Genomic DNA, 214,002 nt, shown 5'->3' on the forward strand with positions numbered 1-214,002 from the left:
AATCGACAGAGCTAGTAGATGATGAAACCGGTACTAACTGGAAGATTTTGTATTTTTACTAGAAAACAACAGATGGAAACAACCACACACAAAAAACCATCACAGCAAATGACCACAAAGATGCAAGACAACACACACCACACCCACGAATCACAACAACACGCTAAAATGATCAACACTTGAGAGATGCGATAAAAATCACAGAATGGCAATTATAACGCCAGCAAAAAGACACAAAACAACAACATAAGTACGGCAAAGTGACACAAAGCAATTGATACACCATTTGTAGTGTTTGGGTGTCCTGTATAGAAGAGATGGGTGGCCTTATTCTTGTCTGTACCAGAGGTCAATTTTCTCCTAACCGGGCCACAGCAGCTCTACTGCTCATACACGTGTTTTAAAACGAGAACAAACTAAAAACAGCTGTAGAGAGAGAGAGAGTAAGATAGAGAGGGAGAGAGGGAGAGAGAGAGTAAGAGAGGGAGAGAGAGACAGAGAGAGAGTAAAGGAGAGTAAGAGGGAGAGAGAGATGGAGAGAGAGAGTAAAGGAGAGTAAGAGAGAGAGAGAGATGGAGAGAGAGAGTAAAGGAGAGTAAGAGAGAGACAGTAAGAGAGAGATGGAGAGAGAGTAAAGGAGAGTAAGAGATGGAGAGAGAGATGGAGAGGGAGAGATGGAGAGAGAGTAAGAGAGAGAGATGGAGAGAGAGAGTAAGAGAGAGATGGAGAGAGAGTAAAGGAGAGTAAGAGAGAGAGAGAGATGGAGAGAGAGAGTAAGAGAGAGAGAGATGGAGAGAGTTGGAGAGGGAGAGAGAGATGGAGCGCGCGAACCTCTGCGCCCGGACGTTGGTTCAGACTCTCCAAGGAGGCTGCGATGAAACTGACGGACTGTCTTTCGGTGGACGGCGTCTCTGGGGTATCGTTACCGGCTGTACCGGCTGTACCAGCAGCACAAACTGTGTCATGAGCTAAACTGAGGAGTGTGTTACCGTTTTTTTTTTTTCCCGATGCCTGAGGATTATGGACCATTACAATAACGACCGACGGCGTAACGGCGCGGATAACTGCCAGTGTGCTCCTCTCTCATTTTCTTCTTCTCTTTATTTACTATAGCTAAGACATATTTAACGCAATGGCGTTGGACATTTTCTCACCAAATGTTAAATTTAGCGTTCTTTCGACGTGAAGGCTATTCGTGGTAAGTCGTTTATTGTTGTTCCTGGACCTGAAACGTGTGAGGTGCATCTAACCGGTGGACGGTTTCTAAGACAGCATGATACGATATTTCGGCATAACCGTTATTTTTTGTGTTACGCTCTATTGCGCATGCCTGGCGGTAGATGTACAACGCTGCCCGACGCCACTTGGCTCCGTCCTGGCCGTGATGTAGGAGAAAAAAGTACAAGGGAGCGTAGGACTAAATAAAAATGCGTTGACAAAGTGGCAGCGCGGCGACCAAAGGATTATGACGAGATCCTTCGCGAAATAGATTGTGCCATAAACTGAAGAATGTCAGGAACACCAAATGCAGAGGCTGAAGGAGTAGTCTCCAAAGTACAAGTGAAAAAGGAGATCAAGACAATCGTGGAGAATTTGGAAACCATCCTGGGAGACCTCAAGGATGTAGCCAAAGAGCTCAAAGAGGTAAATGAACAGGAAACAAGCATGCATCTAAGCACATATGTGTTATGTTGTATTTCCACACGGTTGTGTTATGTTGCTGTATCCCTAGAGGCTTAGGCTGGGGATGCTCTTTCTATAGCATCCTTGTCTAAGAGGAGATAGGAGACTGACGTCCACCTCACTGGGGCCTGGAAACGGCTCTGACAACACACAAACACACACACACACAGACTGTTTCTCCCCCTGCCCACTAATGTATGTGATCATTATCTCTAACATGAAAGACATTTGGCACACAGGAGGATGTGCGGTGTGAAATGACAGACCAGCTTCTTCTCCCTGACTCACAGGCTTTGATGAAAGTGAGAAAAATTTAATCACTATTAATATTTAATGGACACGTTGGTTCAACCAGGAAGGGGCTTTTGCATTGCATTTCATCATCTTAATGCTGACTGTTGTTTGCTGTGAATTATCTCCTGCCAAATAAGAGAGCAGTTGTTTTTTCCCATCACTTTTCATCCCTCAGTCTCTTTGTTTTTTGTTATCTTTCACTAGATGTCTGTATTTATCCCAGACACTCATCTTCATCCTTTCTTCATCTCTTGTCGTCTGCTTTCTTTCTCCTTTATCTCTCAACAGACTAGTTGTTAAGATCAAAACTCTCAAATCTGTCTGATTGGATATGCACATCTCAGTGATGCAAAGCCAGGAGTGCTCGATAGGGGTCGTTGGGGGGGTCTCTGAAGGTTTCAGGGGTTACATGAGGAGAGTTTATTTTTTTATTTAAAGCATGTTTTTGTAGGGCCAAGCATGTCTAGCACCATCTCTGTGCAAAAACTTATTTTTTCCATTTCATTCGTGTTACAGTGGTTGTTTCAAATGAGTGTTTCCTCACTGAATCCCTTCCTGCCACTTCGATTGTAATAACCTGCAGTCTTACTTGCTTCTCTGTTTACATTATTCTAGTGGCCACACACCAGGCATCTGACCTGCTGTACAAAACCTCTCACCCTAAAATGACAGGCTGTCATTCTAATCAAACATTATTGCACACATCCTCTGGTTCGTACATTATGGATGGGTAGCCAACACAGCATCTATCTTCTTGTACGTCTATACTCCCCTTGCTCGGTTTTTGCAATGAGCTGAATTTGACTTCTTTTGTGTTTTTCAGCAGCTTACAGTTTCTCGCAGCAGGTGGAGAGATAAATTAGAGCAGGAAGGCAATGTAATCTATTTTGATTTTTTTTTTTTTGTGATGGCACCTCATTCTTTTTCTTTCTTTCATTTTTTGCTTGACAGGAATTTTGTATGGGATCAGGTATTCTGACATAGTGCACACTAAACACATACCTTGAGGGGGGTGTTACTATCAAAGCCAGTGTTTGGGATATAATCCATTTGAAATGCAGTTATCTGTTATAACTCACAGACAGGGTTGGAGCTGAGCCTGGCTCTGAGGAGGGACCCTGCCCAGATGCTTGGCACAGCCACTGAAGCTGCCTGGCATACAGCAGAGCCTGCACACTGGGATAGTGGTGTTACCTCTTGTGTGTGTCCCAACAAATTATCCATTTAAAGACAGCTTGGAGAGTTTACCTTCACTGCCTTTTCTGCCCTAGCTTATCTGTCCTTTTATCTCTGTGTTTCTCTCCTCAAAACTCTTCATTTCTCAGGCTCTTCTCAAGCTACTCTCTGGCAATGCATTTCAAACCCTGAGATGATAGCAATAGTGTTTTACTGTACCAGCATCACTTATTCACAAAATGTCATGAGACATGAGACTCTCATGATTATTTTATGAATGCTGTAAAGGAAAACACATGAATTTTCGCTTTGGTTGAGTTTACCTCAGAGGTTATTTCAACAGTGTTTTAGCTATGATCTTATGACCATACTCAGCTCATTTTGTATTCAACTTTCTGTAGACTCACAGGCAGCCAGTAATAAAATGTGCAACACCACACTTCTGTTCTGGGCATCCAAGCATTGATAATGCAAGAAAACCAGTAAGGAAGTCATCTCCAAATGTTTTTGGATAGGCTTTGAAAATGGCAGAAGAACATTGATGTTCTCTGCAGAGTTTAGCACCATGTCTATTCTGTTTATTCAAATGCTTTTTTAATTCAGTCCCTCTTGATAATAGTTATTTCGGCAATTTATTGTCTGTACTTATATGCAATTTCAACCCTTCCAGCCTTCAGGTTATGTTTAAGAACTGCAGACATAAATATATAGGAAAGTAATGATACACATTATATGTCCATAGTGCAAGGACTTGCTTTAAGTAGGTGAAATGTGGTCAGTTGAGGGACAGGCGCTCACAACCAGTGGTAGTGAGCTGTCTAACGAGAGTGCTATATGTGACTCTTTAGTTGTGTGCCCACTCCTTGTTCTCCTTTTCCAATGGCACATATGGATTGGTGGATTTTGAATAACCTTCAGTTAAGGATCATGCCATGAAAGAATGTACTGTTCAGCATGTTTGGTGTATGCAGTTAGATGATATGCATATCTGTACAATATGTATTGTGTGTATGCTTTATAGGCTATCTCAGTATAATATGTGCTTCAACTCCTTCCAGTAGTGCTTTTTGCTTTTAGAGTGCCATCAAACCACATTTCTGCTGCAACAGTTTTTTTTTTTAAATATTTCTCTGTGCAGACTGTGAAAACAAATTTCCTCTTGGAGGACAAAGGAAGTATCTTTGGATATGAAAATCTTCTGTATCCATCAGGTTCAGAAACAAAATCATTTTTACTGGACGGAGAACAGCATTTATGTCATTTTCTCTTCATGACAATGGCATTACTGTTTATTGAACCTGCCTCATAATCATCATCTGTAGCATATTGTATTTATAAATGATATTACAGTTCACAAGACCAAATTTATTCTAATATTTGAATAGCTTTTTGTTTTTTTCCTATCCCTTGCTGCAGAACATTCACCAGGCCATGTCACACTGCACTTTTTTTTCTAGCCTGGCACACTGTGCACTATTGCACCACTACCATGGACAGACTGTTCTCTTATATTGTGTTTCTAGCAGAGTGGATTTCTAATATGATTTTGCATGTCTTCTGCTTTTTGTAAAAAAAAAAAAAAAAAAAGAAAATCTTTTTGTTTGTTTTTTCTTTCTTCCACACCATATTGCTTGCTTGGAATTCATTCATATCACAGTGAATTGTTTCCTATGATGTTCTGAAATATGATACATAGTAGAATGGATCTTCCCTCACATTGCATTAGTTTTAGTACCATATTTATTTACTCTGTCCTTGGTTGAGGTGGGACTTGTCTTCTTTTGCAGTGTTTTTAAGATTGTATCAATTTCTGACTTGCTTCAGAATTGCAATTTTTGGTGGGGTTTTTTTTTATGAAAGAAGACTGACAGTATTGGTATTTTTCAGATCTCTGGCCTTTTCTATTTGGTATATCCCTGTGTTTGTCTTTGTCCTCTATCTTGCGATATGTGCTATATATCTTTTTCATTAATCCCTGAAACTGCTTTTATATTACAAATGGCAGTTTTTGTGCCTGGGGTTTGTTACTTCTCTGAGTTCTGATGGTACATGAGGATTGTTTTAGTATATCACTCAAAGTTAAAGGCTGACAGGCTCATGGCTGTTCTCATAAATTATAGTGATATTTCTTTTCTCTCTTGTGTACTTTTCTGACGGATATCTTCATACAGATTTTATCATAAATCAAAGTTTGCTTCTTCTAATTTTATACAATGGGGTTTTAATTCATTAAGACGTTGTGGAGATAAAGATATTGAAGATCTTAGAAGAACACATCTTTCATCTTTACCTTTATCCTTTTCTCATGTTGCATTGTTTGTGATTTCTGATCTGTCTTGTTACCAGGTTGTTCATGAGATTGACACCCTGACTTGTGACCTGCAACTGGAGGAGGACGGACTGACAGACAGCTCAAAGACGGACACACTCAATTCTAGTTCAAGTTCCACCACTACGATAACAACCGCTTCCAGCCTAGAGAAGATGAAGCTTTTCCCTGATGACTGCATCTTTAAAACCCCTGCACCCATTAACCCGGTTCCAATGAACCCAACTTCTGTACTGACTGTACTCAAGAAACCCCACCCTCCCCTACCTCCACCAAGGCTTACCCCGCTGAGAGCTGAGGATCACAACATTAAGAATCTGCCTCATCCAACATTAGTATTATCAGGGAGTATATCCAAGGCTAACGGGTCTGTGTTGCGGAATGGTGGAGTTTTCCCGTTAAGAGCAAACAGGGATTTATTCTCCTCCACACCATGCTTCATGTCTAGTGACAGTGGGATTCCTGAGTCAGGGCTTGTTCCTACATTGCCCAGGCCCATGCCTCTACTCCGCCATGAAAAGAACAAATGCCCCAAGGCCCCCGGCAGGGAGCCCCGTGAGAGGGAGCGTGTCCGTTTCAGTGAGAAGGTCCAGTATCATGGATACTGCCCAGACTGCGACCTCCAATACGATGTAGACGACACAGAACTACACTTGCAGGCTGAGTTGAATGGCTTGAGGCTCAGCCCTGTGCACTGCTGCTCTTCCTCCTCCCCTCCTCCATCTCATGCTCTTGTTAATGATCTAATGTTGGAAAACGGCAGCCTCTCAGTCAGCCACAGTTTCCCACCTACAGCAAACACTCCCCCACCTTGTGTGCCTCCTCACCTGCCTTCCCTCAAACCCCAGAAAACAATCCTACGCAAATCAACCACCACCACAGTTTGACGTCCAACCCCTTGTTCTAATGTGAACATTCTCAAATCATTCATGGTGTTTTCTACTTTATGAGCACTTTGTACTCCAGTTGAACTTTGGATTATCCAAAATTGCAAATAGCAAAACTAAAGGATGAATAAAATGAGTGGAACAGAGAGAAAGGCATCGCCATGGGTACTAAGACGTACACACAGTGATCACAAAGAAGCGGTGAGTGTTGAGTGTGCTTGTCAGGAAGAGAACGAGAGAAAGAGTAATTGCATGTGTGCACTGATGCATACCTGTGAGTCTGTCTGCATAAAAGTATATTTGTTTATGTATATTTATGTGTGCACTAGATTTTTGTGTGCCCATATGTGTGCAGAGTGCGATGTTGGTTGGCTGTGAGTTTTGACTAATAAATGTACAGGGACCTTAAAAATTTAACAATAGCCTGCTAAAAACTGAAGAGTTGTTTTGTTCTGATTAATTTATGTCCTTGATAAAACCAGAAATTCTGCTTCCTTTGAATTTCATTCAAATCCCCAAAGATATTCCCATACACTGACACCTGAATAACTCTTCACCACACACACATATACATGACTAACGGCTGTTACATTATACACAAATACATAAGTCATTGCAGACAGGTCGTGGTATCCACGGTCGTCACAGAAGGCTGCCTAGATGAAAAATTAAAGTTAAGAGATAGGTAGGTGAGTTCCTAGTTTTTCTCCCTCTTCATCACCTCTTGGCCCTACAAGTCCAATTTTTCTGATGCGTTGGACCATAGGAATGAAAAAAGGGAGAGAAAATGAAAAGCGAATGACATGGTGGGCTGGGAGAGAGAGAGAGAAGTGTTAAGATGACAAAACTGCCATATAGAGTTGTGTCTCCTGATGGTTTTACAGCAAATCCTAATTGGAAAACCATGTACTTTAATTCCTAACAAATGTGTTTGATTTATTTAGACACCCACTGTCACTCCCTGTGTCATCCATAACACTGAATGACCAGTAAGCTAATCAATTCTCAGCATTAACTACATTAAAGGACTACAAGACAACAGTTATAAAACACCATGTCAATCTAAGATACATGAGCAGTGAGTAGTGTCCACTTTATTAGCTTTTATTCTGAAGCATATTTAATAAATAAATCATGTGTTCCTTGTGTTTATGTGAACTGTGTGTGTGTGTGTGTGCGAGTGTGCGTGTGTGTGTGTGTGTGTGTGCACAGTGTGTGTGTGTGCACAGTGAAAATTCAATTATGTCTGAAATAATTTTCAAATTTAGTGTCAAGAAATCTTTAACTACAGTATGCAAAATGCATCGCTTTACATTGAGGTTTGTGCATAGGTGTGTGTAAAAGCATGCCGGTTTGGCAGAGTTGGGGAGACAGCATACCCAGGAGCTGGCTGAGAATAGTAGCACCTTCCCTCCAGCAATGCCCTTAATTAGCTGAATTAGACTATAGGAGATAACAGCGGTGTTTCAGACAGCCTTTGTACCAACATTAGCCTTGACAAACTGCTGCTGCACATATTTTTTATGATAAACAGAGAAGGAGGTGCAAGCTGAGAAAGTGAGAAAATAAGTAAGGAAAAAAGGTGAGTGTGCTCAGGGGCAGGCTGTTAGATAAACAGTACATTGAATGTATACTGTATATCATACTTGTGTTTAGAGCTGTGGGGGTGGGAAAGCTTTGGGGCTGAGGCTGAGGGAATCAGGGTATGGAAGAGAACACAGTGATGTCTAAATCCTGTGCAACACCTTGCTGGCCTTACAATCTAAAACCAGGGATCAGTGAATATTCAACCATGAGAAAAATGAGGAAGTACAAGGGTATGGGGGGAAGACACATAGAGAGAGAGAGAGAAAAGAAAGAGGTGGTAAAAGAAAAACAGTAATGCAGTGGATGCCGTTTCTGTATTGTTTGCTGCTGTATAAGAGCATATGCTGCATGTCCTCAAGATGATTGCTCTTAGTGTAGAACATTAACAGTATTTACCTTGCATTAATGGATCCTAATGAGTCTGACAGCAGCTAACACACACATGCATTTGAGCTGAACAGAGTTGTGTGTTGCAGAATGGAGAGCAGCCAGTTTTCATCAATAGATGCAGCTCTTATGGGATTTTATTACTGAAGCCCTGCGTTACTATAGTAGAAGGAATTGGCTGAATAAACTTGGCATTGTATGATTAAGGGAACATTTTTCTGTGTGATCTGGGTTTTTTTTTTTACTTAGACCTTGTACATTATAGAAATAAATAGAGCTAAACAGGGCCTCTTTATATTTGCAGTTTAAGCACATCATGTTCTCCTCCAAATAGGTCTTTCTGAGGTTTTATTTGAGTTTCTAATCGAAAATATTTGCTCTCAGTTGCATCTGCTGTCCATTTGATTAAACTTTGTTAACCAATAACAACAACAAGACTGAAGCAAAAAGATTTTGCAGAGGCTACAACTCATAGATGAGATGCAAAGTTTGAAAAGCTGTGGGAGCAAAAGTATATATTTTGAACTTACTGGGCTATTAGAGATGCTTTGCAGTTGGCTATTTTCCAACTCACAATAGTATTTTTGCTACCTTTTATAACTTAAACTGATGAAAGTGAAAGTGACTTATGTGGCCAAGTATGGTGACCCATACTCGAAATTTGTGCTCTGCATTTAACCCATTCCAAAGTGCACACGCACAGCAGTGAACACACACACAATGAACGCACAACCAGAGCAGTGGGCAGCCAGTGCTGCGGCGCCCGGTGAGCAGTTGGGGGTCCTGTGCCTTGCTCAAGGGTCTCGCCTCAGTCGTGGTATTGAAGGTGGACAGGGCGCTGGCTATTCACTCTGTGCCACCAACAATTCCTGACGGACCTGAGACTCGAACCTGCAATTTTCAGGTTACAAGTCCGACAGACACAGACATGTTTCAATGCCCAGTACTTCAAAAAAGAATTCAATGGTTCTCATCCCTGTTAACCATTAGAATAGTTGACAAGTTACCAGTACAGTACATGATGTTAAGTAATTTCTCTATTATATGATTAGAATATCCATCCACCCATCCACCATCCACCCATCTTCTTCCACTTATCTGGGGCCGGGTCACGGGGGCAGTAGCCTAAGCAGGGATACCTTCTTTTCCCTGGATACTTCCTCCAGCTCTTCCGGGGGGACACCGAGGTGTTCCCAGGCCTGCCGAGAGACATAGTCCCTCCAGCGTGTCCTGGGTCTTCCCTGGGGCTTCCTCTCAGTGGGACATGCCCAGAACACCTCCCCAGGGAGGCGCCCAGGAGGCATCCGGAACAGATGCCCGAGCCAGCTCAGCTGGCTCCTCTCGATGCGGAGGAGCAGCGGCTCTACTTCGAGCCCCTCCCGGGTGACCGAACTCCTCACCCTATCTCTAAGGGAGCACCCGGCCACTCTGCAAAGGAAGCTCATTTCACCCGCTTGTATCCGAGACCTTGTCCTTTCCGTCATGACCCAAAGCTCATGACCATAGGTGAGAGTCGAAACCTTGACGGACCGGTACACCGACCGCATTACTCCTGCCGATGCCCCGATCTGACCCCGATCTGACCCCGTTCCGTCCTTCCCTCACTCGTGAACAAGATTCCAGGATACTTAAACTCCTCCACCTGAGCCTGCCTCAGGTGGAGATGGAAAGCCACCTTTTTCTGGTTGAGAACCATGGCCTCGGACTTGGAGGTGCTGATTCTCATCCCAGCCGCTTCACACTCGGTTGCAAACCGCCCCAACACACGCTGGAGGTCCTGGCTCGATGGAGCCAACGGGACAACATCATCTGCAAAAAGCAGAGATGAGATCCCGTGGTCCCCGAACTGGACTCCCTGGCTGTGCCTAGAAATTCTGTCCATAAAAATAATGAACAGAACTGGTGACAAAGTGCAGCCCTGCCAGAGTCTAACATGCACTGGGAACAGGTCTGACTTACTGCTGGCAATGCGAACCAAGCTCCTGCTCCGTTTGTACAAAGATCAGAGAGCCATTAGCAAAGGGCCCTGGACCCCATACTCCTGGAGCACCTCCCACAGGATGTCGCGAGGGACCCGGTTGAATGTCTTCACATGTGAACTGGTTGGGCAAACTCCCACGAACCCTCGAGCACCCTTGACAGGGTATAGAGCTGGTCCAGTGTTCTACGACCGGGATGAAAACCGCATTGTTCCTCCTGAATCTGAGGTTCGACCACCAGCCGGATCCTCCTCTCCAGTACCCTGGCATAGACCTTCCCAGGGAGGCTGAGGATGGAAGGATCAGCCTCCGAATCCCCAGCCCCTGCTTCCTTTATGGAAGACGTGTCGGCGGGGTTAAGGAGATCCTCAAAGTATTCCTTCCACCGTCTGACAATATCCCCAGTCGAGGTCAGCAGCTCCCAACCTCCACTGTAAACAGTGTTAGCAGAGCACTGCTTCCCCTCCTGAGGCGCTGGACGGTTTGCCAGAATCTCTTCGGGGCCGACCGGTAGTCCTTCTGCATGGCCTCACCGAACTCCTCCCATACCCTAGTTTTTGCCTCCGTCAGCTGCCTCAGGAGTCCCACAAGCCAAGCAGGCTCGGTAGGATTACTTCGTCAGCTTATGGCATCCTTACCTCTGGTGTCCACCACCGGGTTCGGGGATTGCCGCCACGACAGGCACCCGAGACCTTAAGGCCACAGCTCCTAGCCGCTGCATCGACAATGGAGGTGGAAAACATAGTCCATTTGGACTCAATGTCCCCAGCCCCCTCGGAATCTGGTTGAAGCTCTCTCGGAGGTGGGAATTACAGACCCTCACAGTACGTTTGGGCCTGCCAAGTCTGTCCCACCTCCTCCTCCGCCAGTGGGTCCAACTCACCACCAGGTGGTGATCGGTTGACAGCTCTGCCCCTCTCTTCACCCAAGTTTTCAAGACATACGGCCGAAGGTCAGATGACACGACTACAAAGTCGATCATCGACCTCTGGCCTAGAGTGTCCTGGTGCCATGTGCACTGATGGACACCCTTATGCTTAAACATGGTAACATGGTGTTCGTTATGAACAAACTGTGACTAGCACAGAAGTCCAACAACAGAACACCACTTAGGTTCAGATCTGGGAGGGCGTTCCTCCCAATCACGCCCCTCCAGGTTTCACTGTTGCTGCCCACATGAGCATTGAAGTCCCCCAACAGAATGATGGAGTCCCCAGTAGGAGCACCTTTCAGCACCCCCTCAAGAGACTCCAAAAAGGAGTCTCTTGAAAAGGGTACTCCGCACTGCTGTTTGGCCCATAGGCCGAAACAACAGTGAGAGACCTGTCCCCGACCCGAAGGCGCAAGGAAACGACCCTTTCATTCAGGGGAAAAACTCCAACACGTGGCAGCTGAGCTGGGGAACTATGAGCAAGCCCACGAGCCTGACTATCTCTAGTCGGTACAACTCAACCTCCCGCACAAGCTCAGGCTCCTTGCCCCCCAGTGAGGTGACATTCCATGTCCCTAGTGCCAGTTTCAGCGTCCAGGGATCGGGTCATTGAAGTCCCTGCCTTCGACCACTGCCCGATCCACATAGCACCGGCCCCTTGTGGATCTTGCGGGTGGTGGGCCCACAGAAGGGCGGCCCCACATCACTCTTTCGGGCCTTGCCCGGCTGGGCCCCATGGGGGGAGACCCAGACACCAGATGCTCGCCAATGGGCCCCAACCCCAGGCCTGGCTCCAGGGTGGGGCCTCGGCTTCACCGTACCAGGCAACATCACAGTCCTTGCTGTTCTCTTCATAAGGGGTGTTTGAACCACTCTTGGTCTGGTCCGTCAGGACCTGTTTGCCTTTGGAGACCCTGCCAGGGGCATATAGCCCCGGACAACATAGCTCCTAAGATCATTCAGGCACTCAAACACCTCCAGCATGATAAGGTGGCGGTTCAGATGATTAGAATATGCTATCAAAATGTTGAATTACATTAAAGTAATTATTTTACATTCATTACTATAGAGATTTATCAGCCACCTCAGATTTGTAATATGAAGACACTAATGGCCATGAATTAACGGAGCCATATCTTGAATTCAGAGAAACTGTTTTTTGACATTTGCACTGGCTGAACAGCCCTTGGTGCAAAAACGGAGCCCATGATGTGTGTATTCACCACTCATTATGCGATACATCCATGACTTGTCAGATTGTTACTGTAATAGAAACCACCACTCCTCTGGCCATGGGTGTAGGAGGTTTTCACTGTTTTTGTAACGGCTATCTGAGCGCCATTGCTCCAGGCTAGAGGACGAAGTTGTAATGGCCAGGGAGGAGGTGGATCTTCACCGCCTCCATCATGAGTCAGGGCTGACTCAACTGCACTGACCTACTCCCTACAGCTCACAGCGCTAGATCATAGCCCACCTTTCTCTCTCTCTCTCTCTCTCTCTCTCTCTCTCTCTCACTCTCACTCTCACTCTTACTCTTTCTTCATTTCTTCTTCCTCTCCCCTTTGCATGATGCTTTGCTCCCACTCAGCAGCATCTGTATGCCTAACAATCTCTCTGTGCACATGTATATCTATATATGTGTGGGTGGGCTAATTATTATGAAAACATATCTGACACTCTGTGCAGCAGATATCTTTGGCAGTATTTCCATTTGTATGCTATGGTATCAAAAAGTTCACTGACCTTTTGTGTCCAGAGTCACAGCAGCCTCTGTTTATGTCATTCCTTACAGGACCTTGGTATTGCAAATTACTTTACAGGGATGAAAAAAAAAAATCTGCTCTTGGTTGTTATGCATCCACTAACAAATGATTGTGTAGAAGTACATCCTCTATTTAGAGGTTATGCGCTTTCAATTTCAGTCCTACACCCTGCTGACGTCAGTGGCGGAACACCTCATTTCATCACGTAAATGAGTGAACCTGCTGCTTCCATAATTAATTCAAAATCTCAGAGTTGAATGGTTAGATTGTTACATTTATAAATGCAAACATGTTACTTTGATTTGTTGTCTTATAACACAATAGTCGTGTGTGTGCTTGTATGTGTTGCTGTATTGCCGTCATTCCATGTTCCAACCTGGCAAGTGCGCTTTGTGCAATAAAAGCCAATAAACATGTCAGAGTGAGACAGGTTTTGCCAGTGAATATTAATTAGCTGTTGTTTCTCTGCCTGATTGTTTGTGATGATGCCAAGAACTGCGGTTGTCTGTTTGCTCATCCCCATTCTGCATACATCATTTACTTAGATTTTTGTTTCCCTCAATCGACTACAGTTCATTATGATCATTGAAAATGAAAATGGTTTAAGGAAAGCATGGAATCAAATAAAAGCCAAATAATCGTGGTGTTACATGCCAGAAGCATTGTATCTGTAATAGAGACACTGTATGTATTAATACAAAATATACATGACCTTCATTGCCAAACATAAGAGCATTTGAAAGTAAATATGGTGCATATTAGGCACTGTCTTAGTGCTTCTTTATCTGTGACTCAGACCAAGTCATGATGTGGGAAGGTGAGGGGGCATGTGTTTGTGTTTTCCCTTGACACAATGTGCACACACATTCATATGCATACATTTTAATGTTAAAGGAATGCATGTGTGTGTGTTTACTGGTGTATGAGAGTGCATTCATGAGGCATTCATGAGTACATGCAGCCATATGTGTGAGACACAGTCAAAGGGCTCAAGATGGCTCAGTGCAACGTACAAAGCTTTGGTGGTGAAGCAAACGTAATCTGGGATTTCACGCTGGTTTGGGGATTGTTCAAAGTTAGAGATATCAGCTGCACCTTATTCAGGAAAGTTAAACAATATTTCAACAACAAGATCATCAAGAACATCAGATGTTTAAGAGCTGCAGTACTCCAGATGGGGTTCTCTGCTCAATGAAGCAGTCCAGACTTGGCTAAGAAACACTGAAATGTAAGGGAGGAGGAGACACATTAGGCTAGGCAATTGTCTTCAAAAAAAGAAAGGCTTTTTAATCCATAGAGAAAATATGCCAGACAGTTCAGTCCTATTAACTTTGACGACTTGGGTATGTGTCTGGCTGCTTGTGAGTGGGCAATGATACCTTGGTATATTTTCATTTTGCTCTGTGAAAAGCACAACTGTTGGTGCTGTGATTGCTCTGTCAAGTGGCTCTTCTCTATGCAGTCAGATATTCACACTAATGTGTTTCCACTTCTTCTTCTGCAGGGCCCATTGAGACACTCAAGATACAAGTGGAAGAGATGCTCATTTCATACACTGATCAACTCTGGGTGATCAGGGAGGGAGGATCCAGAGCTGAGACCACGCATCAGCCTCTCGCCCAACAGGAGAAAAGATCTTCTAGCCAAATTCATACTTTTGACTTTTGAGCACTAAAACCTCCAGGCGTGTAACTGTGAAACTGAGGAAACAGCAAGGGCAGTCACTGCGCATACAGATAGGTGAATTTACAGTTGTGACGGTTATATTTTTGATACACAGAAGTACTTAATTTAAAGATTAGAATGCTGCTGAAAGCTTATCAAAGGTAAAGAGGCAAGCTTAGATGAAGAGGTACAATCTGGAGATTATGTCAGCCAGTATTTGTTAAAAGGTCTCACACAGACTTTTGCTCTGTGCATACTCAAGTGGAAATCAATAGCTCCAGTCAACCGATGGAATTTGCCTTTTAAGAATTGTAATTGTGTCTGGAGAGCCCAACAGGTCTGCCTGTGAGCAAATCACTGCTCTGCTGAACTGCAGATACGAAAATAATATTAGGGCAGTATGTGCCATATGCACAATCATGGTGTATATTTGAACAAACCAGTGGTTTGAAATGATCGACATGGTTACTGATCTGTGTCCAGACATATTCATTATATAATCAAACTATGTGCTCCACTGGCAAACTGTTTTTTTTTTCCACAATAACATGCAGAGATACAGTACAATATGGCATAATTGCAGCTTTAAAGGATCCTTGAAGAAATAATGATTTGCATCAAATTTTCTTTGTATACAAATATACATGTACATGTTTGATATCTATATATTTCAGGCATTTTCTACAGAGACTTTAAAATTTAAAAAGATGATATTTTTGATATTTTGTTGGATGTTTGAGAGGTATTTTGACGAAAGCTTTCATTCCCTTGAGATATGTGGTTTTCAACAGGGCATAGCAGGATGATTATTTATTTATAACAAGATGATAGTAGTTGATAGGTTTTATCACCTTAACCAACTTAAGAGAGCCAGCTGTGTTGTGAGAAAGAAAATGTAAGGTGGAGAAGATAAATGGCGTAAACCAAATACCTTGTTGTGCTTTAGCGGACAGGATGGAGCTGAATGAATGCATGTGTGACTCTACACTTTGTCCTGCCATCACTGTGTTTTTCTATGCATTTTTATGGAGAAGGCTGTCTGTTGGTGGGTCCAACATGCAGGGTGCTGTGCTCTCCATGTTACAGGCTTAAAAAGTATCCCCTCTCCTTTCCTCATATGATATCCATCAGGTTAATTCTACAGACAGTTTCCTTCAGAAAAAGTGTCACTGGTAATTAAATCAATGAGTCATTAATAATTAAATTAGAATGTTTAAATAAAATGTATTTATATAGCACTAACCAAATCCAGGTAATGTGCTTTACAAGAACAAAATAGAAAAAAACAACAAAAATAAAGCATATAGAAAAATATATGTGAACACGTTTCCATTGCCCATGCCAATAAAAGGGTGAGAAATGTACACCGGAGAGCATAAAGGGGGGGAAAAAAAAAAATCTTTGATGCACACAGTCTCTCTCTACATTCAGACTTGAGATACCACAGTTGTAAACTCCATCTCTTACTGGACACAGAGACTGAATTTATATCCAAACTCTGGATCAGTTTTAAAGATAACTGCAATGTCTCAAAAAACTGTCAGTGGTATTTTGTTTTGTGTGTCCACAATCAGTTGGAAAATAACTTGTGAGAAGTAAACACTTTGCACTTAATGTTGGTGTGCCTGGATTGATCAATAATATCTAGTACAGAACGTGTTTATTTTATGTATGTATTTTTTAATACAAATTGTGTTCTTGCAAATGAATCTTTTATAAGATCAAGACTTTGTGAACTGGGATTCAAATAGGGGAAATTAAACCAACTGCAAAAGCATCACACTAAATCAAAGATACCAAAGGCAGTGCAAGCAAATCTTTCAGAAAGAAAAATACATCCAATGGCATCAGCAGCTGCGTCAATTAATTGAAGATTAGTGTGATGAGATAGTGTGCTGGCAGTGCTAAAAGGCCATCGGCTGTCTCTGGAAGATATTCTACCAAATTTATAGTGGCTTGTCATGGCCATTCACATCATAATACACAGCCAGCAGCTCAATGCCTTAGAAATTAGGGACAGGGTTACAGGAATGGGGTACTTGTTACCTAGAGGACAGAGAGGCAGTTTTTAGACTAGAACAACACAAGTTTTTTTCTTTAAATTTGCATGTGCAACTCACTGCGCCCTTGAGCATATGGCACTCATGTCCAAGGAGGACTGTGCACTCTTTGTATGTAAATAGGAAGCACCATTGCTAAAGGGAGAAGACTGCTTTTAATTCATGGGAATTTCTGTTAATGGACAGCAAAGCTGATTAAATGGACACAAAGAGCCAGAGTAATAAAATGAATATATTAGAAATTCAATACATGGACTAATAATAATTGAACAGACCATTATTAGTGCCCCCCCCGTAGTTTTCCAGACTGGGTCTACAATTAAAATCAGTCTGAAACCGTTTTAAATCCAGTTTGTGAAGCACCCATGGTCCGTCCATACAGCTGTGGCAGCATCTGATGACAGCTGTCCAAATGCCATTTCTCCAAGGACAAAACGCAGTGCGATTGTTTTTTTTTTTTTTTTGTTACCTCTCAACCCGGTGACGCGTGTCAGATGAACAGATGACCCCGCCCAAGTCCAGCCTGACGTATGACACACAACATACGTCCTCCCAGTCGGTCACATGACAGGGAAGAAAGGAAGGAAAAAATTAAAACAACGGGAGCTTATTTGCCTGGCGGAGGAAGGCTACTTTAACTCCAGGTAATGAATAGTAAGAGTTGGGTATTTATCGTGATGTTATCATAATTTGTGGGTTTATGTTAGCTGACGTTCTGGTGACGCTGGATGTACATTTGTGTTCCGCCCAGGCTAAACGTGAATGCTAGTTACTCAGAGATACGTGCTCTCAGGCGGTGCATCGTCCATCCGTGGTTGTGCCTGTGCTACTGAAACTGAGCTCGATCCCCGCAAAGAGTTGATGTCTCAAAATCGTGTGACCAGCAGACGCTTGAGAATGAATCATGAGGGAAACAAAGAGCTAAATCAGTAACGTGTTAGCGTCTCATGTCCGAAAACTAACTCATCATCATTTCCGCTTAAGTTTCTGCTGGTCGACACCTGGGTGCAGTGGAGCTGGCAGCGTTAGAGCGAAAAGGAGAAATTTAAATATGTGTTTTCCAGCCTTCGCTTGGAGAGAGGGAAAAGGACTAAGACGATGGATGGATTTGATCAGCTGTGAGATCCTGACGTGGTGGGAGGACAGGAGCTGGATATGAGATAAACAGGTGAGTAAAGTCACACTTCAGGTGTGTAGTTTAGTGCCTCTCCCCGCCCCACCCCCACCTCCCTTTTATCCAGTCAGATTTAATGCAGCTGTAACACAAAGTTTTTTCACTAAGACATATGAAGTTACGTCAGTGTCCACACCTGCACAACGGAATTGCTTCTGTCTTAACAGATCACAATTGGATTAACTGTTTACAAAGGGAGAAGGTCTGAGCCCTAGTTTACAGATGAACTAACTAGTGATTACACAGTTTATAACCCAATTGATTGAGATGTATATTGTTTCAAGATGGCCTACAAGTCTATCCTGCATTTCTTTTCCCAACACTGTCCAAGGTTATGTTAGCAAATTCCTACCATAACAGGTGAAATGAAAGTAAAAGTGTCTGCAGTGCGGTGAGGGCAGGCAGTCGGTTTGGGGGAGGTTGAAATTAGCCATCTGCTCCTCTAACATGCCCAGTAACTCAATTAGTCTTTTGTTTTGCAGCTCACTCTGTGCTCTGACATCCTTCTAACAGGTTACTGTTGTTATGAATGCAAAAAGTCTTGCATCCTTATTGCTAAGTTAGGAATTAAACATATAGAGTCATGTTTTACTGAGAGTGAACAGTCTGCAGTTTTTTTTTTCTTTGTTCAACAAACAACCAGCCGATTAGTACGAGTTAAAGCAAATAGCAACCAATGAGTGAAATCTGGTTGTGCACCTACTTGCTGGAAGAAAAGCTGCAGGCTCTTGTTGCATCCTTTTAGTATGGGCCAATCTATTTAAACTTGCAGGTTAAATCTGGTTTTATAATATTCTATAGGTAGGTAAAGAATCTGCTGGGGGAAAGGTGGAGGTGAGAAGATGAAGCTGAATGAACGCAGTGTGGTGCACTATGCCACGTGTGACTCGCCGCCAGACAAGACAGGCTTCTTGTTCAAAAAGGGTGAGCGTAACACTGCTTATCACCGGCGCTGGTTTGTCCTGAAGGGTAACATGCTCTTCTACTTCGAGGAGCGTGACAGCCGAGAGCCCATCGGTGTCATCGTCCTTGAAGGATGCACTGTGGAGCTCTGTGAATCAATTGAAGAGTTTGCTTTCGCCATCAAGTTTGACTGCGCCAAAGCGCGGGTGTACAAGATGGCTGCTGAGAGCCAAGCAGCCATGGAGTCGTGGGTGAAAGCGTTGTCCAGAGCCAGCTTCGACTACATGAGGCTGGTGGTGAAGGAGCTGGAGAGGCAGCTGGAGGAGGTGCAGGAGGCTGCAGCTGGTGGTGCCATTGGAACTGTAGTTGGTGGCATACAGGGCAGGCCTAAGCCCATCAAGCAAAACCAGGTGGCACAGTCAAGGTCTGGGGCATCCTCTTCTTCATCATCTTCGTCTTCCTTGTCATCATCATCATCAAGTGCCCCTCACATGTCAGTCCTTTTCTCGGCCCAAAAGAGCATCCAGGATGAGCTGCAGCTTATTTCTGGGTGCTCCAGAGAGAATGGTGTCGCATGGACTAAGCCCCCAGCTGCCTTGGCTAATGACTTTGTTGAGGGCGGATCTTCCTGTGTGGCCTGGGAAGGCTGCGGAGACTCTAGAAATGGCATTGTGATGGGTCACGGGGCTGATGACGCGAGGGCACCACCAGTGCCACCCAGGAGAAGAGGAGCATCTCTGGAAAGCCCCGTCTGTCCTGGCACTGGCTGCTTCTCCAAACTCCACGAGTGGTACGGCAGAGAGGTAGAGGAGCTGAGAGTGCAGTGGCTTCAGAGCCAGTAAACTGACGGAAAGGGATTATTTCTTTTTCCAGCTATATCATTCCGGAAATATGACATCCTCCCCAATCCAACAGAAATGCAAGAAAACTGAGCTATAACTACAAATTGCTGCCTTATCAGTAATAAAAGACAAATAAAATTTTGATATTGATTCCAGAATCTATCTAGTACAGAGGAGTCACTCTGTCAAGAATAACACTATCCATTTTTCAATGCAAGAAATTTCTAAAACACAAAATATGCTTTTTCCACAGTTTTTATGAGCGTTTTTAAGTTAGTAATACAGTATTTAAAATAATCAGTTTTTCTAACAAGATGCAAAGACTTTGGCCTTGACTGTCCTTGTAGAAAAATGCTGTTGTATAATTATGCTGCCGATCTTTATTTCTGCTCTTCTAGTTTTCAAATATACATGTGCAATTGTGTTGGGGTCAGTTATCTGTATAATTGTAGGAGGTACAATCTAAAATCATGAGTTTGTCATAGGTATACAAACTGCTGTGATAAGTGAAATATACAGAAAAAAATGACAAATAACATCTTCCATTGTTTGTGTTAATGGAGGGGAGAAGCCAAAGATGTTAAGGATGTTTCTGTTAGAAATCAAGACAGAACCATAAATATTGATTTTTTTTTTTAAAAAAACTACACAAAACTTATCCATATAGTTTAGGTTGCTATAGTGGCATGTAATCAATGTGGAAACAGAAAAGCCTTCTTGTAGGATTTAAATCCCTATTTGGTGATGAAACTTAACAGCTCTGGAACTTAAATTACAATGACAGAAGTACAGTAAATAAACAGTTGTTGATATTTTTATGATTTAATAGACAATGAGTATCTTTTCCATTCGAAATTCAGTATTTTGAGATTCCTGTGACTTTAAATCACCTTAACACTAAGATTGTGTTAATATACAGATTTGTAAAGAAAACTATTGGGATAAGAAGTGTTCTTAAGGAAAACTAGTCCAGATTCTCCTTCCTAATCCCACCGGGGCACATTACATCCCAGAGGCGTTGTGGTTGCTAATGTCAGAGCATCCTTTCGACAGTCGCTGGGGACTGTGGTGGGAGCTGGATGTTTCGCTCAGAGCAACACATCCTGATATTTTTAGCCCTTATTAGCCAGCAGCCAGATGATCCTGTGTCATAAGAATGCTTGTCACTTAGTTCTTGTCTGACTCTCATGTTTTTTTTTTTTTTTGTTTTTTTGTTTTATCCTTGAATATACAGGACTTATGTATATGATTCTCTAATGATTTCAAATTATACAATGAAATCATCTAAATTTGATCAAACTGTTTTTGTTACAACTGATTAACCTGAATGTTACTGAATGAGTGTTACTGTTCGAAGCCTATACTAATGTGAGCATCTAATGTCTTGGTTTGCTTATTATGACTATTCCATGTTGGATATTAACACTAGCAGTCTGCAAAATGGGCCTTTTAAACTGATCGTTTATACCACATTTCTTTATCCAATCACATAACTGTTTACATTCTGGTTTGTATGTGCCTTATGTTATCTTTAAGTCTGTTGTTGCACTTGTGGTCATTATCATAGGCCTAAAGTAATGGGAGCATTTGGTGTTCGCTCTTTTTTTGGTACTACAGTTATTCTTTCTCTCTTGCCAAAGCCTCATCTTGGTACAGTCACTTGGACAATGGCTCAGTTCCCCCAGTCTGCATCAGTGAACAGTACTATCATTACTTATACACTTGAGTTGTGAAGAAACAGCCATGTGGGGTCGGGGGTGGGGGGTGGGAGGGGGAGTAGTACGGTGTGGACAGTGTTTTTAAGACAGCTATATCAAGATGGTAATTTTTGACGTTACTGTAATTACAGATGACATTAGTCCTGTTTTTTTTTTTTTACAATAATGTTATAATGTTAATGAATTTGTGAATGTGCCAAATTAACCATAGCAATCATAACAGTATCTATCTTTATATAAGAGTACCAAATGAGGAATTCAGCCTAAATGTGTAATAACTAATGTCATTTTCCTTCATTGCCTTCTATGATTCAATATTACATTGCACACTTTGAGTATAATATTGAATAAGTAGATATATATAACACATTATCCCAGTATGGCATGCTGTTTGTTCAGTAAACATTTGTTGTTCATCACTTAATAAACATTGTTAATGTTATATTGTGAGGTTATTTTTTCTATGAACACCTTAACTGCTGCACTGAGTCCTTAAAGGTGGTTTTCTTTACTTACAATACTGTTGCATGGTAGTTGTGGAATGGCTGGTTTAGATATATCTCTCCATGCATTATTTTTTTTTTATCAGCAAGTCCAGCATGATGGGTCCCCTCAGTTCATGAAGGGCCCACAGTGGGTCTGTGAAACCACATGCATTCCTGGTGCTATTCAGCGTGTGTGTCAGCAGGTGTCGCTGTGACCCTAGGCAGCAACCCTAAACCCTCATAATGTCACCTGTCACCTGAAGGACAGAAAAAGTAATCATCTAAATTTGTAATGTGTGAACCATATGGTGACAGAAACCAGCAGGATTGTGTTCTTTAAATTTCCATGTTCTTCTAATATATTCTGTATTCATAATCATTAACTATTGTGCTGTATATTCTTACAGTACATGGTATCACATTACTCTTACACATAATATACTTTGCCTGCTCTACTGCCAAGAATCGTATTTCACTTCAGAGAGTACTGCCCTATTAGTTTGTTAGACACTTGTCATAGGTAGGCCATTTTATGCTTTATATATTTATTTATTTTTATTGTTTTATTTACCTGTAGTTCTGTCCATGTGCAGCTTCTCTGGGCATGAATAAATGCTTATCAGATGTAATATTTTTTTTGTCACCAGCTCAAGGGTTAAACATGCAGAAGATAAATAAGATAAACAAAAGATAAAAGGTACTTTTACTTCCTATAACTATAGGTCATTCTGGTGCATTGACTTGGACTGGCAGCAAACCTGGCTTTGAGGAGTCTGATATTTTCTGAACATACCGTACTTGTCCACGGGGGTACAGTCTGCAGACATCACGAAACTTCCTGTCTTGTAATTTCAATATAAAAGTTTTAAACATGCAGCTTTATGAAAAGTTTGTTTTTTAAATGATATTTCTTTGAGGTGATTTAACTTTATGTTATAACAGCTTATCTTGTTTCTATTTGTTTTTCAGAGTACTTCAGAATTAGCATTTGTCAGCAAAATGTTTAAATGACAAAACTTTTGGACAGGGACCTAGTGTCAGCATTTTTAAATGCATATCCCTAAATAAATACTTTCTTAAGCAAACAAGCGGTGCCAATAGAAAGTGGAAATGAATTAAGTGCATATATTCAAGCATTGTACTGACATAAGAAGTCAGAAATTTGATTCTATGTTCTCAAATACGAGATGCTCTACATTTGATGTTCTATGATATTATTATAAGAGGTGTTTTCATTTTACAAATAAAGAAAACTAATTATAGTTTATAATTGTTAGTTGCCGACCTTAATTTAATACTTCATAGAAACATTAAGGTTAGTTTAATATATTAAACAGTTATAAAGTAATATGTATTGAAGTATAATAATGTAACGCTGGCTCTACACACTTTCTAGGACCTGGTGGTCGTTTGCGGAGAGGGGCCCTTTGTGGACTGGTGCCTCTAAACTCAAGCTTTCGAGCGTCTTTTATTTCGAAAAGACAGAGCCGGAAATGATATTTTGGACTTCCTCTAACTTGACACGAGCTGGACTGCTGCAGATTTTTTGACAGCGGAAATGAGGAGTCGCCACTTTTCCGCGTCAAGTTCGTGGCTGAAACTTTTCTTTCCGCGAAGGAGTCGTCGCATGCGCTCACCATGAGAGAGAAAGCGACGGACTTTGTAGCCCGCAGCTCCTCCACTGATGCTGCTCCTCGCCGACGTGGTTTGGAGCTACTTTAGATGCTTCTCAACACATTTCCGTTATGCGATGTCCAACTTGTTGGTTTGTCGTCGTGCTGCGGTGGGTGCCCGTCCGAGATAACGGAGAACGTGAGTATGTTGCGAGGACTGAGCTCCTGTCAACTTTTTCTTACCTCCAAGGCTCAAAGTGCCTTTTAACAACACCAAACTCTGAATTTAATAATCCCGGAGTGACGAAGCGCACAGGCAACGTGGACAAAGTTTAGCTCCAGTGTTAGTGTTTTTTTCTTCTTCACAATAAAACGTCGTAAAATGTCCTTTTGTGAAATTTAAAGGGCTCAGCCTCTCTGTGGCTCATGGCCGGTGGTGCTGGCGCAGAGTTGCGCAGGCCAAGACAAGAGTAAAAGTTTTCTTCTAAAAATAAAGAGTCCTGTCCGGCCAACAAGTCTGGATTACCAACTGGGCAAATGGGGGGAGTGCGCTCAGCGGGGCCCCTACAGCACAGGGTTTGTTCTGCTCTCTTTACATAATTAGATTAATCGCAGATTAGTTATAAATTTGCAGCTCTGGAGCAGAATGTCCATTGTCTCCAAGAGGGACCCTGTCTAAAAATCTTATTTCAAGACCTTTATTTTTTTTTAAAAATATGTTGAGATCGTTTGTTTATTTTTATTATTTTTTTTATTTATTTATATTATTTTTTGCGTTTCAAGTGAATAACACACCAAATATACCTGAGGAGAGATAGTCCTATGCAATCAATGGATACCCAGGGCCAGCAGTTACTTTCATTTTCAGTGTATCTGCCATTAGCTTTTGCATTCAATGGATTGTTCAGTGTATAAAATGTCAGACCATCAGTCAAAAACTCCAGCATGTAATGCTAGAAAACCAGCAAACTAGCAAAGATTGATACCAGTGAATTGTCTTTCTTTTTTTTTTTTTTTTTTAAAGAGAGGCCTAAGATTAATCAGTTATTAAAAGACCAAACAGGATTTTCTGTATTTGGGCTTCTTTATCACATCAGCAAGGACAGCTGGCACAAAAGCTGCACACAACACTTGCCATTTATAACTCACTAGAGGTTTTAGTGTGTATAAATAGTTTTCTTAATTTGGAGCAAATCTATCTCTTGTGGTCCCCATGGTCACTTTGAAATATAAAACCTAATGTGACTTGTTTGTAATATGTAGCTAGACATTAAAAAGCTCATTTAATGGTCCATTGTTTTTTCCCATGAAGAACTAGCACACTAATATCTGAGATGTGAACTTTGTTATTGTTTGTGGCAGACATTGTGTGTTGCATGAGTGTGCATGTGTGCAGGTCAGCGGTCACGGCTCATGACTGCAGGATGGTGAACAAGAACAAGTGGGGAGCAGTCTCTTGGTTTCACAATCCAGTGCTGTAAAGCAGGAAATGAAAGCAGTAATTTTGGTGTGCGTGTGAGTGCGTGCATAAAAATGTAGGTTAGTGGAGGTGCCCTCTCTCTGCTTGTTTGTCTAGAGCAACAGCTGTGTAGTTGTGGTAGTCCCCATAATCCTTCAAAAACAAAAAAAACATTTGTAGCGGTGGTGATGGTGATGAATATGACTTCATATCATAATATCCATACACAGTCTTCCCCAAAGGTCAAAACTCCTTTATATACATGGGAGGGCTTTCTCCATCTGCCAGCCTGTTTCCATTACAATAACACAACAGGCCTCAAGTAAACTCAGAGAGCCTGAGCATTGTCAGTTTATGAGCTAAGGGGATAAAAATATAATAAATGTAATGTTAGCCAACCACTAACATGGCTAACCTCTGGGCGTCTTCTGATTTAGTAGCACAGGCCCAGGCAGAGCCGCCTATTCTCTACCACAGCTATTGGCTGTTTGGGCTGATGTTCTGTGGGATAGCCTTTGGTAAGTTGAAGCGAATTTAATTTATGACACAGTCATTGTTAAAATGCTGGAAAATAGTGATGAATTTTTTAAAAAACAGAACTGAAAAAAATAAATATTTTAGTTTCTGCTGATTAATGTTACCGTTCATCAAAACACAAAGATAATACATTTCCTATAATGTTCAAGGTCTCACATTTGACATTCTGTAGTCATCAAGTCTTTTGCATTTTTACTTTAAAAAATATAATGATAACCTGATTGCAGATGTTTTTTAATCACCTGATTAATCTCCTGGTTTATAAAATGAAAGACAGTAGTGAAAATGTACCTTCTGCAGTAATATGCTGAGGTTGGCATTTCTATTTGATGTAGTCATTCCAGACCTTGGTTCATTGCAGCAGTGAAGACAGAAAAACATGCCTCTAGGCTGAGGAAGTAACTCTTGTCAGCCTCAGGCAGTGTGTTGGCCATAATCGAAAGCATGAGTGCAGACCTGCATGTTTATATTGATGAATTTCAGAAATGTGTTTATTCCATACAGACTTCCCTGGTTAGTTGGATATTTCAGTTGTGTCTAGCCTTCTCTTTTGCTGTGTGGGAGGGACGATCACAGTTCTGTTCTGCCTATGTAAAAGTGCAGGTGGCTCCGTTTGCTTTATAAATACAGCAAAAACTAAAAAATAAAAATATAATGAATACTACTCACAGGAATAATTGATTAAATTTTAATCTCATGACCATCTTCGATTAAATTGCATTTCCAGAACCAAAAAATCTTGGACTCTCCCTAGAGAGCAGCGGGTGACACTTGTTTAGCATGATTATAATGTGATTTTCTCCAACAAGACCTGATTACTTGGTTGGGGATTTTATCCATCACAATGCCATATTGTCTTGGTAGCTCTCTGAGACATCTTTCCTTGAAAGAAGATGCTGTATCTTCTTGGAATTAGGTTAGTAGTAATGGTAGTATTTCTTCCTAAGTTTTTGAAGTGTTGTGCATCTTTGCTGTATATGCGTGCATGTATGTGCAAGTGGTGATCTAGATGAAGTGAAAAAAAAAAACAGTGGATGCTGCAGCCTTGGCTATCAGCCGTGGATCAGGCAATGTCATGGTTCTATGTTTTTATCTGTGCTGTTATCGGACGCCAGCACTTCCGCTTCTCTCAGGGGTTCTAAGAAATCCACTGATGAGACCACGAGAGAGGTCTGACCCACAGTCGGCCTCTTGGGGGAGGGAAAAAGAGTCAAAAGGAAAAAGAGGAAGGGAAAGAGGAGCTATGGGAGATAACTTGGCAGGCAGACAGATGTAGGAATCTGCAAAAGAAAAAAGATGGAAGAGACAAATTAGGGCAGAAAATGGGAAAAAACAGAAAGCCGTTGTCTGGTGACAGAGGAGATGTTGGAGAGGGAGGGTTGTGTGCCTATGTGTTTTTTCTAAAGCAGCAGTAATTAGAGACTGCATGCGTGTGTTTACCCTGAATGCGCCCCTGTTCTAATTGTTGGTAGAATGTTGATTATAGGCCTGATTGAAGCTGCAGCACTATGAGCATATCACTTAAAACGTGTGCGCCTGTAGCTTCTGCAGTTTCAATACATTACAGCATTTTTATATGTGTGCACACAGCGAGAATGTAGGATACCGCCAAGACTTTGTTTTTTTTTTTTTTTACCTCCCAGGTTGTCCAATCAAACTTTAGCAAAGAAACACACCCTTAATGTTTGCTTTCTAGTCATGAGATGTGTCTCCCGTTTTCACGAGTGCATAGAGCTGCAGCAATCGGCCGATAAAGAGATTATTACTTTACTATTTTAGTAATGGATGGATCATTTTAGCTATTTTTTTAAGCATAAATGCCACATATTCTCAGGTAAGAAATTGTTGCTTTTCTTTGTAAAATGTGAGAGTAAATGGAAAAACCTAAGCTTTTGTTCTATTGTTCAGAAAACACAAGCAGGCTAAAGATTGTGAAGTGGCCTCTGCAAAACTGTGAATGCCATTTGTCCCATTTTTAAAATTATTCTGTAGCCCAAACAATCAGTTAAGAACAAAATGAATAGACGTAGGATAAGAACATAATTGATAGCTACAACCACACAGTTTGATGCACACATATCAAACTGTGTTTAGCAGAAAGAGGAGTCATGTCTAAGTTGAACTGAAAGTAAGATCACATTCTCGCGCAAAAGACACAATTTGTATCATGTAACTCACATTTATTCCCAACACAAGCATAGTTTGCTATCACAGCAGAAAGGAAGATCCAAAATAGGAATCTTGGTTGTTGTACATGTGTCGGAAAGTGGCATTTTGTAAGTGTTAACACTGGAACTCAGTTGGCTCCTCATGAGGCCCAATGTGGAAAAGTTTATAACTCCTAAATTACCCTTCCTGGAAGTCAGATGCCTGCAGATGATTCACAGTTGATCAGTGAGCGAAGCAGTCAATTATCTCAGAGCAAACCCTCCTGAACACCTCAGACCCAGATATATAATACATACACATAATAAATACTATCTCACATCTTTAATACGATCATGCATAGTCATAATTCACACTGAATCAGAAACACGTAACAAGTAGGGATGACTCATTCATAAAGTGCTTGCGGATTTCAGACAGAGATGTCAGTCACACACACAGGCTGGAACATTTGAGTCTCAAATGTTTGAATCGGCTGAACTGCACTGATTCGACTGCCTAGATGTGAATGATGAATTGTTTTTAGCTTTTCAGAAACCACTAAGCCTGTGTTTAAGGGTTCCAGTAAGAAAATGAGTTCAGCCTTTGGTGGCTTTGTAGCTGAGAATAATTTGATTTATTCACTGTATGTATAATTAATGAACTGTTATATGCAAAGTTAGTCTGTGTTTATTTTGCGAGGCTCGAATTGTGCTGGGAAAAACCTGACTTGTTTTTTCTTTATTTTAACAACATGCCCAGTGCATTGAACAATAAGCTTTTGCTGCATTTTGCTTTTATGTCAGTGAACCAAGAAGTAATCCACAGACGAATAATTACTATCTCTAACTGAGTACTAGGAGGAGTAGTTCATTCCTGTTCAATTATGAGTTTGTGACATTTGAATAAACAGCAGAAATTAACTCAGCCTGACTTTTTCCAACCCTGATTGAAATGATATGTTTGTTTGCTGAACCTCTCGTATAGATCTCATTTTACATTGTAGTTTGAGGCTACAGCATGGGGCCTGCTGTGTGTGTGATGCCTGATGTCAGTAATGACCACATGCTCTTTGGTCTCCCCTCCTCACACATCACATCCATGCAGCTAAAGCCAGAACTTGACTTCTTTTTTTTTTTATCTTCTGTCTGTCATTATGTCCCTGGGAGCCCTATATTTTAGTATTTCCTTGACATACTAGGGCTTGCAGGATAATGATAGACTACAGACAGTGAGAAGTCATTTAGTATTAGTCATTGGTAGGATGCCGGGCAGCTGGAAGGGTGCATATTAGTGAGAATTTTACTACGTTATTAGGACTTACCACATACGTACTCATTATAGTTTTGGGAGTGTTATGTAATATATTGTTTCTTACATTAAATACATATATTATCGTGCAGTTTCCTTCATATCTTCATGAATCCAGCCTTTTAGTTTTGCTACATTCCCAACCAGCCTCCCTTTTTCTGTTCCCAGACCACAGGAAATAGCCAGAAAGTGTCTGGGCTTTATTTCAGTGCGTCGTAAGAATAGCAGCATTGTGTTGTGCTGGAGCCTGCGTTGTTGTGGGAATGTAGAACCGTGCAAGAGAATATTCAAACCAAAACAAAAACCCTATGTATCCAATACTATATTGCCTACACATACAACAACAACCTGCCAATGCAGAAATGAGAGGTCTTCTGTGCTGTTGGTACCCATGATAAAAAGCTAATGATGTTTTTTTTTTTTTTTTTTTTTGTGATTTAGTAAAAGAGACTTTTTCTGTCATAGTGTGGTTGTTGTAGTCACTCTGAATAAGAGCTTCAGGAACAGTATAAGCCAAACAAGGACGATTATAGACTGTTCTTTCCCCATAGACATGTTTGTGTAGTGTGGATATGTCATTTTTTCTTTTTACATTTTCTTGTACATAATAAAATGTTTCTTGAAGCAGTAATGTCAAAGGTTTTAGCTTTCAGAGCATGATTACACAGATATACGTTTCCATGACTTTGTGACACCGATGCACCCAGATCAACCATCTTATTCTGTGCTGAAGGTATATGTTTGAAATGGACACCAGCCATGCTCAGTTGCCATGTAGCTGCAGGCTCTTCCTCTCTTGTTTTACCCTGAATCAGCTGGTGCTTTCCTCAGGCTGTGGGAAGTTAGAGCCAAGGTTATCTCATGTTTCAGCGCTACTTCCCCCTTTACAATATGTTCTTTAATTATGTAAGCTGTGTGCGTCTCGCCTTCTGCACAGTTCATTATCAAAGCTCTTTCACATCTCACTTTACTCAAAACAAGAATACTGAGAATCAGCCAGTTTCATCCCTGCAAGTGCAGATCTTTTTTTTTTTTCACGTAGACGCTGATCAATCAATCAATAAAGGAAAAAAAACACTTTAAAAACTCAGCCTCATGTAGTTGTTGTCAGCTTATACCAGGTTTTTATGATACACAGCAGCTTGTTGCAGTCAAGTATAAAACAAGAAGTGAAAGGGATGAAGAAAGGTCACACCGTGTCAGTTCACGTTAACTGGTGTGTTGGCTAACAGTAGAGCTGACTGGTTTGCCTGTCATAACAATATTGAATAGTGACTGCATTGGTGGGAATTTTTCTTCTGAAAACAGAATTACATAATAGTTAATGGTTATTTCCACATAGGTCCCACTTGTGTTCTGCTTAAATTTAGTTTGAGTTTATATAACGCAACGATGGTGAGAGAGAGAGATGCTAATATTTAATTGTCACAACAATCCTGATGTTGGCTTCTGGTTCTGAGCTTGGAGGCAGCATTCACCACTTTTAAAGAGGTTTTTAATGCTCTGCCTTTATTACTGTAACTGTTGTGTAGACCTAGTCAATCAGTATCGATCACTAGGGAATCAGTGCACAAGGACACTAATAAGTTAGTCAGTTGCTGATTCCGTCTTGTTAATGGTAGGATTCGATAGTGTCTTTATGAAAGAGGATTGTACACTTTGAGTTTTGGACTTTACCTTTGTTAGACATCTATATCTGCAATTCTTTACCCATCTGTTCTGTAAAACATCCAGAGCTGGTCCAGTTCTTTTTAAAGATTGTCTTCTATTGTCTGCTGTTCCATTACGTGAATATCCCAGAATAAAACCTTATGTCATTCTTTAGTATGTTCAATATTGAGGAAGTAGTTTTCAAAAGAGGTCTTCAACAAAAATGCAACATCACAGATATTTTAAGTAACAACTCCTCTACATGAGTTTGATGTTCTCATTCCACCACTGACACAAAGTTTGCTCTGTGTGCGTGTGTGTACGTACACAGTATCTTTGCATGTGTGCACTGGTCGCTGCTTGCCAGGGCAGGGCTTCCTGTTGCTGTGATTGCTGCTCAGGCAGAGCAGAGCGGCGGTCCTTTGGTCTCTGTTCCTCTCTGATTTTGCCACCTGGACCTTCACCCACACACAGACCTGCCGTCCTCTCCTCTTGCCTTCCTCTGTTTTCTCGCTTCGTGCCTGCCCACTTATTATCCCCCACATCTTTCTTGGTCTCTGTCCTTGGGACTCTTGTTTCTCCATCTCCTCCTTTTCCTTTTCTTGTTTGATTCTCTCATTCCTTGTTGTTTCTCCCTGCCCTCTCTTGCTTTTATAACAACTCCAAAATCACTCCACTCACACAAACACTTTGTAAATGTATTCCTTGCTCTCTGTGATTCAGTCAGTGATTCAGAGAATGAAAATTCAAAGGTGGTAACAAAATCTGTTTTTCATTCCAGACCTTCTGATGCACATGTTGCCACGTTTGCTAATTTATTTATTTTTTCCACTCTCATTGTTCCCATAAAAACTAGTGTTTGATGTTTCACAGAGCCTTGATGCCATGCAGACTACTTGAGCAGTGAGCAATAGATTGGATCCGGCTGATACTGGTAATAAAGCCAGGGCTATATAAAGGTCAGGAGGATGTGGCTTGCTATAAGTTGCATTTTATACATTGAGAATAAGGAGAACATCCTATTTCTGTAGTAATGAACATCCTAACAGCAGATGGAGGTGTCCATGTGCACACATTCTCAGACGAGTTGCTCACACACATCTGTCTCTTTGTTTGTGTTAAGAAAAAAAGAGGTCAATCTGTCACCCAACAGTAAGATTTGTTTGCATGTTTAAGCATGACTGTAAAAACAGAGACTGTGAAGTCATGCATGGTTTTCTGCAAGGGACATTTTTGGCACCTGAGGTTGAGTTTAGTCAGATCCAACTTTGAGCCTGCATTCACTGATAACATTCACTTTCCATTTAGCTCATAAAAGTGATTCTTTAAATAATTCAGATTACAATGCAATTTGCTTTGTGAATTGAGGGAGTTGCAGAAGGGACCATTTCTGTGGGAGCACAACGGGACTATATGTAACTAATCGTTTGATTTTTGAAAAGAAGTTAATTTGCTATAATGTAAGGCAAAGAAAAGAAGCTAAATCTAACCTTTCACATGTTGCTAGCATCAAGTGTCTGACATATTTGCTGCAAAAAATGATTGATAATAAGTATCAATAAGTAATAAGTATTTGCTGATTAGTTTTAGTAGTTCAGCTCTAGATGCAAGTGTCGAGAGTTATTTTAAGCTTCAATTATAGCTTAATTGATCAATATTATTAATCAACATAAGACATTAATTCAATTATCAAAACCCAATTGGCTGTTTTTTAAAAAAAAAAAATCAGCTTTTAATTACTTAAGGCCAAGCACTGCATCTTAAGCCACTGTCCTTATACTGCACTGATGGTTGCTGTGGCCTGCGTATGAGTGTCTGAAAGCTCAGAGACATCTGCGCTGTGTCCATTGCATCAAATAAGAGCTGTATTCAACTGGGGACAACAGGGAGCACACAGCAGTCTGTGAGAACTGATGCCAAGCTCTTGAGATATAAATAGGACCTCCATGCAACAATGCTTCCACCACCAGCACTGACAGTTCCCTTTGTGTTGTGTAAGCCTCAGTCTTTTGCACAAAAATTAATGCAGTTGGTATATTTGTGTTGGCATTATGGTCCGAGGCATAAACTTGGCGACGTGTGTGTTGGAGGCTACATTTTGGCTCTACTCCCAATAGGTCGTAGTCAGGATGCTCCTTCCTAGCTTCCATGCTGGTTGCTCTTCCATTTTGTGGCCTGAGATTTTAACAGGAATGTCAAAGGTCAGCATCACACATTCAGTCCATTTGAGGTTAACAAATGGAATGAATGAACAACTCTATAAGCTAATAGGAATCATGGGGTTAATCATGCTGACAAGATCAATTTGCATGTGTCTTTCACACATCCTATTTTCTCACTGCTCAGTTAAAATCAGCAAAAAAGGAGTATATTTCCACATCTGGTGTTGGAAGCTAAAAAGTTATTAGGGAAGGTAACAGCTGTGCTACCCAATGCTGCCTTTTACTCTCACTTGGTATAAGAGTCGTATCCACTTTTTAACACATGCAGGTCTTTCAGTAAATTTGGTTCTTAAAAAAATTCAGCTCAGAGTTTAAAGTTAAATTTTAACATGGCTGAGTTTTAGAGGAGATGGTCACCTACCATTCACAGAAAGTGTATCAAGGCAGTTACTTTCGTTTCTGATTAATGAGATGATTAGTTTCTCAAATAAGGATCTGAAATTAGAGAGACAACTGTATTTCTGACAAGCTGCTTTCCTGGCAGTGTATTTTTTATCTAGCACCTGTTGGGCATGTGCATCTGAAGGCAAATAGCATGTGGCTGTTGTAGGTGTCATTGTCTGTTACTGACTGCTATTTTAAACAACCGCAGCTGAGCAGCAGCATCAGTAGTTTTGCACTCGTGGGCACACACAGCAGCATTTGTTTGGTTAAACTTTTTTTTTTTTTCCCCTCTTCCCGGCAAACCTGAAACTGATGTCGACATCGGCCACTTGGCCACAGTTGCTCAGGACAGCAGTTTCTCAGGCTGCGTGTGGTGTCAACACTGCAGGAAAAGCTGTGCAAGATTTCTGTATAGCACATGCGAGAGGCGAAAAAGCAATCAGTGTGCGTGCGTGTGTGTGTGTGTGTGTGTGTGTGTGTGTGTGTGTGTGTGTGTGACTCACATTGAATAAAGTAGGCCTTGTTAAGGAAGATGAGGAAGAGGGAGTGATGAGTAAGGTGAGGAAGAAAGGAAATGCAGGAAATCTCACTCCATTGTGAGGAATGTTTTCCATTTGCAAAGTCATGTGTTTGAGTTGGCCTTTTTTCTGTCCTTCCCTGCTGAATGCTGTCTAGCAAAACAATAATATGATAACAAAGCACCAAGTTGAGGTCAGAGGTCCTGGATAAGTCGACACCGAACTGTGTTAGTGTTTTTGTTTTTTCTCACAACTTGAACGTGGCCCTGTTAGGCCCTCAGTCAACGTGAAGGTAACGGAAGCATGATTCCAAGCACATCTGGAGATCCTCACACCAGAGGACACAGAAGATGAAAAGAAAGGGAAAACCATGGGAACAGAGACGGCCAAGCCCCCAGAGGGATACAGCGAGAGGAAGTGTGTATCTGTGTGTGTCTCTGTGTGTGGGGTGAAGTGCGTGTGCATGTTCTGTAGTCAGTCAGTGCTGAGTCATCGCTGGGCTGGCCAGGCAGATAGAAACAGGCTTCTGAGGGGCCAGCTGCAGGGGCACAGGGGGGCACGCACTGAGCATGCTCTGAAAAGTACAGGAAGGGAATTAGCTGTTGTGACAGGACACATCCAGGAACTTTAGTGACGCAATATTTCACGATGCCAAGTTTTCACTCCCTCATTGACGTACGTGTCCCCTGGTATGTTTGGTGATACTAATAAAAAAAATTGCAGTCGCACTCTGCGTGACATGGTCCTAAGAATTCACGGCTTTTCTTCTCTGAATGCTGCCGTTTAGGACATGGAGAGGGAGAGAGATGTTAGTCGAGAGATAATGAGACAAGTTGCTCCATGTTTGGCCTGACCACAACAGCCCCCTCCCTCTTCTATTTCTTGTGGTTTTCTGTGATCTGTTGGACCACAGTCTGACTCCCCCCACACCAACCCACACGCACTCTTATGCATACACACACTCATACTTCCTCTATTTAGAATAGACCCTTCTCTGCTGCACTGGAGGAAGATGGTATGTACTGTAGGCACATGTTGTAGTTTGAGAATGATTAAACCCTCGCTGATACTGCTGTAGCTGTGAGTGTATTCAGCTGTTGTCCTGCAGCTTGTTTATGGTGAGCATGTGTACAGCAGTATCATAATGAGCTGCAGTTATTATATAATGCTTGTTGGTATCTTTTAAAGCATATCCAGACTCTTTAGACATCAGTGTTAGTTCAGTGTTTGATGGTGGGGTATTCTACCTGCTCTTCGTGCAACTCTCACCCAGTCTCAGCCAGTGCAACAAATGTGACTCCAAAATTGTGTCATGCTATAATTTATAATCAATGTCTTTATCCATAAATCTCTGCATGAAACCTAGTGCATGAAAAGAACATATAAAGGTCATTGTTTAGCTACGTCACAATACTGTGAAAATCTAGCAACTCTGCAGATGATTACACAACACTGTCTCATCCATGGGCTGTCTGCATAAACCCAGAAGCTCCATTCTTGCGTCAGCTAAGGCCTGTCATGGTTCTTTAAAAATGTGACCTTCCTCCTACTAATCTTCTATAACTACCGGCTGAGAATACACAGGCTCAGCTGCATATACACACATCAGGGAAGAGCACAGTGTTTGCAAATATGAAGGACAGCGGTAAGGCTCTTAATTGAATATTTAGGAATGTATCCTGTTTACTTTTTCTGGAGAAATATGTGGTTAACTCTTAAGCCACTGCATCATTTCTTTCTAATTACAAAAGTAGCAATTAGTTAACCAAGCTGGGTAGGTAAGATCACATGCACTGTCAATCTTTTGAATCTTTGGGTTGCTGACTTCTTTCTGCACAGCATGATGGTGTATAGTGGTGCTTCGACACTACTGATTATGGTGGAGAATTGTGACACATTGCATTGATTAATATATACAGTGTATATCACAAAGATAGAAAAACTTGCTGAGCTTAAACTAATCAGCATGTAGTGGTGTACTCTAACAGAAAAAGTCAGTCAAACAAGGCACAGAACAGAGAATAACAAGTAGCATAGACTGTAGAAAGCCAAGCTGATCATACCTAACACCATCAGACCAGTGTCTGCTAGAAAAACCTCTCCTCAAAAAATAGTCAGGGTTTTAACTATTCAACAGCGGATTGGAAGTATTGTACATAATCCTCTACTATCATTTATGAACTGTTATTTTCTTCATTGGTCTGAAATTTTGAGTGAGTGGGGTGAGGGGCAGAATAACATTGAAAGAAGTCACATGTAAATAAGCAGATGGCCAAGCAGGCAGTGTGGTTGATTGAGAAACTTTCTAACCGTACTTCCTCTGTTAGGACCTCATTCAGTGTCTGTCCGCATGAGTTGTTATTGTTTTCATTCATTGCAAATACTTAAGTCATATCAGTTTAATTCAAGACTGTGATGACTTAGTCATCTTTATTGACTCAGCCTCACTTTCCTCCACTTTTGTCTGTTCGTTTTTTTCACCTTATCCACCACAGTAGGGTAAGCTTTCCTAAAGGTTTCCCTAAATGCAGTGCATGCACTGTTTTTGTTCCCGATTGAATCAACTCATTTCTCCCGAATTTAATGGTTACCCATTGTCCTTTAAGCGAACTGTGACCATCCTTATCTATTAAGCTACTCTGACTGGTTGATTGCCAGAGATTCTTTGCAGGCCCACGTAATCCAATTTGGGCTGTTTAGGAATGAGCGTTGATAAAATCAGACTTTTGGCTGTCCTTTCTCAATTTTTGAACTGTTTCAAACTTTCATGTAGTTTGAAGAAATGCTGTGACTGTTCTGCCAGTTCCAACTTTAGTGCTCTACTTTTTGGACAGCGCTCCACATTATCATGATTTGCTTCTAATTACATTTCCATGTCTTCTTTGTCCCTATATCTTCTTTTCCTCTTTCCTAAATCATCCATTGCTCCACTCTTGTCTCTAAATTGATCCCTTATCCCACCTCCTGTCCAACCATCCTTTTCTCTTTTCCTCTTCTTTTTTCAACCTTCTTTGTCTCACAGCAGTGATTCTCAGCCAGTGTGGTTATTGCAATGAATAGCAACACTATCCATCCAGCCAACACCACCACAGCAGCAGGAGGAGGCCCGGGCGTAGCAACACCCTCCAGAGTCTGGTGGGAGTTCTGTGAACTGCACGCCATCGCCACAGCCCGGCAGCTGGCCGGACACTACCAGAGCTTCGCCAGAGAGTGGCCACAGCATGACGTGCTCTCACCAGAGACCTTTTCCAAGCAGTTCACCGATCTCTTCCAGCAGCACTTCTGCTGCGAGGTCAACAAAGATGGCACTCCACTCAGCCAGAACACATGCTTTATTGCTACAAGTAGTGCTTGCTCCACATCTCCAGCGGCCCCTCCTCACCAATCACAAACTGTGATTGGTCAATTGAGGATCACATCTTTCTCTGGGGCACAGGACTATCGGGAGGCAGGTCGGCCAAGTGGGGGAGCTGCTCTATTTACTTTGGTGTCACCAAAAGTGGAGCCTGTGGTGGTGAGCCGGGAACAAGAGCAGCCTCTGCGTTGTGCTGCAGGAAACTCATCAGGAAACCCTGTGGTGCTCAGAGGGTCGACCCACAGCGTCGGTAGCGGATCACTGCTGATTCGTAGCCATAGCAATGAGGAGATCTCTGGCACTGATCATCGTCAGGTATCTGAACGGTACTCGTCTGACTCCTCAACCTCCAACTCAGGACACTCTGACATCACATACTCTTCTGGCAGTCATTTCAAGAAGACTGTAGGCTGGAACCTTTTTAAGAGGCGGACCCGCCCCAGCACCCCCTTATCCCAGGACCTGCCTCCTAGCAACCCCACCATCAACAACAACAGTCTCCCAAATAGTGGTGACAGAGTTGGTGGGATTTCCTCCACAAACGAGGAGGCTTTATCCTCCTCTTCAACCCAGTCTTCTTCTTGTCTGAACTCTGAAGCTACACCCCGAGCTGCATCACAGCTGTTTAGGGCCGGAATAGCCTCTCACTTCTTGGATCGTTTCCCTTTTAGTTGGTTTCGTGGCAGAAGCATGAGGCAGAGGAGGCCTGATGTGAGCGGCTGCTGTAAAGAGGGCCAACTGAGGTACTTGATGGTGGATGACACTATCTCAGACACTCAGCCCCGCTGGCAACGCTGCCGCCTGCTGGTCAGGAGGATCAGGGACACACAAAGTGGAGGAAGAGGAGGGGACATGTACCAGTTGGAGCTCTATGATCCACCAAAGGTAGAAACACAATCACATGTATACATTTTACATCAATTTTATATGATATACTACACTCTTACAATTCAACACATTTATTCTGCGAATTCTGTGCAATGCTGCAGCTGGCAGGTTCCTCAGATTGTGCTTCATATCTGGTGAAGTTCTTGTAGGTCTGTTTGCATTCATTAATAACATACTGAAGTCTTTAAAGCATAGGATAATGTCAGTTTGCCACGCTGTAGCACAGATGCATGTATATACCCTAAATTAAGACACAAAAAACATAAACAGACACACAAAGTCATTTCCTGTTTCTAGCTGTTTTTGTCGCAGGGGTTTTCCCCACCCTTTTTCAAATCATCAGTTTTCTCTTCTTGTTTGTTTTGTTTTCATAAATGATATTTTGCCGCATCTAAGAAACTTCTTTTGGTGTGTATTTTACCACATGACAAATCAAGATAAAAGCTGTGATGTGTTGTCAGAAAACTGCATTTCAGAGGTGTTTTTCATCACCTCCAGTGATTGATCTGTTCTTCAGTTGAAGTTAGAGAGTGTGTTGTGATGTTGAGGAGGCTTTGGTGTTTAGCAAGCTGAAAAAGTTCCAGACTGATATTACTAGTCACAGCTTAGACTATTAAAAACTAATCAGAGCATCACATCTGTTCTTGCCCTGCATGCAGAGTAGCACGAGTGTCAGTGTTAAAACTCCTTTTTTAGCCACTGATAACCTTTGAAGATAGTGTAAGAGATAGTTTGCCCTTTAACCTAGTTGAAGAAGCCTGAGAAAAAGGGGTTGCTCTTTGTGTGAGCAAAGTCATATTTAATTTGTCTGTGCCACACTGATTATTGTCAGGCATATCTTTATAATAGAGTAATTTTCATGCATTAGTCTAGTTATGCATGTGCCCGGTGGTGGCACACATTGTTCTAAATCAAAGAATACAGCCTGTACATCAAAGAATCTGCAACATTTGTGCCTGCTTTTACTTTTTAGTGAATAGATATGCCTCCTACACTATTTCCTGTTTGTTGGGCGTTTGCTTCAGCCAGTCATAACCTTTCTGCTTATTGCCTTATAATCAATGCAACAGTTACAGTATATTTGTTTATTTGAGTAACATTTGCATCGAGACCAAAGAAAACAAGCTTGCCTTGACCTGACTTTGCTTGACAAGTCATCACAGCACAACAGGAGTCTTTTTTTCTTTTTTTTTTCTAATGTGCATGCTTGGATCCTCACGAGACCTCATGGCAGAAAAGCCGGCAATATTTCCATCAGGGACCAGCTGCAAAGCTGCATATGCCTGCACACCCAGTCCCCCAAAATCCTCAAACCAGTAATCAGAGTGGCTGAGCTGTCAGAGCCACCGCCATCTATAAAGTCACAGAAAGCGGAGGTCAGTCTCTTCAGGGTGTGTGCAAGTGTGTCTTCTGGCACAAACACAGGTCGCTGGAAAAAGACATTACATGCATGTGTGTACATGAATGTATGTGTACTTGTAGCATTTTATATTTAGCAGCCCTCAATTCCTCAGCCAGCTGCAGCCCTAACCATGTGCGTGAGGTAATTCAGTTGATGATAGAGCCAGGACTGTGTGTTTGTAATCGTAGCAAGACAGAGTTAAGACCCTGAGGATGGCCTTAAAAGGAAGGAGAGCCCAGGACTAACATGTACACATTTTAACATATGCAAGAAAAAGCACACACGTTCAAGAGAAGTCAGTTAAACATACAGTACAGTACAGGGGTGGCATTGCTGTTAAGTGGACAGTTGGTACAATTCATTTTTGTGGATTTAAATTGGGGCTTTTTTTATATCTGCAGCCTCTTTCTTTTAATTCAGTATGTGTCTGTGTGTAAGGGAGCCTGCATGCTGCACACATGCTCTATCTTCACTACACAATAAATGATAATCCACAGGTTAGGGCTCATGTGTGCATTTATATTTATATCTTCCTGTTAGTGTATCTTTATGTGTGAGAAGCAGCAGTAATATCAGTGAGCTTGTTTTGCAGAACAGAGGAAGCTGTAGGGAAACTGATAATATATTCGTGTGAGAAAGTACTAGTCAAAGTGCAGCCACTTGTTCCCAAGTATTAGCCTGAAAGCTCACTAAAGCTACAAGATAATCTCCTGTCAGATTTCATACAGCACATTACATTATCACTGGTTATGTTTGTCAGGCTTATTTTAAATATAAAAAAATGCTGCAGTCAACAGAAAATATTTTTCTCTAGTGTGTAGTCCAGTTCTCAGAAAGTCCTGACAAATGTCTATTTTGTCCTCATTGTGATTACAACCAAACGCTGTTTCACTTCTCTATAAACTGAAGCTTGAGGCAATAGTTGGACCAAGAATAGCACAGCATTTAAAAAGGACAAGAATATGTTGCTATGTGTATGGGTGTAAAGATGAAATAAAGTGTATATTTTCCTTTGCCTTATTGATTGCCAGGTAAATAATAGAATTTACAATATTAAAAAAATAACTGAATTTTATATATATATAGTTGTATCCTGCCAGGTTTTGGGTGCAGTATTAATGCTGGTCCAGTTGCAGCTCTGACCTGCTTTTTATTCAGACAACAAAACAGCTTCCTACTTTGCAGGAGGAAAATACACTGGAAAATGTCCAGTGGATCCACTGCAGACTACCCCAGTTTAGTTTGTTTAGGTGTGAATGACTGCATTTGCACACTGTATGTATTTGTGTGTGTATGTATGGCAAAAGATTGTCTAACCAGCAGCATATAAGGCAGGTTGAGATCCATATGTTTTTATTCTGTTTTCTTGAAGGGATGACAAAATAACAAACCCACCGTGAGGTAACACTCGTTTTATTGCAGAAGTGAATCTTGTAACGTCAGCTGAACTGAGCAGAACTCTCTAATGTGCTCAGTGTTGTCTGAGGCTTTAACCTTACATTCTCTCTTTTCTGTCTCGGCCTTTAACTTTGGCCTTGAGTATCATGAGAAAAAACTGACACCACAAGCATTAACTAATTAACATTCCTGACACTGGCTTTGTTGTGTTGCTAATTTTATAGTATCTGAAAGTCCAGCTTTCCTTAAGTCTCTAACTTATCTCCAAGTTTTTGCTCAGTTTTGCCTTTCTTGAGCAGAAAGTCCTACTTTTCCTTTCCTCTAATGTACAGTAGTCAACATTGCAAACAGCATTATGCCAGGAAAATCATGGTATTAAGTCGTCCAGAGTCGGTTAACACAAACTGCTGCAGTAAGATTGTGGGTATGGTTCCTCAGACCTCCTGTAAACTTCATTTTAACCATACCCCTCAACCTAATCTCAGCATTTTGTGTATTTGTCCTTTTGCATGGATCTGTTCCAGTTCTCCTAGTCCTAATCTTTCCCACATGGTCTCATTTCATGCTATCGTGTATGTGTGCCTTCACTATGTATCACGTTTCTCTTGGAGTTTGTCCCCTGTCAGTAAGTTTTCTGTGTGCACTCACACATTGTATGTTGGCATATATGGTAAAAGCTTCATCTTCGCCTTTCTGTCCCATTGGGGTCATGTGATACCTTATCTTGAAACTTCCTTTAAAAAAAAAAGAATTTCCAGTAATATGCCTTATTAGAAATCTAAATGTGGAGTTATGTGCGATTAAAATTACGTAATCAGAGTTACACAGCTGAAGTCAAAATGTGTTTAAATAAATGTTATTATATCTTATTGCTACATCTATTTTCACGTTGTCCTCTCTGCATATATGCTGTTTTTCTTTCAGTTCAGTCTTTTTTCTTTCTCATGGACAGCAGTAGAGAAGTTTGCGACATCAGTGGAAAATAGTTTTCCAACAACCAGTCTCCTGTGTCCATCTGTTCTGTGTTACTTGTTGTACTTCAATCTCTCATATGGCAACATGCAGCGTTAATTTGGTTCTTGTCGCATACCACAACTAAAGCTCTGAGCACATGGGCCCCAGTCAGCTGAAACAGGAACGGAATCAAGCTAACCAAAAGAGACACAGGAAATGCAGCAGCAGGAGACATGAGAAAGACAGACTGACAAACAGAGAGAAGGACATTGTTTCATACAGTTTCTTCACTGATTTCAGAACAAAGCATGACAGTAATTTTTATTATTATTATTATTTTTTTGCAGGTTTCTTGGTTGCACAGATGCACTTATTTTGTAGCTCTTCAGGTTGTGGATAGAGTTGGACAGAAAGTTTAAGCTCAAGATAACCCGTATCACACGAATTTTCAGACATATGCCTCTGTGATTTCTACTGCGAACACGGCACAAACAGGCTGAGCTGAATTTCATGTATGCTGCTGAAAGAGTTGAGAAATGACGTTTAAAAAACGGTGTGTCACTGTGTAGAGGTTTCACAGGAACTGTTTCTCTGGTAGAAAGAGAAGCCAAGATAATAATCTTATACTTCCAATATGCTTTTTGGGTGACTGAATGATTGAGACCTTTATCAACTAAATGTTCATAAACCACTCCCTATTCTCTTAACACTATAGATCAAAAAATTAATTAGGAAAATATTTGGCTGATTTATTGAAAATGAAAAATCAGAAAATTTTGTATCCCTAATTAAATTGAAGCTGCCTGTTCTCTCGGCATTCTTTTTTGGTCTCAGTCATATAGTATATTATCTTGGTCTTTATCAGTGTTTGACAGGACTACCATGAATTTCTGCAGCTACCAATTGTAGAATTCGGCATAATTTACAGATGGCCATTCGGCCTCTGCTGTCACCACTATTTATAGCGGAGATTATTTCTTAGAGAGAGATGAGAATTTAGTTTCATTTTACATCATAGCAGTCTTTGTATCTCACCCACAACGTCAAATCTTTTCCTCTTTCCAGGGATTGCATTTGATGAAACCTAGAAATTATAGCATGAAGTGACTGACTGAGTCATGTAATGGATATTGACTTGTGTGTGGGTGCACATGCATGCTTTTGTATTCATAACACTGGCTGTGTGTTCACCACGTCTATATGGTTTGAATATTGTGTAACAAATCCATTTCTTTTTACCAGACAGAGTGTAAAATAATGATTAACGGTAAAGCGTCATCGTGGATGTTCTCATGTTTGTTTTCTTTGGGTGTTTAAACTGAACTGCTGTAACTTTTCTGGCGTTTCTGTCATAAAGGTTCTGCATTTTCCCCGCTGGCCTGTCTAAATGTACCATCAACTCACTCTCTCTTTCCTAATTTTGCATTACCAAATCTCTATTTTGTATAGTGCACAGAGATTTGAGGGATATTTTGTAGGAAAATTGGGGTAGTGAAACCTCTGTCAATCCTCAGGCAGCCATCTGAATTTGAAAAGCCCTCTGGAAACAATTTCTCATGTGGTCTTGCATAATGTTGCTGGTTTGAAATATGATGAACCACTCTATCCTTTCCTTGAATATGTCCTGGCTTCTGTACTTGATGAAACAAAGGTCTTCATGTTGGCAATCAAGTCCTGAAAAAGTTTTCTATATCCTTAGTCCTTAGTAAGGTGCAAAATAATACAAACAGAAGATGTTTCCTTTTGTAGCACTTTTAATTAGAGATCAACCGATGTGGGTTTTTCAATAGCTGATGCTGACAGGTGGTTATTTATTTATTTATTGTCTTTTGGCAAATACGTTGGGTCAGTTTTCTTTTATTGGGTTGTGGTACCTATCCCTGCCTTTAAGCTACAGTTAGTTGAAAACTCGCTATCAATAATGTTACAGTTGCAAAGTAACTTGATAACAGCAGTGCTAGTGTTTATACTCTGCAACCAAGATGTTGTTTTTTTAAGTAGCATATTACAAAAAGCAGGCAATATTCAGATTAACCGTTAACTAATAGCTACTTCCAGTGTTCCTCAGTGCTGAGATCTGAAAAGGTTTTTACCCAGATGCAGCTGTCTGCAAGCTCAGACATAGTCTGAAATTGAAACATGGATCAGTTATTACATGGCAAAGGTTGTCTTTATAAGTTAGAGTGCTGAATGTAGAAGTAAAGCTGCCAGGATGAGTTCACTAGCATTAAAAAGACAGTCGTGGGGAAGTACAATGTGGTGCCTGGAGAAAAGCAGGCACATACAGTATATAAATGTGCAAATGAATTATGTATGAATAAAATGAAAACACAAGCATGGAATGATCAGCATGAATTCAGTTTTCAGGATCAGTAAAACCTCAGTAACTAGTGTGAGTGATCAGAACCTTGGATTAGACCACTCTTTTTAGAAGTATGGCTGGGTTTCTACCATCTATCTGTAACCACAAGAAAATAGAGAATTCACCAAAATGTGTACTTTGCCCATTTTACTTTGAGGTAAACTGAGCGTAGAGAAAAATATGAGGGTTCTTCATCAAAGAAAGTTTTTTCTTGGGAGTAAATTTTACCACTGTCAATTAAGTTTCTAGCTACATTAAGCCTTTATTTGTATTTTTTTTCCTCATAGTCCTCATATACTGCATTTGCATGAAAGTGGCCTTGAGGGATTAAGACTGAGTAGAATACCAGTGTTTAGCCAACGTCAGCATTAATGAGTATTGTCAGGAATACAGTGAGTCATACACAGATTCTACTAAGGGTACAGTCTGCACATTTCCAAGGAAAACACTTGATGTAATACATAACTAAAGGCTTCAAAGAGCTGCAACCTCCCAGATGTTGTAGATGGCATACAGTAGATCACCAGATAATACCTCTTTCTTCACCTTTTTTCAACTATGATAGATATGGGTAGACAAAACAAAGTCATTTCTGGCCTTTTTTTCTATTTTACTGGTTTCTTGATCTTGAATGTTGGTGTTTTGTGATATGCAATACAATGGACATGAAGGATTCCTGTACAGATCTGTGATTGAAAGCTCATGTTTTTGGCAGAATCTGATAAGTCTGCATCAGTCTCTGTGAATATGTTTACATGAACCAGGGGCTTGTTTTCAATTGGTGTTATGTAGCTGGTTGTACTACTTTAGAGCTTCAGATTCAGGCAGATCAGTGCTGATTTTATTCTTGTTAGTGTCCTTCGTTTTTTTTTTTTTTTTTTTTTTCTTAGAGACAAAATCTCAAGGGGAAGTTGATGGAAGTCGGTGAACTCAGCATTGCCTCTTTGCTTTTTAAGATAATGTTATTTTTGCTGGCTTCATCAGATTGTGAAACTGTGGAGCACCAATAAGTCCAAGTCCTATGGATCTCTGCCAAAGTGTTGTTCGTTTAGGTTGGGGAGCGAGCTGCTAGGTGAGCATGTTTAAAGGTCTGAGTATTTTTCATGAGTAAGGGTCAGATGGAGCACCAATTTTGAAAGCAAATAAATGCAGCTGTGAGTTCATGTTGCAGAAATTATGCTTCATTGAGGCGTCTGGAAGGAACCCACAGTGCATTGTAAGGAGCCAGTTTAGGTGGTTCAAGGATCTGATTTGGATGCCTTCTGGATGACTCCTGCTGAGATAATCCATGTGTGAAACAATTTGGGGAAAAACCGTAGGGAAGATTCAGAAGAAGTTGGAAGGAAAATGCATGCCCACCTGCCCTGGAAGAGCTGGAGCATCTACTGTGAAGAGGGAATCCAGGCTGCCTTACATAGGCTTGCTGCTTCTACTACTAGACATGTGTGAATGGAGGAAAGATGGCTCTTCTTTATGGCTGGGCCGTTAAATTACCTGGAAATATTTGAGGATTTCTGTTAAATTGGGGAGAAATTTGAGGCAAAATTCTTGCTAATGTCAAAATTAAAATGAATTAAAATTAATTGAAAAGCTGGGGAGATTAAGCTAAGATGTGGTGAACGGCAAAGCTCACAGCAGCTGCAGTGTAATACATTAGGCAGTGTTTTGCATCATTTGGCACTTTTAGTTTAAAGGAGACTGCAAAACATTCTTCACATACTGAGTGGAAACTTCTCTCACAATACTGAAAATGCCTGAATGTGAGAGGATTGTTGTGTGTGTGCATTTATTTTTTTCAAATCAAGAGAAACGTCTAAGGAAGTAGAGTGGTTAGAGTCATGTGGTCAAGATGTTTGTCAGATCTCTCGCTCAGTCTCTTTGTAGTTCTGTGTCATTTTCTGCAGAAGGTAGTGTCATGCTGTCCTTGTGTGCATCTCTGACTGCAGTAATGATTATTCTTCTCTCTGTGTAAATCAGTACATGGTTTGTCTTTGGTCCCCCCCCCCCCGATTATAACCTCTTTATTGGACTCTATTGTGTGTATGTTTGTGTATGTGTAACCTACAACCACAGTGCCAGTGCACATGACTTTGCTGAGTTGCATGTGGAAAGCCCCCAAAACAAAGCTGTGCAACACCTTCACCCAGCAGTTTTCTCTTGGTTGCTGTTTTTCTTATTCATCAGTGGCCATACACACTTACTCACTCACACCTGCAAACATATTATGTTACCAAGCACTGTTAAGTCATTGTTAGAGGAAGCATAACTGCCATAAGCAAGAATCTGTGTACTAATGTTTTTCGTCATTTATGTTGAATCATCTCCCTAAAGCCATTCAAATAATGACTGAGTATCGTAACCTTCATAAAGATAGGATTGATTGCAGGACTGTTGTATTAGGTTGCATTGCTTTTAGCTAGGTGTATTTACACAACTTCCTTTTGTGTTTTATACCTACAGTATGCTTCATTCTGCCCCAGAGCCAGATTTTCTGTGGCCCCAAGTAGAATTTAAAGTATTGATCCTGTGGATAAAAATTGACATAATTTTGGTAATTGGGTTTTCTGGTTGTCCTGTAGTGGGTGTTGGGGTCTTCATTTGCATAGAGTCTTATTGTCCTGTAGTGGGTGTTGGGGTCTTCATTTGCATAGAGTCTTATTGTAATTGTGGATTTAGGTGTGGGTTTTTGGAGTGTGGAGGGATTCTTCATTTCTCAGTGACATAATCTCTGTTTCTCTGTTGGTGTTGCTGTATCACATATAGTAAACTTCACAAGAATACACTACAGCAGTAATACTAGAATATTGAAATATTGCATAGAGGCTTTACATTACTACCAAAATTACATACCAAAAGTCTGATGTTTGTGTCAATGGGTTAGGGGTAGCAAGAATGTCCAGTCTTTTTTTTTTTTTTGTGGAGTTTCAGTCAGCAGCATCAGAGTAGTAGGAAACAATGTCATTACTACTGTCCAGGAAGATCATGATGCATAATGGATACCGCATGAATTGATTAATAATATTCCTGAGAATAATTTTTACAGCTGAAAAATAATGAAAAAAATGTTACTGTGAATGTGTAAGTTTCAATAAATAACTTGAGAGCTGCAATAATTAGCTGATTAACACAGCTCTGCATATACTTTACCCTCTCCTGTTCATTCTTTTCCACTGTCGGCTTTATTCTGAGTCACTTTGCCAACTCCGCAGAGCCCCCTCCCCGCGATTCTCTCTGGGCAAGTCTTTAGCCTGGTTTCCATTACAGGCCCAAACACAGCGAGCATTTGTTCATTATCTGAGCCTCTCAGTTTCCCCTCAAAAAAATCAGTGACTCTGTTGTTTTTTTTTTAATCCTTTTGCCAGTGGAGATGATTAGTCAATTATGCAGAAGCTTCTTGCTAAGCAAATTATGTTTTTTGATCATGTGTCATAAACATTTACAGTTTGCTCTGGCAAGTCCTGTTTGCCTTTAAGTCTTCATTGGAAAATGTTATCATGGCTAGATCTCTTTCCTTATATAAACCTAGTTCTGGCTCAGAGGTACCAGCCACAGTAATCATACAGGACAATATGTCATTAACTATAATGTAAGATAAAGAAAAGCAATGAATTCCCACATTTTAGAATCTGAAGGACAGAAATGTTTAGTGTTTTTGCTTTTAAAAAAAACAATATAGGTTATCTAAATTGCTCTAAACCTTTAAATATACCTAAGTATATATATTTGTCAAAGTATTTGTATAGTGTTTGTATAGGAGTTGCAGACAGTTGCAAGAAAGTCACACCAGACTCACAAGTAAAGCAACAAGGCAGAGGAGCAAGGGAGTGAAGACCCAATTTTCGGGGAAATAAAAATGTTTTACATGCTGAGGAAGAGCTTTGCTGGTTGTTTTCACATGTGCACAGTTACTGGACACGCAACACACCCTTAACTGACCATCACACATACACACCCATAACTGACAAATGCCATGTGTCACACGTGAATGAGTTAAAGCTCTTAGCTACAATTGACAGACATACATGCAAGGTTTCCATACACTGCTGAATAAGTGTTGTGCAAACCTTTAATGCAGTTTTATAAACATAGCTTATACATGCTTCTGGCTACTTTTGTAACTGAGATTATTTTACAGCCTTTGTACTTGGAAACACATGCGAACAGTGTCCATGTGCATATATTCATGCTCTGCTCACCACTACACACAATCATATGATCTGTCTTCTGTTTCTCAGTAAGCTGTTTTACTTCCTCAGTAGATTTTCATGTTTCAGCTGAACCTCAGCGCTTTTTGAGTAATTGAACTAATTGTATCTTCACAAAAATGTGAGTTTTGAAAAATAATCACTTTTAAGTTTTTTTTTTTTTTTTTTTTTTTTTTTTTGGTCTTTGATAGTGGCACAGACTATCAGGACACTCTCATGAAAGGACACTAGCATATAGTTTTAATTTTATTCCACATGACTACCTTAGTTTGTATTACCATTATAAAACAATGTTGGTGAATACAGTGTTGCTTGTGGTACTCAAAGCATGAAAAAAATGGACATTTAATTGCTAGAGAAGCAAAACTTTCCAAAAACAATTTACCTGTTACTCAAGACAATTCCCAGAGCTTGCTGTCAGTAGTTTTCATTGGGGCTATTTCTTTGCTAGAAAGCATGTCCAATAAAAATAGTTCATATGTTCAATGGAAAACACTTCCAATGAAAACAGCTCACAGTGGGGTCTGTGGATTATTTTGAGTAAGTGATCAATATTTTCACAGAGATACAGATACATGCAATTGAGTTTTTCAAATTTTCACTGCTGTAAGTACTGCAAATAAAATAATACTCCTATATGTTTAACAATGGCTGAATGATCTTCCAGTGTACCAGCATATGCTGAAAGAAATGTACACTCAAGTTGTCAGTTTATTAGGTACACCTCTCTAAAGCTAAGTAGGCTTACACAACAGTCCCAAAATAAATCTTCACTTCATGAAGGTGATGATGTTTTTGTTCACGGTTTCTGAGGTGATGACTCGACTGTGTGGTCGTATTGGAGGGTGTAGTTTGTGGTATTGAACGTTGCTGCATTTTATATATATTTTATATATTTATATATTTATATATGTATATGTATATATATATATATATATATATATATATAGCAAATGTTAATATGATTAAAAGGCTTAAATGTCACAGAGCTAAACGTTGGAGCTTTAACAGTGGCATTGGAAAGTATTACAATATGTTTATAATTTATTTATATTTTCTTGTGTGTATTCTGATTAAATTACATCTTTGTAATTTAGAACATACAGTCACAACGTGGTTATTATTGGAGGAAAGAAGGTGCATGTTTTTTTTTAAAAATAATTTAAGAAAGATGTTGCCATTTCCTTTATTTTTGGCCTTCTGTCAGTCTTGTTAATTGTGGTTAATTGTGTTTTTGTGTGCAAAACCACAGCTAATTCATTTACAAGGAACTTCACTCAGTTCTGTGAATCTTGAGTGTGCTGCTTTGCTTCTGCATAATTGGCTCATATATCAGTATTTCTGAGAAGTATGCAAGGAGGGCAGCGCAACAAACTGACACATTTATTCATTACAGAAGGCTACGTATGTGACGGCTTCTGACAGGTTTCCTAGAACACACTCATCTCTATCAGTGTTCGAAACTCCACAACTTGTGCTTGGTCTGTGCGTATGTGTATGTGTGTCCCACATCCTCCATGATGCCACAGATAGTGCTGATTGTGAATGTGATCAGTTCTAGTGATCTTCTAGCTGCCTGTACTGCACCTTATGTACATGTACCAGAAACCAGTGTGTACAAAGGTGGCTGTCAACAGTTTTTGCTCAGTGGGGGCATGTTTTTTTTTTTAAATACTTATACTAAACTGAAAGAACTACCCTTGACATGTCACAGTAAGTGATTTTACAGTTATGTTACCTTAAATGTAAATGAACAATCATTTGGTAATTCATAGATGAAATTACCTTTTTCATGAATATGCATCATTTTACGTGTTCTCTGCAGCTGCTCTTCATGGATGTAATCCTGAGCCAACAATAGTTTGAAAATGAAGCCTAGTCACAATATGTAAAATATCTCTCAATGGGGCCTTTAACATTTTTAATTTCTGTTTGTTTTTGTTATCATGTTTTGGATCTGCTTTCTGAGTCAAATCTACTTTCAAGAGAGACCCCACACAAACCACTGACCTAACCTAGTCTTATTAGAGGCAAACTGCAGGAGTCGTGCAAAATTATACAGATTTTTGTGCATGATGATTAGTTAACAGCTGCATGTTGCAATTTGGATTTTGATATATATTTACTGCTGTTTGCCACTAATTAGACTTTAACTCAGTAATTATTGCATAGATTAAATAAAGTAAGGTTAGCCATTCTCTCATGCTGGAAGCCAGGATTTACATGGAATCAGTAAGTCTATAGTCTATTATTATCAACTGTGGAGGATAAACTCAGGAGTGTTTGTCTGTGTGGCACTAGAAACAGGTGGTGGAGTCTGTCAGGAAACTAGAACACCCCAGCTGCTACATATCACTATATAGCCTGGTCCTAACTGCAGCTGTACCAACTGCATAGTCACATTAAGGAGCAAATATATCTTTACAAACATACTGAGAGTTTGTCTACAACAATCCACAGTCTATAAGATAATCACCTCATCCAGATTATAAAACACATTGTATAGCACAGGTTGTAAATCTCATGTCAGTCCAAAAATCAGCAGCGTGTTGGTGTTAAGTCTGTCCCTTAATACTTCCCTAGCATCACTCAACACCGTGCTCACTTGTCCCCGCAGACAACTTGGATGCAGCAGCATCTAGTGGTGAGATTTCAGGTGCGAGGGAGGGTACATTGGCCGTTACTTTTACAACAAAACACAATGCCCTTTCTAGAGCCAGTGTTTGGTTTGTCACTTTTGGGCCACTGTAGAAATGTGGTGGAGCAACATGGCTGCCTATGCAGATTTAGAAGACTCGTTTTAAGGTTAAAAAACTGCAATGGTTCCTATTTTTTGGTAATTACACACTAAAGACAACATATTTATAAATACTATATTTTGTATTTTAATAGATCCTTCCAAATATTACACATTGAACCTGTGAAAAGATGAACTTGTTAGCAAACTGTTTAAATGTATTTACACATGCAGCAGTTACCAAGTCACATTATCTTTCTTTTTAAGTTATATCTAATGTATATAGTCCAATAGTTCCTCTCTTTTAGCTCTGTTTTTGGTCTCTACCAGTTCCTTAGGGGAACATCTGTCTCTCTAGCTGCTCACTGCTCTACCAGGTTCACCAGCTGGTCTGTAACAATGTGTCTGTCTGCTGTTTGGTGCAGAGCAGGTAGTTTCCTGTTGCAGACAAAAACGTTGCAAGAGTGAGCCAAAACAGTAAATTTACAGACCAGACAGCTGAACAAGAGATGCAGTGTCGAGCAGTAATTCCCTGTAGGTTAATCAAGGGGAACAACCAAGTCATTTCATTTGTTATTGTTAAAATGTTGATCATAGTTGTTTAAAATATGCAAAGAACATACATCAATGATCGCAACCTGAAACAGACATGTGTTTGAAGTCAAGCTCTGAGTCCATGAGTGGTAATGTAACTCTTTAGTGTATGTGTGTGTCTTTGTGTGTCTATATGTGCGATAACACACTGTCCGAAATCTCTACCGAGGCCAGTTTGGTAACCCAGTGGTGTCTAAGGTCAGTCCAACACACACACATGCACCCCGGATAGTGTTGGCTATGGTCACCATCGAAGGGATAGAGGAATGTTTAGTGTCAGCCAGTTGCCATAGCAATGACCTTGAGAAACGGACCCTGGGAAGATCACTTTGGACTCCAAACATCCTGTGTGTGTGTGCGTGTGTGCGTGCGTGCGTGCGTGCACGCGCGGGTCTGGGTGCACTGAAACTGTACAAGTGTTTGCGACTGTGGGTGAGAAGTTGCATCTGTTGTTGTGTCTGTTTGTTCGTGAGGTACTTTCATCAATGAAATGCTTGCTAGTGTGTGTGTGTCTGTGTGTAAACCTGTGGGAAGTATTTGTTACAGGCAGCATGGTTGGCAAAAATGTTAAAACGTAAAGTATAAAGTTGCACAAAGACACACACACTAAAGACTTACAGTGGGGAAATAGGCAATAGGTTGTAGTCTTGTTTGGCACTCTATATCTCATGCAAAGCTGCAACTGAAAAAATGATTTTTGTTGTTTTTAAAATTCATTAAAAAAAACAAAGCAGCTATATTGTCTCTGCATTATGATACGAGTCCTCTGGCTGTGAGTGAATTGAGACATGATAGTGAAAGTTGACTCAACATGAAAAGAACTAGTGAAAACTGAGATGTTGCTGGGTCATAAGTCTGTTATAGACGGTGGATACTTTAGATACTTCAGGCTGAATGTTGTTAGTCTGTCAAATTAGCAGATTTTTAGTTTTAATATTCATTTTAGAGTATCCATAAAGCCTGATGAAATGATGAATCCATTAAAACTACCCTCTGGATATCTTGTCCTGTAAAATTCAGGGTTTCATTGAGGAGCTTGAACATAATATATGTGATGCTGTTAGATATTGCTGCTATTTGAATAGATTGCCTTTTATGCCTGCATTGTACTTCATGCTGACTTAGATGTATTTTCAAGCAGCAGTCAGATTGCTTTTTAAATAATGGGGATGGTATTTGAATGAATGTCTTAAAACAGTGTCCTGAATGAAAGCTTAATACAGTGAAGCACATGGAATTTGCAGACAGGGTGTCACTTCTCCAATGCAAATGAGGTGCAATTGTAGATCCATTGAGGTATGCTTGCAAGCAAAGCAATAAGTTGTTGAGACAAAGAGTAGTAGTAGTAGTTTAAGGCATGAATAAACAAGCTTCACTGCAGAAATTTACCAACATATTAAGCCCCCTCTGTCTTTTTAAAAAATGTATTTCTCTCTCTCCTGTATAGTGCGTTTCTGTGTAGGGAAGGATGGCACTAAGTAATTGTTGATAAGCACAGCTTTTGTTTTTGGCAGTGTCTGTAGTAAAGAGACTGCCAGTATGTTTCAGACCTGCACAACAGGGGCAGAAATGGGGCACAGTTTTAAGTCCCTCCTACACAGGAGCAAGACTTTAAATACATCTTGCATCTTGTTGTGGGCCTTTGCAGTTGTTTTTAGCTCTTTCTAGTAATTTTGCATGTCTTAGTCACATTTATTTAGCATCTTTTTGTGGGCATTTTACATCTCTGCGGTTGTTTTTTGTCTCTGTACCTCGTTGACGTCCTCATGCTTCTCTTTATGATCTCTCTGCATCTCTTTGTGGTAAGTTGTACATAGTGGTTTTGTTGTCTTTCTCACAGTTACTTTGTCTCTGCATCTCTAGTTTGTCTTTTTGTCAGACTCACACAGTTTTAACACACTGTTTGGTGGAGTTAAGGATAAGAATAATCTTGGAGGAGTTCTATGTAGATTACAAAATAGAGAAAGAAAATGTTCTCTCTATCGCTCTGTGTGTGGCTGCGTGTGTGTGTGTGTGTGTGTCTTCTCTAGGGATTGTTACAGACTGCAGTAATAGGAAATGTGCTGTGAGCTTGAACTTGCTCCCTTGACGAAGTTGATTCACAGAAACCAGGTCTGTTATATTGTTGCTCAACCAGTCAGACATCTGTTGTGTGTTTTTTTTTTTTTTTTTTTTTTTTTTGTTCCCTCCTCAGACACATATGGTTCCTCAAAGATGCTGTTACTCAGAAACTCATTCACATTCTCACAATAAATTCCTCTGAATGAGTCACTCTGAGCTCATATGTTAACCGATGCGCACACACACAGAGGAGGCCATGTCATTAGGTTTTGCACATCCTGTGTAGCTCATGCTAAAGCTTTTACTCACATTCTCTTTCTTAGTCTATTTGTTCTTTTTTTGCCATGAAATATATACATAACTATTCCTTGGTAAACCTCGAACTGAGGAAAGCTGCTCCGTGCTTAAAATTCCCAAAAGTGTCAAGAATGAGATTTTGTCAAGTCTTTACATTATCTAAAGATTATTTTGATAATCAATTAATTGGGTAAATATTTTCTCTGTGGATCTTTGTGATCTCCTATAAAAAGTCAGAAAACTGCAAGCAGCAGACAAGCCCAGTTAACAACTAGCTGGTGGCCATAGTAGACCAGTTACCGGCTGAAGAGGCAGATATTTCTCTTATGAGTTGGTAAAACTGCCATAAACCAAATTAAAAATAAGTCAATATTGGGCTTATGATCGCCAAGTGCGCAGCAGTATGTCTAACAAATGTGCTGTGTTCTCCACTTGTGTGCGCTGCCCCCAGTTTTCCAAAAACACCGGCTCTGCACATTTAAAGGTGCAAACTTTTGATTATATTTTGCCCATGTTGACATAGACGTTCAGGTTAAAACGTCAGTTTGATTTTGTTAGCAGCCTCAATCTTTTTTTTACTATATTGATCTGTTGTTGTATGTTAACTTTCTTACTAAAAGAAAAGCGTAGTGAAGGAAAAGTTTTACCCTGATTCTAAAGAAGCAGAAAGCAAATTTCTCTGAACATCCTGGGCTAAAATCCAGCTGTGGCAGCAATTTGGAAAAAGCCCACTTTGAGTCAGTTCCTCACTCACTGACTCAGATGTTAATAAATGAGTCATATCCCTCCCATGTCTGCATCACAGTGCTTTGTATTGATAATATTAGACACTGTGGTTAAAACAGCAATACAAGGTTCATTCACAACACTGGCAAGCTGAGGAAATTGGACTGGTGTTGGTGGGGTGGTTTGGAGGTGTTAATCTAGTCTTTGTATGTGTGTGTGTGTGTGTGTGTGTGTGTGTGTGTGTGTGTGTGTGTGTGTGTGTGTTCCTGTCTGTTTTTATGTGCGTGTAGGATTAGCATCGACATTCCTCGGACTCACACGCTGTCACATAGACTCAGTCATCCAGTGCACAAAGCCCTGGAATCCATCCTTCTTGCTGTTTTTTCTTTTCTTCATCCCCTTCGTCTCTCCCACTTAACCAAGGCCTGAGGTCATGGGGATCGACCTCGGAGCTCTGCTTTCACAGTTCCCATCATGCTCTGCAGTTTCATTCACTAAGGGAGACTTCAGTTTCAGCTGCACACACACATAGTCATATGGAGACTATACACATCAACATTCAGTCATTCATAACATGAACTCAAACATAGCTGGATTAACTGTCATGCTGAGTAATGTGGCGCCTGTAGCTTAACTAGTCACCCTTAAAATGCAGTTGTATTCAAATGGCTCGTTTGCCGTAAACTTTTGTTGATGTGATAAATATTTCAGTAAAAGTGATAACAGAGGTGTGTAAAGATATTCATTCAGGTCTTTGTGGACATCAGGTTGCAGGTTTAAAAGGCTAATTTACTCCACAGTCTCACTTAGCCCCAGCAGTATCTATATCAGTATCTAGTTTTAAAAAAGGCTCCGCACTCTGAAGTTTTTGCTACCACCAAAAGCTGGTTGAAGGCCCACTTCCTCATTTCATTTACACAAACAAGTTTTGAAAAAGACATGCAGCTGTTGAGGCGAGTGTGACTGTAATCAGGTTAGCGCTCCTGTTCACAACAGAGAACAGTCATGACACGATTTTTAGTTTATTGTCACAACATTCCTCTTTTTTCATTTTCTACTTTCTTCTTTCTGTTTTTGTTTCTTTGCATATCCCTTATTGTCTGACATCAGATCTGCATGTCAGTCACCATGTCCTTGTTCTCTTTTTCAGGCCTGCAGTCCCAAGCTGACAACTCACTGCTCAGATATCCAAGAAGTCCGTCGTGCAAACCGACTGGAGATGCCCGACAACTTAAACACATTTGTTTTAAAGGTACTTCCAGCTCTTTATACTGTGCTGTGAGCACTATATGGGAATAAACTTACTTCACTGAGGAAAAGATGAGCTCTTTCTGTTCAAAAAGGGTTGTAGTTGTAGATTCTCTCCACTGAATTGTTTACAGCCACAACGTTTTGCTCTTCAGCCACGAATCCATCATGAAGAGGAAACAAGGCAATCATTTTGTTGAATGATTTCATAACAGAACTCACCAAATTGCCTTAATTCAGGCCTGGTTAGTCAAACCTAAAGTATACCCCACCCAGGCCATGTCTCAAGAGTATCAATGGAAACTTCTTAACCCACTGTTGCAGCATATTCCACTTTTCTGCTGTCCAGCCCCTAAGCTCAGCACATTACCAATAATCATTGTTTCATCAAATTATGATGAAATTCTTCAGAGTCAGGTTGCGTTCCTTTTTGAAGCTTTTTGAACCTGGCTGGACCGGTTTCCAGGCACTAAAACCAACTATTAATGATGCCATGAATAGTTTTTATTTATCTGTTAATCTGACTGCGGGGGCCTCACCGTCTATGGTAGGACTCCTTGTTCTTCTCGTCTCAGAAGATGACTCAATGACTGGATTATTTGTAACATGATCTTCTGCTCATGATCTTCATGGCGAAAGATAAAGTACCAGCTTCTGTGAGTTCTCACAGTTGTAAAATCCTGTCTTATAAACAGCTGTGTAGTTAGTGTCTGATAAGTCTTCACATTCACAGACCACCTCTCACTGGTACTTAGCAGCTCACTGCATTGTATTAATGCCAATGCTAAGTCTGCTCTGAATGCCCACACTAGATAGCAGAGAAGTGGATTATATTGTAAGAGCGGTGTGGACTTTTTCTGGGCATTATTGTGAATCAAACCAAACCAGCATGAACCAGCACATAAAGCTTTTACATTAGCAGGGGTGGGTGAACAATTGATGGCGGTTTTACAAATGGGGAAAAAGAGTTAGGCCAATGTCAGTTACTCCACTGGTCAGTTACTCCTTTTCCTTTGTTCAATATATTAATTCTCCACCCAAAAACCTGCTCTCACTGGGCAGTGGGGAGTCTGTGGGAAGCAGTACACACAGAAAAGAATGAATTCCCTGAGGAAATGTGACTCATACTCTTGGTAAACCTTTGTTACTGTGGGTTTATTTTTCTTCTCTGTAGTGTGAGCTCATCAAGGGACATTCTTCACTTCAGTTTATTTTATTTATTGAGCAATAATTTATTGAGTTGACTTTTAAGTACAGTCTTAGAGATCGGTTTTGCAAAGAGCAAAGTGTCCTTTTCTGTGTCGTTATTCTCAAGTTATCTCCTGCTTACAGAGGATTATTTTCAGGAAAAAAAAAAAATCATATTTAAATATTTATTCAAATATAAACTACAAGAAAAAAAAACAAGGCAAATGGTAACACAACAGATATTACGTCTTTTATTGTCATGTGCCAGTGAAATGAACTCACTTGAACAGTAACTTTGTTCATTAGAGCATGGTTCATGTGTGTGTCTTGACCGTTTCTTTCTTTGTGATTTAAAAACCTTTGTGCCAAGGCTTCAGTTTCAGCCTTTGAACAGTAGCAGTACGGTATCTGTAGGAGGCAGATGGTGCATGTGAATGCCTCTTTGTCTCGGCAGGTTAATCGAGGTAGTCTGATATTTGAGACAGACAACGATCAGCAGGTCAGCTCCTGGACCACAGAGCTGAAAGAATGTATCAACAACAGGTGAGAAACACAGACTGACACCTAGAGACCAACATGTCTCTAATGGAGTTTTTGTTTTTGAAGTGAAATCAAAATACAGTTTTTGGCTTTTGTTAGCACAAACTAAAGAAGGAAGTTGCAGCTTTGATATCACCATCATTATTATTATTATTATTAACATCGTAGATTTAAAAGGAAAATGTTGAAAATAACTACTACTTCACCACAAGGAAGGCAAAGTCCCCACGATGTGAGGGTGTAAACATAAACCTGTGTTGGCCTCATCCGTGTCTCCATATGCAGCAATTAAGATTCTAAATGGAAATATTTAAAACTTGGACTTTTTCTTGGTGTTTGAGAGACTGTTGGATGTTTACTTTTGTAGAGGTGTTTGTTTGCAGATGCAAGTGAGAATATTTTATGGTGTGTGTGTATATACAGACAAACGTTTGTGTGTATGCCCCTGTTTGTTTGCCAATTCCTGAGTTTGCTTTAAGGCTGAACTCACTGGAGCAGGTTTCAGTCTTGTTTTATTTGGAATATTACTGGAAATAATCATTCATCAAACTGAGTTAACTCAATATTTACACTCAGTCTTTGAGAGGTAACATATCTGGTGTTGGTAGTATTCTGTTAGGGCTTCAAACTACTTAATTGAATGTAGTTTTTTAGTCTAACCGAACTTTTAGTTGTATATAACTTAAAATTCTATTTATTAAAATTGTTCTTGGTGACCTGTTGGTTTAGGTGCATGCTGTGCATCTTGCAGAGAGGATAAAGGACTTTAAAATATTAGAAAACTGTGAAAACTTATCATTACTGAATTATAAATAATAAGCAAATGATGACAGCACGTGCAGCAACTCAGACTACCAAATATTACATAACACTAATCATATTCAAAATAAATTGATAAAATATCATTAATACAGGTATACGCTTGGCAGTCCACAAATATGGTGTCTGAGGTAAATTCCTAAAGGCCATGCGTTACTGAGAGAAAAAAAGAAAAGTATTAAATCACCAAAAACGGAAAACAAGCAAAGCAGAATTTATGAAACATGTTGAAAGTAGCAGTGCAACTAAAATAAAACAGTTCTTGGTAAATTCTTCAAAGATGGTTCAGCATGTGTTCTGCTAAGTTTAATATGTTACACAATATACTGCATACCCTGAATAATACTCAGTACTGTAATATAAATCAGACTGGAGCACTTTTCCTTCTTTTCTTTGTAGTGTGACAAAATTTCTGTGTGTGTGTGTGTGTGTGTGTGTGTGTGTGTGTGTGTGTGTGTGTGTGTGTGTGTGTGTGTGTGTGTGTGTGTGTGTGTGTGTGTGTGTGTGTGTGTTTTTAACAGCATTCCAAACATCTGCAGAAATGAAAGGTCCTGAGATTCTCCTGAGTCTCAGACCTCCCCCACATTTCCTTTCTCTCACACACAAACACACGCACATAGCAGTACAATCAACACTCAGCCAGTAAAGTGAGACCACAGTTCCCTCTTGAATTCATATATATCACAAACCCCTCTGTGTGTCCGCCACAACATCATTATAGCTCATTACAACATTTGCATTCATTCAACATTCACTACTATTTTTAATCTGACTATGTATGCGGACATGTCTTTCTGTGGTTGTATGGATGAATTTTACTTTGACAACACTATGAGGACAAGTTTGGCCAGTTCTCACACCTTCAGAGGGGTGAAGACTTGGTTTATGGACAATGGTTAGAATTAGGTAAGGGTTGGTGTTGGACATTTAGTTGAAATGGTTAAGGGGCTGGAGAATGCATCATGTCAAGGAGTGTCCTTTGTGTGTGTGTGACTGTATGTGCTTTAGGAAGAACAGCACTAAATGTTGAAGAAAATCTGCTTATAAAACCTATTTTGGCATCTCTGTTCTCCAATTTCTTGTTATTTACAGGCTAACATGTACTTCCAATAACAATAAAGCTGCAATAACCTTATATCAGCTTACATGTTGGTCCAGCTCTAGTGAACACACACACGAGTATCTTCTACAGAGAAATCTAACCTTCAAATCTCTTGCTCTTCTTTCTTGTTTTGTATTACTTTATACTGAATTTAGAGGAAGGACAGACACTACTACTTCTTAATAAGTGCCTGAGGGGGCTTTAAATGAAGTGCTGTTCAAACGGACAGCAGCTTTATATATGTGTATATATAAATAAATATATATATATATATATTTTTTTTTTTGTTTATTTGTTTGTTTGTTTTTGTTACAAGGTGTTTTTATTTATTTGAATGGAACAAGTCCAGCAATACAGCAGCTTAATCCAGGTGCAGAAAAAGTGTCTTGAACCAGGCTCCGCTTCTGCCTGTTGTCTTGAAGTCTGCACAATTATCACCATTTGTTTGATTCATGTTGAGACTACAAAAACCCACAAAACAGATCACAGAGGCAGCATTATATCCAGGAGGAGGCTGCTTTTTCTCCCTTTGGAAAGGGTATAAAGACTTTGTTTAGATGTGGTCAGATGAGGTAGGTGTAGTTTGTTTCAAGCGTTCTAATCTCTTAACTCTAATCCTTGGAGCTTTGCTGACAGGCTATATGTCCTTGTTTTATACAAGACTAAAATGTAACATGAATTTTACAGAGATAGAAGAAGAAATGCTCACAGAGAAACACACACACACACACAGTGAAGAGAATAGAGACTTGTCTTCCTGTTATTCAGAGCACCACAAACTCAAGTCAGCATTTTATCAGGAATTACTCCACCTTCCCTCTTTAACCATCTGTGTATTTATGGACATACTACGTCTGTGTCTGTCTGTGTCTGTCTGTGTCTGTCTGTGTCTGTCTGTGTCTGTCTGTGTCTGTCTGTGTCTGTCTGTGTCTGTCTGTGTCTGTCTGTGTCTGTCTGTGTCTGTCGGTGTCTGTCGGTGTCTGTCGGTGTCTGTCGGTGTCTGTCGGTGTCTGTCGGTGTCTGTCGGTGTCTGTCGGTGTCTGTCGGTGTGAAAGAGAGAGAGAAGCAGTGAACACACAACAGTGAGTGTTGGTTCAGATCAGAACTGGTAAACTGGACTCACTTCCTGTCTGTGCTCGGTGTCTTTGTGTTTAGCCCACTGTTTCCTTCATGTTCACTAGTCTCTCTCACACACACACTCTCACACTCTCTCACACACACACACACACACACACACATCTCTCTTCAGCACATTCACTCTTTCACATTAAATGGAGAAGTAATATTCCAATGTATATGTGTGTATATATAAAGCACAACAGTAATGGGGCCATTTTTCAGCAGTAGAAGTTGCATTGCCCTTATTATACCTGCATGCTTTTCTTAGCATTTTCAAGGCTGGACTTTTACATGTATTGTAGTATTTCCATTTCCAATATATCCCATTGCAAATCCTGAGCATATTTTAGACATATTTTAGACATTAGCTGCTTTTATAAAATGAGAGTCCTGCAACCCCTTCTATGCATTTTACAGCATCTTAAAAAGGGTTTCAGGAAGAAGATACTGATCTTCCAGCACAACAGATGACTTAGTGGGAGTCATCTGAATCTGTCCTTTTCCTTCAGGTCAGGCAGCTTGGATCCGGAGCCCGCCCCCTTCCCAGCTGACAGCTCCTTACCAGCCACCCAGAGAGGGGTTTCGGAGTCAGCAAATCCAAGTGAGTGGTGAGAGGTAGTTTGAGAACAAGAGCTATTGGACATATCCTCTAACAATCAGGGTGTAGTTGTGCCTGATGCCTGTCTGAGTTTTTAGGACATATTTGTTGAAAATGGTGAAACTGAAAACCACAGTAAGTTATGGGGCATAAAACCAAAACAATGATGTAAAAAGTCACTCTGTAGATCTGAGGAGAGCTGTAGAAAAAGGTGATATTTCATTGTGGGTTTGTCACTAAAAGCAACACCTTTCACATTACCCACAGCCTATATTTAAATAAACAATTTGATTAGTCAGTGTTGTGATCTAAAAGAACAGATCCGTTTTATTTTTCTGTTCATCCCTCCAGGCCCCATCACCTTCAACATGCCAGAGCAGGTTATCCAGAAGACAGATCACTTCCTGTTCTCCTACCCCTGGTTCCACGGGCCCATATCCCGCGTCAAGGCGGCCCACCTGGTTCAGAGCTCGGGCTCCGCTGGGCACGGAGTGTTTCTGGTCCGACAGAGTGAGACACGTAGGGGAGACTACGTGCTCACGTTTAACTACCAGGGAAAAGCCAAGGTACATCAAACAAGACTAACTGAGGACTCATTCACAGTCATCATCATGAAGTGGTTAACCAAAAGATTAACCAATATGAATGTTCACTTTTTCACAAACTATACTGTTCTGCTTTTCACCTGCGTACATCAAACTGGGGCCAACCGTTTCTTGACAGTGATGGTAAACACATAAAGGAGGAAGCAGTATGCAGACATACTGTTAATGAGAGAGACTGTAAACAAATGTGAATGCTGATGGTTTTCTGTCCTCCGTCTCTGTGTCTCTGCAGCACCTGCGCCTCTCGCTAACAGAATGGGGTCAGTGCCGTGTGCAGCACCTGCGTTTCCCTTCCGTTATGGACATGCTCAGTCACTTCCGCCTCTTCCCCATTCCTCTGGAGTGTGGAGCCGCCGGTGCCGTAACACTGTCCAGCTTTGTAGTGGCGGGCTCCAGCCCCCCATCACAGGGTGAGACTCCCTTAGTCAGCACATCATTATATTTCTTATTTTAATGCTCTCACATTAACGTGCCTTTTAAGCTCAGGGTAATATTCAAGTGCCAGCCGCTTGTTGTTATTTGTATGTTCTGTTTGTGCATAAACCTGAGTGTAAATGCAGACATTGTTTCACTAGTCATTGTTTTTTAATTTCATTATCAAATAGTGTATATTATCCTAGAATTGTTTCAGTCAAAGCGTTGTGTTGAGGGAAGGCCAGTCTTCCTTAGAACTGCTCATGTACCAGTGGCCAATTCTCCCAGAGGCAAAAACTTTAGATTGTACTTGTATTTGAGAGTAAACATTGACAAGTCAGTCGTAAGAAGATTTTTTTTTTTTTTTTTTTTTTTTAACACTGATGACAAAAACTACAGAAATAATTTAGAATTTTGAATTATCCTTTAATGCTTCACTGAATTGTAATTAGTCAGTGTGCAGCAGAATTAGTGTGGAGTTTTTACTTAATTTCCTCCCTGTTTTTTTTAGATTAGCAAAGCGTGTCAGTAGGATTTTTACACTCTCACACAATGTGTATTTTTTCTACACAGCAATTCTTTTGTAGAAAAATTAAAAAATGCAGTTCAAAGAAAAAAAAAAAGGGAAGCTTTGGTTACAGCCTTTTCCTAGAAACGTATCAAGCACTGCTTCCACTTCCAGTCTTTGCTGAAGCAGTTTCAGAAGAGCAGCTTTTATCAGCACTGTTTTTACAGAAATCAGCAGGAACTTGTCGCTGTTTGTGGTGTGTGAGATGAATTTTGAATTATGCTTTAATGCTACACTGAATTGTAATAAGTCAGTGTGCAGCAGAATTACTGAGGAGTGTGGAGTTTTTACTTAATGAAATCAGAAAAGCTTTCATTTCCTCCCTGTTTCTTACCTCAGGTCAGCTCTCAGGCGCTCTCCTGGTCCCTTTCTCTCTACATCGGTGGAGCTCTGAGCCCAGCTTAGCTCATTGCAGCTTGGCTCGCAGCTCCAGTCAGCCTCCTTCCTCCACCAGCAGCACTTCTGGTCCCAACTCTGTTTCCCAGGCGGGGAACCACCCATTCACTCGCACCAACCCAGGCCCAGATCCTCCTCCATCAGCCCCTGCCCCCCTGCGTCGGAGCGAATCGGTGGGGAGGAGGCCTCACCTTCGTCACCCCAACCAGCACACTCCCTTCATCCCTCAGCGGGACTCGGACTATGAGCTGGAACCTGAGCGGGGCCGCAAGCGAGCGATAGACAACCAGTACATGTTGCTCTGACTCGCTGAGTTAAACACCTCCATCACCTCTAAAAGACAACTGTCACCTGTGAAACCAACACACACACACACGCACGATCATATTCACATCCTACAGACACACTTTGCTACCACCACCCAGTTTGATGTGGGTGTGTGACGCTCTGACATGAGCAGACTCATGAACTTGAGTGAACAAGTCTTTGTCTGATGTATGCATAGCACTGTGTAAAAACATACACAGTGCATAAAAGCATACACACACACACACTCGCTAGGTCTGAGCTCGGTGTGTGTTGACCAGCGTCAGACCCTCACAGCCTCCACCCTGAGTGTCCACAGTGAATGTACGTTTGGGAGTTTTAGAACATATTCCCATAATCCCCAACGTATTCCCATTTTATTGATGCTAAGGTTCTGTGTGAGAGAGGGAGAGCCGCATGTGTATCTTCATTGCCTGCAAAAAACAAGGTGGTTAAGTCAAGTACTTCTTTAAAATATTTAAGACATTTCCTCCTCAAAGCTTCCAGTGCTAATTCCCACCTTTTCCTGCAAACACAAAGGCACTCTAGGGTGTTATTACACTCTAGTAGATATTCCTCTTCTTGTATATTTAAGTGCACGTTGCCTTCCGTGCACTTTAGAAACAATGTGTATTTTTTCTATACACAGATTCTTTTGTAGAAAAATTAAAAAATGCAGTTCAAAGAAAAAAAAAGGGAAGCCTTGGTTACAGCCTTTTCCTAGAAACGTATCAAGCACTGCTTCCACTTCCAGTCTTTGCTGAAGCAGTTTCAGAAGAGCAGCTTTTATCAGCACTGTTTTTACAGAAATCAGCAGGAACTTGTCGCTGTTTGTGGTGTGTGAGAGATGAGTTTGTCAGCGTCTTTGTGCTGATCCATCTGGTACCGTATCAGGGTCTGTATGTGAATTTGTGTCCCTATACTCACTGCTATGTTTTCCAAAATAAGCATCAAGTGCTTTTGTAGTGTTGCAGCTGTTAACATTTCATACACCAAAGGCATTATGTGAACAAAATCAACACTGTGCCACAAAGTCAGAGAAAATGAAATGGTGTAATCGCCTTTATGTGTATTTTGGCCATAATTCAATCCTGAAAAATTGGTTTGATGGATATTAATACTAACTAATTCTTACAGATGAATTTAGTAATTTTTCTTGGTCCTTGCTAAAAGTTTAAGTCAGTATTTTGTGACACTAACTTTTAAAAAGTACTTCTTCCCTGTTTTTTTATATATATATATATATATATATATATATATATATATATATATATATATATATATATATATAAACATATTTTATTCACAAATGTTTATCTTTTGTCCTTTATCGCAGTACGCTAAGGGCAAGATGTATTTTGTGGCATAATACCCTAAAAATTTAAATAATCTCAAATGTTACTTACTGCTGAGTAAGTAAAGTTACTAATTCCACTGTTTCATTGCTTTTTGTGGCATAAAGACTATTCTGTGTTACCAAAGTAAGACTTGGCAAGCCAAGTTGATTTCTTTTGACACATAAAGCCAAATTGGTGTCCAGATAAAAACAAACTCCAAAAAAAAAAAAAAAAGGGTAGAGGCAGAAACACTCCATGTGTAAACAGAAACAGAGGAGGAATTGAATCAAAATCAGCCTAAATCATTTGCTTTACCTTAAAAAAACAAAAAGTGAGGATCAAAAGTGCTGAAAACATCAATCAGGGTTTAAAATGTCTGAAACCTTTTTCAGATCAGTCTTGCCATGGTTTGATGATTAACACTGAACCATTAAAGGGCTTTTAAAAGTAGACGGTGATATGATGCAACTCCTGGAAAACACTGACAATGGAATCACACAGGTGCCTTCTTTTCTTTCTTCAGGCAAATCGTGATTCTGGGAGTAACGTCGCGTCTCCGGCTCTACTTTTTACAATCATAGCATTAATTATTTTTCTAAGTATTATTTGTAGAACTTCACCACAGCTGCCAATAGAAAAATAGGGACTGAGAAAATTATATATTTTTGCACTATACATATTTTTATTACAATTTCTGAGTTTGTAAGGAGAGGCTTTGTGAGAAAGGTGTCATTTCAGTTAGAAAAGCTTTAGAAAGTGTCCAAAACGTGCTGTCAGACACGTTGCAGTTTGCTCTCGTTTCTGAAGCAGTAGGCGTCCAGTCGTTTGTGAGGAGCAGGTCTTCATACTTTTATAGATTTAAACCACCAGTTTAAAGCTGCACCAGCTATACCAGATGTACGTCATTCAACTCAGGTGTGAATTTTATTGTTGGGAGCTGAGTTGCTATATTCTGTTGGACATTTCTAACGATAAATACCAAATAAATTTTTTTTTTTTTACTTAAGGACGTAATTCTCCTCTAGAGTCTAGGTCATCTCTTCCTCTACCAGTTTGGAATTTCCTCAAAAGCACTTCTAGACCCAAAAATCATCCAGACGTGATGGGTTTTTTTCAGTCTGTGGCCTCACCAGACTTGTTTCCATTTTTGTCTCTCCTTTTTTATTTTTGGAAAACAGATGCAGAATATCCCATAAACAGTGACTAAAGGTTCACAAAATAGTAGTAGTAGTAATAATCAAATTTTTTTCATGGATAAAATATCAAATTTTCTGTAATTTTGTTCCAGTAACCAAAGCCTCACTTCAGTTAGCAGCAGGATGCCTTTGGGAAATAGCGACTTGTCTGTTTGTTTTCTAACTTTGCTTTAACACTAACTTTAGCAGTTGATTGTAGAAAGTACCTTCAGTAAACCTATGCTTAATATATGGTTTAGACCGGATTCTCTCTCTCTGTTCTCTTTATCATTGTAATTTCCTGTTTTGTTTTTTTTTTGTTTGTTTTTTTATGAGAAATAGATAAATGCAACTTCATTTCCTCATGAACATGACCAGAGTCAGTCTGCTGTGATTACTCCTGTTACATAATAAGTCAGCTCTGTCTACCAAAGGGAACGTTTTTAGAATGGTTGTGTAGTTCTCTTTAATGTGCCGTCATTGCTCAAGACTGACATCTTTGAAGTGTTTATAAGGGGAACAAAACAAGGATGTTTTTGGCAAAAGTACGGTTGGTCTTCCTGCTTTTATACGTCTGAGTCCAAACAAATCCCTCATCACCTTCCTGTCTCAATTCTGCTAAAGGAAAGCAACGGTAACAGAAACTATTTTGATAATTAGTCCCCTCTCCTTACTGATCTTTTTAAGGGAGAATGACTGTGCCTTTGCCATAAAGCTGCTGTTGCTCTTCCCCTTTTTGAAAGCACAGGGTATGATGTGCAGAACTTATGTAGTGCAATATCTGAGAGATGCCCAGTGCTTCACACCTTTTTTTATTTATATAGTGAGCAAACGAAAGCTTCTAGATGGATTGCGCCTGCTTAGACTGAAGAGAAAGATATTTGACAAATGCCAAATTTCCCAAACACATGCTGTGTTTAAAACCAGGGCTACCTACCACATTTTTCTATTGCGTTATGGCTTATAGCTTTGTTGTATGGTTCAATCCAGTTTGTCTCCAGAATCGAGTTAATGCTAGAGCAGATCCCTGTGTACCTGCAACACCTTTAATCTCTCCACCCACGTACATTTGTTTTAGTGTCCAGTTGATGAATGTAATGTGTTCTCAATACTGTTCATTCTTTTTAATTTAGCACTGTAAACATTCCACTTCAATCCAACATCCCCTCACCAGCTGAAGACCACAGCAGCTTTTAATGTCTGTCAGTTTTTGCATCTTTTTTTTTTTTCAGTTATAGGCATCTAAATTATATTAAATATATATCGACTGTATATTTGATTTTTTTTGTAAAATAAATCTAACCACCCAAAAAAAACATGAAGATCAGTTTTTGTGCGTGCACTCTGGTACACATTCATCACATGCTCATTGTGTTACAGCATATACCAGAAGAGCAGTCGGTGCTCAGAAGATGGAAGTTACAGACAGAAGATGTTGCTCTTACGTGATGTTTCAGGACACCAGTAATAAAAATGCAAAAAGTCAGGATCCAAATGTGAACTGTAGCCACTACCATCGGAAATCATTTAAACACTTAGCATAAAGGACAGTACAGTAGCTCAGCGGTTTGCACTGCCGCTTCTCACCAAGAAGGTTCTGGATTCGACTCCCGGTCAACCTGAGGCCTGTTACAGCTTCCATGGTCTCCCTGTAGAATATAAGCATGTATGGGTTGATAAATCACAAAAAAAGGTTACAGTTGCTAAGAACAGGAGTCTCTTATCAAAATAACCTACACCGATGTTTCAGGAAGTAAAGTGCGTTTAACGAATGCTACACAACTTACATCACCTATTTAAGAAGTAAGAAATCTGAAAGTCAGAGACACAGTCACAGTAGGTCATTCAGTTTTTAAAACTTTTTTATTGTTTTTAAATTTTTTTGCTTGTTTTTTAAATTACTTATATTATCTACAAAGTAAAAGTTTTAACTTAAAAGTTACATAAGGGTCAGGTGAGAAGTGGGATCTGATCACCTCTGCCATTATAATTTCATAAATAACGTTTCTCCTGTCCTCTTGGCTGCCAAAATGTGTTTATTTCACAGGAAGCTTCTTGTCATGTTTTAGTTTGGTTAGAAACCTGTCAAACAAACGCAGCACATAGCAGCAGCAATAAACAGTAAGATTAATACTGTCTAAAAGTTGGAAGATTTTTTTTTTTTCATAACAAGGTGCAGACAAAATACAAGTTCCAGTTGAATTTTCTTCTTCACACTCAATGATTAGTTTTTCTCATTCTCTCATTTCTTACTTGGCAAGCCAACTCAAACTGCAATTTGAGACCCCTGAAAGTGTGTGTATGGGTGTTCTGATTCTCCTGTTTGCAGAAATCTGTGAACAGGGGTTAAATAGGACGAGTCTTGTCCGTTAAAACTCTCTAACTCGTTAAAACGTGTCACTGCATCAACCTGTTAACATTCTCTTATTGCCCAGTCTAGAAATAAGGGTTTGGGGGAAGGAAGAGAAAAGCTGATGTGAAGCATGTCTGGTGAGGATAAGGAATGAGAAGAAGGAGGGCTCTCATTCTCTTCATTGCCTGGTTATGAAGGTTGTGGTTGACAAGCGTGACACAGAGTGGGTCCCTTGTCTCGCCGGCACCCTCTATCTACAGCTGCTGCTGATGATGAGGTTGCACTGCAGAGGCAAGACAAAATGGGGAAAAGGAAAGGTTCACAGATTTAGACAGTCAACAGCTGCACACTAAATGGTTTGATCTGAGTAATGTGGCCAAAGAACAACACAATATAATCAACAAGCCCATAAAGGATACACTATTTGGATGCTGAAATGTTAATATGAGTATAAACAACAGCTATTAAGATACACTGACAAATTAATAGTGCAAAAGGAAAAACAAGCAACATCTAACTCTCCACCTGCAGGAGTGTGCTAGTTAATAAATTAAACATACCTTGTGCCAGGTAGGAGAAATGTGTAGTGGAGGAAACGGGGATGGGGTTGAGGGCAGTCTGGGGCATGGGTGGCTGCGGACCCCCTGGAGGACCCTGGGTAGCCATCAGCATCATTGGGGGATGGGTAGGTGCCGGGTGGTGAGACTGCACTATACCAGACTGCATATGAGCCTAAGTGTGAGAGAAAGTGTTCAAGTGTGTGAAAGTGAAAGCAACAGTGTGACAGAAAGTGAGAATGACAGTGAAAGGTAAACAGAAGGACAAGACACAGTTTCACTAAAAAGATGAAACTTGTGGCTATTACACCATCCACTGCACATAGAAAGCAGCCTGAGAAAGAGACTTTTTGGGGGGTCAGATCATACCAACATTAGTCTCAGCTTTGTAAATAAAGTATGGTGCTCTTGTCAGAAGCTTAGCACAGCACTGGAAGGACAGGTAAACTACTAGTCACACCCACTAAAATCTCAAAAGCTCGCTAACATCTCATTTGTGTATTCCATACACAAAGCAAAGTCCACAGTTTGTGCAGGAACTATTTGTTAGTGAAAATCAGTTGACTAGCATTTTTATGCAGTATCTCTAACTACAGTGTGGGAATGTAGGGTACAGGATCAATTTCTTTAAAAACACAAATGCCAACCCCTCCAGAAAGCATTTTTATCTTGGAATTAATGGTTGTACTGTGTTTTGAGCAACAAAATATCTTGTGTGCTGAGTTAAATAAAGTAAAGCATCCAAAACCAAACTTTGCCAGACCACCAAAATATATCCACAGCACTTACAGCAATGTCACCACCCAAATATGACCTATTCATCACCTTAAAACAATCCCAGAATTCCAGTCTGCTGGAGCTGCTGCAGCTGTGGAACTGGCTGACAGCAAGTTCAGACCTACCTGCTGCACATGTGCCATGTGGTTGGGGTTGTAGCCATGTTGCACCTGCTGTGGGTGGATATAGACTGTCTGTTGGGCAGAGGGGAAGGATGCCTGGGGAGACTGCGGGTTGGGACCTGGGGTCATAGAGGGGGGTGTCGGGGCCAAGGCCGAGTACATCTGCTGCTGTGGGGGCTGGTTGGCCAGGTGGAGGGCCTGAGCTGCTGCTACTGCTGCTATACAAACACACAAACAGAAACCACAGTATATTACTATAGTGCACCATCTGAAAGTATACAGCTCCAAAAGTGATGTGTGCTGGGAATAATGCACATAATCCCAGTGTTAGCCAAAGGACTAATTTTCAGTGGTTTAAACTGTTAATGTATTCACCTGCTGCTGCCTGTGGGTGCTGAACTGGGCTGGCAGCTGGGTGGCTAGGTGGACCTCCATGTTGTGGGGGACCACCCTGCTGGGCCTGGCCTGTGGGTGTGGCAGAAGGCTGGGGGTGCTGTGGATGAGGGTGCAAGGTGGCGCTGGGGTGGGGGTACTGCTGTGGCATTGGCCCTGGAGACACTGCAGGAGAGAAATCAGAACTAGTGAGGATGGAAAGTATGTAAACTGTACAGCTAACACTACCTGCAGTGTAGCCTGCTGCATAATGGGGGCTGGAAATTAACTTTGTGCTATATGCCTGCATGTTGGCTGGCTGGGTGTAACAGTGCTCAGTGTACTGTCCCTCATGAAAATAAACAAACAAATCAATGCCATATAAACGGGTGGTGGGCTGACGTACCATACATAGTGTGCGTCTGCTCTGGGTACTGTGTAGTCGAGGAAGAGACGAGGCTGGGTTGGCCATGTGTGGGAGCCATCATCCTGGCACTGCCCTGCATTACTGGACCAAACACATGCTGTGCCTGGAGGACAGACAGAAGACATACAACATAAGCATTAGATTGAACATGTATAAAGCTTTGTTTCGTTCTAGGACAGGCTATCTAATTATGGTGCTAACTACAATGTAGCATCACACATTAAATACTAAAAACTAGAGAAGTTAGTTTGTTGAGGATTCTAGAAGAAGATTGTATGGGCAGCTACTTCGATAAAAACTGAACTTAAAATTGAATGGAATTCTTATCCATTGTCAGTATGTGGACTCTGCTACCCATAGACCACCTTCACTGTCCCTGCCAATGTTCAAACACAGCCTACTCACAAACGGGTAACACTTTAGATGTGAGAACTAGGAATGTGCATTCAAACTCCACGAATCAACAGCTATCAAACAGTGGCATCCTGCTGGCAGCCTGTCAAGGTGCAGGACTGCAGGCATCTGTCAGACAAATGGCTGACTACTGAACAGCTGGGAGCAATAAAGACTGCCAGCACCAAATGATGGCACCAGAGTAACTATAATAATTCTTAGAAGAAGAGACTCCAAGGGGTGAGCACTGCTGAATAGGCTGCTAAAGGTGGTATTCTTCTCATCATGGCAGCGTTGGGGCCAGTCTTACCTGTGATTGGTAGTGTGGCATTTGCTGAACCAGTGGCTGACTGGTGAACTGTTGCGGGCTGCATGTGAAGTACTGGGCAGAGTAGGCAGGGCTGGGTGCTACAATAGGTGGACCTGCTGCCGTTGCTGGGTGCATCATGGTGGGCGTACCTGGTGGATGGTGCTGGTCTGACCTCTGCTGGGGCATGTTGGGTACTGAAGATTCATGTCAAGAGATTACATGGAGGATTGACAAGAATTATTGGTAGTTTCCAAAGAAACTAATTATTTACCAAATGTGCCCAAACAGAAGATGACTCGCTTAAGAAGGGCAGGTTAAGACTACAAAGTAATGTGTACCGTTTATCGCTGCATTGTTCCTTCTGTCTATGTGATATAACACCATATACACTGTCACTGAGTGGTGCATGTCATGTGTGGAGTAGGTCCTATCATTTTACCATCCATCCATCCATCCATCCATCCATCTTCTATACCCGCTTTTTCCTGAAAGCCAGGGTCACGGGGTCATTTTACCATGTTCATCTTTATTGTGCATGTTCAGTTGTGCACCCAGATAAATCTTTTTTTTTTTTTTAAAACAACAAAATGTATCAATAAACCAGACAGTCACACTTTCAGTCAGGCTGAAGAAAAACTTTTCTGTTACTTAGCAGTTTTCAGTCTTTTTCCCCTCCTCATCATGATAGTCACTGGTTTATAATTTACTTATTTATAATTTATCATTTTCTGACTGCCCATCACTTCCTGGTCCTAGCCTTGTAACACTACAGCTTATAAAAGACCCACAATGCAACACGAGTAACTGCACCATTCAAAAAGTCAGCAGTCAGTTGTGATTATGAGAAAAATATCAGTTATGTAAAAAAAACCCTTTATAACACAAGAAAACATAAATTAGGGCAAATACAACTATATTTTGTGGGAAAAAAGACAAAAGACAGAGACAGAAAGACAGGTGGGAGTGAAAGCAGCAGTTATTCTCACCTTTACCTGGTCTGTAGGGTTTAGTCTGGCTGACCGTCATATGTGGCAACTGCACCTGGTACATAGCTGGAGACTAGACGGATGAGGGGAAAGAGTTGTAGATGGAAAAAAAAATGTTTATACTCGGTTTTCTCAGGGAAGCTCAGTGTCATTTCTACAAGAATGAAAACCAGCCCTTGAATAAAAATGGGTAGAGTTTTGCTTTTTTGTGTGGGACTACTATTAGTATCAATCTGTGACACTAGATACCAACTTATTCAACTATAAACTTGCTTTATTACCTAAATCACACTCACACTCACACTCACACTCACACTCACACTCACACTCACACTCACACTCACACTCACACTCACACTCACACTCACACTCACACTCACACTCACACTCACACTCACACTCACACTCACACTCGTGGGAATTATCTCTTACCTGGGGCCACATGCATTTTCTATGCCTGTCTATCACTAGGCAAAAAAGGATTACACAAGGACTATAACTCAAATACTACTTATCTTCCATTCTTTGACTCATTCACATTATTTACCATGCATTTCTATTACAAACAGTACAGCAGCAAAAACAAAGAGGCTTAAACTCCCTTTAGCTCACAGCCATTTGGTTGGTGAACAGATGCAGCAAATAGAAATAGAAGTTAAAAAGTCCATCTGTGATGGCAGTTTTAAATGAATTGCAATAAGAAGTTGGCAAACCAACATCTGATGGCATTAATTCATCAAGCAAGCAAAACATCTCAGTACTGATTGGGCTTAAAAAAAAAAAAAAAAAAAAAAAACAAAAGGATTAAAAAAAAAATAGAAATTTTATTAAAATTCACAAACCTTCCATATTATGCTTTTCTAATGGAGCAAGAGAGAGAGGAGGAGGGGGAGAAAAGGAAAAAAAACCACTCTTTAGTTGTTCACCAAGGTATTTTATAGTTTACACGTGTCTGATGTTGGATCACCAAGGTTTTCTTAAAGCAACACAGGAAAATATAGATCTAAATCTAACAGCAAAATATCTTAAATTTCAATATGTGCTCTTAAGAATTGGTTAATTTTTTTACATCATGCTGTATACAAATGTCATCTATTTCCACCTTTATGTAAACATTTCTGAACTTATTATTCTAAATGTTTACCGAACCATTTTTCATAGAATTTCAATAATTCATCCAAGGAAATTCAGACAGAGGAAAGAAAAGTGAAGATGAAGGATGCATGTACATACAAAGAAAAAAAAAAAAAATTAGGGCTGTCAATGTTAACGCGTTAATTTTTAGATTAATCGCATGTGTTAACGCGTTCAGATTTTTTTTTAAAGCAAATTAATCGTTTGATAAGGTTTGTCCCCAGCTTCTTGCCGTCATCACAGCACGGATGGATATCTGTCATTGTGTGATTTGGGTAAGTTACAGCAAACACTATACTACTTAATATGATGGCACAAGACAACGCCTGGTCTGCTGAACGGCAAGTTTCATTATAAAACGTTTCCAGATGGAAGTTTGGAAAAAAAACTAAGTTGTGTGCACTTATTGTAGTGAAGATCTGTCCTGTAAATCCTAGTATTTTAAATTTGTGATTAATTACAATTGACGATTACGATTAACAGCACTACATACACACACGTGGATATATATATATATATATATATATATATATACACACACATACATACACACACACACACACACACACACATATATATATCCTAAATGGTAAACCAGTGAAATAACTATGGAGAAAATAATTCCATGTATTACAGGTGAATGAAAGAAGAGGAACATGGCATAACAAGTAACAACAAATATAAGCACATATGTTGGGAGACCTCATGGGGATTGCCGTGACTTTGTATGTCATACATTCTGTGCAATGCTTAGGGTGTTTGGCACAGAACACAAGGAAGAAAAAAAAACATTTGTCTACCTTGTGCAAATTTGAGCAAGCCTGTGTCTCACCTGCACTCCAGGGCTGACTGGTGTGAGGGGATACATCTGAGGGAAGCAGCTGTAGACAGCCGGAGGCTGCTGGACCACAATCGAGGGACTAGGCTGGCCCTGAGGCCGAGGGGGTGTTGGGGTGTTGGCTGGTTTGGGCTGATGACAGCGTTGAGAGAGAGGAAACCGTTAAGACAGACTGTAAATTGGTTTTGCCAACAGTCTCGGTGCTTTGTGGTCTGACAGCATGGTATACTGACCTGTGTATTGAACCTGGGTTTGAACTCATTGGCATTTGGGTTCAAGGTTGATTTTCTCACTTGACTGTAGGAGTAAAACAAGTTGAAGGATCAGTCTCGAGTAATTTATGGTTATAATTTTCTTATCAATTGTTGATTAGAAAAATATCAAATATCACCAGATTTTAATTTTTTTTTTTTTTTTTTTAAATATGCAGCCTCCCCTCTCAGTATTGTCCCTTTCACTCACTCTTGTACTGCCTCCTTTTTCTCCTCCTTCTCTTCTTGCTTGGTTCCACTGAACGTGGACGTGGCTGTTGTCTGAACTCCCTGTGACGTCACATCCAGCCCTGCCCTCTTCTGGTCCGGGGCTGAAGGAGATGGGGACAGTGCAGCTGGACTGCCAGGCTTACTGCTGTTTGTGGCGGTGGGGGATGGAGCAGGGGCACCACCAGGGGTGCCAGCAGCAATCACTACAACAGCCTCTTCAGTGCCCTCCCGCCCCACTGTGGAAGCTTTGTCCAGGGGAAGGTCTTTAGGCTTGTCTGCTGTCTCTCTGGGAGGCTTGGTCATTAACTGGTCAAATGCAGGGTCTGGGTTTGAACTAGACTGCAACTGGAAGAGGGAAAAGGAAGAGTTAGAAGAGGCACACACAAGCTCTGCCTCAGCCTCATAAACACTTGGTTAGTTATTGCAGAATTTCAGCATTCCTGTATTACATGAATCAAAAAGATACTTACCCTAAAATCTACACTAAATTTCTTTAAATTATCTATTTGTTTTCTGTGGTCTGGTGCCATATTAGGGGGTCCTATAAGGTGAGTAGAGAGAGATAAACATGGGTCATGTTTCAGACACTGACACATGAACTCAGATTACAGTAACAGCACAAACACTTAAACCATACTACCATGACAGCTACAGGTAAGAAGTGGGTGTATCAACAAATGCCCTCCTCTTCTAAATCTTAGTGACACTGCTCCACAACACTGAGGCCTTAAGTTGTGTTTCTGAAAGGAATACTGTTGTGTATACTGTACCTTTACAGATTGGTCTGGTGATACTGGGTGAGCTGTCCAATGGCTTAATGTTCTCCTTGTTTGCTGTGGGGGATGTTTGTCTTGTCTCCTGAACACGACACTCTTTTGCTATACAAAACAGAAAAATTATTAGTTTACTCGCAGCATAAGTATTTATGGTAGTGACAGAACCTTCACTAAAACATCACATCCAAGTACACAGAAATCAGGTATGCTATATCACACCTGGCAGTTCTTATTCCCTCAGTCATTTTGAGGGTTATCATCAAGCTTACCATCTCCGGAAGGGGAGGTGACCATGCTTGGGGAGGGGCTAGCAGCAGTAGGAGAAGAAGCTGTTGGAGTAGCAATAATTTCCACAGGCGCTGCTCCCGACTGTGGTGACGGGAGGGAGGACGAGCCAGGAGAAGTTCCACCCATACTATTCTGTCGGGGGGAGCGGGGTCTGTGAGCTGAAGTGGGGAACAAGTAATAAAATTTTGGTGATCAAAAATGTAACCATATTCTAATTTACCCCTAACGAATTCACCTGTCTCGATTTACTGGCCAACATTAGGGGATTATTATTCAAAATTACAGGGCTTCAGACATGTGCAACAATCATACAATAAGGTGTTTGTTTAATAATATTATCAGGTGGAAAATGTTTATGAAATGCTCACAACCATGCAAGGCCTTTCAAAATATGCTTCAACAAGAGGGGGTGAACTACAATATTTATCTCTTGCGCAGGTGTTTCATTAAGTTATCACACAATGCAGAATTAGTGCAGTTAGAAATTCATAAAAGGAAAGTTCTTCATAAGGACAAAATTATTTTACCTCCACTAACTACCGAGGACCATGTCCCTCCAGAGGAGCTGCTCCTGGTTGGTGCAGTCACTGGAATCTCTCCAGGGGCATTGTGGGAAATTAAGTCCACTCCTGGAGGGACACCAGTAGTCCGGCAAGGTGGGACTCTGTGAGCACGAGGTGTCCTCTGGGATTTTGGAGACATCCTGGGTGGACCTGTAGATGAAGAAAAAAAGATGACAACAGAGAACTCTTTAAACAGATGAAGGATGTATGATAAATACAATGAGAAGCCTGTTTCCTACTACCCTGTTGGGAAGGTGTCTATCTGAAGCTCATCTGTTTATCTTAAAATCCCAAACAACTTCACTGATTACATCTTAATTAAACGATTAAATACTTCATAACATTATTTGATGACAAGCATTAGTTGAGAACCTACAGATGATTGTGTAAACTGAGCAAACACCAAACTTTTTAAACCACAAAGTGAGAAAAGAGAAATGGAGAGAAGGTGAGCTGTAAACATGCATTTAAAGAATTTATTGTTTAGCTGAGTTTATGCAGTTACACAAATGTGTCCATCTTATTGGCAACAACCCTGCACAAAATGATTTTTGGCTAAACATCTGACAACTACAAACATATATACTCCAGCATATTGGATTCAACAGAAAGAAGAGTAAAGGGCTTGATTGCAGTTCTTAATCTTAATGTATAATATACTTTTGGTCTCATGAAATTCAAAAAAAAATGAAAGGGTCACTGTTAAACCTGGTATGTGAGGACAAACAAAATGTGTTGTCCCTAAAAGGGCAAATTCAAACTTCTGTAAGTATCTTTTCCATGGTTCAGCTACATCATCATATAGCTATGGCTTTGTTTGCTTTTTTTAAACGCTTCTGAAACATTTTTAGGCAACTATTTGAAAAACTGGTGCATTTGTGTTTTTGTTGGCATAACTCTTGCTAAACAAAGCACAGCACACAGTGGTACACCCACATGCCAAGGTGAAACTGCCTGATGCACTGATAAAGGATCAGCTTTGTGGCTAACTATTTCTTCACAATCTTCATTTGTGTGGAAATTACAAATCTGACCCCAAATCAGTCCAAAAAAGCACCTTCAGCTATTTGTGTTGATCCACACTAGACCTGGGCAAATTCATTTTTGAAAGCAGCTTTCTTATGAATACTTAAGACTTTCAAGCAGCCATCAGTGCGATTAGGAACATAATTAAGATAATGAAGTCAATTCATCCACGTTCAACTCATGTCTTTGCCCAAGTCTACTCCACACTGATGTGGGTACCTTCTGAAGACATGCGTTTGGGCAGAGTGGAGGCCGGCGACGTGGGCCCATGGTGGGAAAAGGAGGATGAGGAGGAGGGATAGGAGGGGTGGGATGAATGAGAAGAAGGCCTGGAAGGACGAGAGGGAGGTCTGGAAGGAGGCCTGGTGGGCGTGGTTGCCCGAGGAGGCAGGGAGGAGGGACCAGACTGGTAACGAGAGGGGGGGCGGGAGGAGGGAGATTGACAGGGTGAGGGCCAATGGGATGTACCTACAACACGGAAGGACAAATGATCAAGGAAGACAAACAGAAGATGACAACCAGTTAAAATGGGGAAAACAAAAGTAAGGCAGGAATAGAAAGCGGGAATTAATAAAAAACAAAGAATGGCAAAAACAAAATTATATGTTTTAATTGTGATAATAAATGCATAAAATGAAGTGACCGTGACAATAAATATGAACATCCCAGACACTATAAACCAGTTAAACTGTAGACACATAATGTGTTTCCCAGTAAAAGTCGGTCGCTATATTGACCACCATACTCACTCACTAACCATTGCACATTTGGACATTTTTGCATATAGAGTGTAGCAAGTAAAACCATAAGTTTGGGCATGTATTAAACTGTACCTCCATTAACCACTCTCTGGTCAGCCCCAGAGCTGGGACTGTAGTCGTGAGGTCCTGATCGAGGGGTTGAGGGACCAGCTGAGCCCTGACCTAGACGAGGACGTCCAGGACCCCAAGACATTGCCTCCCTGTTCCTCTGACCTGGAGGAATGTACTTGCTTTCTCTGAACAAACACACAAAAACAAACAACAGAAGCAAACTGTTTAGTTAACTATAAACGAGACAATCATTAAACTAAGAAAGGGGAGGAATTGATTTTGCACTGGATTACATTAAACTAAGTACTTCTCATCAGCTAAAATGAGCATCTTTTCTTTAATTACCAATGAAGCATTTGTTCAAGGGAACAGCTGCTGTCTACATGCTGAATATGTGGTTAACTACTTTGTTTCCCTTTAAGGCTCAAATATGTTTCTCAAGACTGTGCCTTTCTACTGCAGACCAGGGCATTATGCACATGTATTACTAGTACTGACACTGGTGATGAATCCCAATTCCACTAACTGTATCCACATTTACCTCACTGGCATCTTTACCTTTCATCTCCCATGTAAGATGCAAGGAGAAACTGCAAGGAGCAAGAAAACATGTTTCTGATATGACACATGTTTTCCTAAATCATAATGTGAAGGTTATAAACACAAACTGATTTCCAATAAAGGGGCATGTCGATCTATAATGAACTTCTGTAAAGGATAAACTCGTGTATCTTCAGTTAAAGCCCCTCCAGGCAGCCTCTATGCTCTTCGGAGCAGGAAGAAAAAAAAAAAACTAACAAAAAAAAAAAAAAAAAAAAAAAAAACTTCACTATGGGGTACTGGAACAACTTCCAGGTCTACCAAGGATTGAACAAATAAGGGTATTGAGATTCACCCTGGGTTTTCATAGCTGGTTTTCTTGTCTTTGCTTTGGAAGCTGTGCTTTGAGATGATGAAGACTCATCCCCTTCTGTAACTTTATGTTTAGCTGGGAGCCCACACACAAACTTGGAAATTCCCGCAAAGGTTCTAAGAAATATGAAAAAGGTTCTTCGGTCCAGAAGTGCCTCATGTAATATTATTAAACTAATAGACTGACATTAACCAGCAAAAGAAATATGTGATGATAGTATTACATGTGTCCTTGTCTCACCTGCTCAGTGTGTGAGTCTCCCGTTCCCCTCGTACCACAGCAGTATATTTTTCCTCCTCAGTGCGTTCATCATTCTCCAGGGCCACACGGGCCTTGTATGCAGCACTGGCCTCTATCTCCTCTGCCAGCTGGGCAGCACGAGCTTCCCTCTTGAGGAACTCTTCTGAGTTGTCCCGTTCCAGGGGCACCCTGAGACACAAGCCCAGCAGCAGGATGATATCAAGTTTTGACTCAACTCAAAACAAGATTAACAGAACAGGTTAATGATAAGAAATATTGAAAAAAGGCTTTATACACCAAGTGTAATATCAATTACTTATATGCAGGAAAATGTGTGACAGAAGTGAACTTATTCTAACATGAATCATATAGAGAGGCACTGAGAAGCTTACGTATATGTAGACAGGCTGCTGTCATATGTAGACAAGACTCCATACTTCTCCTCATTGTACTTGAACATATCATTAGGATCCCAACCATTTGACTACAATGTTGAAAAAGGCACATAGAGAGAATTTCACAAAAAAAAAAAAAAAACTATACACAATGCTGTGTATCAACTGTATATAATAAAACTTGGCTTTTTTACTGCCCAATTTTCAAGTCATCATACAAAGGCCTGTATGGAACTTTTCGCGCGTTTTCTTACCACATCTGTATCCAGAGACTCAAGGCTGTCAGAGTTGTGGGTCTCGCCTCCATCCCAGGGCTCTAGATCCTTCTCTTTATGTTCACCATTGATCCTACCACTCACTGCAACATCTGTGAAGTTGTCTGCAACGCACACAAAGAACACATACACAGTGGCTTCAGGAAGTATTCAGACTCATTTAATTTTGGCACTTGATTGCATTTAACATTTGAATGGGCAGCACTGGTAAATTTGCCCATCAATGTACATTCAATAACCCATTGTGACAAAGTGACAAAAAAAAAAAAAACATCAAAAACTGAAATCCCTGATTTCAAGAACTGTAAGCATGTGTAAGCTTTGAAAACCTGGACATGGTCAGTGAGATCCTCTCAGGTTCCATCAATTTGAAAATAAAAAATGGGATTTTCTGTGAACAGAAATCTTTTATGTCTTTCTAAAGATGTTATATGGGGTAGAGGCGGGACTTTGCCTTATGCAAGGCAAACCATCAACTCACTGAGACCACCTGCACCTTGGACCAGGTTTTCCCCAAACACCTTTTTATTTGGCTGCACTCATCCATCTCTAATTCTTAGGAAGTCTCCCTGTCTGCCAATGATAACTCCCATATCATATTGCCTCCACCACCTTGTTTCTCCGTAGGGATTTTGTTAGTCAGGTGACAACCAGTCCCTGCAGTATGTCCAACACAGTTCTTGAACTTCAGCACACAGTTCAATTTGTGTCTCTTTCCTTCAACTTAAAGTGGGTTCAGTATACCCACTATACCATCATATAGAGATGGTTGTCCTTTTTTCCAGAAGGTTCTCTCATTTTTGCAGACTACTTCTGTTCTGTTACAATAACTGCTGGGCTTATGGTCACCCCCCTGACCAAGGCTCTTCTTGCTCAGTAGCTCAATTTGGCCAGATTATCACTCTACAAAGAATCCTGGTGCTACTTTCATTTCACAGTTATTGAGGACACTCGACACCTGTGAACACTCAAAACTTTAGAAATTGTTTTATACTTTTGTCCTGATGTATTGCTACAATTTTATTATGTCTATGAAGAGCTTCTTGGACTTCATGGCTTGGTTTTTGTCCTGACTTGTATAGCTAAAGGTCTGTATTTCTAAGCTGTTTCTAATTAATTTTATTTGTCAAAGGTGGACTCTATTCAAGCTTAAGACACATCTCAAGGACAATTTACGCAAACCTGACCACATTTTTAAGAGTTACAATAAGGGGCCTGAATGCTTTTGTAAAAGAGATTTCAGTTTATGACATTTAAAACATTTGTGAAAAATTCAAAAAAGTATGTTCACAGTTTAACATTATGGATTATTGAGTATTGATTGTTGGGCAACAACTGCTGTTTTATCCAGTGAAAATTATGTATACAATGCAATAAAGAGCGCAAAAACTGGAGAGGGTCTGAATACTTTCAAAGGCCACTGTATTTATGTATAGCAGACTGCCACACATATACACTGAGGCTCATGATGGTTGACAGTCACATGGCTGCACTGTATATGTAGAGAAGCGCTCATGCCTCAAGAGATTCTGCCAAAACCTCGCACAGCAAAGGTCTATACGGAGGTAGAGGTGGTTCATCGACACGCCCACTCACAACCAGACATGGGCATAACTAGATTGAGGAAAATCCTTTCAAAAAAAGTTGGAGCTATTATTTGAGCTAGCCTTAGTAAAGTTAACACCAATTAAGGGTTCTGATAGTGTGCACCTTCTTAACAACCTTGTAAAGAAGGGGGAAAGGAAGTCTCCAACAACTTAGGTTGCAACACAACATTTTCATTAAATTAAGAATTAAGGCAGGTTGATATTTTCACAAGCCTGTCTTTTTTGAGAGATAATACACAGATAAAAATCTACTTGGGTCTGATGGTAGATGACTTTCTGCAGCATTCACTATCTTTGTACACTTACACAATATTTTGGTTGCCTCAAGTAAAACAGGCATGCTCAAAGAAAAACCCCATTTATATTTGAAAGGAAATCTAATCTCATTTCAGCCCAAGTCCGCTCTCACATTCTCAGAACTGGCACCCATGGACTGTGTGCATAAGCATATTGGCCACCTGGAGTTACATAACACAGTTATCCCACAATACAAAGTGCATTTTAGCATTTCTGGCACAGAACAAGATCAGAAACACTAGCTTGGCACTATACAGACAGTAGAGGTAACAGGCATAAATTATATTAGCAGAGGTGGTTGGTATGCTTTTTGCACATTATCCATTAAGGGAATAATACATAAGGAATAATAACAAATCAAAAGTGGGCATAGTGAGGGGTAAGCAAACATGCATTTAGACTTCAGTCAATTATATGACTTTAATTAAAACACTTCAGGGCCAAACCAAATTAAACATCCTAAAAAACCCCATTTTAATATAATGTCGAGAAAGCAAATAAAGGTGCTTGTGAAAATGACTTTCCAATCTGTTGCTTTCAATGGAATCATACTCATAATGATTATAATTTCTTTTTTACGTTAAGTTCTGATTTAGTGTGAAATCAAGTGCAGGAGCAGAACTCCTCATTTAAACTAACCTAATCCTTTGAAACAGAATTAATAACCACATCCTGCCTAGACAAAGACATTTCTCTAAGGGTGCCAGTGCTAACAGACTACACACAGGCTTCAAATGTGTTTGGACTTAAACCATCACTGAGAATTAGGTAAGACGTTACAAAAAAGCTAAATATGTATTAGTGTTAGTTTATTGTTAAATATTTTACACTATCATCACTCATAAATCCTGATATTACTCACATGCAAACACAAAGCCATACATATAATATTCAGGGTCACAGACAGGACATAGAGTGGCAACTATTCCACTGAAAGCAACATCCATTCCAAAGATAACAAAGGTGGTAAAAAGATGGAACGAGACAGATCTGCATCAGATATTTGATTTTTTTTTTTTTTTTTTTTTTAGGTTACATGAAAGCAGTGATTCCAAATTTAAGTCAAGAAACTAGATTTAAAATGCAGCAATTGGTGGCAACAGATCAGGCTCAAGCCTTGGGGATTCGCAAACTTAAAATTTGATTTTATATTTTCTGCAAGCTTATTAAAGTCTATGTTTAAGGGCATACAAAGATGTGCGACAGAAAAAAAAAAAAACAGTCATATATTACCTGTGTCAGAGGAGACTAGACCATTGGAGAGGAGACAGACAGGTGACAGAGTCAGAAGAAGGCCTGACAGAAAGAATGACTGACTGCAATCAAAGCTGACTTCCTACGCAACCACTTGAAGATACAGATGTTCTAAAGTCTTTTTCCTTTCTATATTTTTAACCAACTGTTATTACTAAGTCATGTCAAGCATTTTTTGAGTTATTATACTATCTGCACAGATAAGTTTATTATTTAAAGCTAAAACATTCTAGTTAATTGCCTCATTGACCTAGTAACATAAGATCACTGACATTAGCAATTCTGCTTTAGATGCTTTTCTTTTCTGCAAAACGTGAAAATTCCACAAATTGTTCAATTTAACAGGATAACAACTTTATCTTACAAGTGGCAAAGGTGCAGTACCATTTATCTGAATCGTATGGTGAAACCCTAGCACTTTTTAACCTGTTCATTTTCAGAAATAAAATCCTCCCACACAGTGCATTATTATTCGAAGGAGAATTGTCTAGGTTAAGATGAATTGCATGAAGAAGACTCATTCAGCCTTTACTGAGTGTCCTTGCTGCACCAGGGCAACTCAATAGATCACGTTAGCCTTCAATGATGAGCTACTCAGTGCAGATAGAAAAGATTTAACTCATGGCAAAGCCTCTGTGATATCAACATAATGAATATAGACAGAAAACGATCAGTGCATTGTATCTATGCACTAATCAGCATTAACTTTGGTTTGTGTGCAATGAACATAAGGGGGCAAACTCACCGAGTTACACTGTGCGTACTTAAAGATGTAAAGGACAAGTTACAGTGTATAATATATATATATATATATATATATATATATATATATGAGCTACTACCTGGATAATATTTGTCAACACAAATGCCCTCAGTACCTTTCCTGGCAAAATTCAGGTCCACATCTTTGAACGTCACCACCACGACATCTGAGGCCTTGAAAATGATACTCTCCACAATGTCCTCTTTCCTGGGACCTATACTTGGCTCTGGGCTCTTTCTGTGAGCTGCATCCAACACCAGGTCACACTGAAGAAGAAAGTTATGTTAAACTAGATTAATGAGGAATCTGAAATGCAGCAAAAGCCTAAACTATCTACAGAGAAAATGTGACATGGAAGATCGACGCCAAGCATTAAAACATCCCAATCATGGGATCAATTACTGATGGTAATATGTTGAAAGATAACACACACATTTATAAAAATATACTTAATATATATATATACTTTAAAAATTTTGCTTCGTTGGAATGAAGGCCTTTTATCTTGGCCCAGCATAGGGGCCTAAACCTTAACTACAGAAAACCATTTTTAGATTCTTTGGTTGACAACTTATACCATAAACCAAATTTTGACTGAATTCTGCTCATTTAATGGCATCCACACCAGACTTACAAGTTTCTGAGGTGCAGTGGGTGCAGAAAGACTACAAGTACTGTGCTAGAAAATTGACAATAGCCCTAAAACCAAATATACACTGTTGAGTACAGTGTATTGTATAGATGGGTGGTGAATACAGCTGTGTGAAAATGTTAGCACATCTGACTGCTCAGCTGTGCTGTCATACTTTGGTCTCAAAACATGCACAAGCACTTAAAATTATGTTTTCCTTCAGTAACACAATCTTATAAAACATGTTGGGAGATATAGCTCTGCCATCTGGTGCAAAAACAGGATAATGTATGTTACTGACATCCTTTCAAGGACTATAGTTAAAGCCAAGCAAATGAACTAGACAGAAACATTGCTCAGGTTAAGCTTTTCATTTGTGCAAAATGAAATTTTCCCCAAAGGAGAAGGACTGGAAAATACTTCAACCTAAAAGGGAAAGTGAAGAGATACATAGTGCTCCTCCATAAAAGGAAAGAGGGAAAGGGTGATTTTGTCTAAGCCACCTCTGGGGTGAAGTGCTATTGGGTGCTCGCAGGGGTCTATCTTTCCAGAGAAGCTAACCTTAATCATTTACTACTGAGGAAATTACAAATCTAGCTCAATATTAGCATCTATGAGGAACATCACATTATGTGTGATCCTCACCTCTGGACCATATGTCTTAAACACCCCTTCATAGACTGCTCCATTTTTCACTTTCAGCTCACATTTGGTCCCCTGTAAATAAACAGACTTATTTAAAGAATAGAACAGTCATTCATGTCACACATTTAAAAAAACAAGTTCAGAAACCAATCTTCAGTGAAACAGACAAATTATTGTTCATTCTCATTTGTTTATACAACCAGCTGTCTCTAAAAATCACACCAAGTTTGTTTATTGCACCATACACTTTCTGAAGAAACAGTATGTGATGACAGACTGCAGTTACTAATTCCTCTACAGTAAGCATGATTCACATGGCTGTTTCAGACTAGTTTACTGCCACAGTGTTTATTCTCTATTAACTATTGCTGTTCTACAGAAGACAAATCAAAAAGGACATACAAGATGTGTCTGTAACATTATCTCAAAAACTAAAGACAGACACACAGGACATACATACCACCACTGAAGTCAAGACATGGACCATCCTCATATTTGCATATACACCACTGAAAATGACCTAAGGAAAAAAGATGGTTAAGTTCTGATGTGCCCCTTTTGAAAAGAGAAATTGTGCTCAATGGCCTCTCATAGCTGCATAGCTGTGTGACACCTATTTGACATCTCATCCACTTATGATGCGTATCCCGACACTGGATTTGTCCTTTCTCTGAGGTCCACTCTGTGCGACTTCAACCAAATTGCAATCCCAACAAGAAAAATTATGCTGTACTCAAATGTCTGTACAGAATTAACAAAAAAATGCAATAAAAGTGCGTGGAGCTTCAAAAGGCATATTCCTTTCTTTGATAAAACAGCAAACTGTTATTCCAAGCTTCTAATGGCAATATTTGGCATAAAAGCTATTTTCCACAGACTTATGAGAGTTAACAGATTACTTACTGCTGCAGGTCCTTTACCACTGTGTCGTCCTCTGAAAGGAAAAAAATGCCATTGTTATCAAAGTCAGCATGCGAAGTTCTTGCTAGCATACTGAAACAAAGCGCTCTCAGAAGGGGGGAACTGCACAACTGAACGATAGAAATCTCAGGAGGTAGTGGTGTAAACCTCAAAGATGGTACAGAACTGCTGTTGCACAAATAAGGGAACCCCTAAAAATCAACACAATATGCAAATTATCCAATTTAGTGTAAACTCAAAAGTTTTTAAAATGTAAATACAATACATATTTGAATGTAGCATCAATTTTGAAATTTCCCCCAGATTTGATAATATTTTGCTGGTTAGCCTACATTCTTTTTCAACCATGTCCTAAAATGCACCTTGTTCACAAGCTGGAAGATGGCCAAGCAGTCACATTTGATTCAACGTAGGCAATGTCCAGTTTCCCTACATTACATATTGTTGTAGTAAATGTGTAATAGTCTCATTTCAAAACGTTCAGAGTCTCAATATTAAAGCAAAGCAATCCACGCAATTGCGAACGGAACTACGTTGGTTTTGTATGTATGAGTCCAGCTTGTAGGATTGCATTTTACTACATCTTCGCACGGCCTTAACAGATGAAACCTACGCAATGAATGGGGCGTACTGTCCTAGTGACCGGTGAATAGATGCCTGGCCAAAATAGCACCACTAAAATTCACAATACGCATGCAACCCCTGCACAGATAGCGAGTGTTAGCCTTATTTTAGGACTACGTGTAAAAAAACGTCATGCTTCAAGGACACCGTTTCACACAAGCAGCAAGGCACTGTCAAGGTTGAAAGCCCATCGGTCTCTAATTCCCCCTTCTCGTCCTCACCCGCCCCTTTTTTTCGTGCGCCCACACGCATTTCTTAGCAAACCCGTTGCAGCAATGTTGCGGTAACGTAACGTTCCCGAACGACAAGGCAGTCACCAGAAAATAAACAATGTTGTTTGATCAGCAAGTCCTTTAGGCTGAAAAGCTGCCAGGCTGTGTCCCGTTAGCAAGCCGTTTTAATACTGAATGAAGGAAGTGCACGGAATAACAAGCATGGGTCGTTGAACGGCTAATTAACCCTAGCTAAATTGACTCCAAGCTGACAGTAAAGTTGGCAAACAGCCTCACTGCTACACACGTGGGGAAATGTGTCTGTCAACGCAAAAATCTATCAATACATAGTCTGAAACCTGATGGTAACAAGAGGAGGTACCACTACGACGAAGTTGCAATAGTATTGGAGCAAGCAGACAGGCCTCGCTAGCTGAAACTGCATAACGTTAGGCTAGGTGACCAACACGTCGCAAGGCCCACATTACGAACACGGACAAGTTTAAAACACTTAGTGGGGGTGTCATCTCACAGAATGCCCACCGTTGGACTTGACCATGTCCAAGTACTAAAAACCAGCTATGTTACTTCAAACTTCTGTGTTTTATTTCGCTATGTTAGTGTTTTAAAATCACAGACCTGCCCAGATTCTGCCTTCCCCCGCCGCTTCCTCCGGCTCCAGAGGCGGCGGCACCAGCAGTGTTGCCACCGCCGGGCTTGCTGCGATTTCCACCGGCCTTTAATGACATGGTGATCCCATAAAAGACCGCGTCTGACAACGACCAGCTTCGTGCCGAAATTTCTTGAAGATGAGGCGATGTTTGTGTGACAGCTCGCTAACGTTAGCTCTGACTTGCTAAGAGGCTAATGTCAACGTGCCTATTGAAGAAGATGCTATGCTAGCTGGCTAACAGCTGCTAGCTAATTAGCAATCTGTACAATTCCTATTAAAACAGAAAAAAATAACATTTAAAAAAGACAACACATGTCAGTCACTCTTCCAATATAAACATAGTGTTACACCTTTTGTCAATTTGTTATGTATTCCTGACGAAAAAATCGATTATCTCATAATAGGGTTTACAGCTATCTCGGGCTCTCTCCGTTGCTAACAGCGAAAAGACCAAAACAGTCTGAAAGGGGACAAAAAAAACAGCGGAGGGATATAAGACAGACCGAACGGCTCATAACATATAACCAAATACTCGTATACTGAGTTCTTTGAAAACCATCAGTGTGGTAAAAGGGAAAATGTTGTCATTTTTAATCTCGACCACCAACAAAAACATATATACACCGTTTTGTTAAAAAAAACACTCCTACAACATGGCACTATTTTCAGGAAGTCCGTGCATCCTCAGTGGCTGTGGTGGCATCCACGTGAGCCGGTGAATACGCTACACAGGCGCACGCTCATAGAAACGCACTTTTTACACACTGTTCCAGATAAACTTACACATTACAACGTGACTGTTCACAAGGTGCGTGTTAAAATAATATGATAATATGATAAATGTTGTCCGTATTGGAAGGCAACGTCGCGCCTTCTAATTATAATTGAACTAATCATACCACACTAAATTTACAACCGATTTTCCAGCAGTCACTGCTTCCATGTCCTGTCCCAGTCTTAAAAGAGTTGCAAACTCTTAAAAATAAGCAGTTAACATATATCCGTGTCTTTTTACTTCCTTTTTCAGGAGCTGTCGCTAGCTACACAAAAGAATTACACCAGAAAAACACAAACACTGTACCATTCTAGTTTGAGTCAGAAAATTAAGATATTTTCAGTCTAGCTTTCGTTAGCGAAATTTTATTCTCATTCCTCATTGCATTTTTAATATATAGTTAAGCATTTTAAGGTCACAACTGTCGCCATCTTTGTTGTGTGCAGTTACCATGGTTACAGGTGTATACAAACGTTAACTCGGGTCAGCCACGCAGCCGATTGATAATGTACAGCATGTTATTGATAATGTTACCTTATACAAATATACAAATTAAATTCACCTGGTAGCTACCTTAGTAACGGTTATCAACAGTCACTTTATATATAGTTGGGAGAAGGATTAATTTACTTATTATAATACAAATATAATTGCACATGTTCGTACCAATGACGTCTCACTTATGAAATATTCCCTGTTGGTTGGTTTTTAGCATTTCTAAAATAAAATTTAAAAAAAACAAACAAAAAAACAGCGGTTCAGTTTAAAATGTACGGAGCAAGTTGTGCTTCATATGTGTCACAAATAAATATATTGTCAATGATTTTGCTCAGGCGTTCTACATAGGCTACCATTGCGTAGTACCGATTCTCTCCGACAAGGAGCTATAGGATTAGCATAATAGTCCAGGGATGCGTCTATCTCCTTGGTCACCACTAAGAGATATACTTGATTAGTCTTGTAGAGGTGGTGGCAGTGCTGTTGTTGAGTGAAAGCTCTGATTTACGGAAGAATGATACCCGTGGCCCTGAGCAGAGCTGGGGAACTACATTGCCACCTGAGCTAACCTTAGTTCGCTAGCACGTAACCAGGCTCGGCACGACGACATAATAGCAGCTCTTATATTGGGGACACGGTGTGCTCGTTGGGTCAGATCAAACCAGCTTTCACCGAGGATAGTGGCAGTGATTTTCAGACAGTTTGCTGCTTACCATTGCCCGTGTTGTGTAATCATCTGCCCTGATCATTGGATGTGACGAAGTGGTACGAGCTTACTTGCTAGCTAAAGCGAGCAGCATCTAGCGTTAGCGGAGCGCTGCTCTCATTGCCCTGGCTAAAAATACTTATCCCATGCTCGCTGCCCCTCCAAAAGTGGTGGGCTAGTCCGCATTGGACTTATCTTTGGCTTTCTGGACATCTTGCTCGGAGTTTGGCGCTCTACATGGTCACTGCAGTGCATTTAAGACGACTGGAAGAGCGAGTCGGACCCAGAAGTTGTAAGCCGAACTGGCCTGATCTGTCGTCGTATCGTACCGGCTGGTGGGCTTCTGGTCTTTGGCTGATTGGTAGCCGAATATCATTTTGCCCCAATGGCCTTGTTCTGTTATCATTCGTAATATAACAAGTCTCGGTCCGGCCCACGGGTGCTAGACCGAAACGTAAAAAGGTTTTAAAAAACCGCTTTGTTTCCATTGTCAGCTGTGAGATTGGCTTGTCAGACTGCATCTGTCCAGAGCTGGACACCATGTCGGAGGATAATAACGCAGACAAGTTCATCAAGGTAAGTTTAACAAAATCAAATATGAATCAAGTGTGTGCTAGTAGGCATTGTAGTAGTTTAAATGATGTAGTAGTAACCGGTTTTGATCTTGCTTTACTGACGTTGTAAAGCATTGTAGATTATTGTAGAATGAGAAATGGATGTCTCTGTTGGGGGCTGATTTTAATTGGTTTATTTAATTTATATTTGATTTAGTCTATATGGTGATTTTTTTTTTTTTAATATTAGTTCTGTCAACATGATCTGGACTGCATGTTGCTTTAGCCTAATACAAGTATTCTAACATGAGATTTAATGTTGTGCTATGAGTTTGACATAGATACGTATAACACATGTGCGTTGACAGGATAAGACTTGTCTGTAGCTTAATCCCTGTGGGCCTTCTATGTAGCATGGTCATTAACCAGTAACATTTCCATTCACCCTGGCTCTGGGATTTGTTCCTGGCCTGCTCCCTTCAATGTGTCACAACCTGGGCTTCTGTGTCAGCAGTAAAATGTGATCTCAAGTGGTCCTGGCCTTTGGCCCCTACTTTCTTGGTTGGGAGTGAAGAAGTTGAGAACTGGAACACAGATTGTGTCCGCTGGTGCTGTTCTCATGAAGAAAGATTAGTGGTATAACCAGCTAATGTTGGACTCAATTTAGACTCTCGTTTCAAGATCGTCATACACACTTTATCACAGTAAGCTATTCTGCACAGCCAACATGCTCCAGAACAGGTTCAGCTCTTAGAGGATTTGATCAATGTGTATAAAGAGCCTGTGTAGTTTTTGCCTAACCTGATTGCTCCACTGGAATCAACAGTTGCATCATACCTTGTATTAAACAAGTTGCTCCTAAACTATTGATGGTGCATGGTGGGCTTGTATTTAAGAAACAGTGCCTCTTCCATTTCAATATGATCTTGGCTGGAAAACCTAGAATTAACTGACGTGGTAACCTGCTTCTTTTTTTATCTAGCACTTCCAATGATTGGCATAGTGAAGTCTGATCCTTCAAATATTGAAATGTATGGTACAAGTCCCTGGTTAGTTGTGTAACAAAAGCTATGCGCTCATCCTGTATTGTATAATGATTGCCAATTCCAGTTGTCGTCAGTCTCTCCATTTTATAGAGCAGATTGGAGTGGCCAGGGCAGCACTAGGGTGGGGACATTATGGCACCTGTTGGCAGTGGCACACCATTAAAAGATTGTGCTGGAAAGAGAAAATGTTCTGATATAACGTTTTGGCTTATAAGCAGTGTATATGTCATTTAGCAGTCCTTACTTAACTACAGCACAAAGTTGAACCAAAGATATTTTCAGATATTCACAGTTATTTTCATTTGTGTGATTCTGAGAATTTAAACACAGATATTTTCAATTTTTCAATGCCTAACCAGATGTGTTTTATAGCAGCTGAGTGATCTTTTTTTCCCCCCATAATAATCTCTGGTAAAGTTAAGCACTATCATGAAACTACCACTGATAATGGATAAGATACCTATTGCACAACCTAGTGTAATGCAATGAGGAAAAATACTTAACTCTAATACTTTGTTCTACTGACTAGAATTTCAGTAGAATCTGCCAAACCCTTGTGTGAGTGTATCTTATAACATTTGTTTAAAAATTGTATGAAAAGCCTATATTATGATAGCTGCTTCAGTTGCTGTTTCTTGTACAGTATTTTCTTTTTCTTTCTCATGGGTGTGGGTGGCAGTGGGCTGTTGACTGCATAAAACTAGGCTGATAACTGTAAAGTAAGAGGCCTCCATACACTTGGTTCTGCTTATGAAACATTTCAGTTATGCATAAAAGTTTATACATTGTTTGGTATGGTTTCTGTTCCAGGAGACATCCATTCTGGATGACTACAACATAAACTGGACACAGAAATTGGGAGCTGGCATCAGTGGACCTGTCAGGTGTGTGTGAAAACAAATGTGTGCTAGGAAAATGGTCCTCTTCCAGTCTGTAAATATTATCCCTACTGTTTATTTAACTGTGTTTTTGTGCTGCATCAGATTAATGTGGTTAGTACGTACACTGAACTCAGAACAAAATGTTTGTACTAAACCAGGTCAAGTAGCATTAATGGAAAATGGTAATCACGTCAAGCTGTCATTTTGGACAGACATTGTTTTGGGTTGTAGAAATCGGCATGCTGTGTTAAGTTCAGCTATGAGAGCAGAACCAGGGCTGAATGAGATTGCTTTCTAATTTTATCTAGATTGGAAAAACAGAATTATTCTAAAATCCTGTAACAGGATTAAATAGAGGTATATATATTGACAGAATGCATCATCTTTGAGCTGCGTAATATGTGGTGCTGTTTAGTGCATAAGATTGTTTGATTTGCGCCACACTTTTGGCACACCAACTGCTGAACTGATGTCAGAGAAGATGTAGATTATTTGCTTAGCAGGATTTCGAATGGACAAATGTTGCCTGCTGCTAATGAAAGCCTTCCTATGTGTTTTTGATGTTTGTCATCTATAAATTCCCTCTTTTTTTTTTTTTTTTTTTTGCATTGTGTTAAATGTGGCAACAATTCACCAGCACTGTTTCACATTGTTGACATATTAACATGTTGACAATATTTAAGAGACAGATGCTTGTCACTTGACTTCGTTAAACCAAATACTACTAGTGTGTAACAATGTCACAGCTTGAGGCTTAATATAGAAATGTTTAGCACCAGTATTATTTTGGGTGTTAGTAGTGGCTGCACATTTGACTCAGGCACACACACGTCTAAAATGTCCTGGATTTGAATCTAAACCAAATCTTCTCCCAAACACTGAGTATAACTCAGTAAATTTATTTTTGAAAGTCCTTGTGTGCAAATAATTTAAGCATGTCAGTATATTTATGTGTTGACTTTCATAGTTTTCAATCTGCATGTTATTGATGTGCAAAGCAACCAGCCTTCTTTTGAACAGCTGCACTCATTTAAATAGTGGATGCTTGTGAATGCACAAGGGATCAGTGATAAAACTCAGCAGTTTTCTTTATCTATGTGCTTCCCCTCTGCATTCTTCTCTCTAATCCTATCCACTCTAATACTTGGGGGAGTAATATATCACAGGAAAGCACACATTTATGTAATACTAGCAATATGCAGCAATGACTCTGAAACCAATAATTATAAATGTCACTGATGTGGAGAATCTTTGAGGACAGACTGAAACTGTCATCAGGATTGAAAACTCGTTTGGCAGTAACTGGATAAATTTGAAGACAAACACAATGCAGGACAATGCACAGAGTAGCTGCTCCATTTATGCTATGTTCTACTGATTCCAGCTAGATGCAGGCTGTAATATATCAGTGTCCGTCACTGATCACTAGCTATCTTGTGGCTGAATCAGCAAGGAGAAATCAGTTTTTTTTTTCTTTTTTCTAAAGTGAGTAGTTGGCACCTCAAGTGAGAAAAATAAAGAGAAATAAACTCATCAGCAGGCCATCTAAACACACTCTTACCCACCCCATGACTCATGTTGTAGTCTGTTTCTTTGTGGGAAACTCTTACTCACTAGTCTGTTTTTTCTCTGTAACTCATACAGAAATTTGACTAATACAACCTTGTTTGAACTTGGTATTCACGCAACCCTATTTGCCTCACAACACATGTATGTCTTTTAGTGTCCCAGACCCCACCCCACTGTCTAACTCTGTTATTCATTAGGTGGGTATTGCTCTCTCCTAGTGAAGTGAACTTTGGCCGAAACAGAATGTTTCTTGCAGTAGGCTAATGCTTTAATAGTGTAATCTGAGTTTAAGGACCAGAAGTTGGTGTTTAAAGTGAATATTTGAGTCCTTGCTCCTCACAGGAACAGGAAAAAGAGTTAATAGAGTTTTTTGTTTTTGTTTTTTTTTTTCAGAAAATGGAGTGGTTCAAAGAAAAACAGGGATTTTTTTTTTTTATATCAACCTTGTGACAATAACAAATTGTGAAATGCACAGTTGGATTTCTTTGGATTTACTTTGTTTAGAAAGATGCAGGATTTATACTTTCCAATACAAACTGTGATGTTGCCAAAATACATTTCTTAACTCCAGCTATTTAGCTGCCATCTTGTCTCTGTGTTTATAGTAAGTTTGATTTTACATATTTATTGCCTAAACATAAAGAAAGGTGCAAATATGTATTAACTCTAAAATTCTAATCAGGCACATGAAAACTGCCAATGAAATTTAAATCAATTTAAATACAATTAGGGATAAAAATCCTACATATAATACAAACTCGTGCTGTTCAGCTGAACATTTACACCCACAGGTATACTGTAAACACTGGAGCCGGAATTATTTGTCTATTAATAGATTAGCTGGAAATCAGAAAAGGAAATTCTAGCTACAATGGAACTCCAATCATTGCTGAAGTATTTTTCTAATTAACTGTAAATAAAAAAAAAAAAAGGCCCCCACCTCTTCTACATTCTTAAGAGCAAGACTCACAGATGGCGAAATCATGAATTGTAGTCAGTTTGTGTTGTCTTGTGGATGTTTTGTTTCAGTTTTATATCAACCATTACACATTTTACATTTGTACTTGTTTTCCTGGTTTCTTTATCATAAGACAAGAATGCTGGCAAAATACCTTTTATAGAAGTATTTGACTTGTTAATTGTTTACCCGCCAGACTATAGACAACAACTTAATGGGTCTTTACACGATTGACAGACATGGAGTTACGTTGAATGATATGTTTGTTGATTCTTGTTTTCTTCCTATTCAGAGTTTGTGTTAAGAGGTCAACTCAGGAACGCCTGGCTCTGAAGATCCTCATTGATCGCCCCAAAGCCAGAAATGAGGTTAGAGGGGAAAAGCCTTCCTGATATCAGTCTTTATTAATTCCTCTCTTTCTGTCTTTGTCAATCTGTCTTTTCTCTCTGTTTATGTGGGGTTTTTTGTCTGTTACAAAAACAGTTTGTCTAGCAGCTCCTTCATGTCATTAGCAGCCTTCTGTTTTGATCAAGCATCTTATACAGCAGTTAGGCCATAAGACATGCAGTCAAAACAAGCAACACAGCTCACACTACTGAAGCTGTTGCTAAGATGCAAATACACACAGATTCTTAGCATTAAAATTGAAAACAAGCACTTTTCAACATGCCATTTAAAATGAGGGTGTGCCTTATAGGCGTGCTGCATTTGAAGGGCGAGGTTTTGTGTGTGTGCATGATAATGATGCGTTCAGTTGCTATGTTTGGTTTATAAAGGTATCACTGACTTGGTCTGTTTTGCAAATTTCTATTTGCTTAGCCTGACACTGAATAATCTGCTACTGTTTAGTTACAGCTCTTCTAGTAATGAACAACCACCTTGAATTGTGAATCTCTCTGTCCCACACAAACATTTCCTGATTTTTCTGTAAATACAATAAAGGTAGAAAAAAACAGTAAACAAGGCCTTCACATCTACAGGGACCAATAAAATGTTACGAGCAGTATGTACAGTACATGGCATGGATATTGGTTATTGAATTTCTATTATAGCTTGTCTGCACAGGAGCCCGTTTTGTCAGTAACCATCCAATTTATGTTTGACAGAACAGATTTGCTGCAGTTTTAATCAGTACACCAATCTACACAGGCCACACATCAGTGCTTTATCTGTGCCTAAACGCACTCCATATAGACACAGCTGGAGGACCGATATTGCTGCTCTGCTACATGCTGCTATGAGGTTTCGTTATGGAATTACTGAGGCATTATGTTAATATTTCTTGCTCTGTTAAGCCCTTGTGGGCAATGCCATAAATCAGAGTGGGGAAATATTGGATAATTATTAACTGTGTCGCCTTATGTATTGTTATCAGCATAGGAAAGTACATATGTCATGGTATAATAGGCTTTATTTCACAGCCGTGAACTAAATGTTCTGTCGTCTTTGCTGCAGTTTAAACAAATGTCAATCTATGGTGTCTGTCTTGCGAGCAGGGAACTGCCCATGCACAGCTCCAGAGTTTTATTAAGACAGAGCCATCGTATCAAGGTTTATTATTAGTGCTATTTCAAGTATTTTAATGTATGTAATTATTCTACACTGTATTTTATTCTCCTCCTTGCAGGTGCGTCTGCATATGATGTGTGCCAACCATCCAAACATTGTGCAAATCCTGGAAGTTTATGCCAACAGTGTCCAGTTCCCACATGAGTCTAGCCCAAGGTAGAGTTCTGTCAGGGCTCTATGTAAAATACTGTGCATTTCAAGCACAGATGATCCATGCCTCATTTTTTGTTTTTTTGTTACAGAGCACGGCTCCTGATAATTATGGAGATGATGGAGGGTGGTGAGCTGTTCCACAGAATCAGCCAGCACAGGCACTTTACTGAAAAGATGGCCAGCCAGGTCACTAAACAGGCAAGTGAAGACACTCCAGCATGTCAGGAGACTTACGGTTCTATGATTATAAGCTTGTATAGGAAAATATTTTCAGTAATTCTGATCAGTCAATATTTGTCCATCAGTACTTTCCTTTTCTTATCATTCCGTCAAGATTCGTCAGTGTGAAACACTTTCTTCCTGTGGGTAACGGCATGTCTCACGGCCTCACCATGTCATTAGCAGCATCCTGCTGGGATCAAGCGGCTCATGCAGGGAGACACATGGTCAAAAGAAGCAACAAAGGCTCAAATCAAGGCTGTTAAAAATATGCTTTGAAACACACATACAGAGTGATGTCTCTTCTCCCCGTAGATCAGTCAAGCCTTGGAACATTGTCACTCCCTAAATATTGCACATCGTGACCTGAAGCCAGAGAACCTGCTCTTCAAGGATAACTCTCTGGTAAGTAGCTGGATTTGCATTGCACTGCATAGATAATAAATGTAGATGTAAATTTTGAACTATACACACAAAATACAGTCTACACTGCAAACTAATAGAAATTTTGCTGCAGCCCTTGCTTTGCTGAGGAGGTAAATCTTATATGACCAAAATAATGCAGAAGATTTTGAAATATCCAGTTTGCACAGATTTAGAAGTCCATCATTAATCTGGCAGCATCTTCAAAACCTATCTTGGATGTATTCCATTGAAGAAATCCCATCAAGCTGTGGTTGTGACACTGAGATATCAGTGAACTGAAATGTCTCACGGGATTCATGCCTTTGAAATATGTGATTCTGTGTTTTCCACAGGATGCGCCTGTCAAGTTGTGTGATTTTGGGTTTGCCAAAATTGATCAAGGAGACTTGATGACTCCTCAGTTCACTCCTTACTACGTAGCACCTCAGGTAAAGGGCAAACATGGAGCAAATTTCAGAATGGCTTAGGAACATCATCACAACACACATCACTAATAGTTGAATACACATTTGTTTGTTTGTTTTTTTTTTACCTATCAATTTATTCTGTTGTTTCTGTTCAGGTACTTGAGGCTCAAAGAAGACACCAGAAGGAAAAGTCTGGAATTATACCTACCTCACCCACTCCTTACACCTACAACAAGGTGAGACCCGCGTCTGTTCCAAATAAACATTTAGCTATACTTACACTAAATGCTGCAGGTGTTTTGTTTTACTGTTGATTTCTTTTAGAGAAATACATATATATCTATAGATTTTTTTTTTTTTCTCCAGAGCTGTGATTTGTGGTCTCTTGGAGTGATCATCTACGTAATGCTGTGCGGCTATCCTCCGTTCTACTCCAAGCACCACAGTCGCACCATCCCAAAGGACATGAGGAAGAAGATTATGACAGGCAGCTTTGACTTCCCTGAAGATGAGTGGAGCCAGATATCTGAGATGGCCAAGGATATTGTACGCAAGTATGTCTTTCTCCTTGCAAACAAATATGTTATGGATTAAATGTTATGAAAAGTAGGTTCTGTCATGCCAGCAGACCTGGGTAGACTCATTAGAGAACTCAGTAATGATTGTGGTCCTCTGTTGACTGTATGCTGTATTCTTTCCCCTCTTTGGTTGCTCCCTGCAGACTGCTGAAGGTGAAGCCAGAGGAGAGGCTGACTATTGAGGGAGTGTTGGCTCACCCATGGCTCAACTGCACTGAGGCCCTGGACAATGTTTTGCCCTCTGCCCAGATGATGATGGACAAGGTGAGTGGGAGGTTCAAAGTACAAATTCTTGAACTGCTGTTTGTTAATCCTTCTGATCCCAAATGAATTGGCAAGCAGCAACCTTAACTTAATCATTATAAAATACAGTATGCTGGCTTCATCTTTCCTTTTCTTACTGTTTGTCCACTTGTCTCCCAGGCGGTAGTTGCAGGTATCCAGCAAGCCCATGCAGAGCAACTAGCCAACATGAGAATTCAAGATCTGAATGTCAGCCTGAAGCCCCTGAACTCTGTTAACAACCCAATCCTCAGGAAGCGGAAATTACTTGGGTATGCTTGTTTTTCTTGATGTTTTTTTGTCAAGTTTTCTCATCTTGTTTTAAAAATTTTTGGTTCACTATTATTGAATTATTGCACCTGCACTTATTACTAATTACTTATTACTAATAATTGGCACCAACGAGGTACTGCGGCTTAGTGAGAGTGGAGTGATCTTTTTTTTTTTTTTCTGCTTCTGTCTACCTTCCTGTGGCAGTGTATTACTCTGTGCTAAATCTAACTGATATCTAATTCTCTTTAATTTTAATTACTATTCTCCTAACTGCATGTCTGAATGCAGTTTGCAGTTCCTGTTATGATGTATTTTAGGACTCCTTGGATTTAGTGAAACACCCCAGTTTGAGACTGAAATGGGTTTTGGTGTATTTGTTGCAGCCCGAAGCCCAGTGACAGTTTCTTCATTCGTGACCCAGAGAACGGAGGGAAAGATTCCAATGTAGCGCTGGAAAAATTGCGAGACGTCATTGCACAGTGTATACTACCACAAGCCGGTCAGTAAACTCAACACTGATGTTTTAAGAAGGAAACAGAACACCTGGAAATGAATACAGATGCATAGCGCTCTGAAAATATTACATATCGGTATATACTGGTATAATTGGCTACAGTGCAGAACAGAACAGATGAGCAAACTATTTTATTATGTCTTAAAATATGCTGACTTAATGCATGGAGTGAAAAGTGTCTTCAGTAGATCTGTTTGTCAGTCATTTAAGTATTAGATGAAAGTCAAAGAAACTGCCAACGTGCACACAGAAAAGTTGTTCTCTTGCCAATGCAAGATAGGTTTGAGAGAAAGCGAGTATCTTCTGAAGTAACTATTTTTGTTTATCCAGGAGAGAATGAGGATGAGAAGCTAAATGAGGTGATGTACGAAGCCTGGAGATTCAACAGAGACTGTAAACTACTGAGAGAAGGCCTGCAGGGGCTCAGCTGGGACGGTCAGTACCATTTCATCTTGTCTATATCTGGCATTTGTCTTTGTGTTAAACAATCAAAGCCAAAGCAGACACCTAAATAGAATTACTAAATTATGTTTAGTTGTCATTCATTATCAACATGACAACTTGATATTCTCTTTTCCCTTTATTCTTTTAGCTTGTAGTGAGTTTCTATTATCTGCCCTTTTATGCTTTATCTGTCTACAAAGAAATGAGTTACAGTTACAAACACTGCTTTTTTTTTTTTTAACATTTTATAGAGCAAATGACTAACTGAGAAACCAATCAACAGATCAATCCATAATATAAAGAACTACAGCTCTAATTATTACAACCATAATAAAAATATATTCTGTGTTCTCATAGAGTCAGTGGTTAAAGCCTAATAGATAACAGAGAAAGTGAAAGACTCAGTTGATTTATCATTGTAAATTACTTAACTAGCCTTGGTTACTTTTCCAATTAAAGACAATAAACATTATGTCATTTGTGTGTGAAATAATTCATTTCACTTCATAATTCATTTCAGTTTTTTTTTTTTTTTTTTTTATTGCAGGACGAAACTTTTCTGATAAAGTCGACCGCTTGAAGTTGGCTGAAATAGTGAAACAGGCAATTGAAGAGAAAACAAATCTCCAAGAATCTCACTAGCGAATGCTGTCTTTCTATCTTCTTTTTATATTGTTTAGGACCCTTTTTAACCATATCTGTAAAGATGCTTTTTTATGAAAAATGATGTGCTAATTTTTGTTTTCTCTTGAACTCACTTGCAAGGCATATTGTACAGCTGTAGATATATTTAAAAAAAAAACTCATTGGTACTTTTTTTTAAATGGACACTTACAAAGAACATTGAAAAAAAACTATATTTTCATTTTTGCAAAAAAAAAAAAAAAAAGAGAAATCAGTGAAAGAAATTATTTTCTTGGAGGGAATTTTTATTAGCTGCTTGTTCAAGAGGTCACGTGTTTTATCCAAGTCATTTCATTTTATTCTATTTTCTTTTAACATTTCAAAGAGTTTTATTTATTTAAACAAAGAGTGCCATTATTTTATACTTGCCTGGCAGTGGGCTTTAAAGTCAAGAGAAGCTGTCTACAATGTGACTCTGTTCTTCCATGCATTTGCATTTCTGAATCTGACTGTTTAAATTATATAAATCTTTTATGTGCAACTTTCCCTTGATTTTTTTTTTTTTTTTTTTTTGTATAAAGGTTAAGGCAGAGTGGAAACAGTTAAAGTGTCATGAAGTAGAAAAATGCAACCACAAATGTTTTCATTTTTTCATTTTGTCACAACCTGGTTCTTAAAGCTTGTAAGCGACAGCACTGAATAGAGCTGGGTAGTAGAAACACTATTGCTGGTTTTATTTCGGGCTCAGATGTGTTTTGACAAGAAAAAAAAAAAGTAATTAATGGAAGATCCTCTTACTAGCTTTAATGCTTCCTTAGGAGATCGGTTTGAAATCTCTTAAAAAGGTTGGCATGTGGAACTTGAGTTTAAACTTTATCAACAAACTGTTCAAGATTAAGACTGACTTTACACATTCATATTCACGTGGGTTCCTAATTCCTCAGTTTAGCTCATTTGCATGAAGTGATGATACTGTTTGTCAGCTTCTGAAGTTCATGTCTGGGAAGTAAAGTGGAGTGAATTTCAAACATTTGCTTTGGCTTTTTATACTTTTGTTCATTTATTAAGTGTTTTTTTTTTTTTTTTTTTTTTTTTTTGAGGACTTAAGTTCAGTCTTCTCTTAAAGTTGTTGACTTGTGAAATGTACGTGGGTCTCGAACCCCAGTCCTCGAGGTCCATTCTCCTGCTGGTTCTCTAACTAACCCTGCCCTACCCACTGCTGATTACCTGGATCAGGTGTGTTCAGTCATTCAGCGATTACTTGAGTATTCGGATAAAACAGACTTTTATATTTGTAAATAATGATACTATTGTGTAATTCATGACAGAAACAATAGCTTACTTTAAAATGACGTTACCTTGTGACGTATCCACTGGGTGAGTCGGTCTGGTTCACAACCGGATACTTTGTGTTCAGATGTTGGAGCATTGACGAACTGCTGTTGTGGTTCGCCAGTTCTACTTTACAATACACGCTTTGCACCGTGTTGTCATCTTTTTTTTAAGTTTGAAATGATCCCAAACTTTGGACATTTTCTGCCTTTTACGGACGGTTTCGCTCTCTGCTATAGCACCAACTTTTGATACCGAAATGCGTTGTGCGACAGTGATTATGGTCCGTGTGGAACAACGATCCCTGCTCGGAGTAGGTCCGATAACAGAAGTCATAATAATCAAATGAATACTCGAGGCAAAGAATTTGTTTGATCATGTTTTTTGTAATCGAATTTCTCGATTTACTCGGGGATTCGCTGTATTTCTAAAAATGCTTTTAATGTCAGTAAAATTACCCAAACCCCTGAAAAAACAGCTGTTACCAGTCCCTGACCTAAAGTACTAAACTTTACTGTGAAATACTTAAATATTTTTTGTGTGTGGATTATGTGATTCAGTATCTCATTTATGATCTGAATATGCTTTTTCATAAGAAACCCATGACATTTTAACTTAAAATGCACATTTTAGTCAGGCTCCCAGGTTTTCTCTCAGTGCTGTTATTGTAAGGCAGCCTCTCCCAGAAAAATTGGGAGCATGCCTCAAGGCACATGTTCAGCAGGATCATCTGAAGATCATGGGGAGGCCAAAGGTAAGTTCTCTTTTTCCTGTATATTTGATTTTGTAGCCATGACTGAGGTTTAACCAGCATTACTCTTGACAAATACCCATTGCTTCTGTTCCCCCTGCTGTAAAATACAGTCAGGTGAGTTATTACATAGAGTTTCAGGAATACTGAGCTCTTGAGGTCTTACATAAATTAAGATTTGCAGGGGAGGGAATTTATTTTAAGTAACCATTCCTCTTTACATTGGTAAATCAGGGAGAAATGATTACAAAGCATGGAGACTTTTTCTGCTTTACCAATGTATTTCATTTTACTGTGGTTTCTGGCGGTTATGTAAAGACTCACTGTATTTTCTGTCTACACATCTATTTTTGCCTTTTCTGACTTAATAAAGGAATTCTTTGACTTCTGAACACATGTTTTGTTTTACAGTTTTTGTTTTTTGAGGAATTTTATTAATGCCTGTTAGGAGTTCACAATCATATTACTGTTTTTAAAGAATGGATATTACTGCACAATTAGTAGTGAAAGGAATTTAGCTTACACTCTAGTATGACCTTTTGCAATTTGGACTGTAAATGTAAATTTAAATCTCTAAATGTAAGATTTAAGATCCTATTGATAATTTCTGATTTCCCTCTATGCCATATGTACGTTATTTATTTTTTGCTTTCAAAAAATGTCTATTCAGTGCAACATTTTAACTTAATCCTTTATTGCAGGTTAATGACAGAGCTGATAGAACAAAATCATCTTTTTTCATAATCTCAGACAAACATAATGTTCACATTGATACACAACCAAAAACATGCTTACTCATGTATTTAAGGCACTTTTTTATAGAATCTGTTGAAAAGCAGCAAACATTTGCTCCCAGGATGGAATTCAAACCATCAAAAGCTTGAAAGATTAAAGAGTAATGTGAAATCTTTTCCATGAGCTTTTTTTTTTTTTTTTTGGTTACACTGATCCTTAATGGCAGTGGAAATGTTATTAACAGACCAAAATACACACAGCACAGAGTAACAGGTGAGATCCATGACATTATGAAGGAGGGGGAGGAGGATTACTGCCATACAAGTCAATTTACAGATTTTTTTTCCAATTTATGAACATTACTGATCCCAATTTCAGATAAAAACAGAAAATATCTCACTGGGACCCTCCAGCACATGTCATCCAGCAGGGAATAACAGTTAAATACATGTTACACTGCCTCAATGAGATACATGAACCCAATCTGTGTCTAGGTGTGACACAGCTCCAAGCTGCCACAGAATGTTTCCAATTCCTTTGGGGGATTTTGAAGGAGTAATGTAGATAAAGTTAAAATCTCAAGACATATAAATCTTTTAATCTGCACATGTGCTTTAATTTTAAGTTTAAATGGGTTAAACATATTTGTACATCTGTAATGTGTTTCTTAAGATTTAGGTCCCTTTTCCACTATGCCATTCAGCCCACAGTGTGCAATGCTCCAAGACAAATTCCTTGCATGTGGAAATGTACTTGGTAAAGCAGGTGAACTATAAAATGCATTAATACAATGCTTTGAAATTCACACTCATGTGATGCACAAGGTTTGTGAATGAGGTGATTGTACTAAATAATAGAACTAAAATGGAGTTACCTTTGGAAACAGCAGCAAATCCATTTTAGGTCTGTAATAAAACTCCAAAAGGTTCCACAACACCCACAAACCCAAAGGAAGATAATGAAGATGTTTCAACAGAGCTGGCTCAGTCTGAGTCCTCATCATCCAAATACTCTTCAGCATTGCTATGTGTGCGGGTGACACCTGTTACAAGAGAAACAGGTAATGACAGGTATACTGCTGTATTTTAGAGCCTATTTTTATCTTGGAAACGTTTACAATAATACACAAGTCTGCTATTTAACCTGTTACAGTAATAATACAGCACTTATCTAAAATAAAATAAACATCACTCAACCAAACAGTACAGTTTCTGTCACTCTTTCTTGATTTAACATGAGTAGCATCGATTTCCCTAATAGTCTAAATATCCTCAAAGTAGACACAATGCAAACCTTTGTTTCTAGTCAATACCTACATTATAATATAAAGTAACTGGATACAAAAGATATCCGTTGAATTTAACTAAGCATAAGCCTAATATCAGTGCAGATAAAGGCAAACTATCTTTATGTAAACCACATGCAAACATGGACCATGTGTCCTGATCACTGAACAAGCTTTCAAAATCATCGTTACACTGGTAAACATCTTAACCAGCACTTTCAGTGTCAATCATGCAGAACAACATAAATGGCAATATAATTACTTATTTTTTACCCATTTCACTTTATTACAAACAGAGAGAAGGGGACAGTACTAGTGCCTACTTCAGTTATCACCTCACAGCTAATGACTAACTGAGCCAAATAAAAACCTAAGAGCTGGGAGTATGCACGCACATACATCCAACACAGAAAAGCAGTCTATACTAATGGTACTTGAGTTTAAAAGCCTCCACATCTCTTATCCCTCATACAACTTTTCTAACAAGAATCTGTGTCGAACCTGTTTGCCAAGGGCCTAACCCCTAAAAACATCCTACCTGACCATGTCTATTATATCTACTTCATGCCATTTACACAACACACAGGAACAGGACATGGAAAATACTGTCACAGTGTGGAAATAAATAATTACTCATTTTAATAGATTTTATACCATAAATTCAGACTAACGAAAAAAAGTAAGTATTTCATGTAATGGCTTGACTAATGATCCCCTCATAGGGCAGAAATGTAATGTATAACATTTAACTGCACTAGGATTGCATTTGCTAACCATTTTCAAATGTTTTTAAAAAATACCTCATTTGTTTGGAACTCAATTTGGTTTTAATCTTATTTAATCCTTCAGCTGGACAGTTGCTTCCATCCACAGTCAACTCCAGCTGAGTGCTCAATAAAAAAAAATTGATTTTTTTCTTCCCTGTGTGTGTGTGTGTGTGTGCAGCCTCTCCCAGTGCTGCTGCGTGTGAGTGGTGCAAGCCTGCCACATAGTGGCAGCTGTACTTACTGCTTCCCTGCTTTCTTTTGAGAAGTGAAGCACACTGAGCGTTGGTGGCCATTTCCAGAGCCAGCTTGTTCTCATTGTTCCTGATGTCTGTCCTCGCATCTGAAACAAACACACTCAACTAAAAAAAACTAGAAACTACGCAAAAACAGGCACAAAAATAAACAAAATGATGACAGTAGCCAGTTAATGTTTCCTCAATATGACAATGCAGTCTCATATTCTGACCTGTTTTAATTTCCATCCAAATCAATTTATAAAACCAAACATAACACGTGGCCAGATACTCACCCTTGTTCAGCAACATTTCCACGATGTCAGAATAACCCTTCCAGGCAGCAGCATGTATTGCTGTGTCTCCTAGTTTATTCTGAAACACAAAACATTACCCTCACTAACAAGGATTAACACTGACATTTACCTAATCTGTGTGATTATAACAGCAAGCTGGGACCTAAACCAGAGTTAGTTTGTTTCACATTGTCACAGGGGCACACACGCACACACGCGCGTGTGTGTGTGTGTGCGCGCGCGCACGCGCGTGTGTGATATTTCAGTTTTTCTTTTTTAATAAATTTGCAAAAATTTCTACATTTCTGTTTTTTTCTGTCAAGATGGGGTGCTGAGTGTACATTAATGAGAAATAAAATGAACTTTTTTGATTTTGGCAAATGGCTGCAATGACACAAAGAGTGAAAAATTTAGAGGGGTCTGAATACTTTCCGTACCCACTGTACATCATCATCTGGTCTCTGTGCACTTCTAATTCCCTAGTTAAATATGAGATCTGGCTCCAGTTTGTTTCCTTGGTACTCCCTGCTCATGCTTCTACACCAAGTGCAGCATGACAAACTGTCTATAACATGGTATCAATAGTCTCCTTAAACAGAGGAACTCCTCTTCTGTCTGTCAGTGGCATTATCATCTGACCTGACTAAAGATTTACAGTTAGGTTTGTATATGCTGGGACAGTGATAAGCTTTGTGCCAATTGGCCCCTGTACACCAGCACAGTGATTTTGAATTGAAACAATGTGTGACCAAAGTGAAGACTTTCAGCTTTAATTCAAAGGGATTGACAAAGGTGTGGCATGAAATGGGATATTCTACACTGGCCAAGTCAGTCACCTTATCTCAGCCTGACAGAGCATGCATTTAACTTACTGTAGACAAAACTGAAACCAGAAATAAGCAACAGCAGAAGTCCTAGCAAATTATCTCAAAGGAGGAAACTCAGCATTTGGTAATTTCCATTGGTTCCAGATGTCAGGCAGTCATTGGCTACAAAGGATTTTCAACCATGTATTAAATCCTTTATTTTTAATTATGGTAAGTTGTATAATTCCTAAATAGATAAAGCCACACATTTCAAGTGTTTTAAATTCAATGTGGTGGTGTAGAGGCCAAATGGCAAATAACTTGTCCCAGTATGTATGAACCCAACTGTAAATGCTTCACCAATCTAGGAGTCAAGATGCCTGAACTGCAGGTGGGTGACAAAGTAAAGGAAAAACCAACATAAAGTGTCTTTGTCCCATCATCACTATCATTTTGGCATAGGTTCTCCAAGTCTCTCAAACTCTACTAAGGGAATAAACATTCATTTGATGTTTTTATTTCTTTGTACCTGCTTCAGGTAGAAACACAAAATTTTGACTAGTCTGCTTATTTTTTGTGTCTTGATGTCATGACTTGCTTTTGCTAGTTAATATTCACCCAGTCTAAATAAATCAATAACATAGGGTAGATATCTACCCCTGCAGGTGAAAATCTGTGTGTGCGTCTATTCATCAGGTCAGCTCAAGGTCAGTGTAAATGCAGCCACTAGTGACTCATTTAGTCAGAAATTCTGAATGGTTTGCTATCACTGTGCTCTGATCCTGAGCTCTAGAGGTTTTCCATTTTCACCACACCATCGTGCTGCAGGTCTTGCAAGGTGAAATGTGTGTTAGCGAGATTACTGCTGTGTCTGAATATGTTTCTAACATATCTTACCTGCTGGTTGAGCTCCACATTTGGCTGGCTTAGCAACAGCTCCACCACATCTGATGCAGGAAAAAAAAAAGAGAAGTTTGAGCAACAGATTGAGAAGATTTTTTAAAGTATCACATAACATTCAGGAACAATGAAAAGGCAGAGAAGAACTGCAACACTTTCACAAGACAACTTCATCTTTTTTTGTAATACACTTCTCACATAAAACCAATCAGTTTTTGTCACAATTACAGATTACACAAATACAGCTTTGAGGCAGATGCTGCTTAGGTACAACTGCATATCGGCATTTGTTAGAAGACAGACCACTATTTCTTCCACTACCAAAAAAAAACAAAAACAAATTAGTCTTATGTACCTTTATGTCCTCCGTGGCATCCCCAGTAGAGAGCAGTGTTTCCCGCTTTATCCAGCCCATTGATTCCAACCCTGTTCTCTACACATTCCCTTAGCCAGCTCAAATTGCCTGTTTACATGCACAAGTGTGCAAAGCGAAACAAAGCACATAATTCCCAAATTACACAAACCACATAAAGGTACTTCTGTAAGAACAAATGTCACAAAAGTAAAATAAATTAATAAAAATACAAGGAAGCGTTCAAATATGTTAAGTGTTTTACCTCGTTTGGCTGCTTCATGCATTGGATTGTCAATAGACTCTGCCTGTTCAGCCACTGGTTGGGGGGTGGGGAGAAATGTAAGACAATAGTGAATTGCCTAAGATTCAGGAGAATTACAAGATCTGCAGTAAGATTTTGGTCACCATATGCATATAATGAGGTTCAAAGTTGCCCCTTCTGTGTTACCTACTCACCATAGTTACTTGGAATTAGCCCCGTCCTTCCTCTGCAGGTCCCTTTCCACCAATTAGTGTCACTCTGTGCATAATAGCAATGAAGAAATCTTTGGGTTGTTTTTTTTTCCAATTTATAAACAATGACAGAAGGGGAACAAATGAAAAATAGAAAAAAAACTCCGCCAAAGGAAGAAATAAAATGCAACACTGAGAAAATTTAGATTCAAACTGAACTGGACATGACTTAAGAGAAAGACGGCAGGTTTATGTGTGAGGTTTTACATACTGTGTCTGAAATGTACAAGATGTCTCCTTCTTCAAAGTACAGCTCATCTGGCTGGAAAAAAATGGAAGTAAATTTTACTGATCTGTCAGTGTCTCAGAAAGTATAATGCATTCACAGTATTTTGACCTCAAGACTGACTTCTGTGTTACATTTCACCTCTGCTCTTCCCCTTTTTTCTCTGCTGTTCACCACCAATGGAAAGAACATTTTAAAGCTACATTTTAATGCACTTTAGTCTGTGGACAATGAGGGTTAATGATTGAGGAATATTTATTTTTATTTCAACTTCAACGATTTAAATGATTACTTCATTAAGCAATCAAAAATTTTATAATGATTTCAGTCATTCACTGATTCCAGCTTCTCAAATGTTGGATCTGCTTCTTCTTACTTGATGCTGTTAAATAAGTGATTAGACAAAACAAGCAATTTGAAGACATCACCTTGGGCTCTGAGCAAAGAAAACATTCTTCATTAACAGACTAAGCTATTGATAATAATCTTCAAAGTACTATTACTATTGGTACTTTGAAGGCCACCTCCAGCCTTTATTCAGTGGAGGAACATCTTGAGACTTTATTGCAATTCTTGTTTTAAAGTTTCTCCAATAGCTACTTTAACCCTAGAGCTAAACATGAAAACGATTAAATGTAATACTTCAATAATAATGATAAAAAGAATGACTGGCCTCCAACTATTGTCCACTGAGGTATTTTAGTAATTTCTCCTGTAGTGGTGGCATGTACAGTATTATTCTACATCAGTTGAGACTGTGTCTGAGACTGTGCAAGATCTTGTAGATTCACAGCAGCAATTGTTTTGTAGACAGAAATCTACACAATATGGGAACTCTACAGTTGACTACAGCTTCATGTACTGAAATCCATGCAAGATGATGCCAAATTAATTCATAAACAAAATGTTCTTACCGTTCTGGGGTCAAAGGTGAACAATGCTCTGAAAACCTTGACTTGGCCTAGCAAAGAGCAAACAGATTATACGTTAGATGAAATATTCTTAGACTGTTTGTGGTAAGTTAACCGCATTCCTGTATGTAGTGCAGTGAACACAGCACAGTGAATGTACATGGACACGGTGACATCAAAGCCACTTCGCAGCCCTGCAGAATATTTAAATGATGTTCACAATGAGCCCAATGTGCTCACAAAGTGCACACACTGTAGTATGAATGTGGTTTACTCCTCTTTTTAAGAGCACAAAAAAGAAGCAAAGTATGACATTACTAATCACCTCACTCTACCAACACCAAATAGCATCTAACAGCTTTTTATTTTTATGTGCAGTACAGGGACATAAACACAGAGTTAATGTGTGTGGCCCTGAGGTAACAGCCCTCGGGCCATGTGGTAATTCCCAGTGGTGGTAGCTCTGCTGCTGGAATGCTACCAGAGTAGTCATCGTAGCTCACAGCTGAAGTAGATGATAAATACCTACCAAAGATCTTAAATGACAGTGAATATTCCTACTAGCTACTTATTACCTAAAAAGTTTAATACAGGTAATAATGAGCTTGTTATTTGGAAAGTAACAACTATGACCATACCAAATCTCATTTAGCACTAATGCAGAAGCAATGAAATTTTTCTGATTTGCAAATAAACATGACACACCGCATCACTCCACTGACATCCCTTTCAAAGAATCATCTTGATTTACATACCCTCATTGGCTATGCCTGTACGCTTCAAATTAGGTTTAACTGAAGGAAATTTTAACATTACAGTATGAACAAGCTTTTTACTCTGTGATTTTTTATGGTTTCTGATATTTTTAGTTCATCAAGGAATGTTTTAAGCAAGTTGAGGTTTTGCAGAAATTACTCTCTTGCTTGCAGAAATTACTCTCTTGCTTGTTGTTTTTATTTCAGTTCTGCCAGCTGTGCGGCACGTTGTAACTTTCGCCATGTGTTGTACGAAAAAAAAGAGTTTTACCAGTTTTACCAGTGCTACATATGAGACATTATTTCTTCTTACATAACATTTATCTTTGTTCCTCTTGTTAATCAAAAACAGAAGAAAACGTTGCAAGATTCATAATTCCCAAAAGCCAGAATTTAAACGAAGTGTAATAAAGATGCTGATGAATCACAAAGGGTTTATTTTAAGACTTAGATGCATTTGCAGTAATATTTTATCCCAGACATATAACAGAGGGTAAGTGTCTTCACTGTATGCTGACTGCTTTAGCTACCAGGCTTAAACGTTGGACGGTTTTGATTCCCCTCTGCTGTTACTCAGGGTTTTCAGTTTAACGAACACACTGCCTCAGTGTGTCAGAATGAGAGCGGCTGAGCTTCGGCACAAGCCCAGCTCTGTTCACTACAGCAGGCATGTCTACTCTGCAGGCCTGGTCATGCTGCTTAAAACACATGAATGCCTGTGCTGACGAGTCCAGAATCTCCTTGCATAATGGAGCCTCAGGCACATGCAAGGATTTCTTTAAGCAAAAAAGCAAAAAAGAGAAGAAAAACTGAACCCCAAGCAAAATAATGTCAGCATTTTTTATTTAGTTTGGGATATCTGATAAATTCCAACTGTGTTATTTTATTCCAGTAGCTGTAGTCTAAAATATTAACTATAATGTTTTAAAAACAGAAAACACACACGCATATGGGTCTTTAATGTTGCCTTATAAAATTCTGGATAACACAAAAACCTAATCACAAAACCTGATTCCTCCCATGAAGTATCAATAGTACATTGCTAACATTATGTGTGGCCATACCAAGAAAAGGTGATTGGAGCACATGAAAATGCAAAAAAGATCTCTTTTATCTATTATTTTTAATATCTGCCAATTATTATTAACGAATTACCGTAACTATTTTTGCTATTTAAAAAAAAAAGATGATAATCACAACTTCGCAGAGTTGAATGTGACATCTTCAAATATCTTGTTTTGTCTGACCATCTAAGGATATGCAGGATTTATCATTATTAATCAATTAATTAACTTATTGCTGCTGCTCTAAATTTGATCTTTGTAGAGAAATTCTATTTTTTGCTTTTCTCTCCAAAAATCACTTTAGTGGGATGAAAACCATCCAACATGGAGATCTACAGTAGGGGCTTTGATTTAAAGAAGTGCCCCCTGATGTTGACTGTCTCATTTATCATTCTCATTTATTTATCAGATATGGCCTTCAAACCCTTCATTACCACATACAGCATAAACATATGTAACTACATATGTAGCCCCTATATCTTATTCTGGGATGATTCTTTTGAAAATATGCCTTTCACTTTCACAATTATATTTCTCTTCATGAATTACTGCATATGCCAAGCCACATCAGCTGGGTCTACATGAAGCACTGACAACCCACTGTGACTGAAAGCGCTCCAACTGAATCTGCGTAGGCCGATGAGAAGGTCAACGATCTCACCTGCCATCACAACCAGGTGAGGTGTCAAGCAGATAACTCATGAATAACCAAGAACACTATGCAGGACCATCATTTGAGTTTTGTGCTGTTTTCAAAGTGCACATTCAGCAGGCAAAACATCACTTACAGATGTCTCCTGAAATGCCCATGTTTATGCTCTGACATCGCAGGGACTTCATAGTGAAGATGGTTTATTGGTTTCTTGTGAATCTTCCTTCACACCTTATCTGTGGCTGCCTCAGATACTAAAAAAAATATGTCCTGAAAGTATACACTCAGCTGCCAGCTTATTAGGTACGCCTGACTAAAATCTGTGTAGTCTAACACAACAGTTCTGCAATAATCCTCTCTCCATGAGGGTCATCATGTACAGTTTATGCAGAAATGGTCTCCATCAATATTCGAAACACTTCTCAGCTGAAGGCAATAAAACATAGTAGCACTACAACCACATGAAGTTCAGTTAAATGACTTCAGTTTATTTACTTCCTTTATTGTAATGCTTTATTTCTCGAACACATGTTTCTCCTCATAACCATTTTTTAAAATTATCATTTTGGAGGTGAAGTACTTCAGTTATGATGACACTGCATGATAATTCACTTTAAACTGAGTATTTGTGGGTTTTGATTTTGGGTCAAACAAGATGAGATATTTGAAGAGGTCCCCTTCAGCTCAGCAATATATATGTAGGGCAACTTATCTTGGTGATCAAACAATGATCTGCTTATTAGTCACCAATGGAAATAATTGTTAGTTGCAGCCAGAATGTTTTCATTGTATTAGCCCACTGCTGGGATGCATTTGTCTTTGCTTGGAAAGATTTTTGTGTAAGTAGGAAAAATAAAACAAAAAAACATAGTCATCATATTATCTAATCCCCAAACAGCTGCACAGAGTACAGGAGTGTACAGGAAGTTAACACTGATGTCACTGACCACGCATATCAACAATCAGATCATAACCTGCGACCTAAAGCCCTGTAAGCCTGAATGAATTACAGTACCCTGCAGGAACAGGGAAGTGACAGAGGCCTGGTGCTGAGATCTGGGTCCCCTGTCAACCAGCAGAGAAAGATCACAAGTAAATCAGCTCCACTGTGTCTTTGTCCGGCCAGTAACACTGCTAATGTTCCTAATTAAACTTTATGACCGTTCTCTCCGCTGGGTGATGAAAGTTTCCCAGACAAACGATAAAAATCAGCCGTCTTTCACTCAGCGGCCGCCCATAAAGCTGACGCCGACAACAATGTGTGCTGTCCACGGAAAAACACAGAGCTAAAGTTTTAACTACAAAACCTGGTCGTGTCAGTCTTACCTGGCTTGGCCGGCTTGGGAGGAGGCTTCGACATTTTCGGGACTCGAAGATAAATGAAAACAAAACACGCTGTGTGTTGTTTGGGACAGAAACGTCGCTAAACTGTGCAGCACTTTGCTCTCACTACCAATGAGGAAGTTGGGTTAGGCGGCGGAAAGGTCGGCCTGCGCATGCGCTAAACACGAGCGTCTGTTTCTTTTCTACTGTTCAGTACTATTCTGTCAGTTCTATTCTGTTCGGTTCTATTCAGTTCTATTGTGCTCAATTCTATTCTATTCTATTCAGTTCTATAATTGCTGCAGATTTATCGTTTATTCCAGTTCTATTGCTCATATAAATCTTTCCAAAATTATATATAAAACTCGACAGTGCACTAAGAACAAATACATTTTTCAATAATTACCAAGCGTGACTTAATCTTGAACATTTTGGAAATATTAGTGTTACAAGCTACAAAAATGACGTTTTGTGAAGTAAAGGTCCACATTTATTATGGAACTAAGTTTCCTCTGCTATAAATATATTATTGACAGTTGCAACAAACCAAACTGCTGGGAATCGGTTGTGTTTTGATTGTGTTTTAATTGCGGATAGATCTCCAGTTTAAACACACATGCATGTATTAGGAGGCCCGCGTTTTAGAGTATACTAGTAGTCTTTAGTAGTGTACTTTTTTCTTAATGGGCAGGTCGTGAGTGACGTAGAAACTTCATCGGCGAATTACGAGCGTGCAACTGCGGAAAAGAGCTTTTGTAGCAGCAGCCGATAACAGTCAGCTATAGTCAGTCAAAGATTCTATATAGAGTCTTAGATAATTTGCCAACAGGACTAGACTTTTAGTTTATTTATTGTTATATTAGAAACTGCAGTGAACAACACGACAAGACAAAATGAGGACTCTTGTTGTAGGAATAGGCGGGTGAGTTGGGACCTTTGTAAACAATATGTGGCTACATTGACCAACTTTTATTGCTGTCCTTGTGCTATTCTGCCTTCAGATAACCTGTTGGACTGCATTGTTTATGCAAAAGTGGTTCACAACTCAGGGGATCTTAAGAATAATAAGCAACTCACTACTTTTAGAATTACTGTTCATTATTTAACCAGACAGGCTGTTTTCAGATTTCTGAAATCTTAGTGCTTAATGATGTAAGTGAGACAAGACCACAGGGTCTGTCTTGAGAGGTGCACAAATAAACTTAAATTGCAAATGAATGTTGGCAGCAGGGACACCATCAGATCAATACAGCAGGAGACAACCATGTGGGGCTAATGTCACTGATGTCTGATAAGAGTGGGTCACTCTGTGGAGTCACACTGACAACTGTCCTGTTTTTCTTTCTGACATTAAATCACTGGACAGAGCTGCTGGCAAGTATTGTGAAAAGAAAGGATTAATTAAACAAACTAGGCATACATGAATGCACTTCACCACCACAGCAGCAAGGTGTAAAGTTAACCCACCAGATTTCAAAAAAGCCGTATGTTTAGTTGGTTTTACGTTTCCATTTAAAGAGCTTAAAGCACATAGTTATCTTTTACAGGAAGTAGATTCTACTATTTTGAAGCTGGAGAGAAAAATAATTGACACCTGTTGCATCTTTAAACTTTATAGCGGCTGTTCTAAACGATATGTACTATTTTTCTTTTAGGATGACCAATGGAGGGAAATCTACTCTTTCCAAGGGTCTACACCAGCAGATACCCAACAGCTTCATCATTGCACAGGATACATATTTTAAGGTATAGGCTGTTTTTTTTTTTTTAAATTATGTCACTGCTTTTACACTTTTGCTGTCACAGTGGAAATGCTTGAGTGATCATAGTGGATGCTTTTTTCTTCAAGGATGATTCTGAGGTACCAGTGGACAGCAACGGCTTTAAGCAATATGACAGTAAGTAACCCTTATTTGATTCTTTGTTAATCAGTTATTTAATTTTGCAACATGATTTAAAATGCTCAATTATAAGTGAGTTTTAAATCCTTCATTCACTTCTGCCCTATGACCTTTACTAACTATTAGATTCAGACACACATGTTTTTGGTGGACCTGAATCCCAGCCATTCATTTGAAAATGATCCAGATTCCACCTGGATGAATACATGATTGTAATTACCATTGAGGGAGATTAAGGTTAAATATTTTTTCCGGGAACCTCAAAATGGGAAGGTTCTACAAATGTGCAAAGGCCTCTTTTAATTATATTATAAGTATACTACTTTTAGGCCAAAAAAGAAATAAAAGTGTGAGCAATGTGGACATTCTAATCTAATCCCTGCTCTAAGACAACAATAGGTAGCAAGAAAATAAAATTCCATATATTACGGAAATTCTGATCTTAGGCAGTTTTGTATAAATTTTATGAAGTTGTTGAGGAAATGAAATGTCAGATCTAATCACAGGGCTGACACATAGAGACAGACAAACATTCACAGTCACATTTGCACTTACAGGTAACTTAGTGTTGCCAATTAGCCAGAGCCAAAACTTCATGTCTTTGGACTGTGGAGAAAACCCGGAGAAAACCCACACAGACATGGGGAGAACATGCAAACTTCACACAGAAAGGCCCCGGCTTTGAATGGGATTTGAACCTGGAACCTTCTTGTTGTGAGCTGACAGTGCTACTCATACCCATTAAATTAAAAAAAAAAGATTATTTGAACCTTATGAAATAACATGTTATCTTTAATAAACATTAGTGTATGGCCATTTCTCAACAACATGACCGCATGGTCATTTTAACACACAAAATTATTCTCTTCTATAATTTTTCTTCACAAGATGAAAAATCAAATTTGTGAACAATGGACAAAGTGCATGTGAACATCTTGGAAAATGCCTGCGTGTGTTGTAAACACATTGCATTCTGTGTAAGTGCTCGATGCCCTCCACATGGACACCATGTTGAGTGAGGTGAATTCATGGCGAAGAGATGCCAAGTCATTCCTGAGACAGCAAGGCCTGAACCCTGAACACACAGCAGTGACAGAGGATATGGAGGTGTACGTGCTGATAGTGGATGGTTTCCTCATTTTCAACCACAGGTACATGAGGAAGGATTTAGTGATGTTACTGTGTTTACTTCAGTTACAACTTCAGCATATAAAATCCTAAGATTTCAGAAATAATAACTATGTTTTTCAGGTCAGGATCAGGTTAAGACTTTATTTTAATTGACAGTTTTTTAGAAAGACTGACTCTTCCCTAGGATTTATTTGATGATATGACAACTTACTTCAAAATATTAGTAATATGATGTCCCAAGTAGTAATACTACATCTCTCAGCTGGTAGTTTTGTGTTTTAACTTTCCAGGCCTCTGAATGAGCTATTCAACAAACGATACTTCTTGGAGATACCTTATGATGTCTGCAAAAGGAGACGAAGGTGTCAGATTTTCCTCCTTTTTTTTGCTGTTTAACCTCTGAATGGTGTTTGTGTCATTACATGAAATATAAGAGCTGTTTACCTCTTTATGTTTTCATCTCTTTTTGTTTGTGTCATTACATGAAATATAAGAGCTGTTTACCTCTTTATGTTTTCATCTCTTTTTGTTTGTGTCATTACATGAAATATGAGAGCTGTTTACCTCTTTATGTTTTCATCTTTTTTGACAGTTTGAGGGTGTACTCGCCTCCTGATCCTCCTGGGTACTTCGATGGACATGTCTGGCCAATGTACCTAAAAAACCGTCAGGAGATGGAGAGCATGCTGTCTGAAATTGGTGTGTGTACCACTACAGCGTACCACTATATTTAACTGGATACCTTTTTTGAATGAAAATTATGGTGACACTTTTGATTGTGATTTGGTTGATTTGGATGCAATAAGGGTCTTTAGCTCAACGATAAAAGATACATGCTGAAACAATTTCTGACCTATTTTTAATGTCCAGGGGGTACATAATTGGATACTGTAAGTGCTATTTTTATGTTCAATATCTGTTTTTTTCAGTATTTCTGAATGGGCTGAAGCCAGAGGAGGAGCTGCTGGCTACTGTGCACAGAGATGTTTGTCAGGAAATAGAAAGGTTGAAAGGTAAGATGCAGTAAGGCTGGGATGTGATTGAGACAGTTTCTTATTTTGGGTCCCTCTGGTAGATAAACTTCAAAGTACAACAAAATGTCTTTCTAAAGCACATTGCGTTGTGGGAAAATATACCACAGCGCACTCAAAAATGATGTTTTTAATATGTATACTGACCTAATAACTAGAATTTTAAAATATTTTGTTTGCAGAAAAATACTGAAATGGCTGGAAGATGGAGAGTGCTGCTGCCATGGATATTTGGAAAATTCTTCTTTTGGGCCATTGTCTGACTGAAAGGACCAAACCAAGTGTTTCATTGGTCTTGTGTGAATATGCTGATGTCTGTGTAGTTTCTAAAACCGAAAAACAGTAGAGAATTAATAGATGTTGTAGCATCAGAAGTTTGAAACTGGTGAGAACCTACTACACCAGTGACTCTTAATGTCAGTATTATAATTAAAAAAAACTTAAATATAAGATATTTACTGTAAGAGGATAATGTTGAATACATTGAACAGATGTAATGCTTACAATGTAGGATTTTCAAAAACGGACTCTTTTATCTATACAAAAATATACATATAGTTATTGTATTAATGCAACTTCACGTAACCAAATACCTAAAGTCTGTTTCATTGTTTAGGGTCAATTAAGACTTTTTCATCAGATCTTAATTTTACATTTACAATTGAATATTACAAATATACTGTATATAAAAAAAGATCTTTGCATTCTGTGGTTGACTTTGCTCAGTGTGGATCCATTAAAACAGCTGCTGGTTTGGAACAGCTGCAGACAAGTGGTAACTCTTTAACCTCAATTTGTCTCCTCCTTGTGGCTGAATCTGATTCACTGGAGACACTCAAGTGGCTAACTTCATAATACTCTCTACAGAACTATATGACAGAACACAAAGGTTTATCAAATTCTGATTATGAATAAATAATAAGAAAAGACACATCAGGACTGAAAGTCAATAATGTTTTTGTTATAATTAATTTGTATGATTATTCTGTTTAATCTAGTTGCATGTTTTTGGGAACAAGGGCTAAACTAAAAGCTCGGTAATGTCATTGTTCACCTGTTTTCCAAGTTCCTATGAAGTGAAATGCACACATTAGACCACACATGGCATTCTTTTATATGCAGATACCCATGACATTACAAACACCAGCAATACACAGCAATAACATAGTCACAAGTCAGTAGTTTGTGGTAATGTGATTGAAAAAACATTTAAATATAAAATATGTTATAAGTAAATGGTTCATTTTACAAAACAGAGGCCTAAACTGATAATAATGCTATATCATGTGGAGTTTTTTACTACCAATTATGTGGAGGAGCAAGGTTTTGTTGAGTAGGTTCTTCGTTTTGTTGCATCAGTAGTCTATCAGCAATCCCATGACACACATGCACACTATGAACACACAGTTGACTTAATGCATTTTTCTGCTGATTCCAGTTATTCCACTAATGTGTTTTGATCTAACTTGGAAATATAATCTGAGGACACAACATTTCATTACCAAATGAAACCAGAGCATCAACAGGTAGGCTGGTGTTTGTAACTTCATACATCTGAAAGTCAATAATTTTATATTTTTAGATTATTGGTCCTAAAGTTTAAAATTTTATTTGGCATATAGGAAAATATTTGTTTCTCATTTGACTCATCTAGGCTAGAGTGGATACTTACATTAAACAAATGACTAATTTCAGCCTCTATGATAAAACCGAAAACCTTTTATAAAATTACCTTAACTATGTCTGATTACTAGCATTTAACCACATCACGTGGTCTTCATGAGTGGATGAATTTTGTTGAGCTGTTATGAGAAACTTGATTCCTGTTGCACAATCCATGCACAGATGTTATCTGTAACTGCTTTGCTTTCAGCAGTTTTGTTTTAGAAAGTACTGCACCAGTAAGATTTTAATGTCAATAGATTTGACTTTTATTTTATAGGAGTCAGTATAGCAGCCAGAAGAAAAGCCCTCTCAAAGCATTTGTCTTGTTTTCTCTCAAGGTGTTGACGCCTCCCTACCTCTAACATCCTATTAATAGCAAACCTACTTTCACTTTTAGACTGAAACGAGTTTGTCTGTAGGTTTAGTTATGCGGTGTCAACTGAGAGCTCTTTCCTCAATGTGCTTTTGTAATTTTTCAGTTGTTACTGTAAAGCCCAACCCTGACACATGCATTGTTTCTCCCACATTAATTGATCAGAAGTTTAGCAAAAACTCCGTGCTGTCACTAGAATATTTATGTTTACCTCAGCAGTTAACATTACTGACCGGCATGTGCAGTGCAGGAGTCATGACATGTAAATCTGGGCATTCCTGACTTCCTTGTACAGACTATATCCTCTTCGAGCATGACTTATATAAATGTGCAGTAACTTCTTTAGTAAATCATTGCTTCCTGACAGCATTATAGGACAGGCACACTGAATTAAGCTGTGATTGGTCAGTGGAGACTGGGGTGAAAACAGGTTTAATATGGACTTTTCAGCATTTGTATGCTCATTTTTTATCTGCTGCTTCTGTTGCAGCAAAGCTATGCCGACTACACTCAACCAAGACGCTGTGAATGACAGGCCTGTGATCGGTAAGTAAAATGAACTACTATGACTGAATACTGAATGGGATAAAATAAGTTTAGACACAAACTAAATCAATCACAATCTTTATAGTTGTAGCACTGCTGATGTGTACTGACAGTTGCTGTGTTTTCGTCTCACAGGTATTTTAACTCAAATAGTTTCAGATGAAGTAATGAAACCATTTGGCGGGACCTACATACCCTCCTCTTATGTGAAATATATTGAGTCTGGGGGCTGCAGAGTGATGCCTATCAGGTGGGTTCAGTCTTCTAGTCTTGGTCTGTTGTGGTGTTTACCACCGTAGAGATGAACATTACCTGGAGGTTTTTAATAGATATTTTATTTTCAGTCAGAAAGTAGCAAAAGCTGGCAAATATGGATAAAATGGAAATTAAAGCTACTTGCTTCAGAGTGATATCAGACTTATCTAGTTATCTTATTAAAAATTATTATTATTATTATTATTATTATTATTACAAAATGCCAAACAGCTTGTGTGGTTAACCCTGGTACTGTGACATAACTGCTGAAATTTGCTGTTGTTTTGTCAGAAAAGAAGAAGTTGATTTTCTGACACCTGGTTTCCCCTAGCTCTCCCTGTGGTCTTTAATTTTCTGCTATCTAAAAAATGTAAAGAAAAAAAAAAAGAAAGAAAAAAAAAGCACTGCTTGTTTTGTTTCCACATGCAGACTGACTCTTACTACTGCTGAATATGAAAGTATCTTCCAGAAGATAAACGGGTGAGCTGCAGTGCATGACCATAAATGTGTTGAAAGGCTCAGTTTCAAGAATACTGTATGTTTATATCTTAAATATAGATACAGCAGCTGCATTTGATCCTCAGCCTTCAATTTATCACTAGTGTAACCGTGTGTTGTCTATTTAGCCTGATTTTCATCGGGGGAACTGGAGACCTGGAGAAATCAGACTTTGCCAGGGTGGCAAAGATTTTCTACAGACTGGCTCTGACGGTTTGTATAGCAGAATATTATTTTCATTGTTTCTCTCTGAAGGGCTGAAAGGCAGTTTGTCACAGACTGTCACTCTGCCTAAATATCTGCACTGTCTATTTATCTAGCTTCTATCTTTGTCTTTTGATTTTTTTTTTAATAAAAAAAAAGCTACTTAAAATACTTGATTTTACTCAAGAAAAGCTCTCATGGACACTGTTAAAACTCACAGTATTTCAGAGTGAATAATCCAACTTTTTCTTTTACCAGTATTAAAAGTGCTTGCATTTAGGTAACACTTTACTTAATGGGTCATTATTGCCTAATACATTACTACACAATTTCCCTGAAATAACTACTTGGTAGTAGTTACAGGAACAACTGAGACAGTTGAGTTGGCATAATCCAATTCGGCTAGCCTACAGACAAGTTTACAACTCAATATCCATCCATCCATTATCTATACCTACTTATTCCTAGTTAGGGTCACAGGGATCTGCTGGACCCTAACCCAGCTCTCTTTGGGTGGAAGGCAGGGGTACACCCTGGACAGGTCACCAGTCCATCACAGTACAACTCAACATATATCATATATGGAGAATAAAGTTTTCATAGTTAATGAAATGAAGATGTTCCTTCTGTGGATATTCTCAGTAATACGGGCCTGTAAATTAAAGAGCTACTTGCATTTACTGGTAATGAAAATGTGATTTTATGATGCAGAAATGAGCAAAAATGATGTTAAGATCTGTTAATTTATTATTGCAGACACATGAAAAGTAAAAAATTAGGTCTCTGTCTGTTTCAGGCCAATGATGCAGGGGATTTTTTTCCCATCTGGGGTACATGCATGGGCCTGCAGTTGCTGACTGTACTAGTGGCTGGTGAAAATCTGCTGGAAAATACCTCAGCTGAGAACATAGCATTACCCCTCAATCTAACCACAGGTTATAGCTTACTGTTTTATTGTTGATGTTATTATTGTATGTGTATCTTTTTTCCAAATTAAAGTGCAGCTTCAATTCACATTTTGATGTTTTAATAGACATAAGGTGTACTATGTTAATCATTTTCTGAAAAACTGTATATACTAAATTGTACCACTTGGTGTCAGTAGACAAAGGGGGGTATTGACCCTAAAACAAAACTCTCTACTACAATTACCAGGTCATTTCTGTGTGCTCCTCTTGACATGTTGCCATTGTTTTGCTTATCTTTTAAGGTAGGTTGCTTCTTTAATGTACATTTAAAGTTCCTCTTCCTTATTCTCTACAGAGGCCTACACCAGTAGGATGTTTGGGGATTTCCCTGATGACCTTATGAAAGCTTTGAAACACGAACCACTGACTGGCAATTTTCACCGCTATGGAGTTACAGTAAAGGTAAAGTAAATCCTTCTGGCGACCACTATGTTTTACTACCCCAATTCCTCTGAGGTTTTGGTTTGTTACTGTGCTGAGAAATAAAATCAGAGACACTTTTCTGATCATTTCAACATTGAGAAATGTGTTGTTGTGGTTTCTGTTCCACAGATGTTAACTCATCCAGACTTTAATCATTTATAAAGCACAGATAAAAAACCAATCTGCCAGTATAGCATTCATTCATTCTGTAGGTTTCCCCATAAACATTTAATCAAGGCTGGGTTGTATTTCCCCAGAGTCCCAGTCCCATGATACTCACTGTGGCAATTGGTTTGTGGTAATTTGATTAATTAAGTCCTTCAAGTTGGAGCTGAGAATCAGCTTATATGATGGATATTCCTTAAATATTTTTGTTTACTGTACACATGGTAAATAAAGAAGAAGAAATGGGCTGGGTGTTTTGAGCTGGGGCTCACTAACACAATCCGTTCATGTACAAAAGATAAGAGTCATAAGTTTCACTGATCTCACAGAAGAAAACATGGTGTCACAGAATCAAAAGAAAGCACAAGAGCAGGAACATGTGTTTTTTATAGGTATGTAATCAAACAAATGTACTTCCAGACCTTCCAGGAGAATGAGAAGCTACAGAGTTTCTTCTCTGTCCTGTCCACAAACGTAGCTGAGAACGGCGCACACTTTGTCTCTACCATCGAAGGTTACCAAACCATTTGTAGAATTATTTGACAAACTAATCATTGCTCCATGGCAGAATTATTACAACAGCTATTTGTATATGAAAATATGAATATGAATTTTTGTTTCTTCATTAATGCCAGGTAAGAGATATCCCTTCTATGCAGTACAGTGGCACCCAGAGGTGAATCGTTTCCAGTGGGACAAAAAGCTGAACTTTCCTCACTCCCGCCACGCCGTTCAGTTATCGTCTCTGCTGGCTGACTTTTTTGCCAACGAAGGTAAGATGACAAATGCACATTAATGATCAATAATGATCCTTAGATCCTCCTGAGAGTATCACTTCTTTATTATGGTTGTGGGATATGGTAAAATGCTGTATAAATTCATTAGCTGATTTTGTCATAAAGCTTTTGGTATTTAATTCTCTGGACTAGTCACAAATGGACATTTATTCCTGTTTTATTAAAGCTTCTCAATTTAAAGCTTCTCAAGAAGGGTTATTATATCACAACATACTGAATATTAATACTGAAATAAAAGTCAGTAATCATAGCATTTATAACCACTGGAAAGAGCTGATATTGTAGTTGACACTGTCAGGGTTTCCTCTGTGCACACCCAGTGGTCCAGCATGCCAGTAGACCCGTGCATGTGCAAAGAAAAATGTCATTTTATTAATCAAATCTTATTAATAACAGGAATGAGACACAGGGGTCATTCACTTTAAGCATAATCCATTTAAATATTGCTCAAGAGAATACATATGTGATATTCAACACTTCTGTTTCCTGTTTTATTCATGTTCATGAGGAAGAGGATTGATCGTTTTTTTGTTCTTGTGCATTTTCCATCTTCTTTGTTTAGGAAGAAGTAGTTTACATCAGTTTGACAATCCTGAGGAAGAGGCCGCTTCACTAATCTACAACTACACACCTGTCTATGCTGCAAACTTCACAGCATATGAGCAGATCTATTTCTTCTGAGAACCTCCAGTGTTTCACTCTTGACTGTGTGTCACTCTGTGTAGGTGCTCCACAACACTGTATACTCTCTACTGTGTCTATTTATATTACACTGATATATTTCTGCATAGGCACTTAACAGTTATACCAACATCAACTAATTACTATGATACTTCAATGTGTTAACACTGCTGTACTTGTATTTGGTGTATATTTTGTAGACTCATACCTGTACTTTTTAAATACTGAGTTTTTGTAAATGTGAGTACTATTAGTGCAATAAAGAAAGAATGGATTTCAACACAAAGTCTCACCTAAAGGTCCATTTAACAGCTTTTCATTGACTTACAACATCTTTTCAGTAGTTTGCCCTTTCCTACATGATGTAAGGATTCCTCATCAGTCTTTTCATTTTAAAACACTGAGAGTTCATTCTTGGCATTGGAAACAGCAGCTGACCAAAAAAATCTCACCACAATGTCTGTTCAGTATTTCCAGAGTCAAGAATAAACCTTTAATCACAAATAAAGAATTCACTGATTAATTTTGTTCCCACCAGAATTTTCTCCCTGGCAGTTTGGAGGCATTTAATGAGAAGGCTTTTGGAGGCTTTTTATAATGGGAAATCACTTGCAGACACTATGGACAGTTAAGTGAATAAAAAATATAAGTAATTAAAATCATCTCTGACACATTAATCGTAGTGCATGATTAAACATTTCTGCTGAAAAGAGTTTGTTTGAATTATCAACCATAATGCCCTGGCACCCCGCCCTGGGCAAACTAATTACCACACAGGTTTGCTGTGCAAGGGAGAAAAGTTCAGTTTGTGGTGGTTTAAAAAAGGATAATGCCGTTGGTGATTTTAGTGATAATGTGTATTTCATATGCACCACATGAACTGAAATGATACGTGTTTTATGTTGATATCTCTACTTTTCTCTGATGGGCTCATTAAGGGGCATTCTTCTATAGTAGAGAGGACTAAGTCTCATAATCTCAGTATTTTAAAAATCTTACCACAGAAAATAAAAAGTGACTAAAAAAAGAAATGCTGACCTATTAAATGGGAGATGGTGAGTATCAGGGGCAGCCTGGTGGCTTAGTGGTGTGAGAGTGTATGTGTGTGTGGTTGTTTGTCTCTATGTGGCCCTGTGATGGACTGGTGAACCGTCCAGAGTGTACCCCTGCCTTTCACCCAAAGAGAGCTGGGGTAGGCTCCAGCAGATCCCTGTGACCCTAAATAGGAATAACTGGGTATAGTTAATGGATGGATGGATGGTTAGTATCTGGAGAAAACGTTAAACAGGAGTAGGCAGAGGTCACAGGTTAGGTTAAACATCAAAAATACATGAGTTGAAGTTAGGGGACAAAAAACAAACAAGAAAGGGGAATCTACTGTACAGTATTGGGATCTAGCGTTAACTAGCAGAAAAAAAAACAGTCAAACCAACCAGGCCGTCACAACACACGCCGTGTCAGACAGACCGATGATTGGTCTTACAGCACGTCAGTCACTGCGAAGGGGCGGGAGTAGGAAAATCGAGCCACTGCTCTAGTTTCCCCTCTCACACAGATGCTGCAGCTGGGTCAGTGTTATATTCCGCCTATTAATAAAAGCAGAGTGAAAAACAGCGAAGGACAAGCAGCGAGGGGGGGGGGGGATTCACAGCAGTTTCTCCTTTTTAAAACAGCAGGGATGGACCAGCGCGCACATAATGGGACATAACCTCGCTTTAACTTTCGCTTTTCATCCACCTTTTTATCCGTCTTTTACGAGCCTTTTATAGGCGCTGTTGTCTCCTTCAGCTGTCCCCCCCTCTACCCTCCACCCCCACGGCAGACCGTCACTGCTTGGCCACTTTATTTATTGCGGTCATCCGTCTGCACAGGCGGCTGCGGCTTGTCGGTCAACACGAATCGGATCCCACTGGCAAGGACTCTGCCTGGTGCATTGATGCACCCGTTTCAGTGGTGTAACGGTGAGCAGTCATTTTATACCATGAGAGCTGTGTTTGTCATAGAGCACTGCAGATCAGCCTGGAGTTCCTGTTTATTTCAGCACTAAGATCATTGACTCAGACCATTTGAAAACCAAAATCACACCTATGTGTGTTACTTCAGCGTAACATCTATAGCAACAATTTAGTTTAACCTCCCCTGTTTAATATTTGTTAGCAGTAGCCTGTACAAACAGTTTATAGGTGATTTAATATGTTAATGCACTTGTTAAATATAACTACTCCCTGTGGTAGCAAAGTGAAAAGCCTCATATTAAATGACAATATAGTAACAAACATATCTAAGACATGTTTAATGACAAAGATATAATTGCTGACCGATACTGTAAAGTAATAGAAAATTAAAGTAATAACATTATTAGATCTGCAACAATTATAGGATTAATTGCTTGATCCATAGGCAGATAATTCCAAAATCCCTGGTTCCAGCTTCTCAAAGGTGAATCTGTTCATTTTCATATAAGATAATAATTTTAGTCATTTTTATATTCTAAAAACAATCCTTATATCTGATGGCTGAAGGGCCCGTGTTCGAAACCTGGCAGGAACCTTTCTGTGTGCAGTTTGCATGTTCTCCCTGTGCTTGTGTGGGTTTTCTCCAGGTACTCTGGTTTCCTCCCACAGTCCAAAAACATGTATGTCAGGTTGATTGGTGACTCTAAATTGCCCATAGCAGTGAGTGTGAGTGTGTGAGGTTGCTTGTCTCTATGTGGCCCTGTGATCGACTGGTGACCTGTCCAGGGTGTACCCCTGCCTTTCACCCAAAGAGAGCTGGGATAGGCTCCAGGAGATCCCTGTGACCCTAAATAGGAATAAATGGGTATAGATGATGGATGGATGATAATTACAGTATCTTAGTGTTTGATTGAGTTTTGTAGTGATCAGTAGAATAAGAGACTGAATGCTTGATTTCCATTTCATTCAAACCCAATTAAGAGCAACCTAAGACTGGCCGTGCTGTGTTTATAATGCTTTGCCTCTCTGTGTAATCTTGTTTTCACTCACTGACTCTCTTCAACAGTCAGCCACTTGCTGTTTTGGGCCTCAACCAATTATCTTCAGAAGTCTGAACAACTTCTCTGTGTCCTTAAAGTGCTGCTTACATCAGCCAAAAGGAATTCCTTCACTGAATCAGCATCAGAATCACAATCAGCTGTATTGGCCATGTATGTTGGACACACTAGGAATTTGACTCCGGTGCAGCAGCTCACAATGTGCTTTCTAGCCACCAAAAACTGAATTTAAATAAGAATACAAATGAGATATATATAAATATAAATAAAAAATGTACAGAGGACAGAACAATACAGGAGATCCTTCATCCACATTGCCATAAGGCTATACAACACCTTAGCCAATGGCATAATTATAAGTTGGACTGTTACTGACTATTTGTACTTCTTACTACATATTACTTTAGCTACAAAACTGGAATTTCCCTTTGGGGATTATCTTATCTTAGGAAGAGCTTCCAGATAGATATTTTCAAATTTACAATTATTGCAGTCAAATCCAGTCAACTGGTGTATCACCACTTCTTTATTGTGGTCAGACCTGGTGAGGATGATGGATTGTTGGTGTTTTTCCTCTGACGTCGCCTGTTTGAGTGCAGCAGCCTGCTGTTGGTAGGGTTCAGACTAGAACAATTACCCTCTTTGTGCTGCTCAACTCCCCTGCTATTCATAAGGGGAAATAGTACAGACACACACACACACACACACACACACACACACACACACGCACACACACACACACGCACAGAGTATCAAAGAGTGACATTCTGCTGGAAAACTGAAGTAGTATCACGCAGCCACAGCTCAAACTCTACTGTGTGTCAGTGCGTCTGTGATCATGTCTATCGTTTCCAGTGTTTACGTTTGACACATAGCACTTTCATGCATAGCACTTTCATTCATTTAGAGTTTTCAGAGTTTTGGGCTCAACCTACTTTCTTCTAAAAAACGAGCAGCAGCCATAGAGCCAGGCTGGAGTGTTTCCCCTCAAGTGAACTGCTGAATATTTGATGGGAAATTCTGTCTTTAGTTCAAGCAGCAGAAGCAAAAGCAGCTTTGTGGGAAGACGTGTATATAGGACAAAACCCCGCCAGGCATCTCATAGGAGCTGTCAGGGAAGTTGCTAGAGCTGAGGTATTTTACAGCTCTGTCAAATCACAGAGGGACTTTCCTGTTTTTTTTTTTAACGGCTACTCAGGTATCTGTCTATCAGCTGAAATTCAGTACAACTGATAAATATTCTCTCTGTTGTCAAAATAAGGACTAACTAGCTAACCTTCATCCTTCTTCTGCATCTTCTACTCTTGGTGCCATGGCAACGGGGTACCTCCTGTGTGTGCCAATATATAGGTCAATGGTCATGCAGAGCTCTACCCAAAGCAAAATATCACACAGGGTGTATCCGTATGCTTTCCCATGCATACAAAGGTGGAGGAGGGAGACGTGAGCGCCTGTTCATACAGGCAGTCGTGACATGGTGAACACACGCAAAAAGACTTAAATACAAATGACCTAGATTTGAATTGTGAGTCTGCAGCAGCCTCACAGGTGATTTGTGCTATCAGCGTTGTAATGACATGAATACAGAGATACCTCTATTTGCCCCTCACTGTGTGTGTTGGCTTTGTGAAGCACATTATTTGTGATTTGTGAAAAATATGGCGAAAATTAGGCTCTCCATGTCTGTTTGATTGCACCATAGTGGCCACTGAGGTTGTGTCCTCAGACAAATTTAAGGAATTCAGACAAATGTAGGGACTGTACATGGAGAAGGGAAACAGTATGAAGAAGTTAAAACTCCATTATTGTTTGTCTTTAATATATTTTGGTATGTTTGCATCACTGTCAAAGTGGCACCAGTGATTCCAGTATATTGGTCAATATTCTCATTGTATAAATATATGTGACAGAAATGCAAACTCAAAAGGCTTTTAGTATTCTGGCTGTGTATACCTGTGTAAAAAAGGCTTAGAAATAACATTTACAACTTAATGTAGGGAGATAAGATTTATAGAAATATAATTATAGTGACTAGTGAAAAATGTCTTACGAGAGTAAGAATTTTGATTGAAACATCCTGGCTACGGCCTGGCACATTTGCTACCATCAGTTTGTGTTTAATTAGTACACTCATGTTGGTGCCGATTGAGGAGCGGGAAAATGTTGACGTCTCTGGTAACAATCACCTCGCGCTGAGTGAATTCATTTAATGGTGGACCTTGGACGTGTTGCCATCAATGACGAGGCTCGATTAATGGAGCATCACTGTTCATTCAGAGAGAGTGGAACTAAGAGGCGGGAGGTATTGATCTTCTTATACTGCAGTTTCCACTGTGAGGCGGCAGAAATGTCAAAGATAAATGTCAATGTCTTACTTTGGCTGCAGGAGTGACTAGAAATACCAGGATCGATAAAAAAACTTGAGATTGGTAAAGCACATCCTTCCATCTGTCTATCCATTCATTCATCTATCCATCTATTGAAATGTGTGTTCATTTATCCTTTTCTTTTTACGTGACCAGCCAAATGTCCATCCATACAATTTGTCTATCTGTCTATCCATCCTTTTATCTGTCCATTCATCTATCTCTGTCCTTCCCCCCAGCCATTTTCTATGATGATTATCTGTTTGTCTGATTAAACATTCTTCCATTCATCACTCCAGCTATCCATGCATTCATCTGTCCATCCAGCAATTCAATTATCCACCCTTCCATGCATACAACCATCAGTTCATCCCACCATCTGTTTATTCATCCATCTGTTCATACTTCTGTTCATTAATTTATTTTTTTCATCCATCCGTCCATTTATCTGTCTGTCCATCAGTCCTTCTGTTTGTCCAGTTGTACATTCGTCCATCTGCCTGTTCATCTATATGTCTATACAGACCTCTGTCTAAACATTCATCCATTCATTCTCTCTAGCCACTCACTCTGTCTACCCTTCCATGTATCCAGCCATTTGTTCATCCATCCCTGCATCTGTCTGACTGCCAGGTTATTCATCCCTTCATCCTTCCCTCTTTCTATCCATCCATGCATTCTCCAATATGTCCATCCATTTATGCATATCTATATCTATCTACCAATCATTCATCATTTGTTCACCTTTTCTTTGGCTTGTCTTTCTCATAGCCAGCCATGCACCATTGTTTATCTATCAGTGTTTCCATCTGGCATATCCATCCATATATATTCAAAAGTATTATCCTGGTTTGAATCATAGAGGACAGGGGGGCTATTCTAGCATCAATTTGGTTAAAGGCAAATTGCACTGTAGACAGGTTGCCAGTTCATCATAAGACTGGTAAACACAGACAATACATTCACACCTACAGGCAATTTAGAGTTTCCCACCCACCTGACCTACATGTGTTGGGAGGAAAGTGGAGCAGAGATGCAGGATGACTTACTCAGTAAGGATTAGATTGTGAATTTGTTTCTGGAAAAGCTCTTAACTGTGCAGTTTCAGAAAAAAGAGTTTGTCATAAAATAGTTGACTGCTGAGCTCTCTGTTGTGATTAAAAAGATGAGCTGATTTCACAGATTTCCACCTTGTCTCTGGGTAAAGGCGTGCTAATCAGCCAACTCAGCTGCTGTAAGGTTTGATCAAAATGAAAAGCTGCAGGCTCTCTCGGTCCTCTGCAGCACATGGCCTCCTGAGAGGTTCATATCAGCAGATGGCAATGCGTTCTGTGTTGGTGCTCACAAAGCCCCCTCTCACATGCAGATACTGACTTCCCCTCACTCATACAGACACAGAAAACACATGTGGCCTCTGTATCTCTTTGTCTGTCTCTCTAATCTCCAGTGCTTTGTCTGCATGTATTTCACCTTTGACTCTTGTGGTTTCAATGTAGGAATACGTTTTTTCCGAATCTATTGATATATAAACGTAATAAACACACTGAATGTTATCCTCACACATACAGCAACTTGTCCAATGTCATTTTGCATTTGTTCTTCAATCTTCACCCTCCCCCACATCTCTATCTTTGACCTTGACTGTAGACAGCAGCACTACAGTGATAATCTATTTCATGGTAAAACAAATACAGCACAGCACCATCTGTTTAGATTGGAACACACTGTAAAGTTTTCTAAAAAGTGCTCAGTTCAAGAGTGATAAACATGAGGGTTTATGCATCTGAAATTAATTTTTACCGTCACTGCTGATGTGCATAGATGAATCACCTCTCTTTACAAGAATACAGATTACGTAAAACGACTTCACTTTGAAATTTCATGCTGCCATTTAAATCAAATTACACTGATCTTCAGAGTGAGGACTTTTAAGTTTTAAACTCAGCACCTAGATTCATCTTAAAAATATTGAATTCCATAAAGACTTTAGGATAGATCTCTAGTCCTGACTCTGCCTTTCCCATAAATGTGTGTTTTGTCTCTGTTTAGGGTGCTTTTGTGGTCTTGGACTGGTTTACTCCAACAAGTCGTGCACCATGCCACCCATCACCTTCCAGGACCTACCTCTGAACATCTACATGGTCATCTTCGGGACGGGCATCTTTGTCTTCATCCTGAGTCTTATCTTCTGCTGTTACTTCATCAGGTGAAGTCCTACAATAAGAGAAATACACTATGTGATTAAAAACAAGACGTGGAGAAAAAAAAACAAGAAAAGCAGTGAGAAAGTAAACATTCATTTCAAACTTGTAGAGTACACATCACATTTTCACTGCAGATAACTGCTTCAGAGTTTGTGAAGCAAACTGGAACCACTTCCTCTAATGGGTCTTGGTGTGGTTGTTTGGTACAATTGTGCCATGGGAAAATAAATCCCACTTCACCTATGAAGATATAAATTTTGTTATTAAACCTACAGTTGAGGACAAATTCACTAAAACAATAATATTGGAAGGTGACTACAACGTAGTCTATTTACAAACCATTAAATGTGTATATAGTTCGTAACAATGCTGAAAAAAAAGCTCTTATGTTTTTAAACATTTGCTATCTAACATGTAGCAAAAAGCACAGCTCAGGCTGTTTAAGTAGCTTTGGATGTATTTAGTCATATAAGAAAGTATCAGACAAAGTAAAGTTTTGATTTGGTGATGGAGCAAAATGAAAAGTAGGGGATCACCAAAGTCATTACACTTCATCCTGAGGGAGAAGTGAATGCGTGTACCAAATTTCATGGCCATCCATCCAGGAGTTCTTTATGTTTTTCTATCTGGCCCAAACCAGTGGACTGACACTGCTGTCTCCTTGAACCTCCAGCTTATGTGTGCAGGTAAGAAACAAAATGAAGGAGGAAAGGATGTATTAAAAAAAAAAAAGAAAGAAAGAAAAAAAAAAAAAAAACAGTGACCTCTTCTGCTGTTGACTGTGAACTCCCTGATGAGCTAAAGGGACATTTGTGTCTGAAGCACAGGATATGAGGCAAGAGGAAACAGCCTGTTACAATGTGTGAGGACAGCATCAAGGAAAATGGGAGAGAAACTTTGCTCAGAATAAACAAAGCCTCAATAGCACACAGTGGGAGTATGCAAAAAGCATGACACACAAACATATGCAGTGTACAAAACCTCATCAGGAAACGTCAACACCTGCAGCAGCGTTTGCCTGCTATCCTCAGTTCTCCTTGGATGACTGAGCACCTGGCAAATTAACTGACATCTCATAATGGGACGTATACTATTTTGGCATTACATGCTGTCCAATTCGGCTGTGTTATCAAAATGTCAAACAAGTTTTAAAAAAATGTGTGTCTGTCAGCTGGTGGCATAAAGAACCAATGTGCTGTCTAGAAAATATGCTGTGACTCACAAAATGGAAATGTCAGTATCAGCAGTGGCTATTATCCAGTCGGTGTCTGGCACTTTTTGCAGATTTTTTTTTTACATTTTGCGTAGATTGTTCTTTTTCTTCAATTGGACATAACTGAATTCCAACATCATAAACAAAGGAAATAGACAACAGTGTCATCGAACGGATCAACTTCTAACTTCAGATGAAACACAGATATAAATGACAGATGGACAAACACCATCTGATGATGAAGATCATGTGTTATGATAATATGACATAAAAGAGGTCAATATTTGGACATACATTTATTTGAGTCTCTATTTTTCAAACCTCAGATAGAAGCTTTAAATGACAGAAGAGTATATCTTTTCCTTTCAGATACATGTAGTTGCTATTTAGAGAAAAAAAAAATTAAAATGTAATGTTCAGTCACTTAGGATTAAATATTGACATTATTCATATGAACACAACAAGGCTCAGTAATTAGTTTGGCTTTATCAGAATCCTAGCAGCAGTGTTGAGGCATATTTCTATAATCACGGATGTTCTGTTTGGCCGGAGCTTGCCACTTACTTGACCATTAACTCCCATTTCTCTTAAAGAACTTGCCAATGAATCATAACCAGTGAGTCACTTCCTTTGGGTCCCATTAACATGCTGAAGGTAGTCTTGGGTAGGAGTGTGATTGTGAATTTATTTATAGGCCGGGTGATTCATCAGATGAATACTGAGTGATGAATGCCAATCTCTGTCGAAGGGCAGATTTCCTATTAGGTTCTCACTAAGCTCTGTATCAGGGAGCTTGTGACGTTCAATTTTGATTTAATGGTGAAAACTCTAACAAGGTGTAGCAACACTATAGGCTGACGTTAGTTTTATTAATCTTGTAGTTAATTCCTCCTTTACTTACAGGTGTTCTGCAAAGCTTTGTAATCTGGGCAGGGTTGTCTGAGCACAAGTAGTGTTTTCAGTCCTGTTTCAGATGCAAACTGTTGATAATACTGATAAAAAGTGGGTGTGTGCACAGCAGTACCTGCAGTAAACAGGACGCTAAAACCAGTACACACCAAAAATGTCACCTATTTAACTGTATCCTGCTCTAACAGCACTGGGTTTAGACGTAATTTGAGAACCATAAGATGTTTCATCCAGAAGGTATAATGACAAAGCAGAGATATTAAGCTACCAGAACAGCTTTCCTCAAATAAATTCACTGACTCATTTAATTTACTGTCAGTGATTCTTGAGACTCAACCTGTGATACCCCTTGAGGGTCTATATCGCAGAGGAGAATGTAGCAGGCAGTTTCTATTAACACAATTGTTTTTTCACCAGCAGGAAACACAAGTGTGTAGTGTGCTCATTCAGACATTTAAAAATTAGAAAGGATTTTCAAATCTCACTTTCTATAAAGCTGGAAATGTTCACACAGACAGTATATCACCTGCAGTTCTCTGCAAACATTTTCTGCTGTATAATTAATATATTTTCACTCTTCAGGTGCAGAAATTTATACCACTAATCCATAGAATCCATAACATCCATAAATCTTTTTACTTTAAATCTAAACAGTCTGTCAACATACGCAGCCTGGAGCAGAGCATGACGAAGAGGTCGAGAACTGTTTGCTTCCTTTGTCTAGTAACACCTGGCACCTGCTTGAAGGTTCCAACCTACATATATTGTGACTGGACCTAGTTAAAAGGACTGACACCTAGTGAATAACACAAAATACATACATATAACTAGAAGAGCTCCGACACATAGTTAATGGACTTCAGTCGCCGCAATTTGGAGAAACATAACATCAGTACATAACACAACCTATAAATATTATAAAAATGACATTACAAATCCAAATGATCAGTATTTAAACAAATTAACACTGTGCATGAAGCAGTTGAGTCCAGACAGCTTTTTTCATCTGTGAAATGCAGACTATTCCTGTTCTCACTGTGAGGCAGGAAATCTCGATTCAGACTCGTCTCCTGTGTAGTTTTGGAACAAGTTACTGAGTTGGTCAGCTTTTACTTGAGAGTGCTCACCTGACATTCCCTGTCTCTCTAGCTTGGTTAGGGTTGTTACTGTAAATTTCCCAATATACTTTTCTGCATATCATTGTATTGTTTACTGTCCGCTGGTTGTTACTTCATACCATAAGAACCAGTCAGTAAATTTTCTATTCTTGCAGACTAGGCACAATAGCCGAATTTAAAGACTGAAATCTCCATTGTGTCCCCCTTTCACCCGTTCTCCCAACATGGGAAACCAGAGCACATGTAAAACGTGTATCCTCACATTGTTCTACATGGAAGATTGTTAGCAGCAAACAATGTAAACAATAAACCAACTGACAAAAACATTGAATAACTGTCATTTCCTTACTTTAAGCACACTCATTGAACTTTCTTTTTTAAAAAATATATAAGTAAACATTAATCATTCATCTGATTTTCTTTCACTGCATTTAATTTCAAACCACAGTCACAGACAGTGATAGACAGTGGAGTCTGTGTTCAGTTGTCTAAAAACAGAAGGCCAAAAATAACTGCATGAACAGACACGGTTCGCCAAGTGATAAAGATCTGTCCATTGTTAGTTGTGGGGGTGGTGTAGGGATTCAAAGAGGCAACATACTCATTTGTGTGTGTGTGTGTGTGTGTGTGCATGTGTGTGTGTATGTTAGCATTTGAGAGTGCATTACATGGTTTCTTGTAATGTGTATTTGCATGTTTGAAGTGTAACATGTATTTGTTCGTAATGTATGTATAACACTTTGAAACAGTTAAATACTAAAGTAAACACTAGAATTATACAGCTTCAGTATAATGGGAAGTAATTGAAACTTTACACTTGTTTCACAGTACTGTAGTTTCTTCTTTGTGTTTAATTAAACTGATTGGACTTGATTAGGAAAGACACACACCTGTCTATATAAGACCTTACAGCTCACAGTGCATGTCAGAGCAAATGAGAATCATGAGGTCGAAGGAACTGCCCAAGGAGCTCAGAGACAGAATTGTGGCAAGGCACAGATCTGGCCAAGGTTACAAAAGAATTTCTGCAGCACTCAAGGTTCCTAAGAGCACAGTGGCCTCCATAATCCTCAAATGGAAAAAGTTTGGGACGACCAGAACTCTTCCTAGACCTGGCCGTCCAGCCAAACTGAGCAATCGTGGGAGAAGAGCCTTGATGAGAAAGGTAAAGAAGAACCCAAAGATCACTGTGGCTGAGCTCCAGAGATGCAGTAGGGAGATGGGAGAAAGTTCCACAAAGTCAACTATCACTGCAGCCCTCCACCAGTCGGGGCTTTATGGCAGAGTGGCCCGACGGAAGCCTCTCCTCAGTGCAAGACACATGAAAGCCTGCATAGAGTTTGCCAAAAAACACATGAAGGACTCCCAGACTATGAGAAATAAGATTCTCTGGTCTAATGAGACCAAGATTGAACTTTTTGGCGTTAATTCTAAGCGGTATGTGTGGAGAAAACCAGGCACTGCTCATCACCTGCCCAATACAATCCCTACAGTGAAACATGGTGGTGGGAGCATCATGTTGTGGGGGTGTTTTTCAGCTGCAGGGACAGGACGACTGGTTGCAATTGAAGGAAAGATGAATGCGACCAAGTACAGAGATATCCTGGAAGAAAACCTCTTCCAGAGTGCTCAGGACCTCAGACTGGGCCGAAGGTTCACCTTTCAACAGGACAATGACCCTAAGCACACAGTTAAAATAACAAAGCAGTGGCTTCGGAACAACTGTGTGACCGTTCTTGACTGGCCCAGCCAGAGCCCTGACCTAAACCCAATTGAGCATCTCTGGAGAGACCTGAAAATGGCTGTCCACCAACGTTCACCATCCAACCTGACAGAACTGGAGAAGATCTGCAAGGAAGAATGGCAGAGGATCCCCAAATCCAGGTGTGAAAAACTTGTTGCATCATTCCCAAGAAGACTCATGGTTGTACTAGCTCAAAAGGGTGCTTCTACTCAATACTGAGTACAGTATTGTCTTTTTTAATAAATTTGCAAAAATTTCTACATTTTATTTTTTTTCTGTCAAGATGGGGTGCTGAGTGTACATTAATGAGAAATAAAATGAACTTTTTTGATTTTGGCAAATGGCTGCAAAGACACAAAGAGTGAAAAATTTAAAGGGGTCTGAATACTTTCCGTACCCACTGTATATATAAATTAAAGTACTCATGAGTGTAGCTAAAAGTGTCTATTATGTGTATAATGAGTTTTAGTGCCAGTGAACACAGCACTGACATGTCAGCTTTTACACTATAAATACATTCATTTTTTCCTAAAAAGTAGCACAAAATGGAAATACAAATCGAAATGCAAAGTACCTCAAAACTGTGGTTAGGTACAGTTCTTGAGTAAGTGTACTTAATGTTTTTACACTATGGAATTTCTACTTGTATTTAACAAATCTGAATACTGATACAAATGCAGAAGCAAGGTTGAACATTTTCAAAATGATTTATTTGCTGTTCTCTATTCACTTGTAGCAAATTACGACACCAAGCCCAAAGTGAGCGGTTTGGATACAGAGAGGTAAGTCTGAGGATAAAATTCAGCACATTTATGTTCTAAATAATAATTTCTCCTCAATCATGTTTTATTACACCTATAGGTCATTTTAAAAGGAGATCCAAAAAAGTTGAATCTTCATGGGGTAAGGATGTGATTTACGTGTATATTTGCGCTGGTTCTTGTACATGCTATAAGTGAGGAAACCACTTAAGGCTGATGCATGATAATTTGACCAAATGACTGTACTGTCATTTACACAGCAGACATGTGCCGTGTGCCTGGAGGACTTCAAAGTGAAAGACGAACTAGGAGTGTTGCCATGCCAACATGCTTTCCACAGAAAGTGAGTACAGGAGAGCACAACGGTCTTTCTTGTTACCACTTTGGCCCCAGCTCGCCTTGTTAAATTGGAAATGGCCTGGTTCGATGTAATGTTGAGTGATCAAAAGCTAAAAAGACAGTTAAGTGCTCCTCACTGCAGTGTCAGTGCAGGTTCAACAGTTATGTTCATTCATTTACTTTTCATTTTCCTGCTCGCTCCTGGTGAGGGAGTAGTGGTCAGCACTATAGTGATGTCCAGTATGCTCTGGGTAGATGGCAGGTAACACTACTTCAATTTGAAATGCATGGATATATATTACCAGCTTTACACTGTACAAAATAAAGTAGCTACATAACATAATAAATAAACAATAGTCTAATACTGTACGCTGCTGGAACACAATTTTTACTTGTATTTACTGTAAGTATTTTATAAGATTTAAATTTAAATTGACTAAAAGAATTCAATACTTTTTGCAGTACTATCCTTGGTGGATGATGTACTGAGATCTGTGTATGAATTTAGTTTTAACCAGTGAAAGAAACTAAGTATGGTGAATCATATTGTGGTGCAAAGGGTCACAATTTGGCTTCTCTTTAGTAACTGCTTTCCTGTCTGTTTTCTTCTGCACAGGTGTCTGGTGAAGTGGTTGGAAGTGCGCTGTGTTTGCCCCATGTGCAACAAACCCATAGCTGCCCCCCCTGAGCAGCACCATAGCATAGGGACTCTGCTGGACGAGCTGGTGTAACCAATGCCCTGTAACACATGCCAGCACCTGGCAAAACCAGCTGGTAGAAGTTAGTGACAAACACAAACAGGGACACAGTTTTGCTGTTTAAACACAACAAAACTCCAACACAATGATTATAAGTTGGGGTAACCTAGTTACCACCCAAAGGAAGACTCTGAAGGATGCTGTTGCCTAGCAACCATCTCTGAGATGGCAAAACAACACCTTGCCGTGTTTGAGAGATTATCTCCAGCCGCCCACACATCACTCCACTACTCTTCTTTTAACATCCCCCTCTCCACCCATCTACCTGTCATCTCAACTGAGGTTAACAGCACTACTGAAGTGAAGGAGACAGTGTTACATTTTTCACAGTGATGTGGACAAATGAGTGTTAAAGAGCACTGGGTAGGAGCAACTGATCCCCCTTGACTATCTCTTAATGTTTATGTTTATGTTATGGTGGCACTGATAAAAATGAATATCAATATTGGCCGCAGTTACTGAAACTCCTATAGGAAATGGATGCCTCATAAATCCTTTCAGTCAAGAAGTTTCAGGATAAAGCCCCAGACGGTTTGAGATGTTTTGCTCAATATTCCTGGCAGTAGCACAAGGACGTGTTGGCAGAAGTTACTGTTAACAATACAGTCAATTCTGGATAATAAATAATACTGTAGCAAATACAGGGCTGGTTAAAACTGCTTTCATGGATTTGGCCTATATATTGGTTTAAAAAATGATGGAAAGGGTGTCACATTCAGTAGGACCTAAATTATGAATATCACCTAGAGGAAGCAGGTCAAGCTGTAGTCAACGTGTAGCAAATTAATCAGTGTTTGTTCAATCAGTTTTTCTCATCAAACCATGGATTGGACTGCTATGTTTAACCAATACTGATGTGCAAGATCCATATTGGTGCAAATGTAATATATAGATGCTCCATGTTTTATTGTTCAGATTTTTTTTAAATTGTGTTAACATAAATGGAAGGAATTCACTCCTCCTGCCACTCCCTGTAATAATGATTTGTTGAAGTATGTTGAAGGTTTTCCCACTCACAAAGTTTCTATGCCTTTGTTCTTTTAAAATGTTAGACTAAAGCTTGGGTGCAGCTCAGCAGGTTCCTTGTTTGCAGGTGTGGTGAAAAAAATCTGTGAAGTATCAAAGATGCTGCTTCATCTTCAGATAAATGAAGCAGCAGTACATTGGTGTTGTTTTGTGAAGCCATCTCAGCAGCAACTAAATCTCACTTTTATACACAGTATTTTTGTGACAATGTTGTTGGTAATTCTGTTTCACATTCCTAGATCATTTTTTGTGATTTACAGCGAATCAGAAAGCAAAACACTGCCTAAATTGAGCACAAAACTCATTAAGCACATTGTCCAGATATAGTAGGCACCTGCACTGTAATTACTGCCAAACAGGTGAGGATGTTGAATTTACATGTGCCAAAAAAACAAAAAAAAAAAAACAAAAACACAAGCAAGGGAAGTGTTCTCTGATTCTGGCCACATTCCACATTTTGTAATCCAAGAGATGTAAATAACTTCAAACAATAAATACAGTTGTCTGTATTGCCAACCTCTCCTGTATTTTTGTATTGGTTGTGTATTTGGCACGACCACCAGGTCAAATTATGCATCAAAACCTATTATACTGGTATTATTCTATCTAGACCATTGGTTCTCAACATTTGGAACTGTAAACCCAAACAATGCATCCTTGCAAAGAGCATGCACAAAACACACTCTAGTGTTAAACAGGTTTGACATATCAATGTGTCAATTTAAGCCAAAACTATCAAATATAAGTATTTAAAGGTGCAATGTGAAAGATTTTGCGATATATAGTGGTGAGATTGCAGAATGCAACCCCTCACACCCCAGCCCTGCGTTTCCAGATGCGAAAGAAGTGGCTGTCAACATATTTATAAATACTATATTCATTTTCTGTTAATAGATCCCTCTAAATAGATCCCTCTTTTTTACATGGGCTGAAAGTTAAAACGCTACCACTGTTGTGATAAATAAGGCATCAGGAAGAAGGACCCAAACAGAGAGAGACAGGGAGGCAAGTAGATACATATAAAAAACTACAGATGAACAGGCAGACAGACAAAAAGGCACAGCTGAGTGAACACAATCTGCTTCAGGATCCAAAACAGAACTGGTAAGGGGCAGGACACACATCCACAACAACCATAAAAACCATGCCAAACTGGCAGAAGGCAGACATGGCACTGGCTACTTTAAACAGTGGTCCAACAAATGAGGAAACTGGGAACAGGTGTATGAGTTAGTGGGGTGTGTCAGGGGACATCTACTGGCTGAATGGAGAATGGCAGGAGACAGGGAGTAAGCCCCCCCCCCCCCGCAAAAAAAGGAAAAAAAATTGATGAGAGAAGAAACATGCCAACTGGCAAACTAGTATTTGCAATGAGACTTTTTCACAATAAAATGCATAAAGAAGACATGAAAAAAGTTATAAGATAAATGTAGAAAGCAAAAATAAATAACAGGTGAGCTTGGGGCTAAGGTCTTAAATACCACGCTATAGTAAATATATAGATATTGGAATCTACATTTACAAGGAAATCCAGGGGGCAAAGCAATCAAAATCGAAGACTTCAGAAGACACAGAGCTCAGGAGATGGCATCCGGATGGAAACAAGGACCATCTGTGCACAGTGTCTCATTAAATGTGCAAGACCCCATCCTAATGGTGAGATCCAACTGATACCTAGCTATTTTGCCAAAACAGATTGCAGGTGGCAGAGCATCAAAATCTGAAAGGCAATCCTTACTCTGGTTGCCTTCTAATTAGACTTAAGTGTGCAGCAGCGCTGTGGAGGACCTAAAAGGGAATCCAGGATGAAGGCAGATGGTGTGACACCTCACTGGAATTTTAAGGGAAAACCAGTTCTCACAGAGGCTGAGATGAAGGGGAGGTGCAGAGAAAAGGTGGAGACTGAGTATGGCAAAGCAGAGGTCCTCAGCAGTTCAGTTTACTCCTGTTAGGCCACTTGAGCCCTTATTTTTGACAAGGTACAGAGCTGTTTGTAGTCAATCCTAAAAGACGCAGAGCCTTCTTACGAGGAATGCCTTTCAACATTGAGATGCTATTTTGTAAAATAAAAGAGGCTGATAAGCAGTTTAGGATGAATGACTGACACTCAATTTTAACACGTCTTTGAGATTCACAGCAGTTGGTGAGTATAATTATATCTCTGTCCTTAATTACAGCTTCACTGAGTATAAACTATGTGCTGTGTTCTCATGTTTGCATGTTTCAGCCTGTGATCTTTGTTTTTGCAGTTTCATCATTAGTGTTCTTAAATCTGGTCGCCCACTGTGTTTTATTGCCTGTTGGATATTCAATCAAGATGACAGCAAGCGCAGCATTTTAAATAGATGTAAGGCTTTTGCATGAGCCACGACAGATATTGTGGATGGAAGGAATTAGTGTACGAGCTCCAGAATTAACTTAATGGTGGACTACTTTTGCAGGGTCAGCGTGGTATGACCACATGCATACATGCATCGCTAATCACCAATACACATTCCCTCACACACACATACACTTCTTGGGTGGAACTGGAAACATAAGCAAGTCTTTCATGAGATCAGCCTCTACCTGAGCAATAAAGAGCCAACTGTGCTGTGAATAAACTGATGATGGCAGTACGCACACCCAAGCACGTACACACACACACACACACACACACACACACACACACACACACACACACACAGAGTGGAGAGACAGAGAATTGCTTGTTTCTGTCACTTCCCACTTTCAGCATCGTGGCACTCGGACTGAACGTAAGGTCAGGTTCTTTCTTTCTGTGTATTTTATAGCAGTCAGTTTGAACCTGACCAGGACTGGTAATGAAACAAGTTGCTTATAAAACACAGAGGCACATCAGGATACTGAGTGACAGGTCAGTTGGTTTTCTTTTCTTTGCTTAGGTAGACGCAGTGAGATTTTCTTGATGTCCCCATCCTTTGAGATGTTCTGGTGACTGAATGGCAAAAAATGTTTTACTTGGATGCTGAATTCTTTGCTGTTGCTTTCATTTTCACAAGTGCATAGTCAAAAATTATTTGATTTGTATTAGTGTAAATGATTTAATATTTAACAAACAATAACTCTTGCTAAATTGCGACAATCTGAGGGCCAGGAACCTCTAAAGTTTCCCTTGATGAACCTCAGGGGTCATTTGACGATTAAAAGATTAATGTAGTTCTTCTAACTTCTGGCTAAATGTCCAGACTGAAAGACAATTATGATGGTTTGCATGAAATTTTGTACGGATGTTTATGATGGCAAGAGAATGAATCCTGATCACTTTGACTGACTTGTTCTCTAGCACTACTACGAGGTTGACACTTGGTGTTCTCATTTGTAGCATTTAGTTTTAAACCCCACAGAGCTGTTAGCATTGCTGTATACTGTCCTCTAAAACTCCTGAAAATGTTGCAGTCTAAAAAACAAAAATCCCTCTTTGGTTGAACTGCTCACAGTTTCTGTCCATAACCCATAATGAAATGTCACAAGTAGATTTAAGTAGCCAAAAGTTTTGGGAACCACTGTAAAGTTTTTATTTTCTGTCATTGTAGTGATGATGCACCTTTAAGGGACGTGAGTCTGACACCCTTTGAAGCTGCTGCCTGTGGATGTGACAAATGAGGACAACATGAGAAAACAGGAGGACATTTTATTCAAAAAACACATTTTTTAAACTATACTTCAGGAGTTATGGGTTGCTCATATTTTTGTGGGTGCATCTCATCCTGACAGGAGTACAGTCATGGTTTTATAATTTAGAAGTCTTTAAAGACTTGTTTTAGAATTGAAAATCCACCATGTTTAGGCGATGGCTTTTAGCCCTATTGGCCCGTGTTGGCCTCATTGTACTGGGTCTCTGCTGTTGTCTGTTGCTAATCTACCTCCTTGCATGTAAACCGGCATCTCACAGCCGCCAGCAGAGCCTGCTGTGGTATGGAAGTGCCACCAATAAAGAGGGATACATGGCTTTGTTGCAGGAGAGAGAAGACTCTCACAGACATTACATCAACAGCTTGACAAAGCAGATAGTCCAGCTGAAGGAAGCTCTCCAGGAGCGGACGCAACAACTTCAGGAGTCCTTGGAAAAAGCTAAAACCAAAGGGATTCTGCCTCAGGGTCTGGAGAGTCTGCACAAAACCCCGACACAGTATGACCTGAAAGTAGGAACACATGATTAAGGATTTAATGCTTTACTGTAGTTTCTGTAGTAATATTGTTCTTGGTACTGTAACACAGTTAATTTTTTATCTTATCTTATATACAGTTCATGTATGTTGTTGGAATAAATGTAGTGACAACATATTACTAATAACATTAAATTAGTATTTTTAATAGTATTAAATCTTACTTCATTTCCTCCAGGAGTTCTTCCGCTCCCAGCTGAACCAGGCGGAGGTGAATTCAGGTGCGAAGCTGCTCAGTGAATATGCAGTGATTCCTTTTGACACTTTTACTCTGCAAAGGTGAGTAGGCCAGTTGTTCACCAGTATAGGACAGTAAAGCTGTCCTGCAGGAGTAGCTACTCTGTGCCCTACTTCTAAAGTCAAGAGTTATCTCATGCAATGCTGCCTCCTCACAGAGTGGGTTTTGGTTTTGTCATTCAGGGTGTACCAGCTTGAGACAGGGCTGACCAGGCACCCTGAGGAGAGGCTGGTTAGGAAAGACCGCAGAGATGAGCTGATAGGCACAGTGGAAACAGCTTTGCATGCCCTGAATGGACCTCACCAACATAGGGACAGCAGCAGGCGCAAGTACACATACTCCCCTTCAGACTTCATAGAGGGTGAGAAAGATTTGCCTTCAGTCATTTATACATTAATCTTCTACTCTTTAAAAACTTTATACTACACTGTCCAGAACTCATTTGAATCACTTTAATGTGGCCAGGGATGGCTCTGGCACTGAGGTAGCAGCTTGCAAAAGTAGTGTGGCTTTTCTATCATGTTGAACATCCTTTGGATACTCATTGATAATCATCATCATCATCAATCATTTTGACTTCTATAAATGTTTTGTGCCATTTCAAATTCTACCAAATCTTAGCTTTTAATTTAAGGAAAGGTTTTTGGGGGCCTTGGTTGGTTATCTAACAGCTATTATGACTCTCTTTTAAAGTATGAACTGTAGTTGCATTTGCTTTGTATGCATTAGAGCCTGACCAATATATTGTTTTGCCGATTTTATCGGCTGATATGAGCCTATTGCCGATATATCGGTATCGGCGGCATATGTGCATTTAAAATGCGTTTCTGTATATATATTCTATTTATGTATACTGTATTCTATACACAGTACCAGTTAAACGTTTGGACACACAAATTGAAATGCCATTGCCTGTGCAAGTGTATCCAAACTTTTGACTGGTACTGTACTATAATATACACATAAATAATATCGGCCAATATATCGATATCAGATTTTTTTTAACTTTATAATATCAGTATTGGCATCAGGCCCAAAAAAAAACATATCGGCCGGGCTTTAGTCTGCATTTCCTCCTATTTCCACACAGAAAGTTATATATAGGGAACAATATAAGGTAAGATATAATGAAGCCCGATTTAAAAAATTCTTATCTTTAGCATTGCTTTAAAGTCATGCATGTTTACGGCAAAATGTTTTTATCATCACTACTGGAAACAATCTCTCGCTCTCTCTTTCAATTTCAGCGTCATCTATCATGAGTTTGTGTTGTTTTTAACTCTCAAAGAATTTAGTTTTACTTTAATTCTGTGGTTTTCCAATTGCAGCAAAATGTGTTTTAAAAGAAAATAAATTTGATAAATCTGCAAATAAATTAAATTGCAATGACTACAATACATGTTTATTTAGTTGCCATCTCTCCTCTTTTCTCTGTCAAGGGTTGACTCGCACAGAGCGGGACAAAGGAACTGTTTACGATCTGATGTTTAAAGGCAACAACCCACAAGACTTTACGCAGCTTTTGCTCTTCAGGCCGTTTGGTCCCATGATGAAAGTGAAGAGTGAGAGCGTGGACACGGGCAACATGCTCATCAACATTATCATACCTCTTTCCAAAAGGTCTGACGCATTCAGGCTGTTCATCAGCAACTTCAGGTATCATTTGGAAGTGAATCAATATGTCCTCACCCACAGTCACAAGAAATAAATATATTTTTAATATTATTTTCTGTTTGTTTTCTTGTGTTTCTGTTTCATGTAAAGCACTTAGAATTATCTTATTAATAATAGGTGCTATTGAAATAAATCTGCCTTGCCACATGTGGGGAAAAAAAAAAAAAAAGAACTATTTCTGGAAAAGGTAACACAGAAGTGGGCGTTTTAATGTATGATGTAGTATCAGTCGTTTGTTTCAGGGAAGTATGCATCAAGCAGGACGGCAGGATTCATCTCACTGTGGTTTACTTTGGTCGAGATCAGATAGACCAGGTGAAAGCCATGCTGGACCAGACCACCAGGTAATGTAGTTAAAAAACAGTTGAACTATTAGTTAATGCTACATTGACTTGATCTGTCAAAACAAATTGTCACCGTTAAAAAACATTCAGCTACAATGTCTTGGACACGGCATGTTTGGCACAGGTACAGCTTAAATAAGAGAAAATCACTGACACAGTTCCAAGATCTCACACACCTAGAATAATGATACAACAGAACTGAGGCAGAAAGACTTGTGGTCTTGCAGTAGCTTCCTTTTGAGTGAGGTCCATTTCACTGCTGTTTCCTTTTTTGTATTTGTTGGAAAGATTAATTCAGATTAATTTATCTGCCATTTTTGGATGCACTAGATTATGCTTTTTACCTTTTAAAATTGAGCTTTTCCTGGGGGTCATAAGAATCAGTGACTGAACTGTCCAGAATCCAGAGCTATTGCCTACAAATTTACATCTATTGATTGCAAATGAAATGACATTTGTTTTTCTGATCAGATTTTCTTGTCATGTAATATGCTTCATAAAGTTTTTTAATTCATGAACAGAGCTCTGACATCTCATGCAAGATGGTAACTTGCAATGACAATGATTACTTTATGAAATCATATCAAGTAGCTCAGATTTAATACACATGACTGCATGTTTACTATGTTCAGTTTCTTCTCAACTCTTCTGGAATTTATTCCCACAGATGTGTCTGTGCTGCAAAGCAGATATTTTGCATGAAAATAACAGAAAAACTACTTTAGCACTAACTTTAGTGCTGCAGACTAAAAGTAGTAGATAAGCTTGTCTTACCAAGCCCCTGTACCTCCAGGAGGCAACACACACATCTCTTTGTTGTGTATAGGCTGGAATCATAAAATTATGATGCAGAACCTTTTTTACTTTTGGCAAAATGCTCCAAAAAGATTCTGTTATTCTCTATAAGTTGTTCACAGCATTTCTAATGAACACTCAGAAGCATAAGACTACCTGTATAATTGCACAAAGACATTAATCCATGTCTCCTTCTTTCCTTCAGAGAGACTCACTTCAGGAGCTTCACACTGATCCAGCTGAACGAGGAGTTTTCTCGTGGGCGAGGCTTAGATGTGGGTGCCAGGGCCTGGAGGCGGAGCCAGAACGTCCTGCTCTTCTTTTGCGATGTTGACATCCACTTCACTGCTGATTTCTTAACTTCGTGCCGTCTTAATGCAGAACCTGGTGAGAGGGAGAGTTGGCATTTATTCACAGTACAATACACAGAATTTTTAACATTATGCAAGCATTTCTGACAAATCTTTCAGTCACTTTTTACAGGATATATTCGTACTACAATTTGGTTCAACCAGAATAAAACAGTCTGGGTTAAAGCTACAGTAGATGAGAGCAATGACAATAACAATAATTGTTACTTTAACCAGGGGCATTTTTTGCAACTGAAATGATCAGGGACTAGGTCATGATCGCACTGGGATTATGTTTTCTAGACATGGTAGGTGTTGGTTGGTTGGGAAGGTTTGACCTACATAGGTACCAGATTATAACTAAAAAAGACTCCATTAAAGATATCGGTAATTTGATTAGTCAAAATGTAATTATAGATATCTGAAATTCACATTGTGGATAGCGAAAATTTTGTTGTAGATATTCTGAATTACTTCCCCCATTTAAGTCAATGAACACTTCTTACTAGTCAAACTGTAGATATCTCAAATTAGAAGTGTGACTAGTCACAAGGTAGTTTTGATTACTCACAATGTAGTTTTGATTAGCCACAATGTAATTTTTGATATCTTGAATGCAATTATGGTCACTCTAACCTTTTTAGTCAAAACACATTTAAAATACCTACAATACATCTTTGACTAGTCAGAACTACAATTTCAGATGCAAGTGAACTGTGACTATGTGACCATGTGTGAAATTACAGTTTCTTTAATTGCAATTATGACTAGTCAGAAGTCCATTAAAGAAATCTGTAATTTGACTTTTGACTAGTCCATCATTTTGTAGCCACACAATCATTTGCAAAGGGTGGAAAATGGTTTCATTGATAAGACTTACAGCAATGTGTGTAACTTGCATTTGGCAAAAAATGTTCCCACTGGTTTGTGTTGCAGTCAGAAGTTATGTGTCCAGTAGATTTAACTTCAGTCATCAACTTCTTTTCTTATACAGTTTAATGTGCTAGCTTTTTCATTGACCTTCGTTTCTCTTGAAATATCCAAGAAGGCCAGACTGGGTGTTCCCACCGAAGCGCTTCATGCTTCCTGACCGCCATGTATGCACCTTCCTCCCGCCCCGTCCTTCATGCGCGCCGCTAAATTACTGCCCCTCTCATCGACGCTGTAAACGGTTCCGCTTCGCTGAACTATCACAGTGAAATGTGTCTCTTCTTCAATCATGTGTATTTTTTAGTGTTTTCTTGAGTTCAGTTTTAGAGCTGCAGGGCGTCTGGACCAGCATCCATTTAAAACCAGCTATTTAGCAATTCCAGCTGCAGACTTCATGGATTACAGGATCACAAAACAGCAGGTTGTAAAAAAAGCACAAAGAGACACAACATGACCACATAATGTGATGGAAAATGACCACAATTATACGAAAACGACACAAAATGACTATAACGAGCCTGGGAGTTATACATAAGTGGGCTGGAGGGCTTTTTACTTGTGTGCTTCACTTGTCTGTTTCACATGTAGCATACAACTCAAGCAGATCACTTAAAAAAAAACAAACTATTGGAAGCCACTCCTATAATTCACACAAGCTTTCATTTAGCCATAAATACAATACAAATATCAAAGATGTAAGTAAGACATACTTTAAAGAACAGGAAAACCTAACAAGGACATGTGGAACTGATCAGTTCTAACTAAGGTTTGTCAGTGGGAACAAATGTAGGGCTGCACCACAGCTGTGAAGGGGATTAAAGAATTTACATTTTTTGAACATGCTCACTTTTGAGTTTAGACTTACATGAAACTCATAATTAAAATGACAATCTGTGGGACACTCTTGATTTTCTTCATCAGACAGTTGTCATTGTTGTGGTGGTTTAGCTCTGCACTTCTAAGAGACTGATTGTGATTTGATCCGTCAGCACACCCAGCTCTGTAATGTGAGGTAGTCTTTATTTCTTAAGGTCTGGTGGTTATTGTTGCTCACACTACAATGTATACCTCAGTTTTTTGAGAGGTTTTAACTGTTTCTGTCTCTAGGTAAGAAAGTGTACTATCCAGTGCTCTTCAGCCAGTACAACCCATCTATCATCTACAGTAATCAGACACTTCTACCTTCTGTTCAACAACAGCTGGTTGGTAAAAATTAATAGACAGATGGCTAGATTTGTTTGAATGAATGAAAAGAAATGTTGAGAGATTGTAAGCGATGTCTCCTTTTGTCTCAGGTGATAAGGAAGGAAACTGGATTCTGGAGAGACTTCGGGTTTGGCATGACATGCCAGTACAGATCTGATTTTATCAACATAGGTAATAAGGAAGCTTACGTCATTAATGCTGTAATGTCCCTATATTCATGCTCTGAAAACCACAATACAATTAAACATCTTCTCAGATGAGATCATCTATTCAGGGATTCCTCTAAGAAAACAGTTTTTAACAAACCCAAACCTTTCATAGATGATGGTGAAATAGATGATCCCTCTCTGCTTTTATTTGTTTTAATTCATCAAACGAATAAAACATTCTTAAAGTATGAGTGTAAGTATATTTTAAAGTATGATTTGAATTCAGGCATTGAAAAAGCATAACTAAATTTAAGTAATATGCTGTATGTCTCCTGATTCTCATTGACTTACTGGATTTGTCTAAACCTTGCCTTTATCCTGGCAGGTGGTTTTGACCGTAGCATTAAAGGTTGGGGGTTGGAGGATGTGCATCTGTACAGGAAGTACCTTCACAGCAAGCTGATGGTGATTCGTGCGCCATCTCACGGGCTTTTCCACTTGTGGCATGAGAAGAGCTGCGCAGACGAACTTCCTGCAGATAAGTACAAGATGTGTATGCAGACCAAGGCCATGAGCGAAGCCTCACACAGCCAGCTGGGGGAGCTTTTCTTCAAACGAGAGATCGAGGCTCATTTGAACTCTAGGAAGCCGATGAATAGAGGAATATGATGAGGGCATTTAAGTGGGAAATTGTGATGACTGAAATGTATGTTCTAGTTGTGGATTTTATAATGATTGATGTTCACTTACATGACCTAAAATTATGCCAGAGTACAAGGTAGGGGAAGGCAATAACACAAAATTTGGTTTTGATCTAATACTAAGTAAAACCTGTCTATAATAATATCAGCACTGACACTTTTTACTATTGAAAGCAGCTAATGTACTGTGTTATGCTGTGATTTATGAAGGAAATAATAACACTAATAATAACACATAATAAGATATTTCTCTTATATCTTCTACCTTTGCTTAATGTATCAATGCCTGGCTGCTGTGGTAAAATAAAAAATGAGTAAATCAAACTTACCTCTTACCTCAGCTAATATATAAGTCAGGGGTGGGCAGCCCATGTTCCTCAAGGGCTACTGTGCCACTTGTTTTCCACCTCTGCAATAAGTGAATAAGTAAATGACTGAAGTGGAATCAATTAGTTCAAACTTAAAACAAAAACTGAACAGTTTAATGTATAAATGGAAAATCTGATGTTTGATCAGCAGTGAAACTGACATTTTGAAGACATCAATAAAAAAGACCAGGTTTCAGTCTGAATCACTTTCTGTCTCAGTCCCTCATTTACTTTCAATCTTCAACTCATTTGCACCTTCTTTACTCCCTGTTTCTCTCTTTACTGTTGCATTCTTTCTAGGGTGGGGTGTGCTTTTTGTATCAATGTCTTTTATCAATATTGAAGAGTCAGTAGTACTGATGTAGAACAGATCAGGATCAAATGTAATAATTCACTTCACTCATAATTTTAATATAACTGGGTTGTTTCATTGAAGTTCACTTGATTAGTGTCAGTTTTTTTTCTCTACTTCCCTCTCAGGGGTTTGTGGCTATGGGTGCACTCTTGTTTCTTTATAAATCCTACTTAAGTTTCTTTTCTAATCCTTTAAACAGACTCAGATGTTTTTCACAGCAGATGTCACAGTGTGAAAAGCACCAGTGGAACTAATAACATCAATTACTGCAGCAATTCCTACAATGCAATGCAACAATTATACTCTTACCTGTGTTTAACAAGCTAAAATGCTTCCCCTAGTTAAGTCTTGTACTCAAAGGAAAGTGATTCACAGAACGAATCAGTTTTTTTTTACTGATGCAAACACAAGTGTTTATTATAGAAGTAGACAACACCTTAACTTCACTACACCACACCTTCCTCCTTGTTGCTTCTCTGTCACAGGAGTCGCACCAGCACTTTCAACCAAACCACACAAAACTCACTAGATAGATAATAATGGACATCACATCACAGATCAACAACAGGTGTCTTGGGTATCTTGGTATGGCCCTTTGCGTTCCTGCTTTACAATATATTCAAACATAAAGTGGCTTAAAGTGAAAACAGAGGTCAAAGGAGCACTAAATATCAAGGGCTATTTTCTGGTGTTTGTGTTTGACTCATAGGCCAAATATTCATTTGGTTATAAATCTAACACAGCATTCATAAAGATTATTTACTTTTAAAAAGACACGAAAATGTTATATGCTGTACATGACAGACAGACATGTACCATTTAAATGTCATGAAAAGCATTAGTGTGAATTAATACATAGGCCTATCTAATCAATGTGGTGGTGTATTGATGAGAAGACAGTAAACTTTCTTAGATTAATACTGATACTGATGTAAAATAATTTCCTCTGCAGGTGCAGACGGAGGAGGAGCAGCTCTGCATCAGCCGACGTTTGTCGTAACGTGACCACAGGCGCACGATAGGCTCGAAACTCCTGCCACAGTTTCCCCGTCTATGCTGCATTCATGTTCACCTCGTAACTTTGACCACGTGGTATAGACAGTAATCATATCAGCTACCAGACCTTGACCTGAAAAGTATCAAAGTCAGAAGCTAATGGGCAGCCTATTTTTTTATTAGGTAACATCATATTAACCAAGATAGGCTGATACAAGAAAGGTATAAAGGGGTTAACAATTCCATTCAGTTCCTTCTTACTTTCTTTATGAATAGTGTTACATTAGTATACTGTTATTTTGATGACTTCTGGTTTTTTGGCCACACTTTCTTAGCCTGCTCAACGTCACCGCTCAGCACCTCACGTTTCACCGTGAACGCGGAAATTTCCGGTTCCTTTCACTGCAATGCCCACAGTCCCTGAACGCAGCATTAACCTCAAGGGGAGAGGAGCGCTTGTGTCCAAACCTCTGGGGCAGAGTCTCATCTCAGGACGCGTATTATGAGCTGGAGCAGTCCTGCTGTGTTACGATGATTTTTGAGCTGTCGGACGGGTGAGAGCTTCTTCACATCAGTGGTGGTGTTAGATTAGATTTAGCCTTTAGTTGCGTGGTTTTTCCCTAGAGTAGGCTGTAATTTAAAAAAGATAGTAAGTAGTTTTAGACTAGCGGACAGTGGTCGCACAATGACAACGGTGTGTTTTCATTTTGTGATGGATTAGCGAAACATGTGCGGCAGAAAGGCTGCACCTCGTCTCGCCTAAAACCAGCCGCCGGCTGTACAGTCGGCACCGGACACTTTTTACACAGACACACGCAAGAAGAACAAGGCGCAACATGTTTGAAATATCTGGGATCCCATTCATCCTGCTGGACATTTGCTGTCTGGTCCTCGGTAGGTAAAGCCCATTCTTCCTTTTAACAGCCCTTTATTAAGCCATGTTTTTTATTTATTTATCTAAATGACTGCTTTTCTGATATACACATTCAAATTTGGGCAGCATGGTGGATGAGTGGTTGGCACTGTTGCCTCACAGCGAGAAGGTCCTGGGTTCGCAACCCGGCCTTTCTGTGCGGAGTTTGCATGTTCTCCCTGTGCTTGTGTGGGTTTTCTCCAGGTACTCTGGTTTCCTCCCACAGTCCAAAAACATGTATGTCAGGTTGATTGGTGACTCTAAATTGCCCATAGCAGTGAGTGTGAGTGTGTGAGGTTGTTTGTCTCTATGTGGCCCTGTGATGGACTGGTGACCTGTCCAGGGTGTACCCCTGCCTTTCACCCAAAGAGAGCTGGGATAGGCTCCAGCAGATCCCTCTGACCCTGGTTAAGGAATAAAAGGGTATAGAAAACGGATAGATGGATGGACATTCAAATTTCAGCAAACCCACTCAAATGATTTTTGAATACAAGTCATATAAATACACCCAGGGAGGCTTCGGAATAAGGGAACTAGCCTGGAAGATTGAAAAAAGGGCAACAAAGTCCCACCCTGTGTGTGTTTTTTCCCCAAGCAGACCTGTATTTTTAGCTCACTGTTTGGAATGTAATCATAAACATGCTGCAGGACTACAGACTGTAGCTGACAATGCTGCACTGACAAGCTCTAAATCAGAGCAGCAATCTGAGCTTTGTCCTGCCCTGGACAATCAGAGGGATCAGTTTGATAGCTGCCATGTTTGATAAGCATAGACAGGTTTGGACACAGAGCTTCAGAAAGCCTTTACTGTTAATCTGCACTGAGCCACTTTGCTTAGTCAGTGTCTTGTGGTTGGCTGAGCTGCTGACTGTACACCAGTCTCCTCATTTAGTTTTGGAGCTGGCAACAACAGTCGGAATAAAAACTGGGCAGCACTTTCAGCCCCAGTGTCGAAGTATGAGCTGCAGCCTAATCTCTGTTCTCTGTGCTCAGACACACCTAGACACAATATATTTTTATGAACCAAGCTTAGTTATAAATTAAGAAAAACTGGCTTTTGTATTCCTTCCATTTTGTATTCCCTCCATTGCCATCTAAACATTACAGTATTTGTATGACAAACACCAAAGGGTAAACACAATGTAATTTACTGGTATTTACTTCTTCAAGGCGTGCCTCGGTTCTGTTTGTTTCGCTTGCGCTCTTTGTTGCATTTTCCCATCTAAGTGGATGGGGCACGCTATCATGTAATGGCATTATGATAGCATTTATATGAACAGTGAAATGTGCAATGTTATAAATCATATACAGGATATGGAAATAAAAAAAACATTCAGTTCCAACAGTTCTAACCACAAACACAGACTTTGTAACCTCATGACTACAGAGGTTAAAAAAACTAAAAAGTAAACAAATAAATGGGACAGGGGATTTTTTTTTTTTTTTTAACTTATGCTCCTTTATCTGTAACGCTCCTCTCTTTCTTGTTACTCTGGACTTCTTTTGAGGTGATCGACAGTCTCGTTCTAGTTAACGCAGATCACATTTTGGATGATTAAAATCAGGAGAGTGCCGTGATCTCATTTCTGACCACTTTTGTTTGTTCAGAATTCCTGAAGACAGCAGTCATTGTAATTTACCCTGCAGTAGGTTTAAACCAAACAGACCTTAACAGAGAATCTGTGACTGTGTGATGACTCATTTAGCTCAAAGCTTCCATTTCAGTGGTCCTACTTGGAAGAACCCCTAGCATCGCATTACTGACTTCAGCTTCATCACCAGTCATTTTGCTCAGATTGTGTAATATTCAGAAAAGCTGTACTGTTGACAGTGTATGAGGGAAGGAAGAATATGTAAAACAATATGTAACTAAAGCACATCAGAGCGAGCCTGATGATTCATCATCTGTATGGTGATTCCCATACATGGGAATCAGATGATGTCTGATGTCTCTTCGACTGATCACACCTCCATTGTTTTCCTATTTAAATTAGAATGTGAGTTAAATGCAATTATGCAGCAGGACAGTTACTACTAAATCCCTCTCTGACTTCTCATACTTGTATTGTTCTGTAGTGACTCCAGGCATTTGATTGAATCATTGTGTAACTTGAACAGAGAGTTCCTTGCAGCAACATGAAATTTCCTGAGGTGACTAAATCGTAACATTAAAGACATAGTGTAACATTAGCAATGGCTCATTGTTCATATGAGTATTTGCAGCTGGTTGTGTAACATGATGATGACTTTGATTATAATGTAACAATGAAATATGTCAGTGAGACAAAATTCATTGTCATTATCTTCATCTTTTTTCATTTTAACAGTGGGACTCCCGTTTTTTATCCTTACCCCTCAACACAACCCTTTCAAACGGGGTTTCTTCTGCAATGATGAGTCCATCAGATACCCTCTTAAAGAGGACACCATATCCTACCAGCTCCTGGGAGGAGTCATGATCCCCTTCACACTGATCATGGTAAATCAAGTCTTCTTCTAAAGTACCTTTAAGTATCGCCACAGAAAGAGGTTTGAGCTGTTTGTTTATCTTGTATTTGGTAACAGTGTGTGACTGGCTTACCTATTTATTTCTATCTTTTGTTGCAGATTGGCTGCGGTGAATTCCTTTCTGTTTACTGGTCTCGCATCAAGAACCAGTCTTTAGGGACCAAGTATGTGGCATGTGTCTACAAGGCTCTGGGCAGCTATGTTTTTGGAGCTGCTGCTAGCCAGTCTCTGACAGACATTGCCAAGTACTCCATCGGTCGTCTGCGGCCAAACTTCCTGGCTGTGTGCAAACCGGTGTGGGATCGTATCAACTGCAAGACCGGCGGATACATCGAGAACTTCACCTGCACTGGAGACAGGTTTCTGGTAGACGAGGCCAGGTAATGGTCCATTTCTAAATGAAAATGAGCAGGATAAAACAACAGCGATACAGTTGGTTTATTATAGATCTTCTTCATTATGAATCTTAACATTTGCATTTCCAATGAAAAGTAACTTGATTAAGGTGGTCTAATTTTATTCCATGTATTTTTAATCCCGTGCAGGTTGTCCTTTTACTCCGGTCATTCATCCTTCTCTATGTATTGCATGCTCTTCCTTGCAGTAAGTACATGTTATTTACTTTAAAAATATTTCTAGCCAAAGTTTGGCTTGCATAAGAGTGTACTAAAACCATGTTTAATTCTAACATATGTCTGTTTTATTGTCTATACCTGGTTTCATAAGTAAAAGCCTTTAAATTACAGTTCATTCCAAGGGCTTCACATACTTTTTCTGCTCGCTGTAAATGCGTTTGTCATTGTGAAAACAGGTGACTTATTTTAAACCTCATAAAAACTAAATGTTTTCCGGAATGGCATTAGCTGCCAACACCTGTACTGTAAATAAATGTTGACTATGATAATATGAACTGCTTGCTTAGGTGTCACCTGACAGCTGTTGTGTTTTTAATGGTTTGGCATTTTCTCCCTCTCACTGTAGCTATACATTCAAGCCAGACTGAAGTCAGAATGGGCGAGACTCCTGCGTCCCACCATTCAGTTCTTCCTGATTGCAACTGCTGTGTATGTGGGTCTGTCGCGGGTGTCTGATTACAAACATCACTGGAGTGATGTGCTTGCCGGCCTCTTGCAAGGAGGATTAGTGGCTATCCTCACAGTATGTTTCATTTAAAGCTCAGTTTGGATAAAGTTAAAGCAAGATATTGTGTTTATTTTTACACAGAAAAGTCAAGTTTTACTTTTTAAGCATATTTAGAAAGAACAAATGTTGACCATGTTCGCTTTTGAAGCAAGGAGAAACCCCTGTAGATAATGGGTGGATGCCACACAACATAATATTGACATATACAATAAATTCTGTATCGGCTTGTTCCACCTGTTCTCTTACTCTGAAAATGAAAAAATTTATAGAGTGAATTGTTTAAAGACAGTAACGTTCTACTTCAGCAATGTCAGAAATACCTTTGTTGAGCATAGCACAGTTACAATAGTACAGCAAAATGTGTTTTAATTTTGTTTCTTGTTTTTCTGTAGGTGTTCTGTGTGTCCAACTTCTTCCAACAGCCAGTGGACCCAGTGGTGACACAGGAGGAAGAAGCGTCACCGACCAGTTTACAGGAAAACCCTTCCAATGCAAACCACTATGGCAGCACGGACTGAATCTGAGGACAAAGACAATTCTGTGTAGTGCCTCTGTCCCTTAAAATGCTCACAGAGGACCTAAGACACTTCAATGAACTCAATGTCTTTGATATTAACTGCTGGCTGTTTGTGTGCATTCCTTCAACACAGTTTGCCCCATGGAGCCAATGCTGCAGCCTGCAGGCTTTAGCTGCTACCTTTGGTGTGGCTGGGAAACTTTGATAACAAGAGGAAAAGAAGGAAAGTGCACTGCAGAAGACAAAATTACACTTTACTTAGATAAGAAGAAGCTGGTGTTTTGGGGTAAATCAACATAATACAGTATATTATAGAATCATAAAATACAGCATGTTGGGTTGACCTTTAAAAGTTCCTTTTTTACAGTCTGAGCTTGTTGGAAATGTGGTTAGTAGTGCATATTGGTCTGATGTTGCCATCATGAATGAATGAAATCCCTTTTGCCCAGAATATAATGAGCGCCTGTGTGTGCACTGCAAGCAGGCTCGTAGAGTGCCTGGAACCTGTGAAAAATAAAACCTGGACTGTCCTTAAAAGTAAAATGGAGACTGAACTGAAATTAAATGTTTTATGTTGATTTTTGCCATAGTCAGATTACTGCTACCTGCTGTTAATGTTTCTTCTTCCTCTGATGTAATTTCTTCGTAATGAAAATTATTATTTTTTTTTTTTTTACAGTTTGTATGTTTTGTTTTTGGGTGTGCAGAAGCTTCAAACAACATTGTTTAAAACAATACTGGAAAAAGCAAATAAATAAAGAGAGCTCCATTTTACTACCTTGATAAAAAGTAGAGAAATTATTTCTGTGTATTGCAGTACGTGTCTTGCAAGTGAAAGATGCAAAATGAAAGGTGCTGATTAAATACAAAGCGTGGACTGAATTGCTGGGGTAGATTAAATGACTTGTCTTTGTTGAGGAAATACAGATATTGCAGTCTGAAGCTTTTAGGCACCAAGAAAGAGAAACTAATTGTTTTTGAAACCAAACTGCAGACCTGAAAAACAGGTTTTTCCCAAATACACACTTTTTTGATTGAGTCATTGTCTTTACACATAGACCATAGAAACCCCAAGCAAGAAAATGAAATAACATATCGTCATGCCATCAGTGGGAGAACATGTTTGTTTGTAATCCCAGTGGTATCATGGATATGGAGAATAATGACCTATTAGCACATTAATAAGCAGACTATCAGTGTACAGTCTCATTGTTTCTAGCATGACGAGAGGTCAGCTTGTCTTCACTCAAAGAAAGTTAAGGCACTGGTCCTTGGCTGTGAATGTCTCTGCTTTACAGTTGAAATCCTATTACAGTGACTGAGAACTTGGCTAAAGACAAATATAACAGTGAGGGAATTTTCTGATAAAGTTTCTGGTACAAAATGTTCATATCAACTTCCAGCTCTTTTTCACCCACAACCACGTTGTTTGTCATGTGCAAATTTCAGGTTTCCCCACTTTCAGTTCCTGTTAAAGATTCAATTGTTTTCATTTATCATGTTGGACTTTCAGAAATGCTGTCACACATACATGTGGATGTGGTGTTAAGGAATGTGCTGGAGAGGAAAATATTCAAAATTCTTTTAGAGAAACTTCACATTGTCTCTTGATAGACTTAACAATATTGACCAGATTGAGGAAATGTAATTTCGAAACCGAACAGCACTTTCTTTTTGTTCATACAGCATTATACAAGATTACAACATTAATAGATCACAACATTATACAGCATTGTGCATTATACAAAAGGCTTCAATGGGCAGTGCTGTCAAGGGGGGAACCTGAATAGGTGTTTTCTAGATTCCAGTCAAACTATTTACAAAGCATTTACAAAGGCTTTATGAGTTTTATCATTATCATCATAATAATAATAATTTATCATTTATTTGTCATAATAAGCCCAGGTTTAATGGATTTTTCATTTGTAATAAGCAGTTATTAGCAGTTACCTATGAGTGTTCAAATAGGCCCATTGGACAGCCATCCATCCATCCATCCATCCATCCATCCATTATCTATACCCTCGTATTCTTTAACCAAGGTCACAGGGATCTGCTGGAGCCTATCCCAGCTCTCTCTGCGTGAAAGGCAGGGGTACAGGTCACCAGTCCATCACAGGGCCACATAGAGACAAACAACCTCACACACTCACACTCACTGCTATGGGCAATTTAGAGTCACCAATCAACCTGACATACATGTTTTTGGACTGTGGGAGGAAACCAGAGTACCTGGAGAAAACCCACACAAGCACAGGGAGAACATGCAAACTCCACACAGAAAGGTTCCTGCCAGGTTTTGAATCAGGAACCTTCTTGCTGTGAGGCAACCACCGTGCTGCTCCCAATGAACTGCCAAATTCATTAAATAGCTAAATATATATAATATTAAAAGGGTTATTCTTAGAGTTAATCTATAAAGCATTAATAAACAATGTATAATTCATTAAATAAGCATCTGTGGTGCCTTATCAAGTGGTACCCCAAGCACTTTCATGTGAAGAAATAGGAAATGGGCAGATATGTAGAAACAGTTAGTTTGAAATGCTGAAATTTTGATATTACAAGAAACATCATGATTCCAGCTGTTTGGCCATTGAAAAACTGCACATTATATATTGGTGTTGCATCACTTCTGCCCCCCAATGTCCAAAATATGACTGATCATGTTGTCTGCCGCTTCACAGAGCTCGCTGTTGTTGTCACACTGACCTTGACAATAGTTCTTATTGAGAGCATCTCCATTCACGCTGTCACATGTCTGACTTTTTCTTGCCAGGCAGTGATAGTGATGCAGCTGGAGAAACAAGCGACTCTGAACAGCTTCTAAAGAAATGGCAACAAAACGATAATCTTATTTTACACTTAATTTGTTCCTAACACTTACTTTGCCAGGCAATGCTTCTGAGATAATGACTACATAAGTAATCTCAGACACCTTTATGACAAGGAGATCCTGCTGACTAAATCAATTGTTGAAAAAACAAAGAACAGGTAAATAATAGATGCAAATGAAGCCTTAGATGTGCCTGAACCCACCTATGAAAGAAGCAAGTTTAGATTTTCATAATAACCCAAAGTACTTGACTTAATCGTAAATGTCTGCTTTTCATTTTGTTCCTGTTTTAGTCAAACCGACAGTTAGAAAAAAGTAACAGCTGTGGTAATGAAAAGCAGGTGTGGATTTAGTGACTTTATATTAGAATAATTTATATCAGGTATTTAAGGGTTGATTTTGCTGTACATTCTGCCAAACAATTCAAGTTATGGTTGAGAGATAAATGCACCACCTGGTGGTACACAGAGGCATTAAAAACATAAATATTAACAACCAAGCAGCAGCATAGTCTAAGTTGCTGTTAAGGAATTTTCCTTTACTTGACAAAATTCTTAAATACCATCATGAATAAATCAAACCCATCCCTTTCGCAGACAAGATGCAGAGCTTTTATTCCACTTGATATAGTGTCTGCATTAATGTACTGAGCTTTGAAACGCAAGCAAGACATGAGGGGACAAACCAAAACAGATCTTTTATTTCTGACAGCAATTGCTGAGTTTATTATGTAGTAGGAAACATTTGACCCCATTTCAACCACAGTTCAGAAACGTACATAATACATAGTTCGAAACCAGTGAAGAGTAAAACAGATACTGGTAAATCTAAACCCATTAATTTACTCTTGAATAAAATGCTCATGAACAAACCATTACACTAAACAGCAGAAATCATGGTCTGTATTATGCATATTACCTTCATGTTTTGATGCAGTAAGATACTAACAAACAGACTGAAAGCACATTAAATGTGTCTGAAGTACTGTGTCATTTTGTCATTTCTGGCACTGGTGAAATCTGCACACTGCACCAACCAAAACACCAAACCTACTGTAGTTAAGCGCTCAATTAGAACAATTTTACATCTTTGTGGGGTTGGAAAATTTTATTTTGAGAAATCTGTACATGGAGGTTTTGGCCTTCAGTGTGTTTACATACATAACCACGGATGGGACACAGACAGATAGTTCACTGAAGAGCAAGAGAAGTGCTATCCATTACTCAAAGCTGGACAGGAAATTCAGTACAATCTGCTTCAGTTTAGCATCTGCTGCCTCTGAGATCTTGCCATCAGTCCTGAAACAGAAAACAGGCGTTACATTACACTTAACCAGGTGAACTTAGGTTATAATAGGGACAGAAAAAACTAGAAGTCCAGTTGCCCTGACTCAACCTCTAGATAACTGCACCTGGACACTAAAAATCTTCACAGAAATACAGACAGTCCAAAACATATTGTGGCTAAGAAATCAATCTCACTTGATTGTGGTGAGCAGTTCCTGGTGCTGGCTGCGGATGTGCTGCAGAAAAGCCTTCTCAAATTTTGTGATCTTGCTGGGCTCCATCTTGTCCAAGTGACCTCTGACACCAGCATAGATGACTGCTACCTGTTCCTCAATGGCCATGGGAGCTGGTGGAGGGGTGATAGACATGGATTAAGATACAACACTAGCATAACATTTGAATTTTATAATTTCCTGAACACTCAGGTCACTTCTGCAGTGAAAAGCATACATACATATTAGTACGTATGTATGCATGTATGTATGTAATACATCAGTAAACATCACCCACCGTACTGTCCCTGCTTGAGAAGTTCAGTGAGCCTAACACCCCTGTTGAGGAGCTGCTGGGTGGCAGCATCCAAGTCAGAACCGAACTGAGCGAAGGCAGCAACCTCACGGTACTGAGCCAGCTCCAGCTTCATGGTGCCAGCCACCTGTGACATAGAAAGAAACAAAATCAGAATCCGGTTTATTGCCAAGTGTGTTGGACACAAGGAATTTGACTCCGGTACAGTGGCTCTCAGTATGATTGTCTACAGTTCACACAATACATATATAGACTAAATATATGTGTGTGGAAAAAAAGAACAACACAATGTTAATTATCTATGATTGTAACCTGAGAAGAGTTTTTTGAGCTTGAACATAGAGGTGGCAAATGCCTGAATCAGATGTTACCTGCTTCATGGATCTGGTCTGGGCAGCAGATCCTACTCGGGACACAGACAGACCCACGTTGATAGCTGGGCGGATACCCTTGTAGAACAGCTCAGTCTCTAAGAAGATCTGGAAAAAACAGATCAGAGAGATAAATATTAAAGATTTTATGAAAAGGGCAGACCACGACCAAGAACAGCTAAAGATGATTTCAAGACAAACCTGTCCATCTGTGATAGAGATAACATTGGTGGGGATGTAGGCAGACACATCACCGGCCTGAGTCTCAATGACGGGGAGGGCAGTGAGGGAGCCACCACCGAAGTTGTCATTCATCTTGGCAGCTCTTTCCAGCAGACGGGAGTGCAGGTAGAACACATCACCAGGGTAGGCCTCACGACCAGGGGGACGACGCAGCAGCAGGGACATTTGGCGGTAAGCAACAGCCTGAGGGGAAGTAAATTTACCAAGGCTGGACTTTGAAACATGGCCTCAATCTCATTATAAATATTCAAAGTAAAAATCCTGTAACTTGAAGCAATGACAGTTACAGTGAAACTGACCTGCTTGGACAGATCATCATAGATGATCAGGGCGTGCTTGCCGTTGTCTCTGAAGTACTCTCCCATGGAGCAGCCAGAGTACGGGGCCAGGTACTGCAGAGGGGCAGCATCGGAGGCAGTGGCAGACACCACAATGGTGTATTTCATGGCATCAGCATCAGTCAGCCTCTTCACCAGCTGAGCCACAGTGGACCTCTTCTGTCCGATGGCGACGTAGATACAGTACAGCTTCTTCTTCTCATCTGTTCCATCATTGAACCGCTTCTGGTTGATGATGGTATCAATGGCAATGGCAGTTTTGCTGGAGAGTGACGATGACCAGTTATTAAAGGATCATTAAGATTTTATCAACACTGATATTGACATGGCTTATCGACACAGTACAACTTCTTAAGTGGTTATACCACTCTCCATAACTTGGTGCAAAATTAATGTGAAGACTGATAAGCATAACTATATGATTTTTAATAATTTCAGACCGGTGGTGGTTTAGTACCAGGATTCATTAGCCATCCCTTTCAGTTATGCAGCTCTTTCAAACAATATTTAGAAACTTTAAAAATCAGACAGTGGCTTTAGTTTCCCTTGATCAGTGCAATGCATGACCAAACCATGGCTAAAATAATTTTCTATTGCAGAGTATTTACCCAGTCTGCCTGTCACCAATGATCAGCTCACGCTGGCCTCTGCCAATGGGCACCAGGCTGTCCACAGCCTTGATTCCAGTCTGCATGGGCTCCCTCACAGAGATACGTGGGATGATACCAGGGGCCTTCAGACCCACACGTCTACGGACCTTGGAGCCCAGGGGACCCTGAGGAAGAAAGTAGGCACCGCATTTTAATCTCTAGATTAATAGTAATATCAAGGTGCTGACTTAAATTAAAAAGCATCTAGGACCCTAACTAAACAGAAAGGTGTGAGAATTGGTCCTGTTTTGGATCATTTAGGCATTTACCCATGACACAAAGGACACTTAAAGATTTGAAGATTTTCGTCATTTGGGAAATTCAAGCCTAAATTAGACACTGGTTTATATGTTAAATATTTTGTATTTAAGATGATTAATAAGCAATTGAACAATTATATGGTGAAAGATTCTATAGCATTTCATATGAAATCAAAGTTCTTATTTAAAAGCTTAAAATTATATGCATTATACACAGGTTGATGTACCACTAACTAAAAAGATACATATATTATAGCGTCTTAACCTTTCCATCGATGGCGTTTCCAAGAGCATCCACCACACGGCCAAGCAGCTCCTCACCTACAGGAACATCCACAATGGCACCAGTCCTCTTTACGATGTCACCCTCCTTGATCAGCTTGTCATTACCAAACACTACAACACCAACGTTGTCAGGCTCCAAGTTCAGAGACATGCCCTGGAGGGGTAGAGAATTAAAATTCATTAGCAAGCTAATACTTTTACCTTGACATTTTAAAGCTGCTGTGTTGAATTAAACCTATTTCAAAAAAAGTTTGTGTCACAAGATGGAGTGTATGAGTTTTCTCCTTTCAGACATACTTTCAGTCCAGAGGAGAATTCCACCATCTCTTCTGCCTGGACATTCCTCAGCCCGTACACTCTGGCAATACCGTCACCGATAGACAACACACGTCCTGTCTCCTCCAGGTCTGCAGAGGTGTCAGCTCCCATGATCTTCTCCTCCAGGATTGAAGACACTTCGGCTGTACCTGTAACAGAGAACACATGTACATTAGAGGGTGACACAGGAGTGGATTTTCAAACCTCTCCCGTCCAGGTCCCGTGTCATTTACTTAAACCAGCCATACCAAAGCAAACAGGAGAAGAGGGTACAGAGACAGAGCAACTAGTGTTGAGTTCAAAATTGAAATTTATAGTTTATATAAAATGTATTTGTGTATAAAGTTGGGTATTATAGTGTTACTATGATTCCCAGTCCCGCTGACATTTTTTCCTGTCCCGTCCCACTCGTAATTGTGATTTTGTTTCCCATCCACTGGGATTCCTGTGAGATTCCCGTAATCAGGAGGAGTCCCGAAAAAATGTCAGCCTCTAATGTACATTGTTAAAGCTTTATTTATTCTAAAATTATGCTCATTTTGGATTGTCCCTAATTATTTCAATAAACAAAAAAAAAATCCTCTGAAATACACAGGTATGAATCTATATTATCTTAATTTTCTTTGTAATACAACCCATGTTACCTGACATGTAACATTACTAGCTCACAAATTTAAGCACTTTATCTTGAGACTTAATCTATATTTGATGTTTGGATACCTGTATATTTATTTAGCTAGTTAACATACAAATGTTAACTGTACTGTTTATACATGTCAGTCTACTGTGACACACTACTGCTTAGATGTTATCTTTTCCTGGACTTAATTATGGCTTAATGCAATTTCCTGAACAAAAGACATCTATAGTGTTGCATCAGTAAAATGTATTCCATTGTGAAACTAGGGCTGTGCAATTAATCGAATATTGATTTTGGGTCCCAATCATAAAAACTATGTAATTAAGAAAGAAAGAAAAAAAAAAAAAAAAAAGATGATTCCATTTTTCATGTTATTTGGCCTGCGTTCTTAATGACGCGCATGTGCACTTTTGCCCGAACTATCTCAGCCTTTACTGTTGGCGAAACAAGTTACATATGTGGCATTTGGTGGCATTTAAAAGTCAGCGGGAGTGAAGATGGTGGAAAGAGAGCAGCCACAGAAGTCTTTGGTCAACAAAAGAGGTAGAAGCAATTTTGTTGTTTGGGAACAATTTGGATTCGAAGAAGAAGCCGTGGATCAAAAACATTATGTTCAAGATTTGCTGTGCGGTGGTGTTGGCAGTGCTATTTATACAATTGAATATATTTTATATTATTTGTTTTAGGAATAATTCACTGTTTTGTTCAATAAATGCAACATATACCAAAGTCAATAAGTAATCGTGTAAAATAATCAGGATTATGATTTTTTCCATAATTGAACAACCCTAAGTAAAACCAACACACAGATTATGATACGCGCTGTAAAGGCTAACGTAAGACAACATTAATGGTTTCAAGTCAGATACTGTGACACTGCTGCATCATTTCTCTGTTTCTAATCTACACATTGTGCCTTTATTTTTGTCCCACTTAACTCTTCCAGGTATACTATGTATTTACATTGACAAAATAGAAGCTGGTTTGTCTGATCATTGGATGGACAAACATGTAAAGCTCTATAAAATGACGGTATTACTAAGAGGAACTGTGGAAACATAGTATGACCATTGACCTTTACCAGTCAGACAAGGTTAAGGATAAGGTTCCCATCATGTTGTTTTTGGTTTTCTCACCTGTCTTCTGCAGCCATGGTCTGTGTGTGTGGAGGTGGTTGACCCCAACGCAGGCGGCCGGTACGGTCTTAGACACCTACATTCAATGACAAACTGACTTAATTCAGCTCTGACCGATGATAAAGGTTCACAGATCATAAAGCAGTGACACTTTAAATGTGTATTTAAAACCCTGAGCTGGTGTCTGCTGTGCAGCGGTGAGGACATGCGCTGTCAGGCTTACTGACCTTCACAGCGTGGCTCAATGGGCCGTTGCTGCTAGTTAGCATTAGCTTAGGTGCTAACTACAGCGCTGCAGGCCGAAGACTGTCATTTCACAAGGACAACTTTAACAAACATATCAAATTTTACAAGTTCGAGCCTATTAAAACAAATTTGCACTGTCGACAGACTGGTAGCCTCTAAAACCGCACTCATAAATCCATGACAAGTTAGCTTGCGGCCTGTGGTGCTAACATTAGTTACCCTTCACTATCACACGGTTTACATTGCCATTAAATAAACTCGCGGCAACATCCAAAGCAGATGTGGACTTTTGATCAAAATACTCACAAATCCAGCCCTTCTAGGCAGGGCTCTGACCAAAGCTGCTGCAACTCGCACGGAGAGCATTTTTGTCGGGTTGCTAATGACCTGTCTTCCACCTCTCACAGACTGTGGGTGAATGTAATGGCTGAATGGAGGATACTTCTTCTATTTATGAGTCGCTGCTGTTACATTTCAGCTTTTCTACCCGACCACGCCACCTACCGTCAGGGAGATGATACTACCACAACTTTATTTTGGCCAATTTATCAAATGGATTAAAGTGATGCTCTTAAATCTAAGAGAGCTCCAGGGTTACAGTTAGATTTCCCTTATTCCCCCAAATCCCAGTGTTGACAGTATGATTATATACTAAATATTGCTTAAAGTGTTTTATTAAATTTATTTACAGGGTATCAGATTATCTGTTCACTCTCCAAAAATACATGTCATTAAATGCAGTGCTTTGAGAGCTGATCAAAAAGTGACTTTAAACTTGGCTGTAAATAAAAGTAAGTCACTCGATAAATGTTTTTTATTGCTTACACAGAGCAGAGAACTTTTTTTGATGACAAAATGGTAATTTAAAGAAAGATTATTAGAAATTTCGCACAAATGGGCCAGACAATCACACAAGCTATCTATAGTCTGCTTTTTTTCAGGATTTCAGCAAGGCTCAGCAAATATTTTTCTTTTTTGTATTACTATTAATCAAATAATTGTTTCGGCTGGTAAACCCCCCCCCCCTCAAAAAAAAATGTTTATGAGATCATCATGATGGTGTTTTTTTTCATACTGTGGAAATATTCTCATGAGCAACAAAAGACATATTTCCATATACTGAGCAGTGCTTATTGTGACGCATGAAACTTAATTGTAAAATTAGTGATGATGCATTTAAAACTATCCTGTGTCCAGCCACTTTACAATCCTGGAAAGAAAAGCCACAGACAATGGATGGATGGATATTATATCACTCAATATAACAGCAACATATACAATACATTTTGTATCGGCTTGTTCCACCTGTTCTCTCATGGAATATGATGTTTACACAGTGAAGTGTTCAAAGACAATAATGTTTTACTTCAACAATGTCAGAAATACCTTTGTCGAGCATAGTGCAGTTACAATAGAACAGCAGAATGTGTTTGAATTTTGTTTCTTGTTTCACTGTAAATGTTGTGTGTGTCCAACTCCAATGCTGCAGCCTGCAGGCTTTAGCTGCTACCTTTGGTGTGGCTGGGAAACTTTGATAACAAGAGGAAAAGAAGGAAAGTGCACTGCAGAAAACAAAATTGCACTTTACTGAGATAAGAAGAAGCAGGAGTTTTTGGGTAAATCAACATAATACAGTATATTATAGAATCATAAAATACAGCATGTTGGGTTGACCTTAAAAAGTTCCTTTTTTACAGTCTGAGCTTGTTGGAAATGTGGTTAGTAGTGCATATTGGTCTGATGTTGCCATCATGAATGAATGAAATCCCTTTTGCCCAGAATATAATGAGCGCCTGTGTGGCTCGTAGAGTGCCTGGCACCTGTGAAAAATAAAACCTGGACTGTCCTTAAAAGTAAAATGGAGACTGAACTGAAATGAAATGTTTTATGTTGATTTTTGCCATAGTCAGATTACTGCTACCTGCTGTTATGTTTCTTCCTCTGATGTAATTTCTTCGTAATGAAAATTATTATTTTTACAGTTTGTATTAAGGTTTGTGCTTTAAATAGTAATGTTTAGAGGAATACCAGAGGAAATGAGACAAATAAGGTGAGCTCTTTTTTTTGCTACTTTGATAAAAAAAAAAATAGAGAAATTATGTCTGTGTTTGGTCTGTAGAAAATACAAGGGAGACTCATCAAGTTTGCAGTTATAAACTTGTCATAATAAGCCCAGGGGTAAAGAGTTTTCAATTTGTAATAAGCAGTTATCAGCAGTTACCTATGAGTGTTCACTAAATAGCCAAAAATATATACTATTTAATAAAGTTTTTTTTTAAAGTCAATCTATAACTCATTAGTAAACAATGTATTAACCATGAAAAAAGCAACTGTGGTGCCTTATCAGAAAATGGTACTCCAAGCACTCATATGAGTTTATTATCATAGTATCAAACATTTCATCCATTTCAACCACAGTTCAGAAACTTCGACTCATAGTTTGAAAGCAGTGATAGAGCAAAACAAATACTTGTCAATCTAAACGCATTTATATGTCCTCTTTAATAAAATGCTCTCAGGAACAACTAATTACATTAAACTACATAATTCCTGAGCTATGCTCTTCCAGCACTGCTGAAATCTGCACACTGCACCAACCAAAACACCAAACTTACTGTAGTTAAACGCTCAGTCAGAACAATTTTACATCTTTGTGGGGTTGGAAAATTTTATTTTGAGAAATCTGTACATGGAGGTTTTTGGCCTTCAATATGTTCACATATATAAGCATATATAAGACAGATAGTTCACTGAAGAGCAAGAGAAGTGCTATCCATTACTCAAAGCTGGACAGGAAATTCAGTACAATCTGCTTCAGTTTAGCATCTGCTGCCTCTGAGATCTTGCCATCAGTCCTGAAACAGAAAACAGGCAAGTTAAATTATTAAACTGTGAATATCAGTGTTAACTTGGGTTGTAATAATAGGGACGGTCCAAAACATATTTTGGCTAAGAAATCAATCTCACTTGATTGTGGTGAGCAGTTCCTGGTGCTGGCTGCGGATGTGCTGCAGAAAATCCTTCTCAAATTTTGTGATCTTGCTGGGCTCCATCTTGTCCAGGTGACCTCTGACACCAGCATAGATGACTGCTACCTGTTCCTCAATGGCCATGGGAGCTGGAGGAGGGGTGATAGACATGGATTAAGATACAACACCATTCTAGTAGGGTTGTTCAATTAATCACACTTCGATCAATCATTTTGCCACAGACACCATCCAAAGCTTTGTGGTGTCTATAAGTTTGTCAACTACATAAGCCAAATAACACCATATTTCACCTTGTGTGTCTGCCTTGTCTACAAGCTGAATACTATTAAATATCACCTGTAGTTGCAGCTATGCCTCTCTTTTTTTATCTTGGAAGCTGCCTTAGAAGCATGAGAGAAAGAAAAAACAGCTGACACAACCACTGCTCCTGGAATGGAAGCAGGCAGACTGGGAGTGGAAGCAAAAAAGGTAAGAGGTAGCAAGATTTGTGACATGGCGATGTCTGCACCACTCTGTATCACCACCATTTTATAATTTCCTCAATACTCAAGTCGCTGCTGTGTTGAAATTAAGTAGGTAAGTAAAATGTGTAAGTAACATCACTCACCATACTGTCCTTGTTTGAGAAGTTCAGTAAGCCTCAAACCCCTAGTTATGAGCTGCCAGGTGGCAGCATCCAAGTCAGAGCCAAACTGGGCGAAGGCAGCAACCTCACGGTACCGAGTCAACTCCAGCTTCATGGTACCAGCCACCTGTGACACAGAAGAAAAGAAAAGTCTAATATCTATCATCCATGATCTATGACTACAGACTGAAGAGTTTTATTTAACTTGAACATAGAGATAGCAAATGCCTAATTTAAAAAAAACACAAACACTGAGATGTTACCTGCTTCATGGATGTGATCTGGGCAGCAGATGCTACTCTGGACACAGACAGAGCCACATTGATAGCTGGGCGGATACCCTTGTAGAACAGCTCAGTATCTAATAAGATCTGCAGCAAACAGATGAATAAGCCAATATAAACATAATATAACAGATTTTATGAAGGCAGCGGGGGTCTCATTTCTAAAACTGTATGTACACTAAAAGTGTACATGCACCCAAAAGCCATTAACCATAAATAGTCAGTGCAAAGCACATAATAAAGGCTAATCTGCTTATTAATGAGCCTGGCATGCAACTGTTCTTCTGTTACTGTGAATTACAATGACAAGTGAGAAAAAAAACAACAACAAAGAAATGAAACTTCTCACACACTGAGACAGAGACACCTGTAGGGCAGGAAGAGATGGAAAACAACGTTATTTTGTGGCCAGGCAGCAGCAGGATCACTAATAATGCGGAGTATGAGTATCAACATGTTATTGCTGCTGTTATAGGCTAGGTGTTTTTGAAAAGCTGCATGTTTGTGAAAATTGTAAATAACTGTAATTGCAGCCAAAGAAAGTGGCGGTTTAATGTCTGTTCTTTATCCACAGCACCTGGATGTCGATCACAAACAGGACAGTCTGTACTAAGGTGCTCATATGCAACGTTTGACTGTGCCAGATGTCGAGTTGTTTCTGCACTAGTTTTCTTCTTCTTTTCTTTTCGGCTGCTCCCTTCAGGGGTCGCCACAATGAATCATCTGCCTCCATTTAACCCTATCCTCTGTATCCTCCTCACCCACACCAACTATCCTCATGTCCTCCTTCACTACATCCAAGAACCTCCTCTTTGGTCTTCCTCTAGGCCTCCTTCCTGGCAGCTATAACCTCAGCATCCTTTTACCAATGTATTCACTGTCCCTCCTCTGAACATGTCCAAACCATCTCAATCTGGCTTCCCTGGCTTTTTCTCCAAAACATCTAACATGAGCTGTCCCTCTGATGTCCTCATTCCTGATCCTATCCATCCTCGTCACTCCCAGAGAGAACCTCAACATCTTCAGCTCTGCTACCTCCAGCTCTGCCTCCTGTCTTTTTCTCAGTGCCACTGTCTCTAAACCAGACAACATTGCTGCTCTCACCACTGTCTTGTCCACCTTTCCTTTCATTCTTGCTGACACTCTTTTGTCACACATCACACCTGACACTTTCCTCCACCCGTTCCAACCTGCTTGCACACGTCTCTTCACTTCTTTTCCACACTCTCCATTGTTCTGGACTGTTGACCCTAGGTACTTAAAATCCTCCACCTTCTTCACCTCTACTCCCTGTAACCTCACCGTTCTACTTGCAATTTGTTGTACAATTTGCATTTTGTTATTACTGTATGCAGAGGTCAGATTTTGTGCACAGGTGCACATGTTCTCCTGTCAAGTTTGTTTTATATAGATCACAAGCTGTGCACAGGAAGTGACCTTATTAGGCCTTGTTTTGTGGACATGCAACGTTTATAAATGAGGCCCTGATCACTACCAAGAACAACTACAGATGATATCAAGACAAACCCGTCCATCTGCCATGGAGATGACATTGGTGGGGATGTAGGCAGACACATCACCGGCCTGAGTCTCAACGACGGGGAGGGCAGTGAGGGAGCCACCACCGAAGTTGTCATTCAGCTTGGCAGCTCTTTCCAGCAGACGGGAGTGCAGGTAGAACACATCACCAGGGTAGGTCTCACGACCAGGGGGACGACGCAGCAGCAGGGACATTTGGCGGTAGGCAACAGCCTGAGGGGAAGTAAATTTACCAAGGCTGAAGTTTTTGAATATTGACTCAATTTCCTTATAAATATTCAGAAAAAGGATATTTCCCTATTAATTGTGATCACATGAAATCTTTATTATTTCAAAAACATGAATAAATGAAAATCCTGTAACTTCAAGCAATAATATAGTGAATCTGACCTGCTTGGACAGATCATCATAGATGATCAGGGCGTGCTTGCCGTTGTCTCTGAAGTACTCTCCCATGGAGCAGCCAGAGTACGGGGCCAGGTACTGCAGAGGGGCAGCATCGGAGGCAGTGGCAGACACCACAATGGTGTATTTCATGGCATCAGCATCAGTCAGCCTCTTCACCAGCTGAACCACAGTGGACCTCTTCTGTCCGATGGCGACGTAGATACAGTACAGCTTCTTCTTCTCATCTGTTCCATCATTGAACCGCTTCTGGTTGATGATGGTATCAATGGCAATGGCAGTTTTGCTGGAGAGTGACGATGACCAGTTATTAAAGGATGGCTATCATTAGGATTTGCATGTTACATTTTAACACTGACACTGATGCTGCTTATCAATATCGCTATATCAGTACAGTTATTGATACAACTCTCCATAATTTGGTACAAAAAATAAATATGCGATAGCATTAATTTTGTTGATAATGAAAAACAACCTTTTTCATAATGACTAGGACTAGATGCTGATGAGCTAAAACTAATATCTCAAAATAGAAATTTTGATGAAATGTATATTTCGTTGTTGACAACACAGGACTAGAATGGTATTTGCCAGTATCTGGACATTCAAAATAGGCTACATGTTCACACAAAAGCAGTGCATCCGCATCAATGAGCAAGAGACACATGCAGATGGAATCTCAAAAAGTTGACGGTACCATTAATGACAGAGCTGCAAGCAGGGGAGAGTTACATCAGTTTTTATAGTTTTTATGTTTTATTTTAAGAGAAAAGAAAAAAATAAGAACAGAGTTTACAGGTTTTTCTTGTTTAAGCTAGTGTTCTGAAGTGTGACAATGTTTTGAAAAAAATAAGATTATAATCTGAATAACTACTGAATTAATACAAAGACTTGACGGTGTTTTGACTGCACTAAATCTGTCCATGCTCTGAAACTGAATTTCAGAATGATTGTTTGACATTTTGATAATTAAACTTTATGAAAGTGCCCATAACAGCCTGTGGTAAATGTTTACTTATTTATCAATAATCCATATTCCAATCATTTTGTTACCTTCATGTGCCTACTCCACGCTGCCAGCAAACATTACATATCTGGAGTAGAAATACAAGCTAGGCAAATGTGCCTTTCTCCACCTCTGATTGTCATCATCAACCTTAATGAAGTGTAACACCACATACTGTAGTTAGTCTAAGTTCTTGCAGTTGGGTTCTGTCTGTTGGGTATGTGAGTGTGTGTATTCATTATAATGTATTCATTAGTAATGGAGTTAGTGGGATAAAATGGGCGATAAGCCATAAGTAACCATATGATATTTAATAATTTAGCACTGGTGGTGGTTTAGTACCAGGATTCATTAGCCATCCCTTTCAGTTATGCAGCTCTTCAAACAATATTTAGAAACTTTAAAAATCCGACAGTGGCTTTTTTCCCTTGATCAGTGCAATGCATGCCCAAACCATGGTAAAAATAATTTTCTATTGCAGAGTATTTACCCAGTCTGCCTGTCACCAATGATCAGCTCAATCTGGCCTCTGCCAATGGGCACCAGGCTGTCCACAGCCTTGATTCCAGTCTGCATAGGCTCCCTCACAGAGGTACGTGGGATGATACCAGGGGCCTTCATAATCACACACCTACGGACCTTGGAGCCCAGGGGTTTCTGACAAAGAGAATATGCTCTGCATATTAATCTCTAGATTAATAGTCAAATCAAGGTGCGGACTTGTGTTAAAAGAGGGAATAACTCTATTTAGTGTAATGAGCAACAATTCAAACATACAATTTAGGTGTTTTTTAAATAAGCAGCTTAAATTTTATTTTCTAACTGGCATTTAGATAATAGCAAGGCAACCAGTACGCTAACTAAACAGACACAAATATGAAGATATTTGTCATTTGGGAAATTCATAAGTTCTTAATAGATAGTTTTCATTTGAAGGCCAGAATTAAATTTCATACAGATTGATTTACTTCTAACTTAAAAGATACATGTATTAGTGTCTTAAATAACCTTTCCATCACTGGGGTTTCCCAGAGCATCCACCACACGGCCAAGCAGCTCTTCACCAACAGGAACATCCACAATGGCACCAGTTCTCTTTACGATGTCACCCTCCTTGATCAGCTTGTCATTACCAAACACCGCGACACCGACGTTATTAGACTCCAGGTTCAGACATATGCCCTACAGGGGAAAAAAAACCAAACTTGTCAGCAAGTTAATACGTTTACTATTTCTATGTTGAAATAAACATTTCACTTTAGGAAATGTTTGTATCCTTTGTCACTTCTACAGACACAAGATGCAATGTGTGTCAAAAATGGATTTGTGGGTTTTCTCCTTTCAGACATACTTTCAGTCCAGAGGAGAATTCCACCATCTCTTCTGCCTGGACATTCCTCAGCCCGGACACTCTGGCAATACTGTCACTGATAGACAGCACACGCCCTCTCTCCTCCAGGTCTACAGAGGTGTCTTGTCCCATGATCCTCTTCTCTAAGACTGAAGATATTTCAGCTGTAAAACAGAAGACATGTACATTGTCAAAGCTTCATTCATTTTAAAATTGTGCTACAAAATTTGAATTCCTTTTAATACAATTAAATAAATTATACTTCCTGACCATGTAACACTACTTACTTTAACTACTGAGCCTTCGCCTTACACTTAAACTGCATTTTAGTGTTTGTATATCTACATATTTACATAGCTGTCATGTGTTCAGATGTTAACTGTATTCCAGTTTGTCAGGTTGTTTTTGTTTTCTCACCTTCTGCAGCCATGGTCTGTGTGTGTGGAGGTGGTTGACCCCAACGCAGGCGGCCGGTACGGTCTTAGACACCTACATTCAATGACAGATGTACTTAATTCAACTCTGACTGATGACAAAAATTCACACATCATAATGCAGTGACACTTTAAATGTACATTTGTAAACCCTGAGCTGGTGTCTGATCTTCCCAGTGTGACGCAATAACTGTAGTGCTGCTCGCAGCAGGGTGATTTACCTTACGCAATCACTGGAGTTTTATAAACTGCTGTGTAACAAACCATCTGGCATTACAGGTTACAGGACAAAGACTGTCTTTCACAGGGGCAAGTTCAACAAATTCATCCAATTCTACAAGTTCAGGACTATTAAACCATTTAAAAGCTGCATTTATAAAATGATCACAAGTTAGCTAGTGGCCTGAGGTGTAGGGCTGCTCGATTATGGATTTAAAAAAAACCTAATCACAAATATTTTGGTCGTTATAAAAATCTTAATAATTTAACACGATTACTTATTGACTTTGGAAACATGTTGCATTTTTTGTAAGAAAACACCTTCAGGTGGTTAAAAAGACTAGTGGTGTTACCTGGTGGTGCACTAGCCAATACCCTGCCTTTAAAATGGTAAATGTACCTGGTTTTATGCATGTTGGTACTTGAACAACAATTTTAACAAGGGCTTTACATCAAAAGTGACATTGCTGTGTGTGTGTGTGTGTGTGTGTGTGTGTGTGTGTGTAGAGCTCTGCTTCCCCTTCAGGCAGAGTGGGCGTGGCAGATGTTCATTTCTCTCATGCTTCTAAGCTGCAGATAATATTCATGGGAAAAAAGACAGGGGGAGAGAGAGAGAGGCATGACTGTAACTAGTAGTCCTCTTTCTCACCCTCCATGTCTTGTAGACAAAGCAGACGCAGAAAGTTTTATAGGGTGATATTTGATAGTCAGCCCATGGACACTGCAAAGCCTGCCTGTAAAAGAGGTTTGAGGCCTGCAGAAAACAAAAGAGGAACACATCCCACTTGGCAAAGCTCCTTGCAGACAGCCATGCTGACTTAAGCAGTTTGAACAGCACAGGTTGGTCATTAACAAATCTGATAGATATGTGAACATATGCCAAGACTCATTTTGTGACATTTGAACTGTTTTCACCATGGGCGTTTGATGAGGAAAGTGAAGCAACTGTCTATTTAAAGTTTGAAGTATTTATCTTCATCTTTTTAGTTGTTAAGTTGTTTAATGTGACTAAGTCAAGATAATTCACTCCTCTTGTTTGATGGCCTCTTTTCACATCCTCCACCCCACTGACGTTGTACAATATTTTTTCTTGTGTTTATTAATCTGTAAATCTTTTATTTTTCCTAATATCACCCCCAGCAAAACAAAACAGAATGTGGCGAAATAATCAATTACATTGTTTTGGAGATCGCTTGGTGTCGAAATAGAAATCAAATTTCGATTAACTGCACAGCCCTTCTGTGCTATTAACTACCACAAGGGTCACACTGCTAAGATTATTACAGGTAGCCTGAATAAACATGCTGCAACATCCAAATCACATGTGGATTGTTAATTGTAATACTCACAAATTCAGCCCTTGATCTGGGCAGGGCTCTGGCCAAAGCTGCTGTAGCTCGCATGGAGAGCACTTCCTCAGATTGTCAAAGACCTGTCTTTCTTCTTTTTCTTCTTCTTGGTGTCCTGCTCCTCCTCCTTCTCCTCTTGCATTACCTCCACCTACTGTAACTTACTGGAGTGCAGACCTGAATCGTCTAACCCAGGATTCATTAACACCAAACTATATTCTCTTAATTAAACCAGTATTTCTTAAGTAAGCAAATAAATAGGAATGTCAACCTCGAGTGTTAACACGTGCAATGAATCTAGAAATGTTAACGCGTTAATATTTTTAACGCAGACCAAACATAAACCAGGTTTGACCCCAACCTCTTCCTGTAACCGGCGCGGATGGTTACCTGGCTGGGTGTGATGAAGCCACATCACCTGGTTTGCTGGACGTAAGGTTTCGAGTTTGGATAAAGCCAAAGCTGTGTGCACATGTCACATTGATGAAGTGTTATTTAAAAAATGTTATTTATTAGAACCATCTTCCAGCGAAGCACATTTCTACTGATGTTAGAAAGTGATGTTAGTGCTGGGACAGAGTAAACAATTTTAAGCTTTCTGTACTTGAGCATTTCTATTTACTACTACTTCATACTTTGACTTAACTACATTTCAGAGGAAACCATCATACTTTTACTCTACTACATTTATTTAGAACTTGACTTCTTGGATCAGGTAAAACAAAATACAATAGGCCTATAATCATAAAACTATTGAACCTCAGTAGAAAATTTACAAGCTAGACAGCAGTACGCAAAATGATGATGCGTCAATGTCAAGTAATATAAAATACATTCATGTGAAATGTACCAGTGAAGAGTAGGCTACTTCAAGTAAATTTGACAAATACTAATACTTTTGTACTTTTACTTAAGTAAAATTTTGAATGCACACTTTTACTTGTAATTACTGCGGTATTTCTGCTTCTGAGGTAAAGAACCTCAGTATTTTGTTCCACCACTGTAAATTAATTTTTCTGAATCAAACTTTTGAAACTGACATTGCTCAGTCTGACAATCATCGACTAGTCAGACGCCGTCCTATTAAGTTTGTTATGTGTGCCCCTGTCCTCCACCACTTTCAGCTTTACTACCTGACTCCACCACCTGCCGTCAGGGAGATGATGCTGCCCGCACTATTGTTCACAACTTTATTTTGACTAATGGATAAAAGTGGTGGTCTTAAATTTAAGAGATCTCCAGGGCTAATTATAGAGTCTTTGTGGAAAATGGATGCATTTGGATCCTTGGTGAAAATAAATCCAAACGAAGCCTCATCAAGCTCACAGTTTTTGCTTTCTTTTGGCCTACTAGGGTCTTTATTTGAGTTAGAATTTTGTCCAAGGCAGTGGCATCGTCAGACATAATTACTGGGGGCTTCAATATTAGGTCCTGTCAAAGGTTAACACTAAGTTAACACTAGGGACTGATGTGGAGTGAAACAAAACTAATTACAGCATCAGAGACAGTGGCAGTAAATTAGCGACACAGATGAAAACAGGAGGAAGGTGCAAATTTACTGACTGACAGTCATAAATGCACGAAACCATCCGTTGGGAACACCCAGTCTACCCTTCCTGGATATTTCAAGAAAAACGAAGGTAAATGAGAAAGCTAGCACATTAAACTATATAGGAAATGAAGTTGATGACTAAAAGTTAAATCTATTGGACACATAACTTCTGGCTACAACACAAACTAGTGGGAACATTTTCTGCCAAATGCAAGTTGTCCCCTTACACACATTGCTGTAAGTCTTATCAAAGAAACCATTTGCCTCCCTTTGCCAATGATTGTGTGGCCACAGAAGGATGGACAATTATTTCTTATACAACAAAATATTAAAACTTTAAGCACCTTGAAAGAGGGCAGCTAATTGCTCAGGCAAAGTACAATATGTTGTCTTGATATTCACATGTCCATAAACATTCTGACTGAATGGACATGTGAAGTGAAAGAAATTCACAAAACACAAGGTAAACTAACCCGTTTTAGACAGCACTTTAACCTCTGGGTGTGTGCCTGTGTAATAACAGTTTTAATTACATTATTTATTATATATCTAGGTGAAACCTATCTCCCACCAAAGAAAACACAACTCATGTGCAGTAAGTAAACACAAGTTTTTGGATCCATTAAGTGAAACTTGTACACTAATGGCTGAAAATCAGTACCATAGATATACATTACGCTTTGGTACGTGCCGCCACAACATCGCCCTCTTTTGCTCCGGACATCAAATGACACGTTTGCTTTTATCAACGACAACCGAGGAGAGAGTCAGACAGTCGATCCGTGAGGTTTGTCCGTGGTGCTAGTCAGCCAGCAACAACCAGCCGCCTGAATGTAGATCCGCATGGGCTTCTACTGCTCCGTCTCTCCGAACAACCCCGCGGAATCATAAAATAAGGATCCCAGGATGGTGTTAGTGCATGTCGGATATCTGGTTCTTCCCGTATTCGGCTCAGTAAGAAACAGAGGTACGGTGTTGTTATTTATTTCTATCGATCCAAAACATGTGCCCTGTTTATCTTAATATTCACTGCAGCTGTTGGTTAGCTAGCTGGAGCTAACGCTGGGTTAGCTCGCGTTAGCTAGCTTAAATGGACGGTCAAATTGGTTTGCGAAATTTCCAGTAGCAGGACTTTAATTTTTATTAACCACAGGTTGATGTGAACCACCGGATAATGTAGTGGGTCGGGTGTAATTGTGCCTAATTAAGAAACAAAAATCGCCGCTATGGATAAGCTAACTGGCTCACTGGCTCCGGCTATATCATGGAGCGAAAACATGTCCCACAAAGAATTCCTCGTGGACGGGGCGTGCGGTACAAAAATGTACCTAATACTGTAATTTCTCCACACTTCTATTTATCGATATTAGTCTGAGATACTTTTTTATTCGAAATTCAATAACATCACGTCGCATTGGCATTTTTAGTAAGGCGCTGTATCGTGTCTTTTTACTGTAAAATACCGCAAAATAGACGTGTCCTCTCCAGCCAGTCAGCTTATCTGTGCCTGGATGATGTCATTTCAAGATCATCCGCTTCTGCTCGCGCTCGCCGTCTCTTCCACCGTTATTTCGGTAATAATTTGCTCCCGGTGCTAATCGATACATGGCCAGTTCTCCTGCATCCGTCGCCTTTTCTTGTATTAATTGGCAATTCAGCAGCTGTTTGTTTTAAGCTGCCGAACTGCAAAATAAATAAATAAATAAATAAAAAATAAAACTCGAGTATGCGGTCACAGTTGAACAATGATAAAGCTACAGTGTAACATTAATTTCATAACAGTGGCATCAGTGATTTCATTGTGCTTTTATTTCTGTTCTTATTTCCCTGTTTCATAGTATGGAGGCTGGCTCTACATTCTGCATTTATCAGATCTTTGTCGTCCCCCCCATTGTGTAGCTAATGATCATCTGCTGCTGTGTGGTGTGGCGTGGCCTCTGCCTGTTCTCTGCATTTAGCTGTATTGTGAATCCCTTCTTCATTTCCTCTTTCCATCAGAAGACGACATTGGTATTAAAAAGCACCCCCTCCCAAGATGTATTCAGCCATAGACTTTCCATGTTAAGCGGACTAAAACAATAGCTAACACCTAGTACAGAGCACCTTTTGTCTTTTTTTTCTGTCAAATTGCTGTAGCACTGAGTAAACATTTTAGCTCTTTTTTTAGATATCAGTTGAATGTCATTGTGTACCTTCCATCCAGTCTTAATAGACAACATGCTGTAAATTCCTGTAAAGTGGATACATTTTGCATGATCTCAAAATACTGCACTGCATTTGAACACCAGAATTTGGCTCATCCTCCTTTTCTTCACACAAGGTGCAATGTACACGATTAAAGTGACCTATATTTAAAAGACAAAGGCATGCAAATTGGGACCACATGCATGCCATTTTATTGTCAAACCTAGCATTTCACAAACGCTGTAATGCAATTACTTGAAATGACTGAAGGTACACTGCACCTGCACACAACAACCTGCCATAACTGTCTTCATTTTTATGTAATCCTTTTGTTCCCTTTGCAAATTTCAAGCTTTGAATCACACTGAATTGCCAGGGCTGTTTGCCCTTTAATGGGCAAATTAAACTCTAAACATTTAATAGGCAAATCATGCTCACTGGTGGTTCATTACTTGCCAGTTTTCCCCACTAACATAAGGCCAAAATGCTATCCATTTCACAGGGATGCCTATTTTCCTGCACTGCTAAAGAGATCCTCTATTAGTAATAACGTCTTTATTGTTTGGTTGTGGTCTCTCTTTGCCTTTTGTTCTGGTAATAGTACTTTCAATGCATGATCACATTTATGATTCATAATTTTTGTTTTTTGTTTTTCTACATTGACTAGTGAAAATCCAATGTAATCTTTCTGTAGTAAAGATGTACCCTGCTGTACTGGAATCATGTGCTGTAGCCAACACGTCTGCTCATTGGATGCTGCTTTTGTTCTTTTTAACCCTATACGGAGCATGGTGGGCCTTGCCTTCAGTCTATGTTGTTTATTTTTGTTGCATGGATTTATACTATTATTACAAACAAACAAGAAAGAAAACACAAATTCCATATATACTAATATATTTCAATAAAGAATATAGTGTTTTTCCTAACCTTCAGTGTGCTTCTTGCTGATTTCCATTTATTGTTCTCCCTCTCCCTTATCCCTACCTGCCCCCCCCCCCCAAACCCCCCCACCCCACCTCCTCTCCTGCTGTGACAAAGATAGACGATTTCCACGCTTCTTCCATCACAGGGCCTGAATGAGTCTATCTGCTGTCATTCATGGTGATCGTTTTCACTGAGATGCTTGAAAACGCAGTGTGCTTTCTATAGTCTAGACTTGAGCCTTTGACCCAAGGCAGCAAGGTTATCTCTTGTCTGCCTGCCTACACTCATGACCCGTCAAGCTGAAAATATTACTGGAAGGTTATCCTTCCTGAGTGTGTTTAAAACATACTGCGTTTCTCAAGTGTACTCCTAGTAAATGCAATGTAGACTTTGCCTATTTCCTCATGTTTTTAAAGAAATCCACTCTTTACATCAGACCTCGTCATTGTCTTTTGCACAGTCAAAGCTGATTAATCACAGGTTGTACTGGAAATTTGCATCTTTTATAAGAACTGCAGTTATAATCCATAAACCTCCATGCATCTGTAAAATTCACTGCTCCAGCTACTGCGAGATGGTCAAACTAGATGACAGTACTTTGAAGCCTGCTCTTTTGCAGGCCTTTTATGGATTTGGTCAGGATTCCCTCATGAGTTTCTAATCAAAGCTATATTTGTTATTGTAGTTTCTGAGCCGTAATCAAAAATGTCTTTCCAAGCTTAAGTACAGTATTAAACCCATATTGCACTACAGCACAAGTTAGCATGTCTTTTTTTCCCCTGTTGACTCTCGACAGCAGTCTGTTCCCTCCAGTTGCCAAATAGCTGGGGTTAGAGACAGTAAAAAAAACATTCAAGTTATTTCCTCTTTTTAATGTTCATAAGGGAGAAGAACAAGTAGAGCCTTACTGTAAGAGAACACCAGGTTTCAGTGAAGCATAGATATATAATGACAATTTACTGCTTGGTTTCATTTTTAGGAAGTAAGGAATTGTGCTTTCATGTTATATAGATGAAGACTTGGCACCTAAACAATTTAATGTATATCTTATAGACAGTCGGGTAATAGTGGTTTAGCACTAAGGGCCCTCACTTACTGTCAGCTGCAGAATTTACAAGAACTGCGCTGCATTGAAGACGATACACCGGTAGATTTCGTCTGTTCTGACCCAGTTTGCTTGTCTGAATCAGGAGACCAGGAGTCGATCCAGAGGTTGGAAACGCAATTAATGATATGAAAGCTCACATTTTGTGTACAGGACCAAAAATGGTTGTCATGTTCATGGTACTTATGGTAACCATCATTTTCCCACCCCTACAGAAGTATTTTTCTCCCTAGGTAAAAGGTAGGGCTTCATTAACATGCTCTATCACACACACAGTGACCACACATTTCACCCACAATTAATTCCAGTTGATCTCACCCCACAGACGCCTGACAACTTTTCCTTATCCTTCACAGGATCCCATTTCAACCGGCAACAGCAACAGCAGCAGCACAGCCATGCTACCTCTTGCCGGCACTTCCAGTTAGGTCCTCAGGCCCCGCTGCCCATGGACTTCCCAATGCCCCACCCAGGGCAGCCCCAGTCAGGCATTAACCCTCACCTGGCCCCTCCTAACCACCAGCATGGCCCTCCGCTCCACCCACCCCTCAACCCCCTGCCTCCCCCACAGTTCCAGGACATCCCTGCCCCTCCCTTCCTACCTCAGGCATTACACCAGCAATACCTCCTCCAGCAGCAGATCCTCGAGGCCCAGCACCGACACATCCTGCCACCCTCCAGGTATCCACTTGGGTTATTAAGGAAGTTTATAGAACAAGAAAAATAAATAAATATAAATATATGTATAAATAAAAAAATGTTCTGTTTCCAGTTAACCTCAAAGTTCAAACAAACCATTGGGGACTACAAGGCTTTTATAGTGACATCATATTTGAGGCCATACCTGTTGACGAACTTGTTTTTTCCCAGGATGTTTTCAAATGCTTGGTTATTTATCTAAGTAGACGTACCCCGGAGAGAGTTCCTCACCAGCCCCACAGACTGCGGCCTGGCTATGAGTTTGCTCCCCCTCTTCATGTCCCCCCTCAGCCTGTGGTGCAGCAGCCCCGCTATCTGGCTGAGGGCACAGACTGGTAAGGAATATACCTCTTATTATACAACACGCAGTCCCACAGAGGCAATTTTTCATTTGTTAGAAAAGTACATAGACAGTTAAGATTTTATTACAACAAAGTCTTCTTGCATTATTCAAAATAATATAATGCATATTTGGCAGCACTAACAACTTAATATGAACTAAAGTGTTTTGTCACTTCATTATAACTTCAGGCCACAAGATCATCTTATACCTCATACCAGATATGCTGTATTTCAAATGTAATTAAAGTTGAGATCGGATTATATTGGTTTGAGACCAAGGTAGAAAACATCCCAAAGCAAATCAACTCTTATTACACACTAAAATTGGCAATAAATGCTGTATACATTTCACCAAATATAATATAAATGCAGTTTCTTTTGCACAGTATGCACTGCTACAGAAACAAAACAAGTGTAACTGTTTTGCTTTTGATAGGAAAAAAGATGAATCATGGATGTTGATTTCAAACCAATAATTACACCAAAATAAGACAGAACTATATACTAATTTGTGCTTTTTTGTCAGTCACTGCACCAAACCACTATCAAATTAGTGTCAAGATTTATGGGTTTAATAAGTAGTTGACAAAGATCTCAACATGAATAATCCCTTATCTCAGACCAAAACTGGCGATAATTGACTGATATAACAATATTGGAGAAGTGATAAAATTATATGTTTTTTTTGTTGAAAATAGTTTTTCAGTAAAGTTGCAGTTCTGGGGAATAACAAAACCTACAAGTTAAAACACTCCAATATATTAAAAGAAAATAGGAAAGAGACCTTAATATTGAGACATCCAGGTGTGACTGAAAAATGTGGAAATATATTATACATCCACCAAATCAGGGATATCCAGGAAATTCTCTTGATTTTTTTTTTTAAATCACTGCCAACAGCAATTAATTGATTGATTGAGCAATAGAAAGTTGTAAAAGTTTATGTGCGTCTCTTTTATTGTCAGTCATGCACATGCACAATCATTTTATTGGAAATGTCACTTAACAGTTGTATTTTTGTAAGTGGTGTGTAAAGGTCTAGTTTATGGTGTGGTGCATTGGGTGGTGCATCATCTTTGTAATATCTTTGAGGAAACTGCATTGGGAAGATACTTCATTAAGATGCTATTATTAGCAGCTTAAAAAAAACATTACGAGGAACTTGGGATGAAGAGCTCCCACACAAAAAAGGCACATTGGAATTATTGAAAAAATCTTAATGGAAGAACTGACACATATCTTAAGACTTCTAGATGCAGAGCTGGAAAAGAATTGACACCTCAAATGGAGCTACAAATTAATCCACCAAATTAAAATATAATTCCAAAACAGGATTCTCTTACTAATGAAAAATTGAGTGGCAAAATATTTGATAAATAAATGAATGAAATCCTAAGAACATCAAAAACAAGACTAGTTGAGATGTTAAGATAGTGGTTAGCTCCATTTTTGAACCTTTTATTAATCACAATTGTCCAGTACTTTAAACAAAGTATTTTAACCTAAGTATCCATTTCCTTTTATTTTACTGTTCCAACTAACAAGCTAACAGATTCAACCATTTTCCATTGCTTTTAGCTTTTAGAACTGATTATAAATTACTTTTAGCCAGACTTTTCTACCCTCTTACTAACTAGCTCTCAGGCACTCTCAGCATGGTGTTCAGGTGTTACATCTCACTCAGTGTTGATGTATTTATTTATTTGTATTTTTTTTAGATCACAAATTCACTTTTTTCAGTTTTGCCAAGTTCTTCCAAGCATCAGTAGAATAGCGTGCCCTTTTGAAATGTTGCTGTGCTTGTGTGTCAGTGACTGATTTGTTTTTTGGTTTCTGGCCAGGGATCTAAGTGTAGATGCTGGGCTGCCCCCCCACCAGTATCACATCCATCCGCTGCCGCAGCACTATCAGCACTACTTGAGCTCTCCTAGGATGCACCACTTTCCTAGAAACAATGCCTCAACACAAGTGGTGAGCCCTATCTTCCTCAGTGCAATCAGTCTTGTTCATCTCCCAGTAACTTCCTCTACATTTCTGAGATCTATTTCCATACCCAGCAATTGGGGATGCCCTGTGTTCCTTTGTTTGTTTTTTTTTTTTGACTTGTTCTGTGGAGCCGATGCTAGATTATATTATCTGCCATCTCTCAGGTTGTCCATGAGATCAGAAACTACCCATATCCCCAGCTGCACTTGCTGGCTCTGCAGAGTCTCAACCCCTCCCGCCACGCGTCTGCTGTTAGAGAGAGCTATGAGGTTTGTGCTGCTACTTCCTCTCTCTCTCCTCAGCAGATACACCAGTCTACACTAATTTGTCATAGTATGCTCTGTGACCAATGCACTGGACAGGTTTGAGCATGTAACCGATTTTCTTATTTCCAGTTACTCTCCATTCCAGATCCTTCAAATGGTCCAGCTGCCTTTAATCTCATGACATTTGTTTTCATTTGAGCAAAATTGTTTTGTTTTCCTGTTCTCAGAAGCAAAATATCCCACACTTAAATGTCTTTTGCATTTAAAATTTTTAACATGGAAATGCTGGTTATCTCTGCACGCATTTACAAAAATCCCCCTTTCTAAGAGTTAAAAGACCAAATGTTCTTTACTTCATAGGAGCTTCTGCAGCTGGAGGACAGACTTGGCAGTGTAAACCGTGGAGCGGTCCAAACCACCATAGAGAGATTCACTTTCCCCCATAAGTACAAAAAGGTAAAATGTTTGTTTTTTTACTGTCTAGCTGAGTGACATGTTCTATATTAAGAGCTGGGAAAGAAGTTGAGCTAGATGTGACAGATGGGAATGGAAAAGGGCAGCGCTGGGTTGGGAGGATCAAAGAACGTGGACGAGAGTGAAAAGAGGGTCACTCACTCTCACAGCAGTTCAAAGGTCAAACTAATTTCTGTTAGAAGACTAGTGAGACAGGTCTGCTGTGTGCACAGTTCAAAGTGAGGGATGACTCATCCAGCTGTCTGCAGATGTGTACGTGGAATGAATTTAAAAAACTGTCTACACTGAATGTGACCCAAATACTCTGTAATGAGTGATCATTCTGTACATTGAAAATGAGAAAAGGTAATTGAGCCTTTTCCATTTCTGGTGTCTTTTTGTCTGAGAAGCATTATTAGTTTACTTTGTCTTGGCTCCCTCAGAGACAACTGTGGCATAAACATCCGGCTGCACAATTAAAGTCTTGTTTACCTTTTATTTCTGCAGAGAATACCCCAGGACCTAAAGATGTGCCTGGATGATGAGGAGCTGGACACTGATGAGAAGTGCACCATCTGTCTGTCAATGCTGGAGGATGGAGAGGATGTCAGGTACAAACATACATTTATCTTTTGTGCTTTTTCAAAAGCAAAAAATATATATACTGTATATATTTACGCAGATTTGAATATTATATTTAGAGTTTATACTTTTGTATACTTTATACTTTATGTTTGTACTTCCAGATGTTATTGTAGTTAGTATTTCGTTTTACATGCAACCTCTACAATGCAAGGGACTTAGGCACAGTCTTGTGACTGAAATTTACTCAAGTTTTTTTGGGAAAAGCTGGTTGAGTTCTTGTGTCTTACCAGACAACACTTTTCTTGCTGATTAGAGAAACATCATCACATTTCCTATTTCTTTTTTCTTTTTGCTGGAGAGCGAATACACAGTTATAGAGTCTAAGCAGTTTTTAAATTCTAAATTGGTTCTGCCACCTAAGTTCAAAGCTTTATGTCTAAAAATCCTATCACAGAATTTCTTCTAGCACCTCATCTTGAAAACACTGCTGGAAGGCAACATTAGCATTTCACAAAATCTTATGATGTGCGTCCAGTGTTGTGATCTGTCTCACTGGCAAAGTGACAGAGCATGTTATTTTACCCTGAGAAAGAAAAAGGAGACAAGAATGCAAAAGTGGGTAAGAAGCTTAAAGGTTTTCTTCAGCCAGGTGTTTGGTATAAAATGCATTAGTGATATCTTAAGAGTCATTTATGTCCTTTGGCCTTAGGAAATATATGTGTTAGTTGAGAGATATGAATACACATGAAAATGTATTTGAATAAAAAATATGATTGTTTGACTTCTAATGGAGGCATAATAGAATAAAAACTGGCTCCAGCCATCTTCAGTGGTGGTGAAGTATTGACAAGTTGACAAGTATTGTAGGCTAACTAGAATTATGTGTATGTAGCATTTTTTAAGTCCTTATTAGAGGCGAGTAAAATATACAATGAAATGTCCTTTCTATTTGTATTGTCAGTCTGGATGTGCACTTTTAGTAGCAGTTGCAGTTTTCCCATAGATAAAAATCACGTGTGAGCTGTGAAGTGAATTTTTATCACAATAGGTCACTTGAGGCACATTCTGCTGCCAAATGTAAACCACAGTCAGACAGCTGGATCTATTCCTGACAGTCTGGATGCTGGACACGATAGGACTCATAAATCAAAAGCACATCAGAGATTTAAAGGACTTAAAACTAAGCAGAATAACTACAGCTGTTTCATCCAACCTTTTGACTCATCTTATTTACTGACATTATATTTATAAACTACAACATATATGGAATGTGCTGGACTTATTTCAATTACTGTCAAATTCTTACCATGTCTATGTCTTCTGTGTTTGTAGGAGATTACCCTGCATGCACCTCTTCCACCAGGCATGTGTGGACCAGTGGCTGGCTACCAGCAGGAAGTGCCCCATTTGTAGAGTGGACATTGAGACCCAACTGAACCCTGACAGTTGATAGCGCCTGTCGACTCCTGCAGCTTTGGATCTGGTCTTGTTAATTCTCCATTGCCTTCCCTCTGTTGGGAAACTCTGCCAAACACCCCTCTTCCCCTCTGCATCACTCAACGAGCCTGCCTTCTGAGACAGCTGTGACAGAGGGATCAACAAAGCACACTCACCTACAACACGATGAGGGATGGGGGTTGATGCACAGATATGTGGCTGGACTGAAAGTTGGTTGAAGGGACTTTACTGGATGTAAAAGGTAGGAGTGGACACATATGGACAGATGTGCTGAGGCTTCACACAGTTCTGTCAGATTGTGTACCCTCGGTAGGTTTGTAGGTCTCCAAGGCCGGATACGCAGATTAACAACCTCCTCAGCTCAGTATGGTGTATGAAGGCTATTTCTCTGCCACTATATCTAACCCCATTCCCCCCAGGCCTGTGAAAAATCCTTTAAGCTGCACTCTGCCCAAACCCTCAGCACATCTGTACAGAACATTATCAAATGATTAGCATGAGGTTGTTTGGTGTGAAATCTTGTAGCTGAACGCTTGTGGTGTAATGGAGTATAGTACTGAATAAGTATTTACAGAGTAACAGTGTTGTGTAGCAAGCAAAAGCCTTTTGAGAAATGTGTTTGTGGAAAATAAACCTACAGCAAGGGTGAATACAGCTCTAAGATCGACAATATTCAGTGTATTAAATCATAGGCAATGAGAGAGAGAGCCAGTTGTGTAAAAAAGCCAAAAACCCCTCTTTCTTGTCTAACATGGTTTTGGATTTACAGTTAGTAGATGCCATCAGGGTTGATGCTAAACACGCTAACTGCAGGCATGGCTTCCAGTGATCTGTGTAGTGTTGTAGTTGGGCCTCTATAATCTAGAGCAGAGGCCTCAGATGTGCATGCTGTATGGCAGGCTTGGGCTGTGTCGTTAATGTTGTGGAGCAGTAGAAGCAGGGACTGTGTCTGTGCATGTGAACCGTATACTATGACTATGACGATCCCACTCATTCATAGAGGAAGACAAGAATGCACATAATACCCCACCTCTCTAACCCCCTCACTAATCATCTTTGGTCGACCAAAGTTGCCCTTAGACACTGATCTCGGAGAAATGTAGCATTTCTCTCCTAAAGTTATGATTAGGATTCAAAGAGCTGCTAGTGGATCCGTGTCTAACAGCAACTCCTCTGTGTTGCCTCGCTCATGGCATGATCATGATCATGAGAGGCCGGCATGGGCTTGAGGATGCGGTGCCTGAGTCTTGCCATCAGAGTGAATAGAATCTGACATTTGTATTACCTATTACCAGAACCTTATTGCCTATCGAACAAGCACATGTGATTTCTATATACAGTGAATTGCCTCTGTTGCATATTGGCTCTTTTCATTTCAATCTGTGTTGCTCCCACTCTTTGATAAAAAGACTGTGTCTGGTGTTACAGGGGAAATACAAAACTAGTTTGCCTGTGATATGTGCTAGAATGTGTATGAATGTCCCCACCCCCTCTCTCCCATGGTAGTAGTGTATGGTATTTCTAGAACAACTGTGATATGTTCAGTGATAGAAGCTGTTTTTTCTATATCATGCATGAACCATGTCAGCGTAGTTCACTTGAAGGAGGGTGAAAGGGAGAAAAAGCCATCCATTTGAAAAATACCAAACAATTGTTCTTAACATTAACATTGATTTTATTTCAATTGTCTTTTTTTCTTCCATTTGTTTTGTTTTTCTTATTACGTGTTTTTTTTTTTTGTTCTCTCTCACAAGCCAATTTGGACATGGTACTAATATGCCGAGTCCTTGTCCATTTTAACCATAGTGAAGAAAAAGCTGCAATGCTGCAAAAACATATTTATTGTTGTTATAATGTAGCTTGTGTTTTGTAAATGCACTATAATATGGAGTTGCCTGAGTTTTGGTTTGGTGGTGTGGGTTCTTCTTGTCCTAGATTTTGTGTTTCTTATTATCAGTTACAACTATTTTCATGCTTCCTTGTGTATTATTGGAGGGTAACTTGACTGTTTGTGTTGCGTTTTTTTTTTTCTTTTTGTATGAAACCTCCATCCAAAAAACTACAGATGGATGAAAATGGAGGTTTGCTAGTTCACATAGAATGCTGTGATTAAAGATGCCTTAAGTATTTAACAATCATTATTTATTACTAACTGTAGCTAGCTAGCTATCGTGGTGGAATATTTAATGTCTCTATCTCATAACTTTGCAATTTAATCAATATATTTATTTAAAATAACACAAAATATTAAAAAAAAAGAATACCTCATTATGCATTGGTTGGTGGGGATGCTTTTGCATGCCGTCTGTGTTTTCTTTTTCAAAGGAGAAAAAAAAGAAACCTGTTGAAAAATTGACTGCGTGGGTCTCCCAGCACATTTTCTAGCCAGCATGGTGCTGTTGATGTGGATTACATTCCATACATGTCATCTCTTGAGTTAACTTCTTTTATTTTATATATCATCCCTGCTTTGACCTAAAGCAGGTGACTGTCTGTCTTAGTTTGGCATCACAATTAGCTTACTTTTGTTATATGATATATGATATATATCAGTCGTAATTGATTTAACTTTTGATATGTGTTTTATTTTGACCATGTTCATGATATTCCGTCGTGTCTGGATCTCAGTTTAGTGCTTATTTTAGGACCCACATAACGAGCTGTATTATTTGCGTATTGCTGGCAACTGCTTTGTGTGGGATGTTGGGAAGTATCTAACATGCTAACTTGAGCCATTGATCTTATTGAGCAAATTTCTGGTGTACTGTGGTTATACAATATAGATAGCGTGTTTTACACCTGGGTATAATAAGCTAATTACGTTTTTGGTGTGCATTTCTTATTAATACTCTACTAATCTGCAAATTACTATAACATGTAACGATTGGAATGAAGCGGCCTGGTCTTACTATTATTTCATTTCGTGCTCTCACTGGCCTTACCCCATGCCCTCCACAGTGTACCCCATTACTCCAGAGCGAACTGGACAGTAGCCATAGTATTAAATCAAGCTGATGAACCGGAATGAACAGTAGAACTTAAAGCACAAGCTTTTTAATGCATGTCCTTCTCAGGTTTTCCTATGTGTATGTGGGAGTAGCTCTGTAGATGTGTTTAATATGATGCTGTACCTTCTTGAATATTTCAGATGTTTCTTTGCTGCTGAAAAAAATGTTGATTATTAACCTGCCAGTGAAAAAGGGAAGTGGCCATCTTTGTACAACACACTGCTGTTTTGCTGTAACCGCGCAATGTTTTATGATCTTGAGTATTTTATAGAAAAGTAGAAGTATGTATCAATAATATGAAAGCAATAGCTAAATCATAATGAAGAATAACATGATCAGTGAATATTGTGGAAAATCTTTAGATTCACTCTGGGTGGATTTTGTACTGTATTTATTACTAATGATGATGCAAAAAGTTGCATAGCTTAACCCAAACTGTTCTGTCTCTTTTTTATTTATTGTCTTGTATATGATCTTTTTGTATGTGTTTTTCAAATAAACTGCCTAAAATGCTGAGAGCTAAACCAACTTTGTGATGTTATTTGGCATCTTGTCAAAATCCTTTATTTGAAAAATACTGTGGTGAAGTAACACTTTTGGATTTGTGAGAATGACACAGAAAGGCCAATTCTTGACATATACATATGTTAATCAGTTATTTAAAAAAAACTCATGCTAAAAGATGTTTGTTTAAATAAATGAATATTCAGTCAATTCATAATTACAACATAACCTCAAATATACTTGATCATCAAACATTTTCCTGTTAGATAAATCTTCAACAGGCTATCCAACCAAAAACTATCTGTAAATGTGATACACACTGTCACAATTTGTTTGTGGTATTTGTGCCAAAACTGTGTCAAGACTCATCAGGGACAATACTGGCCCCATTTCATGTTAAATTAAAGCCCATTTATTACCAGTTCTCTCCTTCACAGTTCTAAATGGACAATTTAAATATGATCACAAATGTAAACACAATATTCACAATTTTTAGTAATATAATTATTTAGAACCTGGATCCAGATAAGTGGCAGTAAAATCAATGGTTATGGCTAGCTGCCATTGTGTTTTTTTTATTGGACTATTGACAATAAGGAGAGCAAATTAAATGAGGTCTGCACTGAGGTGAAAATGCGTATCCTTAACAATCAAATAAACAAATGCTAAAAATAAGGAAACAACAATTTAAGATTACAATGTTTATGCTTAATTTTCAAATTGTACAAGAACTGATGGTGCAAATGGCTTTTTCTGACGCTAAAGAGGGACAACCTAAGCAGTTGGCACAAAACTAAAAATGTATCCATTTAAAGACTTTTAAGTTACATTCAGGTCTGTTCCTTTAACACTTTTTCCTCACACAGTTAATCTAAGGTTCATCTAAGGTGTAAAAAAAAAAAAAAGAAGAAAGAAACCAAAAAGCCGTGAAAGGAAATCCTCACCCACTCCTGTTTCATACATCATCCTTCTAATATCTGGGGTAGAGCACTCGCTGAATCTGCCCATCGGCCTTACGAGCGTCCAGCCACTTTCCACAGTAGAAAATGGTTGTGACTGAGTTGGCTGTGTTGGTCACCTCGATGCACTCTAAATACCACCCACCGCTGGAGCCGCTGTTGTCGTGCTCCACTTTGACCCTCAGCAGCTCCCCGAGGTCCAGCATCTCCAGAACAAAGCGGTCTGTTCGCCCTGACTCAAAAAGGTTGCGGAACTTATGGTGCAGATGACGCTTGCCGGAGTCACCGTTTACGCCATAGAGGGTGATAAAAACATTGGCATCTGTGCCGGCTGACTTGAAGTCCCCGGTGATGACTATGATTTCATACTTGACAGGAACCAGATTGCGAACTTTGCTTGCAAAGCTCTCGATGGACTTATAGCTCTCAAATGTCAAGAATTGGTCCTTTTTGGAGGCCAGAGGGATTTGTGCATCGCAGTGGAAGAAATACCTAAACAGGAGGGAAGGCCTGGAGTCACATCAACACCACCAATTATAACATAATACAGGTTTTCTGAGATTCCACTCACTTATTTCCCAGCTCCTTTTCTGTCACCACCACCTCCATAACATGCCAGAAAGCTTCATTCTTCACTTTTTTCCCATCTTTTGTTATGTGGCCAAGGCAGATGCTGGCAATCTCCCCCACATGTTTGGACGAGAACTCGAATATGTCAGTGGCACCGCTGTGAAAGGTCAAAAAACTTTTAACTAAAAGCAGAGTGTGATTCTGAGCAGTAAACAGTTAAAATAACAGGGAGCAATTATTTTGTGCATCTCATGGGATTAGCTCTCCTGAGAGCAGAGACTTGAAGAAAAGAAAGTTAAAAAGGGTAGGAAAACAAAACATGTGAAAGAGAGGAGCTTATGTAAGGCTACATAATAGGTTTTACCGTGAGCTGAGGCACCTAGACTCTCTTTGAAGACCTACCATTGGAACTTCTTTTTCTTGTTCTCCAGAACAAACTCTTTGGAACGGACTTTCCTTCCTTCCAGCACAATCCAGGCATTTTCTGTAGTGGAGGCGTCGTCTGTGTTAGCGGTTGTTGTGGCAATTTCATATTCTGTGACATGGCAGAGAAGACAGTCTCACTATAATTACTTCACATCTAGTAAAAGGTTATAATTAGCTGCATGTTTTCATCTCAGACCAACAAAGAGCTTGTGATATTATGCGCACAGTCCTCCATTTTTACTAACTGGTTTTGTCACTGAGGTCTATAGAGTCGTTGTTGGCACAGGCCAGCTCCCTCATGATCTGCCCGTCATCTTCATTTTTAGCCAACCAGCGGTCACAGGGGAACCTAAAGGTCTGGTCCATGGCCTCATCTTTCACATCGACATACTCCAGGTGCCAACCAGGACCAGGGCCTGTTTACAAGTGGAATTTCAAATAGTGAATTAACAATTTTCCCTTAAAAGAAAAAAAGAGAAAGTAAAGGAAAGTAAATGAAAGTAAAGTCTAACCTCAAGTTAATCAGAAACTGCACAATTAATGGATGAAATGACTTTACCTCCTACAGCTCATTATTTGTCTTGCTGGTCTCTAAAACCATCCTTATTAACATTGTTTACAAACAAATCATCCAATCCCACATCATCTACATCCCCCCCCCGGAGTCGGCCCATACTGGTTAGACACCCTGCTCCTTTTCTCCTCCTCACCTTTGTTATCGTGCCACACTCGGACCTTGGACAGTGTGCCCAGACTGAGCATGTCAGGAAATCTGAACACATCCTTTGTTTTACGCTCAAACTTGTTCCTGTTGGTGCTCTCTTTCAGAGCCAGTCCCCCAGTGTCTCCGTACTCCCCAAACACAATCAAAAACACGTTGGCGTCAGTCCCGGCACCTGAAATATCAGAGGCGTTTACTGATGAAGCACTTCATGATTGCTGCCATAGTAGGACATGGTTGCATCAGTCAGTAGTAATATGCTATTTCAATCTGTGTAGGCCAGATGCTTAAAGATGTTTCTTCATTGTTTGTTTTAGAAATCAAAGAAGAAAAGTAAAACTCTTTCTATCAGTTTACAAAACTCCTTCACCTTTATCTAAAGCTATAAATGTTGAACTGTATAATTAACAACTTAACAACCATATACGTTTGAATTAAACATACATTATTGAATATCGCTCACAGAGCCATTACTTGACTAGAAAACGCATGTGACCCACCTCCAATATCACTGGTCTGGACTTGGATGATGTAGGTCGTTTTCTCCACCATCTCCTCCCCGTCCACCACAGCTGCTAGCTCACACACCTTTGTCCTCTTTGGCCCTTTGGTCTTTGACAGCCAGTTCTCATAGGTAAATAGATAAACTTCCTCTGTGGTCAAATTCCGCATCAGGATCTAAAAACATTTATTGAAACATTTAATGCACCATCATGACAGTACAAATGTTTGAAAGCCTCATGCTTTACCTGGCAAATGTCATTGTTTAATCACACACCTTAAAATGACAAATGGCAGAGTCTTTAGTCTTTAGGGCTGCAGAAAATATCTAATTTGCATAGAGCTTGATTTTACATTTTTACATATAAGTTTAACTGCAGGTATTTGTTGCTTTTGCATTTTGCTACTGCTGTGGCTTCCTACTGAAATGACATTTTAAGATAGTGCAGTTCTCAGATGGCAAGAGCTGAGATTTTTATAACAACTTACATAATTAACATTTCCTTAGCAAGTTGTAGCAAGTTTCTCTGACCTGGATAAGAATTTCAGCTCTCAACTTTATTAAATCCTGTATTTTGAGAGCTGTTACCAGAAGTGTTGGTCCTTCTAAAAGGAGCCCTAGCAGTCTCTAATACCTTGTCAAGAAACCAGTCAGGACGACTCCCACTGCCGTCAATCCGAACTCTGATCTTCTTCAGAGGAGCAATGTCATCTATTTCTAAACTGAATGTGTCTTCTTGGCCTCTTTCAAACCTACATGGAGACAGTAGCTGATTAGCGTAGTACAGCTTAGTAGTACGTGGAACAGCTTATCTGCACCTCTAAAGCTCATTGATTAACACATTATATCTTCTTCAATCTGGTGTAAAAACATTTTCATGGAGATTTAATCAGTTGAAGTGGTTTTCTGAAGACTTGGTATCAGACAACTAGTGGAAACAGGGAAGTTACTGCTATGGGCTGAAATACAGTCTACTATGTGGTGGCTGCACCTTTATTTCCTAAAATATCTTACTACAACACACAGTGTTTTTGGAAAACAGACCTATCCCCATTTTTAGGCAGCAGCATTTCTTCTGTGGCCCCGTTGGCTCCAAACACGGTCAGAAAAATGTTGGTATCAGTCCCTGCGTACTGGATGTCACCTGTGACAACTGTGGCCGAATAAATAACCTACAATATACAGTAGACAATACAGACAGAACAGACAAATTCTGTTTTTATATAACATGCCTAGTGAATGTTTTCCAAGATATCATATTTTAGGTGCAGTGACTCACTTTGCGGATAATGTTGATCGTGTTGGAGTCAAGCACATTGAACAGTCTGGCAGTCAGACCATCTCCCCTGTCTTTAGCAAGCCAGCACTTACATGGAAAGATGTACTTGATACCTTTGGTTGGCACGGCAACCGATAGCTCATCCACCAACCAGCAGCTTTCTGGTGTGACACCGTTGTGGCCGAGCTGAAGAAGAGACAGACAGAGGAAAGAGAAGGGAGAGAAACAGGGGGAAGGTAGAACTGGGAATTGATATATCATTTGATTTAGGTTGATCTAGGTACCAGAAGGCATTGCTAGAATAAATTATTGCTGAGCTAGAGTGGCTTTATTTAAATTTTTAACATCAGTGCATCTGAGCTGGAAGCATAGAGGACACAGTTTCACAGATTTATCTACAGAGGCAGTCTAACTTCTCACTTCCACCCTCTTGATCTCTCCTACGTCAGTTCCATAACACACAAAGTGGTCCATGGCACCAGCTGTGAAGGAGTTCTTCCCCTCAGGCAGGTCCAACCACAGTCGGTCTGTCTCAACGTCATTAGGACCAATGATGATGATATAGACTCTTGCAGTAGTGCTGGCATCCTGGTCCATCCCCGTTGACAAGGTGAAGTGGTAGGGGATGACTGGGTGACAGAGAACAACTGGTTAAAGCACTTTTTGCTTATGTCAGACAGAAAGTAGGAGAAACTGGTTCCCTGACACAAAATCCTCCTACCTACATCTCTAAAACTCACCAATTAGCACATTACATCAGTTCAAACACACCACACATTTTTTTGTTTTTACACTTTGTACTTTTCTTTAGATTTTATCGTGTTAATTTGTGAACTTCTTCAAAGGTTTTCTCTGTCTCCGTTGCAGGAATAAACACTGTTCACATCATTCTCCATGAGAAAACATGAAGAAAAGTTCTGCAGACTTACTTGGACCATCTTCCACTGCTGCCACCTTCTTCTTCTTTTTCTTCTTGTTAGCATTTTTATCCAGCCCCAGTTTGGCCTGAGCCATCTTCTTGAAATGTGGATCTGTGTTTCTTTCACCCTCATACCCCTAAACCAGACACAGTCAAATAATTGATTAATTTGTTTCTCATACCTACTGCAAAGAGAAGAGTGCTTTCCCCCGACCTTGACAAAGAAGGTCCTCTCTATGCATTTGTCCTCTTTCTTTGTTGACAGCCAGCGCTCACACAGAAACATGTACACCTCTTCTGTTTCCACATCCAGCACCTCCACCTGGTCCAGGTACCAGTCGGCCCCCATCATGGAGTTGTCGTGACGAATACGAATCTTAAACACTTGCCCCAGATCCACAGCCTCCATAGAGAACTTGTCCACCTGAGAGTCAGAGAGAGCGCATCACAGTTTGATACCTTTAGAAACAGAAATGTGACAGAACATGTCACACCTTTCCCCACATACCTCTCCTCTCTCAAACTTGTTCTTGTTGTTCTCAGATTTGGCAAGTTTGCGCTCTCCTGTATCTCCCAGGTCTCCGTAGATAGTGATAAAAACGTTGGCATCAGTTCCTGCTTTATACATGTCACCTGTCCGCACAGAGACCTTGTACGTGTGAGCTGTGAGAGAAAATAAATAAAATAAATAAAATAATTTGAACAATAAAAATTGAACCCAACAATGTTCATACTATATATAAAATAGTCTAAAAACAATAAAAAATCAAATTTGATTTGAGACTTATTTTACATTAAAAACACAAGATTACAAATATGTATGTAAAATAAAAACAATAAATATACTTTATGACAATCTGCCACTAAATTTTAGATAAACCTACTTTCCAATGCATCTTCCACTTCTGTCTCAGTCGTTTTCAGAGTCCCATCCCTGAGCAGTTTTTGTGTGATAATGTCTGAGGGCACCAACTCCCTCACTGTCTCACCATCATCTTCGGATTTGGCCAGCCAGCGCTCACACGGGAAAATGGTAGTTTCTGAACCCTGCCATTAAAAAGAGACAAATCCCCAAACTGGGTCCTACTGTGTCTGTCTGACACTGAAGAAAAGCATCTGTTTCTGAGAGATGCATGAGCCAAACGGTGTTCAAGTATTAAGCTCTTAATACTTTAATAAGGGCACAGGCAAGGAAACTCTTGATGCTCTTCTTTGTGCAAGTGTATTCTGAAGTGGGTTTTAATTACCTTTCCTTTCCTGAGCTGTCGTCTGATCTCTACTCTGTCAAGGTACCATCCTGGGTTGGTGCCCCTGTTGTCGTGTCCTATCCTGATCTTTTCTATAACATCACCAACATCCTCCAGCTGGGACAAGCAAAGACAGTGTTTGCATATATGTTTTGTATTGTGTGCATATCTATTTTCATATATAACAACACTCACCTCCACAATAAACATGTCCTCAGCTCCCCTCTCAAAGTACAGACGTCTCTCTCTCTTGTTGACACACAGGTGTTTCTGCTGTGTGCACACTCCCTTACATCCATACAACGTTATAAACACATCTGCATCTGTCCCCGCACTGAACACATCACCGGTGTATATCTTTATCTCATAAGGCACAACTGAAAAGTCAGAAGGTAAAAGGTGACTAAAGTCAAGACTTTTTAATTGGTTCTGCAATATTTTAGATTTTCATGCAACCCTAATTATGAGAAGAAATGTACACATTGTAAATAGACCTGCAGAATATATATATACCACTGTTTGGTTGGATGGATGTAGTTAGCTGCTTTAATTATTGTGTGATCACCAAAAAATACTAAACGTTGCATTTTCTAAATCTTAGAATGATCCTTTTAAATCTACATAGGGAGCCGGTCTCCTTTCAATGAGGCAGCCATATTGCGGCACCATGTTCCTACAGTAACCCAGAATGGACAAACTAAGCACTGGCTGCGGATCTTGTTTTGCTTTAAAGCTGTAGGCCACTATGCCCTCCCCTCCCTTGCAGCAGGTAGCATTCTGTAATCTCACCAATAGATGCCACTAAACTCTTCATATTTTATATAGTAGACCTTTAAAAGCCCCCTTTCCTTTGTGCTTTCCTTTTCTGGGATTTATTTTTTTTATAATTCATTAGATGATCATAATCACCTGCTGCAGAAAGAAGAGAGGCAGGGTTTACTTATGCATGAAGACTGTATGGAGTGTGTGTAGATATGGTCACTGACCTCATCTTAAATTTCATTTCCTTTGCGTCTCAAGAATGAAAATAAACTAGGCATTATGAATGTAACAGTATCAACGCCTGCAGTGTTCAGCTGTTGCATGTGTAGATTAAGAGGTGGAGCCACCACAGCAAAAATGAAAGCACTTGTTACAGGAGTCAGTGTTCTGACAAGCACCCTTTTTAAATACATTTAATGCTAATTTTTTCACACTTGTAGCTGAATAAAATTTTACCTAAAAGACTTTTCGAGAAAGATTTGCATTACTACTCTCACTAATGGATTTGAGTACTTCTTTCATGATAGTTTGCTTACATGGCGTGTAGAGTTCAGTTTGTAACTCAGCAGGATAGAGATCCCTCACTATTGCCCCATCATCCTCTCCTTTATCTAACCAGCGGCCACATGGGAAGCATAGTCGCTGTCCCTGTGAGGGGGCGTCAATCTTGATCCAGTCCAAGAACCAACCAGGTGAACCCCCTGATTGTGGGGAAAAGTTATATGTTTTTCAGTTCCATATATTGCACTCTATACAACTGCTTATTTTTTGCTTGTAGAGCCATTTCTTTCCATACCTGAGTTGTCATGTCCAATCAGAATCTTTTGCAGGTCTCCCAGGTCGACCGCCTCCACAGTGAACTCATTGATCATCCCCCTTTCAAACTTATTCTTATAGGTTTTACAAGCTTTTAGGTTAATGATCCCTGTGAGTGACAAACATTTTTTATTCAGATTGGTACCATTTAGCCAATAACAATAAGCTGCCACAACAATGCCATGATGATGACAAGGTACAGTGTCTCACCTGTGTCATCATTTTCCCCAAACAGAATGGCAAAGACATTGGCATCAGTTCCGGCATGCTTCTTTTCACCGGTTTTTATTTTAAGAGTATATGTAGTAGACATAGCTGTAAGATCAATTTAGTCAGAAGTCAGAACTGTCATCTTTCTCATCTACATAGTAATACATGAGTCCCTCCTTGCTCTCATCTACTCCTAGATGTTTCACTAGCACTTAGATAAATACTTCAACAGGACTCCCTTTTATCTCCCTCTACAAAGACATGAGCTAGTTTTGAAGCTGTGTTACATTTCTGTTCAAGCCCTAGAGTGGCGCTTGTCCCCTCCTCATCCTTCCTCATGAAAGCCTCGTCCACAGGCACCAGCTCCCTTGCTATCTGCCCATCATCCTCATCCACTGCAAGCCAGCGGTTACATGGAAAATAGTACCTGCAAATTCCAAAAAATACCTCTGATCAACAGTAACACAAAGATGATCTGTTATTCACTATTGGAAGATTACATGCATTCTTTAAAGCACATTTGGATATATTCTTTCTTTTTGAAGAGTGAGTCATTAAACAAAATCCACACAAACGATATGGTGGTTTCACCTACGTTGTATCATCCTTCATGTCCACAATCTCGACACGATCCAGGTACCAAGATGAATGAGCATGGGTGTTGTCATGGCGGATTCGTAGCTTTTTTAGAGGACCCAGATCAATAGCTGTCACGATGAAAACATCCTCCTGCAACATACATCAACTGGAGATATTTTTTGGTCCCAGACAGTAATTTTTAAAGTATTTTTTGCCTCTCTTTGACAGTTCAAAGTAAAGAGAGAGGAAATATAGGGTGGGAGTGAAAGGGGATATTGCATGCAAGTATCCAGATCCTCTACATAAGCAAATGACAAGTCATGTTATCAAGCAGAGAAGTATTTTCAACAGGATAGTATCAAAAAGTAAAGGTACTTATGTAGAGTGACCATTTTTCACATGATTAAATCATAATTATTAATATTGAACTACATTATATTGAGAGCATTTGGTTTTCTTCCTTCTAATTTACTCACCTACAACCTCAGTGTTAAACATGTAAATGAATTAACAACACTATGGCAATGTCAGCAAAAACTTAAATATTATAAGTGTAATTAAAAAAAGACTATAAGTGGAGTGGAAGCTGTAATAAAGTAGGTCCACAGGTTTGGATGAGGAAGTGAGTTGAAGTAGGACAGGTTGAATAATATAGATTTCTCAGAGCTCCTCCCAGTCACAGCTGGTTTGCCTGAGGAATAGCTTCTAATCTTGTCAGAATACACCCACACACACACCTTGGTGCAAGGCTCATGTTGCTTGGAAGTGCTTGAGTCTTTGACTAACTGCTGGTTACTTTTCAGCAAGATACTCTTTCAGGCAAATGACAAATTGAATATATCAATATGAGACCTCCAGGCTCAAACAAACTGCTGAAAAATGACTTTTATCTAGCTGACCCATGGAGTAATGGTCATCCACCATACCTGCCCACGCTCAAATTTGTTGATGTTGTCAGAGTTCTTTAGAAAGCGCTCTCCAGTGTCTCCGTTTTCCCCATAAATATTAATGAAGACATTGGCATCAGTCCCAGCTCCCAGCATGTCACCGGTGAAGATGCAAACTTCATAGGTGCTGACTGTTAGATAATAAAGGATACATTTATAACATCTCTTTAATCATTACAAACTCTTTCTCAAAAAATAATTTAAATCAAACCAGGCATCAAGCCCGAGTTACAAGATATACTATAAACATGGAACAACAAAAAGAAAATGTAAAAATTTAAATAAATAATAATAAATGACAATAATAGATAAACATTTATTTCTCGACTCTATGCAATGATATTTTACACAAGAAATCTGATTTAAGAGTATTGAAGACAATGCCCTGGAGATATGGAAAACAGGAAAAATATAAAGCAGTTTGATTCCTGCTGCATGTTATTAAAATTTCATTCAGTAAATCTTTGGTGCGTTTTTGGTGAGGTATACAAGGAGACAGGTTTGACTGCAGTTTTGTTTTGTTTTTCCAGCTCTCAACTGCCAAGAAAATGAAATCATGTCATCCAACATGAGCTCAAATGTTGGAAGATCTTTTCTTGGCATTCAGCAGTTCAACAGTTCTCTCTCTGAACAAGTCCTACATTGCAGTCAGCTATATTTACCTTCCAGCTCCTCTGAATCCTCAGGTTGCAGCTCCACCACCAGCTCGCCGTCCTCCTCTCCTCCAGCCAGCCAGCGTGAACAGGGGAAATGGTAGGTCAGCACCACCTCCTGCATCTCTTCTCCTCCCTCCTCATCCTCATCCTCCTCATCTTTCTTTTTTTTCTTCTTTTTCTTCTTGTCTTCCTTTTTCTTCTCCTTGGGCACCAAAGCCATGATAAGATGTTTGACATCCACTGCCTCCAGGAACCAGCCAGATCCAATCCCTGAGCCATCGTGACCGATTCGGATCTTGAAGACTTTTCCTACATCTTTGGCCTCTATCTGGGGTACAGTTTTAATATTTCACGTCAAAATGTAACATCTGGAGATTAATGTTTTTCTTTGACACTTACATTTAGAGATGCATTTTGGAGCCACTGAAAGCATGAAATCTTTGATACCTTGAATATTTCTGTTGTGTTCCGCTCAAAGTTGTTGGATCTGCTTTTGAGGGTGACAACCTCTGTCTTCCCTTTGTCCCCATAGATCTGGATGAACACTCTGGCATTGGTACCAGCAAACATCATATCTCCCGTCACTACAGTGATTTCATAGTTAATCACTAGAAAATAGAAATTAACAAAAGGTCAAAGAATATTCAAGTTATTTTTGGTCAGTCATAGTGTTGTATATATGCAACATATATACAGAACATGTGCATGTACGAATTTACAGTATGTGTAAGGGCAGGCATAACAAATTACAGTACATAAGAATGAAGAATATTCAACAAAGTAGAGCTCAGCAGTCTATGAAAAAAGTCATAAGCAAAAATAAACCAGCTTAAGAATAACTCAGTTTGGCAAAAATTCTTTGGAAAATGTGAAGTGTGTGAAATGTGAAAAAATGTGTGAAGTAGAGCAGTTTTTGAAATAATCTCAAGTTTTATATTTTAATTGAAATGTTCCCTAGATTTTAAAATGCAGTCTTTATAAAAAGATTCAAAATTTATCTTGTGGTCCAATACCATTTACAAAGTACCACACTGCCAGCATACATCCACCATGTGGCATGCACCTTCTTCATATGGGGTAAGAGTATGTGAAAGTTGCCTACATTGTTCAACGTCCAGGATCTCACTTGGGTAAATCTCCACCTCTGTCTTGCCGTCGGCCTCATCTTCGCACAGCCAGCGGTCACTGGGGAACATGTATTGCTTTCCCTGGACTGGAACCATAATCTGAACGCTGTCTAAGAACCAGCCGGCCCTCATGCCTTCGTTGGTGTGTCCAATCAGGAGACGGTTGATCTGGAATAAGATTAAATCAACTCATGCTTGGATGAAGCTGAATGAAAGATAGGGATACTGCTAATGACAGTCTTTGTTAAATCCTAATCTACAAATAGTCACCATTTACAGGCTGGGAGTCATCTCAGGAAACGGTTTAATATGTGTATATTTTTCATATTTGCATTTTAGAACTGCTTTCTATCTTTTCAAGATTGCTGTATAATAATTCAACTTTTTAGATTACTCTGTTTTTTCTTTTATTCCTTGAAACAAGAGCAAATGTAAAAACAAAGTCATTTCCTTTAGGGACCAATAAAGTTGTCGGAATCTGAACCCAAAGCACCTGACATGTACAGTATTATTTGGACATATGAAAACTCTTCGATTTTGTGCTTTCGATAAGTAATGTCTAATGCTACCGGTACTATCAACATGAAATGTGTGACATCAACATGTTTTTGCCTCCACTGTGTCACCTGTCCAATATCAAGGGTTTCCACTTTGAAGATGTCAATGCGGCCCACTTCGAAGTAGTTCCCTAGATTGTTGGCAGAGACCACCAGCATCATTTTACCAGTGTCGCCTTTCTCTCCATAGAGCTTGACAAACACATTTGAGTCTGAGCTGCCGCCGGAGATGTTGCCTGTCTTCACCGCTATGTGAAAGTCAATGTCTGACACACACACACAGACACAGACAAAGATAAGCATCACCTATCAAAGGGATACAAGTCAAAATTCAATGGATGAATAATTTATAGATGTATTTAGAACTTACTGTAAAGACGTTGCCCATCTGAGAATGGCACCAGCTCTCTGACAATCTGTCCATCGTCCTCGTTGCGGTCTAACCACCTGCTCAGCACAGTAAATGAAACAATGATTACATACACAGAAACATGTGTTTGTGGTTGTAAAAACTGCTTGGTCCAGTTTCTTTCTCTATTGTCATTGAGACTGATTCACCTGTTGCAGGGGAACTCTACAGCTTGGGCCTCAGCCTGTCCCTCCTCTCTGACAATCACTTTATCAAGGAACCAACCACAACCGCCACCTTTGCCATTATGTCCAATCCTCACCCTGCGGATCTGCCCGATGGCCACTGCCTCGATGATAAACTCATCCAGCTGAAAAGCCAAAAAAAAAAAACCAAACCTTAAGTAACATCAGCTTTGAATTGCCTTGCTAATTGCCTTGTTAAACAGCGGCATGTGTGTGTGTTGAACAACTAACAGCTAACCAGCATTGTGATTATTTAATGTATCTTTCCTTTATTTGTGCTTGATTAAGATAGATTACCAACCAATCAGTTAATGCCTGATTATTGGGTTCACAACCAGTTAGAAACAGATGCCCAACTTGGTCATCACTTTACATTTACACTTTGCATTTGCTAACTGGGTTAATTAGAAAGACACTGATCTGTGAATGGCTCCAGATAAAAGAATACATTCACTCCTTGTTAACTGAATAGAGATTTGTCATCAGCCTAATAAACAGAAAGGAGAACGAGAATTCATTTTTTAAACTAAGATTTCCATGAAGCTCTAACAGTGATAGTATGAATGTACCCACATTTCCTTTCTCAAACTTGTTCATGCTGTTTTTGCAGTTGACCAACAGCCGATCTCCGGTGTCTCCCTGGTCGCCAATCAAATTAAGGAAAACTGAGGCGTCTGTGCCACTGCCGCTGACGGTCCCTGTGCAAACTGTTACTCTGTACTTGATCACTGCAGAACAGAATGACATACATGTTTATATCCTTCTCTACTATTGGCAAAGAGGATTTTTGGCACCACATGGTGAACACAGGTGCATGTACACACAGGGCAGTGGCTCAGCGATTAGATCTCCGCTGGCAGGTAGCTCCCTCACAACCTCATTATCATCTTCATTAGTGTCCAGCCAACGCTCACAAGGAAACGTATACTTTTCCTTTGTTAATGACTTCATCAGTGTGGCCTAATGCAAGAAAAAAATTGTCATTTCATTCAAGTGTTGAATAACTGGCTGAAAATGATTAATATTAATTATTAATATTAACATTTGTTCTTCATCTCAAGAATAGGTACAGAAACAAATACTGGTTCATTCCAAATGCATACACATACAAACTGGGCTAATTTAAGTTATATGAAAGATTAACAGATTATATGATTGTTTCCTCACTTTGCTGAGATGCCATCCTGTGAAAGGACTTCTCTTCTCGTGCCAGATACGAAGTTTGGTAAGTTTTCCCAAATCAGGCAGCTCAACCTGTGAGTTTATATCAAGATAAAAGCATGTCATTTACGCAGGCTTGTAATCTTAATAGGTGAATTTTTACTGTCTTACTGAATTTATGTTACTTGCCATAAATTTGTCCACTTGACCCTGTTCAAAATTGTCAGTTTTGTTGTCCAGTCTGATCTCGTCTGACTTGCCCTTCTCTCCGTACACCTGGAAGCAGACATCTGCATCGGTTCCCGCATTGGGCAGGTCTGACGTCCAGATCCACAAGGACCAGGGGTGCTCTGTGGAGAACCAAATCATCCTATCTTCATCATTTGCTTGTTACTGCGACTGAATGATAGATGTAGCTCTTCTTTTCTCCTGTACTGTTGATGAATGGACTTTTCAAATGTGGTGGACAAAAGCAGCTCAGAAACTTTCTGCACTCTGCTGAAACAGTTTGTGCACCAGAAGAAAACAAATATAGTACATAATATATTGGAGATATTGGACCTTCACTAACAATAGGAAAAGTAGCACATTAAAATAAAAAAATGTACATAGAATATTGAGTAGCAAGTCAGCAAGTGGCAGATACATATGATTAAGTTTTGAATGGCTTTGCTCAGTGATTCAGGAAATAAAATATTGCAATTTACTGCTGCTGCTGATTAACCATAATTACTGTCATTCAACTTACTCTTCTGTCTCTTCTGCCTGAGTGAGACCATCTCATAGAGCTCTCTCTCTATCAGCCCATCTCCCTCCTTCTCATCCAGCCATTTACTGCATGGAAAGGTCTGCTCTATCCCCGTGAATGGACAGTACACTACCACCTGCGAAAAACAGTGATTCAACTCGATTTATTCACAGTAACTTAGCAAACTCTGCTGTTTGCATGTGCATGCATGTTGAGTGTACCTTCTCGCAGTACCACCCAGGACTGACTCCTTCATTGTCGTGTCCAATGGTGACTCTGCTGATGGGACTGAGGAGCGCAGCAACCTCGACATTAAAGATGTCTGTCAGGCCTCGCTCAAACCGTCCTCCCACCAAAAACACCTAGAGATCAAATTAAACTTAAATCACGGTTCATCCAGACGAACCCACGAAAGTTTGTATGCATTTGCATTTATTCCTTTGGGTCTAATTGTCTGTAGTTGGGAGAAGACACAAGGTAATACATTGTGCATCAAACCAAAAAAGCAGCATATGCACATGTTTCATCAACACAAAGAGATGCACCAAAACTGACCACAGTGTTTGCACAACATATTTTTAGTGGTAAAGGGCAAAAACACCAGCTGACAGCTGAGCATCAAAAACGTCACTAAGATAAGAAGAAATTATTAAGGATTACTATTAGAACAAGTATTTCACTTAAGTAAAAATGATAATTGCAACTATGAGATTTAAAAAAAAAAAAACAAAAAAAACTATTAAACTCTTCTGTTTCTTGTTTATGGTGTGTTCATTACCTTGCCACTGTTCTTTATGCCTTTTGATCCATGCAGCACGATGTGGATTATGGAGTTAGTTCCAGCACCTCGGATGTTTCCTGTCACAATCTGGACGTTGTACACAATACCTGGTGGGTAAAGTTACAAGTCAGGTCACTCAATAACAACATCCACACTCCCACAAGAGCTGAGCAGGAACCAGGTCAGCCAGATCTAATCACTGAGAGCCTGATCTAGGAGTTAATGATTACACAGCAGAATGTTGGTCAGCTTAATAAATTGGAGTGAATAAGCAACAGGAATTAGCAAATAATCTATTCCTATTAAAAATGAAGTATATTCTTGGCATTTACATTCTTCATAAGCGAATTTCATGCTAACCTGTGGGCTGAGTCCCCCCCACCAAAACATCCCTCTGGATCTTCCCATCATCCTCATCCATGGCAAACCAACGATTAATGGGAAATTCATACACTGTTTTGTTACCCAGATCATCCACAATTACCTGTATAACACGGGAAAACAAGAAAATATTAACATATTATAAGCTACATTTGATCTGTTGTACATGTTGTTAGAAAGCTACAGTAAAGCAATGTTTGAGATGATGCTGCATAATTGGTCACACTGACGACGGCAAAAATCCCAATCTGTCATCACACCTGGACATAAAGACTGGATTGCTGTAGAGGGCAGCACAAGCCACGTGAAATGCAGGATATGATTCATTAATGTTGTCACTGCTGGTCTGTGGTGTCTGACTGACTCATCTGTTTGTTGTAAGGCAATCCCTTAATGGGGCACGGTTTCCCTTTACACAGACGGTAGAATGACGACATTTTGTGTGCGTGAGATTGTGCCTGCATGCGACTGGCCGAACTCATCTCTTAGCTGTGCACACTGTATGTGTTGGGGGGGAGCAGGGACACCAGTAGATGAGAAGACAGAGGAAATAAGAAGATCACATGTCTTAAGTACCTCTGCAGAGGCAGAACTGAGAATGAGTTACAGTAGGACGCAGATTCATGTTTCAAGATAAGACACTGTAAAGCCCTTAAGTTACATATGATGTAATAAATGAAAGTTAACACATCATCTGTTCACAATTTATGAATGAGCATTAGTTTTAGAGAACTACGTCTAAATTTCTGTTACGTGTTGGTGGTGTGCTGAGAAGGAGAGGCGTAGGACCCAGGTGCAGGATAAGAAAATGAGGCTTTAGTTCCTCCTGGGAATACAAGGGCTCAGAGAAAACACAAAATGTAACCAAGTGTAATGGTATAATTGTTACCTCAACAACAAGACGCACAATAACCATTTGCAATGCTTCCACAACACTCAAGGGGAAGCAGAGCACATAGGGGAAGAGACAAAGGGTAATTGAACACAGGTGATACTACTTGAGGTAATCAACTCAAAGCTGCCAGGGACCAGTGCAGGGGGAAAAAATGAGTCTTCACACAGTAAAGGTCCCCGACAGGAAGTCCCAAAGGAGAATCATGACAATTTCTAAAGAAGCGCAGTCTTGTAAACCACACCTGTCTCGGCTGGTTTGCTTTCTCACCTTGTCCACAAACCATCCTGCTGAGGAGCCTTTGTTATTATGGCCAATGGTGATCCTCCTAATTTTGCCCAAGTTTGGGGCCTCAATGGTGAACTTGTCCTCCGTGCCTTTTTCAAAATTATTTTTGCCATTGTCAAGCCGCCTCTCCCCTAAAATAAAACAACAAATGTATTTTATCAGCTAAATTTTCAAAGAACAAACTACACCATAACTGGAATTTGGTCTGGGAAAAAGTTACCTATTTGACAAAATGTGTCAAGGACCCATTTGTTACCTGCTACACCCCAATTACCTGTGTCTCCAAACTCCCCAAAGACGTTGATGAAGACATCCGCATCTGTTCCACTGCCTTTTACGTCTGCAGTAAAAACACTCACAACATACTTATTATCTGGAAAAAAAGAGAAAAAAAACTTTTAAAGTACAGTTCAGAAAACAAAGCTTGAAACAAAACTTTGAAATACTTTGAGCTACTTGCCACCAATGTGTGAGTAAAAATAATAATTTGATTGCGATTCATTTAATTAAACACTGATGGAAATAAGAATGTTACGAACACTAACATCAAGGAATTAGTTACATAATACTTTGGTGCATTTAGACTCATATCATCATACAGTGTACATACATTTGGGTACGTCCATGGGGTCCATGCTGCCCAGAAGGAATCTGACGTGAAGGCCATCTCCCTCCACTTTACTCAGCCAGTTGTTACAAGGAAAATAGAACCTCAGGTGCGGCCTAATCACATCCATCACCACAACTCTGTCCAGAAACCAGCTGGAGTTTAAGCCGGTGTTGTCATGCTCAATCCTGGAGCATCAGGACAAGAAATAATGTGTTGATAAATCAGTCTAACACTTGATAACAAATTAGGGTAGAAAAGAAATCTGACCCAAAATAAATCATACCCCATTTGTGTTATAGTGAATAGCATAAGTCACATTTAATACAATAACAAACAATACCTTATCTTTTTTATAGGTCCAACATTGTGAGTTCTAATTCTGAACACATCAGTTTTGGCCCTTTCAAAGGCTGTGCAACTCCTGAAATCACAGAGTGGTAAAAATGTAAAAGCCATCCTGAATATCACATATTTTCACTTATTAAATTTGCATGAAACAAATCTAGTATAACAATAACAATCATTCCACATTCATAATGAAACAAATCACAGCTCATAATCTTTCACAACCATCACCACAACATGCATGGAGATGTAAATACCTCTTCTCTGTGCTGGTAAAAAGGAGGGGAAAAAAAACATATACATTTTTAGTTTAAGCAAGAGGACATACCCAGTCAAATACAGGGCACAGTTTGGCTTAAATCCAAATGATCCAATTATTCTTAAAGAGGACTTACTTGCTAGCCAGGTGGACTTTGGGAGTATTGCCATATTCTCCAAAGAGAGTGATAAACACGTTGGCATCAGTGCCTGCTCCTCTCTCGTCACCAGTGATGGTCACCACCTCATACACTACAGGGTTTAAAGGTCAATATACAGTCATGGACAGATTAAACATCCCTGGGTACAGGCATGGAAAAAGCCCTTCACCTCTCACGCACAGGAGCGGGACACACAGGCAATTAACAATGTGTGTGATAGGGAGAAGATGAGTTCTGTTCACTATGGCTTTAAATGGGATTTTTACAATTAAGAGTGACAGCCAAACTTTAGAGGATGTCCTTATTAGGACGTGAAACAGCCCAGTATAGAGAGATCAGTGAGTGGCAGGTGTCATATAGCTGTAGGTTGAAGATAACATACTGACGATACATGGATACTGCTTCACTCAGTGTAACGTTACCATGAACATCAAACTCCAGCATGGACGCATTACTGCTGGACGCATTACACTCAGAATCCTGTAATTGCAATGAAGGATTCACCTCTCCCATGGGTGTCAGATATCTCTTCTCAAATATAACTTACATCAACTTTTCCTTGAATAAAAGGCATAAAACAACATATTCTCTCTACAAACATTGTGCGTTTTTTACCTATAGGTTTAAATAAAAAAGTTTGCTTTACAGTACCTTTCTTTTTGTGATACTCATCCTCGTAGTTCTCCACCCTTTCTGGCTCGTAGTTGCGAAGCTCATTCTCATAAATTTCAACATAATTTTCAACCTTTTTCTTCTTGCCTTTCGTCTTCTTGGTGTCCTCGTCACTATCTCCCTTCACTGAACCTTTCTTCTTCTTGTCTTTCTTTTTCTTTTTCCCTTCATCTTCATCCCCAGCTGTGTGTTCTTCTTCTTTCTCTGAGTTCTTCTTGGACTTTTTGTCTTCGCCTTTGGATTTCTTATGTTTTGAGCCCATCTTGTCTTTGGCCCAGGACTTCTTTGAACCTTTCTTGGTGGTCTCAATCACATCAGGGAGTTTTTCCCTTCTCTTTTTACTCTTGGAGATGTTATTATCTTCATTGTCAGTATTTTGCGACTCATTGCTTAACTCATGATCGCTCTCCTCTTTGGCTTTCTTTTTATCTTCAACCTTTTCTTTCTTTCTTTCTTTTTTCTTGGTGCTCCTCACATCTGGGTTTGATATGTCAGAATCGTATCCTTCTCCATCTCTGTCTTTAAGCTTCTTTAATCTTCCAGCATCTTCTGACTCACTCACCTGCTTTCTTTTTTTCCTGAGCTTTGGGTCCTGATCCTCTGAGTCCTCGTCATCTACATCTTTGGTTTCCTCCTCCACTCTCTGTCCTGTTTTTTTCTTTTTCGTGGGCATCTTTAATTTATTTACTACCCTGTAACCGTAACCGATTGCTGTGTGTTCAGGTGAAACATGATTAAAATGACCTACGATTGCACAGGAATGACCAAGTGGCAGGACAGGTCCAATTCAGAGCTCACAGACTGCTACCTGGGAGGTGCCTGGGAAAGCCTCTTTCTTGACCTACAACAATAGCCAATGCTCTGACCTCATTAAAAATGATACTCTGTGTGTTGTCACCTGACAAGATGAGGAAACCCTTTCTGGGAATGGAGAGCTGCTGGGATATTATTTATGGATATTATTTATCTTGCTTGGGATAGTTTCTGGAAAAAAAACTACAAAATAGGTATTCATGCCTCTCTGCAGCTAGCTAAGGTGGCACTTTATTAGATACTTGACTGACAAATAATGAACAGCTTAAAAAGACAAAATGTACATGTGCATTATGCTGAACCCTATATTGCAAATCAAGGTAAAATATTTTAGTTATTTGTTTATTTATTTTTACACATTTGATGTTATAATAATTTTTAAGGAGAAATTCTGGCATAGTTTTAAGGACAAATTTTATTTCATTAGCTGAGAAAATATTTTCCCTTATGTTTTCAGAGGCCTTTAAATGCCATTTGGAAAATCCCCAGCAGGTTGTCATATGTGTTTTATGGCTTCTGTCTAGCCACTTTACCATAAAGGCCTGACTGATGCTGAGGTTCTCCCATCACTGCCGAAGATTTCTGCTTATATACTGCTTGTAAACTGTAATTTGTTGTTTTGTTTTGGGTTTTTTTTTTTTTTGAGGGGGGGACTAAAAATCCTGCAAATGAGAGAAAAAAACCTGTGTAATATTTATTGAAGTCAGCAGAGGGAGACATCTTCATTTGCATCAAATTGTATTATTCCTTGCAAATAGATTTATTCAACAGAGGATGAACAGTGGTTGTATCATTCAGAATATGAAGATCTTGTCAAAATGCAAACAGCCTATTTTCCTTACTAGTCATACATTTGATGTAAATTCATACAGTCTCAGTACCTTATAATGCTCAGTAAACAAAAGACAAAAAATCCAAAATATGACAGCAAATAGAATATACTAGCTATATTGACAAATATGCGAAAGGTTGTACATATGTAATATAGCAACTGTGAATACTGACTATTACAAAATAATGGTTCATCCTGTAGACTACTCATTTTCTGTCTGGACAATTGTTTTTGGCTCCACTTTTTGCCATGTTTGCTTTGGCTGTACAGTACACATTTTGCCTGGCATGATGTCTTCAGCCACAATGAATCCCTGGATGCTCTTCCTCTTCCTTGTCGACATCTTCCTCCTTCTGTTTCCCTCCCCTGCCTCCCCCTCTCCCTCACTCTGTACAGTGCTACAATACCACTGATTCATCCAAACTGGGAGAGTTTGGATGAATTTCTCAGCGCTCTATTAATGTTTTTTTGTTTTTAGTAGAGCTTAACCAAAATTGTGCTGAACATAGACTAAACAGGGTTTTGAGTCCAAACTCAGTTTGGGTGGTAGTATTTATAAAGGACAGGGCACCTGCTACCCACTGGCCCTGCTCTGTAGCTTGTCTTGTGGATATGACTGAAGTACATCAGTGATCTGTGCAGGAAAAGGCGTTTCATCAAACTTTTAAAGACCTTCGCCCTGATAATCTGATAAAGATGCTGCCTTCAGTAAATCAGGAGAGTTATCAAGTCCTTTCAGATTAACAGAGAAGAAAGCATTTTATTCCACAGAAGCGCAGATAGGTTGTCATGGGCGTGTATGTCCACAGGGTCCAGATGCTGGACTTCAGACACAGCATTTATCTGTAGTTTCTTTGAATGCAGATTGAAAGGGTTTGAACCCCAAAGCTCATGTAAATCAGTCAAGCCATCTTCCTTGAAGGGTCGCTCTTTGGAACAAACTGCTGCAGGCAATCATTAAAACCAAATATTTGCAAGTTAGCTCACATAGCTGTAAACAGATAATATAACAGAAACAGTTTTTGTGTAGCACCTCTGATAAACAACATGTAGCTCAAAGTGTCTTTGGATTGCATGAATAAAACATTTTTTAAATTTAAAGCGGAAAATGATTTAGAAGTTTTCTAAAACCCAAAACACTCATGGAAAATTAGGCAACATCATCATAATAAGGCAGTTAAAGCTAAAATTGGGCACACAGGTACCAAAACAACACAATTTTCCTTAAACACAATAGAGTTACATTACAACTTCACATGGGTAGCATCAAATTTTAAATTGTTTCAAGATTTTTCCTAAAGGAATCTGTAGATTGCTTGGCTAAAATCACACCTTAAGGGCAATTCAGACTCTGATACTATCCTTTTAAATAAAACATTATTTTAATGGAAAATGAGGAAACACAGTAACATCTTTCTAGATTACCTATACAGATTGTAATGAAGATCCACAACACTCATTACAACACACATAAGCAACTCTTAGAAACAACATGACTGACTGTGATTTGCTTTGCAGATATAGACATCAAGGAGTGATGTCAACTCCAGTGGAAGTTTGAAAAATCTCCTGTCTGCCATGCTGACTGCAGGTCCTTTCATGGCTTTTCGATTCTAAGCTTAATTGGTTTCCCAAAGCTAAAGATGCTTATTTTCTATCCCACCCAGAAGGATGACACTCTGCAAAGGCTCCCAAAACAAACACACTGGAGGGTCTGACAGTTCACGCAGGATGCACAGAAGGAAATGAATAGGAAATAGCATGTCACAGCAGGATACGTGAGGAACACAGTCACTGTCGTGTTGCTCAGCCAAGAGTCCTGAGAGTCCATGATTGTGGTCAAATTATGTTATCACAAGGAGATCAGATTGTGATGAAACCTAAACACTGATTTATTTGACAAGGTCAAGGTGATTTGTCCCTTCTCACAGTACATTGTCTGTGTGCTGGTTATGCAACACAGAAAGAGGTCACAGTAGTGGTCATAGTATTAACTCTGTGGTCAACAGGTGACATAGCAAGACATGAGTGAGTTATAATTCATGGCCAAATAAACAGTCAAACAAAAAGCATTTTTTTGTCCCTTTCTCTATTAAACACATGCATACTTACACTAGGCAGTTTGTAATGATAAATAAAAGTTCATTTAACAGGAGCTGATCACTGCACACATTTACAT

General features: G+C 39.5%; 15 protein-coding genes across 40 annotated transcripts; 10 read left to right on the forward strand and 5 right to left on the reverse strand.

The window, feature by feature from the left end:
- The first annotated feature begins 1,509 nt into the window (after positions 1–1,509).
- Positions 1,510–15,759, forward strand: prr16 (proline rich 16). Its single transcript, XM_026322048.1, has 3 exons — positions 1,510–1,644; positions 5,500–6,570; positions 14,521–15,759. The coding sequence occupies exons 1-2, from the start codon at positions 1,510–1,512 to the stop codon at positions 6,367–6,369; spliced, it is 1,005 nt and encodes a 334-aa protein (XP_026177833.1). The 3' UTR covers positions 6,370–6,570; positions 14,521–15,759.
- A 1,537-nt stretch (positions 15,760–17,296) lies between these two features.
- Positions 17,297–20,294, forward strand: LOC113139381 (sesquipedalian-1). Of its 3 annotated transcripts, none has more exons than XM_026322553.1 (3): positions 17,297–17,385; positions 17,806–17,909; positions 18,717–20,294. In XM_026322553.1, exon 3 carries the CDS (start codon positions 18,758–18,760, stop codon positions 19,658–19,660), a length of 903 nt encoding a protein of 300 aa, XP_026178338.1. In that variant the 5' UTR covers positions 17,297–17,385; positions 17,806–17,909; positions 18,717–18,757; the 3' UTR covers positions 19,661–20,294. The 3 variants fall into 3 exon arrangements, with proteins under 3 accessions (XP_026178338.1, XP_026178337.1, XP_026178339.1); XM_026322552.1 differs by having other exon boundaries at positions 17,306–17,385; positions 17,493–17,909; XM_026322554.1 differs by having other exon boundaries at positions 17,307–17,385; positions 17,726–17,909.
- A 3,109-nt stretch (positions 20,295–23,403) lies between these two features.
- Positions 23,404–64,269, forward strand: sh2b3 (SH2B adaptor protein 3). 5 transcript variants are annotated; one of them, XM_026321272.1, is made up of 8 exons: positions 23,404–23,679; positions 36,725–37,942; positions 55,832–55,933; positions 57,572–57,660; positions 61,207–61,298; positions 61,647–61,861; positions 62,133–62,310; positions 63,222–64,269. In XM_026321272.1, the coding sequence occupies exons 2-8, from the start codon at positions 36,755–36,757 to the stop codon at positions 63,581–63,583; spliced, it is 2,226 nt and encodes a 741-aa protein (XP_026177057.1). In that variant the 5' UTR covers positions 23,404–23,679; positions 36,725–36,754; the 3' UTR covers positions 63,584–64,269. The 5 variants fall into 5 exon arrangements, with proteins under 5 accessions (XP_026177057.1, XP_026177054.1, XP_026177055.1 ...); XM_026321269.1 differs by having other exon boundaries at positions 23,404–23,675; XM_026321270.1 differs by having other exon boundaries at positions 23,404–23,675; positions 36,728–37,942.
- Positions 64,270–67,940: 3,671 nt separating this feature from the next.
- On the reverse strand, positions 67,941–88,217 carry atxn2 (ataxin 2). 10 transcript variants are annotated; one of them, XM_026321422.1, is made up of 26 exons: positions 87,729–88,217; positions 86,236–86,266; positions 85,793–85,852; positions 85,333–85,404; positions 84,172–84,322; positions 83,273–83,287; positions 80,115–80,239; positions 79,858–79,949; positions 79,466–79,654; positions 78,334–78,497; positions 77,720–77,968; positions 76,439–76,624; positions 75,893–76,069; positions 75,618–75,725; positions 75,318–75,388; positions 74,828–75,192; positions 74,599–74,662; positions 74,360–74,497; positions 73,236–73,253; positions 72,394–72,466; positions 71,408–71,601; positions 70,684–70,807; positions 70,281–70,463; positions 69,909–70,123; positions 69,010–69,181; positions 67,941–68,732 (listed from the first exon to the last, which is right to left on the reverse strand). In XM_026321422.1, the coding sequence occupies exons 1-26, from the start codon at positions 87,836–87,838 to the stop codon at positions 68,704–68,706; spliced, it is 3,375 nt and encodes a 1,124-aa protein (XP_026177207.1). In that variant the 5' UTR covers positions 87,839–88,217; the 3' UTR covers positions 67,941–68,703. The 10 variants fall into 10 exon arrangements, with proteins under 10 accessions (XP_026177207.1, XP_026177204.1, XP_026177203.1 ...); XM_026321419.1 differs by having other exon boundaries at positions 72,400–72,466; positions 83,273–83,335; XM_026321418.1 differs by having other exon boundaries at positions 69,909–70,120; positions 83,273–83,335.
- Positions 88,218–89,371: 1,154 nt separating this feature from the next.
- mapkapk5 (MAPK activated protein kinase 5) lies at positions 89,372–100,784 on the forward strand. Of its 3 annotated transcripts, none has more exons than XM_026321976.2 (15): positions 89,372–90,102; positions 90,236–90,317; positions 92,152–92,225; positions 95,042–95,117; positions 96,377–96,474; positions 96,561–96,669; positions 97,006–97,095; positions 97,449–97,544; positions 97,679–97,759; positions 97,890–98,077; positions 98,245–98,365; positions 98,525–98,655; positions 99,040–99,155; positions 99,501–99,605; positions 100,162–100,784. In XM_026321976.2, the coding sequence occupies exons 2-15, from the start codon at positions 90,282–90,284 to the stop codon at positions 100,254–100,256; spliced, it is 1,416 nt and encodes a 471-aa protein (XP_026177761.1). In that variant the 5' UTR covers positions 89,372–90,102; positions 90,236–90,281; the 3' UTR covers positions 100,257–100,784. The 3 variants fall into 3 exon arrangements, with proteins under 3 accessions (XP_026177761.1, XP_026177760.1, XP_026177762.1); XM_026321975.2 differs by having other exon boundaries at positions 89,372–90,076; XM_026321977.2 differs by having other exon boundaries at positions 89,372–90,033.
- A 2,210-nt stretch (positions 100,785–102,994) lies between these two features.
- Positions 102,995–113,298, reverse strand: ostf1 (osteoclast stimulating factor 1). Its single transcript, XM_026322059.1, has 10 exons — positions 113,146–113,298; positions 109,352–109,398; positions 108,423–108,473; positions 108,155–108,218; positions 107,961–108,014; positions 107,699–107,806; positions 107,341–107,390; positions 105,638–105,716; positions 105,350–105,448; positions 102,995–104,098 (listed from the first exon to the last, which is right to left on the reverse strand). The coding sequence occupies exons 1-10, from the start codon at positions 113,177–113,179 to the stop codon at positions 104,040–104,042; spliced, it is 645 nt and encodes a 214-aa protein (XP_026177844.1). The 5' UTR covers positions 113,180–113,298; the 3' UTR covers positions 102,995–104,039.
- A 597-nt stretch (positions 113,299–113,895) lies between these two features.
- On the forward strand, positions 113,896–118,136 carry nmrk1 (nicotinamide riboside kinase 1). The gene is made up of 8 exons (XM_026321774.1): positions 113,896–114,064; positions 114,798–114,888; positions 114,992–115,040; positions 116,026–116,194; positions 116,465–116,536; positions 116,767–116,873; positions 117,104–117,187; positions 117,388–118,136. Exons 1-8 carry the CDS (start codon positions 114,036–114,038, stop codon positions 117,396–117,398), a joined length of 612 nt encoding a protein of 203 aa, XP_026177559.1. The 5' UTR covers positions 113,896–114,035; the 3' UTR covers positions 117,399–118,136.
- Positions 118,137–119,562: 1,426 nt separating this feature from the next.
- LOC113139539 (gamma-glutamyl hydrolase) lies at positions 119,563–124,066 on the forward strand. Of its 2 annotated transcripts, XM_026322851.1 has the most exons (10): positions 119,563–119,647; positions 119,734–119,789; positions 119,925–120,039; positions 120,474–120,524; positions 120,671–120,755; positions 121,543–121,681; positions 122,010–122,116; positions 122,723–122,816; positions 122,938–123,075; positions 123,662–124,066. In XM_026322851.1, exons 2-10 carry the CDS (start codon positions 119,741–119,743, stop codon positions 123,778–123,780), a joined length of 897 nt encoding a protein of 298 aa, XP_026178636.1. In that variant the 5' UTR covers positions 119,563–119,647; positions 119,734–119,740; the 3' UTR covers positions 123,781–124,066. The 2 variants fall into 2 exon arrangements, with proteins under 2 accessions (XP_026178636.1, XP_026178635.1); XM_026322850.2 differs by having other exon boundaries at positions 119,583–119,789.
- A 1,284-nt stretch (positions 124,067–125,350) lies between these two features.
- On the forward strand, positions 125,351–139,623 carry rnf122 (ring finger protein 122). Of its 2 annotated transcripts, none has more exons than XM_026322296.1 (6): positions 125,351–125,741; positions 131,209–131,365; positions 137,084–137,129; positions 137,209–137,250; positions 137,369–137,451; positions 138,064–139,623. In XM_026322296.1, the coding sequence occupies exons 1-6, from the start codon at positions 125,717–125,719 to the stop codon at positions 138,176–138,178; spliced, it is 468 nt and encodes a 155-aa protein (XP_026178081.1). In that variant the 5' UTR covers positions 125,351–125,716; the 3' UTR covers positions 138,179–139,623. The 2 variants fall into 2 exon arrangements, with proteins under 2 accessions (XP_026178081.1, XP_026178082.1); XM_026322297.1 differs by having other exon boundaries at positions 137,372–137,451.
- A 3,008-nt stretch (positions 139,624–142,631) lies between these two features.
- On the forward strand, positions 142,632–149,773 carry LOC113138573 (chondroitin sulfate N-acetylgalactosaminyltransferase 1-like). The gene is made up of 9 exons (XM_026321110.1): positions 142,632–143,394; positions 143,597–143,697; positions 143,839–144,017; positions 145,096–145,312; positions 145,573–145,674; positions 146,675–146,856; positions 148,857–148,951; positions 149,045–149,126; positions 149,490–149,773. The coding sequence occupies exons 1-9, from the start codon at positions 143,032–143,034 to the stop codon at positions 149,771–149,773; spliced, it is 1,605 nt and encodes a 534-aa protein (XP_026176895.1). The 5' UTR covers positions 142,632–143,031.
- A 2,170-nt stretch (positions 149,774–151,943) lies between these two features.
- LOC113138655 (phospholipid phosphatase 1-like) lies at positions 151,944–157,404 on the forward strand. Of its 2 annotated transcripts, XM_026321260.1 has the most exons (8): positions 151,944–152,078; positions 152,246–152,418; positions 154,765–154,916; positions 155,045–155,325; positions 155,491–155,548; positions 155,927–156,103; positions 156,481–156,630; positions 156,739–157,404. In XM_026321260.1, exons 1-7 carry the CDS (start codon positions 152,056–152,058, stop codon positions 156,604–156,606), a joined length of 990 nt encoding a protein of 329 aa, XP_026177045.1. In that variant the 5' UTR covers positions 151,944–152,055; the 3' UTR covers positions 156,607–156,630; positions 156,739–157,404. The 2 variants fall into 2 exon arrangements, with proteins under 2 accessions (XP_026177045.1, XP_026177044.1); XM_026321259.1 differs by having other exon boundaries at positions 156,481–157,404.
- A 2,731-nt stretch (positions 157,405–160,135) lies between these two features.
- On the reverse strand, positions 160,136–176,324 carry LOC113138653 (ATP synthase subunit alpha, mitochondrial-like). 2 transcript variants are annotated; one of them, XM_026321256.2, is made up of 12 exons: positions 175,945–176,324; positions 174,360–174,431; positions 173,943–174,106; positions 173,600–173,773; positions 173,082–173,248; positions 171,571–171,871; positions 171,169–171,393; positions 169,621–169,728; positions 169,340–169,484; positions 168,710–168,860; positions 168,485–168,597; positions 160,136–160,626 (listed from the first exon to the last, which is right to left on the reverse strand). In XM_026321256.2, the coding sequence occupies exons 2-11, from the start codon at positions 174,370–174,372 to the stop codon at positions 168,519–168,521; spliced, it is 1,527 nt and encodes a 508-aa protein (XP_026177041.1). In that variant the 5' UTR covers positions 174,373–174,431; positions 175,945–176,324; the 3' UTR covers positions 160,136–160,626; positions 168,485–168,518. The 2 variants fall into 2 exon arrangements, with proteins under 2 accessions (XP_026177041.1, XP_026177040.1); XM_026321255.2 differs by lacking the exon at positions 160,136–160,626 and having other exon boundaries at positions 168,397–168,597; positions 175,945–176,314.
- On the reverse strand, positions 160,534–166,198 carry LOC113138652 (ATP synthase subunit alpha, mitochondrial-like). Its single transcript, XM_026321254.1, has 11 exons — positions 166,049–166,198; positions 165,497–165,572; positions 163,700–163,869; positions 163,383–163,556; positions 162,816–162,982; positions 162,169–162,469; positions 161,828–162,052; positions 161,627–161,734; positions 161,238–161,382; positions 160,923–161,073; positions 160,534–160,739 (listed from the first exon to the last, which is right to left on the reverse strand). The coding sequence occupies exons 1-11, from the start codon at positions 166,106–166,108 to the stop codon at positions 160,661–160,663; spliced, it is 1,656 nt and encodes a 551-aa protein (XP_026177039.1). The 5' UTR covers positions 166,109–166,198; the 3' UTR covers positions 160,534–160,660.
- A 1,807-nt stretch (positions 176,325–178,131) lies between the features above and the next one.
- Positions 178,132–191,022, forward strand: ark2cb (arkadia (RNF111) C-terminal like ring finger ubiquitin ligase 2Cb). 3 transcript variants are annotated; one of them, XM_026321257.2, is made up of 8 exons: positions 178,132–178,463; positions 182,066–182,390; positions 182,612–182,743; positions 184,592–184,721; positions 184,901–185,005; positions 185,363–185,458; positions 185,963–186,066; positions 187,373–191,022. In XM_026321257.2, exons 1-8 carry the CDS (start codon positions 178,403–178,405, stop codon positions 187,488–187,490), a joined length of 1,071 nt encoding a protein of 356 aa, XP_026177042.1. In that variant the 5' UTR covers positions 178,132–178,402; the 3' UTR covers positions 187,491–191,022. The 3 variants fall into 3 exon arrangements, 2 of the variants coding, with proteins under 2 accessions (XP_026177042.1, XP_026177043.1); XM_026321258.2 differs by having other exon boundaries at positions 178,134–178,463; positions 182,615–182,743; XR_003296478.2 differs by lacking the exons at positions 182,066–182,390; positions 182,612–182,743; positions 184,592–184,721; ... (2 more) ...; positions 185,963–186,066; positions 187,373–191,022 and adding an exon at positions 179,335–180,612 and having other exon boundaries at positions 178,188–178,463.
- A 32-nt stretch (positions 191,023–191,054) lies between these two features.
- On the reverse strand, positions 191,055–206,703 carry loxhd1b (lipoxygenase homology PLAT domains 1b). 3 transcript variants are annotated; one of them, XM_026321252.2, is made up of 35 exons: positions 206,569–206,703; positions 206,012–206,152; positions 205,791–205,926; positions 205,232–205,392; positions 205,049–205,135; positions 204,706–204,841; positions 204,455–204,609; positions 203,846–204,006; positions 203,658–203,734; positions 203,357–203,553; positions 202,730–202,898; positions 202,051–202,211; positions 201,610–201,931; positions 200,927–201,078; positions 200,017–200,150; positions 199,709–199,848; positions 199,422–199,526; positions 199,192–199,320; positions 198,932–199,096; positions 197,829–198,010; positions 197,634–197,750; positions 197,271–197,433; positions 196,895–197,049; positions 196,601–196,810; positions 196,397–196,523; positions 195,888–196,096; positions 195,468–195,653; positions 195,233–195,360; positions 194,823–194,940; positions 194,187–194,364; positions 193,676–193,861; positions 193,211–193,381; positions 192,942–193,074; positions 192,541–192,696; positions 191,055–192,461 (listed from the first exon to the last, which is right to left on the reverse strand). In XM_026321252.2, the coding sequence occupies exons 3-35, from the start codon at positions 205,819–205,821 to the stop codon at positions 191,981–191,983; spliced, it is 5,382 nt and encodes a 1,793-aa protein (XP_026177037.1). In that variant the 5' UTR covers positions 205,822–205,926; positions 206,012–206,152; positions 206,569–206,703; the 3' UTR covers positions 191,055–191,980. The 3 variants fall into 3 exon arrangements, with proteins under 3 accessions (XP_026177037.1, XP_026177035.1, XP_026177036.1); XM_026321250.2 differs by having other exon boundaries at positions 202,706–202,898; XM_026321251.2 differs by lacking the exons at positions 206,012–206,152; positions 206,569–206,703 and having other exon boundaries at positions 202,706–202,898; positions 205,232–205,412; positions 205,791–205,850.
- Between the last annotated feature and the right edge of the window lie 7,299 nt (positions 206,704–214,002).

The sequence above is a fragment of the Mastacembelus armatus genome, chromosome 9 (assembly GCF_900324485.2).
Source record: "Mastacembelus armatus chromosome 9, fMasArm1.2, whole genome shotgun sequence".
Taxonomy (NCBI): Eukaryota; Metazoa; Chordata; class Actinopteri; order Synbranchiformes; family Mastacembelidae; genus Mastacembelus; species Mastacembelus armatus.

Excerpts from the sequence above, each read along its gene's own strand:
- LOC113138573 (XM_026321110.1), top strand. The coding sequence starts at position 143,032 with ATGTTTAGGCGATGGCTTTTAGCCCTATTGGCCCGTGTTGGCCTCATT. Across the intron at positions 143,698-143,838 it reads GACACTTTTACTCTGCAAAG|GGTGTACCAGCTTGAGACAG; the intron begins GTGAGTAGGCCA and ends TTTGTCATTCAG. Across the intron at positions 145,675-146,674 it reads ATGCTGGACCAGACCACCAG|AGAGACTCACTTCAGGAGCT; the intron begins GTAATGTAGTTA and ends TCTTTCCTTCAG.
- ark2cb (XM_026321257.2), top strand. The coding sequence starts at position 178,403 with ATGGTGTTAGTGCATGTCGGATATCTGGTTCTTCCCGTATTCGGCTCA. Across the intron at positions 182,744-184,591 it reads CTGGCTGAGGGCACAGACTG|GGATCTAAGTGTAGATGCTG; the intron begins GTAAGGAATATA and ends GTTTCTGGCCAG. Across the intron at positions 185,006-185,362 it reads CTGTTAGAGAGAGCTATGAG|GAGCTTCTGCAGCTGGAGGA; the intron begins GTTTGTGCTGCT and ends TTTACTTCATAG.
- prr16 (XM_026322048.1), top strand. The coding sequence starts at position 1,510 with ATGTCAGGAACACCAAATGCAGAGGCTGAAGGAGTAGTCTCCAAAGTA. Across the intron at positions 1,645-5,499 it reads TAGCCAAAGAGCTCAAAGAG|GTTGTTCATGAGATTGACAC; the intron begins GTAAATGAACAG and ends TCTTGTTACCAG.
- loxhd1b (XM_026321250.2), bottom strand. The coding sequence starts at position 205,821 with ATGGTCTCACTCAGGCAGAAGAGACAGAAGA. Across the intron at positions 202,212-202,705 it reads GATCCTGGACGTTGAACAAT|TGATTAACTATGAAATCACT; the intron begins GTAGGCAACTTT and ends TCTATTTTCTAG. Across the intron at positions 194,941-195,232 it reads CTGCCTAAAAATGGGGATAG|GTTTGAAAGAGGCCAAGAAG; the intron begins GTCTGTTTTCCA and ends GTCTCCATGTAG.
- LOC113139539 (XM_026322850.2), top strand. The coding sequence starts at position 119,681 with ATGGACTTTTCAGCATTTGTATGCTCATTTTTTATCTGCTGCTTCTGT. Across the intron at positions 120,040-120,473 it reads TGCAGAGTGATGCCTATCAG|ACTGACTCTTACTACTGCTG; the intron begins GTGGGTTCAGTC and ends TTCCACATGCAG. Across the intron at positions 122,817-122,937 it reads CTTTGTCTCTACCATCGAAG|GTAAGAGATATCCCTTCTAT; the intron begins GTTACCAAACCA and ends CATTAATGCCAG.
- atxn2 (XM_026321417.1), bottom strand. The coding sequence starts at position 87,838 with ATGTCATTAAAGGCCGGTGGAAATCGCAGCAAGCCCGGCGGTGGCAAC. Across the intron at positions 86,267-87,728 it reads GGAAGGCAGAATCTGGGCAG|AGGACGACACAGTGGTAAAG; the intron begins GTCTGTGATTTT and ends TTTTCCTTTCAG. Across the intron at positions 78,498-79,465 it reads GAGACTCACACACTGAGCAG|AGAAAGCAAGTACATTCCTC; the intron begins GTGAGACAAGGA and ends GTGTTTGTTCAG.
- mapkapk5 (XM_026321975.2), top strand. The coding sequence starts at position 89,979 with ATGGTCACTGCAGTGCATTTAAGACGACTGGAAGAGCGAGTCGGACCC. Across the intron at positions 90,318-92,151 it reads ACGCAGACAAGTTCATCAAG|GAGACATCCATTCTGGATGA; the intron begins GTAAGTTTAACA and ends TTTCTGTTCCAG. Across the intron at positions 97,760-97,889 it reads CTCCTTACACCTACAACAAG|AGCTGTGATTTGTGGTCTCT; the intron begins GTGAGACCCGCG and ends TTTTTTCTCCAG.
- LOC113138653 (XM_026321256.2), bottom strand. Across the intron at positions 171,872-173,081 it reads ATTGGTGACAGGCAGACTGG|CAAAACTGCCATTGCCATTG; the intron begins GTAAATACTCTG and ends GTCACTCTCCAG. Across the intron at positions 168,598-168,709 it reads GAACTGCTCACCACAATCAA|GACTGATGGCAAGATCTCAG; the intron begins GTGAGATTGATT and ends TTTCTGTTTCAG.
- sh2b3 (XM_026321272.1), top strand. The coding sequence starts at position 36,755 with ATGAATAGCAACACTATCCATCCAGCCAACACCACCACAGCAGCAGGA. Across the intron at positions 55,934-57,571 it reads TAAACACATTTGTTTTAAAG|GTTAATCGAGGTAGTCTGAT; the intron begins GTACTTCCAGCT and ends TTGTCTCGGCAG. Across the intron at positions 57,661-61,206 it reads AAAGAATGTATCAACAACAG|GTCAGGCAGCTTGGATCCGG; the intron begins GTGAGAAACACA and ends CTTTTCCTTCAG.
- LOC113139381 (XM_026322553.1), top strand. The coding sequence starts at position 18,758 with ATGAAGCTGAATGAACGCAGTGTGGTGCACTATGCCACGTGTGACTCG.
- rnf122 (XM_026322296.1), top strand. The coding sequence starts at position 125,717 with ATGCACCCGTTTCAGTGGTGTAACG. Across the intron at positions 137,251-137,368 it reads AAAAGTTGAATCTTCATGGG|CAGACATGTGCCGTGTGCCT; the intron begins GTAAGGATGTGA and ends TCATTTACACAG. Across the intron at positions 137,452-138,063 it reads CAACATGCTTTCCACAGAAA|GTGTCTGGTGAAGTGGTTGG; the intron begins GTGAGTACAGGA and ends TCTTCTGCACAG.
- ostf1 (XM_026322059.1), bottom strand. The coding sequence starts at position 113,179 with ATGTCGAAGCCTCCTCCCAAGCCGGCCAAGCCAG. Across the intron at positions 109,399-113,145 it reads TCCCAAGCCGGCCAAGCCAG|GCCAAGTCAAGGTTTTCAGA; the intron begins GTAAGACTGACA and ends GCTCTTTGCTAG. Across the intron at positions 104,099-105,349 it reads CAAAAGAAAGCAGGGAAGCA|GTGTCACCCGCACACATAGC; the intron begins GTAAGTACAGCT and ends CTCTTGTAACAG.
- nmrk1 (XM_026321774.1), top strand. The coding sequence starts at position 114,036 with ATGAGGACTCTTGTTGTAGGAATAGGCGG. Across the intron at positions 116,195-116,464 it reads TTCCTCATTTTCAACCACAG|GCCTCTGAATGAGCTATTCA; the intron begins GTACATGAGGAA and ends TTAACTTTCCAG. Across the intron at positions 116,537-116,766 it reads GTCTGCAAAAGGAGACGAAG|TTTGAGGGTGTACTCGCCTC; the intron begins GTGTCAGATTTT and ends CTTTTTTGACAG.
- LOC113138655 (XM_026321259.1), top strand. The coding sequence starts at position 152,056 with ATGATTTTTGAGCTGTCGGACGG. Across the intron at positions 152,079-152,245 it reads ATTTTTGAGCTGTCGGACGG|CGAAACATGTGCGGCAGAAA; the intron begins GTGAGAGCTTCT and ends GTGATGGATTAG. Across the intron at positions 154,917-155,044 it reads TCCCCTTCACACTGATCATG|ATTGGCTGCGGTGAATTCCT; the intron begins GTAAATCAAGTC and ends CTTTTGTTGCAG.
- LOC113138652 (XM_026321254.1), bottom strand. The coding sequence starts at position 166,108 with ATGCTCTCCGTGCGAGTTGCAGCAGCTTTGGTCAGAGCCCTGCCTAGA. Across the intron at positions 162,470-162,815 it reads ATTGGTGACAGGCAGACTGG|CAAAACTGCCATTGCCATTG; the intron begins GTAAATACTCTG and ends GTCACTCTCCAG. Across the intron at positions 162,053-162,168 it reads ATGATGATCTGTCCAAGCAG|GCTGTTGCTTACCGCCAAAT; the intron begins GTCAGTTTCACT and ends ACTTCCCCTCAG.